We start from the raw sequence: 266304 nt of genomic DNA, 5'->3' as shown, positions 1-266304 counted from the left end.
CTCTCATAACCAACTGCAGCTAATATGAAATTCTTCATCTCTATTTTCATAGATTTATCTTTTTTATTATTATTTCTACACCTATTTATGAATTTAGATACCATCATTTATAAAACAAAGATAGTATTTGCTGATAAATTATTATATTCCTTGATTTATATGATTGATGCATGTGTAAAGATGTATAATAAAAATGTTTTTACATCTTTATTCTATTCTTTTAACTAGTTTTATCACTAACAATCTCACATCAGGAACGGAACTGATAGTAAAGGGTATCAAAATTTCGATTTTAGAAGATTAACAAAAACATATATTGAAAAATTTGTAGAACCAGACTGATCTGAATCGCAATTCGATATTGATTTCTGGTTCGATTATGAACGAACGGCAGGGCTGCCCTTAATAGTAACACCAACAAACATCACCCAGACTTTAACACATGTACCACTATCTAAAAAGTCAAAATATCATCACCAAGATAAGGCAAAATAATAGGAAATTGTTACAATGCATTTGGGATTTGGGCTTTATTTATCATCCTCAGCAGCAGCATCATTTCATTATTGTACTGGAGAAAAAAAACACATCAACCCATTGTCAAAGTGGGGCCTTTTTCTTTTAACTGGCGCTTAAGGGAATGATCAAAAGAAAACGGATGAACCAAAAATAATAATAATAGAAAAAAAATCACAGAAAGAGCTGACCACCTCACGCGGCTCCCAGGAATCAAGAAACTTCGGTTGCTAATGGATGCTGCCACCAGTCACCACCTCCTTGGCCACCACAAAGTATGTTTCACACGTGTCGTCCGCCAAATTGCTCATTTTTCTTTTTATTTTCTTTGAATTTTCTTCGCCGTTTTTATTACCATCAATCATCAATCACATCTCTTACAAACTCTACACGTGTCACACACGTGTAATTAACACTCCATCTTGAATAAACTATCTATCTAACTAGGGTTAACATTACTTGTGGTCAGCAACTTAATAGGACTTATATTTAGCTTATTCTTGTATTGCATTTTTATGTTGCTTCTTTGGTATCTCCTCATCTTATCTCCTCAAAGTCTTAGCAAAAGAAAGGGATTGTCATTTGTGGGCTGTTTTTTCCTCTTCTTGAAACAAGAATTAAAACTAACATGGGGCTTTCGAGTTTTCCTAGTGCAGCTGAAGGAGTGTTACCAGTACTGGTAATGAACACAGTTTTATCAGTTGCTTTGTTCAAGAACTGGGTCAGGGCTTTGCTTCAAGTAGTGATGGGTGCTAATTATTGGGTTCCACAATATTATTATGAGCAAGACCGCCCAGATGTGTTTTCCCAAGATAATGCAAGAAGGGAGAGAAGAATATCAATAACCCAGTTCAAGTCCATGGGTGCTGCTATTGGTACCAGTAGGAGTAGCAGTAGTACAGTGGAATGTTGTGTATGTTTATGTGGGTTTGAAGAGGATGAGGAGGTGAGCGAGCTGTCCTGCAAGCATTTTTTCCATAAAGGGTGCCTGGACAAGTGGTTTGATAATAAACATAGTACTTGTCCTCTTTGTCGATCTATTCTTTAGAATCTGGATTAATTGATGCAGAAAAATTTTTTGTCCTAAAAATGGATGTGTTTTTAGGTTTTTTTGGAGAAGAATAATCAAGTTTCTTCCCTGCACATTTTTGTTTTGATTTGCTTTTCCTCTCTCTTTGTTTTTTGGGTGTTTGATGTTTGAGCAAAACAAATTAGTGAAAAGGTTATTGCGGAATGACAATCTTTCTTTTCTTAGTTGTGTGGCCTTGCTGCTGCCTACATTTGTATACAAGTGCCTGTGAGCAGTGTATGTATACAGTGACAGAGAACATTTTGAAAAAATAAAAGAAGATGTAGGGAAATAATATAACATTTTAACATATATGTTTCTATGGTTTGTGGTTATAGCTTATTAAGCTCACTCCTGTTGGATTATTTCATAATTTCATAATTTGGGAGAAGAAGGGAAAAAAAGAAAATGAACAAGCAAAAATATGAAGCACTCGACTCTAATTAATTTTCTACATTGTTCATTTTTTGGGAAATCTCCCGAACAAAAGTCCTGCAATAAACATATACTAATATTAGCAATTAAAAAAAGAGTCTCCATATTTGAGTGAATATATTTATTATATTTGGACGTTCATCGAAGTATTAGATATATTTCATTAATTCTTAAGATATAATTTTTTTTTATTTGGATGTGTAATTTTTATTATATGAGATTTTTTTTTATTTTTTATATTTATTTTTTTAAAACATAAGATGGGGAATATACTAGTAAACATGAACTTGAAGAATGAAGAAGACCAGTAGAACGTATAGGGTAGGGGACAGCAACTGCTAGGGTTCGAACCAAGTTTCAATTTGTACCATTTCGGGTTTGGAGATCAATGTTTTGTTTGTTAAAACATCAAAATCGACTAGAAAGGCAATGGGGCCCTAACCTGCTAAAATGGGTGATCCATGGCCACACACCTTCCATTTTAAATCTTAAGAATCCGAAAGGGAAAGAAAATTAGACGAGTAATTCTGGAATAATATTTCAATTGAACCCAACTGAAATTTTACGAGTTGGATTTCAATTTTCAAAATGGTTTTCTTATAGGGTTGGATTAAAGCTCCAGTGTTGCCCCTTTGTAGAAAGATTGCCATGTGTGTGCTGGTGGTGGCATAATTATTCTACCACATGGGATATACGACAATGATTATAAAGAAAGAAAAGGAAGACCAAAGGAAAAGAAGAAGGGAAAAAAAAAGTGGGCAAGAAGGAAAAGGGAAAAGTAGAGTGGAAAATTGGTAGATTGAATTCTGTATTTATTTATTTTTAATTTAGTTTTGGTATAGTATTAAAGTTTTTGAGAGAAAAGAGAAATATGTTACGTGGGAAGATGAAGAGGATGATTGAGTAAGAACAATATTGAATTATTAATTTCCTAATAATATATAACAGTTGGCTGGAATTTACCAACTCAGTAATTTCAGATTTAATTCAGCTGGAATATTCAAATTGAAATAAATAATTTAGTTCATTATTTAAAAAAAGAAAAAAGAAAAAAAGAAAACCACAATGTTAGATTTGATTAAAAAAATTGGACATATAAATTAAAATCAAAATATTATATTCAATTAAACATTCATATGTAATGGTACTTCTCTAGTGTATAATAATTTAAAATTAATCAAGTGAAAATGTTTAAATAAATGGTAATAAACTTTATGAGTCTTGTAATTTAGTTTCATAGTTAATTCAACTGATTTAGAGTTTGTCAAAATATAGAATTTTTACGAGTATTTAATATTCGAACTTAAAATTTTAAAATCTTATAAATTTATATAAAAATTATACTGTAAAATTAATATTTCGACTCGGGTGGTAGTTAGGCATAAACTCAATGCACCGGAGCAGTCTTTAATGGAAAAATATGAAAAGATTGCTCGAGTTCGAATAGAGGGATCGAGTATACTTAGGCGGCGTAACTAAAAAGATTGCATCAGTGGGGCAGAATTACTGTAAGAAAACTAATGGCACTCGAAAGAATAATTCACTGCTCATCCGAACACTAAAGTAAACTCACCAATATAAGAACATAAAGCTTATAAAGTATTATATATTTTACTTATTAATGATCCATTATACACAATCCAAATATCAGGTGATCACTGATAAATTGGAATATTGGACCAATGAGAAGAGGAATCCTAACTAAGAAATAGCATCCAAAATGTTTATTTATTCTATAGGTGGACTAGAGTAATACTGATGATTTAATAATAATGCGTATAGTAAATGCATGTTGTATCTTTCTCTTTTACTGATATCAATTTTCAAACATCTTATGCTCCAACTTGATAAACGCCTCAGTCGCATCATCCACACTGTCACTGTAAATATCCTGATGACCCACCCTGACATGAATAGGTTTTCTACTATCTTCTGCAGCTTGATTCTTCCTCATCGTCGGACGATCATCTGAGACTAACCAGCAGTAGTGGTACTGCTGCTGGGCTTGATGGTGTCGATTATGGTGATGATTCTTGGATACATGCTCAGAGTTCTTGATAGACATTTTTTTTTTTGTTTCTTTGGTTTCTGAATTCTGATACTGTATTGGGTTGGTTATGGCAAAAACTTGTATCTTGATGATTAATATGTGGTGTTATGAACTTGGTTTTATAGTTATATATACTTCCTAAATGATAAGAGGGAACCTGATACCCTTCACCTTTATGTCATTTCTAGCCAACTTTGTTGAACTAAAGAGCCTGGAAAGTGAAGAATATATATATGGACCGAGTTCAGCAATTAATTGAGGAATTTATAAAGGTGGCATATCTGTAGAAATATCATCTTTATGCTTCTTTTTTTGGAATGTCCAATGCTGGTGATTGTGGGATAATTGTCACGTGCCAATTTACATTTATAATGGAGGGAAAAGAGAAATTGATGAACGGATACAACTTCAGGAAAAAGATTCTAACATGGAAAAGAACTCTGCAGGCACCCTTTTTTTTTTTTTTTTCTGGTCAAATTCTGGTGAAAGTTATTATCAAATTTTGTGACGTGAATCAGTTGGCTGTTATTTCTTTTGCTTCTACAAGGAAATTGCGTCCATGAATACCTAAGCTTAAAAAGTACTTTTCAAGAAATTTAAAGCCTCTATTTTATGCAATTTTCTTCCAGAAAGACAGAAAGAAGAAAAAGAAATGATTTTAGTCCTTGAAGTCGGTAGAGAAATGTGGCTTCGTTTCAGGTGATCAACTATTAAAGCCATGCTTTCTCTGAGTCTACCTTACTAAATTATCAACTTCCCTGAAGCATACACGAATAAAGTTCAATTTAAATTTTCTTTTTTCTTTCTTTGAAAGGTATTATTATTAAAGCTTCTTACCTTGCACGTTTGTAAAACTTGTACAAAAGCAGCTTTTTAGAAAATTAGTATTGCAAGACACTTTCTAGTTTTTTTTTTTTTTTTTTTTCAGAATTTCTTTTGAATCCTCCTTTCTTCTTAGATTTAAAAAACTGAAAAAACTACTTTCAAGAAAATTTTATTATTTTATTATTTTTTTCTCTTCTTATTTCTTTCTACTAGAATGCTAAAAATATTAAATACTAAACAGGCTATGCTCTATCCTTCCAAAACCATCTTTCTCCACCACCATCTTTTTAAGCAGGAACTGTTAAAAGCATAAAAACAAATAGCACAGACGAAGAAGGCAACAAGATAGAAGTCTCAGACACTGCACAGGCAGAAAGCCTGTGCAGAGTTCTTCCTCACAGACTTCCAGGAAAAGAAGCAACCATTTCTACCAATGAGAAAGGCCACTTCAACCTTTCCTGAAGCAGAATAGGACGTTAGAAATAGGTTCCAAGGCAACCGTTGTATAGGAGTAGGCTACCGTTGAAACAATGTATATATAAGCAAGAACAATCAATCTATAAAATCAGAATTCACATGTACAATTCATCATCTTTATTACTTCAAACTTCAACAGGAACTAAACAAACCAGACCTACTACAAGTCGACTGTGGACACAAGCCAATTCCTCCATAAAGCACAAATGAAATGATATCCTCAAACTTCAACCAACAGAAGCTACAGGCCTTGGAACAAACTGAATAGATACTAATCAATCCCCAAAATATCCTCTAAACTTCTGAAAATGGTGATAGAGATCATCTTGCAATTTACACAGAAGTTCGATTGTATCTAGTCGTGGACCTTGTTCACCAACACCTTCAACTTCCCCTCCCCCTATTAGCTACCGCCAATCAACGGAATCCCAGAGGACAGCAGCAGGTGAAAGAGGCGGACACCAGCGCAAAGAAGCTCAGCCAATCACTGGCCACTTCAGCATAACTTTGCATCAAGCGAAACACTGACATACTCTTGTCAATACAAGATAGAGACAAAATCCTCTTAATAAGTCTTAGGTTGTGTTTTTCTATTACTTCCTAATCTTCTTTTTTTCTCTTCTAACTTTTTTAGGGTTTACATTCTTTTTCTCTTTTTCCATAATTGAGAGTTTAGTTCTATGTCCTTTTAAATTGAAATGCTAACTATTACTAAATTAAACAATCATTGTATCTTAAAAGACCATCGTTGTCTTAAGGACCTAGAGCCAAACTCTAATCTTCATCGCATTTATTACACGCATTAAAGTTTTTTTTTTTCTTTCTAAGTAATAAATAAAATTTTATTTCGTACTATTTAATCTACATAAAGAACATTTTAAATTTACTAGAATAACATTTTGGATGCTTACTGTTTGTTCGGATCTTTTATGTAAATTCGAAAGGCAATACTAAAGATTCAATGGTTATTGTCAGTTCTCATTTTTAGTTTTATTCAACTATTCAAACTTCACCCAGTTGTCCAAATTCTATGACAATAATCTTGGTGACCATAGATATATGACAGTATAGTCTATAGTATAGAGCTGGAAATTAAAGACCATCAAGGTTACCTTGAATCTTATTACATAGTTTCTAGGGAGTTGCAATATGACAGAGTAGTAATAAGAGATACATTACAAGTAATAGTAGGGAAGGCAGAGAGGTTACAGGCAAACACTAGGCAAGACATAACACATCCTTTTATTTTTAAAGAAGATTTCCGGAGTGCTCATGCTCATAAGATAGATAATTCAATTAGTAATTCGTGCAGCCACTAAGACTCCAATTGAAGTTACTTTCATAGGATTGGCACTGGCCAGCATCAGTACCTCCCCAGTTGCTATATCCATACCTTGTTTCCTCAACTCTCATTGCGTTTGCCGGAGTATGCACCATGGCAAAAGCACCAGTACTGAATTCAGCATCCATACTTGCATTGTGACACATGCTATTCTCCAAGAATTGGGTTTCATTCATGCAAGAAACAGGCTTCTTTTTGCCACCTGAGGCATGGCTGAATTGACCATTCATGCCACTGGAGCCATAACAACCATTCTGGTGCATTTTCTGAGTTTTGTGCATTTTCTGACCTAGAAGCATATCCTGCCGATGCATAGCGTTGCTCCCATTATTCAACACGATTTCATCATCCATACTCGCATTATGATACATGCTATTCTCCAGGTATTGGGTTTCATTCTTGCAAGAAGCAGGCTTCATTTTGCCACCAGAGGTTTGGTAGAATTGACTATTAGTACCCTGGGAGCCATGCCAGCCGTTTTGGTTCATTTTCTGACCATGAACCATATCCTGATGTTCAGTAATGTCGCTTCCATTACTGAACATGATTTGGTGCTTTGAGTGCTTAGGAGGGCAAGGCCCAGCTGGCTTCATCTGCATGCTGGAGCCATAGCTGTAATGCTCCTCGCTCCCATAGTTCCATGATTCTTCATGCATGGAGAATCCCTGCTGTTGATAACCAAAAGCTGTTCTCATTTTTGCTGGATTTGATTTGTGATGACTAGCAATGTGTAAGAGCTGGATTGCTTGGCTGTGCATTTCCGTGTGTGGATCAAAGTGATATTTATAGGCTTCAAGTACAAAATGTTTTGACTACAAGTAGGATGGCATCTTATTCTGATAAAAAAGTGCACATAATCATTTTCTATACAATTTGCAGACGAGTGATAGGTGCAAATTTTCCACTAAGAGTATAGATGTATTCCCCAATTTGAGTGGATACTAAGCTTGTCAGGATTCCAATACCAAAGAAAATGCATATTTTTCCAGAAGAAAGCAGGATATGATTCACATTCACATTCTGTACACACTCCTTTATTTTCATTTTCCAAAAAAAAAAAAAATATATATATATATATATATATATATATAATAATAATTGGAAAGGTTGTACATGTGTACAAGAAGATGGTAACCCATTGCCTCAATGGTTAAATATTTGACATTGATAAGTTTTAGAACTTAAATTTCTCAGACTAACTCCTTACAGATAATAATACAAAGAATGTTTACCACTCTGATTATTATATTTATTATCCTAACTGAATCATTCTGATTAATTTAAAGGGTAGAACCAAAGGGTAAATCCAGTTTGTCATGTAACTCTTGGTTAATTGGACCACCAAAAAGGGAAAAAAAATAAAATTGTTTTAGTTTCATAACAGAAACAGGGGAATGGTTCTACCACAATGATGTGTTCTTACCCATCCACTGGAAGAAAAAAAAGATGTTTTATTCTCCAAATTTGATCAGAAATTCTAATAAATTTTTGTGCTCTAAGAATCTATCTTCACCAGATTCATCCTTTTCACAATAAAGAATATTGGGTCATGTTTATGAAACGTGGACATGTACCCATTGGCAATTCTTTAATCCCAATCCAACCACCTGGTTGTTTGTTCTAGTTCTATGACCAATCTAGCCCTGCCATTCCAGCCAAATACTAATTAAAATTAGAGACATACAAATACTGTCCCTCAATTATTTATTTTTAATTATAGGTAAACTAAGTTAATTTACAGAAAAATGAAAGCCAACTACTGATATGCAGTGGGGGCCCAGATGCCAACACCAATAGCTAAGAAGGTGATCATGCAAAGAAAGAAGAATGATTAACTTGGTATCCATTGCCAGCTTCATTGCCAGAAAGGCAAGTGACCTACTTCTCAAAGTTCAACTAGATTTGGAAGAAAACCATTTATAGAAGATGGTCCACGACCAAACCGAAAGAAAGAAAGAAAGTTTCAGACATCTCTGGTGTAACGAATATAGGGTAAATAACAGCTTAACGGTCATCTCTGTGATGACCTACAACACATCATGATGAATTATAATAATAATAAGATGCAAAAGTAAAAGACATCACAGTAGCCACTTGACAACCAGACATGTGGAATCTTTGCAGCATGTTCGTATACTGGATTTATTTGTCATTATGCAATTAGTAAAATCTCATATTCTTTCTTTCCTCCAACCAATAGCCGAGAGACAAGGAGGCGCCGTCCCATTTCGGCCACCTTAGACAAGCCTGCCTCTGTTATGGTGATGACTGGTGAGCGCTTGAAATGACTCAACAAAATGTTAGAGATAGATCATAGATATGAATTTGTTCCAAGCATATGACAAGGAGAAGAATTGTCGTCAATATAAGATCTAAATGCAATCAAATAATCATTGTGTTAAATGACAAGAATAAATTGTCTCACAACAAAACTTCCCTACACAGGGAAATCATCAGAACCTCAAAACTATATATTAGAATACTTGGAGAATCAAGTTCTACCAATGCTAACAAGTACACAAACGCCCAGTAATGACTTGGCTACTACCATCCACAGCAAGTTCCGCACCAGGTCAAGTTCCGCAAGCTCTGCATTGAATAAAAACCAAATCCAGAAGAAAGCTATATACATAATTTGACCCCATAAAATTTCCAAGAAGTTGCCCAACTCTCCAAACATTTTTCCCAAACTTGGTCGGCGCATCGCAGTTGTCACATGTTTGGTTGGACCTTCGCATGGAGTCGCACAAGCCGCACCTCTGCCTAAGCTTTACATAAACAGATATTGGAAGGTTATTTATGATAATTACCCACTTTCTCTCATACAATTCCCAGGCAAGAGAAATCTGTACTCATCAGCATTCTCTATTAAATAAGATGGAAGGTGAACAGCTGAGTAAGAATGAGGAATTGGTCCCATTTTCCCAATGATCTCTTTGAATGTGTATTCTTCTGGAAGCATATCAAATAGGTCAGCACCCTCACAGATTTTTCTTTGCACTCTTTCAGGGTTTAGAAAACGCTTGAATCTGACTCTATCGTAATGGCTATAAGCTTTCATCTTGAATATAAACTCACTTATACGGCGGAAACAAAAGCTGCAATGCCATCCTGCATCTGCCAAAATGTCATCTGCCTGGCGGTAATGTGCATATCGTGTCTTTCCTGTCTGATACCTATGGACTGAAGCTCTCCAGCTATTATTATCCACAAGAAACTCAAAAGAGTAGAGATAATTCTTCAACCGAAGATGAAGAATTTGAGGTATGTCGTCACACCATCTCAAGAGATTGATAGTATGCCTACTTGGTATCTCATCTACATCTGACATTATCAGCAAGTCATCATCAGAAATCCCTGCAACTTTGATAAGCTGATCCAATGCTACTCGCTGATATGCCTCTTCAATAAATGGGTTCTCTCCTTTCCTAAATCTCCCTCCAATCATTCCATATGTCAATCTGGGCTCAACAAATTTGAACTGATCTCGATGGTTGGCAAAATAGAGGAGCTTTTCACTGCCAGTAAACGTTGAATTAGATTCAAGAAGAATGAATTGTGTCACATAAGGGTACAATTCTTTCCAGCGAACTGTGAGGATGTCCAGCTCATTACTGAACAACACTGCATCATAAACACGTCTTGGAAACTCACGAACCTTCCAACCATGGAGCTTGCAGAGGTTATGCATAGAAACATTCTCGTGATAGTAATGTGGAATTTCATTAAAGCTTCTAGGCGGTTTTTCCCACAAGGGCCGCAGGAAATATGAAATCTTTTGTCCATGCACATAAATACCATAGACACATGTTGGCACGAGAATGAATAAAAATAATAATGTCTTTAGATCAATGCCACGGAGGATACACCGAAGTCTGTTCATACTCAAAACCCTGCCTGAGTCCTGCATATTAAAGGAACTTCAATTTTCAAAATTTCGTATTTGTTTTAGAAGAAAGCACAAAGTAAAGCAACTTTTCTATCCAAGATATTTTGATCTTTAAAAAAGTTCAAGCAAAAAACTACCAATGATAACCATATTTTTTAAGCAAAAAAGAAAAGGACCCTTGTGTTGCATTTTAATTTTCTGCCTGCAGTGAAGCTCAGTATAATTCCAGAGAAGGATGAGAGAATGCACATGATCATTTCTCAAAGACGAATTGATTTCAAATATGCTTCACTTTCTTACATATTTTCCAAATTAGCATAGAAGGAAGTGAAAAAAGCAAATTAGTTACAATTTTCCAGCAAGCAAATAGAACACCCAAACCCCAGCTTTTATGTACACAAGCATGTGTTTTCTCTTAGTTTTGAAGATATTAAAGATTTTAGTGACCAATTTCAATGAGAACAGATTCTATGGTTTCCCAATCAAATGTCCCCAATTTCTTAAAAAATCAACCTTGAGTTTCAAACCCCCAAAAACAATGGGAAGATAAATTCATATCATGTATAATATGGAATCTGGAATTCAAGTAGCCATAACAGAGACATTAACCTCCAGCTTAAATCACAGACACCGGCATTATATGATAAAATTTTGATTTCAAAAATCAAAGATCTAAACTTTAAGATATCCCCTTCCTAGCCAATTGTCAAGAACCATAAAACGGAATCCTAAACAACAGATCAATTGGATTGTAATAAACCCATATTAAAATAAAATAATTTAAAAAAAAAATAAAAAAAAAATTACCTGGCCACAAACATCACCACAAATATCATCAGTCTTCTTGGAACAGTAATGCCCACCATTTTCACTCATCATCCACCACATTTTTTTCTTTGTTATTTCTCTTTTCTAATAAGATATTTTAATACAAATTGGAAGCAGATCAACACCCTATCACCCAAAAATAACAAAAAGTCCAATCCTAAAAAAAAAATCAATATTTCTGTAACTTTCCAAAAAAAACTTCCCTCGATCTCCGGTTCTCCAGCAGCCGCAAAACCAGCAAAATTTAGCCGTTAATTCTCCCTCTAAAACTGACTTCTCTTTTCTAAACCAACCACAATAAAAACACAGACTTTAGCCTCAAAAAGAAATAATAATAATAATATCTAAAAAAAAAAAAAAAATGGAGGCTGTGTTGTTAATGGGTGGCAGTTGTAAAGACTATGTTTATGTCTAATAGGTTTCTTCTTCAATAACTTATAACAAAAGATTTCAGGGAGAGTGCGAGTGAGAAAAAGAAAGAGCCGTTTGTATTGTTATTATATAGATTAAGAATATAATTGCTTATTGACTAGACTGCCCCTCGTTTTATTATCGCATAGGCGAAAAGAATAAAATAAGAATCTTGGACAATATAGTAATTTAAAGCTTCCAACGCGTCTACGACTTGCTCAAGACAACTGTCCCTCCCTCGCGTCGGAGAGGAAGAAGAAGTTTAGGAGTGTCTTTAATTCTTTTAATTTAATTTTTTAAAATAATAAAAGTACAGTAAGGTCATTTTGGTCATTTTATAAACAAAATGGTTTGGACTGGACGTTGCTTCAGTGATTGCACATGGTAACTGAATTTTTATTTTTCCTTTTTCTTTTTTCCGTTTTATTTGATTGATTCAAAAAATTCGTAGTACAAAATAATATCTGAAGGCGTTAACTGCTTATTAAAGGTATGCTCTCCAATAAATATGGGGGAAAAGCTACCCAATAATATCTTCTTCTTTTTTTATTATTTTTTTCTATTTTAAAATCTTAAACCTTATGCTGCATCAATTTGATATTTGAATATGAAATAGAAATGGTGGAATGTAACAAGATTCATGCTAATGTTTTGTGTTTTTTTTTTAGGTGTTTCTTTTCTTTGCTTCATTTTTGTGGGGTGGGTGAATCCTACCAAATATTCTATATTCTCCAATTTTAATTACTAAATTTTTGTATTTTTTTTGCCAATATAAACTTTTAAGTTTATCTATAAATCTTTATAGAAAGATTTCGTATTATTTAATTTTCATCTTTTTTAATTCAGTCTAATCATACCGATGACTCGAAAACTAATAGATTTATATAATAAAAAAATATCAACGATTCACTTTAATATTTAAAAAATTTCGTAGATGAAACAAAATAAATAAATATCCATGATAATTAAGCTAACTAAGTATCATAAGTTTTTATAAATTTATATGTTACATCAATAACTATACTGAAACAGTAAGCTTTTTTTAATTTATTATTAAATTCAATACATTTATAAGATGATATAATAATATAAAAATTACATTTACATGTTCCACTGATACTATAAATTAACAATTTATTGATATTAGATGCATATTATATGGATGAGTATTTTCAGTCGAATAAAAGCCTATAATGAATCTATAATTTTATTTATTTATTGGAGTACATTCAAACCTAACACCTCTTACTTCCGATGACAAACACTCTTGCTAGTTAGAACTAAACCTTAAGAATATTGATAAATAATCTCATTAGATATTTATAAATAAATTAATTAAATTTAATATTGATGAGCAATTTGATTGGATCAATATCAATAAGTGAATATATTTATGATTTTATTAATAATGAAATTTAGTTGTTTTAATAAGTAAGTTTATTTGCTAGTTTTATTAAATGATAAAACTAAAAAAATATAACAAAATTTAATAAATTAATAAGTATTAATTCTTATTAACTCACTATTAATAGAAAATCGATCTCTCTACTTTCCAATAAGAATACTGATTTAATCTTGATTCTTATGGTGAGCAGCATAATTATGTTTGTAAATTAATGTAACATTTCAATAAAGCATAATTATGTTAGCATTTTATTATATAAATTCATATTTTTTTTGAAGTAAAACTATACAAAATAGAGTTTCAAAAGTTTGCCTGCCTCATCGTGCTCATACTCTATTATGGCTGAATTCCATAAACAACAAATCAGTCAGAAGAAATGTTAACATGTATATACAGATGACTCTAGGCTCTAATTTCTTTTAAAGAAAAAAAAAAGATTTAAAACCTATCACTAATTAATCTTCCAATCTTCAATTTTTATTAAACTCTTCAAACCTCAAAGTTTATTGAATTTTATATTTAAACTAAATTCAACAAACGAGTTGATTTTAATAAAAAATTTAAAATAAGTATTACTTAGTGTAGGTGTATTTTCCTACATGTATATCAAGTTAAAAAATGAATGATATAAATTTATTAGTTTCAAATAATTAAATGTGTCAATCATCTAATATTAAATATAAAACAAGACTTACATATACGCATCATTCATTTATTCATTATAGATTGTATAGACGAAAATTATTTATAATTTTAAATATGTTACCCAATAATTTAGTGGTGCACTTTTAAAATGTTTAATTCATAATTTACTTAAAAATAAAGAAGAAACAAATTTAGGCTTGAAGGATTAAAATGAAAAATCTGAAAAGTAGAAATACTAAAGTGATAAATTTCTACTGTAGCCTTGACAAATCCTTGCGGGGCCTTAACAAGTGGAAGAGAATAGAGTTGCAGATGCAGAGGTAGCTCATTGTCATAAATATTTAGTTGAGTAAGTAAATTTTGCAGTGGTACCCTTCATTTGTACCATTCCAAACATCTAAGACTTAAACTTTCACAGACACCAAGTAAAGGGCTGCCTGGTGGCCAGGGACCTTAAAATTTCAGAGTGGATCTTGAGTTTGAGCCTCACCTTATCCGTTTCTATAATTGTTCGAAAGAAATAAATGATATCGTGAGGGCAAAAGAAAGAAAATGATTGGATTTGCTTTTAATTTATTATTGAAATCTATAATTTTTTTTCCTTTTTTTGGCAGTTTTGGTTGTTAGAAAAAATAAGTTTTGTTTTTCTTTTTGTTTAATATATTGTATAGTCGATTCTTTTATAATTAATATATTTAGGAGAAACAGCTATTAAATATTATAACTTTTTTTAATTTAAAATTAATTATATAAAATAAGGTTGATTAATTGGAAATCTATTAATTAATAAAAATTATTAATTCATTAAATATTAAATTAAATGACAATATGTTGTATGTGCTTTAGAGTCATTAAAGACAAAAGAAAAGAAAAACTGCATTAATCAGATATTGTGAGACTATCCATTTATAAAAGGAAATGATGTGTCTGCTTAAATTTATGATCTTCCAAAACTGATAAATAGAGTTGTTGGGCTGGTGACAAATTTCCACAATAATGGGTCAACTCATAAATCATCATCATAAATGTTAATTTGAGACATTGGTACACATGAAAGGAAAAAGAAGAAAAGGTCTTTGATTACTTCTTCATAACGCGCGATTTGGGAACTCGGTTATATGGTAACCGAGTCAAGCTTGAATTGCTCCCAAGCCGTTGAGGCGCAAAGAATGGAGGGTCTAGGGTTTACATGGGATTCTTTATTCTAATTATCAGTTATAATTCACTCATCCCTAATAATCAAAAATATTATTGTTAATGCTAATCGGATATGGATTCTTTATGCCAATTATCAATTTCCATATCAAATATAATAATTGATTTACTGTAATTATCAAATATATTATTACTAATGTTAATCGTAAAGTGAATTGATCGATAATTTTATTTATAAAATAATTAAAATATATTAATTTCTCGTTGACTTACTAAATCGAAATACGTTAAAATTTAATCATAATATATTTATAATTTTTTTGTTAGAAGTAAATTCATATATTTATCTAAAATAAAGCTCCAAACATATATGTCCTTTAGACTAAAATGTCTAATTACAAAGGTCCTATTTGAGATTGTTTGGGATTATTAGCTTGACGCACAAAGAAGAGTCAATCAACTTGGAGTTAGATTTGCATTATTTTTCTTTTCCTAAAAACGAGAATATTATGAATTGTCGTTTTCTAATGACAAATGAAATTGGTATTGTAATTATTATCATATATAATTGGTATATGTAATCATTATCCAACTAGGCATGTGAGTACTTTAGATTATTATCATATATAATTGATTTTGAGAATAAAAGTTATATAGTTGTATTAAGTAAAATAACTTGAATTATCTCAAACAAAATTTAACATACCTTAGATGTCAAAGCTCACGGTTTCATCAAATTACAGTTGGACTTAATTGCTAAAAAAATATTATATTTATTATTGAATCTAACATGTATTGTTCAAATTTATAATTTTAGTATCAGATTTTAACATTAATTTTGATTTTAATCTTCAATAAAATTATTAATAAAGTTTGTTGACATGATTTAAACTCCGGTAACAATAATAAGATTGAGAAGTTGAGTCAGCACCCTTATTATTAAAATATTATCGTTTAAACACATAAAATTAATGAAATTATAAAATTAAGAAAAGATAAAAATTAATTTATGTGTTTAAATGATATTATTTTAGTTATGGAACGAATCAACAATTTTAATATTGATTTGGTTCTTTTTGGTTGTTGCCAAATTTTACCTCAACCTAGCAGATTTGACAAATAACTTTAACCTAGCAGATTTGACAAATAACTTTATCTGTTAAAATATGATGTTGAAATTGAAATTTAAAAATTACGTGCTAGATTTGATAATAAATACAATATTCATAATTTTCTTTGGTAATTAATTCTTATAAATTATAATAATACATTTGTTCTTATGAATCTCTTAAAACTGCTGGCTTAAAATTAATGTATATATATATATATATATATATATATATATTAGATTAGTTACATAAATAATAATTTAGTTTTCGTTCAGTTTTTACTCATAAGAATTTAAAAGATTTTTAATACAATACTAATATTAGATATTATAAATAATTATTTTATAACAAATTGTGTTTTATAAACCTTAAATTTTCCAGCTATATATTTAAATTTTTATCTTATTTCACCAAGTTCTTAAAATTATTTATATTTATATTATATTTAATTAATAAATTCAACATTAAAAATAAAAGAATTTGATAATTTAATAAAATAAAATAAAAATGTCAGAAGCTTACCGTTTGTTAAGCTTTGAATAAAAAAATATAATGGTTAAATATCATAAAATTAAAATTAAAAAATATAATAAAATAAAATTGATTTTTTGACTGTAAAAAATAAATGTACGTGGTGAAATTTACTTATTGAAAACACCTAACTTTATTATTATTAATTTTGGGTTTCAGTTCAAAGGCTCAAATCTGAAAAAGTATAGAATAGATGTCGACATAGCAGAGTGGCTTTTCTCGTTGGTGGGATTATTACGTTTATCGCACCTTCAAACAATGTGACAGCCACGTGTCAGCACACGGCAAAAAAACCGGCACAGGAAATAGAAAAAAAAAGAAACGCATGTAATTATCGAACAGAACACATCATTGTCTAATTAACGAAAATGTCAAACTTAAAAATCCTATCGGCTGTTCATAGGAAACTTCACCGCTCTCACTTTGGAAAGACATAAAAATGAGATTACATCATTCCATCGCTACCCTTTTTCCTCTTCTTAACAAACCTTTTGAAAGTGTAAAATACAATGAGAAGTGTTCTTGATTCAATGGTGTGTCCAAAAATTATAAAAAAAAAAAAAAAAACTTGAATTGCACTTCGGGTCGGCAATCGAGTCAACGCGTTAATGCATGCTTCTTTCCCTTATTGTTTTGCATTTAAAGAATGTTAAGTTTGCTGTCAATAAAGTATAATATAAAATTGTAACTTCTCTTTTAATTTAATTACAATTCTAAGTATTTAATTTATTAAAAATCTTGAGGTAGTATTTTACCACTTATAAGAATTTCGTTCGATATATTTTAAATTAACTATGAATATGTTTATGTTAAAAAAATATATAAAATTCGGCTATTCTTACTTTAGAGCTAATATTTACCAATTGAATAAAATTCATTTAATTTTAGTTAATCGACCGATGTAAAATAAAAATAATTACTTTTTATATTTGATGTAAAAGCGAAACTGTAACTTTTCAAATATTCAGAATTCTTTTATAATTGCATAACTGTCGAGTTTAATATTACAAAACAATTACCATATATATAAATATGAAACTACATTTTAGTTGCGAGTAATTTATATTTTTAAATGATCCATCAAACTGAATTTTTTATGTCATTTGAAAATTGAAATTAATTGTCTCATTTGGTTTGTTTTGTTTCTTTTCTCCTTTCTTTTCTATATACATATTTTTAAACTTTATGAATTAATAAATTATCTGTTAAGGAACAATGTAACAATGTCATATTCATTTACAAAGTTATATAAGTGTAAAGTAGCTTTTTAATAATAAGGCCGTTTACTAGAAGTCATGGGTGGAGAAACATTGACTTGTAGTTGACAAAACTCAACCATTGAAACACCATATACGAGTTAACTGAAAGTTCATTTACACTTCATTTTCTCCTTCTCTTTTCCCCTTTATTAGTTTATAGCTATTTACTTTCTTTTTTTATCATATTAAATAACAGGTTGATATTTCAGTTTGATACTCATTCGCCCCATTGGCTCTTACAAGGGAAGATGTGATTCAATTGTTGTTAAGTTAAATTTTATACATTATTTAATAAAAGAATAATTAATGGCTATTTTCTGTGCATCCTTTAAGACCAACAAATGGGATAATTTCGAATGCTTAATTCTATAACTTTAATAAAATAGATTTAGAAAATATACAGTGTTAGTATGTTCGTAGTACTAATTGAATTTGAGACTAATTTTTTAAATAAATTTAGATATTTATATTGTAATATACTTGAATTCAGATATTTCAACTATGATTAGTCTATACTAGTTAATTGGATTTTAAAAATTAAAGCCGTATATTTTATCATATAAATCTATAAAAGAATAGTAATATCAATTATAGTAGTAAGTTATATAATATTGAAACTAATTAATAAATATTTTTAAAATAATTTTTATATTATTGCACGAATAGAATTTTATAAAATTTTAACAAATAAGGATATTGAAAAATAATTAGTTTGCTATTTTTTTAAAATATTATTAGTTAATATTAAATATTAAAAAATTGTATCTATCAATTTAATTTTATAATCGAAATAATAATAACAGTCGTACAACGCACTGGTAAACGACTAGTAATACTTAATTATTGAATAACTAAATATATTACTTTTATTTATAAATTTTTTTATCTATTTTTAGAATTTAATCAATGATATTTTACAACTATAAAATTCACTTACATAGTTTTAATCTGTATAAATAATTAAAAATTACATATAAATTAATTTACAATTTAATTAATAGAAGGATGTATAAAATCAATTAATTAATTAAAATAATACTGATTAATTGTCTAATTTTTTTTTTTAAAAATACCAATAATAGAAGACTACAACAATGATACTCTAGCAAAACTCTAAAATTAAATACATAATTGGATTAATAAGGATTATTGTACTTAGAAATAGAGTCTCAGATTAGAGACTGTAAAATTTATTTCCCATAGAATAAAAGTTAGAAAAAAATTAATGATATATTATGGCTCACCAAGAAATTCACCATCCCTCTAACATGAATAACTAGTATGTATATTAATTACACAAGCCTGACAGTCTAAGATACTAAATCAACATTGTACTTTGGGCTATATTTTGTTATAGTTATTTTTCCATATCCGTAATTTGCATGTGCTATTATGATGACCACAATCACCTCCGCAAATTGCAAGAAAAATATTCCAACACACAGTTTCCCCCTAATCATTGTGCATTTTAACATTCCTCTCATGGTGAAATCATTTTAATTCCTTGAGGTGGCCCAAAAAACCTACCAATCTTCATCTTCTTTTCTAACAAAAAGCTTTTGTACGTGTTATATGGGAAGGGTTCCACGTGGTTGAGAGTGGGCAAAGCTATGGAGGAACTGAATAATACAAAAGAAAACAAAAGAGAAAGCAGAGTTTTCATGTGGAATTGGATTCTTCCTTTTCTAGGATTCCTTTATTTTTCTTTTCTGAATTGCTTCTTTCTCTTTATATAAAGATATACATACACATAGAGGACAAAGGAAAAGGTTCGTAGAGTTTATAGATACAAAGCATACCCTAAACAAAATAATATCAGCCTGTTAATAAGTTTTATGTATAATAGTTTATCTGTCACCTTTTCATTGTTCAAATGTTATATGCAATATGCTAATTGTAGCCAATTGCCAAAAGAAAAGGATGGAAACATGTTGGATAGACAGAAGCTTAACAAAACCGAATGAATTGATCTCTAATTTGGTGCAAGAGGAAAAGAAGATATGGAATGGGTTCGAACTTTTGGACTTCCAATAAGAAAAAGGCTTGAAAGAACTAGAAACCCATCAACTAGAATTCATCATAAAAGAAGCCCACATAATCAAAGACAATGTTAGATCTAGTTGCAGGGGAATAATACACACAAAAAAAGTTGACCTAGTAGGTTGATTTATAAAATCCAAAAATTTAAGCAACTTTTGCAAAACATCAGCATGGCCCATTTCAGTGAAACAAGATTTTTCTTATGGAGTAGGCCCAGCCCATGAGTCCATGACACCACATCTCACCAGGATTTAGACAAGTATGTGTTTCCTCTAATTATTGGATAGATTGTATAAAACTAGCATCTGCAAGTATCCTGTCATAAATTCATAAATCGGTGGGGCTCCAGATGTGGGATCTGGGATCCATTTACCATACGACTCTGAAAAGACAATCACATATGTCAGACCTATTTATTTCTTTCTATTTTCAAACTCCCAGAGTTTGAATTATATAACAAACACTCGTCAATTAATATGAAGATATTCAACGTTTTAATCTTTTCAATGAATAATAACTAGTATTTGCAATTTTGTAAAGACTCATCCACTATTATATTTTCATATTTATTATGAAGACCGAAACTATTTAAATTCAACCGTTATTATGTTATTATTATCTTTAAACTGAATCGATAATAATTTAAATTTTACTTAAATAGATCATATTTAATTAAAAATGTTGTTTTTAATAGAAAAAAAAGAAAAGAAAAGAAAAGAAGAAGCTAATTATTTTGTGAAATTGAGGGAAGACAAGACCATGGAGACTTTTGATTGAACTTGGAAATTCATAGAATCATTGGTGCAGGTTCATTTTACAGTTGGCAAACTGGGAATGGAGAGATTCTGATGATGAAGGGGACAATCCAAGACAACCTGGATGACATAGAGTTAGAGCAAGAACAAGAATGCACGTGTGCAATCAAGAGGCGTCATGTTAGGGTGGGGTGGTAGATTTATGAAATGTCTCCTCACCAACTGGCCGTCTTTACTGCTACTGCTGCTATCTTAACACTACTGCTACAGTGGGTTCTTCAACTACAATAACAAAAAACATTAACATTTGGCTAAAAATCCTTCAGAAAATCAGCGAAGTGGAAATTAAATGTTCACATGCATGTTTATGATCGTGGGTTATTTTCTTTTTTTTTTTTAAAGAAAAATTTTCTCTTCATAGAAATACAGAAGGTCCATATATACCTACTTAGGGCAACGCATCTTGCAATGGTTACAGTTACGGGGTTGCCTTTGCCTCTAGTTCTCTGTCAAAGGGATCCCCATTATACGACCGACTACAGCTTCTGCAATTGCTCTTTTTGCCGTATGTTTACAAAAAAGTTGGGATTTGGCTCGCTTGTAACATCGGGTAGTTCATGGATACGGATTTATGTTTTTGATATTCCATTTCTCTTGTGAAACTAAAAAAAACAATAATAAAAAAAAAAAAAATGCTATTTCCATCTTTTTAAAATTTCGAATCGAAAATTATACTAAAAATTCGGCAAAATTTTTCATAAAATATGAATGTTTACCCACCGTATAACGAGTTCAGAACTTATTAGAAACACATCAAATATTTTACATTTATTTAATGAAAGTCGGGTCACTAGAATTGTATTATTTTCTCGATTCCGCAACACAATCCAAATCACAATTTAAAAAAATAATAATATTATTTCCGATACAATTACACGATATTTTCTTACATTTAATTCAATTAATCACGGTCTAAATTTATATACCAGAATATTAACTCCTTCCGAAATTAATTTATAGTAATTCTAAAATTATATTATTAATTAATTAATTAATTTAATTAATTATAACTAACAAATAAATAAACTAAATATTTTTGATAATTTTAAAATAATTTTTAAAATCTAAATAAAATTAATACCGAGCCCAAACCTGAACTTCTGTGCATCCGAAGATATTAGGATTCGAAAATCGGTACCGCCAACGGTATCGGATTTAAATCTAGAGACGCCTACGCGATGCCAATGGTATCGAATTTCGACAGCGGCAGCGACAGAAAAGGGTTGCAGGTGGCGGCAAAAATAGGAGGGAGTGAGAGAGAAGGAATAAGAGAGTGAGGGGGAGAGAGAAGAAGGAGGGGAGGGCAAAAGTTATATGTTTTGTTTATTTATTTTTATTATTTTATTTATTTATTTATAAATATAAAATATTAACTTATTAATATTTAATGTATTATTAATTTTAAAAAAATGACTAAATTACCTCTAAAAAAATTAAAGTAATTAAAATTTAAATTCACACATATTACATCCTTTCCATACAAGTGGTCCGAAAATATTTTCAAACCATACATCAATCGTTATTATATTGGGTGACCTAATTATTGTTTTTCTTTTTTTATCTATGACCTAATTACTACTCATTGTAGCCACAAAGTCCAATTGCCAATTATGGGAATACATAATCATGCAAAAACTTAAAGACTTGTGTATATATTGTAAACCAAACATATAAAATAATTAAATTAAATTTCTACACCCTCAATCAAACTGCTAAATGGTAAATACTATCATCTCTTTTCTTTTCCTTTGTGGATGGGATCGCCATGATTATTTCTCTCTTTTCTTTTCTTTTTTTTTGCGTATGGGATTAAGTAACCTAAGAATTTCTATCATCATTGGGATTTCAAATTTTGTTGGATATCATATCACCAATATATATATATATATATATTTAACTTACAATTAAATAAATTAGTATTTTTCCGGTCCGCTATTGGACATCCATCAATAATAGCTACAACTCAATACAATGAATCTTTAAGCCAAAGATTTTAAGTTATATTAGTGAAATGGGAAATCTCTGATTGTTGGTTGTAATGGAATCTTGAAGAGAAGGTCCAAATCGTGATTATCATACTCATATGTCTTTTCCAATTTAAATACTGTGGATTTCTCAGAAAATGAAACAAGAATTCAACGTTATGAGTGTAATCATTGATAAACCTTTCAATCCCAGAAAAGAAGAAGAAAAAAGAAAAGGCAAAATAAAACAAAGGTTAGTGTTTATCATCTTGACCGACTAAAGAATAAAAATAAAAAGCCATTTATTTAGTAATTTTATCCTCTTCTTTTATTAAAGTTGATTTGAAGACGGAACATTAGATTAAAGATTGGTCTAAATCAGTTTTTAACTATGTCTTATGCTTATATAACCATGCTGTGATTATCAAGGTAAACTAGTAATATGGATGCGAATACTTTTGATAATTAGCGATGGCCTTTTTCGATTAAGGCAACGGCAATATTATCATTAGCGACAGTAAATTAGCCTAAGAAAATTATCAATTTGGGAGTGCCAAAAGATCACCAATCAATCATTTGTTGAAGAGAAAGAACCCAACTCGGAAACCAAGAAAGTTGCCCTTTTGACTATAAAATAGTGGGACTAAGTAATCTTTAATTATGTTTCTATCGAAATTAATCTTGAATAATTTCTTTTGGTTGCTTTATAATGTAGGGTAATTAAACATGATTCTAGTAAAGTTTAGTGCATTTTCTTTCTACATATATATCCAAGTGAAAGAAATCCTCTCCAGGTACTCTCTAAGGTTAGCTAGTGTTTGACTAAAATTAATAGGCTAACTGCAGTCATTTTCTATTGATAATATTATTCTAATTTATTTAGATTACTCTGGAAACATGTTAATTTGCATACCCACAATTATTACACTTTTTTCTATGATAATTTCACAATTAAATCATAAAGTTGGAAAGTTTATTCATAGAATAATGGATTTTATTTTTGTCTCTACTTTCATTTTATTTAAAAGATTTTATTTTGACAGACAACTCTTTTACTAAGGCTGTTTTTTATGATTATTTTATTATTCTTCCTTATTTACATTTTATCTTTTTTCAAGTTGCTTCTATCACTATGTGATAAAGAGTAAAGTTCCATTTGCTTATATTCTATTATAACCACGAAACAAAATGTCAAGAAAGAATTCTAAGACAATTTTTGTTTCAGCAGTCTTTATGGTTTGAAAGAATTGCTTGCAGCCCAAAACAGCAAAAGGGTGAATTCCAAATCACAACAGGAAAAAAGAAAAGAAAAAGAGTATAAAATGATGTGTATATTTCATCTTGTGAAGAAGGAAGGCAAAAAGAACAAGAAAAAGAAAAGAGAAAAAGAGAGCACATAGGTATGTACAGTATATACTTCTTGCCAAGACAATTGTCCAATTAAACCCACAAAAAGATAATTAAAAAGAATAAATATAAGAGTTGCCATTTGATGATTTTAGCTTAATACTCATGATCAACTCTGGATGCAACTCAATTAATAATTACAGAAAAAATGTTAATGAGTTTGAATTAGCAGTCTTAATTACTGAAATAGAAGTAATTATAAATACAAGTAATCATGCAAAAAGAAGAAGAAAAAAAAAGAAAATTTCCCACAAATTATCAATCTTTTCTTTTTTTCCCTTCTACTTGCACTGAGTCAAGATAAATTAAAGCTGAAAACACATTTTGTCGAGTCACACTCATAGTGCCTATCCATGCTTTGCACGCGAATCTTTGACAAAATTGAAAATGGTTTTTATTTTTTTATTTTTTAATCTTTAATTGATTTACTGATCATCATTTACCAACTACACATACAGATTGTTGATTAAATTGCTTTCATAAGCTTTTTCAGATTGATTTTTTTGACTAATTGTCCTAGGAATTCCACTGTTGCTTGTCATTAGACTACCTAATATTAGACATCAGTACACACCAACAAAGATGGTTTCTTTTGTACATGATCAACCAAACAAACCACTGTTTTTACGGTCTATTTCTCATCATTTGGTTTTGGAGGTTGATATAATGACAAAATAGACTTTAATTAGTTGCCATTAATCATCCTTTAATCCTAGTTAATCAGCCCCTGAAGCTGTATCTCCTTTTCATGTTTGGTTACACATCTTTACCTGGCTTATGACCATGAGACTTGACACATCTATGCTTCTTTTAATAAATCACAAAAAAAGAAAAAGAATATATATGGTTTAATATTTTCTATTAACGGGTATAATTAAGATGTAATTAGTGTGTTCTTGTTTATTTATTTAAGGCAAAGCTGATATTTTGGTCTTCGAACTTTCATTCTTAGTTGGTTTAATTCTTATCGATTAATTGCCGACATTTTTACTTTTATTCAAATTCTTGGTATTAATCTCTGGAAATAATAGATCTCATAATAAAAAGTCTAAATTTAATAAATGCGAACCATATATAGATATACTATATAGGTGGATTTTGGACCAAATAAACGGTTGGATATATAGATATATATAAATATAAACAAACAAATACATAGACAAACATGAAAAGGAAGGTGGTGGTGGGGCTTAGGCACCTTTAATCTTATAAGACTTTTAGAGTCATTAGGGCAAACACAAATGCCCCACATCACAAACACAAGTATGAATAAATTGGGTACCACATTGGAAAAGCTGAAAGTAACTTTTGTATGGAAAAAAACATCTATCATTTTTATATGCATATACTCTGTAAATGTGAATGCTACAATTCATCCATTAAAGAAAACCCCCAACAGCAAAAGGGCAGTATCAAGTTTTCTTGACTCATCCTCTCTCTGTATGGGCTTGCATGTCTCTTACATACGTACAAATTCTCAAGCTCTCAACACAGAGAAAAGAGAGGATTATATCTATATATGACACATGACATGATATATATATATATATATATATATATATATATATAAGCTGTGTGACATTTATCTATTTGACCCTATTTACATTAAAAACAAACCCAAAGAATTTTCCCCCTTATTTCTTATCCCAACTCTTGATTTTCTTTTTCTTTTTTCTCTTGCTTTTTTATGGGATTAATGTGTCGGTAGTAACCATAGCCTAACTGGCCATAAACTCTGACTGGTATTCCCACGGAATATCGTTATACTTAATTTGCCAACTTCTTTAACTTACTTCGCCTCTTAGCCAGTTTTTACTCATTTTAACAATAAAATGTCAATTCCCTATTTTATTTTTTTCTTTTCTTTTTATTTATTTATTTTTTCAACTTCTTCTCCACTCCACTCTATTACATTTGTTTCTTGTTTCTTTTTTTTTTTTTATTATTATTATAAAATTTTCTAACAAAAGAACAACCTCCAAGCAAATAAAATAATGAATTAAAAGTACATTCTTCTATGCATTAAACCAGTTTTAAATATATAAAATCCATCCAAAAATTATTATAAAAATGAAACATCCAACAGCACTGCAATAATAAAATAAAGTTTATAGTCATAGAAACAAAGATCCAAAAAATAGAGAATTCAATGAGATTTATTTTTATTTATTTCCTTTGTCAAACTTTATTTCAAATCTAAATTGGGTGAATGAGAATAAGTAGAGGAAAGTTTTAATTATAATATTACAAAGTTTGGTATAACTAAAGGATAAAGATAGTAGGGAGAGAAAGTCATTTTATTATAGAAAAACAGATCCAGTTATTAATAAACTGGAAAAACCTGCCAAGACACTAAAATGTACATAAAAATGCCAGTGCATAGACTTGATTGTAGGAAAAAAAAAAAACGAAAGAGAAAATTGATAAACTAAAATATCAAAAATTAAAAAATTTAGACACCCATCAAGCAATTAGCACTCTCCAAATTCTGCTGTAGTTTCTACTTGTTATCATTCAAGATCGACACTCATAGTATTAGTATTTGATTTCATGATTGAAGCTAGGACCTACAGCTGTGTATTATTAGTACAATAATTTGTATTTTGTAAGCTGTCTCTAATCATATTATCTTTGAACAAGCTCAGAAATGAACCAAGAAAATCTTATATATAAAAAGAAAAAGAGATGGGTCTTGATTTTACTTTAGTTTCCACCCCTTAATTAATCGATGTTTATGTCCGAATGATCTCAAATTCAGAAAATGAAAAGAAAAGAAATTAGACATAAAAATAATACAACATAGAAAAAGGAAAAAGAGTAAAATCCAAAGGGAACAGTGCTTATGCGTCAAGGAAACTTCATAATTCACATGGCTATTTTCTTCTCTGCCATTTTGCTATCAATTGCAAGATTCTGGTTAACATATCCTGTAATTATTTATATGCTTATCAACAACCTAACATCTCACTTCTTCACTTACTTCTCCCAGTTCTGTTTTTTTTTTCTTTTTTGTAACACAAAAACAAGATAGAACCCTTTTTTTGGGGGTTCATTTCCTGAATTGAACACTTTTAAGTTTCAAGCCTGACCCTGTATTTGGAAGATGAAAATAGGAGGACTGAAAATTAAGGCAATGAAAACAAGTTTTTCTTTATTATTATTTTGTTTTGTTTGGGACTGGGCGGAAAATAAGAAAGACAAGAATATAGTAGCAGGGATAAATTTGTAATTTTATCACCTTTTATCTTTTCTTTTTCTTTTATAATTTTGGAAGAAGATTTTTGGTGTAATCCCATTCATTTTTCCCAGCCATTTCCTTTATTCTCTATTTACTCTTCTCTTCTACACAATGATAAAATTAAGGATTATTTCTCTCGCTCTCTTTTTCTTTCTGTTTTTGACCCTCTCCCAAACAAAACCTAAGGAATAAATTAAGCTGTTCTTTTGAGTAATTTGGGGTTACTTTTTGTTTCATTATTTTGATTCAAAAATTAAATTATCTCACTCATGAACATTAACGTTGCTATTTATATGAAAACTATAAATTATTAGTTTTTCTCTGTTTTTTTTAATACATTAAAAACTAAATAAATAATGAGCCATGCAGTATAAATAAATATCGCTTATAGCATATTATAAAAATAATAAATTCTCACTAATTATAATAAAATAATAAATTAAGAAACTCATAGATGAAAATACCGATCCTGTAATTTCTTCATTGGTAAAATGATTGGGTTCTTTTGCTAGTTGATGAGAGGGAGATGGTCAAGAATTTTTATTTTATTTTTTATTTGGAGGGAAGGTCAAGATTTCAAGAATTAAGAGCCTAATGAGTCAGTATTGCAAACTGTAAAAAGACTTGAAAAAGAAAGAAAAATAAAGAAGAGACCTAAGCATTCTTCAGCTGTATGTGAAGGCAGAGAGGACCCACAAGGGGAAGAAAGAAAAGAAGGGAAACAGTGGGGCCCATGATAAAGAATGGGACCCAGAAAAGCAACCATTGTCGGTTGGCCACCCCGTTGGGTAACACAGAGAAGGACCATTACAGCATTTGTGGATCAGCCCCTTTCTCACGTTGGGTTGACATCAATTTTATGCCCACTTGCTCTTTTCCTTTCTTTTTTCAACTGTTCATTTCTCCACCACTCACTCACTCTGTTCTTGAAGTATTTGGCCCTTTACTCACTTACCAAATATCAAGATTGCCAATTAATAGACTTCTTGAGATGCCAGGCAATGATCTAGCCAGCACAAAGCTTTAGGTCTTGTTCTTAAGTGGACACTGATTGAACCAACACAGTTCAAAGTTTGGAGTCTTATGTACAATACAACTCTCTTTTGGTAGACAATCTTTGGAACACTTTGCTCTTATTTTTCTTGTTTTTTAATATGTACATGACCACACTCCCCTTTTAAGAGTTATTAAGACCATTCTTTTCTTTTATTTCTAATGCAAATATATTGTTTTGATTGCCAGAAACAAGGCCAAATTAGCTTAAAGGAATTTGGATACATTTTAAAGCTTGTCATTCTCTTGCATTTGCTCCTCAATAAGGTCCAAAGAGAACATGCCACTCGGATTCTTAGATCTGTGTGATCTATCCCTTTCTTCTGTCTACCCTTTTTCTTTTCATCTTCTTTTTCTTCTTTTCTCATTTATGCTTTTTTTAATAACCATAGCTATACAAATAGATTGCAGTGATTCCATAACAAAAGATATTCACTCTCTTATATTCAACATCAAAATAATGAGTGATGGAAAGAAACTGAAATTCAAAATCTTTTTAGTTTTTATAAGAGATATTTGAAAATATTAATTAGATCACTTCTTGATTAATCTATTTTTTTCTTCTTCTTTCATAGTATAAATTCTTTTCTTATGTTGCAAATTTTGGAGATGATATTTTCTAGTTCTTAATATTTAGATTATGACTTCCTAGGTGAACACTTATTATGGAGCAAATAACCTTGATATCTAATGTTATGTTTAATTGTTTTCGCCACTCAAAGCGTTTGAATCAATGGCGTACACAAGCATTTGCAAACAAATAATTGGCAAAAAAAAAAAAAACATATCTATAAATGTAGGCTGTAGAACAAAACTAAATGTCAAAATGGCATTTATGTTTTTATTTTTTTTTTATTTTTCCCTATAAAGATGTTGGTGGGTGGACCATATCAGACGAGGCTTTTTGAGAAGGATAACGATTCTAGATTATCTTAGATAAATCTTAGTTATAATTGAGTCAAGATTGTGCTCATTAGATCAACTATAAGGATCCTTCTCATACTTTTGCTTGCTTGCTTGCTAGCTTTTAGTGTTCAAAACTTTCACATCTCGATACCTATCACTTCAAGCTAAGAACCCATTAACTTGTTTAAGATTAAAGAAATGAGATAGGAATGGATAAAGTGGAAATCTATTAGCCCAACAAGAAAAAAACATTCATCATTTCATCAGTTAAGTGATGTAAACATTTTAGTTTAGCTGGAAATCCAGCTTAGCTCACAAGTAATGTGGGGTTAGGAGCAATTAATGGAGCGATTAGAGAATAACATACTTCTTTTTGTAATATATTAAAATCTAATACCTTCACATATGATTGCTGATTGTTAACTTTACTTTAACAAATACTAATACTTCTGCTAACACAAGTATAAATTGTTTACGGTGCTGCATGTTTATCAGTATCATATATGTTTATATGTCGCTTTTGCTAGTTTGTTGATCAATCAATCAATCAAATATATATATATATATATATACTCAATCTTTTAACCGGTATCTTAACCTAGTAGTAAGATAAAACCATTTTAAAAGTGAGTGATAATTTCAAACCTTACCGAGTTTATGAAAGAAAATTTCAGTTGTTATTAATTAAAATCAATCTATTTAATATTAAAAGAGATTGTAACCTATTAGAATCTAATCAGAGAAAAGTTGAAAATGACTCTCAATTGCCCCAGCAGCAAGATTTAAGCATTTCATTATGAAAAATCTATGCTTAGAAAAATCTTTGGTTCATACTATAGCATCACTCTATGGCTCCTATCGATCATTAGTCAGCTGGTACACCTGGAACCGACCGGAGCTTTAAATGCAACCATTTCTTCAATGACCCTTCAAAATATATAATTTATATATATATAAAGAGAAATACCTCTCTTGCATGGAGAAATTATACAATTTGTTTCATCATTTCACACCAATAATATACCATAAAATTCAAGATCATGGACCATATGTCCACAAATGCTAGCCAAAAGGGTGCCTTTTCTTTTGTATATTATAAGGGTATTTTTAATTAGTTATTACTTGTTTATAAGAATGTGGGCATGGAAGCTAGAGATGATGATGGAGATAGAGAAAATGGTTAAAGATATAGCCAATTTTGATAGTGATATGCATACCCTATTCTTATCCGGCAACCCTATACTTTTTTGTTTTAAATTAATGTTTGGCTGTTAATATAAAAAATACAAACATAATTTGTCACTCAACTTTTATGATTATTATGGTTATTATTCTTCTCCAAAAAAATAAACTTTTATGATTATTATTATTATTCTTTTGGCAAAAAGAAATTTCAATAGAATTCCCCTTTTTTGTTAATTATATATAGAATTTGAGAGGCGTATAATGTTGGGTATAAATTAATGTTTGACTAAAATAATGCAAAATATTGTACTGTAATTTTTCTTTTATTATTATAAAAGGAAAAAAATAGCAATGGCAATGATGAGAGGGAAGGTCACTAGTGGGCGCAGGATAAGCACGTGGGCGTCGCCTTTCTCATTGCACGCTGGCACTGCTCCTGGAAATGGAAATATACCTTAATAAGCCTTAAAAACCACAATTTTTGTTTGTTCAACTGATAAAGAAAATAAAGATTTTTCTTTTCTTTTTTACTACTGTTACTGCTACTATACTTGGCAAGATTCTTACATTTCAGGTCCAGTTTTCTTTTGCTATGCATGATTGGCAGTTTATGCTTATAAAGCATATCAAGAATCTTGGAGTTAAGGTTGTAATCTTTTATGACCACTCTTTATTACATGTAATGTAATGCGCTCTTTTTGAGTGTTTTTTTTTTGGAGGGTTTCCTTTTATTGTTAATATACTTTGCTTTAAGATTGATTGATGAGTTGGTGGGAGGCTATAATAAGGTAAGGTATCATCTGATCTTGATGGGGTTGCAATGGCTTTGATTCTTTGTTTGCATGTCCAAATCCTATGGGGTATAGAATTTGACTGATAGGACATAGACTTTTTGGAGTTTTTGATCTTCTGGGTTTCCTTCATTTTGACAATTTGTGTTAGCAAGCGTGTCTGTCTATATATATATATATAGAGGACTTGGATTGTATAGTATTACAAAACCACAGTTCTTGGCATTCCTTCCTTTAAAAGATATATATGTATCTACCCTTTTTATCCTCCATGAAATTTTTATCTCTTTTTCTTTAATGAGCGAAAATTACAGCTTTAAATAGGGTTGATGTACAATTTGTTGGTATGCTAAAGTCAGAAAACATAGTTTTTACACAGGAAACAGGTAATTTGTCTTGAGTGAATAAGGTTTCTTGCTTCTTGCTGTTTTCTTGAGGAGGAGCTTTTTTTGGCTTGCCTTTCACTGAATGAGAACAAAGAAGAAGAAGCAGCTTATATTTTTCATCGAGCTCTGGTGTATTTGATTCAACTATGTTAGGAAACAACTCGTGAGCACATAAATCTTGAAGGGTTCCCAAAACAATTAAAAAGATTAGTCATGAAGTTTATGAAACTTGGATCTCGGCCGGACACTTTCTACACTGCTGAGGCTGTTAGGTAAGAGATTTTCCTTGATTATTTAATCAAATATTGCTTGATTAAATCAAATTTTCCTGGAAATCATGACAGTAATTTATTTATTCAATGCAGGTCTGTCTCCTCTGAAGTTTCTAGTGACCTCATAATTCAAGTGAAAGGAAGTAGATATTTGCTTCACAAGGTAAATATTTTCTTTTCCTTTTCTGGCAGGATGAAAGAAGTGAATTTTAATCTTGGTTTCAATTGTAGCTGAATTGGATTATGATCTGAGACTAAGTTAATCTGGTGCAGTTTCCTCTGCTTTCGAAGTGCTTGCGATTACAGAGACTATGCTCTGAATCCCCTGAATCTTCACAACATCAAATAGTTCAACTGCCAGATTTTCCTGGTGGAATTGAGGCATTTGAGCTATGTGCAAAGTTTTGTTACGGTATTACAATCACACTCAGCGCTTACAACATTGTTGCGGTGAGATGCGCTGCAGAATATTTGCAGATGACAGAGGATGTGGAGAAGGGGAATCTCATATACAAGATTGAAGTTTTCTTCAATTCTTGCATACTTCATGGTTGGAAGGATTCAATTGTCACCTTACAAAGCACAAAAGCATTTCCTTTATGGTCAGAAGACCTAGGGATTACGAGTAGATGCATTGAAGGGATTGCCTCTAAAGTCTTAACTCATCCATCAAAAGTAAATTTGTCTCACAGTCAGTCTAGAAGGGTAAGGGATGATGTATCTTGTAATGGAGCAGAGAGTCAGAGGTATAGACCGGCGAGCAAAGGATGGTGGGCTGAGGATATGGCAGAATTAGGCATAGACCTGTACTGGAGGAGCATGATAGCTATTAAGTCTGGTGGAAAGATACCTTCGAATCTCATCGGTGATGCGTTGAAAATTTATGCAGCTAGATGGCTACCTTACATTTCAAGACCAGGAAATGCTAATAATGAAGCAGGAGCATCAGATTCGGATTCAGACACAGGTAATGAGATAAGTTCAAAGCATAGGTTGCTGTTGGAATCAATAGTAAGTTTACTCCCAGCAGATAAAGGTGCTGTATCTTGCAGTTTCCTGCTTAAACTCTTGAAAGCATCTAATATCCTTAATGCTTCCTCTTCTTCAAAGATGGAGTTGGCAAGAAGAATAGGACTTCAATTAGAGGAAGCAACAGTGAATGATTTGTTAATACCCTCTCTTTCACATTCAAATGATACCATCTATGATGTAGACATGGTAATGACTATATTGGAGCAGTTCATGTTACAAGGGCAAAGTCCTCCAACTAGTCCTCCAAGATCCAAGTTGGGGTTTGAAAGGAGAAGAAGGTCTCGGTCCGCGGAGAATATTGATTTAGAGTTTCAAGAAAGTAGGAGGTCTTCTTCTGCATCACATAGCTCAAAGTTGAAGGTAGCTAAGCTTGTTGATGGCTATCTTCAAGAGATTGCAAGAGATGTGAATTTGCCTCTTTCAAAAGTTATTGCCATTGCTGAGACTATACCGGATTTCGCAAGGCTTGATCATGATGATCTCTACAGGGCTATTGACATTTATCTCAAGGTAAGATAACAAAAATGGCTTCTTTGGTCTAAACCAAACTTACCATAATTCACTCCACGTTTGATGTTAGGACATGTTTCACCATCATAATCTGGGATGTGGGTCACCATTCTCTGTTGGATAACCAACTCCATTGACCCCAGGATCTTGTCCCATTCATAATTTATTGGCAGTTAGGATTAGGCTGACCTAACAAATTTAGCATGAGTGGCCAGATTTCTATGTGTAAAATTATTATGGACTTTGTAAGATAATCTAGAGTGGATAGGAATAGAAAAAGTCTATCCTTATAGCGACAGAACTAGCTCGGGATTAAAACTTAGCTGCAATAAGCAAAATGAATTTGGATTAATATAATCTTGCTTGTATCTTCTGTTATAAGCTACCTGCTTGGATTTTACACCTGATGTTACTTTCTTTACAGAATCAGCCTTCCTTTCTTTAATTCTTTTTTACTATTGCAAGACTGGAAAAATCATCGTAGTTCACTTGTAATGAACATCCAGGCACATCCAGACCTAAACAAGACCGAAAGAAAAAGGTTGTGTCGAACCCTGGATTGCAAGAAACTATCTGTTGAAGCCTGTATGCATGCTGCACAAAATGAGTTGCTCCCATTAAGGGTAGTAGTACAAGTTCTGTTCTTTGAGCAAGCGAGGGCAGCTATGGCTGGTGGCAAAGTAACTGACCTGCCTAGCAACATCAAGGCACTCCTGGCTACGCATAACATCGATCCATCCAGGCCAACAGCAGCATTAAGCACCACTACTAGCATTCAAGCAGAGGATCAGTGGAGTGTCTCAGGCCTTAAATCGCCTCGATCAAGGCTTTCAACTCTAAGAATGAAGCTTGCTGAAGATGATGATTTGGATGAAAGTGATCTGCAATCAAATGGAATTGGTAGAACTTCCAAATTCAAGGCTTTTCGCACTCTTCCTACAAGACCTAAAAGGATGTTCAGTAAGCTATTATCGATCAATAGAAGTGCTGGAGAAAAGAATTGAACGAGAATTTTTTTTATTTTCCAGGCAACAGATGGTAATTCAAGTGTAACTTAATACACTTTTTTTTTTTCCTTTTTCTTGGTCATCCTGAAATTCCCCTTGTAATTTGTAGCTGAAAACAAAGAATCTTAATGTGCATTATTGATGTAATCTAATATAATAAGAATCAAGATTTTCAGGACAATTTGAGTGGAAAAATCTCACGGTGGATCTCATTGTGAGAACTAGAACAGGAATGTTAAGCTGTGTAGATAATAAACTCGTGGGACCAATATATTCTTGTTGTTTGTCTAGAAATCTCCAACACCTGCCTTTGTCTGTTTCCTGCATTTCCCTGGATTCTCACTTGTTTCATCGCTGCAATTAGTAATTCTTTTTCTTTCTTTCTTTTGCTCCAAATGTCTTTTGTCTGACATTACGTAGTGCTGTTATGTTGGAATTTTTTTTTCTTGTCTTATTCCTTTGTTTTTATGCTAATAATCTCAGATGTCATTGAAATTCCACAGCATCAAAAATATTTTATTTTGGTATACGAGTTGTGAGATCGTGTTGTCTGATCTCTTGCTGGTCAGGAAACACTTCCTGTGAGCAAAAGTTACATTTCTACTCTGTTAGAAAATTTCATCACTGGTAGACTTATATACACATTTTGCTAGAATTCTACAGAAAAGTGAGGAAAAAAAACCCTTAAAAATCACATCAAATGAGCTTGCTTGATCATCATATCATATGTATTATTAAGCCTCAAGTCCACCACTCGATGATTCCTTACATTATGAGACAGTTAATCACTTTGCAACTAGTCCAATCCTGTTGCTTTTCAAAGAAATCGGTCGCCATATATTTACATATTAACCATTCTAACTCCAAATTTTGACAGAAATATACCTTAAGAAAAGGATACACCATATCGTTTTCTTTTTCTTTTATCAAGAAAGGATATAATAACTTGATCAATACATTTGAAATTGGTGTTGCCTTTTCTACAAATTCTATGCAGTTTCGGGGTTGTAGGAATGATTATTTTCGGTTTGTAATAATCAGAATGATTAGTTGCAAGGTAGATAGTTGTACGATTGTCTACTTTTAAATCATAGATAAACTTTATATGCTAGAATATTAATCTAACTATACTTGGTAAAGGGTTGCACCTTAGACCAAGAAAAAAAATGAAAAAAAATCAAATTTAGGTCAGTTATAAAGCATCGTTTACATCATTGTTAGTGTGCCCATCATTGTTACCATCATCATTGCAGTCATTATAGTCATCATCAGTTTCCTGAAAGAAATTTCTGTTTACAAGCAGCTGCATGTCTCTTACTCCGCCACTACTTTTTCCATTAGGGCTACATGGTGCCTTTGATTTTTTTTTTTTTTTGTGATATCCTTCCTCATATATATATATATATATATATTCACTATAAAAAGTGTTAATTTCTTGATATTTTTGGATGATTTTATTTTTTTAAATTTAGATATTCTTTTTAATATATATATTTACTATCAGATTTGATTGAAGAGCCAATATCAATTTTAATAATACGAAACTACTATTTATTAAATTATAACTGAATGCCTCAAAAATTAAAATCCTATTTAGAAATTCCGAGCTGTCATCCTCTGCTGCTGGTTAGTTGGCCAATCAAAGGCCTAAAATCTATGTTTTGGAAAAAATGAAAAAGTTGTAAGAAAAAGAAACTTGAGGAACTAAATGCTTGCGTTGCCAATGCCAGTTAACTGCCTGTCGGATGGGCATGAAAATGCAGTACATTGCATTTGTTGGAGATTATATCAGGTTGAAGTGCTAAAATCCAATTCTGAGCGATTGCCTGTTTGTATGATGGAGGCAAAACTTAAACATATATATGGTGGTGTTGGGGTCTTACAATTTGGCTGTAGCTCAAATATATATATAAATATATGTTCATGTCAATCAATTTTAATGCTGTATATGGAGAAGTGTAAAAACTTGTTGAATTTGGTTGAACACAGCTCCTTGTTGGCTGCATTTATAAGGCATTGATTTTGAGCCTCAGATAAAGATTTCAAAACCATGTAATTAGACCGCTGCTATCTCGTACCACTTTGTCAGAAACAACTTCTATCTTATTGTAAAAGCTAAGTTTATTAGGATTCAAATGGTAATTAAGGGTTGCTTTGCTTTAGATGACATTCTATTTATTAGTTTAAGCTTATACTATAAGTCTTAATTACTGGATTACACAACATTAACCTTCATAGAGTTCATTATTAATACAACTAGAATGATAATTGCTAGCATTACTTTATTTAAATCATAATAATATATAAATTATCTCAATTTACTTGTTGAATTTTGCATGCGTCAAAAAAGTTACTAGTAGATAATAAACATTTAGAAATAATAATAAAAGAAAATCTAATAATAGCTAAAATCTCTACGAATTGAGGAGATAGAGTCAAACTGCTAACAATTTGAATGTAGAAAATAATAGTTAATACTATACGACATGATCAAAAGCCTAATTTGTTATTATAAAAAAATTAACATTTTTATACCTATTTATTTGGGACCCAAAAATTGTAAAGGATTACTCGGCCCTTGAATATATATATATATATATATATATATATATGGAAAGGAAAAGGAATTAGGGATTATAAGGTTCAGCAGGAAAAACTACAACTATTGGTTCATATGGGGATGCAGATTCATCGAATTCGGGGTAGGAAAGTGGAAGAGACTTTTTTGTATATGATAGAAAAAGAAAGCAGCAAAGCTGCAGTAATTCTTTTGAAAAGCCCGGTTCACTGGGCTGTTTGTTGGCCTACCAAGCACTTGCCCGCTGTTCTTGCGAGTAGAAAAGCCAGAGAAAGCCTAAGCCAAAATGTGGAATAGTATATATATAGGTTAGCATTTCAAAGTGAGAACTAGGTAAGTACTTAACGACATGCAAAGGAAGAACACAAAGAGTTTTAGGAAAACATATATAAAAGGTTTGAAGAATTATAAATCAATGAGAAAACTAGTTAATAACTACAATTACAAAGAGGCATCTGAATGAAAGATCAAACGTTAATTCTTCATAAGCTTCTCTTGAAGTGATATTCCGTTAATGCTAGTTGCCAATGGAGCCGCAGAAGACTATCTAAGTTCATTGTTTTTTAACCAATAAGCACCAATTGCATCATAGGAATATGGAAAAACCAAAAAAGATTCTTTCATATTTTGATAATTATTACTGTAGATTCTTTCATTTTGATAATTTTTATGATTACATATTTACTTAAACGCCTCAATGCTTCTTGCTTATTAATACACAGAGCCTAATATGTATGCCTTGATCAATTTTTATAGAAGTAGAATCTGTAATAGCTGGAATTAAGAAATTCGTATTAGAAAATATGAGCAAACAGTCTCCACTTCAGCCTCCAACAGGAGAAGTATTTGAACAAGTCTGCAGTAAATTCTTTATAAACTAACGAAGGTAAACAACTAATCAATATGGTCATTTATTAAAATGATTTGGAACCTTTGTATCTGTGCTAAGTCGGCTCTCTATTCAGTAATAAAGGATGGCCCTCCATGGCTCCTGAAGTATTTCCCACATGATTGACTCGTTTATCCAAATTTTACTCTTTGCATTGGGTCCTTTAAAATGACACATCACAGTAATTTATATGTTTTTATTTCTAGCCTTAAGAGTACATCTCTTGACAATTTCCTATCAATTCTATTTTGTAAATTTCAGGCTCAATAATAAATCATGATTATATAGCAAAAAGTTAATCATTTTCTTACACAGTTTTTATTTATCTTTTATTATAAAAAATTCAATAGATTGTGAATTATATAATAGGAATTAATTATCCTTTTATATTTGCTATAAAATGAAAACTTTATTTAATATGAAGGCAAAATTTAAATCCAAGATTTTTTATTCTAAAAAATAAATGTTCTTATCACTTAAATTAGACATTAATAATTAGTATCAACTAATTCATGGCATTCATTATGCTACCAATCGAGTTTTAGTCTAATTTCCTCACCCTCCTAATATCCCTAAAATTATCATTTAGTTAATAGTCCAACAATTTATTATTTTCCTTTTAATGCAAAGATTTAGATTTGAATCCTCACATTTTTATCTTTCTCTAAAAGATTTATAAAATGTTATGCTGAAATAAAAGTATAAAATCAAGCTGCGATTGTATGTAGAGCACATCCAGGCAGCTAATTACTTCCCTTGCCTGGTTTATGCAGTAGGAACACATAAACAGATAGATTTTTAAAAGAATGATTCACTTTATAACTTATATTGGTTCTCCAATAAGAGAGACAGATGCAAAAGATAAGGAGGTGAAATGGTAAACGTAGAACAGTACTGGTATCACAGCAAACAACCACACAGGATATATCTATATAGCAGCACAGCCCACACACACAGACACTTGATAAATTATGTGAACCACTAGGCCTCGTCTTTATATATTTGCACTGATAGTAGCAGAAGTGGCATCGTCAGCTGTGGCATCGACCTGACTAAATGGGCCTCGGGGCGATGCAGAGTCTATGCTTTTGGTTCGTTGGAGGGTTGGGGCACGGTGAAGCCTGCACCGGAATGAACCAGCATGTGAAGTCGGAGAACACAGACAGCTGCTTTTTGTAACACTCGGTTGTCTTGTAAGCTGAGTCATAGCAGAAGTAGGAGTGACTGGAAACTTGGTAACACTATCAGACTCTGATGAAATCTCTATCTTCATGCTCTTGCTCATTATCTGCTCACGCTCCATTAATTCTGTGTCTTGTCTACGCCTGCAAAATCTCTATGTATAAATATATATTTATGGCTCTAAATTGTCAAAATACAAGATCAGGAAAGTGAGTAAAAGATTGAGAAATAGAACCAATCTCTGCATGTGACCTCTAGAAGAGAAAGGAAGGATATAGATATAGTAGAGAGTGGAATAAAGAGATTGAAATGGATATAAAGATAAGAAAGGTGCATGCATGATGGGGTAGCAAGCCTAGAGCATTAAGCTTTAAATTTTCTTTTTTCGAAATTGAAATTATAATAGTAACCCTAAAGGAGAGGATAATGAAATATAAATACTTACCTTTCACGGGTATGATAATCTATACCTCCATCAACACCCTACCTACATTTTTACCACTTTTTTTTAATGCCCCAACAACTAAAAGATATATTAGGAAAGCAAAGAAAACCATTAATACAGGACTCCTTTTCTATCACGTATTAGGCCTTTTCTTTTTCTTCTTCTCTTCTTCTCCTTCACCTTTTTATATAAAAATGTGCACTTTGAATCATGATTCATGAGAGAAAACGCGATTTAAGAGGGCCCCCATTATCATGGCAAACATTCCCGTGGATGTCAATTAGTTAGCTTATCACTTCTTCAACGGTAAATTAGATGAGTGGGATGCTTTCAGCCGCTACCCGTTTCGCACTTGGCTATTCAGTGTTGATTGTAGCATGATGATAATTGGCACTTTAAGGGTGCATTCTTTTCGGTTCTCTCGTATTAAGGATAAATTTTCTCAATACTTACATTCAACAGTTTGCTTGATTCCAATCACAAAAATTTATAAACTGAATATTAAAGAATGCTTATAATCGAGGATATTTATAATAAGACTATTTACTAAAATATAATCATGTTTAATTGATCGTTAAATAGTGATTTCATGATTACGACTGATATGTCTAAATTAGTATTCGCAAGTATACGAACCAAATGATAGTTTGGGCAAGTTCACCACGAGGTCGATCTCACAAAGAATTATAGAGCATATATTATAAAAACCAATTATCACACAAAATACTGAAAATAAATATAAATACTCTAATCCAATATTTTGAGAATGATCTTTAGTTTAATAAAAGAAATTAAATAATCAGAAAATAGATATGCAACTAGAATGATTAATATGAACTATATGATAAAATAGCATTTAGTCTAGCTTTTACTTAGTAATCTTCTTAATTCCCTTAAGCTCTAATCTAACAAATGAGATAATGATGTGCCTTTTTTCCTAAGTCGCTCAAGCTAATGATGCAACTTAGGTTTCTTATACCAACATAGATTAAAGTAAAGATGATGATTTTAATACTTTTAACTTAAAGATTTTCATAACAAATATTACTACTAAATTGATATGATGGTCAACCAATAATAATAGATGAAACTAATGAACATATGAATGTAAAAAAATCATTCATTAAACTCAAAATATATATCATATATAAGTAAAAAGCCAAACTAAACACTTATGAAACTTAGCCTAACATACTTAATCCAGCGATCATTGTAATTAAATAGAGAGACTTAAGCTTCATAAAACAAAAAACTAAAACTTTCTTAAAGTTCAAAGAATCTTTAAGGAATGAAGAAGATTGGTCCTCTTTCTCCACGTCTTCAAAAAGCTTCTTTGATTCTTCAAAGAATAATGCAACTCAAGCTAGCTAGATGTAAAAGATGATGAACTGCATAAATTTCTATAGAGAATAATAGAAACCTTCTCTAGAGAGAATCTTAGTAGCTGAAGAACTCTCTGTTTTAATTAACCTCTACTCCTTGTACAGATTCATTTTCTTAGAGTCCTTTTCTCAACACATAACTATTATAATTATCCCTTACTGTCCTAAACAAACTAAACAACTCAAAAAATAATTATCCACTAATTACATAATAATTACTTAAACCCCTTCTTGGGCCTTAATGAATTAAGTTAGGCTCAAGCTATTGATAGTCCACATGTCTAATTTTCGAACCTTTAATAGCCACAATTCAATTAAAGCCCATTAGTGCATTTTTAGCTCAAATTTCCTCTTTGGCAATTATTTCTTGGAATTAGACAAGAAAATTAAAGTGAGGTAAAAACATATCTTTTTACTATATTATATTTAAAAATATATCATTAAAGCTCTAAAATATCCTTAAATATTTATATACAATTTGCATCGATCAACAACAATATTAAATTTTTATAATTAGTCGCATTTCAAAATAATGGAGAAATGTGTTTACTGCTTCAAGTATCCGCTTAATTGAATATTAAAAAGTTAATTCATGAGTTGTCCTTTATCAAATAAAATCTTGCATATCAAATAGAATCTTGCAATACTAAATTAATACAAAACAAATCATAGTTTTTAAAGTTTCACACACTCTTAATATTAATTTAACATTTCTCAAAGTAAAAAAAGAAAGAAAAAACACAAAGCCCTAGGTATTGTGGGCCCATTTTCTCAACTTTAATTTCCACTTCCCCAAGGGCCCAAGAAATTATCATGAATATGGAGGTGGTTAGGGTACACAGATTTCAATTGGTTATAAAGCTTGGTGTGCTATAACTTTAGCTTTATTAATTGTTTTGGGGTGTAATAGAAAGCTGGGTATTGTTCAGGTCAGTTTTGTGGATTATGGTTACATGATCTATTTATCCAACCAGTCTAATTTATTCTGGGTTTATATATTTAAAGATTTCTTTTCAATAATAGGTAGAGTTTTAAGTTTATAATAATAGATGGAAAGAACAGGTCCAGTTACATCTCATATTAATCGTCATGCTTTCCCTGGAAAATTCAAAGACAAGAAATAATGATAATAGTAGTATGTTGCAACCATTTACTTGTATAATCAATAATAATATGATAAAACTGCTTACTTCAGGCCCAGCCATATAGCAACCCATCAGCCTGTGCTAACCATTTACTTGTATAGGCCCAACATTTGTCCCCCTAAAGTCACCCAGTTGCATGCAAATATGCAATTAGATTATTTTATTTAACTCAAAATTTTACATATCTTGAAATATTTAAAAAATAAAGTTGCATAATTAATTTTCATATAGAATAGATTTTGAGCATTTTGAAATCTTCGAATCGAGTCTCTTTCCCCTTTAAATTTAACATGTTTTTTATATTCTTTTTTTTTTACATAAAAAATCATTTATTTTCAAATACAAATAAAGAATTTTCACTTTATTTATTCTAAGTTTACTTTTTATATTTAAAATATTACCTAAATAGAAAATAAAAATTTTTATGAAGTAAATATATTTTACAAATTTTATTAATTTTCTATGAAAATAAAAAATATATATTTTTCTTAAAAAATTAAAAAAAAAAAATCTATAAGCAAACAGGCCTTAGCACCTTGGAATGGTGCTTAGGCCAGGACTCACAACTGAGATCTTAAAGTATGAGGACTATATAATAATTTAAGTTTATTTCAAAGGGTCATAAATTATAAACTTAGGGAGAAGGCTATCATTAAATAGTTGGCGATCCATTAGTTACCATCTTTTTTGGGGGTTTGGCAGCTGCGATATTTGCTATTAATTCTTTAGTTCTTTAAATTATTGAAAAAGTTTGGTAGGGGCCTACACTCTGTGTATTATATCTACAACTATAGGCACTGTACACAACCATATTTAAAGAGTTGCAGAATCAGCTTGCATTCTAATTACAGAATTCACAAAGTGCTTCTTCTTCATTGCCCCCCCACCATTTTTGAGTATGTCTGGTTGTAAGTGGACAAGCAAACAATCTGCTCAGCATAATTAAAGTGCAGATTAAATTATTGTGTATGAATGTAAGTTCAATTATCATATGTTATATTGGAGATTAAAGAATTTAATGTCTACTGCTTTTTGTATTATCATTTCAAGATTATGTCATTAAATTTAACTGATTTTTCTTACAGCATATTCTTTGAGTTTCTTTTTTCTTTTTCATTTCTGATGCTTCAAAAATTCTATTGAAATTTGTTTTGTTTGGTTTGTTTACAGTCCTGAAGAGTAATAACATCTAAAGGAAAAGATATTGCAAACTTGACAGGATGAAGGGTATTTCCTGATTGCAGCTCAAGCTATACATAAATACTTTGTTGTTGGAAAGCTTGATCGAGAATTAATGAGTTTGTAAGGGCTTAGGTAACGTCCTAATCCCATGAGAGTGAAGAGGTTGCCGCAGGCTTGCAGCCTTTTGTCTGTTAGGAAAATTATTGCGTATTTCAGGCACATGAATGTAGCTTATAGGTCTATATCACCACATAAATAAACTTTAATAGAAAAAGAAATATGTAATTGCAATTTTTTAAGCCTGAAATATCCACAATATGCTTTGATTAAATGAAATGGATAATTCTTTCTTTTTCTTTTTCTGTCAATAAAAAAGAAATTTCAGCAAAAAGGATGGTCGACCAAAAATTTAAGAAAGAATTAAAAATTTAAATTGTAATATTCTCTAATGGATTTAAAATAGCCACCGCATGAGGCAGAAAAATAATAGCAGTCACTTGGAGCAAGGTTTTGTTAGCTGGACTTTGAAGAAAATCTTTGTACTAAAGAACCCGTACCCATGGAAAGAAAAAGGGAATTGAAATGAGCACACAAGTGACATAATATTAGCTCCTTCTATCAGAGACTTGCAGATTTATTATCACTTGTGGTGAAGATTATTAAAATTTATTTATATTATTAAAATTAAAATTTAATAACTATCTAATTATAAATTTTATATAAAATATGAAATTTAGTTACCGCGATATAATTTTTATTAAAACTGTATAAAAACAATGGAAGGAAAAAGCCACAAAAGGACAACCGGAGAAGTAGTTTCCGGTGGCTTGGACAATCCAAATCTTAGGTACTGTAACTAATGGGAAATTTTGAAAGGAAAGAAACTAGAGAGAGAAACGATTTCTCGTGAAAATGGACAAGTCTTTCCTATGCATGTGCTTTTTATTCAAACTATATATATATATATATATATTTCAACATCAATATATTATTTTATCTTTATTTTTATGATATTTTATTTAGTTTTATAAACTTGTCCACACCATCAAAATTGGAGCACAGAGCGAGAATATTGGTCTCAAGTGAGTCCCTTCTTCCAAACTCGATCCTGTAAGGATATCTTTTGTTAGAATGAGAATGGCGATAGGGAGATTGGTGCAACCACTCCAAACTAAAACATTTACAGAAAAGAGAGCTAAATTTAGAGAGACTGCCATGGTAATTTTCTGACATGACCTGTTTTCTAGAGAAAAAAAAATCTCAAATCTTAAGAAATTACCTACATATATCAATGTTTTAAATATATATCAACAATTAATATCACGTATAGTTATTTCATTTACTGTAATTACTTAATTGTCATTTTTATAGTTATTATATTATTAATATTAATTCATAAACCGATAACTTTATTAATAAAACAATGAGTTTTAATTTTGTAAAAGAATATAATAGTTATATTTATTATTATATATTAACTACCTATTGATATTACGAAATTATTATTTATAAAAAAATTATTATATAAATTTACTTTATAATTAGTCAAATTTTATGTATATAATTTTTTATTGAATAACGCATTGTAATTTTAATTTTTGAATAAAATATCTATATCAAAATGATAATCATACTCAACTAGTTTTACAAATGCAAGGAAAAACACTGAAATTTTTTAAATTAACTAAGGGAAAATAAGTCTACTAAAAGAGAGAAAATATTAAAGAAATTTCCTCTTTATTTATTTTTTCCCAAGGACAATCATCCATCAACAAGAACAACATCTACCTATCATATTTAGTACATTCGTCTACCTACAAAGTCTTATAGAGTAAAAATAATTGGAGGAATAATTTATTACATTGATAATATTATTATTATAATTCAAATATTCATAAAATAAAAACAACTGATATAATAATTTATTTATTTATTTATAAAATAATAACAATTTAATCAGTCGTTTACATATTAAGTTAATTAGACATTCATCGTTAGTAAAAAATAAATCGATTAGACATTTTCATTCCATGTAGTTATTAGTATTGAAGGTTGTCCTTATTCTTAACTGGCATAAACATAGTGCTATTAATATCATTAATAATCTCGTACACAAACACTGTTCATTTCTCGTGCAGAACAAGAGACCTAAACTGAAAAAATGTAAAATTGAACTGATTGCATTAGCAGGCCATGCATATAAAAACCTGCAACTCAGACCACTGGACAATAAGATGCAAAATTTTGTCTTGTATAAAAGATGCTACCATATACTATTATCCACCACCTGGCTACTTCACTTCCCTAGAAAATTAAAAACAACGATCACTTTGATAATTGAGCTCCTCAGAATGGAAGCAAAGAAAATAAAGAAAAGGTTTATACAAACAAGATCCTTAGAGCCAATATACTGTTTTTACATGAAAAGAGGAACCTAGGTCAGTAGCAAGTAAAAGCCAAACAAACACAAACATAATTCCTTTTTCTGCTCCAAGGTCAACGCAAAATCTTTTATATATACATGATAGTTCTTTTTTATATTATTATTCCCATATATTACACCCAGAATATAGGTATTCATCAACAATCAGGTCCAGCAAGCCAGATCATTCCCTCTGCATATAATTTACCAAACAAAAAGAGAAGACAAACATATATATATGGGAAGGGAATATGTACATGCAGAGACAAAGCATGTTTTCTCAGATATATGGACAAAAGCATGATTTTATGGATTACATATACATGAAGGAGAGAAAGAGAGAGGGAGAGAAAGGGGACAATAGCAGGACATGTAGCAAGAAATTTCAATATTAATATCATTAAGTAACATGACACACGTAATCTGAATGAACTAGGCTAATTGTCATTCAGAAACCCTAAATTTGATTAGCATTCATCACTTTCATAGAGATTTATGAGACTAACACAAATAGGAAAACACAGCTTTTTGATGTATAACCATATTAATCTTCTAGCTAACGCAAGTACTTGCACCAATAACCAGGAGGAGAGAGCCTTCAAGCATTCTGGACTCTAGCAGCAAAGGCACTCATAAGATCTGGATACTGGAAAATATCATCTATAACGGAGTCTGAACCCATAATCTGATGATGATGAAGAAGATGATGGTTCTGTAGAAGCTGATCGTTGCTGTACGGAACATGATAATGAGAAGCAACTCCATGAAAACTCTCAAATTGCGCAGGAACTCCATGGTGATGATCAAGATATAAACCCAAGTTCTGATTTTTAACCAGATGCTCATTCTTGATGCTCCTAAACTCGCCAGGAGATATTTCAGATACTGGTGCATTAACCATTGATTGTCCAGTGCAATTTATGGAGCTTTCTGAAGAGTGATCAATCTTTTCAGATGAAGTTTTAGGCAAAAACCCTTGAATAATCTCATGTAACAGGCCGGAATCAGATGGCCCTTGAGGAAAAAATTCCATGTAAGTATCAGCTTGAACATTAGTCCTATCAGAACCAGTTACACCAGCAGCAGCAGAAGAAGAATTATAGTTCTGATTATCATCAACGAGTGGTAAAGAACTCAGAGACGAACCTGTAAAAGTGTCAGAAACATTCGAACCACTAGAAGGATTCACCAAAGAGGCATTAGACATCGAAGTAGTAGAAACAGAAGTACAACTAGAACTAGAAGGCCCATTAACATACGAGGGAAACTGATCGTATAACCCCTGAGGAGTATTATAACCAGAAGAAGGGTTAAGAAAATCACGAAAGAGAAGCATGTTCAAAGAAGAAGCAGCATTTACGCTAGTCCTTTGTGTTGCACACCCAGAAAAGTCAGCAACATGAGGATTGCTAAAAGATGACCAATTTGAAGAATTAGTGTTAGAATGGCGAGAAGGAAGATCTCTAACGGATGGTTGGGCTTGTTTAGAGAAATTAAATGGAGGGAGGAAATGGTGATCAGTTGTAGAGTGAAGATCAGAAGAAGGGTAAACAAAATTTGTGCGAGCTTTAAGGCCACGCATGGCTCTAGCTGCACAGTCATAAGCACAAGCAGCTTCCTCTGCTGTGTCAAAAGTGCCAAGCCAACGCCTTTCTTTAGACTGAGGATCTCTTATTTCAGCTGCATAACGACCCCATGGTCTTCTACGTACTCCACGGTACCTCATGGTACAGCCAGTGCCACCACTAGTTTCTTTTAGTGACCTTTTGTTTGTAGTGGTTGTGGTGGTGGGGGTGGGGGTGGTGCGACTGGATCCATTTGTGTTCTTTTTTTGGTTGTCGGTGATGGGTTCTTGTGGGATTATGGATTCTTGGAGGTGGGTCATTCCATTTAGCCTTCTAAGTGCTTCCTCCATTGGAGAACTTGCACAGCTGACACTACTACAAGAAAAGAAGAAAGAAATGGGTTACCAGAAAAGAAGTGAAAGCAAGAAAATCAACAAGAAAGGTTTTAGCTAAAGATTAAAGAGAGAGAGAGGAGAAGGAAATGGGTTTTCTTGAATTCAAGAACGAGTTGAGAATTGTTTGGTTAACGGCACCTGGTTGTACTATTTATAGGTAGACATATAATATAGTAACCTAATTAAAGTCTGTGGGGACGCTGGAAAGGGATTGATAATTGGTGATGCATGGATGGTTAATTTTGTAGAGTGTAGTATGTACGGCAAAATAATACTATATCAATACTCTTTTATTTACTCAGAAATTCTTATTTACCCATGTCACTCCCCGATAAGTATTTTTTATATTTTAATATTAAATTAATTAATATATATTTTATTATTTAGAATTTATAGATATAATTTAATTATTTTGAATTTAATATATAAGTCGGGATAATATATTCTAGATAAATAAATTTGTTGATAAAATTTTTCTTGTTTTTATATTTGGAAAGGGATTGTTTGTCCAATGAAGAAATTAACCATGATGACTTTTGATATATTTTTATTTCGTAGTAAACTTTGGTTAAAATATTCTTTGAGTTTAACATAATTCCACAGCTAAAATACTTCAAAATAATTTAATACCAATGCTAAAAGAATTTTATAGTTTAATCAATTTTCTAAATTCGAACCTTGGATACCGTAAAAATTCAATATAGTTCAAAATAAGCTAGATGAAACTTCTTTATACTTTTATATTTGAAAATATAGATTTTTTATGAATAAAATAAATATATTTAGATTTTAATATTTTAAAAATATATATTAATATTATTTTTTTTAGATATAATTTTATATAAATAAAACTTAAATCATCAATAAAATAAAATAAAATTATTTAAGTAATATAATATCTAATAGAGTTTGTAAATATATTTAAAACTTATTTTAAATTATCTTTTACATTATAATTTTTTATTATAGTAACAAAGTGCTAATGGGATTTTTTTGAAATTTATGTTTAATTAATAGTTATGATATTGAAAAAAAAAATGGTATATAGAGTAGTAAAAGTAAAATATAAAATATCTATTTGATATTTTTAAAGTATAAAAATGGTAAATTATGATATCATTTTTATATAACTATGATTCTATTTTCTAGTTTTTGTTTCTCTTTTTGCTGTGTATATAATGTTTTGAGTCTATTGTATTTATTATAAATGCTCAATCATTCGAAGATGAAAGCTCAATTTGCATGTGAAAATGCAGTATATTTATGGTTTCATGTTGTCGATTATCTATCTATATGAATATTCACTTGAAGTTTTCTTAAAGCAAACAAAAAAGAAAAGAAAAGAAGTATTACTCCTTATGGATTCACTCGAGGCAATCAATTTTGATTTTGTTATTTGTCACTTTTCACCAACTAGGAGAAATGGCTGGTTCTTTTCTAAATTCTACACTTGACAGCTAAGACATGTTATTGCATTAGCCTATTCCCAAGATGCAATGAAGGGTAGGGATTATTATGTGTGTGTGGAGTAGTGGAAAGAGTTTTGGTTTTTATGATTTTTGGGTTCTTTAAAATATGATTGATGTGGTTTGAAGTTTTTTAGTGGCACAGATACAAAGTAATAATTATTTATTATACTGGTTTTTCAATCTTCTCAACTCACTTTATTTATTTATTTATCTTCTTCCCTGTAATATTTTCTAGGAAGTTGAAGAGTACTACAAACTCTGCTCCTTGTAATTATCATTCTGAATGATTACACTGGCGGCGCTCAGAAGCTGTTCCTCCACCTTTGGTGTTTCTTTCTATAGTTTTTGTATTAGTTTTAATTTCTCTGAATGGGTGTTTTATATTTATGCTTATAATAATTTTATTCTTTTTGGAAAATTTTGTTGTGGGTTATGTTTTTGGGTATTAGAATTGATGGTTAGATTTTTGAATCTAAAAAAGGGAATTGAAGTTCACATGGAGTTGTCTGTCTGATAAAGGACTTTTGAATTAATATAGGGGTCTTTAAGAATAGATGGGTATTTAGGTTTTAGGTTATTCTTGGGGGCTAAAGTTATTTGGTTGGATTATATACTCTTTCCGGGTCAGATAAAAGAAGAGAAGATTCCTATTTTTTAATACCCAAAAAAGTTCTTCTTCGTTCCTTGCTAACTTGTCCCTTTTTGTTCCTCTAACAGATCTTCCATTTCTAACTAAGTATCTTCCTAAACGCAGTATTCTGAGTCTTTTTGAAGGACATGTTTGGGATTCTATTGGGTGTTAAAAGAAACATATTTAGAACTCTTTTAATAAATATTTTTTTGAACAAACACTCTTTTAATAAATTGATTTCTCTTTTTTTTTTTATCAAACTTAATTATACGAAGACATTAAATTTACTTTTTTCTTTAGAAAAATGAAATAAATCATAATTTAGTAGGCCCAATTTCCAATGCTCCAAAAGGAATTTTAAAAATTTCAAACACTGTTCTAATCGTAATTTAAATAATTTAAACTCTTATAAGATAATTTTTACCACCATTTACAATTAAATCCCATAATCACCGCTCTTTGAAGTATGTCGAGGGTGGCAAGATTCAACTTCCTTTTCAGAAATATTAACTATCTCTGTTTTCATGTTAATGGATAACACAAATAATATGTCAACAGCTGATATTAAATTTAGGGTTATGAGACTACTATAATTGTTTTTCTGATTACAGATAATTGAAAGCCATTTTAATTTATTATATTATTTAAATTGTAATACTCTGTCGCTTTATCTAGTGGTAAGGCGCTTGTATTGTTCTCCTACAACCCCATTTGGGCCTATGCTAGCAAAATTTAGATTATATTATTTTAATTAATTTATTAGCTTTAGAATTTTATTACAGCATATAGTACTACTTTACCATCATAAATTACTTTTTAACTATAAATAATTAATTAGCACTAGTTTACTTAATTTATAGATTTGTATTATTTTAAGTTATCGATAAATTTATATAAATAAATTTCATAATTAGATAGACACCGTAATAAATAAAATAATATATATTTTTTAATTAACAATTAATTATTATATATAATTAACTAATTTAATATTTAAATATACCACTAACTTATTAAAATTAAAATAACATTGTTCAAAATTTATGAGATAGCATGCAATTATGGTCTATTAGAAATGCTCTTTTTTAGTTTAATTTAAAGTATAAAATCCACGTACAACTTTTATTAATTTATACAAATTAAATTTATATAGATAAATATTACATTTGTTAAGTATTGCAAATGAAATTATAAAAATAAATATAGTAACTAAAGACTATTTAATTGATTGATAACTAATTTTTAATGAATATTTATATATTTTTCTAATTTAAGATCTAATTATATTGAAAAGTTATTACAATTAAAATAAGATAAATGATTACAGTTAAATTGGTAAGATATTATACACGTGATGTCATGATACAGTAGATGACTTTAAATTTAGCGGTTGAAATGTGAAAACAGTAAATTATCATGTCAGTTACAATTTAAAAGGATTTCGTTATTCTCTCCTTTTTAAAAGATAATTCATTTAAAAATTACATGAAAATTAAGAAATGTAAAATATTTTAGTTAATATCATTATTTTTCTAAAATAGTTTTATGAAAATTTCTATAAACATTATAATTCTAAAATATAAAATGTTTACATGTGATAATATATATGTTAATTAATAAAAAATATTATTAATAATTACTCACTAAATCAAGTGCTTAAAAAATGTGGAATATAATTTGAATTACACCAAAACAAAAGTTCAAATGCATATTTATGCGCATGAACTGGGGCATGCATGCATGTTTTAGCTTTCAAGTCGGAACGATGCATAAGCCATTCAAATCCAAAGGGAAAATACAAGTGATGAAGAAAGGCAAGTTTACGGACAAATTCTAATCAATGTTCATGGCAATGTCTTGCTTATACAAAACGAGTGACCTAGCTCAGCTCCTCCATTTAGTCCAGTCACTTCAGGCTTAGTGCCTAAACTATCAGTTCCTGTCAAGTTAGATGTTTGACCTAAAATAATGCAGAGAGAGAGAGAGAGAGAGAGAGTAATGAGGGTGAAGAAGATGTTGGGGTTTTAATAAGGGCGGAGACGCCAAAACAGAAAAAGATAGAAAACATGAAGATTTTAACGACAAGAAGAGATCCTGTCAGGATAAAAATAATCAATGTGGATCATCAGCTTTTCTTTCCTTTCCTTTTTTTCTTGCTTTTGTTTTATAATATCAGATTAAAAGAAAACCGGACCACCCTTTTGTTTAAAATGGGCTAAATTATTAAATTTACAATTAACTGATTTACAAGCTGTAGGAATATAGAATGTAATTAAGATGACTTGTTCTTGTTCCATCCATGGTCTCCTCCTATTAACTCTATGCACCGCGAATTTGTGGAAACGAAACGATAGATTTTACTACATTCTATTTAATTTCTAAATATTTGTTCTTCAATTATCTTCTTTAACATTCTGCTATTAAAATTTGAAGAAACTCCATGAAAAGACGGAGGAGGCCGATATAAAAGTTCATCTTCAGAGGTACATTGTCATGCAGGGTTCTCGTGAGTATTAATAAAGCTCTTTCATTTTAGAACAAAATGATGGTGTTTGTAAGTTTGGATTAGACAAAAAAAAATAAAATTTAACGGTTCCCAACTGTGGAGCCATAAGGCTTAAACAGAAGCAAATAGTAGTAGCAGTGGTAGTCCTAGTTTTTCTGAGTTCTGACATGCAAAGCTTTCATTAAAACCACCAATTCGTACATTAGCATATCCCGATCAATGCCCTTTTCGCCAGTGGATCAAGATTTGCTTACGGTTTCCGCTCTTATATACTAGATAAACAATACAAAAACCCTCCATATCCTGTGGATTTTCTTCTTCTTTTTTTCCCTGTTCTAATTTTGACTTACTTTAACCTATAAAAATAATTGTCAAATCAAAAGAATAAATGAGACTTTTTATATATAATAAAATCAAGTTCTTTATGCAGAGAGATTATGGGTGTTCAAGTTTGTCAGATGCTCTGTGAATAAAATCAGGTGATAGATTTGTTCACTTTGCTCGCGCCATTCCGACTATCAGCTGCCGATAACAATTATCTGCTATTGATAACAAAATTTTAGTTCTGAGATTTCTTTAAATATTTTCAATTATAATATTTCGTTTAATATATAAATTCCATTTTCAAAAGCTTACAATATAGTGAGGAAAACAAAAATTAAATTAAAGATTAACAAGTAATTAAACCAGTGGTGTTTACATCTTCTGTGACATTTCATTCCTTTGTCCACAAGGGATCAGGCAAGTCCTGCAATACTAATTAAATTCATGACCCCCCCAAAAACGAAAAAGAAAAGAAGAAAAAGAATTTATGGATTATGAAAATGATGTGTCACAATTACCATTAATTAGCAGAACAAAAACTATACAGATGGATAGAGATATAATCCACAAGCTGTATAGTAGCAGCAGTAGTATATGATATGTTTTTAGGTTAAATAGATCAATAAAGAAAAATCACAAATGTTGCCTTTTGAAGGTCACATACCTTTTCGAGATCCAAAAAAGTTCAGGCAAACCTACAAACTCTATGAAAAGAAGCTATAATATGTTAGTGAATGTGTGACCTTTACCTAGAAAAGCTCAACATTATAAGACCTTCTTCCTTCTCTGCTACTACTATTGCCCTTGCCCAGTACCGCGTGGCGTTCTCTCTCTCCGTTGTCCCTTTTTAAAGTCTCCTCTCTTTATCCGTATCTGACATTTAGCATGTTCTGATACCTCCCAGTCACAACCCTTTTATCGCACTCTTATTTTTCTTTTCTTCTTCTTCTTCTTCTTCTTCTTTTTTCTTAAAACTATTCGCAGCTTTGCTCCCATGAGAGTTACGATCATTCGCAGCTTGTTCGTGTATTATGCCGAACAGGATTAATTCAAAAAAATCTGGATGATTATGGACTTTTTATTATAATTATAACTTCATGTGTATTATTCGATAAGACAAGTTAAAACTTTTTCTGAAATAAGCCCATCACATGAATTTCTAGTTTCAATTTCTCAATGCAAGAACATGATGAAAGAGGTCATAGCTGGAATTTTGCTCGAGCACATAATATTTATTGAGTGATTTCCTTTTTCTTTTTTCTGGAAAAGTCATATAATAAAATTTTATATGAAAAAGTAATGGAAAAATGGCACGAGAAATAACAAAATAATAAACTTACAGCTTAATGTGTTAAGTCCATGAATCTTTCTTTATCATTTGTAGCTATATATATATATATATATATTTTTTTTTTTTTTTTTTTGTGTTGAAAATAAATACAAGTGACTTGTACTTAAAATAAGAATGCAAATAAAAAAATAATAAATAGTATGAATACTTATTTAATTGAATTAATATTTAACTTATTTTCTGATTTGATCATATATTATCAAAATAATCTCATTTTACCACTTAATTAATGCACTAGATATAATTCTGAGAGAAAAAAGGAAAAGGAAAGAGTTGCCGAAGCAAAATCTATCCTAAGCTACAGTTTATATGTGTTGCAAAAGAAAGCTGTTGTTAATGTGTATCAATTTCTTTAACAGTTAAGGTGAAACATCTAATCTGAGAAGGTGCCAAAACCTTATCAGGATGTCAAAAAGAGAATAGAATAGCAGATGTTAGGACGTACAGTCTCAATATCTGTGTTGTTGGGTGCGCGTGTGAGGCATTTTTTAGCAGAGCATGCATGGAAACCTAAGCTCCTATTCATGAAGAATTAGGCTCTTTTGCTTCTTTTATTTCTTTTTCTTTTTGGGGTTTCGGGCACATATATAGGCTGCCTCTTAGTAAGGATCTCAAAACCCAGCTTTTATATCTTTGGTTCTCTTTGGACTTGACCAAAACTGTGGAAAACGTTTAATATTATTGATACTACTGTGAATTAATTATCTAGCTCTGAGATATCTTTTTGCCTAAAGAATTAAGAGAAATTATATAGCTGTAGCTAGCTCAATCTAATCTAATCACTTACATGCCATCTTTCTTTAATCTTTTGTTTGTCATTTAACGCAATACATTGACCTTGGCAATGGGATCCTCAAACTAGCCTAAAGGTCACCCCAACTTTGAGCTTTATTAGGTTGGTTAATTAATAAGGTTTAATTACTCATTAGCCATTATTAAGCTATGGACCAGCCCATTAACCCCAACTTCAATAATAACAATTAGGTCTAATTATTCTTACACAGTCTTAGTTTTCACTTTGTGTACTCTGTTCTATTTTTTTAAAACCTTTTTTTTTTTTTTTTTTTTTTGTAAATTAGCTATTATAACTCTATCTTTTGGTATTCATACTCAGAAAACCTACATCTGTTTTTTTCCAACTATCTTGCAAGTGGCTTTTTAAGAATAAAGAAGAAACATGAATGCTCCATTAATAAGTAAATTTCGAAGTTAAAAAGAAATTAAATATCAAATATTATTAGTAAATGAATGTAAAGACATTAATTTTTAACAATTATTAAAACAATAAATTATAATTCTATGAGAAATATGTTTCACTTAATAATACTAAATCACATATTAATTTCATTATCATTTCTTTTAACTATTTTAATAATTTAAATATTAAAATCAAACGTTTCATTTCTATACCATTATCATAAAAAGAGAATTCAATATCTTGATGACCACTCCAACAGAAGGAGGATTCAAATTCCAAAATGAAGGAACCGTATGACTATATGAACACACTAATACTGATTGTCAATACACCAAAAAATGAAACTTCAGTGAAGAAAAAGAAAGAAAAAAGAAGAAAGAGATAGGAAGCGACTGGAGTAATTCTTTTATATGTTCTTCTAATAGCTATCCTAACATGTATTTGCACATAAATAAAAATATATTAAGTGTATATCACTCATATAATAAATCTATGAAACATTAAGGTTTGAGTTAGTCTAAAAATGTAATGATCAATATCTAATTTTATTTTCAGATTTATTAATAATTCAAACCAAGGATGAAAATATAAATACTTAGTTGGGTATATTTATAACTTTTTAAGCTTATTACAAATGAATACGTATTATATTATAGAGTTCACATATTTGTATATGACTCTAAACCTTTAAAATGTGTTTTTTGTCCTTATTTTCTATGTATTACTAAAATAAAATTTACCAAACTGAAGTCCTTATGTTTAATAAATGTTTCAAATTTAAGTCAAAATGAGTGTTGCGAGTGGTGTGCAATATATGGTAGTTTATCTTTCAAGTCGACTAAAAAGTTACGAAATTTTAGAAAATATATACTTGTGATCCGATCCCGAGATTTCATCCTTGATTCCTATCAATGGATCTACAAATTATTAGGCACAGCAAAAGAGATTTGGCAGGAAAAGTGGGACAAGGGACATTGACCCTTAATAGTTTCCTAACTTTTCTAGGGCTATCCAAAGGGATTATCTTTGTTCCCTATAGAATTGAAGGTCCGAGCAGATATGGCGTGCAATTCTCCACCTCATTCCACCAGCAAACATGATTGTTATCTATCAAATTCAAAACCTTTTGACATGCACAAGGTTTTATATATATATCGTCAAACTCTTCTCTGTAGTTCCAGTTCAAATTGACTGAGTTTGGATTTGTCTATTAAATTCTCGTGAGCTACATAATAACAAGAATTAATTATTCATTTTCACTTGCTATAAAAGTGAAATCTACTTCTGATATAGAGATTAATACTTAACTCAAAATTTTCATTTTTCAAAAGCAAATGCACCTATCACTTGAATTAAGTCTCACATGTTATTAAGTTATTGTTTAAAATTTGAGATTATTTTTATTTTGATATCTTATATATTAATATTACGTTTGCAATGAATGTAAGTAAGAATGTCCAAAATTCTTAATCTAATTCTATTTTGCATAATTTTTATCTTTAAAAATTGGTTTTATATTGTGTTGGTTCAAATTCTATGCAAAATTAACTTCAACTACGAATTGTTTAGTAAATAAATATAATAATTATATTAAATAAAATAAAATTTATTTTTAGTGTAAATATGAAATTCAGTTTAATAGTTTAATTTTTCAAAATGCCATTCATAAATATATTACATTGTGATCTAAAAGAAAAAAATTCCCAAAGCAATGGTGTTGTACAAGAGAGCAAAAGAAAGCCAAAAATTAATGGAATTTAAAATTTTCTCTAACTTGAAACATGAAATGACTACTAACAAAAAAACATAAATTTTTATATAGATTTAAGCATATATACTATATCTGAATGACATATATTATGAGTGTTTTAGAGGAATCGTGTCATTTCTATCTTTGGAGACCCTATCCAAATGCTAGGAAAAAGAAAAAGATAGTTAAAATAATAACAAACACAGATGATTAAGCTAACCTCGTCTCCCTTGGCTAATGATTTGGAAACATGTCAACAGTCGTGTATGGTATACTTGTTTGGGTTCTCATTTAAGTAATTCAAACTAACATTTCATGCTAATATTTAATTCAATAAAAAGACTGTCTCTGGCAATCGGAGGTAGTCTTTGCTGCGATGAGCCATGGAATATAACAAGGTAATTTTCTCTCTGTCATTTTTATCGTTTTGAAATTTTAAGTTGTAGAAAGCTTTCGGGATTTGGATTTTATTATAATAAGATGAGGAATATATTGTTTTTTATTCCACAGAGTTTAATTTAATTTAAATTAAAAAAGGAAAAAGAAGAGTACACCTCAACAATTGATATAAGACATTTTAATTAAGTTACAGAAGAGATGTGATAGTTTAAAGTTCAGTTAGAATATATGTTGTTTAGTTCGATTTTAAAGCAATTGAAGTCTTTTTCAGACAGTCACTTTCAGGACAAGATAAATATGAGGTTTCTTCAATGGTGAATTCTCTTAGAAACTTGGAAGTAATGTGTAGTTAATAGGTTTAGACTTGGTTGCAAACAGTGGTCACTCAGGTATATATGAACTGTGGAGTCATTCTGAAGGCTTTACAATGGGCTGCGTATGTTATGAGTTCCACTCCCCCGGCAACAATTCAGTTGCTCCTACAATAATCCATTAGTCAGTTTCTTCAACGGGACAAAGAAAATGGGAGAACCCTTTTAACGTGTGTATGTTCTCATTCAAAACCAATTCAAACTATGTTTTTGAGTTGTATTACCGTTGATCCATACAAATATTCCCTGCGAAATATAGCTTGTAAGAGAAAAAGAAATTGGAAAGATTGTATAAATTGGGATGATTCATGGTCCCCTAGTTGTTTATGTCCTCTGATAATGCTGGAAATAAGAAGATTATAATAATTAGAATTGTTATTGAAGACATAATTATAACCAGAATTAATTGAAAGAGAAAAGCAGCTCACGAGCAATATTGAAAAGTATGTTGGGAGAAGAATACTGATAACTAGCAGTTGTTACAGACTTTTACTGACCTATTTGTTCCCTAAAATAAGAAACCACCTTTATGCACTCGAGCAGCCTCTGCATTGATCTCAAGGTCATGCAGCAGCTATCTATCTAGCCTTCAATTCTTGATCAGCCTTTGTTTTTCTCTTCCATTTTCTTTTTCTGCTTCTGGCAAAAAGAAAAGAAAACGCCAATCCTTAAGAAGAGAAAGAGAATAACCTGTGCTGATCAACCTAACTCCTAAAACCCTGCCTTCCCTAATCCTGTATATCAATGCATGCTTCCTCATCCATCATTCCTTATACCTGTCATTTTGTACCTGGCCTCTTCTACGTGTCCTGTCACCTCCTCCATGTCCATGCCATGTCTCTTTTATTTATTATTCTGATACTGAGATTTAAAAAAAAAATTAAAAAAATATTTAAATTATCGACTCCACATCAATTCCTGTAATAGATCGCATTCGGAAGTTACTTTAGAAATGCTCGATTTAGAGTATATATAAATAAAACTAACTTCAAATATTAACACTCTCTTTTAAAACAAATATGAATTAAATAAATAGTGGTAAAGTTTTAGTATGTAAAATAGAATTTTTATTATTATTTTATTTGAAAAAGATAAATAGTAATAGAGATTTAGAAACTAATACAAAATTTTAATACTGTAACATACTGAATCAAATGAGATTTGAAGGGTTTTAAAAGCTTTTAAAAATCTTATCTCCTAATTATTATTGATCGATGTATTGTAATATTGAAATTCCATTGAAAACAACAGTCAATTGCCCCTCGAGGACGCAGGCAAGCAAGTGATACTAAGAGTCTCTTCTCAAATAAAAGCAATATAAAATGAGCCAAATGTTGATGATTTTGTTTGGTAGAAACAATAATTACAAATATTGACATCAAATTTGTAGTAAACACAGATTAAATTTAAAAAAAAAGAAAAGGAATTTTGAGAGAGAAAATGCATCCGGCATTCAATTAATCGGGACACCAAGATTGGCAGCAAGGTGGTCCTAAGTATGCAAACAAGTCAAGTGTGCCATTTATAATGTCAGTTCCATTGACAGGGAAAGGTCCTTTAACACAGCTCTTTTAATGGTACTAGCTAGTACTACTGTGAGATTATTGAGCTTAAAAAGTGAATCAAGGTGCTCTATTTTGCCATCAAATATTAATTGGGCTCATTTAATTTCCACATGTATAATGTAAATAACAGTGTTGCTACACCTCCTGCAGGCCAAAGTCGAGTGAATCCCCACAAAATCTCACCTACCACTTTGAAATGTAACTATCAAAATGCATCAATTTTGCACTTCCTTCACACATGTTCTCATTATTCACCTCATACATGTCTCTAAATAAATTACTCTGTATGCATAAATGGCAAGTATAAGGATTCAGAATCTTCTCATGTTAAATCGCAACCACATCTCTCTCTCTCTCTCTCTATATATATATATATATATATATATATATATATATTTATTATATCCAGATTTTAAAAATTAGTAACTGTGATTGTGTAAACTTTTATTGAAAAAAAAAAAAGGAACTGTAAATATAACCTTTCAGATAATTAACCAATAACTTAATAACATTTTTTCAATAATCAATTGACTTCCATTAACGAGTGTTTAAATTTAAAACTCACAGCTTTCAACATTGACTCTAGCATCAATCGATTATCTGCAGATAACCCTTTATTTTAATTTGTTTTTTATTAACTTTCTTGAATTATTGGTTCATAATAAAGGAGTTCCATCTCAAGTATTTTGTAACTGCAAGAGTACGTGGATATTCAGTTAGCAAAAGAGAAAAGAAAAAATAAAAGAAAGAAGGAAAAAGAATCTAGAATAATGAAACCAGAAGAAGATCATGTTACAGAAAGGGAGAGCACTGTTCCAATAACCTCTGATAACCCAATTTATATAATTGTCTGATGAACAATAAGACCATTAAAAGGCAGTAGAAGACAAGCAGCTTTCAATTAGATCTTTTGTTTTTGTTTTTCATTGCCATGATTTTGCCTCTAGTAATCCTCCACCAATCATGTGACACGTGTGTGCATTGTCTGAATTACATTGAGCAATCAATGGAAATCCTTTTAGAGTGCTAATTCCTATACTTGGTCTGTCTTTTTTTCCTTTTTCTTTTTTAGTTTAAGAAACAAGGGTTCCTCCAATTTCTTTTTAGGTAGCCTTTAGCAATAGGGTACCCATGATGCTTTCTTTCTCCCCTTTCTAACTTCTGCACGAGCAATGGTTGACTTTGTTTTCAACTTCGCATATATGTATATTTTCTACATCTAAAAAGATCTCAAATTATTTTATTTTTTTACATTTCCAAGAGAAAAAGTTTTTCTTTAATCACCAAGTTAATTTAATAGATTAATTCTTTAATTTATTATTTCGTTTTTAATTCTTAAAAATAATATTCAGAAGTTAATTCTTGTATGCATAGGCAAAATTCGTTTTTAAAAAAATGACTTGAAATTGTATATATATATATATATATATATATATATATATATATATATATATATATATATATATATATATATATCGTCCGAGATAAAAGTAATTTGATTATTTAAATTAAAAGAATATAAAAAGATTTCTCTTTTCATGAATAATAATCATTTTGAAACTTGGATTACTTGTTATTATCTCTACTAAGACATAAATGTTTAAATTAATATATATATATATAAACATTACCTTTCTTTTATATTTTCTCAAATTCTCTTTCTTTATCTATTCTTATGACTTCCGTACAAGAGCATACTTTATATTATTTTTTAACTATTTATATTAATGTTAGCTAATTTGTGGTCTTCCCCATAAGTTATTTTAACGCATTATCATATTAAATAAATATATTAAAATTCTTAGCAAATAAACAAGCAACAGAACAATTTCATTTTCCATAATTCATATACATAAATTTATTCTAACATACTATATCTCTCGTATAAGTGAATCTCTAATAAGTCACTTTATGTGAGGGTGTTCGTGGATTGGACAGATCGGTTTAAAAGCTACATGCTATTTCAAACTATATTAATGGGATTGTATTTATTTAAAATTAAAAAATCAATAAATTTAAATTTATCAGTTTTTAATTAGATTCTGTTTTAAAAATATAATTCAAAAATTTAAGCTTAAATTTATATAAAATTCAAAATTCTTTAACAAGAAAATTAATAAAATTATTTGTAATTATATAGTTAGATTAAATGAAGAGTTAGAATTAAATAAGTAAAATTTAAAATGCAATATTATTTAATTATAATAATTTTAAAACAGGGTAAAATAAAATTGAGAAACTACTTTTAAAAATTTTAGAATTATGAAAGATATATATATATATATATATATATATATATAATATTAAAATAATATAATTTTGTATAAATTATATATTATATATAGATTTTAACTTTTAGCTTTATATCAGTAAGCTAGGATGGGTTTTACCATAATTTTTAATTTAAATTAAACAAAATATATCTTCATTTGATTTGAGACATTTTCAAACCATTTGTAATTGAAGACAATTTAAATTCAATAAATTAATTTTAATTTTTATCAGATTCTTCGGATAGTTCGTGAGCACCCTACTCATGAGTTCTTCGTTGCTGGAGAAGATTTTTATAATTATGAAAGGCTAGATCTCAACAGAGGCAAAGAGAAAAATGATCAGTATACAGTAGATAGACACATGTGTACTACCCTTTTCTAAATTTGGTTGATATCGTTAAGACAAAGTAACGGATAAAATTATAAATTACTTAGTGGGCACTGCTAATACTAATATGTATTCGGATACATATTTTACAGACTAAACATCAATACCTAACGGATAATTTACCCATCATAGAAGGTAAATGATTTACTGCTACAGCTACCTTTGTGGTACTGTAGCAAAACCTATTATTTATATTTTATCAATTAAATTGTTCACAAATTAGATTAAAGTAAAAAAGAAAAGAAGATTTGAGACAATCATGGACGTGCAAAATACATATATATATATATATATATATATACACATCTCATGAAATATCAATAATATACAAGGTTGTGGATAGCTTCTAATTGATTAGCCTATTTTCATAAAATTTCAAAACCCAGTGCCTTGGTGGACCATTGCTATATCTGTAGATGCGTTATGATTAATGCTAAAGTTGCAATATCAATCAATATATATTATACACACATTATGCCTAGTAAAAATCTAGCAAATCTGATTTAAGTTTTTCAAGAAGTGGGTCAAGCCCACCCAGGCCCCTACTCTTGAATCAGATGGTCCTGTTGGGCTACGGTTCCCATATAAGTGAAGAATTATAGAATTAAGAGGTTCCATCAGATTTGCAGAAATTTATATTAAGATTGCGAGGGTAAGGCAATAATTCATACTGGTCATTGGCTGAGTGGGAAGTGAGACAGCATAATCATTGCAACAATGGATTTTCTTTTCTTCTGTGTAAACTCTAGTTGCGAGTCCCTCCTACTAGCTTGATAGATGGAATCAGTTTTGGCAGGGAAAATTGTTAGCTTCCCCGTTGTAAAAGAAGAAAGGATAAAATAACGAATGAAAACAAGTAAAATTAGAAGATATATCAGATGCAGCAACACCACCTGATGGATCTATAATTGCATCATAGTTTTCAGGAACAGCAATTTCTACAACAAAATTAGCACTGATAAGCAATCCAAAGTACATATGGAATTATCCACCCTCTATACAGGACACCCTTCAAGACTCAAAACTGAAGAATTTCTGGGGCGGATAAGCTCAGGTTACAGAGACTTGAAATACAATGGTCAATGTACTATACAAGTACACTTCACAGTATTCCAAGATTTTCAACTAGTTTCTCTTTAGTCTGTAATCTTTGTTGTGGGATCTGATTGATCTTGTCATGATCATCCTCAGAGAATTGCCTAATCAAAGAAGTCCCCTTTCTACAGTTCTATAACTGTTACGTGTTAACAATAAAGGCCCCTCCTTGCTCACACCCATCTCAGGGAACCTGCCAAGATACAATTACATAACTGTTCAAAGTTGGCACAGATGGCAATTAGACATAATCTTTTCAGCTTAAATGGATATATATGTATATACCTCACAGATTATGCTCCATTAAACAAAATAGGATGCAAAAACAGAATGATAATTTGTATATTGGGTGATATTTTGCATTGTGGTATGGATTTTTTTACCAAAAAGCACACCTGCTGGTTTAGGCCTGTTGTCTGTTTCACGCCTAAATTTCAAAAGAAATCAATCAGAAAGGATTCAAAATTTGATGTCAATTACGACAGACACTTGAGCAACAGTCTTTCTGCGAACCTTTGCAATCTGCCCCGGCGAGTCCCCTTCGCTCCAAGAGGAGAGTAATTAGTCACAACGACACCATTAACTCTGAGCTTATTCTGTTGCCAGAGAGGGTTCGTCTTTACATACAGAAAAGACTTGTAACTGAAGGAGGTGGGTTCTAGCCAAGGAAAGCAAATGTTGATGCTGCTTGCATGAGAAATTGCTAACCCCAATTGCCTTCGTTAGGCCAAGCTGTTGGCAGCCCATACAGACTTGGAGTTCATTAGTAAAAGATCCTCCTCAGAATCGGAAACCATTCTTCCAGGTACACAACTAATAGGTCTGGGTAGGTACTCCGATTGAAGAGTCATGTGCACAATAATTAGTACAATAACAAGGGAGATATTATTATATAATATAATCAAAACATCTCAACTCCATCTACATTGGTCATAAACCAAACCGTTTCAGTTTTTTAACGTAATGGATCCTCTGAACTCGCAACTCACAACCTAATATTACTGATTAATTAATATTGCAAGATCCACCATAAACCAAAGATGGGTAGGAAATTATTACCTAAGGGAATGGTTTAGACCAGGAATAACAAGATCATTACGAGCATCATAGTTTAGAAGTGATTAATAATTCCTGTCTGGAACTGATGATGCCAAGTTTAATTGCTTCAGCTGTGGCTTCTCCAACAGCTTTTTCGGATTTGTGAAGTGGAGAGGTAGCTAAATATCTGTAGCTTATCTTGATCGCTCCAGGACTGCCCTCTTCATTAACTCGTCAATCAGAATGAATTTGCCGCAGGCCCCATTCCTATCACCGGCATTTCCCGGTGGTCGGAGGAAGAAGCAAGTGTCCATGTTCTTGCATACTTGTTCTTTGTTAGTCTCTATTTGTATTATAATATTTGAATAGAAGCTATAAGACTATTTTGATTAGAACTGGTAAATATAGAAAAATCATCTTTATCCTGATGCATTATGGATTCATGTTTTCAGGTTGTTTTCTTAATAAAGTTTCTAATACAAATCCAAATCGGATTTATATACTGATATTAACAATCCGATTCCAAATTACAGTTGGAAAACATGGCATTCCTATTATTCTCAGGATTATTATACATGTATATATATGATGGGAATGCGATCAATCTTTGCAGAAAAACTTCATCTCTCTCTCTCTCTCTCTCTCTCTCTCTCTCTCTCTCTCTCTCTCTCTCAAGAAAAAGAACAATACAATGGTGCTAAACAGACTCAGAATTTTTCCCTTTCCTCCACCACCAGTTCCAGAGTGGCAAACCATGTTAACACAATCAACGACACCAGCACCAAACTACAACGATGACCTCGCGTTATGGGTCTCAAGAGGATTGGTATTACTGGTCATTTTGTTGCTCATGTTTTTTCGCTACCTTGACGCAAGGGACCGTTTTCGTCGTCAAATTCCTGACGTTGAAAACGGACTAATGGGTCGTCCGATTAATCAGGCTGCAGCCATAGAATTACGTCAGATTAAGACCAACATAAAAGATTCACTCCGGACGTTTCTTTATGTCAGAATTCAGAATGAAAAGGATGGCGATGCAGAGTGTGCTATTTGTTTAGAGCAATTCAAAGAAGGAGACAAGTGCACAGTGCTTCTTCCTTACTGCAATCACACCTTCCATAAAGGTTGCATCGATCCTTGGTTTTTGAATAATAATAGCTGCCCACTTTGTCGTGTGGTTTTATAGTAGAAGCTTAGAACTTATAGATCTGATAATTCTTTTGCTGTTCTAATTATAAATATTAATCAGATAAATGCACTTCATAGAACTAACTGTTTGCAGCAGAAAGAGCGTTTTGTAATGCATAGGACTATAGCAGTCTCAATAAAGAATCATGGGTTATTCATCATTGCTACATTTATATGGCCAATCAATTATAGTAATGACACTAATATCAACATAACAACAGCACCAATTAAGAACAGCCACAGAAGGATAGAAAAACAAAGCAGCATTAGTATCCTGTTCAATGACAAGAACCCTATAATACAAATTATAAAGAGTGATTATAGGCTATAACAACAACAGCAACTGACAGAAAATATACCACCATCATTTAGTTGACTAAAGCCACCATAAATTGCATGGCACTAAGCGCTTATTTACTTGATTATTTAGTTGCATGCATATATCCACCTTAGAGCTCCCCATCCCAGAGCTCTTCAATGGACTTAAATGGCCCATCGGGCGAAACAAATTCCTCCTTAAGCATGAATCTTTGTTGTGGGATTTGGTTGATCTTGTCAATGGCCTCCTGTGACAATGTCCAATCAAATATCTCCATATTCTCCTTTAGCCTCTCCTTTTTATAGCTCTTAACTACAAGAGTTGTTCCTTGCTCAATTATCCACCTCAGAGCCACCTGCAATGCTTTATCATCAATTAATGGCAATGACTAACTTCAAACTGACCACCAGAAACAGAATTTAGACTTAATAATCTTAATAATTCACGACTTTCCATCAAATTATACAGAGCACAGGATATTAAATAAAAAGTGCAAGCAGAAAATATGTAAGAATTAAGAACCTGAGCAACAGTCTTCCCATGAGCCTTTGCTACCTCTTTCAGAATTTCATTATCCATGACCAAATTGCTGCCCCAATTGGCACCTTTTGCTCCTAAAGGAGAGAAAGCAGTCACTATGATGCTATGTCTCCTGCAAAATTCTATAAGCTTCTTCTGTTGCCAGACAGGGTTCAATTCCACCTAAGACAAAATTACCATCATCAAGTTGTCATCCTTGTCCACGAATCGCCTTTTCACTTAAAGATGTAAGAAGAAAAAAATAAAAAAAGCAAAAACTTACTTGATTGACTGAAGGAGGAATAGTAGCCGAGGAAAGTATGATATCAAGCTTCTTACAAGAGAAGTTGCTGACTCCAATAGACTTTGTAAGGCCAAGTCTTTGACACTCTTCCATAGCTGCCCAAACAGCCTTGAAGTCCATTGCTTGAAGCTCCTCTTTAGGCATTGGATAATCATATCTTCCTGGCTTAGAACTGATAGGCCAGTGAACTAGATAAAGATCCAGATAGTCCAACTGCAGATTCCTGCAAACAGCATCAATCAGTAAAATAGCTTTGGACGAAACAGTAACAACTAGTAATCTACAAGGGTTTCCTTATAACGTGTTGCTATCCCATATCCATTATGTAGGAAATCTGATGTGGACAGATAATAATTGTTACCTGAGAGATTTCTTCAGAGCAGTACCAACAAGATGAGCATGAGCGTCACTTGTCCAAAGCTTTGAAGTGATGAAGAGTTCATTTCTAGAACCCAAAACCCCAAGTTTAAGAGCTTCTATAATCGCTTCGCCTAAAACATTCTCTGAACCGTACATAGCCGCAGTGTCAAAGTGCCTGTAACCAAGCCTAATTGCATCCAAGATCGCAGCTCTCATTGCAGATTCGTCAAATGGATCAGCAGCTGTGCCCAATGCCATTACCGGCATGTTCCGCTGATCGGAAGATGAAGCCAGTTTCACCTCTGGAATCGACATCTCTTTCAGAATTGATCTGTGTTTGTATTTCGGTTGCAATGTTATTGGGTGCTATATCCCAAGGTCACTTAATAGAAGCAGGAGGATCTTCATTTTTCTTTTCTCGCCAAACGGTAGCGTATTATAGCATGTAATATAGACTGTGCTACTTGCAAGTCAATCCAAGTGTTGGACAATGATGGGGTTAAATCGTACACTTTAATTCTTTGGAAGGAAAATTGTAAATATAATTTGGATTCTAATTGGTCAAACATATTAGAAATGGGTAGCCATCCAATAATTATCCTATTGAAATATCAAGCCGCCGCCGCCTTCTTTTTCATTTTATTAACAGTAAACTCTATTTTGGCCACTAAACTTACCAAACTAGGTTCAATTTGATCCTCTTTACCCTTATTACCAATTTAGCATAAAAGTTTACATTACTGGTCCATTTAAATCCATTTTTAGCCACTGCGAGCATGTGGAGGATACATCCGAAAAAAATGAGTTAATAAATAAAATAAGAATCGCTTTTTCAATAAATGTGATATTTTTTAAATAAATAAGAATTCTTTTGATATAGTAAGGGGATAATATTTTACTTGTGAAACGGTAATGTTCATCAGAATGTTTGTGAGGTCAATTCCAATGTTTTTCTTTTGGAAAAAATATAAAAATCGATGTCATAGTTAAACCTTTTGACCTAAGAAGTTTACGAGTTGTTATGATATTTTAGTACTTCGAGAATTATGTTGTTAATAATTTATATTTAAATTGATTAATATTGTTAATGGTTTTTAAAATTAAATTTCAAATAAAATTTAATTGCAATAAAATCGGTTTTGTCAGATAGATGATAAAGTATATCGGTTTTGTCAGATAGATGACAAAGTATAGAATTTTATAGTCTTGTTATATTATTCAAAACTCGTTGGAATTGATTAGAATTAAAGAAAAAAAATTGAATTGTGAGATTATTCTCTTCAAATTTTATAAAAATTAACATAATTAATTTTGAATGAAAATTAAATTGACAAAAAGTGGAATTGTGGTGGAATTGCAACCAATTAACACTAAATGAATGAACTATAGCTATTGCACTAACAATGTTAGTAAATTTAGATACAAATTATTAACGTTTTAATTTTTAAAATACTACAGTATCATGAAAAAAGATAAGAGGACCCTTTGTATCAAATAGATTACAACCCAAGTGACATTTTGCATATTTCCCATGTTCTTTTTATTTTTATTTGAAAGGAAGTTCGTGTAATGAATGTAGTATAGAATTTAATTCGCCAAGTATAATTGAGATGGACCCATCCGAAAATTCTCACGTTTAAGCATCTACGCGCCGCCCCCTTTTTGTTTTTCTTTTTTAATAATTTTATTCGATTAAAGTAATAATGTTTAATTTCTATACTTACATGTGGTTCTTCGTATTTATTAAATTGTGAAGTAAATTTTTTAATTTTTTAAAGATGAACAAAAGGGCTAATAACTAAGGATATAAGTGAATATAATGATACTTTCAGGTTAAATGATTTTTGTTCTTAAAGATGACGAAATGTAGTATAATTTTTATATATAAAAATGTCATACTATTTATGAATTTATAATTTTATATTAAATCAGATTTTATTAATATTATTTTTTATATTTCAACTAATTTTCATGCTCCTGCTTCGAATACTACTTGTTGTATTCTTAAATTTGTGAAACTAATTACATAGTATGTCAAAAATATTCTTTATCTAATTGCAAATCATGGTTTAAATAAATAAGTTTCACTTTTTGGTAGAATTTATCCGTAATCTTTTCATAATCATAATCTTAATCATGAAATTCACTTCATATGAAAAGTTAGGATCTTACAAATATATGTTACTGTCACCAAATTAAAACTAACTAAATTGTTATATACTCTCTTGTTTAACTAATCAAGTACCTAACTATTTCTTTTATTAATGGAGATAGTATTAAATTAACTTAGAATAAGATTCTTTAATTATTATTGATTTATTGTAAGCTAATAATCTAATTAGACTTTATCCTTAAAAAAATAGGAAATTTCACTATGGAACTATTAGAATAGAATAAAAAACTTCGAGGACAAACTAAAATATTTCTTTTATATGAAAAACTAAGATTTAACGGTTTTTGTAAATTTAATTCATTAAATTTCTATATAATTAAATAGAAGAATATAAATCTCTTAAACAATAGATAGAAATATTGTAAAATAACATAAAATTTATTTCAGTAAGGGAAAATTAAGGCCGCTTAAATTGATTTCAATTTTTTTTAGTTTGGGGTTTTGATTTAGAACTGGCCCATGGCCATGTCTATGTTAGTTGTAGCTTCAGATTTGCCTGTTTTATATTACGAGGGTGTTTGATTCAGAGATTTGATGGAGCTGATTGCTGATTTTCATTGAACAATTATATTAAAACATTTAGTAAAGACTTAAAAAACAACAGATGATAGTTGATTTAATTCCAATCAACTCTATTTTTGAGTTTTTTCTTATCAGCTGATAGTTGATTTGATTTTATTTTAATACTATTATCCTTATTAAAATTTATTAACAATAACTTACTTTAAATTGATTTCATATAATTAAATTTTTATATTTTAAAATAAATAATTATTATTTTGAAATTATTCTTAATAGCTAAATAATCATAATATTTAAGATTATTGTATTTGATATTAAAAATTTTTATTAGTAGAATTTAAATTTAAATTTCTACTTTTCAAATAATGCTATAAATATTTTTAATAATAAATACAATTGAGCTAAAGAAAATTAACTATAATTTTTTTAATTATAATAAATTATTTTTATTAATTTATATCATTAAATATAATATAATATAATATAATATATTTAACGATAAATTACACTTTTAATGGTCATTTAATATACTAACAACAACTGCTAATAAAATTTTACCAAACGGTTTAATTTATCAGCCAACAACTACCGGCTACATTGATCGGCTGAACCAAACATACCCTCTATTCCTATCCCATGACTCTCACCGTTTCATCTCTCACTGGCTTTCGTTTTCCATAATAATTAGACGTGCAAATCCAAGTTGGAAGTGGAAACATTTATACTAATATTAACAACCCAAACAAATCCAAATAAGACCTGGAAACGTTATTAGTTATATAAATTGATACTATCATGTATATGCAAATGCAATGAGACTTGTGCAAGTATTTCAAGTTTGATTAATAAAAGAAAGAAGCATATTAATTTGTCTTCAGCTCAGCCTTTTTCTTTGTGTCAAGAATTTTCCAAACAAGTTTTGTTACCATGGAGCTAAACAGCCCTCAAATCCTCCCCTTTTCACCGCCGCCACCACCACCTTACTCGGCGGACAACAATGTGACCAACATATCACCTTGGGTCCCAACAGGGATTTTATTTTTGCTGGTTCTGTTCCTCATGTTTATAAGCTATCTAAGTCCTAGGTACCGCGTTCGGGGTCCAAATCCTGACATTGAAACTGGACTATCAGGTTTTCGTGGACGCGATCATCATCAGGTTGCAGCCACCCAAGAACGCCTGCCTAAGGCAGCCATAAGACATGCATTCCAAACGTTTGTTCATGGTAAGATTCAGGATGAAAAAGATATCGATGATTGTGTTATTTGTTTAGGGCAATTCAACGAAGGAGACAAGTGCACTACGCTTCTTCCTTTCTGCAAACACACCTTCCATGAACCTTGCATCGATCAATGGATTTTAAGGAGTAATAACAGTTGCCCACTTTGTCGTGTGGCTTTGCACTAGTAGATTAGGGAAGTATGATTTGTTTTGATCTGTTTTATATAATCAAATTAGACTCTGAAATTATTTGTTTTGATCTGTTTTATATAATCAAATTAGACTCTGCTTAGCCAACATGTCCTGAACATATCATTTACAATGTCATGCCTGTTGGTCTCACAAAGAAAGCGGATGTTTCACTGAGGCTATTTCTGTTTCTTTTTTAGTATATGACAAAGATAGTACAGACAAGACTGAAAATGAATGTGAACTTGACTTGAAAGCATTAATCTGCTGCTTAAAATCCTCCGGAAACTATGTTGTGCATAAAGGAGAAGCTAAAGTGACTTAATCGAAAAATGTATTAGGAAACAATTTTTTAAATCCTCCGGTCTTCAATTTTGCACCTTTTGGATCTTCAGTGCAATATCCAAGAATAATATGGGAACACTTAGAATGTGCTTCAAAATGGGAAAAGAAAAAATCAGCAGCAACAGGAGAAAAGAGGGCTTGTTACTAAAGAATGAGAAATTTTTTAAAAAAGAGGCACAAACAAACAAACTACAATTTAGTAGGTACCCAGTAACCACCCATAGCTTGAGAAAGGAGAGGCAAGAGAGACTTAATTACAAACTTCATTTTCAGAATAGCTAGAGAGATTAATAAGCATACAGTTCAATTATTACGGGTATTCAATCACCAAAGTTAAGGCAAAGTTCGCACAATAAAACTTTTGCTGCTTTACATCTTGCTAGTACGGGTTGTTTCTATATCACGAGAACACCATACGGGATTGTACGGGTTGTTTTTATTCAGTTTAAACTTGCAGGTTTCACACCTTTGAAGCTTGGATATACAGCTGAGGACTTCTATAATAGAAAAGAACAGTTGAATCGCAATTCGGAGGATGGGTATATGGCCGAAGACCTGTGTAATACAAAAAAACAGCTATTTGCACACCTTCCAATCTTTTTCTGGTGAAGAGCTCAATTGGCTTCGAAGAAATCCTGAACAACCAGAAGAATTTTACTGCTTTCAAAATCCAAAGCAATATTGTGAGCGTTTCATTCACATTTGAGGTCACAAAACACTTGAAGATCTGCACAGGAAGGGGGAAGCAATCTTGAAACTGAAAAGCACAAATGGGGAGAAGCATCTACTACTTAGACAGATGGAGAGAAGAAAACGGAAGCATGTATCTTATTTGACCTTGAGGATGGAAGAGTATCTGTTTCTTTACCTTGCCCAAATGTGGATTTTGCTCCGAATCTTACGCGCCTTTGTTAGAAGACTTTGTAAAGTCTTTAGTTTCATTGTCTATTGCTGTATTAACTTGACTCGAATTCATGGCAGAATTCATTCACACCGTTGAAATATTCTTCTCATACGATACAAATTTGTATTTCTTACTTATGTTCGCAGTTATGACTTAGTTTTCTTCAGTATTCAGGTTGGTTAGTCTCATAAAAATATGGACACTAATTATTTCAAGCCTTAAATATTCTTCTATTTCCTGCTTATGTTCATGAATTAGTTTTCTTTAGTTATTCAGGTTGGTGAGTCTTAAAAGAAAAACCTTGACACTAATTATTTCAAGCCTTATCTAGCTTGGCACAAGACTTGACTTTTCTTGTAGCTCAATCTGGATACAGCAGACGTATAAATAAGTCAGTCCTGCCCCAAGCTTTTTCAAGAATCAGAACGTTATTATGATATATTGGATATCTAGGCATGATCAAGATGGTTTATTGCCACGCATAACATATAGGGAACTATTCTTAAATTTATAACTCAAAAGCCTCTTTCCTACTTGTCTGTAAAATTCTTGAAGAGACTCTGCATAGCGATAGTTCCAATGCCTTGGAGGGTATTCATCGTCTATTATATCCTCAATTGGACCAATTCAGCAACCTCAGCCGGTGCATAGAATGTTACAGATGATATCCGCTTCTGTTCCTTGCTAGTCAACTCTTAAAATATCTATTACTCATTACATCACCTGCACAACGAAAAGATTAATCAAATCCACTAGGTACGCACACAGATTTCATAGTTGAATAAGAATTCATGATCAAAAGAAGAGAACTGTTATTAAATGGACCAAATCTTGATAAGGTTGAGCCAAGGATGATTCTGCGAAAGAAACATTTTACTTTGTTCTGTTTTTTCACTTTTATGGTATTATACTAATTTGGACTATTTTAACAATGTAAAAGTAAAAAATGACCTGAATCTGATCGTCAGGATTGATGACAAACGCATTGGCTCCGGATCAGAAAGCCACCCATTTCCCATCTTTAATGACTTGGAGGCCAGTCACTCCTGATTGTCCGAGTACGCATCAATATCAGTCTGAAGGTCCAGCCAGGGTAAGTTCTCGGTCAGGACAAATAAAAATTTAGTTGTGCTTTAGTATAGAAACTTAAGCGCTTCTTTAAGCAATCTTTCTCTAGCCTCAGTCCTTGAGAGATCAAACTCAGTGATAACCTTCCTGTTTAAATCAAAGATAAACATCTTATAAAGCTTATAAAAAGAAAAGGAGATAGTTCACTATAGTAGCATATTTTTTGTTTGAGAAAAAAGAGTATTCGTTATTTCTTTGCAATTCCTACCTGCAGGTATGCCAGTTGAGGTGGAGCTCTTTATCCGCAATGTGGGACAAGCGGTTCTAGACTACCAAGGTTAAAACACACCAAATACTACAACAGATCTTAATTCTGATATAGCTGAAGCCGAAAAGAGAATAGTAAATACCTGTATTGAGGGGGATCCTGTGGCGAAAGATGGAGGATATCATCCAAAGGGTGCCGAGGATGAGAATAGCGTTCACTCCACATTTTGACATTATCCTCTTGCCATCAAATTTAATGTAGTAACTCCAGAGCTTTATTTGCTTGGTATGATCTGTTCTTAAAGAAATTTGCCCTTTCTTCAGGAGGCAATTCAAAGAACTCAGAAATGGCAATCATCATTTTTTCGCATAATTTTTGAGGGACTCCTGTTGAAGATTGATTCAAATTCATTGATTTTCTCTTTTCAGTTTTAGATCATGTTCTTGTTTCTTCATTTATTGAATTAATTTGTTATTATGCAAAGCCTATTTAAAGGCATGTTAAGTGCTTCATCTGTTATCTTGTGCAACCTATTTAAAGGCATTTTAAGTGCTTCATTGGTTTTATTTCTGCATTCTATTATCACGCCTTTGTTCTTTTGTGATCTTTCTAAAAAAAACCCCAACAACTCCATGGCTTGTGATCTGAAAGAACCCATATTCCTCGCTTTTGACACTTCTTGTACTACTTTGGCCAGCTCCTGATTAAGGTCGATGACAGGAATCGCGACCACCTTAGATACTTTGTGAGAGATGTGGCCTCTTGTGTTCTGGTAAAATGAAATTAGAAGAAGGTGAAAGAGTGGCATCACTGGCAAACTGAAAGGATCCCATTCCAACAGAGTTCTTTGAGTTGCTCTGATAGGTATATTATATTTTCTAAGGAGCTGCTAGTGTTAATTACTGTGCAAAATGAACAGGAGAGGAAGAGTCATTTATTCCCATAGATGATCAGTTAGCAACAGTTATGCTAGTGGTAGTGGTGAACTCACGCTCTTAAAATTAGCAACAGTAAATAATCAGGAAAAATCCAAAATTAAAAACACCACCCAAATTTCTTGACTGTTAGATAAAGAATGCTTGATCACATGGACAGCTACACACGCCCAATGGCGCTCATTGCCTCTAATACTCGCAAGCATTACTGAGGACACTTTAATGCAAGCATTCGCACTTCACAACTAAAAATGCAGCACATTCTTTGCAATTGAATTCCATTTTCTTCCCCTGCTATTTTGCATGCAACTGCCAGTTATCTCAAAAAAATTTGATTTAGAATTCCTTGGTTCTAGACATCCATTTCCAAGGTGTACCAAACGTACCCTAGGGCTAAATCTATCACACTTAGCTTGCTAATATACATAGTCACAAGCTGCACAAGCTGATATTCAGTCTATGTTACTGAATGCGATCTCAACAGTTTTAGATACTGCAAAGGAGCATACTCTCTTAATTTACAAAAACCAGAAATTGTGATAAAATTCACAGCTGCTGATCCAGATATGGATCCTGGGGAGGCTTTGTGCCTCCTATATATCCTGAAACACTTTGAGAAACCCCAGAAACAAAGTTATTCAACAAGGAATTGCCCCATGCCAGCCATCCAGTCTGAGATTGTTGCTGATTTACCTCGAGCATTCTCCTCTGTTGTTCTTCAGCTATCATATCCAGCCACCTCTTCTGCATGAACTCCCTGACAGCTTGAACACCCTTGTTCACTATTTCCTTTGGAGGAATTACTAGTGGATTTTCATCCAAGATAAGATTGGCCAAATTTTCAAGCCTACCAAACGTGTCTGGAAGAGCTCGAATTTGGTTGTTGCTCAGATTGAGCTCCCTCAGGTTAGCTAGATCACCAACAGTTTCAGGAAGCTCAGTTAGGTCACTAAAATTACTGCTCAAATCCAGGACCTCAAGATTTGTCAATCTCCCAATTGCATATGGCAGGCCATGAAGCTCATTGAAATGAACATCCAAATACCTCAAAGACTTCATTTCACAAATAGATGGTGGAAGGATATGAATCTTATTCAGCTGAATTGAAAGCCTTTCAAGATTTGTCAGCCCATACCCAATATTTGTCGGCAAAGACACTAAGTTGTTAAAGCTTGCATCCAACTCCACCAGTGAACTAAAACACAGTTCAAATCAATAATTCAAAAACTGAGAAAATCAGAAATCCAAAAGATAGATATAAGATCTAGCACAGATAGCAATTAGGCATAAACCTGGAAAACAAACAGAAAATGGACTTCACCTGCAAAGGGCAATGCTCTCAGGGAGATAGTTCAACTTGTTCCCCGATACATTTAGGACCTTAAGAGTCCGCAACAATCCAATAGAGTCAGGCAGTGACAGTAAAAGATTGGAAGAAACATCAAGCTCCTCAAGTTTCTGAAGCCCTGCAATTGAATCTGGAAGGACCTATTTCCGCAAAACAAGAAGTTATCAAGAAAAGAACTGAGAAAGCTATACCCCAATTACTAAAGTATTAACCAGCAAATGCATAAATCACATTAAGTTGTTGACTACGCCAAGATCTCATGAATCCAATCCTGTCGTTACAAAATGCTATTAGTTATCTAAGACCACTAGTGACCAGATGTGTTCTCATGTGCCTTGTTGAGTACAATATTATTATGATAGAATTATCTAAAGGAAAAATGTCAAGTGCCATATCTCCCAAAACCAAGTTGTGTACCGTCCAGTTTGCAACCCCTACTACATCTGCCTTTATGATATTTACTATATCTTTTACGTTTTGGATATAGCATGTCCCCCCTTTTTTTTACTATATGGAATCCATAGTTTGACACCTGAGATTCCCCAAATCAAGTTAAGACCCAGCATATATGTCAGAATTGGCAGGCACAAAAATCGTGTATGCAAAGCAGACAGCATAACATTTGTAAGAGCAAAAGATGTAAAAAATTCTTAGATTGATTATTAAGCCAAGACAATATATTCGAAGTTCTTGCACAAACTACTAACCTAACCTTAGACATCAATTTTGGCATTAACATAAAAAACTCACAAACTTAGCAAAGAAGCTCAAAATGTATTTATAGGAAGTCACAAACTAGTAAATAAATAGCAAAAACACTAATAAATCTGTTTTAATTGCACAAACATAAATAGTTAATAAGGCCAAAACTAAATCAGTGTCATACATATACCTCAAGTTGATTACGAGAAAGATTAAGTAAAACCAATCCATGAAGCTTCCCAAACGCCTCAGGCAATAACTTCAACTGTCTACCAGAAAGATCAACTCTTTCAACAACAGAACCACTCTCCACTTGTTTCAATATAGAAACAACCTCTTCATTCACTTTAACATCCTCAAACTCACCAACAACATTCTTATAAACCCCAGAAAGTCTTTCCTCGACTTCCCTCAACTGCCTTTCATACTCATTATGCATCTCTTCCATTCTCACCACTGCCTTGTATATCTCCACCTCCTTTCCAGTTTCACCCAATTCTTGAATCTTGATTCTTGCAGTGGAAACAGCATCTGGGTCAGGTCTAGGACCGAGTGCTTTGAGAAGGAAGAGGGATTGGATGATAGTTGAAGGGATGGATTGGGTTAGCGACGAAATGACTTTTGGGTTGTTTAACTGAGGGAACTGGGTTATCAGATTCTGATAAATTACTTGAGGAAGTGGTGGGTGAGAGTTGGGATCAAGTTGAGACAAAAGATAGGAGAGGATTGGAAATTCTTGATCCATTTGTTGAAAACCGAGATTCAAGAATTAAGAAGAGAAATCTTGAAAACTTGAAAGAAATTAAGTGAAAATGAGATCAAGATTCAGATTAATATGTGGGCTATACTACAATACAGTCGAGACTCGCGAGAAAGAGATGAACTGAGGGAAGACAATGAACCTTGGCGGATTATTCTAGAGCGTTTCTAGAGTATGATTTGTTGAGTTGCACTGTCTTCTGTTATTTACATTGGAAAAATTGGTCCTTTGAACTTTTGACTCTAATTAGAGTTAGATTAACGACATGTCTAGTTAGGGACTTGGGTTAGTATCTACTTTTTTTCTTTTTTTCTAAGAATAAGCTAGGGGGTAAGATTAATATTTATCAAATAAATAATATTACCAGTAATATTTATGTGTTATTATTTTGTTTTCAAAAATAATGATTAGTGTTTTGCTTTTGTCTATCTTTTAAATAGAAACACTTCAAATATTAAAAAATAAAAATTAGAAAACAGAATAATAGCAAACAAGTCCTAAAACATCCAAGTTGATGCTTGACTCGGCAATTGTCATGCACATTCACAAAATATGAAGCCAAAGGCCACCAAACGGCACAACTGGTTTACGGACTTCTAAAACTTTAAAAAAAAAAAAAAAAAAAAAATCTTACTTGATCATCCAACAGAAATAAAGCTACAATGTATTAATCAAAACTGACTAAAAATTAATGCTTATTAATTAATAACATAGTTAAGCATTTGTATTTTTGTACTCAAAACTTTTGAGCGGCTTTCAGCAACTTCTCTGCCAACTAGTACCCTCAACCTTTAGGGATCTCTCTATTCTCAACCAGGCAAACATGGTAGCTGTCCCAGAAGATTAATTAGACGTTAGCACTCAAAAATTTGATTTTTGCCTTTCAGAAACATCTTCATTCTCAACCTGACAAGCATGGGATTAAAGAAGTGAGATATATTTGAGCTACTAGAATCAGAAGGAAATGTAGCCACAGGCTGAAACCAAATTGGACTCTGCCAGGCTTTCCCGAAACAAAATTGGATTCTCTTCTGACTGTCTCGTTGAAATCATGGTCATCCACTCCGATTGTATCAGTAGGTATGCAGACGCCAATTCATGAGTTCTCATACTTTCATAAGTGTATCCCATTATCCATTGCAAACAGCACTCGAGATTCTCTGGAAGTCCACAAATAGGACATATTAGTACATATGCTCCTTCCCACATGTATGAAAACCGGTGGCAAAAAAGCCAAAGACCTCTTGTTATATTCCAAAGACACCCTCAACAGGTCACCCTACTGGAAAACAAACAGAATACTTGTGCAAGCATACAGAAGACCATGAGTAGATAGGACATCATTATCTTGTTTTCCCATACTTTGTGCATATTATTCATGAGAAATTCTCCAAGTAACAAATTTACTATTATTCCCATCAAACTCATGAGAGTCGCTGATTCCAAGGCCACCAAGATCTTCTATGTCATCTTCTTCTTTCAAGATCATCATAGCCCTCAACGTATCATATTCCTCCCTGAAGACACAGAATTTTAACAATAGAAAATATATCTTGATTGGCCACAGAAACTATCAGTACTAAGAATTGAAAGCAGTGGGATGGGATCTCCTATCTGATAAGAAGGGAAATGTGGGAACCAGAGTTTCATCCTAGAAAAGAGAACTTTAACAAGGTCCCGGTCAGGGTCAAACTTACCCTGCATCTTTCTCCCATGCTTGGACTTGGTCGATTGGAAAGGAGCAAGGGCGGTCTTGTTAAATTTATGGGTGGCCCGAATATAATACCTTATCTGGCCGGCCAAGCCAGTTGGAGTGGTAGTTCACAGTTTTCCAAGCGCATCTAGCTCAATCTCTAAATTATTCCAAAACTTTTATTTTCTAGGCCTTCTCAGAAGTTGAATATCCTGACCATTTGATACCAATGACCAAAAAAAAATCATAGTTTTCTTACCACCTCATCCTCTTCTTGTTGAACAGCTACTTGCTGGAGTAGTTTTTGGAACACATGAGTAGGACAATTGGCTATGTCACCATAAATTTTTCAATACTATGCAGGCACAAAAATTAACTTCATTGCAATTAGCTACGATAGATACCGTAAATAAAGCATAAATAGCAGGTGGTGGAAGTATTACCTTTTCTAACAAGGCTGCTTTTTCAGCCTTCTCCTCACTTCTGGCTTCCCTACTTTCCAGCATCCTTGGTGCTGTAATTATCTTTTTTCCCTGTATAGAACATAACAGACACAATAAGCATGGGCAAGAAAACATAGACATGCAAATAAACTTAATGAAGCCAAGTATTTAAGTGAACAACCTCAGCTTCCTATACTCAACCCCAAGCTTGTACAAGGCTTAACTTTATTAGCTTCTTAACTCCAATATTGCCCCAGATAAAATTTCAATGCAAGTATCAATATCACTGTCAAATTCCTCTGAAGCATTGATGTAATATTCACCAAGTGTTTGTGTGCGAGGCAATTTCTTTTATTTAAGCTCAAATACCACAGTGACAATACATCAACTCAGGTTTCAGGTTCGCAAGCTTTCATGATAAACTTGCTTGTGCTTGCTTGCTAATTGAGCCCATGCTCTAGCCTGAGAGCAACTCGTTTATTAAACAGAGAGAAGTTGAGCTCATGAAGTCACCAATAAGCCTATAGGTATCATAACTAAATTAATCTCTAGTTAAACTTGGGTTCTTTATAATGCAATAGACAAAAAGATCAAAAATTAACATCCGACCCAAAAACAGAAAAAACAATCATCAAATATCTTATTAACAGACTACCAGCAAGTTGGAGAAATGATCTGTGCTAAAACCATCATAAGGATCTGAATAACAGTATTTCACATGCTACAGATTTAGCATCATCCATTTTTAAACAAGAAGGATCTATATAAGCACCCAATCTACTTTCATGTTTTCAGGTAAAAGCTAAACCAGAAAACAGAAGAGCAATGACATTTATCACCAAGGCCCTATCCAATACAATAATAGTCAGTAGAAAGAAGCCAACTAGAAAATGAAAGCTGATAACAAGGAAGAGGAGGAGGAAGGAGAAATTTCAGCTTTTTGGAGGTTTAATCTATTTTTCATTTTGTATAGCACTTCAACTTTAAGCTACTATGGATTTTTATCACAAGAGTCACTCAAGAGAAGAATGGCACTGATCCTGATCCTATTAAGTAGCAATTATCCAAGCTACCCCTAGATGAAAATGTGGTCGGGTCAAGAGCGAGAGGTAGTACTCCAAAATATAGTCATGAAGAGCAAGAACACAACTGTCATTTGAACTGGAGGGGAAAGAAAAAAGTACTAGCTCTTGAGTCATGGCTCATGGACTGCTAAGGAAGCAAAGTCACTAAATATTGACACCAAGCCAAGCAAAAGATGGATTATAACATTTTTGGTAAATAACACTAACAAGCTGGTCTGATGCAGTGCATGTCCACTACTTATAGGGCATAATTAACACTTAAGAAAGAAGAATTAGAAGCATGGAGCTAACCTTGTGTTCGAAGCAAGCTTCCTCATCCGAATATGCATCTGACACTACAAACTTAGTCTACCAATATAAAGGGAGCAAAACTTAATCTTTTTTTTTAAAAGAACATACAAATGTAATCTCTTTTTTCATACCAGATGTTTGTCAATTCCTGCACGACTACACAACACAAAAGAATAAGAGACTATCTCAATATGTATTAATTTAAGCAGGTAATTGTTAAAAACATAGAAGTAGATGTAGCAGAATTCTCACTAATTTCTTCTTTTTCTTTTTCTTTTTTAATCTTGGAACTCATTGACATTGTACAAAGATTTTCTACACATTGCATAAAAATTTTCATTTATGACTGTTTTTAAATTTTTTAAAAATATACATGACATATATGTAATATATTAGCTTCTTAATAGGTTTAATTTCTAACATAATATTTATTATTTATAATTTTTCTATGATATACACTAATTTTGTTATAACACATAACATTTTATTTATATTGTTATCTGAAGAGTATATATAGAAAACATAAACTATTTTTTTTTTTGGATAATGTTTAGTTTTAATTTTTAAATTTCATCTTTTAAAATGTTAACCAAAGACTTTAAACTATTACAAATTATCTGTAAGAGAGTTGATATATAAACTTTGACTCAAAATCCACCAAAAACCTATGAAGACAAAAATTTTAATTCTAATTTAGTCTCAAATAATTAAAACAAACCTTGTAGCTCCATTTAATGATCCATTTAAATTGTAGTCTGTCCCACAGTCCTATTTGAAGAAAAGATTTTCTCCCACTCCTACCAGATCCCTTGTTCTTTCCTTCTTTTTTGCATCACTATGGGGGCCAAATCATATCATATTTCAGGGAAAAAAGAAATGTTAAAAGTCTTAAATGTCGACTAGATGAATGGAATTAGATTGGGCAGCTCGTACATAATTGATTAGAGTAGAAATGCTAAGCTTCCCTGCTTCAGATCGATCGGTCTAATTGTCAGTATGCTTGTTAGTCTCTTTACAGAAAATGTGATTAGTAATCAAAAGTATTGACGAGAATCTGATCATCTGATTAAGTTAATTTTATAGCTTTCTTTTTTATAGATCTCTCCATGCCTGCACCAAAGATATACTGTCTGGAAGTAATCTCGAATTATATTCAATGTGTGTTTCTCTTATTATAAAGCTCTGCGGCTATGTTTGTGATTGTTCGTGAATGGTAAATTGATTTAAATTTATCGGCGGTGGGTTAATAAATAAAATTTTAATAAAAAATAAGAAAATAAAAGAAAAAGAGAATAGATGCCTAGAGTTTTTTCTTATAACAACATATAAAGAAATATATATTTTTTATATAAATTTGCTAATGCACTGTGTATTTCTAGGTAGTTAGAAATTTTTAGTCCTGCCAATTTAATCCAATAAAGTTTAGATTTTTGTTTTATCTTCATAAGGTACTCCGCCATGCACAATTTGAAATTTAGACAGTTAGAAACAAACATACTACTTTATCTAAAAATTAGTTTTTAGTAAATCTTTAAATATTTTATATCAGTTATTAAATAACAAAAATATAATATTCTGTTTATAAATAAAAAAAAAGGCAATCAGTTTCACAAAATTTAATTAAAAATAAGAAATTATTAATATTGAGATATTAATTTAAAAAGAATGTAGATCATTCCCGACAATTTGTAAAAACCTGCTTTTTAAAAATGAAATCTTAGAAAATGCAACAATTTTGAAATTTATTTGGTTCAACTGATTACGAGAGTGTTTAGTTCAGAGGTTTGATACAGCTGATAGTTATTTCTTACTGAACAACTATATTAATGCATTTGGTAAAGACTTAAGAAACAACAGTTGATAGCTGATTTAGTTCCAATCAGCTGCTAACTGTATCAACTCTATTAAATAGAGTGTTTTCTTATCAGCTAATAGCTAATTTGACTTTTATTTATTTGGACACTATTATTATTATTAAAATTTACTACTAATAATAATTTATTTTATATTGATATCACATAATTAAATTTTTATATTTTAAACTAATTATTTATTATTTTTATATTATTCTTAACAGTTAAATAATTATAATATCTAAAATTATGATATTTGAAATTAGAAATTTTTATTAGTAGAATTTCAATTTAAATCTTTATTTTTAAAATAACTTTTATAAATATTTTTAATAATAAATATAATAGCTAAATTATAAATTTTTTAATTATTATAAGTTATTTTATTAATTTATATTATTAAGTATAATATAATAAAATAAATTATATTTAATGATAAATTATACATTTGGTAATGATTTAACATACTAATAGCAATTGCTAATAAAATTCTACCAAACATGAATTTATCATCCAAACGATTTAATTTATTAGCCATTGGCTACATTGATCGGCTGAACCAAATAGGCTCTAATATACCTAGCTGGTAGCTTATAATAATTACAATATTATAATTAATTTTTTAATTCAATTATATCTATTATTAAAATATTTATAAAAATATTCTAAAAATAATTTAATTTTAAATACTATATTTATAAATATTATAATTATTTAACTATTAAATATATTTTAAAATAATTATATTTATTATAAAATATTAGTATTTAATTATATAAAATCAACTTAAGTAAGTTATTTAATTATATAAAATCAATTTAAGTAAGTTATTTTAATAAATTATAATAAGAAATAATATTATCAAAATAAATAAAAATTAAATTAATTCATAAAAAAATATAATAAAAATTAATATAATAAAAATAATTATTTTTTAAATTTTTATTAAACACTTTAATATAATTCGCATCAAATCTCAGAGCGTAAACATGAAAATCTCACGACTTTATTACTTAGTTCCTTGAAGTAAAAGATTTAATAATTAATAACTAAGGGGCCTCCCCGAGCCTACCCCACCACAGATTCCATTCCACCAAAACCTCATCATATCAGGCAAGTGTTTGCCCTTTCCACATCGACATTATTATAGCAACTCAATACTCCAGTCCCGTTAAACACTGACCTTATGCTTCCCACTCTCAAAACGCGGATTGAACGCTACGCGTACTCTGAAACTGCCACTTGAATATTAATTCCTCCTCTCTCTCTCTCTCTCTCTCTCCGTGTCAAGAAGTTCGGGGGTGTGGGTGGCATCATTCATTTATAAGAGGTTAAAGGGACTTATATATTAATCTATAGTATGGCACATGCTGGTGGGCTCCGATAACCTTTATTTGCTTTATCGTTATCTTCCACAATATAACAATTATCAACTCCCTTTCCTCATGTCTCTTTGGCTTGTTTAATTATTCATTAATTCAGCCTTCGTCTCATATCTCACCAAAATTTTGCACACCAGATAGATTTCTTTCTTTCTTTTTTCCCTTTGCCCTTTTTGAATGTTAAGTGAGTGGAGACCCTTCTCTTGATTCTCAACCAAATATCAAAATGTCTCAGTTTCTACCTTCTCCTCTTTCTCTTACTGAGCTGTTTAATTCTTTTTCCCTGTTCAGTATTGCTACATTCATGGACTACCCAACAGATATTAGTTCAATTGCGAGTGGAATTATCTTCATTTATTATATATTATAGTCTTATGATGGATGGTCTTGATATGTAAGCTGTCATTAGGGCCACCGGCCACTTTCAGTAGGTATGTCTTTTCTCATGGTCCATTAATTAGACAAGAAGATGGCTTTATTAATACTCGATGGTCCCAGCAAAAGTTTCCAATTTGGTAGCTATCAGTTCCAGAATTATCTACTCCTCATGAAAGACACCGCCATTGCTTTGCTTAGGTGCGTGCCATCTTCCCTATCAAGGAGTGATGGTATCTGGTCAAAATGAAACCCACAGTCATCACTTGTTAGCTATATGGTCCATAAGCTCAATATCAGTGGAAAATTTACATAACTTAAAAAAAAAAAAAAAAAAAGATGACATTTAATTAACATAAAATGTGGAAGACACAACATGGGATGTAATATCATGATCGATTGATCGTGCCTAATTTGATGCGTGGAAAGCGAGTCTTAGTTGCGAGTCTAAAAATATCAACTCATACATGGAATAAATTCACACCATGAATTTGACCATATAAATATATAAACTTTCAAGTATATCAGATTATCAATACCAGCATAATAAAAGGGGTTAATTTGCTATTATTATATTTTTAATTAAGGATGATTCATTGCTCAATTTGCTAATCACTTCAATATACCCATTGCTGTTTATCAAAATTTACCTTAAAGCTTAATTTTAGCTAGGTCAAAAAACTGGATTTAGCCCGAAATTATTTTGAAATTACCCCTTTTGAGGATTTTTTTGCCATGAATAAAATTGGGAAAACCCAAAAAATGGGAATTGGTTTAAATTTTTTCTTAAAAGAGTTGTATTGGACTTTTATACATTGTATTTGATGTAAATAGAAATCTTAAATGTATTCAATACAAATAAATATACATTTAGAATTCTACCTAATTCTCATTTCATTTGAAATAAATTTTTAGAATTTATTATTTAGCAAAATATTCCAATATTTATTTATATATAAATTATATTAGATTTATTTGTAAACAAAATAATTTTGATGTAAGATATAACTAAACATAATTTAATTACAATAGGATGGGAGCTTTTTCCATGATCCATGTTTTCTTCCCACTGCTATTTTAATTCGTGGATATTTCATGATATATTGCACAATCGGTTTTATAATTATCATTGACATAATATTAATGCAATACCTCAGAGTCATAATTAATTATGGCTATAGTAGAAAATTCATATAATTCTACGTGGCAGACACCATTCACCTAAGAATTTCTCATAAGGAAGCAATGAAAATGCTGGAGCAGAAAAGCAAAGTAAATGCTAACTGCCTGTGGTGTCATTGAGGAAGAAAACAGAGTTTACCTCATGAAGCATTTCCAGAGAAAAGAAATGTTGAAAAACGACAAGCAGACCTACATCAAGAATTGTCCATGTCTTCAATCATCTTCCATGTTTATCCACAGCACTTAATCTCCCTAAGAAGTTAACCTGCGAATCAAAATGTTAACAGCAAAATTAGGCAGACGAAAAACAATAAATCAAACAAAGTGATAACACACAATAAAACACAAAGAAACAGACAAACAAGAACAGCGAGTGACGAGAAGAAATTATAAGAAGATAAGGCTTGGGAAAGGGGAAGTGGATATATAACAATAATGGCTGGGAAGAATGTGCGAAGCATAAGCCATCAATGATCAATAAAGAAGAAGACGACGCAGCACGCAACTATGGAGGAATCTGGCAAGTGACAACAGAGAATGATCTGCTGTTGCACGCGAATGGAAATTGGGCTGAACGGTGGTAGGCGAAAAACTGGAAATAGAAATGACTTTACAATCCATAAAGGGGAAAAACTCACCATCACAACAACTCGTTTTTTTTTTCTTGGAATCCATACTCGGAAACTGGACTGAAAATTCATTAATTTTCCACGGACCAAAGAAAAAACGTAAATCCATCTTAACGATTTACAGTCCCCAAATTACAAACTTCATATAATATATATATATATATATTTTTTTTTTTTCTTTTTACTATTTATGTCCAGAGTTCTTCGATATATATCATGAATGATCCAGTCTCAGTTCAGTTCAGTGGGCAGGCCAGCAGTTATTGCCAATGATTCCCGTTGTGAACCATGTAGGCATGGCTAGGGTTTCCATAATAACCGTAATGAGGATTAGGATGGTGATGAATAATCTTCTGCTTCACAGGATAAGGTACGGGCTTCGACATCTGATGGTAACATCTCGGTGTTGATGACGAAGTAGCTGCATAGCTATTAGAAGCTGATGATGACGATGATGAGGAAGATGATGATGATGATGAAGAAGAAGAAAGAGAAGAGGATATTTTTTTAGAGATGGAAAGGAAGGCTCTGATCTTTTGATTGGCAGCTCGATTGTATTCCTCGATTAAATTAGCTAGATCTTCATCACAGGTGATTGATACTAGAGCATCTAGATCTTCTTTTGGCAATTGACAACGTACAACACTCACTTTGGTTCCACATAACTCTCCAAGCTTCATTAACAGCTCTGTATAATAAACACAAAGCTAAATGACTCCAGCTCCATCTCTAAATCAACACTATTCAACATAATAATTATGCAATTAACGCTTACCAGAGAAGGCAATGGACCGGTCAACGGCCAGAACGCGTGTGTCACCACCTTGATAACGGAGCTTTCCGTCAGGATAACGGGGAATGATCTTGCCGCCGTAGCTACAGAGGAACTTGATTGTTGTGGTGGCGGAGGAAGAGGGGGAGGGTGGCTTAGCGTGGTGACGATTAGTGATGGTGTCAAGAGAAGGTCCGGCCATGCTTTTTTTTTAGTGGTGTTTGGTATTGAGATCAAAGGAGAATCTCAGAGAAGAAGTGAAGAGTGCTTAGAAGATGCTTTGCCTCTTCAAGCCTAGGCATGGTAATCTTCAAACGTTATTTATAGAGTTTTCTGGTTTAGAGGTGAAGTGAAAAAATAGTTGGAGTGGGGTCAGCTGACGTCCGTTAGATTCCGTTGGGGGGTCCACTTGTTGGGGTAAAGAGTTAAAAGATGATGACTCGACATCCAGCGCGTCAAATTGGTGGAACGCCGTAATGGCCGAACTCGCTGTGAAAAATGGGCCTTTTTTATAGTGAAAATCTTCGCCGTTCAAATATTATTTAAAAAAATTCGGAGGGGGAATGGTGGGTTAAAAATCCTTGATTAAAGGCAGTGAAAGATTTTCCTTTTCTTTTTATTTTTTCCATTATATTTGAATCAAAATCATTTAATAATGGATTTGTTAAGGTTCTAAGAATCTAACTAATTATCGGATTTGGTACACCAATTTTCTACTTTAATCATATTATATATATATATCTGAAAAATAAGAAAGTGCTCACTTATTGTTGCTGAGTTTTATTTTTGTCTTTTATGCTAAAAACAAATTTGGCTTGCAATAATATCATTGTTTCAATTATATTTTTATACGCCAATCTTCTATTTTAATTATATATATTTCTAAGAAATAAGAAAGTATTCACTTATTGTTTGTTGAGTTTTTTATTTATAATTTAAAAAATATATAATATATTCGATTATATGTAATTTTTAAAATTGTTAGTAATTGATAAAAATATTGATTTGATTGAAAAAGATATTAATTTGATCCTATCTTTTAATTCATATCTTATATAAATATTAATTATCTTATATTTAAAATAATTTAGCGAGTCAATATTTTTTTTATAAAAAGAATTTCTTATTGGAAACAATTAAACTTAAAATTTTAATTCAAACATCAACGGTAAACCACCAATACTTAGTTATTTTCTGTCATAATTTTTTTGTTATTTATTTTTATTTTAGTTTAAATATATTTATTGCGATAGAAAATATATTTTTTTTATTGAAGTGATATGAATTAACTTTTTCTATCTTTACAAGAGTAATAAAAAAATTGAGTTGAAATTTGTATTATTAAATTCAAGAAAAGATATTAATAAGTTATATTATAATTTAGATACTCTAACAAAATTTTATAATTTAACATAGTCAGAAAATAATTTTCTATAAATATAAGACATCATCATCTGTCAACATAATTAATAAATGTTGGAGGAAAATATTATTTTAGTAAAAATTATTTACATATTTATGAATTGCAGTTAATTTTGTATTTATTGTATGAATGGAGTATTCAATATTTCTTGTACAGAAAAAAGTTATAGACGGTTGCAACATTCCATTACCAAAAATGAAAATGAATGGTTCGTTTCACTTTAATTTCTCTTTTTTCTTATGGAACTTCCTTTGGCACTTTCTACCTCAAAAGTGCGTGAATTCGAATATTTGGTCAAAAAGTATGCATGTGAATAGGGGCTATCATTCATCTGAAAAAGAAATCATTTTAATTAATAAAAACATTTTTTTTTTTAAATCCAACTGAATACCAACTCAACAGTATATCTGGCAGAATCCCAGACGAATTTGTGGAAAATATTGATTACAGTTCCGAACCCTAATCTTAAAAACGTTGGAAATTTAAAAGGTTGATTCCATCGCCTGTCTTCATTAGTTATACGTCCTGAATTAATTATTGGGATTTATGCAGCTAGTAAATGGTGGTCGATATAGTAAGTAATTAGTGGCTGATAAATTAAATTATTTAATAAAATTTTATTAGCGATTGTTGTCAGTATGTTAAATTATTATTGAAAATATAATTTATTATATTATATTTAAAATTATTAAAATAACTTATAATAATTTAAGATATTATAATAATTTTTTAGTTTATTTATATTTATTATTAAAAATATTATAAGAATTATTTTAAAAATTTAAATTTAAATTCTACTAATAAAAATTTCTAAATCAAATACTATAATTATGAATATTATAATTATTTAATTATTAAAATAATTTTAAAATATTAACTATTTATTATAAAATATAAAAATTTAACTATATGAGATCAATTTAAAGTAATTTATTATTAATAAATTTTAACAAGAATAATAGTGTCTAAATAAATAAAAATTATAAATAAAAAAAACTCTAATATAAAACTGATACAATTAAGTTGGTTGGGACCAAATCGGTATCAACTGCTTTTTCTTAAGTCTTTACTAAATATTTTCATTATAGTTCTTCAGTTAGTAGTAACTATCAGTTGCATCAAATTTATAAATTAAATACCCTTTTAATCCTAAATATAGAATTATAATTTAATATTTAATATTATGTTAATTATAGAATTAATCTTTTAATTACATAATAATTTTTAATTTTAAAAATAACATATTAATTAAATTTTTAATATTAATTATATATTTCTTGAGAAGTCACTAATTTTAGATTAAACATAATTTTTGTTGACATATACATATATCTTTTATTTTTAATATTTTATTGAAATAAAATTCCTATAGTTATTATACAATTAATATATTAATTATATATTAAAAATAATTTTAATCTTAAAAGTAGTATTTAATAAATTTTAATATTATATTACTTAATAAATTTAACTTCTTGGTTGTACAGTAACTTTTAATCGTTAAATATGATAATATCAATAGTAAGTTGATTTATAAATATGTCTACAATAACTTTTATGTTTATTACATCAATAAAGATCTTTTTATTATATAGACGTGTGTATATATATACATATATGGATGAATGAAGCCGACTTTTTTTCATAATATAAAATTATTTAAGAAGAGAGATATGTGAACAAATATAAATTGGGTTCCACAAAACAAATATAAATTAGTTTCCATTTTTTCTTGGATACATACATCATAAAAATTCACAGCCATAAACTGAACATAAATAAATATTTTTTCTACACCAACGAATTTAAATGGCAAATAATAAAAGCATAACAAACTGAAGCAAACTCATATATCTATTCTCTGCAGATTGACCCAAAATAATAGTCAAAGAAAAACTTGAATCCTTTTTAACGGCACATATGGCTGTAAGATTTTCTTTCAGTTTAATTAAAGTATTTTAAATGTATAATTATATTATAATTTTTAAAATAATATTTTATAAAATTTTATCTGAACACATTTTAAATTATTAAATTAAAAATATTATATTTATATAGAAATTAGTATTAAATATTTTAGTTAATTTATATATCTGTATTAGCAGAAATTGAATGTAATACATTTATAGCAGATACCCAAAGTTTTGCGTTTCATCCGAAAGAGGACCGATAACAACATATGTCAGAATATTAGGTTTAGATGTCATGTTAATATATTGATATTAATTGGTGATAGTCTGCCATGTGTATTGGACTTGTTGCCCAAAAATGCATGTGGTCCCTTTTGTATGTAATATCTTTATGAGAAAATTAATAACTTTTACTCTACGCTCTGAAATTAAGGAATAAATAAATAAATACATCTTTTGTTTTAAATCATGCTTGTCGCACTCTATTTTCGTATCAATGGGTTCGTAATATGAATTATTAAATACTTATTAAAAAATAACAATAACTGAACTAATGATATATTTTATAAATAATAAATTATTTAATTGATTATTATAGAACTATTTATATAATGAGTAATTCTATTTCTCATTATTCATCGGATATCTCTTTTTTTTTCTTCAATTCAAAAATAAAATTTTATTTAAGAGAATTTATTTTACATAAAGTAAAATTAAAATAAAAAAGAAGAAGAAAAACTTCAAAACCAAGAGTAAGAGTATCAGTACTCTTAACAAAAATACAACTTGCTTTTTTTTTTTCTTTTTATTATTAGATTAAGTCAGTAGTTATATAATTATTTAATTATTTGGAAAATTTACATTTATAAAATTAAATAAAAATTTTAAATTTTAATACTGAATATCCCCCAGAGAAGGAATTGACTAGTAATAAAGCACGTAAGTGTTTATTATGCACCTTTTTATTATAAAATTTAAATCAACTCATACATAATGTCTTGCTTTGAATTTTCTATATGTTTGAAATAAATATGATAAAGATTAAGCATTTAAAGAACACAAGAGCTATCCTTGTCATTGTCCCACCTAATTATTTTAATTGTTATGCATAATCGTATTATAATATATTATTGCAAATTGCATGTTAATTATATAAGACTATAGATAGTGACAACACAGTTGAAGATTGTTTAATAAATAGCAATCAGGATTATTCCATTAAATCAAGAAGCCCCTTCTTAGCATTAAAGAAAAAAAGAAGAAAAAACTCGACCTACACATACATTCTTTGGTCCTTAAACATGTGCTTCAAAATATAATTATCACTAATCAAATTGTTAATCTTCGATTAAGGCAAGTTTAAAAACGTGTGATTAACAATAGCTTGATCAAAAGAAATAGTCTTTCCAAGATCACAATTCTTCTATAAAGTTGGATGGCTTCTGAGGATAACTTCTGGAGCAAATCTGAATAAATATTAATTAACTTAAGTTATTTTCTTGTCATTTTCTTTGATTATGTCAAGCATTAATCCATAAGTGAATACCTAAGAACATGTCAATTGGGTCCTACTTCTTTTGTTCATATAGTTGCATATCCAAAAATTCTAATGTATTGTTCTTGTGTGATGAGCATGTCCAAGCTTTATCTTCTTATCCTTTTGATGAGAGAATCATGCACTTTGCTTGGTTCATTCACAATACATTTGGAACTTGTATTATAGTATTTTTATGTCCCTTTTGCATATTGGCTAAACAAGCAAATATCCCACTAGACCATCCATTGCATTGCTATTTCCACAATTGACTAGCTTGTATTGTCCATGATTGGGATCTGGGTACATTTCCAACTTTTGTTGAGCAATTTGGGTGTTGAAAAAAAAAATTTAAATATTTTGTATTTAAATTTATAATTTATAATTTATAATTTTTTATAAATTATATTTCTCAAACTTATTTTCCAAAAAATATTGATTTATCTGCTTTTTACAAAAATAATTTTAAAATGGAGTAAAATAAAAATTGAGTCTAGAAAAAACTCTTTTAACCTTAATGTCAAACAGACATTAACTAATTAAATGACTTGTATTCTTACTAGCTTTTATTCTTCTTAATTTTTTTTTATCTTTACCTAATTATTGCCTTATCCGTGGATAATAATATTAATCCTATTAGTCAAACCGGTAATTTCTAAATTAATTAAGTATAGGTGCAGATAATTCGTATCCGAATACTATAGTATTTTACTTATATTCTATTTGAATTATTTTTCAAATTGCATACAAAATGTTATAAATTTTATAATCAAATTTATTAATTTTAATTATTTGATATGATATTTTCAAATAATTACATAAATTTCAATATTTTCCTTAATATGTTATTTTTATAGTACAATATAATCTATTTAAATATATTATATATTATTTTAATTAAATAAAATTATAATTTAAAAAATTATGTATTTAATATTTTAGTTTACTCGAGTTTATATAATATATATATAATATTGATATTTGATAATTATATATTTAATAAATTAATAATTTTGATTAAATAATAAATCATTTCGATTGCAATTCGGGTCAATATACTGAATTAATAACTTCACTTAAATAGATAAAATAATAACTATGTTTGGCCTATGAATATATAACCTCTATTATTTATGATATAAATGTTAAATTAATTCTATGTATATGCACAATAACTTTTAGTCACATTCTTTTATCTTTATTTATAATTCATACATAAAATCTATGATAAAAATTTGTAAATAAATAATTTAGATTTAAATTTATTGATTAATAAATATTTAAAATTTATAAATTAGTAAAGTATTTATTGATAAATATATAGTTTCTATAAAAATATATTTTAATTACAATAATATTATTTTATAGAGATTTTACTATATCTTAGTAATTATTTTAATAATGAATTCAAAATATTACAAATATGAAAAGGAATTTAATACTTACTATTTAAATAGATATATATTATTCTGAATATAGATAAGAATATATTATGAACTGTACCAATTGCCATGCCTAGTAAGTGTTGGTGCTTTTGTATTAGAAATTTAGGTTCTCTCTTCTTTTTTTCTTTCTCTTATGCAACGGAATGACATTATATGTTAAAAGAAATAGGCATGTTCTTTTAATATGCTCATATCTTTATCCAAATGCCGAACAATTAACGTTCCGGTAATATCTTAGGATTGGATATGCCTTTAAAATGCTGACCACACACTCTTTTTCTTTCTTTCTACGTGGCATGGACCCAACTCACCCACTTGTCAATAGGGATTATAAGACAATGATGTAGCAGGCAGGCAGCCACCCAAATTGGCTTTGCCATGGCTAGGAAGAAATTAATAAAGATTTAACAAGAAAATGAATTCTGACAGACTCTCTTCATTTGCCATATGATAGTGTGGAACCAGTGAAACACTTGAACGAGGATTATATTAGCTTAATATTTACAGTGACTCATCAATCATCATCATAATTAAAACTCAAAGAATAAAAAGAAGAAGAAGAAGAAGGGTCGGTTGTCATATTGTGCCGATTTTCAAATGCGTGCGAGGCCACATGTCTCAGCATTATGTCCAAGCTTTCTCTTCTTTTTTTCTTTTTCCTTTTTTTTTTTCACTTTATAAGTGTTCAAGTTATCTATCATCAATTTATAATTCATTCTATCTGATAAAATGATACATGTTTTTATTTAAATATATTACAAACATTTAATTCTTTAATTTATTTTACATAATTATAATAGTTTTTTCTTGAATATAAAAATCATGAATTTAATTCGATGCAAGTTGTCAAAAATTAAAAATAATTTTATAATTATTATGCCTCATTATTTATTTACATGATTGCATTTATGATAAAAATATTTAGAAAAGATTATCCCATTTTATGACTTATTGGACTCACATTTAAATAAAGAAGAAAAAAAAAAAGGGACATTGCCCTTGTGTGGTGGAGAACTAGCATATGTGTAATAGATGCCTAAACATTTGGTGTGTTTGAGGTTTTTGGTTTATATCTGATCATGATGAGGACGCAATTGGGCCCCACTGGTCCCACTTTCTTCAACTTCCCACATGGCTCTTTTAGGAACTGCCTGGTCGGTGTGGAGCTCCCATCACCGTCCGATTTGGATTTCTTAACCAGAAATGATTTCTTTCCTTTTTCTTTTTTCAGAAAAGAAATTATGCGATCTCTTTGTCAAATTAGTAAAATACTTTTGACATAGTTTTTGTTTCAATAATACAATTTGAGATTTATGATTTCAAAATTAATAATTTAGCTTCCGATCATTCTAGAATAAAGTATAAGATGAATTTTTCTCCAATTTTTTATATTAATTTATTTGATTATGTATATGTATTAATTTAGGATCTTATAACAAACATGATAGAGTAGGTCATTAGCTACTTTTAGAACTCAAAATAATTATTTTAAATATTTTACCAAAAATGTAACTAATTTTCCTTTCTTTTTTTGTTAACTTTTTCCATTACGTTAAGAAGAAAAAATCAGGAGTGTTAATTTTTTACATTAAGAAACACATGTATTTACCAACATTTGATAGTTGAATAGGATCTTTAAATTTATCATACAATAAAGATTTAAAAAGAATACACATTAACAGCGCGTGTGTATATATATATATATATATAATTTTAATATTTTTTTATATAGTATTTATATAAATTTTATTTTCTTAATTTTTAAAAATTAATTATTTTAGATTTTTTTATTTTACATAAAATATTATATTACAACTTTAACACTTTAATTATGATATATAATTATTTCACTTTTCTCTATTTTTTAAATTATTTTTCATAATTTAAAATTTAGATAATAGTTTTAAATATTGTATTGCAACATAAAATAATTTAGTTATAAATTTTAATTATTTTATAATTTTTTAAAAATTATTTTTGTAATTTCAACTTATTAATATTTTTTTAAATATTTTTAATAATATAGTAATTATCTTATTAAATAAAAAATTATTTTATTTTTTCATCATATTTGTATTAATGTATACTCTTCGTCTTTTTTTCATTCTATTTTATAAATATTTCATTAAGATTATGTTCACAAAGTTTAGTTTCAAGTAAAAGAATTTTGTTAATAAAATTAATTTTTATATTAATAAATAAAGTATTTTAATATATTTATTAAAAAATTTGTATATATATATATATATATATATATGAGAGTAATATTTTAATATTATTTCTCTCTATCATACATGGCATGTCATGATTTCTAAACTATTTTTTTAACTTTTAAAGAATTAATCTATTCTAACATATTTTCTACTATTTTAAAAAAGTATTATATTACAACTTCCAACATTTTAATTAAGATATTTAATTATTTCATATTCCTATACCCTTTTGGATTCTTATTTATAACTTTCACTTTAAATGATTTTTTTTCTGAATATCATATTACAATATGTAATACTTTAATTATAAATTTTAAATATTTAATAGTCCTTTTCGTCATTAAATTCTTCTTTATAATTTTAAGTTTTGGTTAGATTTTTTATTCTCATAGTTGAATAATTATCTTATCAATTAAAAAATTATTTTTTTAATTATAATATTTATATTTATTTATACCTTTCATCTCTTATTGTATTTTATCTTAAATATATACTAATGAGATTGTTTTGATATTATTCAATTTCAAGTAAAGAAATCAGTTAATGAAAAATGAGTTTTTAAGTTAGATTTTCTATAATTTTAGTAAATTAAAAAATAACATAACATATTTTTATTTTTTTATATGTAAAATAAAAAAATATTATTGAATTATATACTTAAAATATATAAAATACTAAATCAATAAAAACATATTAAAATTAAATAAAAGATCTAATATTAAATAAAGTTATAACATAATAATCTAATTTTTTTAATTTATACTATTAAAATATTTAATTTATTTAATTTTATGGAATACTCCTATTTATTTAATTTTATAAAAAATTAAAGAATTTAATTATTAAATCATGTGAAAAGAGAAAATAAATTTTTCTCGGTAAATAAATTTATCGTCATTAAAATTAATAAATATTTAAAAATTTTAAAAAAATATAACATGTTTATATTTTTAATAAAATATTTAATATAATATTAATATATATTTAAAATTAGTTAGTTGGTTATAGTCAATTAAATTATTTTAATATTCTTACTAAATTTTTATAGTAATATGATATTATTAAGCAGACAATTATGTGATGATTATGACAGAGATAGTGCGTAAACATGACAAACGTCCGAAAAAATACTATACGGAATAACACAAATAGTTACCTCTTTGAGGACATTTACAAACTAACATAAACTGACAAAGAAGTCTCCGGATTCTAGTAAAGGCCTATCAAGATATTGCAAATTGACGAAATTGGCCTTGAAACATGAATATATTATTAGAATGAGCTCGCAACTAATTTTTTATTCTAGTATAGCAGTTTAATTTTGCCGTTGGTCATGGGCTAGGTTTTAGGTTTTATTTTTTTCAGTAGGGTACTTTGAATTTCCATTGTAGAACTTGCTCTTACACCCTGACAAATGGAATAGGGCTGTTGAGAAAGGAAATTGGACATTGCCACTAGTTCAATGCATTTCCATGTCAAGGGAAGAGAATTCTAATTACAGATGTCATGGCATATATAAACAAGGGAAAAGTATAAAAACCAATCATGTGTATTGGCCCGTTGTTGGAGTGGGACAAAGCAATAAGGGGCTCGAGACGCTCCCAATAATGTGGAAGAATAAGGGCAGGATGGACCTTGCTAGGAGTCTTCATAGGGTTTTAATAAAATTTACCAATTTAGATGCAACAGCCAAACGGGGACCAAGGTTTATTTTCCAACTCTTCTGAGTTGGAAAGATTCAAAACAAATAAAAATCAAATAAAAGTCCTGCCCTCCATATGGGTCTTCTCTTCTTCTCTTTTCTTTTAAAAAAAAAAAAAATAATAATTTGAATGTGGCTTTTCATTCTTCATTCTCTTGAAATGGATGGTCAGGTCGGCACAACAAGAAAACAGAAAAGTCTTTTGGGCTCTTGTAACCAAAGTTTTAATTGAATGTGTGAAAGGATTTACAAAGCTTAACGATCAATATCTTATGACTCTTTCAGACACGAGCTCTAAGATTTCAGATTCTGAATTTTATTAAGAAAATGATTTAAAACTCAAATCAGTTTAACCATTAAGCCAATATCATATTGCTAGTGATTCTAAAATCAAATATGACAGACTTAATCTTTTTTAATTACATAAGTATAATATATGATACTATGAATGAATTCTTTTTTATTTTTTGATACGAACTCTAACCGGATACGTTCAAACACCAAGATAAGTAATGGTGAGAAAATCAAACTGATAAATGCTCTCCCTATTTAAGAGGAAGCACCCTTACCAATAAGTTCGAATTTGTCGCCCCAAGATCTAACTTGAAAGTTTTCAATTGATTATGGAACTAATAAACTTAGCAATAGAACTACTAAGCCCTTTAGTTATAAATAGACGAAGAATGTTCAAACAACTCAAGAAACTAATAAAAAGTTAATTGATTGATCAAACATATAGATGTGAAACTAAATCAAACAAGTTAATTTAATCTCAAGAAATTTCCTTAAGGAATAAGAGTTAACAACTCAAATAAAACTTCATTCAGAAATGTATATTGATCTTGTGTCCTTTAGTCGAAATACATAGCTCTATTTATAGAGTTTTAAAATGATTCTAATCCTAAAAAGGACTAAGAGATAAGCAATAAAGAATCAAACCCTAAAAGACTTCTAATGTGCGGCTGCCTCATTCTCTAAGCATAAGTGGTGGCTGCCCTAGGGTTAGGTGAGACCTCAAATGCTTCTAGAAACCCTAATGTGCAGCCCAATGCTTAGGGTGCGGCCCAATGCTTCTAGAAACCCTAATGTGCGGCCTAATGCTTCTAGAAACCCTAGGAAAGCCTGTTGACTTTGATCCCTGATCTTTGACCTTGACAACATTCCAAGAACAGAAGTTTAAGCTTCATTAATAGCAATTAATGTCACTATCTTCAAGGCGTTGTTATCTTCATTAAAAGCACCATCATTAGCCATCTTCAAAATATGCTCCAAGTAAGAATTTAAGGCTTGCTTGAATCTTTTACTCCTTGCTCGTGTCATCGGTCCTCCATAGGCTAGTGGACCCATGCTAGTTGACTTAGATGCATCTTTGGTTGCATCATTTTTAAAGACGAGTAGTGAGGAAAACAAAAGAAGAAATTGTGGTTGAGATATGGTCCCCTAATATGAGATTGCGTCTTTGAAATATGGAAAATGCGTTTCCATTTCTCCCCCACCCCCTCAAATAAGATGCCTTAGCCACGCTGAGAATATCATGTATCCTTGTCGCAACTTTCAAGTTCAACTTCTAAATTCCCATTAAAAAGACCCTTTTAAATTAATTTTATGATTGTCGAAATCTTAACCTAATTTATCATTTAAAGAGTCATAAACAAAGAAAGAAATACTTACAGACATCTCTTTAGTTGTGACTAATTCAAAGGGACAATTGAGCAATTTCCTTCTGGTGGGCTAGTCTAAGGATGCAAATAAATATAGTCAATTTCCTTAGAGGTGTTGAGAGCAAATACAACTCTTATTTGACTTAACATTTGTGTTTTTTTGTTGATATGTTTGTTGCATTTATGTTCCAGCTTCTTCACATTATATATATTATATGTCGGGATGAAAAACAGTCTAATTTTATTCAAGTTCAGTTCAGTAAAATTATATTAGTGATTGAAATCAGCTTGATTTTGAAATATTTTGAATGAGTTCAGCTTGAATTAAGCTTGAACCGTTCAAAATATTAATATTTTTTAACATTTTGTTTGTTTTTAATTATATAAATGAGAATAATAAAATAAAATAAAATAAATTTTTATTAAAAGTAAAACTAATAGAAAAAAATCATAAAAAACAATAAGCTCAAAATAAAAAAAAAACATTTAAAGAACTAAATAAAAGTATTTTTCTTTACTAAAAATAAAATAAAAAATTAGTTCATAAAAAAATTATTATATGGCATCTAATTTTTTCAAACTTTAACTCATAAAAGAAGATTTAAAAATTATATGAATGTGAATGTATAAATAATATTTTATAGTTAAGTATAAAATCTCTATTTTGATTTATAAGATATTTGTTTGACTTTATATTTATTATCATATAAATAGAATGAATTTTAGATATATATTCTATTTTATTATTTTAGATAATTTATATTATCTATAACGAGTCTAAAAAGCTCGTGAATATATCAAACCGAGCTTTTATTTTTTCAAGCTCAACTCGAATTATTAACAAGTTAAAAGATAAGATTAAGCTTACATCGTTATACTTTTTCAACGAATTTGAACGAGTTGAAAGCGAGCCGAATCGGAATAAGCTTGAACTGGTGATTGTCATTTTACACTCCTAATTATACGGAAGCCTCTATAATAGCAAAGAAATGGGCTCTAACTCAATATGCAGCCCATTCTAACAAGTAACCACAGGCGAAATTGGGCTGAAAAATGTTGTTACTTTTGATACGGACTCTTGACTATTGAAGTCTGCGTCTTTGTGCCAAACACGAAAGAGAAAATAAAATTTTGTTTACAATACAATGTAATATGCTCAGTCATGTTCTAGGACTCGGATCAGAAATGAATGATGCTTTTGTGATTACTGACCCATCGGCATTGCTACTGCTAGTAAATCTTGACTCTACTTCATCAATCAAATATTCTGAAGAAGGCAAAGTATCTGTCTTGATCAATATCTCAGTAACCTCCTTCATAGTTGGCCGCAGCTGAGGATCAACATCACAACATGCCAATCCCAAGTTCAACACCATTTCTATGTCGCTCACTTCATACTCGTCGGCGACAATCCTCCTATCTACACTGTCACACAGCCTGCCCTGCTCATGCAGCTCTTGCACCCATTCGATCAGCGTCTTTTCGCCTTCCATAGGCCTACGCCCACACACCACCTCCAGTATCACAACTCCAAAACCGTAAACATCGCTGGCTGCACTTGGCCCCAGTCTGACTAGCTCTGGCGCCATGTAGCCGATTGTACCTACCACCCTTGTAGTGTTTGCAGCTTGTCCGTGCTTGTTAAGTTTTGCCAGCCCGAAATCACCCACTCTTGCCCGCATATTTGAGTCCAGTAATATGTTGCTCGACTTGATGTCACGGTGGAGTACCAACTGATGCCAGCCATGATGCAAGTAACTTAGGGCTTCAGCCACATCCATGAGCACTCTTCGCCGCATTTTCCAATCTAAATGATTCTCAGACTTGCCAAAGATCCAGCTAGAGAGGCTGCCATTGAGCATAAAGTCATAGACTAACATCAACTCTTGGCCTTTCTTACACCACCCTCTCATGTGTATCAAGTTCTTGTGTTGTAGCCTGCCAATGCTTGAGATTTCTGCCATGAATTCTCTTAGCCCTTGTCTCGAGTCTTGGTTTACACATTTAACTGCAATTTCTACGTTGGTTGGGAGTGTACCTCTATACACTTTACCAAATCCTCCAGATCCAAGCAGCATAGATTTTGAGAATCCTTTTGTGGCTTCATTGAGTTCTTGGAATGAAAACCGATGTGGCCAGTATTCAAGTTCCCATTCTTGAATTGTGTCATCCTCATATCTGTTATCTTTCCTCTTCTTGATCCAAAACCAACATATTGCAGATATTAAAACAGCTGGAACGAGAATAGAAGCAGCGATTATGGTGGCTTTGATGTTAGTTGAAAGAGAGGACAATCCTGAGGAGCGATCGGTCCTCAGAACTGGCAAATTTGAAGTATTTATCTCTCTTGCAAATCCTTCGTCACTCAAACTCCAAGCTAAAATAGTTTGTCCTTCATTCCAAGTTGTTTTGGATGTAGAAAACCCCATAAACATGGCCTCTGATCCAAAATCAGCTCTGCTCGGATCAGAGGTGCTGATAAGAGGCTTAGATGGTTTAGGCACACCCACTGGAGCAATAGTGACATTAATCCTAAGATTCTTGCCATCAAATTCTATCCAGGCTTGGACATTCTTACCACTTCGCAGCTCAACAGGCACGAACGCTCCGGTGCTGGAATTGTAGTATCCTGCAACATGAGTTACAAACGACACAGGGCTATTGTAGTTGATACCAATATGGTTATGAATGGTATTCCCAAATTCAGGGTTTAGTCCAATATCGAATTTAATGAACAAGAGAGGAGCCTGACGAGCATCAACTGGTGCTGTGGAGTTGGAATATATAAAAGCGAAACCAAATCCTGGATTGGTGGTTCTCTCTGGAAGAATGGAAAACACAAAAGAAGTTGAAACAGTTACATTTCTTTTGTAAGAGACAGGGTATGGATAAAATGCTCTTCCCAAGGAATATTGATTAGTATTGCTTGACAATTTAATAACAGATGAATCGACTCTTGCATCTCCAGAGATGATCAGATCATCAGAATGAAAAGAATTGAAGAGAACATCTATTGCAAGGGATCTGGTGGCCAAGATGAGCAAGGAGACTGGTAGTACGATCATGTTGATCATTACTTTTGCCAAGAATAATTACCTAGGTGAATAAAGACGGCTACAGACAAAGAAGAAAAGAAAAAATAGTAAGAAGTAAAACATCTCAACTCCAATTTCATTGAAGCTGACTTGATGACTTTGAATTTTAGCATCTATTTCTAGATAGATAGTTTGACAAGGAAAACTAAATAAGTGTATTCCATTGAAATATTACAAAATAATGACTTTTCCATGGCTTTTACAATCGGTTAAAGTTCTTAAATGCTGGACTAGTTCAAAGGATTTTGTTTCAAGCCTTATATATACTCAGTGTATACACTACTATTAACAGGAGAGTGATTCATATATATGAGTTTATACTTTAATATTATAAAATTGATACATACTATTTCATTTAAATTAAATAAATATATATAGATCATCTATCAATTTGAAATATAAATGAGAATATACGTCAAAACTATACAAAATTTTTTTATTTATTTATTTATATATCATCATTTCATCTTTTTATCATCATGGATGATTCAATGTGCAAATCAGGATAGATATTACAGATTAATTATACAATATCACATGCGTGCTGAATTTAATAGAGAATTAGAATCTTAAAAAAAGCCGCCAAAGAACTCAAATATTGCATGGTTTCTTTTATTAAGAAGAAAAATTATGAGTTCAAAATGTTTTGCTTTTTACTAAATTTTCTTATGAATTCTTTTTAAATGGTTAATCATCTTTTACCCATAAAAACAGCAAATAATTTGAAAAACATTAGTATTTATATCAAATTAATAATGTCAATTCAAATATGAGTCTTTTGAAATTTCTAATTTTTTTTTTTATATCGATAAGTTAAAGAAAATTACTATATTATTACTTTTAGGTAGGACTAAGTTAGTTAAAATACTAAGATTAAATAATGCTAAAAATAAGAATTCCAATCCAACATTCAATGTTAATCGTATTTAATAATTAATAATAAACTTAGTAGAGAACATCTATCTTCATGTTTCTTTGGATCATAATACAAATTTAAAATTCACATGGCTTATCATTGGGGCAAGTAAATTTATTGTTAAATAAGATAGTAGGTGGATAATTGGGAATGGTCAACAAGCCTTGATTGAAATACCAAAATGGTTTCAAGGTTTCTGATCCCACGGTAGATGCTTTTTTTTTAATAATTGATAAAGGGCTGTCATGGAATGATAATCTTGTTAATACCATTTTCCTCCCTTTTGAAAACACCCAAATTTTAAGCATCCTTATTATCTTGTCTAAGTTTCGGGATCGGTTAGCTTGGCATTTTACAGCATATGGTAATTACTCGGTCGGAAAAGAAGGTTCTAACTGTGATGCTTCGACAAGAATTGATCCTTTACGGACGGCCACTTGTTGGCCTTTCTTACACCATCTTCGCATGTGTATCATTCAGGTTCTTGTTTTGTAGCCTGCCAATGCATGAGATTTCTGCCATGAATTCTCTTAACCGTTGCTTCGAATCTGTTGGTTCACACATTTAACTGCACTTTCTACATTGGTTGGGAGTGTACCTCTGTGTAGGGATCGGAAGGGGGTCACAACGACACCCACAATGTCACACAATCAAGACAACCAACCAATTATGCAATCCAATCAACCCAAATTGTCATACAACCAAATTAACAAAGGAAACCAGCAACTAAATGCAGTAAATAACCAGTTATAACAAAAGAAAATAATAGCAAATAACACACACGATTTATACGTGGAAAACCCCTTCGATGTGAAGAATAAAAACCACAGGACTTTTTGAGGAGTCCACCTTTAACTTCTCTTATTTATAAATTGAGGGAAAAAGAACCCCAAATCAGTCTACAAAGGATTCACAACCCACCAACAAACACCAACAATAAGAGAATTGAAATAGAGAACAAAAAGTGTAGAATTCACCCAAAAACAGCAGCTCCGTCCAGAGATAATTTCTGATGAACCGGAGCTCCAATTGACGATCCGAACAGTCAGAATGTAGCCCCGTATGTCCTCAACAAGCTGACAAAATTTCAGCAAAATCCAACGGTGGGATCTTCTCCGGCGACCAAAACACTAGGACTGGTGCTGAGAAAAACGAGCAGGACAACACCCTTTGGAACTCTTTAGTTTCCTCTCTCTTTTGTGTGTGTGTGTTTTTTTTTAATCTGAAAATTGCTGCTCCCTTCACACACTAAGTGTCTACACAATAGCCTCTACAAGCTTCTCTTGGAAGCCACAAAACCCATGCCAAAATGGACCAAAAAATAAGACATAACAAGTCTATCATAAAAGTCCATAATACATGTGTCCAAAAGCAATAAAAATATTGCAAGATGGGCTGGACCCATAACACTCTGTACACTTTACCAAATCCTCCAGATTCAAGAAGCGTAAATTTCGACAATCCTTTATGGCCAATATTCAAGTTCCCATTCTTGGATTTTGTCATCTTCATCTTTTGTTATCTTTCGTCTTCTTGATCCAAAACCAACATATTGCAGATGATAAAATAGCTGGAACGAGAATAGAAGCAACAAATATGGTGTCTTTAATACTAGAGGAAGATTCAGAGGAGTGATCAGCCATCAAAATTGGCAAATTTGAAATGTTCATCTCTTCTGCAAATCCTTCATCAATTAGACAAAGCTAAAATAGAATATTCTGCATTCCAAGATGCACCCCAAGGTCTTGATACAAAATCAGCTGTACTCAGTTCAGAGGTGCTGATAGAGGTTTAGGTGGTTTAGGCACGCCAATTGGAGCAATCTATTGTGACATTAATTCTGAGACTGAAGCCATCAAGATTCTTTCCGACTTTGCAGATCAACAAGCACAAACTCTCTAGTGCTGGAGTTGTAGTATCCTGCATCATGAGTTACAACTACAAAGAGCTATATTGTAGTTGATACCAATGTGGTCATTGATGCATGATCGCCTGAGAGGATCGCCCCAAGCGAACTATGAGCTCGCCAAACAATAGTTCGCCTGAGAGGATCGCCCCAAGTGAGTTATGAGCTCGCCAAACAATAGTTCGCCTGAGAGGATTGCCCCAAGTGAGCTATGAGCTCGCCAAATAATAGTTCGCCAGAACCGACAAGAGATCGCCAACCTGTGGTAGAATCGCCTAGAGTTAGCACTATCTATTTATGACCGTGTACCTATTTGAATGTCACGTTCTCTACTTCCTAAAACATGAGAGTCAGTTACCTCAGTACTTCAATCTTTGCAGGCACGAAAGTTGCTGGGTTTGTACTCCAAGTCAGACATTATAAGTTCCCGCAGAACACTCCTAGAAGAGGTATGTAATTATGACGCTTTAAACACTTTACATTCACCCTAAATACGTTGCTAATTTAAGCATCAAAGTGGTTCCTCCGAGCGTAACTTGTCACTTTACAGGTTCAAGAAGAACAGTTCGCTCATAAAGAGATCGAAATTTATTTGACTCATATTAGTTATCATTGGTGTCTCCAGATTCTTGGTTGCTTATCGAATTTGATGGACGACATATAAGCAGGCCTATCAGAAGATAGAATCGTGGAGTTGGAGCATACAAAATCTAAACACAGAGCCTGGAATGATGGTGCTCCATGGAAGAATGACACAAAACAAAGTTGAAGTAAATAAATCTCTTTTGTAAGAGAAAGGGTCTGCATAAAATGCACTTCCAAAGGAAGAATGATTGGAATTGCTTGTCAATTGGATAAAACATGATTCAAGCTTTTTCACATAATTAGTGATACAAACTAGAAATTTCCAGTTTGTATACCGATCCTTATGAACGAGCTGTTCTTGATGATATCCCTGCAAACAACAGGTTATGGCTCCAAGAATGGTACCTAAAAAAACTACTTCAGCGATCAAGTTAGTATTTAATAAAGGCAATATAATATAAGAGTTTCTTGGATTACCTGTTCATCGCTGTGCATTACCCAGATGTTAAGATAGAATAGTTTGTTTACAACATACCTCCTCTATTGTTGAAGATAAATGTTATCATAAATAAGAGAAAGTCCCTCATCTGATAAATAACAACTATTAGAATCTCTCCTTGAGTCTTATTAGAAATGAAGTCGTGTGGAAGTAAATCTCTACTGTTTAATCATAAGATGTCTATGGATTGAGTTAGCCTATTGACGGCGAGCTCTAGCTCACATGGGGCGATCTCTTTAAGCAAGTATACATCAATTAGTAAGTGAAGAACGATAAAAGAGTAGGAAAAAAAATATCTCAAAAAATCAAATTTATGAAAGCCGGCACAATAAATGAGTTTGAATTAGTTATTAGCATCTACTTCTACATAGATAATTAGACTAGTTTGAATTATTTATAACATCTACTTCTAAATAGATACTTTGATAAAAAAATATTAAATAAGTTGACCTGCCAATTTATAAACTATGGCTAGGCCCAATATTGGTAGTTATATCAAAAAATATTTATCTTTTGAGTTTTAAAAATTTAGTATGATTTCTGTGTATAAATACTGCTACTTAGTTCTTTTGGGTTTTGCAAACTCACTAAATGATATAAATTCCTCTAAATGAGGTTTTGCATGATACAATTAATTAGACTTTGTTCTTTGTCTTTCGATCTTCTTTTTCAGAGCTAAAAGTGTTACAGCAGGAGGATGTATATACTTTCCCATCCATGTTTTTTGCCTTGTCCTTCTCGTTAAAAGAAAGAAAAAATAAAGTTAGATGTTCAACACCATAAAAATTCACCCAATAAAATTAGTAATTAATCAGTCGTTTATCAGTGTATTGCATAATTATTATTATTATTTCAACTTTAAATTAAAAATAATAATAAATTAACTATTTTTAAATATTTTTAATTTCTTTTTAAAATTTTAAAATTTTATCAATGTAATAATATAAATTATTTTAAAAATAATTTTGAATTAATTTTAATATTTTATTATTAGTGAATATTAATATTTAAAAATATTATTTTCTATAATTAGAATTACTATTTAATTAGAAAACTAATATATCAATTAATATAATATTAAAAATATAATTAATATATAATTAATTATCTAATCAGAAAATTAATTTATTATTAATATATTATTATTTAAGATTAAAATTTATGTTGAATATAACTTATTAATCAATAAATTAATAGAAAAAATCATAAAATTACATATAAGCCCTATTTGTCAAAATAAGTACACATATCAAAATAAAAATCTTATGTGTTATAAATTAGATATATAAAAAAAAAATTAAAAATTAATATATATATATATATATATATAACAAGTCATCATATATCATATTTAATAATCAATATTAAAAGAGACTGATTTAATAATTAAAAAGATCACATTTTGCTATAAACTAGATGTATCATTAAAAAAATGATGTTGAAGTATTTAATTTTTCTGTTGAATTAACTCTTAAAATTCGACACATATTACTTGCGAATAGTATCATCATGGTTAGAAATGATTATAGATATGGTATTTTAAAGGTTGATTTTTGGGACCTGTGGATAAACTCTAATTGGTGGATCAATAATAATTTAGATTTGGGTTTTACAAACGGTAACAGAATAATCTACTAGTTCAATGTTGAACTAAGTGTTGCATGAAGTTAAATATTACGAGCTACCGTTAAAATTTATAACTTATTTGATGGACTACGTGATGGGTTTTTTGATTATAGATTTGATATATTCATAAAATAAATGAATTACTGCTAATGTGTAAGTTTGACTAAACTCGTCTCTAGTTATTAAATCAATAATTCATATAAATTAGTAATGATAAAAATAAAATTTAAAAGAATAATTTGCCTCTAAATCCCTGATACAAACCATGCCCATACAGATATAGTTTTGGCCACAAGGGATGAAAGGGAAAGTAGAAGTTGGATAATCTTTTGAATTTTCTCTTAATATTTCTGACTAGAGAAATTGTGGGTGCAAAGTGAAGAAAGACTCGAGAACAACATCCACCACTCATTTGCCTCAAACCAAAGCAAGCAGCCAAATCCACCTTACATCCCTTTCCACACCAAAAATCAATCTTTTTTTAAAAAGTAAAAATTCTAATATGCACACTTTTCAATTCTTCTTCCTCTACCACCACCACCAACTCTTCTCCTTTCTCCACTTGCTTCCATGGCCAAGAATCTACCTGAATAATCCCTTATCCTTATTTTCTTTTTCTCCTCATTCCTTTTCCAACTCTTTTTCTTCTTCTAGACATGACTTCCTCTTATTGCTTATCTTCTACAAGAAACACTGTCAGTCAAGAAACTTTACTTCTGCGCAATTCTCATTCTTGTCTGTACAAAAGCCGCTGCCCAAGAGACAGTTATCTCTTCAGGCCAAACCAACTGCCACAAAAGCATTTTCTTCCAATTTTGAGACTCACGAACTCTAAACTTGCACACCCTTTTGCTAGTATATCATCTTTTGCTGAAGCTGGAGGTGAAGAAGACGAGAAAGAGGGAATTCAGATTGAGAATCATCAAGAAACATTGAAAAACCAAGAAAATGACTTGCCTGGAATGGCTAAGGCCTTTAATATATCTTCAAGAACTGCATCTGCTATTGCTATATTTATAGCATTTGCTGCTCTTAGTCTTCCACTCTTCATGAAGTCTCTAGGAACAGGATTGGATTTAAAGACAAAGATATTATCATATGCAACACTGTTGTTTGGATTCTATATGGCTTGGAATATAGGAGCCAATGATGTGGCTAATGCCATGGGGACTTCTGTTGGTTCCGGAGCATTATCTCTCCGGCAAGCAGTGGTGACTGCAGCTATTTTGGAGTTCTCAGGTGCATTTTTGATGGGTACTCATGTGACAAATACAATGCAGAATGGAATTCTTATGGCTAATGTGTTTGAAGGGAAAAATACTCTGCTCTTTGCTGGCTTGCTCTCTTCTTTGGCTGCTGCGGGTACTTGGTTGCAGGTGCATTTTCTGTTTCATTTATTCGGTCTTAAATATTGCATATATGTTGGTGGTTTTGCAAATTCCTTATTGCTGGTAGTTAGTATAAAAATAGTTTATTTATTTGGTTAGTTTGATTGGGTATGTACGCTTCTTGCCAGACTATTTATTTGATTGTCACTTTCTTCTTAACTTGCTGATTACAAACATACGCAACAAAAGTTGAGGAGATAACAAGAAGCTGCTGTGCCTTAGATCCTAATTCAGTTTGTATTGTTCAGAAGAGATCACAAGAAAGTCGACATTAAAGGTTTTGCTATATATATATATATATATATATATATATATATACACATATATATATAAGAAAAATTTTAAGAAGTTTCATCTGTTCTATATTAGATTGGTCAACTATTGGGGACAAAATAGAAGCTAATGGCTACAAGGTCCTCTCGAAATGCCAACTGAAAACTGAGAATATTCTGATACATGATGCCTTAAAAAGTCATTCCTAATAAACAATGCTGGAATTGGCAATAGAAGTATGCGATTCTTCTGGAATTTTTAGTTTTAGAGAAAATCTTTGAGACATAGTGCAGGGTTCAGAGAATACGGAAGGTTTCTAGTGTGGAAAATTTTGTATGCATACCTGAACATTGGCCAATTTTCTAGTTTAGGGTGGAAGTGAACTTTCATAGAATACCAGAATCATAGTCAGTAACGTACTAAAGTTTCTCAAACACTGCTGCTCATGTTTTCTGTCTCTAGTTGTGTATATGCAACTCGCCTTAACAAAGGACAATCGCTGGGCTAGTAACTTAGTTGTTAGGTAACTAATTCAATACCAAAGTCTATTTTCATGTGCACTTGCTCGATAGGCAACAAGGGAAATACGGAACTATTTTTTCTGCCAGTTCTTTTATTCTGAACTAAATTAGTTGTTCCCTGTTGTACCTGTGTGCTAAAATCTTGAGTTCTTCTCTCATTGATGCTTGATTTTAATCTCGTGTTATCCAGGTCGCATCATATTATGGTTGGCCTGTCTCCACCACACACTGTATTGTAGGATCAATGGTCGGATTCGGTCTTGTCTATGGAGGAGCTGGTGCTGTGTTCTGGAGTTCACTTGCAAGGGTAACTTCATCGTGGGTGATCTCACCAGTGATGGGAGCAATGGTGTCATTCCTTGTGTACAAATGCATCCGTAGGGTATGTTTTTACCATTTTGGACTTGAAAGATGGTATGTTCTTACCATTTTAGACTTGAAAGATTGAAGGTTTCTACATACAGTCGACAAGCCTTAATCTGTGGTATACATTATTAATGTAAAAAGATGATTTGTGCAGAAATCCTGTAAGGCTTTAGGAAGAGGCTTTGACTTCTTTAGCTTTCAGAAGAAAATCACAAGCCAAAGTCATGGTTGAACTACTTAGACACCTACTACTTAATCCTCATGATCATATTCATCTAACTAAATTAACTTTAAAGAAGCTTTATTTCTCGAGTTATTTGTAATGACGCATGTTCTAGTTCTCATTATTCTTAGTTTTGCAGTTTGTTTACAGTGCTCCAAACCCAGGACAAGCTGCAGCTGCAGCTGCACCAATTGCTGTCTTTGCGGGGGTAACAGGAATCTCTTTTGCAGCATTTCCTTTAAGCAAGACCTTTCCTGTTGCCCTGGTACAGGCTTTAGCCTGTGGTGCAGCGGGTGCATTCTTAGTCTACAGAATAATCCACAAACAACTCGGCCATCTCCTCGTTAAGGCTAATACAACACAGCCTGAGCCAAAAGAGAGTACTATCCAGAACAAAAATATTGGGTTTCTCTCTGATATTGCAGGACCAACGGGCACCCAATTGGAGATAGTATATGGGGTGTTTGGATACATGCAGGTGCTCTCAGCCTGCTTCATGTCATTTGCCCATGGTGGAAATGATGTCTCGAATGCAATAGGTCCTTTGGCTGCAGCGTTGTCTATTCTTCACGGTGGTGCCAGCGGAACAGAGATTGTTATTCCAACTGATGTTCTTGCATGGGGAGGATTCGGTATAGTTGCAGGGCTGACAATGTGGGGCTATAGAGTGATAGCCACGATTGGGAAGAAGATAACAGAACTTACACCAACTAGAGGATTTGCAGCTGAGTTTGCTGCGGCTTCTGTTGTTCTAGTTGCTTCAAAGTTAGGACTACCTATTTCTGCGACGCATACTTTGGTGGGTGCAGTCATGGGAGTAGGATTTGCAAGGGGGCTAAACAGTGTAAGAGCAGAAACTGTGAGAGAGATCGTTGCTTCATGGCTTGTGACAATTCCAGCTGGTGCTACTTTTGCAGTTCTCTATACATGGATCTTGACCAAGCTTTTATCTTCTCTATTGTGAGTGTACATTTACATGATTAAAAGGAATTTGATGTATGTCATCAACCAAATCACTCGTCTTTTCTCAAAAAAATTCATGAAAATGGATGCGTCTTTTTGAGCTGTTGTGAATTCCTTTTGAGTGGAATTCACAATATATATATGGAACTGAGGAAACAAATTGGGTTTCTGATGTTGGTTTATGTGTTTGAGACTTCCACTCTTCTTTTTCAATCTTATTCTTTGACAATGACTTGGGAACATTTAAACATTAGCACTAATTTTTCAGCTTTCTAAAATGACAGAAAAAAAAAAAATATTAGGGGAAAAAGAACAAAGAGATCAGCAAAATTTATGTACTCTTGTGAGAGGCCGGCAGGAAAGGGGAGAAAGAAAAGCACTCCTAGTCTCTTGTACTGTTGTACTTGAAACTACCATATAAGATTTTTGCTTCCATTACTGGATGGGGCTACCATAGATTCTGTACGATAAATGAACTATCCCTAATAGTAGTATATCATCGAAACTTCCTTTCTATTTTATGTTCTAATAAGTTCACGACAAAATTTATGCATATCTATGCCCAAGAAACTGCAGGCATAATGCAATGTGCTGAAAGATCTTTTATCATCAGTTTGAATCCAATGTCCTAGAAGCAGATTGAAACCCTGTCAAAAACTAGAGAGCAAGGTGGTCCCGTGAACAAAACAAAATTTGAAAATTCACACATAATACACATAGAAATTAGCATTCAGAAATTAGAGCAGAAATCTGTGGTTATGGACGAGCAATGGATGATAAAAGCATTCAAATGCACAAGGAGGATCCTGAAAACTGGGAAACAGGTACCTAAGCAAAATATAACACTGCACAATCTCATTTATTTATTGTCAGTGGCAGGCATCTCATGTGACCAAAGAACCTTATCCGAACAAAGAGAGTATAACAAAGAGCTGCCTGGAAAGCAACATACCAGAATACACAGTGATGCAAGTCATCAGGTAGATAAAATGGTCAAGGAGAGACTTCTTGCACAGAGGTCAGACTTGGTTCCCATCCTGGTCCCCAAAGGATTCTTGTTTTTGGAAGAGGGGGTACAAAAGGCTTCTTTGCTTTAATACCCCTTCTCATAGGACGTTTCGAGTCTCTTGACAATCTTACCTTGGAGGTATAGAATTCCTTGGCAGAAGAAACAGATTCATCTGAAATATCCTGTCCTGCTTCCCAAGTAATATTTACATCTGACATCTCATCTTTACCTTCAGCATTACCTGTGACTCTTGACTTCCTAATTTGTCTATGTTTCAATTTCCGAGCAGTACTGGTTGGAATCATCAAATATTTGTGACCAGGCAACAAAATCTCATCTGGCCATAACAGGGATTGGTGAGGATTCTTGAAAACTTCTGGCCGAGCAACACGCATCCCAGGATATTTTTCCATCAAGTGAGATGCAGGAACTTCATGTGGATACAACTCCTCTCGCCCGCCAGCATGAACTATCCTGACAGAAAAATCCTTAGATTGTGAGCGCAAGTTAAATGATATAGGAGCTATTCCCACGTCTTTTTTTCTTCTGGATTCGTTGTGAGAGCCTTGATTTTGGCCTAACAAATGAACACAGGCCTTCAGCATAGCCACCAGTCAAAAGCTGTCAGATTCACCCTTTCATGATATTAAACCAGCAGCAGAAAATATGAGGAGTGCTGTGCCAGCTACAGGTATTTCAATATCATCACTTGTTGTCCAGGTACATATACTTTACTTTTGTTTTGCATGGCCGGCTCTTCCTAATATAGTATTCTCTCACATAAACAAGGATGAAACCGAGGCTTGGGACAATCATAACAACAAAGGGAATATATAATCCTTTTTTCTCATCCACGAGAAAATCAAAGTTATCAATGGTAGATGATAATAAAGCATCAAAAGAACATTGACCAAGATATCTAATCTATATAGCATCTGCTACCTCTGCAACACATTCTTTTGCTGCTATCATACTCCCATAAACCAGATAAAACCTGACGTTCCAGCTTCCTCAGCCGTCCACTAATCCAATTGTTATGAAGAATAAGACAGCCCATCTTTTCACAGGCTTTTCTTACATTTTTCTTCTGCCATAGGTCTAAGTATGCGCCATTAGGAAAGAGGTTTCTGTCCAAGAATTGAACAGTCAGATTTGTCTCAGGTTCCATACATCTATTATCACCAATACGATTGGATCCACCTTCCCCACATAATGTGTCATAGAAGCTTGGCTGCTCAGACAGGCCTGAAGTCGCTGCATGCTTCACCACCTTCTCTATTGCAGCAATTGTTGAACCATCAGAATGAACAAAGTAAAAGCCGGAGTTCAGCCGCCTAGGCAAGTTCACAGGTCCTGCAGATAGAATAACAGAACAGAATGGATGGAGATAAAAATCGCATTGATAAGTAAGTGCACCGCACCTCAACAAAGTATTCTCTCAGTTTAATCTAATGATTTCCTTTGATCCTTAAGTTCCATTTTTCTCATAATAAATAGAGTTCTTTTTACTAGTATTTTTTATTGATGCAATGCAATTCATAATTCTATTCCACTGCAGAAACTAGTCATTTATGCTGAATGCTTAGAGTAAAACCTGTTTTATTGTATTCATCAGACTGTGCCAGAAGAACAGCAGGACCAAAAGAAGACAGTATAGGTAATGGATTTGCAAACCAATATACATCTACATCACTCAGGAGTACATTGTATCCTAGCTTCAATATCTTCAGAACAATTCTGGACTTAACTTTGGTCACCCTCTGAAAGCAGTCAGTTCCAAAGTGGCAATCATCGAAGCTAATGTTTCTTGGGGCTGATGGATCTTGGAAAACAGGAAGGCCCTAGCATAAAAATAGAAATATTTCAGTTCAGACGCAGAAAGGGACAGCTGACTGGGGAAGGGAATCACAAAACCAAATCCAGGAGGACTTTCAAGGGCAATCTGCAAAATCATGACGGAAAACAAAAAATGAAGAGCAGTTCAAAGAAAGGCCATGTCTGGAACATTTGAGATCCTTCCAGCAGGTCAATATCTGGCACAGGAGAATATCTTAATTTTATGCTGCTTTGCAGTTTCACATTTTCCAAACGTGCTCTGATATATTGTTGGTTACCAATTATAAAAATCAAAACCTTAAAATCTACCTGAAATAAACATATATTCTGTAAGTCAAGAGTGCGTGTACAGATTATATAACTGATAATAAACCTTAAATTCAATTGCAATGGGATAAAAAATCAAAACTGACAAGAAACAGAAAGCAATGACACTAAATACCTGTAAGACTGCGAACTGATATGTTTCCTGATCAAGAGCACAAATTAAAAAGTTTGTGACCTGGAGGCGGCGTAATCTGCAGACCCAACTCATTAGCATGTCCTTGTAACTATATCCAGCGACAGCAAGCACAACTGTTTTATTCGCATCCACAGTTACTGAAAGAAGTGTCTCTAAGGAAAATGGAAAATCTAATGGTGCCAAGTACTTTAACTGATGTTGCAGGGAGCAATTCAAGTTTCTTTCTCTTGTTTTAACATTGTGAACACAAGCCATAGTTTTTGTCTTTGTCCTGGAATGCAAAACCCTTCTATTCCATAAGCTGGATCTCTGAACCATTAATGGATAAGCAATGTCTTCGGTTATGTCAGCAAACAGATATTGACCATCACACTTCACAAGTTTTACCAGGCTGGAATAATTAATTTCATGGAAAAACAACGACCCATATGTCGCACCAAGATGGGAATTGCCAACTTTTTCCCAGCTTCTAGTGCTGGTATCCACAAAATCGGAGCCCTTTACTGAGTGATTCAACCAATTTACATCATCATCTAGATAGAAACTTGAGATGGTCCAACTTGCATCAAACACAAACCTGAATTCAGACAACACAGCCTCATTAATGACCCAGTAATTGTGGGTCCCCTTTCCATACAAGAAAGGAGGAAGCACTCCTTTATGCAAAGCTATATTTTTGCTGTTCCAGGCCATTAACATTCTGTCGTCACAGTGATTCCAAAGCCAATTCTGACCAAGCATCTCCTGCAACTGATGCAATTAAGAAATGACATCAATGGAGTTGTCTCAAATGGGTGATCAACTTTCAGTCTCTAGTATTAGTAGAATCCTTTATACCTCCCGAGGTCTCATCAAACTGCCATCTTCTCTTAGCCAGTGCCTCCCAGAATCATCCAAATGAAATGGCAAGTACGAAAGATTATGCAATGAAGCCACCAGAAGCCAATCATGGTCAAGTTTATAAGCATAATTTAAAGTGGAAACAAAATCAGGCATAAGAACAGTTTCAGGATTGACAAACACAGATATGTCTGTAATTAAATCTTTCGATCTTTCCATCATTGAATGAAAGAAAGGGGTACCAAGAAACCTACAAATTGACACACTTCTTAAATTAAACTGGAGAGGAGAAAAAAAAAAAAGAAAAAAAAAAAAGAAAAGAAAACCAAGTAATAAATTCAATAACAAGAGCAAGAAACTGAATGCTTACGTGAAATCAATACTGGAATCAACAAAAACTCGTGAACCAAAGGTAGAGGCAATAGAAACAGCAGAAGGGTCTTGAGTGAAAAGAAGAACCGTGATTTGAGGTGATAAAGCAAGCCAAGAGCGAATAGCAAGACTCTGTTTAGTCCCAACTGAACCAGCAAAAGGGACAGGTGCAGAAAAGATTGTGATTCTTGGATTGCACATATCGCCGTGATTGATAAAGGGTGGTTGTCTTTGTATTTGATTGATGAAGGAAGATAATTTCTGAGTAGTATACATAGAGACAGCAATAAGTATAAAGCCATACAGCCAAACTGACCAAAGCCCAACTTGAGTTACCTGTAATTCAAAAATAAAAACAACATGAGATAGGGACTAAAATGAGAAGAAAAGAGATGCATAGAGATAAAGGAAAGGAGTTTGCTCACCTTCATTGCCGAGAAAGGATGAAACGGAAGTCTTGAAAGATGTTATTTTTATTGAAAATAAATAGAGAGAGATATGGGTCTTATGCGTGAGAAAATAGAAGGAAAAGAGTGAAACTTTAACTGAAAAATAAGAAAAGAATGGAAGAATAACAAACTGAAAAGGCGGCCACTAGTACTGGCAGTGCAGCACCACCACCAAGACGGAGGGAGAGAGAAAGAGGAAGGTGATGGTTCATGAGGCATGTGAGGTTATGGAGTCAAAGACACGTCAGGTTCCCATTACTTTTTTGCCAATTTTTCATATTTGAATAATCAAACTTTGCCTCCTAACTAACTCCTACCAATAAAACTCCACTGGTTTGAGAGCATTACAGAAGATAAACCAGCGTCCTCAGAACAACACAACCCGTTGGTTTGAGTGGATTTTACAGAGCCTTGAAAGCTTGATAGCATTTGAAAAGGCGGTTGTTTCTGTTGGCGCAGTTTCATCTCTGATAACCGCTAACATTGACAATGCCTTTGCACTGTGTTGTTTCCATTCTTAAACATGGTAAAAGGACAGCATTCTGAAACATTGCACTGACCATTAAATGGCTAAAACACATTGACCCTTCTCTCTTTATATTTTTTTGTTAGGCAAGATTCCTATCATGGATGATAAACAAGGGCAGCACATTCTGTAAGTACAATCATTTTGTGCACAACTATATACATTGTACGCATTGTAAAGGTTCTGTAAGATTCTCTAGTCTATACACTTGTATCATGCAGCGAATGTGCAAGAAATAACAGAGAACTTGAGAAAATAATAAGATAAAAAGATGGAATTCCATTTTTAGTTGCCCATTGCATTTATTGGTACCATCAGAAATTGACTCTCCCCTGTAAGCAGCGGGAGCTTGTTGACGGGCAATTATCAATCCACCAATACACGTAATAGGTCAAAACTCTAAAGAATTTGACGAATCCCAGCTTTTTAAAGGACCAGGATGCCTCATCTTAACCTTGGCCCCTGCCTGGGCGAACTTAACCGAAACACTGATTTTATTCTTCTGAAATATGAACAAAATAACTTCTGCTTGATAAATTACCAACAAGAGTGCATACTGCTCCTCATTAAGGGCTGTGAACGTAACTCTTAACAACAGACTGAATAACCCAACAGAAATTCCCTTCTTGCTATGGCAAAACCATACAACAGATTAATACAGCCTGTTCTTCTACTAACAGCAAGCTACAATTATATAACCGACACAGGTATCAGTATCTCTAAACCCAGTCAAAGATATTAACCTGGACCAGGCATATTCTTAAATGAAACAGGATTTTACAGCAAGATTCTGCTGGACCAGTCAAGCCTCTCCGAGCAGACTGAATATCAAAAATTAATCGCCTTCTTCCATTTGCTAAAATTTGCTTTTAGGCTATATCCCTGATCTTAGGGATACTTTCATGGCATGATTTATCTTCAGGAACCTCTAACCAGAATGTCTTGCATTTCTGGGCCCATATCATCCCAAGAGATTATCCACTGGAATCATCTATGCCGTCTTACTGGTGATTTAGACCTTGACCTCTTTCTCCTGCAGGAAAAAAGGTACAGTTACTGTATCTTAACATTTCGAGTAAGAAAATTCTGAAGCCTGATTCTGTCACCTGGGAGCATGCAGTAGTGTTTGTCTCAAAAACATTAATACAATCTTAATCTTACAGGCTGCAGGGCAACATACCTGGTGGTCTCAAGAGAAGAGTAGGGAGAATGTCTGCGCTGTGAATGCTTGCTATGAGGTGACCGCGAAACTTGTCTAGAAACGAAAACACCCATCATACTTATTTGGTGAGCCAGACAGACACAACTCAAGAGAAACTCTTTGCCTCATATTTTATCAAACTTGATTAGACTTCCCAGAGCATAAACATGTGTTGCAACCAGCTAGACTATACCTTTACCATATAAACCTAGTTACTCGTATTCAGTTCTATATATTATTTCCAAATGAAGGAGAAAAATAAGGGAGAAGATTACTAGGAACACTAACACCAGGGGTACTAAGAACAAATATTAATAACTATATAAAGATTTAAATCAATGAAGTTTTTGGACCAGAAAGGGGAAAAGTGCCATGACTTTTCCTATGGGTGTGCACTACAACCACCTCAAGAAATATGTCATTTAGAAATTGTTTGAAGGTCAGACTTCACTGATTTTATGCAAGAGTCCATATATTAAAAATAAATTAGCACATTTATGCAGATATAACAAAACAAAAATGCAGTGGTATGAAAAGGGATAAAAATCAGGTCACTGCTCATAAACAAATACAAGTTTATAAAAGAAAAAGGAAAACACAGCATGAAGTCTTAATGTGACATCCAAAGACAGGTCATCTATCTTGCATATACACAGAGGGGGCCGGTCTTGACATGAACAGCCTTAACAGATCATGTGAACGAAGTAAGATGGAAACAAAACCAATGCAACCTTGTTTCTACCATTCCACCACATGTTGGCTCATGCATGTGTGAAACTCATAATGAAAATGTACTAACTACCAAGTGTTTCAATCAAAGAGTAAAGTCTACTTTAACATACAAATCTGTGGACAACAAAACCACATCTACTATTGACCCAACTCTTAATTAATTACATCTCATGATGCAAAAAGTGTTTCCACCAACAATTGTTTTCTCAATTTGAAAGGTAGAACTTGCCAAAGTGACATTAAATGTGCATTATGAGAAATAGACAGTCAGTAATTCAATGTTCACACAAGAAAATAAGAACAAATATAGTTAATGCAGAAAATTATGCAGCATGTAATCCAATAGCATTCAAGTTCACAAAACCTCCCTGTTGAAGCCATAAGCTGTTTTATGGGGGAATAACAAAGCACCTTGTTACATATTTAAACAGTTAGAAAGACTTTAGTTAGACTTTGAATCTTTATTTGATTTCTCACCCAAGTAATTACTTGTTACTACCATTAACAAGTAATTTCCAGATTAAGATGACATGAAATATGACCATTAATAAGGTCTTATCACAAGCTTTTCACGGGATTTTTATGCCCCAGTAGAATTTTGACTATAATCTGCAAGGAAAACTAGAAGCTCAAATTAAGAGTAAAGAAATGCTGATAATAATAAGGGTACCTTCTCCTAGACCTGACAGGTGATGGTGATAAGTTCCGCTTTCTTGAATGTGTCTTTCTGCAGTATAAAAAAAAAAATAAGGATATATGCATAGAAAGTAAGAATAGAATTAGTTAAAAAAAAAAAGATCTTGGAGGAGAACCTCTTAGAACCATCTGATGCTTCATCACTTGAATCCTTGTCCCTGCTGTTTCTACCCCTACTGCTAGTTGAAGAGGAACGCCTTCTCTTGTGCTTGCTAGAGTCATTAGTAGGTTTATGTCTTGCTCTGTCATCCTCCTTATCCTTTGTCCGGCGTCTTTTTCTGTTGTCATCTTCTTTGGCATTTGATCTATGAAGTTTCTCTAATTCTCGCCTGTCCTCCTTGACATCAAGATGAGGCCGTTTCCTTAATTCAGATTCTTTTGCTTTTCCTCCAGTCTTATCACCTTGCTCTTTCACTTTTTCTTTTGAGCCATTTCGATCGTCTTTCTTTTCCTTTCTTGAATGTGTTTCATCCTGTTTCCTGCGATTTCCATCTCCTTTCTCATTTTCCCTATTCAACTCTGTGTCCTTGATGTCTTTTACAGAGTAACTCCTTTTACTTTCATGTTGCCCATCTTCGTCTGATTTCACCTTTGTAGCCTTATCTTGAAAGTCATCTGCAACATTTTCTCCAAGAGTAGCTCTTGAACCAGACTCATCGGTGGTGTGTAGTGCTTTCCCACTATCGACATTATTTTCAACATCACTGGCTTGAGAAACCACCTTTGAAGAATATTTATGCTCACTCAAGTCACTGAGAGCAGCATTGATTTGATTTTTGGATTCAACTGAGCTGGTTTTGCTCAAATCGGTCTCCAAATTCGACTGCTTCCTGTGCTTTCCAAGTTCTAATTGTGAACTCCCATTTTCAGCCGCATAATGCATATCTTTTGAGGACCTTGGACTGTTAGATTGTTGAAGCACAATATTTTTCCTAAAATTTGAGATGCTGGAACTCTTGATTTCATCATCCTCATCATCATCATCCGATGCATAATTAGCAAGACCCAGTATATTTCCAGGGGCGCTGGAACTGGATTTTTCACTCACATCTTCAGTCTCAGGCTCTTTGGCTTTAATTGGACCTAGAACCTTGGCAGAAGCCTTGGGAGCTGGGACTTCTAGAGGAGATGGAGACACCGTATTACTTGCAGTACCAGTATTGTGCTCAACTGGAAAAACCAAATTTTAAAATTGAGGATGAGATTTTAGAGAGCATGAGGTTAACAAACTTCTTTCGTACCAACATATTTAGTTAAAGAAAAGACCAGAGGCTGTGAACAAACACCTTCAACAGTCAGATCATGTTCATCAAGAACTTTTGTGGCAATTTCATCAAACAGCTCATCAGTGACCTATTCATAAACAGGGAAGTTAAAACTAACATGGGATAAAATAAACAGATGGCCATTAGATTTTATGCAGCTAACCTTTAGAAGAACTTCAGTTAAAACACGTTTTATTTCTTGATTAATGGCTGCAGTTCTAGCAGCTTCATCATCATCCTGCAGAACCAAAACAAAAGGACAAGGGGGAGGCGGTGTTTATTTTCTCCAAGTAATGGAAAAAGAACTTATTAAAATTAATTTTAAAGTAAGACATTGAAGAATCAAAATAATCAATAGCTAAAAATAATGTCATTAGAACAAAATAAGAACCTCATCTTCATCCTCTTCTTCAGTTGACCTAGAAGAATCAATACTTTTGCTATCAGCCTGATCACCCTTCACGTACAATCTATCAACACATTCATCCTCTATGGATTGTGTTTCCTCTTTGGGATGCTCCAAAGAAGACCGTGAGATAACAGATGCATTCTTAATTATTTCTTCTTTAAGCCAATTAGGCACAGAAGCCTGCAGAATTACTACATGAGAATTTCAAAATGTGAATTTTTATAAACAGCAAACCAATCTAAACAACTACTCACTTTTTTAGGACGTTCAGAAAGGTTAGAAACCCCATAGGCATCACCCACGAAGCCTGCAGTGGCATGAAGTGCAGATCCTGGACCAACACCATACGACAGACCTACAGCTGAGATTGTTGGTTGAAAATTTGGTCCAGGAAAGCTTCCAAATGGCAATGCAGCTTGTCCTGAAACAGGAGATGGCATGGCTACCGAAGGATCATGCTGAGAAACTAGCAAACGTTAGTACATTGATATAAGTCTCCAAAACAACTGAAGGAAATTCACATTGCCAGAAGAACATTGATATAAAGTCTCCAAAACAACTGAAGGAAATCCACAAAGCCAGAAAATTACCTGATGCCCTGATGGAAGACCAGGAGGGATTGGAGCATAAACAGAACCTGTTGCCCCTGTAGGAGTCCAAGAATTAATAGAAGGCAATGGTGTGACAGGGCCAAGGCCTCTTCCATTTCCTGTTGAATCATGAGCAGCATAACTAGATTGCATGTGTGGATCTTGATCCCGGGTAAAACTGGGTGCAAAATCTGAAGGCTGGTCACTTAGGTCAGAAGTGGGATCAGCTCCCTGATTGCTGTATGAATAGGGCTGTTCAGTCAAAACGGATCCACCAACAGCAGGCAGTGGTAGTTGCATATGATGCTGTCCTTCATGCGATGAGGACATGGGCAACGGAAATGATTTGTACAGCTGATCCTTTTGATTGGTGACCTCTTCTTGACCTGCCATATAGTCCAATAGAAAATTTAAAATTTAAAAGTGAGACAACAAAACCTAATGACTAATAGAAGCTTATGTTGGTCAGCAATAATCTCACTCTTAGTCAATATGAAGGCAAAAATTTATCTAATGCATGAATTGTAAACACCTCCAAACTACAAAGCTAAAATAATATATAAATGAGTGCAAAAGAAATATGGTTTCTTTTCAGCAATCGTATAAAGATCGTTATTTAACACAGAAACTAACAGTGGACAGAATTCTGCTAACCATAATTCCATTATTTAGGTTCCATTTCATCTTGCTTTCATCTAAACAAAAATTATTCCATCAAAAAGATATCATGAACATATCACAGTTCAATCTCTTTTCTAGTCATTAGAGGTAACTTATTTATGTGATTTATGAGTAGAAATTAATAAGCTCTGATAAATCTTGTTAAAAAACTCTTGATTGTATATTTTTGGAAAATTGTCAGCAACAAAAGATGCATGTTGTGTCCACAATACATCAATTTGAACATGATGTTAGGCATAGTTACATAGTGGGTGCAAATATTTGTTTTAGAGCAGGCAGATGCCTAAGAAAGCTCTATCCCATTCCATCACACATATTTTTACTATAACAAATGTTAATTTAGCAAAGAATTAAATAAAGAAAAAAGAATTCATAGACCGATCCAAAAGAGAATTCCATTTCTCATTCAATTCAACTCAATCCTTGAGACCAGCCAGAAAGTCGTACTATGAGAGAAATCAAACACCCAAACAGAAATTATTGACTAACAAAATCGAACTATAATTCAATCCTATCAGTTAAACTAACTGCTCGAATGTATCCAGATCAATATAATGGAAAAGATGTACTTAACAAAATCTTAAAATCAGAAAGATAAACCATAGATATCACCACCCTGAAAGAGCAGATAAAATTTCCTACTCAATCAAATCCAGTGTACACATGGATCATTTAGACTTGAAAGACTACACATCAAAAGTTTAATCTCAGTGGTGTCTCTAGAAGTTTCCATTTACAGGAGTCAATATACTTGAAATGGTAAAACCTATAACATGCGCTGCATAAGTGTAGTTCTTGAGACATGTTTCACATGCAAATATGATAGACTAAATAAATCATTACCTGTAACAGAAGAATAACTAGAAGGTACCTCCTGCTGAAGAACAGATGGACTTGTAGTTGGTGCTCCAGCTGAAGTTCCACCTCCAACAGTGTAAGACATTCGGCTATCAGGAACATTTGAAGATGGCCCAGGGTTGAAAGATGCATTCTCCTGCAAGTAAGATATTGGCGGCTGATGTGAAGCTGCAGCCGAAACTGAAAACTGCTGATAGCCTGACACAGGAAATTGCTGTTGCTGAAAATCTTGATAATGAGAATCAGCAGTTTGCTGGTATTGTTCATGAACACGATTTTGCTCTTCCATTCTGCCTGCTTGTGTAAATTGAGACTGAGGATATTGATCATCCATTGCAGCTTTTTGTGCTGCCCATGCCCTGGCTCTAGCAGCCCAATCCTCTGCATTGTTATGGGCTGCCATTGCAACACATATCACATAATCAAACCCAAATGCCATTATAAATTTTGAATTTTCTTTTTCTTTTCTTTAAGGAAAAAAAAAAAAAGGTGCCTGCCCAAGCAACAATCTACAGAAAGAAACATACATACAAGAAAGAGAAACTAATGCTCACAAAAGAGGCGACATAGGAAAATAGTATCCCTCCAGATTACATGCCATACAACTCATTCTAATGATGAGGCGACATAGGAAAATAGTATCCTTCCAGATTACATGCCATACAACTCATTCTAATGAACAAATCTAATATAAGAGCCACCCATGTGTAACTATTTACCTTTATCCTCATTACAAATGCACAGAGTTGCTTTCTAAACTTAAGTCAAACAAGTGAGCATTAGAAATTATATTTAAAAAATCATTTTAAAATCATCGTCATCGTATAGCATAACAACTAAGACAAAATCATATACCATCAAAAAAATAGTCTAGCTGTCGAACAATCACATGTGACAACTTTCTCATTTCCAAGCCTCAGCTTTGTTATTCATCATCTCATTACACATTCATTGACTATCACTATCATGCTAGTTTGCCATAATTAAACATATTCACCTTCAAGTTAGTGAATTTTTCTTAGACTAAATATAAATAACTAACCTTGGTAGTCCCAGCTTTGCTGCTGCTGGCCCCAATTTGAGTTTCCCCATTCCTAGTCACAAATTACAGCTTAATTTTAGTTTTTTGAAAAGAAACAGAAGGGAAAAGAAAAAATGATGAAAATGCATGCACAATATGCACGCATACCCTAGTTGCACAAAAAGTAATCAAATTAAAACAAACCAATGAAAAAGAAATGTTGATTAGATAGAGATAACAGTGAAGTTACCTGATTAATCGGAGGGTAAGGTTGGAAAATCTGAGAATGAGGAGGAGGAGGAGGCCGAGGAGGAGGCGGTGGAGGGAACTGTTGGTGAGCAGGATAGGGATGAGGAGGGGGCGGAGGAGGAGGATAAGCAGGCGGAGGAGGAGGCGCCGCCCACTGCTGAGGCGGAGGAGATGGGGAGTGGGAAGACGGTGGTTGTTGTGGTGGATGGTACTGGAATTGATCAGAGTACCATGTGCCTTGTGGAGGGACTGGTGGTCTTGGCTGGTGGTGCAGATAGTGGTGGTGAGGATCCGAATTCGACGGAGGCACCGATGGTGGTGGTGTTGGTTGCGGTTGCATCGGTCTCATGTACCGGTGGTGTTGCTGTTGGTATGCGTCCATGTTTCCTCTGTAGGTTTCTTTTTTGGGTTTTGATTTTACAGAGATTTTCTGTTAAACAGGAGAAGAGAATGCATGCAGCTATGGCAGCTGATTGATGCTTTCAAGTTTGGGCCATGGGCCATGGCCCGTACCTACAGGTTAAAACTCAGTTTCGCAGAAAATAATTTTTTACAAAAGTATTTTATTTAATATTTTATATTATTTAGTTATATAAAAAAATTATATTATATTCTGAAATTTAATATATCCTGTAAAATATCTTTTATATAAAAATACTTAAAAATGTCAAAAAATATTATATCTGTTGGCATCGGCAAGAGGTTATCGGAGATAGTTAGTGATAAATATTAATTAATATATAATATAATATTTAAATAGTTTTGTGCAAGCTGTTTATTATTATTACACTTGTAAGTCTACAAAAGTCTAAAAATAATTTCTTATATAATTTGCTCAATAGTAAGATAATATGATGTAACTTCTTATAACTTTTAAAATAATTTCTAAAAAGAGAACTCTATTCTTTTGGTACTAAGAAAAAGATTAGTATGATGAAATTACGAATAAAAGAAGGAAGATCGCAGTAGCTGAGGCTCTTGTCCAGACCAGCTCTGCAGTGCACTAGGCTTCCAGACACTGAATCCGGGGGCCTAATTATAGCAACAAGAAGGAAGAGCCTGCTTCTAATGAACACCATCGTTGCCAAAAGGCAAAAGCTAATCATCCACTCATTCAAACTTCTATAGAACTCTGCTTCTTATACAGAATGAAGGTTTACAATTTCATAAACTTCAACTGTGGTAAACAGAAGAGTATAATCATAATGAAGAACGTAAACTAGAGAATATATATATATATATATATATATATATATAATTACAACATGAGTTTCAATACACTGTGGGGCTACATTTCCTTTTGAATCACTGTTCTTCTATATGCACCTTCTCAAAGATAAAATGAGGCATCAGAGTGGGGTATATAAAACATATGGCTAAGGATTCTCCACTTTATAGTTGGATAGAGGGAAGAGGAGTTGCAAGCATTCTGGATTCTTCTTCCTTTCGTGCTCTGCCTTGCATGCTTTGCGGCGACAGAATTTGCAGAAATCGCTATAGTGGATCCTTTGTGTTAGCTTTCTCATTCCGAGACATATTTGGTAAATATGATAAATGGATAGGTTAGCAGATATGAGCTCGAGCCTCAATAATGTTTACGAAGAAAACGAATTAAACTGCAAGATGGAATAGCTAACATGTGAAAGCAAGATATAATCATGCCACAGCATCAGCTTGTCTTCTAGTCAATCGTGCATACAGGCCATCTTGATGAAGAAGTTCCCTGTGACTGCCCATCTGTTTGGTGGAAGAAAAACATTATGCTCATAGCCGACACATCACTAGGTGAATGTTATGAGAAAATTGTGTGAAATATACATTCAAGAGGCAATAGTCCACTAACCCCTCCAACATCAGTAAGGTCTTTTCAAAAGGAAAAAGAATAAAATAAAAAACTGCCCTATGCCAATATGAAATATTCTGGAAGCAAAAAAAAACCTCCAAGACTCCATTACCCAGTAGATGTAATGCTTTTCTATGCAGCAATTTTGTGGGTAACTATTGCTTTGGAATGCAGAAAATAGATGAACAATTTAATGCATTTGACAGAATTTAGGATAAAACTAATATTAAAAAGTTCCGATGAAAATGTCAAGAGTACCAACCTCAACTATTTGACCACCACTCATCACCACTATCCGATCAGCAGCTTGTATTGTTGAAAGCCTGCAAAAAGTAAACCAATAAAATTTCAAGTCTGGAAAAAAAAAAAAAAAAAACCGCTTGGAGGAGGGTAGTAGATACCTACCTGTGTGCAATTACTATTACAGTTCTCCTTGTGGTCAAGTCACTTCTAACAGCTCGAAGAACACCCTACACAGTGACAAATGACACATAAAAGACAAGTCACATAACTTCCCAAATTGCAATTTGTTCTCTTCTTATATAATTTGCTAAACCATTCATTTTCTGCATAAGCATCAAAGGAATGCCAAAACTACATACTTTAATATTGTGCTCACTCTCTGCATCCAGAGCACTAGTAGCTTCATCAAGGATCAAAATGGTAGGGTCCCTAAGAATAGCCCGGGCAATGGCAATGCGCTGCTTCTGACCCCCACTGAGTAAATCATCATCAACAAGTGTTTCATAACCATTGGGCAGAGCAGAGATGAAATCATGAGCATATGCCTGCTTGGCGGCCCACTCAACATCTTTCTGGTTTACATCTCGTGTACAACCATATCTAATATTGGAACTGATATCCATTCGAAATAGTTTCGGTTCCTGTTCAAAAAGTATATCTGTTAAAGAGGATAATTGTTGAATTTACAGAAACCCGTTGATGCAGGAAGTAAATGAACGACCTGTCCAACATATCCAATTCTTTCCCTCAACCACTTGATGTCCAACTCCCCAAGTGGGAATCCATCAATTAAAATCTGCGATACAAGTAACACACTACTTTATTCAGTACCAGACACTCTCTATAAAATGAGACAGAAAGAAATCATGATAGAAAAAAACATGGTAGGCTGACGTTCAATTTAACCTCTTACCTTGGAAGTTGAGAATAGATAAACAATCATAGATGCTAACATTGAGCAAAGCATTCAGCAACTATAGAAAGATACATAGGATAGGCCTAGAAATTTTGCCTAAGGTTCTTAAACTCTTTCTTCTAAGTTGATTACTCAACCATAAAGCTTGAAGCCCCATCTGAGACATTAATTTAAAGTTGTTATGGTTCAATCAAAGTTGTTAGACTTACCTGGCCATTTGTTGGCTCATAAAGACGAAGCAAGAGATTCACCAGTGTACTTTTCCCACTACCACTAAGACCAACCTGACAACATTGAAGAACAACACGAAAAAAAGAGAAAAAAAAAAAAGGATTTTCAAGTGGGCATGGGTCACCTCAGAACCATGAGATGGTATAGGAGAATTATCACACTTACAATTGCAATGACTTCACCAGGATGCACTACAATGTTTACATGTTGCAGTACAGGTACCTATTCAAACTCCAAATGTCAGTATAGAATAGATTTCAGAATCATAGAAGGCAACATTGAAAAAATATAGATACATGGAATAAATAATCAAGAATTTTCTTAAGGAACTGAAAAGCAAGATAGAAATGCACTGCTAGTTTTTATCACCTTCTCTATTCCCTAAGTTGTAATATCTGGAACAGTATGTTTCACCTTAATTAGAGTGGTTACTGAAGCAAAGGACAGTTAATTGCTGTTGCTGACATTTATTAGTCTAGACTCTAGAGCTATTTAACTCCTTCCTAAGGTAACATGAGACGGTAAATTTGGAAAAGGAAAGGGTTGCCAGATGTTAAAGATAAGAAACATACATTTGCCCTTGAAGGATAATGAAAAGAAATATTTGCGAATTCTATATGTCCCATCAGCCTCTGCAACTTCAATCCTATAAAGTAGTAACATCCAAAATTCAAACAATTAAACTAGGATGACAGAAAGCAAGAAACAGAAAACTGAAGAAGGATGTCAAGTTCTGACTGCATGCTCTAGGAGGACAAAATTTCACACAAACCACAAAAGTAACTTGGTTAAAAAAATAAAAAGAAACAGAAAAAAGGAACAGAACCCAATAATATGCATAAGCTAAGTAGATGCTAGTGAAGTTTTCTTGCTCAATCTATAAGGATTCATCCTTGATAAGGAGCCACAAACTCATAGAAGACATGATCATGTATGTGGATTTTAATGCTGCCTTCCGATTAATTCACAAACAAAGGCAATGCACAAAAGGACTTGCTTAAAGTAAAAGAATGTAATCATCTAAGACTGTCAAACTAAGCAAGCTGCTTGCCTTTCGATACAAATTGGTCACTTGGCAAGAGATCCATCAATTGGAAGACCTTTTCACTTGCCCCGACAGATTGCATCAGAGATGATAAATTATCCCCCACCCACCATGTAGAATAGATCAGCCATTCACTGTATAATATAAACTTCGTCAGTTGCTCCGCTGTAATATGACCAGCCAGAATAGACATTCCTCCTACTAGCACAGCAATGACCTACAGAAATGCAATATGCCAATATAAGTAAAATCAAGACCAAAAAGGCATTAATGTATTACTTGAACTAACACTGGAATGAATAAGTTACTTCTTATGCTCAGGATGATAATAAACTGAAAGCATCTAACCATGAATTATATTTAGAGCTCAGACAGTTTGACATTTGTCAATGAAGTCATAAAGGTGCCAGCATGACAGTTGACTTATTAAGTCAAAAGGCGTCACGCAGAACAATGGATTATAGAAAATTAGTTAATGAGCATCTATAACCTAAGACTGCAAATAAAGCAGGATGGTTCAGGTTGAATGCCAAGCCAAACAAATAACCAACAATATGGAACTTGATACCACAACCAAGCTAAGTAGACTTCTATAGAGGTGCTCCAAAAAGCATCAAGCTAGGAGAGAATGTTCAATTGAATAAGATCCTTATAGAAAATATATCCTTGGAACAAATTTTACAAGCTAGGTAATCCATGCAAAGGACACCAAAATAACTTCTTGGGTCAATGAAGGTACACTAAACTGGAAAAGAAAAAAGGAAGAAAAAGAAAACACAAAAAATAGGGATAAAACCAAACTCACCATATCATTTTTTTACTACAAAGTTGTTTGCTTTGTTGAATATACAGCAATATTTAAGATGCAAAGCAAGCACAAGAATAGAGGCAGAAAATCATATGAAGTCACACAAACCATTACAAAGTTTGACATTGATATGCAGCTCAAGATAAAACAAAGAGAAGGTACTTCTGCTTGATATACTAATCACAAGAGCTGAACCTGAGTCGAGTGATAAAGTGTGTTGAAGCTCAAATTCCAAAATCCATAAGCTGCACTTTGTCGCAAGCTTATATCAGCCAATTTCTCTAGCCAAAGCTTGTATCTATTAACGAAATATATAGACAGCAAGTAAGCCTAATAAAAAATATGCTTGAATTTTTTGGAATGGGTTCCCATAGCAGAAATGTTCAGCTGTATATTTTAAGAAAAATTTTAGATTCCAAATAGTATTTACCTTTCAACTTCTAGTTTTTCTGTTCCATAAATACGAACTGTTCTCATCAAAGAGAATGTCTCTTGTGCCACCTACATACAAATAGTGGTGGTTATTCTCAATTTTTGGAAGAAAACAATATGTTGTCCCACAAATTGGAGATAAGAAATCTCATTCTACTTGATTAGCAGAAGCAGTGAATTCTTGAATTAACTTTGCTGCCTTCTTCTGGTACCTAACAAATAAAACAGAATTAACTGACAAGTAATAATTGCTAGTGTTCCAACAAAAAAATCAGAAATAGACAAGAGCCACAATGCATATGATAGTTTACCTTAAAGCACTAAACTTTATGTTTGTGCATATGCAATTCAAGCTCAATATCTTCTATAAATCTATAAGGTACAATGTGTTTATTCTTTCCAAATATCATTCCACTTTTTCCTTCAAATAAAAACTCTAATGCATAATATTGCTTTTTACCCATTAATATTTACTTAAACTACATCAAACTAAATCAAATCAGCCATCGGCTACATGCATACTCTATTCCAACATACCCTTATTGTCTAACCATGCACCTAAGAAACATCCTCATTGTAAAAATTAATTATGATAGTGCACTTTTAATAAGGCAATCTACAATGTAGTTGAGGAAATATAAAAAAATATGGTATCTTACATGCCATATATCACCATGACAGCTGCTAAAGCTGAGCATATAACCAACGTGCATAAACCAAGTGGCCAAGACAAAATTAGCAAGTAGATTAAGGCACCTGTACCCTAGAAGAGAGGCATGAAACAAGAAGTTAAAGTCTCATCTCGCAAGCACATTTGTGCTATTGATAAGCAAACAACCTTGCAAGCACATTGAGTGTTATTGATAGGCAATCAACCTGTACAGCATTGCGTAGTATCAAATTAAGATCATTTCCAATAACCCGAGAAACTTGCTGACAGTCTGACCCAAGCCTACTTGTCAAATCACCAACTGTTTCAGAGTCAAAAAAGGAAATATCCTACAGCAGAAAGATGTGCCACCAACAGAAAGTTAAACCCATAAGGCATAATATCAGTTCAACCATAACTTGCAACAGCATTTTTTGTCACAAATATCAGTTATATGATCAGACAACAAATGAACCTGAAGAAGAAGAGCAGAATATAGTGTTTCCCTCATTCGTTTCACCTGCAAAATGTTAAAAACACAAACACAATATGAACATTGGCAATAGACAAGGAAGGTAAAAAAAGCACATGATTGATCATAAACTGAATGAGTTAACCATGAGACAGAAACTCACAAGGATCATATTGGCAATGCCAAAACAGCAACCTCGTAGGCCACTGAAATTTATATCAACAGATAATAAAATCAGCAGAATTACCATACAGTGCATTATGAAGGGTCAAGGTCCACATTAAGAGTGTGTTTGGAAATTAAAAATTGCAGTTGAATTCTATTCGCTCGGTTCTCACTGTTTGGAAAGCACATAGCTGCTATAAAACCAAGCCATTTTGTAAAAAGAAAATGATATTCATGTAAAAAATGACATGGTGTTGCAGATTATTTATTCTAAACAAGGCTCTAATAGAGAAAGGGAATATTGACCATACAAGATTTTGACCTGCTTATTCCAGCAATAACACATAGCAACACCAAAAGACGCACGTTTCTGTGAAATACTGCAATTTGAGTACTCTGTGCAGAAAATATCGACGCTGTCAAGAAATGCGGTATGGAAATCTCGGAAAGCTGAGCCAGGAAAGCACAGAAACAGGTCAATAGGAAAAAAATAATCGCGATAACTGCAAGTAAAAAAAATTGAAAAGAAAAAAACGAATTGAATTTCAGTTACCGCAGCAACAATAAGAGCCGAAAAGGCGAAAAAAATGACCCAACGATCCTGAGCGACTAACTGCCACATCCGACCAAGAGCTTTCCAAATGGTGACGGGTTTAGCTAAATATTTCATTTCTACATCTTCAGAGAAACTCCACCAATTTCCACCAGGTAAAATTGATGGAAGGAATTCGAAAAACTTCCGAATTCTTTCATGTAACTCGTAATTCTCCCCTCTTTCCTCGTCTTCTCCTTCATACTCATTATCATTATCTTCCGATATTAAATATCCGTTAATTGAAGAAGCTGAAGAAGAAGAAGAGCAATTTAAAGGATAGAACAGACGACGTAGTTTTGTCCTTGGAGGAGAAGAGTATCTGATAGCTGACCGAATGTTGAGTGATGATTTTTGTTGTTGTTTGTAGTTAAGCGATGAGAAAAGGCGAGGATTTGTATTGCACAGAAGCAGCGCCATTGAATAAAAAACGAATTGGAGCTGAGTTTTTTCAATTATTAGGATTCATTAAAAAAAAAATAATACTTTTCTGTTTTAGCTCTAGTCGTTGTGGTGCAGGAGAATTGAGCAAATCTTGTGCAGGAAAAATCCCATTTTTAATTCAATTTTCAAGAACCAGAGGCTCCAAAAGAATGTAAGAAGTGGGACCAAATTTTTCAGACAAAAACGACATCGTTTGGGTTTTGGAATATTGCAGTGACGTGTTTCACAAGAGTACATAAAATCAACATTCGGCTTTCGTATCGTGAACCAACGATTACCCACGTTCACAATCTTCTAGACGGAATTACCCTCCTTATATCGCCGGTTGGTGACGGCTAATGCGAGGATATTTTAGTCATTAACTATTTAATACCCGCTAAAATATCTCTGGCACGACCTTCTTGTCACTTAAAGGAGCCTCATATCATGTCACTTACGGCAACGCAACCATGGCCGTCGTTGGAGGAAATTTAGCGTTATTACTAGATGTGATTTCACCATGGGCAGTAGTTTTAGAGCGGAAGATGCGGCCGGTTTCAGTCGACGTCGTTTTGAACCTTCCGAAGAGAGATCATCATCATCACACATGCTCCTCTGTTTCTTTAGGGAGCAAAAGCTTCGAATCGGGCGGCAAAGAGAGTAGGAAACAGAGAGTAGTGACGAGAGGAAAAGCGAATTCAAAAATGAATGGTGTGGATTTCGATAGCGATGAGGAGAGCGGAAGTAATGGTGAGGGAGAAGAGGAACCAGCGCTGGGTTGGGAAAAGGAGATGAGGAAGAGAGTTAAAGAGATTGAGGAGATGAGAGAGTTGGAGAAGAAAGCTGAAGAGTTACAAAGTAAAGCTGAGGAAACTGAGAGTGAAGATAGAGAAGAAACTGAAGAAGAGAAAAGGATGAGAGTGAGAAAAGAGCTCGAAAAGGTTGTTTAATACTATTTATTATTAGGTGGGCTTTTTTGTTTGAAGTTCTCTTGACTGGATCTTGGTTGCATACATACAGGTGGCTAGAGAGCAAGCGGAGAGAAGAGAAACAGCGCAGTTAATGTTTGAATTAGGGCAAAAGGCTTATGGAAAGGGGATGTATGCACGAGCTATTGAGTTTCTTGAAGCTGCTCTAACAATCATTCCTAGGTCTACGCTGTTTGGTGGTGAGGTTGGATTTCTAATAACTAGTATGGTATCTCTTACTTGTAGGTTTTAATTAATGTAATTGGATGGGCTACCTTATTTTGTGGTGTTATTTGTTTAGATTCAAATATGGTTGGCTATGGCATATGAGGCTAATAACCGCCATAAAGATTGCATTGCTCTTTACCGGCAATTGGAAATGAGTCACCCAAGTATTAGTATTCGACGCCAAGCTGCTAATCTTCGTTATATTTTGCAAGCTCCTAAGCTTAAGATTTCCCAGGAGGAGATGGTTACCATCCCATTGATTGGTTCTGCTTATGACAGGTAAAAGTTTGGTCCTTCTTATTTACTCATCTAAAGCAAACTATGATTGAATGTAACAAACAGTGTGCTTCTAGCTTTGTGGATGTGATCTTCATTTGCAAACAACTATGAGTAGAATGACAAACAACCAGCAGCTAAGAAATTTTGGTCCTAAAGTATTCAACATTGGCTAATATCTTTGGCTTTCAAGTGATTGGAGCCATCTCATTTGGGAGAAATTCTTAAATAAACTCAATTAATCACGTCTTCCATAGGCTAAATCTACCTAAGAGTTTCTCCTCACTTGGTGGACTAGAACAAAAATCAGTTATCTCTTAGTGAATCTTGCTATTATGTAATACGTTAACTTTCATCTTTTTTTTTTAATTGTTTTTTATGTACTCTCCATGTGATGGCTTAGATTCTAGGCCATGTGTCTTCGTGTCCATAGCTATAGGCCCATAGTTCACCAGGGATTACACTTTTGCTATTAAGTGGCTATTCATTCATTTGCCTACCATTTAGCAATACCCTGTTTCTGGAATTGATTGGTACATACAATGTTAGGATTTATCCAGACAAGAGAATTGATGATATGCCTGATGACTTGAAAAAATCCTATTGAATGCATTTTTGTCAGAGTTCCTGGCTGATTCATGTATCATTATATTCTGAATTCATTGTTTCATTAATCTGCTACAATTGAAGAAATGTGTTTAGATCACATCCTCTTGTTTCCAGCCTTAAAGGTGCTAGCAAATGGCTCATCCATTTATTCCAAACAACCATGAACGATTCTTAGACCTGCTAATTTCCTTCATATCGCCCACCTTCATTTCAAGCTTTGTCGATCATTACTCTCTTTTTTATTTCTGTATCTTATGTTGCATTTTATCTATGTCTCGGGAAAGGAATCCGTAAGCGACCACTCTTCATCTCTATCTGATGTCTGTCTAATTTAGAAATGATTACTTGGGTATATGCAGCTATGCAGCAACATGGACTGAAAAATACAAGGACAAGGATCAAAGGTTAAGCGGGTCAACAACTAATCAGCTTCCATCATCGAGAGATTATTTAGCAGACTTGTTGGTGTGGCGACCTCCTGTTGGGCTGCAGAAAAACACAGCTTTTTGGGTAGCTTTAACTTTATGGTTGGGGTTGGTAGGAGCTGCCCTCATTCTACAAAGATGAATCATACTGAACAGACACCATATTATGATTGTTGGTTGTAGTGTGTTCATTCTATTGTTTGTATGTTGGTCTTGTATCATATTATCACTGTGACATTGTTACAAATGTATAAAGCAAAAGGAAACGTCTCTTATTAGGCTTTACAGCTACATCTCTATTTTTCACTAATTCTCATATGTTCCTTTGTTGACATTTTCTTTCCCCCATTTTTTGGATACAATAATACACGAAAAGTTGCCATAGAGGGAAAGAGATCAGGAATTTGTAATTGTCATTTTAGACTTGCTCCGGACACATCGATAATATATCCTCCAAAACATGCTCAACTGTATTAGCCCCTCGACTCTGCTATCCCCAGGTTCCCAAACGCAACAATTAATCTCACCATCCAAATTCACAATTCCTTTCACTATCCTGCTTGACATATAGGACTTATAGCCATCTATAAGCCTATGCATTTAACAGTTCTTTTTATATGTCTTTTAAATATAATTTACACATTAATAGTAAAATAACAGAGTTTTCTATCTTATATTACATATCATCAATTAAATTTTCATTAAACTGTTGCTATTTATATATTTAATTTGATATTAGTTAATTTCTTGACATAATATTTGAATTACTCGAAGGAGGGTAGTGGAGACCTACCTTCCCAAATTATTTCCCACAACACAAAATAATGTATATATTTAAATTATATATTTGAGATTTATCTCAAATAGCAAGATCGTGGAGGTCCTGAACTGAATTTTTATATTTGCACTGGATAAGATTTTATGTTTATAATTATTCTATGTTGTGTAGTTCATGATTTATTGAGTTTCTGATAAAAAAAATTAAAATAATTTAATTTATTTATAGAAATAACGATCTGTAAAATGGAATATATACAAATACAAGCTTTCCAAATAACTTGTAACTTTTTCTAAAGATTTATTTATGTTATTTTCAAACTTGTTGACTAACTATAATTTATTCTATCTGAGTACTTTAACAAAACCCAGTTATTCAATTTTATTCAACCTTGAACTAAATGGAATGAGATCAACTAATTACTATTATTTACAACATTTAAACCAATTACTTGCAATTGTTCTTAAATAAAATTTATAAAAAAAAAAAAAAAAAAAAAAGAAAAGAAAAGAAACCTTGCATTTGTATCTTTCAGTGCAAGCCCAAAGGCCAACCTAGTTTTGGGCTTATTAGGAGGGGAAATTCTTAACTTGACATTTCCATAGATTTTGAATCTAATTTGCCAAACTCACTACCGAAAACCCGATATTACCCCTACAACACTAACAAACTCCTGAAACCCTAGAGGACAAAAATCGGAAACAAAAAACACCCACCATTTTCCACCACCAAGCAATAAAGCCACCAAAACCCTGAGCACAACCTAATCATCCCGAACCCCGCCGCTCAAACCCTAAACACAGCACACAAACCCCAAAAATGACAACCCGTTTCAAGAAGAACCGCAAGAAGAGAGGCCATGTAAGCGCAGGGCACGGCCGTATCGGAAAGCACAGAAAGCATCCAGGAGGTCGCGGAAACGCCGGAGGTATGCACCACCACAGAATTCTTTTCGACAAGTACCATCCGGGGTATTTTGGTAAAGTTGGTATGCGTTACTTCCATAAGCTGCGTAACAAGTTCTATTGTCCAATTGTTAACATAGACAAGCTATGGTCAATGATACCTGAGGATGTGAAGGATAAAGCTAACAAAGATAATGTGCCTTTGCTTGATGTTACTCAGTTTGGGTACTTTAAGGTTTTGGGTAAAGGTGTTTTGCCTGAGAATCAGCCTATTGTTGTTAAGGCTAAACTTGTTTCTAAAATTGCTGAAAAGAAGATTAAAGAGGCCGGTGGTGCTGTTGTTCTTACTGCCTAGGTTTAGGGTTAGGGCTCATTTGTGGATGTTGTTCTTAAATTTTTGGAGTTGTTTTAAGAGGTTACTTTTGTTATAATGTCTGGATATTTTAATAGTACTGATTTAATATGTTTTGCAATTCTACTTCTATTTTGATTTTGCTTGCTTATTAAATGTTCTTTATGCTTAGAATTCTTATTTTGCGTGCTTTATGTAGAAATGAGCAACTATTATGCTCTGGTTGATTGAATTAATGATTCGATATCTGGCATATGTGGAAAATTTTGCTTGGTTATAGCTTGCTGATTTCTTATTTCTGTTGCAATTTTTAAATAGCTGTAGCATTTCTTTTAGAAGATCTTAGTGTTTTATGTGTATCTGTTATGTGGAAATTCTTCTTGATGACCATTTTTTTTCTCATTTAGTTCAACTATCGTATTTTCTTTACTTTGTTTCAGGCATATAAATAGTTACAGATTATGAGTTCTTAGTGGTTGAGGTTCTTATTATGATAAGTGTTTTGAGTAATTGAGGTTTTTGAGGATGAGGAGTGATTAGTTGGTTTGATAATATGTATTAGTGAATGCTTATCTCCTTGAGTGATTAGTATGAAGTCTGATGCGTTGAGCATTGAGGACCAATGATTTTGAATTTTCAATTTCAATAGCATTGCGGTTTACTTGGTTTATTGGCAGTTATTGTTTTCTTGGGATTTTTCTGGGTATAATGTGAAGAGATCTTGAAGAATCTTAATATGGGTTGGGGGGGGGTCTGTAACTGTGATGATGAAATTTGTTCTTTGTTTCTTGACATACTACTATTTCCTTCCTTCCATTCCTGAGAAGAGTAAGAAGTAGATAGAGCCAAGGCCCCCTCTTTCCGTCGGCTATTTTGGAAGTGTGCGAATTGCATGTAGAGATCCATATCCATAGGGGCTTATAGTTTAATCTGTTGAAAGTACTGCTTGTTCAACAAACACCCTCTCAACCTAAGCCTCTCAACAAAGCTTAGGCTGTCCCTTGGCTTAAGATGTGCTTGGCGCTACAGTTTTTTGGTACTTGATAATAACCATATCAGTTTTGTGCTGGGGTTGGTAATGGCTAGATTAGTTCTCAGGAATTGTAACTATTAAGGATTTTGTCGAGGAGAAATTGCATTGAGAAGTTGATTTTGGTTGATAAGAAAGACATTTCTCAGATGACGTCAGTGACATCGCCGCCAAAAACCATGTGGTGCTCTTACTATAAGCCATATCCTCCCCATTTCCTTGCCCTCAAATTGAATAAGATCGGTTGCTCATCTATGGCTAATATTTCTTAACAATACATAGAATGTTTACCTCTATGTAAGGATTGGCTTTACCAACCATCCAGAAAAGGATTTAAGTCTGGAACTTTCCCTGACAACATGTGATACCAAATTCCCTGCGAATGCGCAGTCTCTCATAGTCAAATGAGGGAGAATTACATCGGAAACATGGTTTGTAGTATTCGCTGTCAGGGAAATGCAGTTGGAAACTCAGGATACAGCAATTTCCTCCTGTGGAAGCTATTCAGGTAGAAGGCTTCGCCGGACACCCATTTTTCGTATGCACCGCCAGCTTGCCATCCTAAAGAGAGAGCAATGGCGTAAGCTCGTTTGCAAGTTCCCTAATTTATTTATCATTTGAAATTTAATCTGGGCATTTGTCACGCTTGGTTATGAAAAGAAGAGAGATTAAGACACCAATAAGACATAAAGATATTACAGCCACCAATGATGAAAATTTGCTGTCCTTATTTGTGGTTGCTGATCTTATTTATCGGCAGGCAGATACAGAACGCCATTCTCCAGAAAACGCCAAATCTCGCTGCCCTAGGAAACTTAACCTTGTGAACTGGACTAAGATTCAAACCATGAAGTCAGAATATCACTTGTACATTATTTTGTCTTTCCTTCTTTCTCTTTTCTCTATGGATACATAGAGAAGCCTACGAATTTGACAGGAAACTGCATTTGTAATATTTCCTTTGTTTACATCTCATTTTATTATTTGCTTATGACTATTTATTCCTCTCTAAAGCCAATGTCCAAAATGCAGAATAATATTTTCCATGCATTCTCATAGTCATGAATTATCATTTTAATCAAACAATTAAATTTTAAATTTGTAAATAAATTTTATATAATTTTATGAAATTCATTCCTAAACGCACCCTAAATATATAAGAGCTGGATCAATCCATATATACAGACGATATATCAATTTAAATCAATCAGCATATCTTACTAATGAAAAAAACGGATGAAATGCATTGTTAGTAAAAATTATTACACATATCATCACCCTTTTAGATTATGCAGAAGAATGAGTAAAAATGGTCTAAAGAATATTGAAACAAATTCAACATCAAGAACTTTTCATCTGCCATTTATGCAATGGAGTACTGGAAGCATATTCTGTTAAAAATACCCCTACACCATTTCTAAAACAAATTAACCATGTAGGCCTTATCCTGCTCGTTTCCTTCAGCAGGTAAGACTTTTCAGAGTAAAGATCAGAATGGGTGTAAAAATTGCCAAGAAAACATATATTTGCCTATGAAAATCATTGATAAAATCGCTCCTTCTGCCTCCAAAGAATTCCATGATGCATTAATTTCCACTTCACTTTCAGGAAAGGGTTATTTTCTCTTTGTTGTTCACTCCGGAATCTGTGTGTCCTCCCCATTTCCTTATCCTATCTTCAGCAATAGAAGCCTGCAGTTGTACACAGGAATTTTACTATGCATGGTTTTAATTTTCTTTTTTCTTGTAATTGATTGCTAAGTGTATAAATTTATTTTTATAAAACAGAACTTGAAGTGTATCAATATGTAAACGAGATAAAATACTGAAAATGGTGAAACTGTGATTACCTCTTTGTTCCAATTTGTTTTATAAATCATCCAGAACAGGGCACAAGTCTGTACCACAGTCCCTGACATCATTCCGTACCAAATGCCCTAAACAGCCAAAACAATAACAAAATATCTACTTAATAAATATTCATCTACTTAAATTTATCTAGTCTATCATCGAATTAATTATTTTTCTTGTTTAGCAGCAGTATCATCAATGGCATGAACAGAACATGAAAAAGAAATTATAGTGAAGAAGAAATAATAAAAAAGAAAGACTTACTCTGACACCCCAACCAACTTTGTAACCCAGAATGAGACCCATGGGAATTCCAAACACATAGTAACAAGCTATGTTCACATAAGCAACAATAGCTTGCCATCCGGCTCCAATGGCGACACCTTAAATACAGGAGAAGATGGAAAAAGGAAAAAAATGAATAAAATATTATTGCATCTGCTGCAGAAATTAAAATGAGAAAAACAAATGTGCATGTTCGAAGGCAGGCAGGCCAGGCTCTGGTGGTAAGCCAATAAGGCTTACACCTAGCGCTCCTCCTGTAGGAGAAATGAAGCACCCTTATTTTGGAGCTCCTTTTCTTAGCTACAACCCCCTAAATATGTTGGGCCTACAGGAACAATTAACTAGGCAGAGCACGCTTTTCAACTCGGTGATGCACCAATATCTTAGCTTAAATTCTTAAAAAAGAAAATAAGAAAAGCAGGAATGCCATGATGTTGTACATATTAGTGCATCTAATAAATGTGAAACTCGTATATTTAATATAACTGCAAGTTGATAATAAAAAAGTTAAAATTTACCAGAGAGAACGGGCTGAACATTATTAATGATGATGCAAGCAGCAAGAACTGGTGTTAGCTCATTCACAAGTTCTTTAACTTCTGAATCATTGGAAAACAAAGATGGGTACGAATTTCTTGAAAGGAAAAGAATGAGAGAAAGGACAACACCGATCAGGAATGATGATATAACAGCCACCACCAGTGAAAATTTTGCTGTTCTTGGGTGACCTGCTCCCAGCTCATTCGATACTCTAACACTGCGTTGGCATCATCATTTTTTTTCATATTTAATTAGTTATTATAACTTCTTTTTGCACTAATAATTTTATAAGAGTCAAGAACAATGACCGAACCTTATTGCTGCATTCATTCCTATTGCTATCATGACTGTCCATCCCAAGATGTTCATGCTGCAACCAATTCAACAATTCATGGCACCATGAGGAAACGGGAAAAAAACAAAAGATTAAAAAAAAAAAAAAAACAACAAATCTCTAGGTATGTTATGAATGATACATGTTGAATATTTTACATTTAGATTGATACGTGAAATAAACTTATGTTAATTGTCTGTGAACATGGTGTTTAGATCAGGATGTATTACAATGTTTAGAAAAATATTTAGTCACTCCGAGAGTACACGAAAAACTGTAAAGCAAATAGTGAATGAAGTTGCGCTAATCTCCAAATTAATTAAGAGGCTAACCAAGACAATAAGGTATGTCTTCACGTACTTAGCAAGTGAATGTTTTCACCATATGTACTGAGGAAAAATTCTGAATCTGCTTCTAAGAAATAATATAATGTATAATTGGATGCGGCATGACTGACTCTCAAGATTGCATGTAAGAGTTAGAAATTTTGTTTTCAATTTGGTCAGGAAAAAAATAATCAAATGCAGAAAACCATGTCGAAAAGTTAAAAAGGATATCAGGCATATACTTACCAAATAGACAAAGCATCCACTGAAACCTCTGCGTTCTTTAAATATCCAGCAAACAGTATTAATGCCATGAAATACCAGACTTCTAAGCTGCACAAACAATTTGCAATTATTAAATATGTGAATTTGATGCCTGACCAAAACTCAGATGTTGGGGGTCCATATGCTTATAAATATATATATCATTCTTTTTAATAGTTGTTGTATAGAAAAATTACGTGCGCGACAAGTAATATATATTCAACCAACTGATGATAATAGCTTCTGTATGTATCATTGAACCATATTCTATTTAGAAGAGGATCTGGAGAGGATTTTCCTCTTTTTTGTTTTCTATGTATATATTAGTCAAATTTTATCTGAATTTGTATTTTCTTTTTTTTTTTTCAGGACGATACCAGACCTTGATTATGGTGGGCTGCTGGGTGTTTACAGGAAGACATGGGAAATGATACACTTCTGACATGGGCGCCTGTTGGCTAAATAAGGCCTAAGGTTGATGAAAGACATATAGCCAGATTTTGTTGACCATTTTAAAATCTAAATACAATGTTATAAAAATAAATAAATAAATAAAAATTATAGAAGTGTGGGAAGAAAGGGTTGGCCTTGGCTTGAATTGTTTGCATATAGATTATATTATTGTTTATTGGTGTCGAGATGATGATTTGTCGTCAAATTATGAGTTATTAAAGATCGTTTTCTTGTTAGATTAGATGGACCATCTCAGCAAAACTCAACAACCAGTCGACTACGTCTTCAGATTTGCCTCTTCTTCTTTTACTTTTCCCAACACTTGCAATCAATATCCCAGTGAAAGGACTCGTGGATCATATTTGCCCACCAAAATGAAGATCCTTTCCAAATAACTTATGTAAAAATAAAATGGATTTGAGATCTAATATATATATATATATATATATATAGTAAAATTTATTATTACCAGTGTTTTATATTTAACGTTAAAAATCAATATAATATTATTTAATTATTAATTTGATATATAATAGAAAATGTTTTTTTTTTGGAAAAAAATAAGAATAAAATAGATTTTAAATTAAAAGCGAAAATAGGAAAAAAAATTATATAGTAGACTTACCAAAGCATAACAGCAGAGGCAAGAGACAACCTAACAAAACTCCATAAGTTTTGAAAGGCCTTCCATGAGAAACCATTCCAAGCTCTACCACATGTTCCACTGATAATATAAAGGAACTGAGCCAAATCAATGAACCACCATGATGCATTTAACACCACTGCAGCTCCCACCAATCCCCACCCTAACTTCAGCATCAACAGCCAACTGAATACTGCATGCAAAACCAGCGCTGCTGCAGCTATCATTGCCATCACCATGATCTTACTCTGAGCCTGCAAGAATTTTGCCATTGGAAAATTCATAGCATAAGCAAATAGCTGTGGTATCATCCATATAGCGAACACGCCTGCTGCTTTTGATATTGCTGGTGTCTGTCCAATGGACTTCAAGATTTGAGCTGCAAACACGTATAACAAGCAAAGAAATGAAGCTGTAGTGCCAAGAATGACCCATGATCTTTGTAAATAGATTCCTAGCATATCTAGCTGCTTTGCTCCATATGCTTGCCCGCATAGTGTTTCTAGTGCACTTCCCATGCCAAGCTGTTTAGATCAAAAAAAAAAAAGAAAAACATTGTAAGCCCGTATAAACGGAAAATCAATGAGACATGTAGCTATATATAATATAGTAGTTATAATTATACCGTACCATTATGCCGAAGGAAAAGCCCGCGATGACGGAGTTCTCAACGGAGACGGCAGCAAGGTCTAGAGTGCCAACCTGGCCGGAGAAAACTTGAGTGACGGCTCCAAGAGAGTATTGGCAAATGGAGGTGAAGATTGCAGGGCCAGCAAGATACCATAGTTTCTTGGATTCTCTATAGAATTCTCTAAAGAAATTCCTGAAACCAGTGATCGGAGGGATGTCATCGGAATCGGGGACAAAGGCAGAGCTGAAAGAATTATTATTAGTATTTGTATTCGGGGTAGAAAGTGATAATAATTGTCGGTCTTCGCTCTGGAGAGAATCATGGTTATGGCCCTCAGTAAAGTGAGCAGAAAGAAGCGGCTGCTGCGAGTCCTCCATGTTATGCGGGGAGAGATAGATATGGGTGGTATTCCTTTATAAAATCCTTGAAATCTGACGTTTTCCATTTTCTGTTATTTCTATATAGTTTATACACGAATTAAAAAATAACTTTCTTCATTAATGCTATTAGTTATTATTTTTTTATATTAAATATCTGTATTAAACTTTTTATAAAAATTACTATTCCACATATAGAGATTAATTACTATGATATATTTTAATAATTTATTAAATAAATAACTAAAAAATAAATCACGATCTTGGATCAATAAAAAAAAAAAGGTAAAAAATATATATTAAGCCTCTTTGTGTAGTAGAGACCAATAAAAGCAAATCCCAATAGATTAATGACGTAAAGAGCCGATCTATTTATGAATCTATATTTAAAAGTAGCAATTGAAAAATAATAACCAACGCGATAAATGCAACTTGTCTGAAAATTGTAAATTCATTCCCCATTTTGTCCTTGTCACGCTACGCATAATCCAATTAGAAACATTCTTTCTCTATTGTAATTTTATATAATTTCTCTACTAATTCGATTAATATTTCGCATCTAAACTTTTTCTCATATTTTCTTTTTCTATATTCTCTCTCCTATTCAATAACTAATTATATTTTCTGACTTATTTTCCATTTGTGACCACAATCTACTTCCTTTTATTAATCTTTTTTTCTTATTTTGATATTATTTTTATTTACTTTCTTATAGTACTTTTTCTACTTTCCATTGACAGTAGAAAAAAGAATTAGATTTTAGTCATAAATGGAAAGTAAATTATAAAATTTAATTAGTAAAAGAATAGATAAGAGAATCTAGAAGGATAAAAAAGAAATAAAAGAAAAATTAGATATGGAAGAAATCAATGGTGGAGAAATTATACATGTGTAAGTGGATCCCCTCTATACACAGCTTGTTTAGGAAATTGATGGTGTTGAACAAAAATTTCTATAATTAAACATTAGACTTTATGACGATCAATTTAGTTTCTAGCATTAGAGGAATAAGAGATTATAAATATACTAATTTTTGAAATTTTATTGTGAACAATCTTATTTAATTTCTTCATTAAAATATTCTCACTTGGAGATCTGTTGTCAATTTCTCTTGCATAACAATTTCTCAGTAGATACCTTTTATTGATTCTTTTAGCGGAATAATTTGTATTAATACATATAGTGAAACATTCTCGTATGGAAATTTGTTTAAGAAATTGATAATATTAAATAAAAAATTTCTCATTATTCCTATAAATAGATAAAAAGAATGGAGAGATTATTAAATCTTATATTTAATATCCACTTTGAGAGTGAAGTTAGTTTTTAGTAAATAGAGAAATAAAAAATTGTAAATATACTAATATCTTGAATTAATGGAACTATTTATGTGTGAGATTATTTCTATACAAGTCTAATATTCCAAATCATTTATCATAATTATTTAATTATACAATATAGCTTAAATGAATCCCTGTAAGCTTCGGCTTTCCTTTTCCTCGTTATATTTAATTTATGGGCAGAGTAAAAATATAACATATATGGAATAAAACTGAAAGTTATTAACAACATCAACAAGTTAGTATATAAGATGACAGCACATTTTATCATTTCTCATGCACACTTAGGATTATAAAAAGAAAATAAAATGAATGCGGTTACCATTAAAAATCAAAATCTTATATATATAAATAATGAATTATTGTATTATTTCAGTGTACATCCCAATCAATTTAATTAGAACAAATAAATAATATGTCCAATAAAAAGATTGCATCTAATTGACATATAACATAAATATACTTAAATAATAGCCCAAGTGGGAATTATTGAAAAAGATATCTCTTTTCTTGACAATTAAGCTAAAATTTCATTTGCAAATGTCCAATGTGAAAGGTATTAGTATATATGTAGTTTCTGAACCGTTTGATTCATAATAAATCCGAACATCTGATTCCGGAATAATTACAGGGCTATAATCGTATGGAAAATTTTCTATTTAATTAGGCCACATTTTCGGAGCTGAAAATCACTCATTTTCATGGTTGGTAGATTCTTTAAAGTTTTTAGCTATTTTTTAAGATGAATTTATTTAATTATTCTTGTTATATTATATTTTATAATTAGACGAGTAATAAATATATAATATGATATTAATGAATTTTTTCATAAGTTATTTTTATATTAATACTAAAAATATTATAGATAATGGACCTATATAATAAAGAGGATTCACAGGCACTTGATCTAGATTGTGAAATAAATAAAAAAAGAATAATCGGTTTATTATTTAATAAATATTTTTCAACTTTTTTCCATATATATTGTATGTATTTTATGTATTTGTATGTATATATATTGGTATGATATCCTATTAACCATCACTTGTTTTGATGGTTAATTGACCATTTAATTTAGATTTTTTTTAATTATTTCTATCTTTTCATAATTGAATGAGCAAAAAATGTACGTAATTATATCACGATATCACTAAATTCTATGTTAATATTCTTCAAGAAAATTAACAATTTAAATCTTATTTTTAATGCTAAAAAAATTAGTATAGACAATGAAAGTATTTAATAAAGAGGAGTACAGTAAAGAGGAGTGAGGCATTGGATCCAGATTGTGAAATAAAAAAAAAAAAGAAAAAAGAAAAACAGAAAGAATTATTAATCGGTTAATTTTTTAATATATATTATTCAACTTATTATGTTTCACCATATATGTATCTATTAGATGTATTTGTTTGTCCTGATTAATTAAACATTGTCGCATGTTATTGAATATTGCCAAAATGATTATTGTTTCTTTAATCTAAGAGCAGGCAGCAATCGAATAAAATATAAATCACTTTTATAAAGTTGACAGGAAATAATAAAATTAACTGAGAACTGAGAACACACAGGCTGGACTTTTATGTACATTTATGCATTATAAATATAATAACCTAAGAACTTTAATTTATCTTTTTTTTTTTTTTTTTTTTTTCAGTTTCAGAAATGGAATGAGATAGGATAAGTATTGGGTTTAAATTTTACTGAAATTAAGAAAAGTAAAAAACAAACTAAGAAAAGGCAGTTCTCTGACTTTTCATTAATGAAACATTTTTGAAATCGGCCCACTGTCTGTCCGACCTGAATTATTGAAGTTTTAACTAAGTAAGAGACAAGAAATTAAAATTTGTTTTTTTTTTTTTTCTTCTTCTTCTTCTTTCTATTAGATTCAAAATTCATCTGCTATTTTCAGTGCCTGGCTTTTATTTTCTGCTGTATTACAAATTTACAAGGCTCCACATGCCCCAAATACACAGAGATCTGCAATTCCATTCTTGTGAATATAGGGTTAATGTTCTACTTATATATTTTTCTTATATCAAATATTATGTATACAGCAAAAACCTATGCTTTTTTTATGGAGTTTGTGGTGATATCTTTTATAAAATTTGGATTTTACTTTATAAATGTTTTGTAGAAATTACGATTATACTTTTCTTATAGAATTTGAATCTTATTTTATGAAATTTAGTAGATTTAATAGAAATTTCAATTTACAAATATTTACCATTACTTATTTAAAGATAAAAGAATCTATTTGTTGTAATTTTTCTTTTACTTCTTGATTATGTATTTCTTTTATATTGTTAATGAAATTGACTCTAAGCTAGAGATACTAAAGTCTCGAAATTGAATTAATTAAACAGAAATGTTTGTGAACTCTTCTTCTTCTTCTTCTTTTTTCTTTTCTTACTTTTAATTGAGAAATTAGAATATAATGTCAAAATATAAAAGTAAATAAATAAACGAAGTACCAATTTAGAAATAGAAAATTTAATTAAATATATAAACAGACGTAGTCCGGTTTGGTCCCTCTTTGAATAAGTCTGGGCCGGCCATAAGGGATTTTAGAATTTTTAACATACTTTTAAAATTTGCATCTTTTAAAAACCGGCTGTAGTATTTCATGCCCTCCAAAACACTTTAATTCCTTAATAAAAAATACGTGCCTGACAGTTATATATATATATATATATATATATATATATATATATATATATATATATATATAACTATTATAAAAATATTTTTATTATTTTTATTTAAAATTTATATGCTTTAAATAAAGTAAAAACTAATTTAAAATTTATATAATTGAATTTATGTGAATTAAATTATGATAAAATAAATTCTGTATTAGTAAGTTATGTGTTTCGTGGTATAGTCTTCATGCTGTAAACTCAAGGTATGTGAGTATCCTCAAGCTAAGACCACAAAGAGGCACCTCGCCATGGGGGTCTTTCTGCTCTTTTGGATTTCGATAGCCGAGTTAGCCCTTTTGGATTATACCAGAAACAGATCGTAGCAACTATTAGTTCATTGCCAATGGATCGAGAAGAAGAAAAGGAAGAGGTTTACAAAGCCATAAGAGAGAGTATGATAAACATAGATGAAAGGAAAACTTGCCTGATTTTTATTTAGAATAACTTCCCCTTATATAGTGAGGAGAGTCTCTACAAGAATACAAAAGGAGGCTGAGTGGGGATCCCACTCATCCTCCACTCACATGCCTAATAAGACAATATACAATAATTCACTCCACTCACATATCACATGCCTAATAGGACAATATACAATAATTCACTCCACCCACATATCACATACCTAATAGGACAATATACAATAATTCACTCCACTCACATACCTAATAGGTCAACATACAATAATACACTCACATGCCTGATAGGACAATATACAATAATTCACTTAAAGTAATAAGAGTGGCCGACAGCTTCACATGCTCAGAAAATATCGTCATATTGATCATCATCCATTGGCTGGAAGTCTTGCATGAGAGCTTCTTGTTGTGCCCTGGTTAAGGTAGGGTCATCCAGTGGAGTTGGAAGATCAGAGGAACAGAAATGTTCAATGGATTGCCCAGTTGATTGATGTCCATTGAATGTGCATACTAATGGTGTTGAGACATTAGTCATCCTTGATTCATTTCTGTATTGCAGGGCCTGTTTTAGGTCTTCTGTGATTGCTGGCGAAGCAAGATGTAGAGGACTATTAAGTGTTCTCCAATGGTAACAGATATTCTGGGTTGCATATGTGTTTTCTGTCAGTCGGAGATAGGGCCTGTGTAATATGAAGATAGCATGGTATTCCGAAGCTTTGGAAATGTTGTCTGAGAATAACCGATGCTCATCGATAAATTTAAAGAGATCTCCTGTCCATTGATATGGAGTTTTGAACCAGGTAAGGAATCTCCATGGATATGACCCTGAGTTTGCTTCATTGTTGAAGAAGTGTAAAAGATTCATAATGGGCACTTCTATAGCATGATGACAGACTGTAGATAGGCACCATATGAACCATAACTCACTTTCATGCTTTGGATGTTCAGGAGATAAATGATAAATCAGACACCAAGGGTAGTCTGGAAAGAAGAAGTTGGGTTGTATTGGGAGTGAGAAGGTTTGTTGAAAAGTTGCCAAATAATGGAACATCATGTTCCGGGCAAAGTCAGTGACTTGTTTGGTTGTGAGGTTGTTGGGAAGATCTAGTGGTGAAGGAGGTTGTAGGTTGGTTCTTGAAGATGAAGAAGCCATAAAAATTATGGGGAGATTTATGGTAGAGGTGAGAAGGGCTATAGGCTGATTCTGAGGTTTGGAAAGTCTGGATAAGAAATCTGGGATTAGGTTTCTTATCCCTTTTATATGCTCAACCTTAAAATCATACCTGCTGAACCATGACTTTAATTGCAATAGTTGGGGTTCAGGCAAGGTCTTCTGGTTGGATTCAAGAATCTTTGGGAAGGAAGAGTTGTCCATCCGAACCAGGAAGTGCTGTCCAATTAGGAAGAATTCAAACTTTTTTATCCCGTACTTGACCGCCAAAATTTTCTTGTAGGTCGTGTGATAATATTTTTCTGAAGAGGAAAACTGACCCGATGCATATTCACATAATTGTTCCTTGTCGTGGAGCTTTTCTAGGAGGATGGCCCCCCATGCATAGTCAGATGCATCTGTTTGGAGAATAAGTTCTCCTACTGACGGGATTGTAAGAGGTGGCGGATTGTGAGCCAGCTCTTTTAGTTTTTTGACAGCTTTTGTTTGTTCTGCTCCCCAAGGAGGAGGGTTCTTCTTGAGCATCTTTGAGAGGTGGCACGTGTAACTAGACAGGTGTGGAATAACCTCTCGAACATAGTTTAGGATTCCAAGGAACTGTTGAATTTGTTTCACTGATAAATTCTCTTCCGGAAAATCATCAAGTTCCTTTGTCAGGTGGGGACCATATGTGTACTGGCCATTCTTGAAATGCATTCAGAAATTCAATTTCTCAATAGTGCTCTTCTTTTCGACAAAGATAATGCCATATTTCCGGATGATGGCAAGAAACCTGTAGCTTGGTGATGGTCCTCTGCTGTTTCTAAGAATAGTAGGATGTCGTCGATGTAGATCAAAGAAGAGTAAAGAATAGGCCCAAAAATCTCAATCATGGTCTTCTAGAATTGAGATGGGGCCGTCTTGAGCCCAAAGGGCATAACAGTCCACTGGTATTGGGCATTAGGGATACAAAATGCAGTCTTATATCTCTCTGTGGGCTGGATACCGAGTTGCCAAAAGCCTGCCTTTAGGTCAAATTTGGAATAGTATTGGGCCTTTTGGATATGGACTTTGAGATTTGAGATCCGAGGAAGAGGAAATTTGTTGTCTTGAAGGAAATGGTTTAAGGGCTTGTAGTCTATGACAAGCCTCTTTTTTTCTCGAATCCTTTCAGACCTTTTTTCCACATAAAAGGCTTGGCAAGCCCATTGTGAAGTAGTGGGTTCAATTAGGCCTTCATGTCGCATTCCGACCGGCTAGGTCTATGGGAGACATTCCCATATGTGTGGCTTTAGTAGGGTTAATGTCTTCATTAAGTTTGAAGGGAAGGTTGATATAGAATTGTGGATTTTTCCATAGAGGAAGAGGATGTTGAAAATGTGAATGAGATTCTGGACAGAACTGAAAGAATTTTTTTGTGTATGGTAAGAATGGTGGAATAGTATCTGTCAGAGAAAACAGATTTGAAGTTTCAGTGTATGGCCGAAACTGTCTCTTGAACTTTATGCCAGTTGGAAGAATTTGGAGCTTTTGAGCTTGATGATAAACATCAAAACCTATCAGGATATCCTTATTTGGAAGATCCAAACCAATGATGTGCGTCCATACAACGCAATCAGGAAAGAACTGTATTCCGATCTTCTGTCTTGTGATCAGAGTGGTTTTGAAGGTTTGACCATTGGCTGCCCTGAAGAACTGATCATGGGGCTTCCAATACTCTGATGGGAGAACTATTGGGTTCATCATGCTTCTTTGTGCTCCAGTGTCAAAGAAAGCTATTACTGGTACATGCTTGGAGTATTTTGAAGATAGGATCTGTATGGGAATATATGGAACTGGAGGGGGTTTTGTAGTAATTTAAAAAGTTTCAGGAGTTGGGGAAGAAACAAAGAAAGAAGACAGTAGGGTTGGAGAGAGAAGATATTGTATTACATCTTCCAGAATATTCTCCTGACTTTCTTCATGCAGATCAATCATCAAGATTGGTATTTCACCATCGTCTGAGTCTGAAGAAGATTCTTGTGAGGACTCTGTGGAGTCTGAGAACTCCATTTCTAACCCAAATAACCTTTCTGGGGTAAGATCTTCTTGCTCCAAAAGTAGAGATTCTATCTCCGCTTCAAAAGAGTCTGGAAGAGATAAAGACATGCTGACTTTTTGGATCATTTTTGCTGACTTTTCTGGATTCCTAGGACAATTTTTTGCATAGTGTCCCTTTCTTTTGCAGATGAAACACCTGTCAGACTTGTACCCTTGATTCCGTTTCTTACGAAAATATTTGAACCTCTTTGAGGTCTTTTCCCTGAACTTCTTGTTGCTGCGCGTGTATTTCTGGAAATGATGTCCAGACTTCTTCTTATAATTTGAACAGACGCAGTTGGCGGCTTTGCACTTAATCTTGAGGTGGTTCTTGTTGCAAGCCTTTTGAACTATCAAATCCCTTTGAGATAACCTTTTGAATAGCTCTTATTGATCACACAGTCTCTTAATGGAAGAGAGTGTGAATTGCCAAATTTCGCCAAGTGTAATAGAGGTGACTGGTCTCTTTGTTGCCGCAATCATATTGTTGACCTCAGGTTGTATTTCATCCGGCAGAGAGGTGATGAAGGTATACTTTAGTGTATCGTCACCATCATGTCCTCCAATGACATAGTAGAGTTTGGACATAGCCGAATAGTGCTTTTCCAGATCCTTCATTTTTAATGAACACCATTTTTGATCAAAGAACTCTTATTTCTGCTGTTTTATGACAAGGTCATAACTCCCAAGGAACTGGTTATGGAGGATTGTTATTGCTGCTGATGGAGTTGGCAGAGTGACAAATTGAAGCCTAGTGTGGCTGAGACTGAAACCAATCTCTTAAGCTTCCGGTAAACCTTGTGACAAATTCGGCAAGGACTTTTTTGAGTGTGGCCCCTTCAAAGGTCATTTGAAGATCAATCCATGCCAAGAATTCGGAAAGCTTGTCCTTCCATTTCGATGGTGGTAGGTCATCAAAAGTGAACCAAGGTCTCGTGCTAGCTGGTTTTGACCTTGGGTTTGGAGCTCTAGTGGGAGCAAAGAATGACTGAGCATCCTCATCCTCAGGTTCCACTATTTTTGAACTGAGATCAGTAGCATAAGTGTTCATGAGAATCTCAGTGATGTCCGCCATCTCTGAATTATTTGAAGAGGATTCTGAATCATACGGACTGATGAGAGATTGCTCTGGAAGTTTGTCTTTAGAGGTTAGAGGAGGAGATGTTTTCTTTTGCTGGGTTTCTGAGTTTTTTGGGTAAAGGTGAGAGAAGGTGCCGAAGGGCTGATAAAGGGTTTCTTGTGGTTGTTCTGGTTGTGAAAGAAAAGGGAATGAAGAATAGTACGAAGGAGCAATAGCCGCGATGTGGAGGCCAAGTAAAGGATGGAATCATAGTAGGACTGGTCTCTTGAAGATCATGCTCAATTTGATCTATTTGTTTCTTCAGTGTGATCTCCTTTTCCTTTTGTATGAAGGTGGGTGTAATGGGGTACGAGGTATCCGAAGCTCTATCCGATGGCGATGAATGAAGCTGGAGTACTTCTTGTGAGAAAGTATCCAACTTATGATCCAGCGTTTGAGCCAGGTATAAAGCTTGGTCCAATTTCTCGTCTATCTTTTTTAGATAGGTATTCTGGACGATTGAGTTGGAGGTTTGCCAGTTTAGCACCTCTTCTGGTGGTGTCAGTGGCTCTAGTAATCCAGAGGGGGAAATCCTTGAAGGAAGGATTTCTGATCTCTTATTCTCCGTTTTCCCTAAAGGAGGGAAATCCTCTGGTTGGAACATGTAGCACTCTTGAATTGCTGGTTGTACCGCTGATATGGAAGACAGAGATGAAGAACATCTAGAAATTCGTGGCGTTGTAACCGAAACCGTGGTTTCAAACCCTATGGGAACTGAGCTCCTGCAGGTTTTGTTTTCCAGCCTATAAACTCCTAGATCATTCTGGATCTCTTTTCTGCAGGTTGCAGAAGGGGATTTTCCATATTCGACCTTAAGTTGAGCCAATAGTACCTTGAATTCATCGTAAGAGGTATCAATGACTGTTTTTCCTTCTTTTGCAAGGAACTTAATAGCCTCATCAAACATTGGGAGTGGTGTTTTACCTGTCTGTTACTTTTGGGAACCATCTGGATCTCGGTCATCCGGCTTTGATCTCCTTTCTGAACAAGGAGTGTCCGGTGACATGTTTCGAGGATTCTTTTCTGGATGCCGAAAGCAAGGTTCAGCAAAGTCTAAGTCCTCATCACAAGTGCATCCTGGGCGGCACATCTCTGGGGCAACATCCCAGACGAAGTGTCCTTTAACATGGGCGGCATAGATATGGTTTCCAGAGAACTGGAATGAATGAATAGGGATCTTTTCCCTTGGCCTTGATACTGGTTGTATCATGGATGCTTGAAAGATGGATGGAGCTGAAGAAGATTTCCCAGTTTTTGTGAAGATCGTTTTGACAGTTCCATCTTTTTGATTGATAAAGAGAGGATCTGTAGCTTGAACAGGCTTAGATTGAGATGCCTGAAGCTTTTCGTAGTTGGTGACCCACTCAGTCGGGATCAGCTTTTGAAGATCTTCCTTTTCCAGCTGCCTGGGAGCCTGGACAATAGTGGGGATCTGGCCAGAATCGACCATGATGAACAACGCATCAGAAGAGGCTTGAAAGCCTGGGATCTGCAGGTTAAACGCATGATCCTGTAGTCTGTAGACTATCTGATGGTGTAGAGTTGCAGAGAGAGCGTTATCAACCTGATTCGGTCCTGTTATCTGGACTTGAACTTTTAAGGCAGTGGAGAGATAAGGATCATTGAGAGATAAATTAAAATTGGGGAAGAAGGTCAGGACAACACTTCCTGTGTTGAGTGTTGTGACGATCGTTCCGATCACTCCATGCTCATACTTGAGATATCTTGTGTCCAGTAACGACATATGGGCTGTGACCGGTAAACCCATCCTTCCATGATAGGATTGGACTAGTCTAACTGCTCCAAGATGGAGGTGTGTGTAGCCCTGTTTTCTCCACTGTTCTTCTCTTTCTCAGTGTTCTCTTACTGCTACCACACAGGAGCAGTACGTTACTCTCGAAATTCCAACCTCCATTTTTTTATAAATTTGAACTAAATATATTATTAATTTTATAAATGAACAAAGATAATTAACTTCGTTTTAAAATTTAAAGTTTCAAACTTTTTTTAAAAATGAATTTTTACTTTAATCATGAATGTTGGAAAATAATTGTTTTGACCATATAATTAATTCCGGATTATTGAACTCTAATGAACAAATAACAGTGTAAAGAAAAAGGGTTAAAGTTTGAATGGTGCGGTCAACCTTAAGACTTTTTTTGCGTGGTCATAATAACGCTATTTGTTTGTTAGTAATTCATGTACCATGCATAATCACGTGTCTTTTTATCCGACACGTTCCCCAACAAATTATTAAATAAGACCACAATTATGCACATATATATATATATATATATATATATATATATATATATATATATATATATATATATATATATATATATATATATATATATATATATATATATATATAAGGTGATCTGATTCGTGATTTCGATGTCCCAACCAAATTGCGATCATCAAATATATAGTTTGAATATATAATTACTCATTAAATAAATGGATAGTTGGCATTTGGCACAGTAATTCAGAGTGTACCCATTCCAAAAAAGAGCTATTTTAATTATAGAATCGTTTTAAATGCATAATACTTTTTATAAAAATTAATTATTGATTTTAATATAAATAATTTATTATTATAATCAGATATCTGCTGAATTTTAATAATTGGTTACCCGCTCTCTCTGACACACCTGATGTAAGTAATATATTAATATCGGTACTTTTGATGGTTGAACTAAAAGATCACATCTGATTGATTTCATCTTCTCGAAGACAAAGTAATTGTTTCGATTGACTTCTAATTTAATAGAGTGGTTCATCATTTATTCAGCATCATCAATTTTTAGATAAATCCTTAATTATTTTTCTTTCTCTTTTATTTTTATCTTTTTTCTAAAATATAAAAAATAAAATTATTTATTATTTTATTTTCCTTCCTCTTTTAATTTCTCAGATATAGAAACAAAGAGATTCAACTTTAGAAGTCCCAAAAATCACATCACTAGATGTTATCTATACAACAAACATTCTAAGGCCAGTCGACATAACAAACCAAGAGTCACTTCACAAAATGTTAACTATACAACAAACTTTCCAAAAGCAAAACACAACCAACAAATCAAAAAGCAAATACAAAACTTTTTTTAAAGGAAACAAAAAACAGTAATTAGATAAAAAGAAATTAAAATCTTAATCAATCAAATCAAAATTAATAATATTAAATACATAATTTAATATCTGCAAAAATAGTACTCGAACCAGATTGTATTTATTAAAAATTAGATTGAAAATCATTGTAATTATATACGTTCTAAACTTATTCTATTAACATAAGATAGAGTCAAATATTTAAATAGATTTTGAATAAATACAGCATATATAATGATTTTTATGCTCAAAAGGACTCTGGTTCTAAATTAACGACTACATATACAACAATTGTGTTATACTTTTGTACAAAGATAGTCCATCGTTTTTTATTTTATCAATCTAAATCAAATTAGAGAATAGCTATTCTATATGAAATGATTATTTTATTTCTTAACTATTCTCAAAAAACAAACAAATTGCATCTGGACATCCAAAGATGACATAAAAGAAATTTCAGAATAAGACATAAAACAAAATATTAATGGACAAAATAATCTTAAACAATCCCAACTCACTAGAATTGAAAAAGTTATACAAAATACTCATTCTCTATGTATATATTGATGGAGCATTAACTCTTTTATCATGCGGTGCATATATCAATATTATGGAGAGATGCCTAAACATGGATGCAATTTCCCTATATCTGAATGTTTTATATAATTTAATTAAGGTTTCGAATTCGAATTTTAGATATGCAATTTTGTTAAAATTTTTAAAGTAGTGCGTTGTCACCCGCAAATATTATTATCCAACGCTTTAAATTACTTTAAATTATTAAATCTTAAAAAATAAAAATCAAATGGAGCATGTGGTTAGGCTAAATCTTTTGGTCGAATCACTAGTATTTACCAAATTGGATATAAAATAAATAGTTTCTTATGACAGTTCCTTGCGTACAATTCCAAATGACCCTATATATCACTATCGCGAATAGCTGTATCTGGCTCATGACCTCCTTTGAGATTTTTGATTTTTTTCCCTTTTTCTTTATCGGTCCTTAAAGCTTCCATTCTTGCCCATCAGCCAGCTAGGAAAACCAATCGACCCATCCTGCTTTAGTAACTTTGCCATGCATCTGGAATCGAATAATGATATCATGAGTAAGATATTTGAAAGTTTTATTTATAAATTCAATCTTTTTAAAATCAAATGGTTCTTTCGTGAATGTAATTAACAGTTAAAATAAATAAAGATGATGCTCTCTTGTGAGAATGACGGAGGAAAAATATATAAATGAGTAACAATTAAAGGACACTTCATTGTCAAATGAAGAACATGGATTCAAAGACATTAATTAAAGCACCTTTTTGTAATGAAAAGTTATTACGTAGAGCTTATCATGCACATTTCTCATAGGGCGAACCAAAATAAAAGATCCTCTTTTATTATTGTAAGTAAAACTATTAATATAGTGCTGATGAGAGTGGCTAAATAAAACCATTTTAAAACTAGAGGCCAAACTTCATGACTCACTAAGGAAAAAAAACAACAATCGCAATTTTCAACTAACTATAATTATAAAACTCTATGTTTTCTTTTTCTTTCTCTTTTTTCAATTTTTTATTAATATTTCATTTTTTGACAACCATTGATAATTTTTAGATTTATATTAATTTTTTAATGGGGTGTTAGAGTTATTGTTAGATAGAAGTTTTATAATATTCAATTACGAAGATATTAAATCTTTTTTATAGGAGTGACGAATAAAAAGAAGAGATTGATCTTTTTAGAATTACAATCTGCTATTTTTTTCGACATAATTAAAAATATTAAAAATAATTTTTTATTTATATTTTAATATTGAATATTTTTTATTAATAAAATATATTTATTAATTTTTATTAATAAAATAATAATATCTTCTTTTAGAAAAAATCTGCAAATGGAGAATCATGAATATACAATAATTTCAACACAACGATTTATATTTTCCCTTTCATTCATTGAAAGAAGTTGTACCTACCTCATAAAGCTGTCAAAAGAAAAATAAAGAAAGATTTCGGTCCATGAGAAATTATTAATTTAATATGGATTCATTAACAAAGAAAAGTTGGAAAGTCCTACTTCTCTGTTTTGACTTTCTGTACGGAGATAATCCTGTATCATTTCTTTTTCTTTTTCCTTTTCTCGCCAAATGATTTCTTTTTGCACTTAAAATTAGTTTCGAATGCTGCCCAAGTCCAAAACGACATTGAACAATTGGATTAAGTATCATCATCTTTCCCCTGGCCTTATTACTATGTTGATGAGATAAACAAACGATAAGTATTTTAAATTTTATAATTATTCTATATGTGCGGCGGGGAGACGATCCAAAAAAATCAATGACTCTAGTGATAGAGAAAGAGGCAGGGGAGGGTGAAATGTTGGAGTTTGACTGATATTGAATAAGCTAACAGTCAAATATTTAGCCGACCCTTTTTCCTTTTGTTTCTGTTTGAAACCTTAGAATGTTAGTTTGACAGCGGCGAGAGATAGTGGCTGAGGTTGTGAGTCTAAGTATCCAAAAAGAGTTGCATTCATGGGGCCATTGGTGAAGCTTCTGAAGAGAGATTGACAGACATTGATTAACAAGCCGGATTGACCAACCATCTTCTTTCTTTATCAGCTAACTATAAAATTCTCCATCTCTACGCTTTCTCTACTTAATTTAGAGAAATTGGCCATTTGATATCATTAGCATTTATCACTATTCAATATATATGTGTGGAATACCACACGAGATTATTGAAACAATATAAAGCAGGTATATGAATTAAGAAGATTCAAAATATTTATATTCTTAAATTAAATATAATTATTCCTTCAATAGGAAAGTTGAATAAAATGCTATTAAAGATTCGGATCAAACTGTAAAACATGAAACTTATTCTGATTAACATCGATTTTTCGATTCATTTTGTCGAACTTAATTGATTTTAAATCTGACTGATGGTACAAGCCAATTGAATCCTTAAAAACAAACTAAAACTAAGAATTAAAGATAATTTTTATAATTTTTTTATTTAAAATTTTATCTCTTTTATACTATTCTGATTTAGTCGAATCAAAAAAAAAAATTGTACATAAATTAGAATTGTAAATCGACATGAACTATTCGACCTTAAGTTCAAATTGAACCATCTATAAATGATTCAATTTCAAAATACCTTGAATGAGCAGCTCAGAGCCGGTTCAGGCCTAGCAAGGTCTAGGTTGAATGCATGCCCTGAACTATATATGCCTTACAAATGCAGTCCTTATTAATCGAATTTAGTTTCAAGCAATACAAACTGAAGTTAGGTAGGCCTCAATCCAATTAAATCATTTGGGAAGAAATCCTAATTTCCTCATCATCTTTAACAAGAACTTCTATTTTATTCGGTTATGTACCTGTCTCATATCCAGCTTCAAGGCGATGCCGGTGCGGTTTCCACCTCCTCTCTTGTCTTGAAAGTGTGCATGTATACACTTGCTGGCTACAAGAATATTATCTGCCATACACGTCCCTTTAATAAAGGCACTTTGTTCCTGGCCAATGATAAGCTGCATGCAGTCTATCTGTAAGGATCCTTGGAGATAATCTTGAAGAAGACCAAACATAAACTGATGCGTTTGAGAAAGGTCAGTCATAACTGGGTGCTTTCGTTGGGTGGATAGCAAGAACAGCATTCTTAGTTTCGTCATCTAGAACTGGTTTAAGCAGCCTTCAATTCATGTATAAAGTAACTTTAAGTTCGACAGCATCAAAGAAAGAGCAAATAATGTTCCATGACTGAGGTGTGTATATGTCCTTGGCAAGCTTTCTCGGGGAAGAACTACACCTGTCTTCCTTCTTCCACAAAGTACTGGACAAACTTCATGGATAAAAAGAACTAAAAAATATTTGAACAAATTGGATCAAAAGAATGTTCGAGGACTGAGTTGTGTCTACTCTATTTTGTTTTAGTTTTCTATGAATAGACTTAATTGGATAAAAAGAACTAAATATTTGAGCAATTTTTTTAAAAATTATTTTTATGGTTTTTTTAAATTTAAATTTCATATTATTTAACTTAACCAACAATCTAATTATATGAAATATATTTATTTTTATTTTATATTTTTTAATTTAGCATTTATGAACTGAAATATATTATATATATATATATATATATATATATATATATATATTTTAGTTCAATACTCTTATATTTTATATTTTATTTTATTTTTATTTTTATAGAAATAATAATTTTAGTTTCCTTTTTATAATTTTTATATATAAAAATAAGAATAATAAATATCAATTAAATCAAATGTATAGAAATTTATAGAATATTTATTAATTATATAATATAAAATGAACTTTGGCTCTCCATATGTAGAGAGTCAAATTGACTCTCTATTTTATATTTAGAAAATAAAAAGTGCATTAAAATGTCGTTTTATGCTATTACTTTTTAAAATAAAGAGTTTGACGTATATCAAAGTGTATTGGAAATGCTTTTATAATCTCATTATAAAAAATGACATTAAAATGATAATAAAATATCAAAAAAAATACTGTAACACAGTTAAAGGAAGACATATGAAATAAAATTTAAAATTATAAATTGTAAAAAAACATTTTAAGTAAAAATAAAACGTTAAAGATTATTTTCTATAAAAGTATAACCATGTCTTGCTTGGGCCAGGATCATTAGCCTAAACCAACATTAGATTAGAGCATTTACTAGATGGACACATTGAGCCCTATATCCTTTAACTGACCTTGAAAGGCTCTTTAAAGAGTCTTTTACACCCAACTTTTAATTTGGAGTCGTTGACGACACAAGCATCCCAATATGAATCAATATGACCTCAAATTTATCAATCATAATAATAACAAAAAATAATGGATTAAAATATAAATTTATAATATTACAAATTTTAAATTCATATTTACACTTTTTAAATATAGCTTTTCTATGAGAAAATGAGTCAATATTTAATTATTTAGAGATTACAATTTAAAATATGAAAGCCATCGAGATGATATAGAAAAAATAGGCCATTTAAAATGGAAGTTATGGCTGGCTAAAAGTGTGCAGATGAGATAGTAAATTTTTTTTTTTTTAAATTTAACTAAGCTTTTAAATTCAAATTTTAGTTATATAGTTGCATTAAGAATCTTAAGGTAGTGGTTTATCACCCGTAAGGATCCTATCCGACTAATTCTGGAAATTAACTCTAAATTATGTACACTAAAGAAAATTGATGCCAACAATTTTAATGAATCTTTAACTAGACAATCTACTACTTTATTAGCATGCCTGTGGATAAATAAAATAAATATTCGCTTAGGCAGAAGAACTAATAAGTTTTATAATTATTTAGTGATATGTATTAAAACATTGTTTAAACAGAAAGAAAACTCTTAGAACTTTTCTCTTAGAAAAAAAAACTATTTTCTCTGATTTGATTAAATAGGAGTTAATGAATGAGAGAGTATTAAAGTCTAATTAATATATTTGAGTTTAAGTCCAACCAGTACCAAAATAAATAAAATTAGCTACTAAGTTGGTTGGATTTTTATTTTTATAAATTGTTGGTATCTTTTATTTGTTAATGATATGGAATCCCTAGCACCCTCCAATCACTTTTTAGATTCATCCAAATCAAAACTCTTATGTGCACCTGAATTTTACAAATTTTTTTCCTAGGTGGATCGTGTATATCATATTTGGTTTTGTAAGCCTTTTCAAATCAAAATATAGATATTCAGCTCCGGTGCTATTATGATCGAACTTGCTTAATGTTTTGTACATTTTCTTTCCATTTATTTGAGTAAATTAAGAAGACAATAACAAAATGTGATTAGAAACGTTTGCTATCAGCTTGTCTACTTCATGTTATTTATATGTGCCCTTGGTTTGATTTACTCAGTAAGTAAGATGTTGAGTTGAAATTTATCTTTCTGAATTTCAAATTAATTTTGAAAGAAGTCTCGCATTAAGTAGATTAGGGATGAGAAGGAATGGAAAACCTAATAAGGTTAGGGAGTACTTTGCAAAATTCTTTATGGCACAACTTAATAATTCAAGTTAACTAAGGAGAGAGTGTAACTGAGTTACTGGAATTATGTGAAAGTAAGAAGGTTTTTTATGATTTTATTTGTTCAAAGAAACTGTATGTTCACTGGTTCAGTGAGACATCTAGCATAGAATGTAGGTTAAGAGAATGAAACCATGTAAAGATATTGGGTTTTATTTTTCTTTTATTTATTACATGTAAATCTTTCTGCATGATCTAAGGATTCATATAGAGTATTCCTATTTTCTATTCAAAATTATTTTTTAAAAAAATGACCCGACTGCTTCGAAGTTACTGGAGCTATCCAGTCAATCCATTCTTGAGGAGGGAACAAATGACAAGGCTGCCAAAATAGAAGAAACAGTAGCTCAAATCTCTCAAGGCATATGTCCTTGAGTTTGAGAGAATTACATAAAATAAAACTCTGTTTCAAGAATACTATTAACACAGTTTATAGACAAACTTGGGCTTCTGCCAAGAGAGGAGAGGAAGCAAAAATTCTATTACTTAGGGGTTAAAGAAGAACTTTATATAACCTTTTAAATAGATCCCACCTCATTTCCGCAGGAGGAAGAAGCAGCCGTGTCCTCCATATTACATATGAGATGATTGGCAGATTTTGGGGTTAGACAAACCCTTTTCATTTATGTTTATATATGGGGATGTTTCTTTTTTTTTTTTTCCATTGGTTTTATCACTTGAATGGGTGTTTGGATGAATATTTATTAGCTAGAAAGCCCTTTTCTTGACTGTGTTTGCTGAAATCTGTTGTAAAGCAAATAAACATCTGTAATGGCTGTTTTTCAAACAAACATATGAAATGAAGATTACTATCTACTGGTTAAAAAGAAAAATAAGTAAAAATAAATTAAGAATCCAGCGGAGGGATCTTGAATTTCCCCTCCAGTACATCAGTTGGGATAGAGGAGAGGGGAGAACTTGTTTAACATGCACGTTGACGTCCGATTCTAACTTGTCATGTTTCAATAATGATGGATCGGCATTGAAATATGCATACATGTCCATGGGACAGTTCTAAGTGTGTGATTTGTGGGTTTGCCAGCCATATATTTATCACAATTTTGGTGGCATTACCATGGAATGGAAAATAATTCTCAGAAATATATTTCTACATTTCAATACTACCATGAAATATACTTTTTCTTATGAAAGTGACTTTGTCCATATGAATATATATTATGGAAATATATACTACGTAAATCATTTTTCATTAAACAAACATAATTAACCTGAAGTTTTCCATTACTTCTCTAATTAAGGGACTCGGTAACAAAATTCAATTCAGCCCCAATATCTGTCACCTGTCCTTAAACAGTCTTAAAACGATCAAGTACAATTGAGACAAAGGTGGCAGGTGAGTATGCTGTGTGTCTTTTATTTGCTTAATTTATTGAGTATCGAGGAGAAAAGACAGAGAATAATATGTGGTTGGAAAGGGTAGCTATCAGCTTTGTCTACTTCTTGTTCTTATTATTATGGTTGTGTGTGCATTGGGGTGATAAAAACTTCCCACGCCAGTACACCTATTGTACTTATATACATGGCCGTTTTCCATTAATAATTATATTAATGACTAGTGGCAACATAATGGAGCTTAAAAAAACATTATATTCAGAATCATATGATTATAAGGACCCTTTAATTAGAGTTTTTCTCTACTGAGTGGAGGAGCCCCTCTGTTGGGATGACAATGATTTCAACGGCTTACAGAATCTTTGACAGATACATCAACCAATTTTTACTAATCATGTCTTATTACACACTGAAATGATGAAACCCAGCTCTACTTATTTCTTAGTTGGTCTTAATTTCTTCACTACTATAAGCAGTGCTTATTTTAGGTTACATCCATTGGTAAGCAAATGGGTTTTTCTTTTCCAATCAAAGTTGGATTTGCATGAAAAATATCTCAATACATCATGCTGTATTGATATGTGATGATTTAATTAGAATCAAACGATAAAAAATATCTTATTTTAGAAAAATCTAGTCATGTTTTAACGGTCGATCTAAGTAGTTTGATTTAATTTTTCAATTTTAGAGAGTGTTTGACATAGCTGGATAAATTTTTAATTTACAATAATTATATCAAGATGTCTAGTTTATTTTTTTAGTAGCAACTAGTAGCTGTTAGAACATCAAAACAACTCAGTTCATAAATGCTATAATTTGAAGCTTTTCCAACTATTTTTAATTTTTAAAAAAATAAATTAAACTAATATCTTTATTGTTTACTTAATTTTATTTATTATTCTTTTAATTTAATTTATAATAACTTAAGTTCATTTCTTTCTAAATAAATAACAATTTAAAATATATTCTATATCTCTTAAGAATATTAATTTAATATTAAAACAAAATATTTTTTATTCTTTTTAATAAAATTATTTAAAAATAATAATAAACGTAACACTTCAATAATAAAAAAATTAAATTAATATTTATATTAACCATTAAATATATAAATAATATTTATAAAGAATTTTATTAAATATAATTTTAAAATCTATCAACTATTAATTATTAACTATCAATTATCATCTATCAACGACCGCTATTAGCTATCAGTAATCCTTAGGGCTATTAGCTAACGGTAAAATCTTAACCGCTATTGTCTTGCTCATCCTTGAAATATTTTAACATGGGCGTACATGATTTCTTGGCGTATGGATATTTGTAAATGTAGTAGTAGCTAGAGTGTCCCCATCCTTGCATTTTTCAAGAAGATGTTAGGTAATTAAGTTCTCTTTGGCTGTGTTAACTATTTTTGGTAGTGTTGAACCCATAAATTTAGAAATTTAAATTTTGACCAATTTTGCCATGTAGAATTTGAAACAAAGAAAAAGGAAAACCAAAAAATTACAAAAGTAGATTGCTAACTAAAGAGATTGTCAATTTCTATATATTCACCAGAAAACAAAATGATTATTTGTAAAAAGGAATTGCTTAGTTTTACTCTTTATAGATTTTTAAAAAGAAATCAAAATTATAAAAAGATTTTAAAATAAAAATAAAAAACACTTTGTTAAAATATTTTGTGATTTATTGTATTTTTATTTTAATAATGTGATTTACTTTTTATCATTTTAGTACTTTATAAATATTAATTATTAATAAACAACGACCAAATTTTATAAATTATTAAGAAATTCTGATGTAATATACAATATTTATTATTTTTTGAACTGCTATATTAATACTTATTAATAGTATAGTGCAATTTGACCGTTATTTGCTAACAATCATATTTATTAAATGTAAAAATAACAAAAAGTAAATCACAGAACTTAAGTGAAAATCTATTAAATAACTTAGTAATTTACTAAAATTTTCCAAAAGAAAAAGTTTGGCATGGACAACCACGTGGGAAAGATTTGGAGAGCAACTTTTGCCAGCTTTTGGACATGTTATTTGATTTAGAGGTTGAAAGAGTATTTAGTTTAGAGATTTGATGCAGCTGATAGTTGTTTCTTACTGAATATCTGTATTAAAGTGTTTGATGAACACTTAAGAAACAGTAGCCGATAGCTGATTTAGTCACAATCAACTGCTAATTGTATCAGCTCTATTTTAGAGATCTTAGAGATTTTTCTTATCAGCTGATAGTGGATTTGACTTTTTATTTATTTATTTAGATATTATTATGCTAACTAAAGTTTAGTAATAATAATTTACTTAAGTTGATCTCATATAATTAAATTTTATATTTTATAAATAATTATTATTTTAAAATTATTTTTAGTAGTTAAATAATTATACTATTATAATATTTATAATTATGGTATTTGAAGTTAGAAATTTAAACTAGTAGAATTTAAATTTAAATTTATAATTTTAAAATAATAAATACAATTGAGCTAAAAAATTAACTATAATATTTTTAATTATTATAAATTATTTTTATTAATTTATGTCATTGAATATAATATAATATAATAAATTATATTTATTAATAAATTGTATCTTCAATAGTCATTTAATATAATAATAACAACTGCTAATAAAATTTTACCAAACGATTTAATTTATCAGCCATCAACTACTAACTGTTTTAATCAGCCCAACTAAACATACGCTTTGAATATGCAATTGGAGTGCAAATAACTTGTAATAACCTATCTCTAAAATTAACCCAAGTCATTTACTCTAGTAACACAATCATTCCACTTTTTATCTATAAAACCTCTCCACTCACCATGTATATATATTTCTCATTATATTTCACTAAAGGGGCATCACTCAATTTTTCACCAAACCCACACCTCAAAAGCAAATATATTTACACAAAAATTGTGCCACAATGTTATCTCCATATCCATACTACATACAACTCGACATTATCTTAAAGTTTCAATTATAATCTTAACTACTGGAACTATTTGAAATCCTAGTTTTAGAAAATCAAATCTTGTAGTTATTTATCAAAATTTGGATCTATCGCTAAAGTTATGTAGAGATTTTCCTGTATCATAGATGTTCCTATTTTAGATGTTCCTTATTTTAGTTTTATTTCCTATCTTTCTTGCTTCCTATTTACTTCCTATTCTTTAGGAGCAATCTTAGTTTTCTTCCTATATTGGATGTACAGATGCTTGTATATATAGCACACATTATAATCAATAAAGATTATCTTTTTCCTATTAATATTTTCTCATGGTATCAGAGCCTGGTTCAAACAAATTGAACCAGAATTCATCTTGTCAATAACATCAATGGGAGATCAAGAAGGAAATTCAGAAAAGTCACAAAGCTCAACGAAAGGGGGAGAAATCATAATGCAGAATTATGATGATTCACCACATATTTTTCACCCTTTAGATCATCCAGGACTTGTGTTTGTCACCACACCTTTCACAGGAGAAAATTTTACTTCATGGAAATAGCCTTGTATGCAAAAAGCAAGGGTGGATACATTGACGGAAGCCTACAACTGTCGAAAACAGACTCATCAGATTTTGGGCGATGGAAAAGGAATGATGCCATGGTTAAAGCTTGGCTAAGAAATTCTCTAGCTAAAGACATACAGGAAAGTGTTATGTATGCAGACATAGCACAAGAGATATGGAATGAACTATGCGAGAGATATAGGCAAAGTAATGCACCTCATCTTTACAAAATAAAAAAGGAGTTCTCTAACCTCAGTCAAGAAGATGGACAACCCTTAACCCAATACTATACCAAATTCAAAACCTTGTGGCAGGAATTACAAATTTGTGATCCTTTTCCCCATTGCAAGTGTGAAGCAGCAAAGGAATTTCAAGAACACCGAGAAAGGGAAAAAACTCATCAGTTCTTACTGGGTTTGAACAACAATTTTGATAGGCTAAGGTCTCATGTGTTATCAATAGAGCTAACACCACAGCTCAACAAGATTTTCTCTTTGGCACTGCAAGAAGAACAACAATTTCTTATGCAAAAGAACACATATCAGCCATCAACTATAGAAGGTGCAACATTCGCAATAAAGCTAAACGGTGACGAAAAGAACTACTCAAACAGAGGCCAAAACTCAGCAAATCGGTCTAAAAAAAATGTGTGCATTGTGGCAAAAATGGACATCTTAAAGAAGAATGTTTTGAGATCATAGGGTATCCTCCCAATTGGAAAACCAATCAACAAAACCGTGGAAGCAATGGAAAAGGTGCCTTGAGGCAGCGATAAGGCTACAACAATATAGCCACAACAGGATCTCAATCATCATGTCCTGGTGAACAGCAATGGCGTAATTCAGAACCAGGAAATCATGAACTTAATGCCGCGCAACATCAAGTTCAACAAACTCTGGGACTAACAACAGATCAATGCTCCAAATTGTTGTCCTTTCTTACATCCTCTGCCAACCAGAACAATGGTAATGAAGGTTTAGCAAACTTTGCAGGTAAAAGTTCCATGACTAATGATCCTTGGATTATTGATAGTGGTGCGTCCGATCATATGATTGGAGATAAAAGGCAATTTGATCAATATGTGCATGTTTTGACACACCCAAATGTAAAAATACCAGATGGTTCTTCCCTTTCAATCACTCATATTGGTGATGTATGCATTACACCAAACATTGAGTTAAAGAAAGTCCTCTGCATACCTAGTTTTAAATATAACCTCCTCTCAATTTCTAAGATAACCAATGACCTGAATTGCTCGGCTACATTCTTTCTTAATTTTTGTTTCTTTCAGGACCTACGTACAAGGACGCTGATTGGAGCGGGTAAGCTGAAAGATGGCGTTTATTAAATGGAAGGAAGATACGGAATGGCAAGTCGAAGTGTTCTTGAAAGGAATTATGTTTTGTGGCACACGCGATTAGGACATTATCCCTTTAGTAAGTTTAAATTTATTTTTGAGAAATTCCCCTCTAATGATTTTCATGAAGTTTGTGATGCATGTCATAAAGCAAAACAAACTCGTTTACCTTTTTCTATCAGCAGTAAAAAAAACATCAATTGTTTTGACCTCATTCATGTGGATGTTTGGGGTCCTTATTCAATTCCTTCATTAAGTGGTGCTAATTTTCTCTTGACCATCGTGGGTGATTGTTCTAGATATACTTGGGTTTATCTTATGAAAAATAAATCACAGACCTATGATTACCTAACCATGTTTTACCATATTGTGCAAAACCAATTTTATTCCGGGATCAAGGTGATAAGAAGTGATAATGGGGGAGAGTTTGTTTCAAACAGAATGATAGATTTCCTTACTAATCATGGGATAGAACACCAAACTACATGTGCCTACACACCACAACAAAATGGGAGAGTGGAACGAAAGCACTGTCATATACTTGAGGTAGCACGTTCTTTACGTTTCCATGCACATTTGCCATTAAAATTTTGGGGAGAATGTGTTCTTACTGCAGTTTATCTCATAAATTTAATGCTCACACCCATCCTTGCCAATAAGAGTCCCTATGAAGTTTTGTTTCATAAGAAACCTGATTATGACCACTTAAGAGTTTTTAGCTCTCTATGTTATGTCCATGATAAACCAAAAGATAAATTTTTAGCTAGAGCACGTCGTTGTATCTTCTTAGGATATCCACATGGAAAAAGGGGATATAAGGTTTATAATCTTGAAAAACAGAAATTGCTTGTGTCCAGAGATGTGATATTCCATGAAAAGATTTTTCCTTTCCAAACTAACACAAACCTGAATACACTCGTTCCATCACCGTTGGTTAACCAACCACCTGATATGATTTACCAATCGGCACATTCTTCAAATTCTGCTGCCTCATACCAAATCAAGCCTATTCAAATTGACAATTATCTAAATGATGAAGCAAACAAAGAAACTACCACAATGATCTCACCAGTCAGACCTCTATCTGTCAACCAAAACACGCCTGACCAAACCAATAACCCCACACAACCTGAACCAATCAGCAATAACAAAAATAGCTCTTCTCCTTTTTAATGACCAGTCAGGTCCCGACGTGTGTCCACAAAGCTTTCTGGTTTCGACTAAGAGCTATTACCATCCTTAGTGCCATCACAAGGCTCCCCTCCATCAGCAAACTCAGGTATGTCCTATCCTTTTTCAAATTGTCTCTCTTATTCTCGTTTTACTAATAGCCACAAAGCTTTCTTGGCATCTATTTCTTCACTAGATGAACCTAAATTTTTCCATCAAGCTGTCAAAGACTCCAGATGGCAACATGCGATGTAGCAAGAAATTCGTGCATTAGAGGAGAATCATACATGGACTTTGGAACCTTTACCACCAGGCAGACATGCCATTGACTCTAAATGGGTCTATAAAATTAAATATCGATCTGATCGTACTGTTGAGCATTTTAAGGCACGTTTGTTGCTAAGGGATTCACGCAGATTGAAGGGTTAGACTATCATGATACATTTGCGCCAGTTGCCAAGATTATAACCTTGTGATGTTTGCTTTCAGTTGCTGCCATACGTCATTGGGAATTACACCAACTAGACATAAACAATGCCTTCCTTCATGAAGACTTGCATGAGGAGGTATACATGAAAGTCCCACAAGGTTTTGCTAATCCAGGTGATAATCGTGTTTACAGGTTAAGAAAATCCCTTTATGAACTTAAACAAGCATCACGAAATTCTCTCTAAGTCTCTCCAAAGGTTTGGTTTTCAGCAAAGTGCAGCAGATAACTCTTTTTTTACATTGGTACGAGATAATCGTTTTATAGCTTTGCTGGTTTAGTTGATGATGTCGTTATAACAGGAAATGATCTGCATATTACAACTAGACGATCGACCACTGGCTACATATTCTTCCTTGGACAGAGTTCCATATCTTAGAAATGAAAGAAGCAAATTACAGTTTCCCGCTCTTCAGCTGAAGCAGAATATCGGGCAATGGCAAATGCCACAAGTGAGTTATGTGGTTACGCTCCTTGTTTCTGGAACTCAAAGTCATATTATCCTTGCCTATGTCTCTCATATGTGACAATCAAGCTGCTCTCGATATTGCTGCCAATCCGGTTTTCCAAGAACGAACCAAGCACATCAAGATTGATTGCCACTTCATACGCGATCGTTTGATTAATAATGAGATACGGACTTCTCATGTTCGTTTAAGTGACCAACTTGGAGATCTTTTCACAAAGGCATTGGGATTCAAACAGTTCCACCACTTGTTAGGCAAGTTGGGCATCTGTAATCTTCATGCTCCAACTTGAGGGGGAGTGTAGAGATTTTCCTGTATCATAGATGTTCCTATTTTAGATGTTCCTTATTTTAGTTTTATTTCCTATCTTTCTTGCTTCCTATTTACTTCCTATTCTTTAGGAGCAAGCTTAGTTTTCTTCCTATATTGGATGTACAGATGCTTGTATATATAGCACACATTATAATCAATAAAGATTATCTTTTTCCATTAATATTTTCTCAAATTATACCTTTTGAAAATTCTACTATAAATAGATATTTTCTTAAGTAGCATTTTGATTGCTGAAATATGATCAATATAATCTACTTTTCTATTCATTAAGCAAAATTTTTAAATTCAAAATATCAAATGTTTATTTCTCATATTACAGTTTAAAGTTTTTCAGTGTGTTTATTACAAATATTAGAGCTCAACAAATAGATTTTAAGCTTGAAATTCTTTCCCTGAAATATATACTGAGATCCAACAAATACCAAAATGACTATAACTAGCCACTGGCTTAGATCCAACTAATACCAAAATAACTACAATTAGCCACTTGGTTGGTTGAACTGTCATTTGATTTAGTTGGACTTTTACCTTTATAAAGAGTTTATATCTATTATTTTTTAAAAATGTGGAATCTCTGACACTCTCTCTTCTCTCCCTGAAATTTACTGGACCTGCTCTAATACTATATTATAATTATTAAAATGATCAAATGCTTGTATTCGCATCCAACCAATACTAAAATAACTAAAATTAGTCATTTGGTTGGTTGGACTTTCATCCTTATAGAGAATTGTACCAATCCTCAAGGATCAAATACTTTTAAAAAAGCAAGTTTACGTGCTTCAAGTTATATTTTACTTGAAATTTATTTATATTCCATATGCTTCTAGAACAATAGATATATACTCTTTTTGCTTCGTAGTTCTGTGGTCTCCTTAATTTTATTTTTTTATAACATGTTTAAATTTGAATTTTTAGAGATTAGCGCAAAAAAAGTCAAAGAAATACGAGAAAGAAAAAATGTCGGTGCATGTTGCATATTGCACGAAGCAATTGTACATGTTCATATTCATGTAACAAATTAAAATTTCTTCATTGACAATTGCCAAATAAACAAAAAAAAAAAAAAAAGAGAGAGAGATGTATAAGGAAGAAACATGCACATGTTAAGCAACACATTGATGTTGATTACAAACAAAAAGTAGCTAATTAGACATTAGATTCCACACATTCAAAAGAATATAAATAAAGAGTAACATGGAGCAGCAAACTAGCAAATAATAGCACCATTTATCTTATCTTATATATAGTGGTAATATGTTAAAATAAAAAAAGAGAGAGAGTAAGACAGTTAATTCATTGCATAAAGCCCAATCCCTGCCGAGCATCACCACAGATGAGGAACAAGATTTGTGTTCAGACACGCTCGTGCATTTCTACGAACACTTAGCAGTTCGTCTGGGAGGCGGTCTATGAAGGTAAGATAAGTGCTGTTGATTATTACAATCCATGAACACATATATCTATCTTCCATTTTCCCTCTTTTCATAAAATAAACAGTTTTATGGAAATTAAAAGCAAATAATTGAATCACTGAAAATTTATCATTTATAATAATAGCATGAGGTTCCCAAGCACCGAAGGGATCTAGTGTCAGTGCCACCAAATAGTGTAGCTGGGAAGACTCCACGGCTTCCCCAAAATGTCTAGTGGCTGGTTAGAGATAATTACCATTTACTCTCATATTTTTATTTTAATGTATGAATTCTTTTCCATATTGTTTTAAATATATTACAACTCTTTTATATGCTTATAAAATTATCTACTATCCTTTTACATCCAAAGTTAATATAATTAAGACTAAATTAATAAATAAAATTGTAATTTAATTACTAAACTTTTACCAATTATGAAATTGATTTTAGTTATTTATCATGTTAGAATAAAATTATTAATTCTAATAAGAATAACAATTTAATTCTGATATTTAATAAAAGTAATTATTATTTTTATATATTTTAGTTTTTAGCATGATTTAATTTTAATAATCTTAATATTTTAGAAAATATTTATATTTAGAACAATATTATTAAATTATCTTTTAATTTAATTTGTAATGTTAGAAAAAGAATCTATATCTAGTTAGAAATATTTAATTTCATTATTATTTTAATAAATATTAAAATTAAATTATGCTAATATTTATATGAAATTTAATTATTTTATGTATTAATATGATTATTTAACTGTGTTGCCTTTAAATATAAATAAATAATACACAAAAGAGAGATCTAATAACAAAAAAGAAAATAAAAAATAATAGAATAAATAGAAATTATCAAAAGTTTATAATCTGGAGGGTGTGGAGGAAAGATGATGTAAAAAAATTTGTCAACGAAAAGGTGTAATTTAGTTCCAGAACAGAAAGAAGCCAGAGGCAATGGTTTCAGATTTCCAGTCGCTGTCAAGAGCAAGGAGAAAAGAAAAAGATAGGTCATGTATTATTGTTATTATTAAATCATCCATTAATCTCTTACAACTTTACAAGTGGCTGCTCTTATCACTTTGTAACTCCATTTCTCTTTTGTCTTCTTCTTCGCTCTTCCCAATCCCAATCAAATTCCTGCCTTCGCCTCGACAAAGAAAGCAAACTACAGACAGAACAGAAACAAAATCCACCACCAACCCAAACCCACTTTCTTTATTTCTTTCTCCCATTATTACTGCCAAGTTGCAAGCAAAACCCACTTCTCCTCTGCGTATAAAATCCCAGCAAAACAGCAGTGTTTTCTTTATCACCAGAGAGAAACTTCAACATTGTCCCAGTATAGTGAAAGGAAGAGAGGAAGTGCAAGAAAGGTTAAGGTGAAGAGATCAAAAGTTTTAAAAGATTTTAGAATAGACTTAATTTGCTGTATGTCAGTGAAATACTACAGTGATAATTACTGCGGTGGACACGGTGAAGTTGCTAACCCTTTACAATGGCCACAGCTCAGGAAAAGGCGACGCTTTCTTCTTCTTCTTCTTCTTCTTCCTGTTGCACTGACAACAACTCTACCAACAAGGCCACTTCTTCTGCTGCTGCTGCTGCAACTCAAGTTTTGCAAGATTGGAGTGTTGCTCCAGTTTCTAACCTGGCTCAGGATCCGATCCGAGACAGATCATCAACTAACACCATGTCTTCATTGATTCAACCTGTTGATTCACTTACTGATCCTACTCCTCCACCGAATCCTGTTTCTGCTAAAGGTATTCTCCTTTTAAAGGAAACTTGTATCTTGATACGCTACTAGAGTAAAATTTAGAACTTTGCAGGTTAAACTGAGATTTTTTATTTCTTTTTTCTTGGGTTTGGAGTCTTTGTAGATTCCTTGCTATAGAAAAGATTATAATTGCTAATGTCATTCCTGTGTTCCTTACTTTTTTGTAAGGAAATGCCTTATTTGTCTTTTCGTTTTCTTGTTAAAATGATGCGAGTATAAACTTTAGAACTGCTACACTCTGAATTTTTCCCTTGTAAATTATCTTACTGATTGGATTTAATTTGTTAGGTTCGACATTGCTAATGTTATTTTCTTGTATAGGGATCCCGACGATGACAAGGGCACAAACCAGCCACCCTTTGGACCCTTTAACTGCTGCTGAAATCTCAGTTGCAGTGGCGACTGTTAGAGCAGCTGGAGCAACTCCTGAGGTTATTTATAGTATGATTTATGTTTATCTTGAACTATGGCTTATAATCGATTAAATTGTTGTTACAGTTCTAAGTATCATCATGTTATACAAACATCTCTTTATTCTTTTTTAGAAAAAGTGGAAGCCACTCTATAATAAACTTTTAGTAGATCATTGTCATTTTGAGCATGAGAAAAACCCGTCATTTCCTGTTTTGTCGGTTTATCGTTGCATTTCTTTATGCTTGAGTTATTCACCATAGAATTTTCTGAAAGGAAACTATCTGTATATCTTTTAAAATAGGGATTTTCTGTAATTCAATTATGTCTTAGTGTCAACCCGGAAAAAAAAAAACCCTTATGGTGTTCTTTGTAATTTGTCCCTTGTATTTTAGGAATGTACACATGAAAGAAATTAAGTAGTTACTCTTTTTTTCAGGTGAGAGATAGCATGCGCTTTGTTGAAGTAGTTCTGCTGGAGCCAGAAAAGAATGTTGTTGCATTAGCAGATGCTTATTTCTTCCCTCCCTTCCAGCCTTCATTAATTCCCAGAACTAAAGGTGGACCTCTAATTCCCACTAAACTTCCACCCAGAAAAGCAAGACTTATTGTTTACAACAAAAAGTCCAATGAGACAAGCATATGGATTGTCGAACTATCAGAAGTACATGCCGCAACTCGAGGTGGCCACCACAGGGGCAAAGTCATTTCATCCAAAGTTGTTCCAGATGTTCAGCCTCCAATGGTATACGAAAAAGCAAATAAACATAATTGAGGAATTTATGCTGGAAATTTCATTAAGGCATCTAGTGTCAACTTTCCTCCCGAGCACTTATGGTGTTGCAAACTAAAAAAGGAAGAAGGGAAAAGTCTCTATCTGGATATACTAAAGCAGCCTCTGTTTATATCTTATGAAATTTCTAACTACTTTAGACTAACAAGATCATTTCCAAATTAAGTTTATCGACTCCCAATTAATTCTATTGAAATCTATACTTTGTAGGAGATAACCTCTGTTTGGGATGACTTTTATATGCATTTGATTTGCTTTTTGCGTCTATTATCGCACCTAGATTTATTCTTCTTAACTGGCTCTACAATTACAGGATGCTGTGGAATATGCTGAATGTGAAGCTGTGGTGAAAGACTTCCCTCCATTTCTAGAGGCAATGAAAAAGAGGGGTATTGAGGATATGGATCTTGTGATGGTAGACCCCTGGTTAGTATAGACTGACAATCCGCAAAAGTCATGTTTTCAGTTTATGTATTGCACTCTTCGTAACATTTCTTTTCTTGTCTTAGGTGTTCTGGGTACCACAGTGATGCTGATGCTCCTAGCCGCAGGCTTGCAAAGCCACTTATCTTCTGCAGGACTGAAAGTGACTGTCCCATGGAAAATGGTTATGCTCGTCCTGTTGAAGGGATCCATGTCCTTGTTGATATGCAAAATATGGTGGTAATCGAGTTTGAAGACTGTAAACTTGTCCCCCTTCCGCCGGCGGATCCTTTAAGAAATTATACTGCTGGTGAATCACGAGGAGGTGTTGATAGAAGTGATGTGAAACCGCTACAGATCATTCAGCCTGAAGGTCCAAGCTTTCGTGTTAATGGACATTTTGTTCAGTGGCAGAAGGTGCTTACTTCTTCGTGGAACTGCATCATTAACTATTGTTTATATTCTACATCTCATATTGTTGAACCATTTTGCTTGGCAGTGGAACTTTCGTATTGGGTTTACACCCAGGGAGGGTTTAGTTATATATTCTGTTGCATATGTTGATGGCAGTCGAGGTCGGAGACCTGTTGCCCACAGGTTAAGTTTTGTTGAGATGGTGGTTCCCTATGGAGATCCCAATGACCCACATTATAGGAAAAATGCATTTGATGCAGGGGAAGATGGATTGGGCAAAAATGCACATTCTCTTAAGAAGGTGATGGCTTTTCTGAACTAATATGAAATAAGAACTAGTATGGTTTATTTTTCTAGAATCAATTTCATATTTCGGTTTGATCGACTTAAATTTCAGTTCGATTGACTTAAAATGCTAGGTATTGACATAATCATGATGCTGCAGGGTTGCGATTGTCTGGGCTTCATCAAGTACTTTGATGCACATTTCACAAATTTCTCTGGAGGTGTTGAAACAATCGAAAATTGTGTTTGTTTGCATGAAGAGGACCATGGGATCCTATGGAAGCATCAGGACTGGAGAACTGGATTAGCAGAAGTCCGACGCTCTAGAAGGTTATCAGTGTCGTTTGTGTGCACTGTAGCTAATTATGAATATGGATTTTTCTGGCATTTTTATCAGGCAAGTCAGTGTTGTCTAAGGATTTTCCTGCTCCGTTTATGTAAATCAGCTTGGTCGCTCAATTTCTTTTCTAACTTATTAATTTTTCTTCTTACGTTCATGCAAAGCCTTTTGAGTGGGGCAGCAAGGCTCAGCTGCCATCTTGATGGCATAATGAGGTTGTTGTTGAGTGAGGAATATTTCTGTAGTTTCTCATTTTGGGACAGTCCACCTTTTCTATAATTCGCAGTCTCTTAAACTTTTTGTATGAAGTCATAAAGAAGATCTCTCAGTAACTTGTCGACGGCATTTTTATTTTCTTAATAGGATGGAAAAATTGAAGCTGAGGTTAAACTCACTGGAATTCTTAGCTTAGGAGCTTTGCAACCTGGGGAAGTACGAAAATACGGTACGACAATCGCTCCTGGATTATATGCACCTGTCCATCAACACTTTTTTGTGGCACGGATGGATATGGCGGTTGACTGTAAACCTGGTGAAACATTCAATCAGGCAAGTTTTCTGTAGTACGATACAGTTCTCTTTTGCTTATACCTTTAGGCTTCCATTAGAACTTTTCTCTCCCCTTATAAAGAAATTAAATTTTGAAGGACTAGATACAGTTATCTAACATTTGTTCCACTTTTTTTTATGAAAAAAAGAAGTAAATCTTGTCCCAAGAGTTGCTTTTTTTCTGGGATGTACTTCGAGTAAATGCCAATTTGAACCGTAGTGGTAGTTTATGTTGCCTGCTTCGCATGATAAAGCTGGGGATTACAAATCCTTTTTACCCAGTTCAATCTGCTCAATAAATTTCTTCAGGAGATGAAACAGTTAGATGGTTCCTTTCTTTGGTGATATCTTTAACTTTCCAGTTATTGTTATTTTTCATGTCATATTGATTCTAGCAACAGCTGAGCATTGTAGTCATGTAGTCACGTTTTCATATCACACACCCTATATAAATCTTTCAATTAGAAAAATCTAATTAAATTTCTATTATTTTTTGGCTCAATTAAACCAATGAACTTTTATAAAAGATCAAATTAAATTCTCATCATATTTTTTGGTTTAATTAAACTTATTAACTTTTATAAAAGATTCAATTAATTCATAATACTAACAGTATTCAAAATATCGTTAAGTGTGAGGGTCTCATTATTTTGAGAGCGCGAATAATAACTGCTCTGAATATTTTAAAATCACGCATATATCACATGACTGAGATAAAACCATTTCTTCTTTTTTATTTTTGCATAATTAGTATAAATCCTCGTCTATAAAGAAGAATAGTGATTTCTTTCCTCACCTGAAATAGTAACAACATTTTGTCTTCTTCATCACGCTCATTTGTAAAAAGAGAATGAGTGAAAGTTGTTGAGTTAAATTATATCCCTCTACCTTCAATATGTTTATGCAATAAAACCATAAAGATGTACACTTCATGAAGGAAAACCAATCCTGAAAGGAGATTTTACGATTGTAGAAGCTATGATGTAAGTTAAATAAAAAAGAAGAAGTGGTTTTCTCTCCCTTACCTGATATAGGCGTGATTTTAAAATATTCAGAGCGGTTATTATTCGTGCTCTAAAAATAATGAGATTTTTACATTTAACGACATTTTAGACGCTGTTAGCATTAGGGGTTAATTAGATCTTTTATAAAAGTTGATGGGTTTATTTTGCCAAAAAAAAAAAGGATGAGAACTTAATTAGACCTTTTATAAAAATTAATAGGTTTAATTGAGCAAAAAAAAGGATAGAAACTTAATTGCATTTTAGACGCTATTAGCATTAGGGGTTAACTAGACCTTTTATAAAAGTTGATAGGTTTAATTGGCAAAAAAAAAAATGAGAACTTAATTAGACCTTTTATAAAAATTAATGGATTTAATTGAGTTAAAAAAAAAGTATGAGAACTTAATTGTACTTTTATAATAAGTTTAAGAGTATTTTTGTACCTTTTTCCCTTTCAATTTATAGACCATAACTTTTATCTTTTTTCATTTGTGTTAGCTGGGAATAGTATGTATCATATTTGGTAAGGGATATTGGATTTTCTTGTAGGTCGTTGAGGTGAATGTTAAAGTTGAAGAACCAGGAAAGGATAATGTTCACAATAATGCATTCTATGCTGAAGATAAGCTGCTCCGATCTGAGTTGCAAGCAATGCGCGACTGTAATCCATTAACTGCTCGTCATTGGATTGTATGTACTTTTACCATTGTTGTGAATTTTTTTGCCATTGATATCGTGTGTCTAAACTGGAAGATTTGTCTGCATGCAGCAGAGGACTGCAGAATGTTTGATTTTGATAATTTGCTGGGACTAGATTGGTGCAGTCCTTTAGGTTAGAATGACCATGATGATGCATTTTTATTGGTTTTCAAGTGTTGGAAGTATGTGATATTCCCTAAAGGTTTTATTTGTTGATGTTAATTGTCATTTAGGTCCTTATTGGGTAATTGAATTTGCATTCAGCAGTGGTGCAAATCTCTGAGAAAATTAGTGGGACTTACATTTGTTTTTCCTTCCATGTAAATATCAAACAACTTTTGCTGTTCATATTGCTATTGTTATTAGCAATGGCTTCAACTCATTATCAAGAAATTAGACGGCATACATCTTCTTTTTTGTTGCATTAAATTAGCATTGCAAGATTTATCTAGAGCCTTTTGCAATTGATAATTCAATCCTTGTGAATTTATGATATAGCCTTACATTCATTTATTGTTCCTTCTATATGGATACTGTAATAGTGATTGCTTTAATGCTTTTTCTTCTGTTGGGATAATTTGATGTTTAATTTCTTATAAATGCCCTTGTTTCATTATTCAGATCAGAAACACAAGAACCGTCAACCGGACAGGGCAGCTTACAGGTTACAAGTTAGTACCTGGTTCAAATTGTTTACCTTTAGCTGGTTCAGAGGCAAAATTCTTGAGAAGAGCTGCTTTCTTGAAACATAATCTTTGGGTAACACCTTATGCGCCTGATGAGATGTATCCTGGAGGAGAATTTCCCAATCAAAACCCACGTGTTGGAGAGGGTTTGGCTACTTGGGTGAAGCAAAATCGATCGCTTGAGGAAACAAACATAGTTCTATGGTGAGTTCACCAGCACTTGTTTCTATTATACGTATTTGGTTTTCGCATATTATCTGACAGTGGATTATAGTTGGAGAAACTGTCAGTTTGACATATGTTAAGCAGAGATTGTTCATGAAAATGAATCAGATTATTTTGTTAATATTAAGCAGCGGATGTAGCCACATATCACGTCTAATCACAATATCAAATTATTGTAGGTATGTCTTTGGGGTGACACATATTCCTCGACTGGAAGACTGGCCTGTCATGCCAGTGGAACGCATCGGTTTTATACTAATGGTATGTTACTTATAGAACATACTACAAATTTATCAATTCCTATGATTCTTGATGACAGAACTGATAATGGGATCATGTCTCATAATTAACGAATGGGAAACAAAATGAACGATGTGCTATGAGAGTGCAAGCATAGTTATTACGACTTATAGACAAAAGAGAAATAGTCTGCTTAAAACATCTCTGCACGTGTAAGAATGGTATGTAACCTTGTCATTTAATATCCTATTTGTGATGCAGCCCCATGGATTCTTTAACTGCTCACCAGCTGCGGATGTTCCTCCAAGTGCATGTGACATGGATATCAAGGACAACGGGATAACAGCAAAGCCTCCTATCCAGAATGGATTACTTGCTAAGCTCTGAACGGATGGGGCCGGCATCGCAGCAGGCACTTGATAATCTCTTCCTTGAATAATTAAGGCTATTGGCATTAGCCTAATCAAGCTGCTGCAACTTTTTTTTTTATCTTCAAACTATATATGATGATGATGAATGAAAGGTGTTGTGTGTTATAACATCAGCTGTCAATGTACTTGTGTTGTTTACTGGAAATATGTCCTGGAGCAGTGCCATACCAGGGACAGGGATTTTGCATTCTGCTGCTGCAGGCCGAACCAATGATGATCAAGTTCTGTTGTAGAACTAGAAGATCCTGAATGATTCGGATCCAGCTTGATCATGATTTTAATAATCAGGATGTAATCACACATATATATTGGAGGATTTCTTATTCCACAAGCATCTACATACTATGCACCCACTTATCTTTTTTTCTTTTTAAAAATCCAACTGCTTTATTTAAAAACTGTGAGGATCTGGATTTTTTTCACTTGAAATGAAGCCAGTTGATATTTCTACATATACCCGGATATACATTGTTGTTGGATCTCGGATGAATAAATCTGCTTGGAAAATGAGGGATTTAGATTATGGAAGGGAAGAGAGTGGATTATTTGCGGGCAACTTTTGTATATGTGTGATCAGGATCAAATATTGGCGTGTGTCCGCACATTGTTTATAAAATAAAATAATTATTTTTATAAGAAATCCAAAAAATAATTTAATTACTTTGGACTGTCATAGAATGTTGTAATAATTATTCCCCTGTGTGAAACTATATATAAAAAAAGAAGAAGAGAAAAATGTAATGTTTTTTTAGTTTAGCAGGGGATTAAGTGGAGCAGAGCAGGATGTCCATTTGTCGGATACTCGAGAAATAATAATTTAAGATTTAAATAGGCATAAAAGAATATCAAACAAAAAGGCATCTGAGTTTGTAAGGAAAGATAGAATGCGAGAAGACGAAGAAGAAAAGGAGACGTGCCCTCCACATCAGCCTATATTTATTTATTGCAATGCTGAAGCTTTTGAGCTTATTTCTTTTGAAATGAAAATGGAGACCTCGAAAAGAAACTCGAGTGAGATTGACCTATTCACTCAAGTGTAGAGTTGACCTTGTCTATTGTGCCGCGCTTTCAATTTATATAACTACCAACCTTTTTCCTTTTCCTAAACCACCTTCTTCATTCCTTCCCATTCCGATCCTTTCTTTCTTCTAATATGTGATTTTACTCTTTTTTTTTTTTTTATATGTATAAATGCATAAATTAAATGACTTTTTTCCTTTTACACCACTGCTTTTCTTTAAAAGACAATGAATTTAAGAGTTTGTCATAAAATTTTATTTATATAATTCAATTTATTTTCTTTTTCTATTATAAAATACTGAAAAGCTATAACAAAATAAAAGGTAATTTTATTGAATTATTAATTAAAATGATAACAACTATAATGAAAATCAATGAATATTGGATCATATACAATGTTTTATCTCTAATCTTCAACTTTTGAAAATTTTAAAAAGATTTAATAAAATTTATTTATTTTAATATTTTTTTATCACAGTGAAAAAAAAAAAAAAGAGATTTAAAAAACTGCTATTCAAACTCAGTAAAGCTTTTTCCACTAGACATAATAAAAGAGTTAAATAATTTATCGATTTGTACATATGTCATTCGGAAGCAGAGCTATTGCTCTAATTTTAGGCGTATCACATATTTATTTTAAATATATACCTACCTTAGTAGGAATGTGTTAATTTGAGGGTCTTTTACTACAGTCATCAATTATTGATACTTCATTAATTAGATTAAAAAAAAACACAAATAATTTATTTACATGTAACTCTTCTGCATGAAAAGTTTGATGTTACTTTCATCAAAAGGAAAAAGAAAAAAGGTTTGATGTTACTAATAATATTCTTGTTGTAATTACGTAGCACCCAGCTTCAAAGCAAATCCAACCCACTTTCTTTCCCACTTCTCACTTCCTCAAAAAGTCGGTTTCTAATTCTATTTCCTTCGACTTTCCTTAAAGGCTTAACCCAAACCAAAAACTACGGTTACTCTCTTTTATCCCTCCATTCCACGCACTCTCAATCTTTCAAAAAACACACACACAATTCCCCAGAAACACAACACAACATAACAAACATGCGACCAAGGAATTAACATTCCAACAACCAAACACGACCCCAGTCTCCCTCTTTCTCTTTCCCTCTACGCTCGAGGAATCAATCCAATTCCTACGATCATCCGGACGAGCAAACTGAAATTCAAGAAACCACTCACTCACTCGCCGAGCCAATGGACGAGAAAAGAATCGAAGACGAACTGACCTACCCGTTTTTACTCGCAGACCGTCTCCGTTTAGCCGTACAGGAAGCCGATTCATTCAAGCAAGAATGCACAAACATCGGTAACTACGCAAACTTACTCTCCGACAAGCTCCGTTTGTTTCTCCGTTTCACTGGCTCTTCTCAGTCTTTCTACGACCGTCCAGTTCGCCGGATAGTTTCCGACGTCGCTAAAAATCTTGACCGTGCCCTAACCCTAGTGAAGAAATGTAAACGGCGTAGCGTTCTTCGTCGTGTTGTTACGATTATTAGTTCTACTGACTTCAAAAAAGTTCAGACTCTTCTTGAAGCTTCTGCGGGTGATGTTAAATGGCTTGAGAGTATTTTAGGTTTTGGTGGCGGCAGTGGTGGTGATGATTTCGGTATTGATCTTACTTTGCCTCCGATTGCGAGTAATGATCCAATTCTTGCTTGGGTTTGGTCTTCTATAGCGTCTATTCACGTGCGCCCATTGAACGATAAAATCGAAGCTGCCAATCAGCTAGCGCAGCTGGCTCAGGATAATGATCGAAACAAACAAATTATTGTCGAGGAAGAAGGGGTTTCTCCTTTGTTGAAGTTGTTAAAGGAGAGTGCTTCCCCAGAAGCGCAATTTGCGGCTGGGACAGCGCTTCTTTATTTGGCTAATGACGAGGAGAGGGTTAGAGCTATTGTTAATGAACAAGGGGTTTCGGTGATTGTAAAAGTTTTGGCTGATTCACCTATGAGGGTTCAGAGTTTGATGGCCAATTTGGTGGCCAGAATGGCAGAGCATGATCCAATTGCGCAGGATGATTTCGCTAGAGAGAATGTAATCAGACCGCTTGTTACGTTGTTGTCTTTCGAGACATTTTCTGATGATCAATTGGGTAAGCAGAGTATTCATTCTATTGTTCAGATTAATAAAGAAATCGAGAAATATCCGATTAATGGGTCGAAGAATAATCATTTTAAGCCTTATATGAATTCATTTTCGAGTTTTCATTCTGAAGGGGGGAGTAGTAGGGGTGGTAGTAATAATAATAGGAAAGAAAGAGAGAATGAGAAGCCTGAAGTTAAGCTTAAATTGAAGATTACTTGCGCTGAAGCTTTGTGGATGCTTGCCAGTGGAAGTGTGCTGAATAGTAAGAGGATCACTGAAACGAAAGGGTTGCTTTGTTTGGCTAAAATAGTTGAGAAAGAAGAAGGAGAGTTGCAATATAATTGCTTGATGACTATAAAGGAGATCACTGCTGCAGCTGAATCCGATGCTGACCTTAGACGTGCTGCTTTTAAGACTAATTCCCCTGCTGCTAAGGCTGTTATTGATCAGCTTTTGAGGGTGATTAGAGAGCTGGACAGTCCAAAATTGCAAATTCCTGCTATTAAAGCAATTGGTTCATTGGCTAGAACTTTTCCGGCTAGAGAAACTCGAGTTATTGGTCCTTTAGTTGCCAAGCTTAGTAGTAGGAATCAGGACGTGGCAATAGAAGCTGCCATTGCACTGGGGAAGTTTGCTTGTCCGGAAAATTTTCTCTGCGATGCACATTCCAAGGCAATAGTCGAGTTCAATGGTTTACCACCTTTGATGAAATTGCTGAGAGGAAATGAACGGGCACAGTCGCATGGATTGATCCTCCTCTGTTATCTTGTATTACATGCTGGCAATAATGAGGCTTTGGAACAATCTAGGGTGTTAACTGCCCTTGAGGGGGTAGATCGGACGGTGTTTACACAATTTCCTGATTTGAGAGAATTGGTCTCCAAGGCAATATATCACATCAATCTCTATCACACCAGCGCCCATTCTCAAAGGTTTTCATATGTTCCTTGACAATTTTTGTGTAAGTTAGGGCACCCATAGTATTTGTTGGGGGAATTGTTTGCTGTTCATAGTCGAATCAAGTTGTTGCTTTTTATAGTACAGAAAAGAAAATCGACAGCTAATTGAAATAGAGTTTTCTGATGCATCGCTAGTTAGTAAAATTTGTTGATTGCTTTATAATTAACTTAACTAGATGTCAAATTTTAAATATTTGGCCAGTTTATAAGCGTCCTTTCCCAGTTTATCCATTTCTTGGGATCACTTTCATTTATTTTTCCTCAAGGATTGCTCCTGAGAAGGTATTTGCTTCCAGAGTCTTCTACTTCGTTTCTTCTGTAGCAGGGGCTCACCTTAATCATTATTGGAGTTGTTCAGCATTTAGGGAACAAATGAATTTCTGAATTAGAAGGTATGTTTCTTGGATCATTTAAGGCAATACTCACAAGAGTGCATCAGCTTTGCAATTTTGTAGATGCTTCTACTCGGCCTCTACTTCTGCTCATGAAAGTAATAGACCATAGGAATCAGCAGTCGTGATTTAGCTCCCTTCCTTTCTGGAGTCTGCATGGATACTCCTCCTGGAAACAATTTTATACATTCTCTTATATAAACTTGTGGTGTATCAGTGGAAAGAATTTTTTACATTCTTTGTGGGAGTACGTTAAAGTTGTCGTGCGGGGCATATCTGGTTAACTGCTGCATTTTTAGTCCGGATATCATCATTTGATGTTATCTTAACTAGAAAGCCAAACCCTCTTGAATAGTTTTTCTACGACTATAATATAATCAGAAAATTAATCAACAATGGATCCATATTTTACTAATATTGTTGTCTAGTTCACCATCTTTGACCAGCAGCATTAATTTATAATCCCAATATAGCTTGCTACTTTTTACGTTCGTTGCTATTTGCCGCCATGTCAGGTGGCCCATGGCTGATTTCAGCTATCTTAAACCTAAAATAATCTGACGCCATCCAGTACGACATGCATGTATCCTTGGGGAAGTCCATCTATTAATTGTTAACAAGTTCGCATTCTATTCATTTCAAAACAATACAAAAATTGCGACAAACCGGCTATTTCTGCGATCAAGTCAGTGGCAAAACACAAACGAAAAGGCCAACCATTTTGTAGAGAGATTTTCGTCCAACAATATATAAGTACTATATTTACATGAAAATACTTGGACCAACAACAATCTTCTCATACTCACCTTTGCCACGCCCACCAAAACAACTGACAACCCAGGAAACAATGCAAATATCCAATTCCACCCACAATTTAACAGCATAATAGAGCAGTTTGCTAGCATCATCAGATTGCACTATTATAGTCAGCTGGCACCTTCAGAGCCCTGATCAAATTAAATGCAGCATGACAGGCCAAGCAGAATCAGGCGTGAGGAGCAAATATGGCAGTGAACCACAGAGCAATTAATCTCCCACAACTTTATTTAGTGCGTTTTCTTTTTTAGGAATATGAAGCGACAATGGTGCGGAAGGGTGGTGGGCCAAAAATAAGGTTAATATAATAAGATGCTAAAACGCTTATCAGACAATGATAGTACTTGTCAGGTGACCAAAAAATATGGTAAGGCAGTAGAAGATAACGAACACAGCACATTTTCAGTCATTTCAGCCAATGCCATAAAACTTTCATCTTGAAATATTTACTTGGACCCTGGGTTCTCAAATTCGATCGTCTAGCAGCCAAGTACCGTATAATAATCCTACTCATTAAAAGGCAATCAAACAGTTACTGGACTAATAGAGCAGGGTGTAGATGTGTATCGTCAAGGCATTTAATTAAGAACAATTATCAGAAAAGATAATGCTATGTAAAGCTATTACTTATATAAATTGAGGCTTTTAGCTATGCTCAAACCTGTGATTAGTAACAATACAACATTAGCCGATTTCATTATGAAAAGCACAAAGATAAAGTTCTCCAGTTGCTCTTTGGGGCCTCAAGCAAAGTTCGTGGTTAGTTTGTTATACTCCAGCTGAAGTAAGCCACTTGCGGCATTTTGCGATGCAGATAACCAAAGTTTCAAATTAACCAAGTACACGACCAAGAAATGAAGGAGAACCCAAATAATTGAAGAGAACAACACAGCCAAGAAATGAAGGCAAATGCCAAAATAATTGAAGAGAACAAGGAGCCAAAATTCATAGACAAAGACGGCAAAAATCTGTTGACAAAGCTGATTCCAGTAAGTCATATATATCAACAGTAACATGTCTATCTCCAATCACTTGCATGACAAAGAAAAGGGCGGTTATCATTTGAAGATTTACAAACCTATGATTTTAAATAACTCAGTGAGATGAAGGCAAAGCACGCCAGCTGTCAGCAAGAAGCATGACGCGATCACGTGAAGTTGTCGATAGTTGTTGGAGAATAACATTCTTGACATGAGCTGCTGCTGTTTCACCAGCTCGTGTGGCAAGTTCCAGGTAAACTACAGCTTTCATCATCTCACCTTCCTGCCCAAAATTTGACTATCAAAAACCCCATCAATATATAATAGATCCGCTTCAAAGATCAAAAAGGGTTACATCTCTGAAAACAGGAAAACCAAAAAACATTGAGCCTCAAAGCCCATTCTGCTATACTCAACTTGATGCCATGATACTTTAAAAGTGCAATAAAATTGTCCTTTAAATGAAAAGTATGAAACGAGTAATCTATTCAGAGAAAAGGAGAACCAATAAAAAGGCATAAATCATAGTTGTAATCCCTTTTCTCTGATTTAATCCAATTTTACCACATTTGTTATTCCTTTCCTGCTTCAACTGAATCATTAAAGTTCTTGATTATGCTTCAAGCAGAAATTAAATTTAATACTGCTAGCCCTGAATTTACTACAATATTCAAGTTAAAAATGCTAAAACACTAAGCTACATACTGAAAAGAGGCCAAGTCCATGCTCAAATTGCGCTTTACTGTGGCCACGATCAGCAGCTCGTTTCATCCATTTCCTTGCTTGTCGATAACTCTGTGCCAAACCTTCTCCAACTGAGTAACATAAAGCAACATTGTACATTGCCCGCACGTACCCACCAGCAGCCGCTTTCAGATACCATTTAGCCTACATAAAAGAAAACCTAGTAAGGACCATCCTGAAACACTGTACAAATTAAAGATAACCCACTTCCTCAATCCTCCAAAAAAACGTTAACTAAAATTTCACAGTAAATGCTATAATGATTAATATAAGGAGAGAGACGCATACAGCCTCTTGTAGATTGTGATCAACACCGCGACCTTGATGCAAACAAAGTGCAAGTTGGTACTGAGCACGAACATGCCCAGCATTAGAAGCTTGTAATAACCATTTTATAGCTTCCTTTGGTTTTGGAGGTTCAACTGCAAGCACGACAAAAACAAATCATAAACATATGCCCAAACTCCATCCCCTTTTTAAGTCTAAATATCCAAGAAGTCAATTCTATTCCATTCAGTCATTCCCATGTCTGAAAGTCCATAAATGCTAGAATCCAATTCCTTCAACTTTAGAGGGAAAAAAAAAAAAGGCATTGAAAGAAATGAAATCATGCCAAAACAGACATGAATTTGCAAGAGTACAATTCAATTCAACTTTTGCAATGTTTCACCATTTAAGTTAAATTATTCTCTTTAATATAAATTTCTTTACTTTTCTCCATAATTTTCAATAATAATCACAAACCCATCAACTAAGAACCAAAAAGACCATTAATTTACTAAAAATTACCTTGCACATAATAAATTCCCAAATTACACTGTCCAGCAGGATCACCAAGCTCAGCAGCTTTAAGATACAAAGCAATAGCCTTGTCTTTAAAACCCATTTCCCAATAAACAAGACCAGCATCTACCATAGCTAAAGGAGACCCTAAAGCCACACCTTTCAAAAAAGAATCAAGTGCCTTTTGTAAATTAGGTCTCACGCCTCCTCTTCCATGTTTAAACCTCTTTCCCCATTTTAAAAAAACCATCGCTTCTCTTAATGGCCTTAGTCCATCCCTCCATGACCTGCACACTAAGGACGCCGTTTGTAGATTTGGCAGCGTAAAAGAAGCCGCTATTTTTATTAATATATCAAATGGAAGCGTTGAGAAATCGCGACCGTCCTTTGGTACTGAAAATGATATTACTGATTTAGATGGGATGATTTCCCTTTTGGATATGGTGTATGGTAATGGTAGAGACTTGAATTTTGAACCGTCTGATCGAGACGGCCATGTTCTCTGCTTCATGTTTTTTGGTTTGGTAGAGAAGATGCAAGCGTAGAGTGTAGGGAAGGGGTAAGTAAAAGTTTCTTTCTAGAGAACGTTATTTTAGAGTTTTTTTTCTTTCAGGCGTCGTATTAGATATGATTTTTTGGTGAACAGTGTTTTATTAATAAATTAATTGAGTCGTCGTTAGAAATTTTGCAGCGTCACTAATGAGGGCGGTGCGGTCCGACCTGAAAATAGGCATCAAAATATCTATCTGACATGTTCCTCCGATTGCAACACCGCTTCTCGCTGCAGTCATGTTGTATATCTATTTCTCCCCCATGCCTTTTTTAACTTCATCTATCCCTAATTATTATTAATTTTAGCCTTAATTTTAATGATTATATAATTATTTTTATTATAAATGTCGTAATTGTGCAAAATTGATCTTTATATCTTATAATTTCGAAAAAATCAATAAAAATATTTTAGAGATAATATCATTTAAATTTATAATATAAAAATTTTACATTCTTAAATTTGTACAAAATTTAAAATAATTTTCTAAATAAAAAAATATTTATAAATAAATAGCAAAGTATTGTTAAGCTATAACAATATGAAGGCATTTTATAGCTTATAAAATTATAACAATTGTCAATATGTTTAATTTTAACAATTTAATTAGTACAATATAATTAGAAGTTAAATCAATCAATTTTATATATATTTTTATTATTCATTAATAAAATTTATTATTTTGATTAATTAAAAATTTTATATATTTTTATTAACTTTAATATTTATTAATATAATTTTTAATTATATAAAATAATTAAAAAATTATAATATTATTGAAAATTTAAATTAGTAAAAAGATATATAAAACTAATAAATTGAATAAAAAATATTTATTTTCTTTTTGATAAAATCACAAACTAAACTTTCTAAAGAGATTGTTTAGACAAATATAACAAAATGGTGATCTATATTAAATTAAATTAGATAATATTAATTTTATAGCATTTTTAATTTTAAATACTAACAAACCTTTTAACTTCATAATTTGATATATATATGCACCTTGTAATTGTGCAATGCAAGTTTCGTCACTTGCATACTTATCTACCCTTTTAAATTAAGACATATCTTTTGAAAATAATAGTGAGATTAATAGTTTAATGGTAGTTGTCTAAAAGTATCTAGAAACATGTTCAGAATCAAATGATGTGTATTTGATATAATATTGAGCTAATAGTTTAAGTGACAACTAAAAAATGATTTTTTTTTAAAAATTAAAGCAATAGATTCATTTTCGTTTTAAATTAAAGCAATAGATTCACCATTTTCTGTTGTCTTTCAATTATGTTATGCTTTTCTTTTCTTAGCATTGAAGGCTTTTGTCATGTTAGAAAACAAATAAAAATATCATAAATAGATCCAAGTAACAAAGAGGGGGAACTCTGCTACACACTTTGTGGTTTACTTTGTTCCTGTAGAAGCTTACTTGGTCATTAACAGTCGCTCAAAAGATTGATTGGCGAGCTCTGAGCTCAGATTTGCTATTACTCTTACTTCGAAAAACCACTAATTAACTAGAATATGATCAGACCGAGGAGAAAGAAAAAAACTCAAAAAAATGATAATACCAAATTGGTGAGAAAGAGGAAGACCTAAAAAGACCTTTCTAAATCTACTTACATTTACTGAATATAAATATGTACAAATAAATCAATAAAAATAAAACAGTCTATATAATCTAAAAAAATAGTAAAAAATTAAAGGAAAAAAAATTATGATATTAAATTAATTAATTATATATATATATATATATATATATATATATATATATATATATGTGTGTGTGTGTGTGTGTGTGTGTGTGTGTGTGTGTTTCCGTGACTTCTGCCCTAATATGTCATTTTTCTCTGTAATTTTTTATGTGTATTTTATGAGTAAATTTTATTTGTTTAGTTGTCTTTAATTTAATTAGTGTAGGAGTTTTGAGTGCTTTTAGATGATCAGTCTCGATTAGTTCCAAATCTGTTATTCTATGGAGACTGTTGGTAGGAGAGAGAGAGAGAGAGAGAGAGATAGGTGAGGGCTGGTGAAGGAGGGGTTAATGGAGAGGAGTAAGCAGTTTAGCCATTCATCTATCCTTCTTGATTGAAGACATCAGGGCTTGTTAATGCTTTTTCCTTGTTCCTTATCGTCACTAGAGTGAAATGCAGGCTTCCATGCCCATGGTTCATTGCTGCTCTTCAATGTAGTCAGCTCTCAATCAAGCTATTTTAAATATATTTTTTCTTTACACTGAGCCAGCGGTGATTGAAATATAACAGTCATTTACATATAATAATAGCATCATATCAGATATAATTTAGTGGTAACAATATAATTCGTTATTCTTAATTTCATATTTTAGTAAAATGATATTTATATATTTAGATCATCACCCATGCTTATTATAATTATATTTTGAGTTAGTGAGATAATATAATAAATGATCTAAATGCTTATATAAAAATTAATAAATAAATTATTACAGAAGAATTTTACATATCAAACAAATTTAAAAATATTCATATATTACAAAAGTCTTCTTCTTTTTTTTTTTCTCTAAGAAACAAAATGACAAATATGTAACGAATTATAAGAGGGCAATAGTAAGTTAGACCCCCCAACGAAGTACAATCAATTTAATGTAAGACAAGATATGTTAACCCCTTGTCAACTTTTGAGCCAATCAAAATGGCTCACCCTAAAAGTCCAACCCAACAATAGGGCAAACAACATTGTTTTTCTCGAGTCGATTTCTTTCTTAAATAACAAGTTATGCATTAATTGGATGGAAAATAGCCTTTTAAATTTTGATTCAAGCAAAGGTTTAGTTGGATCCAGCAGCAATATATTAATCTTAACGTAAGACAATGATGAACCCTTTTTTTGTCGTTGAAAATGTGATCAAACTCTTAATACTTTTTTAATTTCTTTTTTTTTTTTTAATCAAGTATAGGACTTTTAGTAGTTTTTACTCCCAAATCAATTTTAGTTATCATCTATTGACTTTGATCAGGAATCACCAATCATAACTCTCAGAATCAAAAGAAAGCTGTAAGCATCTATGAATTTAATAAATTTCTACTCTAATTAATCTATGAAAAATTATTTCATCTCATAAATTTTTTAATAAGAATCTGAAAATGGAGCAATTTCACTTTTCAAACACACTCTTTCTTTAATTCATAGAATAAGATTCCCAAATAATCATGTTATTATTTTTTTGGATAGGACAAATAATCATAAATTTTGAGAAGAAAAAGGAAAACAAATACATTCTGCATTAATAAAGTTATACTGAGATGTTCTTTTTAAAACATTTATTGCATGTTTGATTTGTTCATACATCAAAAGCCCAGTAAATCTAGTATTGGGTCAGCCCTAGAAGGCTTAGAAACCAAAGGCAGTCAGTCCCCACCATAAAACACTTAAAACAGGAAAGAGGTTGTTCTTTGTTTAAACTACTGTTCATATGAGCCCACAAGAAGCAGGAATACAACCAATCTTAAAGTACCATGAAAGATTGGAGAAGTTGACAAATGAATAAAAATTGTTGCTTGTCTTTCGATTTCTTCTACTGCAATAAATTGCAGCCTGACATTTCTGCAATTAAATCCTCTACCAAATACTTTGTCTGTTCTATCAGGAAAGATACATTGCTTGCTTAAATACCTACCCAACTAAGATCTTCATCTTTCTTTTCCACATTTATGGACACTGTGATACCTGTTTTTTTCTGGTTGTAGTTTTCCCATTCATTTACTGAAACGAAATCTAATTGTAAGGATTTAGATTAAGTAAATTTCTGGTTGATCTTTCAATTGGCCTTTATCTCCAAAAAGAATATCAATGCATTTTACATACAAAGCATTTACTCATTACTAATATAGTTTACTTTATCTCATTCTGTAAATCTCTTAATTCACTTTAGTTCAACAGTATCATAAATCAGATCAAATGCAGACTCATGCATTTGCTCAATAAAAGAAAGATTATTACACTCTGCATGATTGAAATGCAAGAAACAAGAGAATCTCACCTTGGAGTTTGCTACTCATGATTTTCTTGATTATCAATTTTGATGAGAAAGTAATCATGATACAGTGAGAATTTTATAAGAGAGGCCATTACCCTATGTTATAGATAACACTTAAAAGCCTCACAAATCTACTGTGCGGTGGTTCATTTGAGCATATTCTTGCACAGTTCATCTATTTAAATACAATAGGCTTCCTTATCTCCATTAGTGTTATAAGAACAGGAGATGTTACAAAAATTAACAGTTTAATATACACTGATTCCCTAGCTAATAAGCGCACATATGAGCCCTAGCTCTTGTTCATGTGGTACCCAATAATACTAGCACTTAATCCACTAATTTACACCAAAATAAATATATTAGGTAGCTACTAAATGCCAAGAAATCCTGGCAGACTTTCTTAGACGTGTTACAACACTATTGCCTTAAAGATTAGGCGGGTCGCCCCTTTCTCACTGTTTTAAACACTTGCTTACTTAATCATGGACATTCCCTGCCCCATAAAACAATTGGGGTTTTGTCTATTTTTAATTATCTTTGTACTTTTTATGATAAAAAGTTCCATGTCCTATGCATAAGAAAACATACCACTACAGATTAGATTAGATGGATATATATGTAGACAAGTGAGTGTGCCCCAATTATTGGAGTGGTAAATGTTTGAGCTTTCACTTCAAAATGTTTTCATTAAACAAATTAAGGTCTTTTAGATCTAACCTTTCCGGCTGTCGTCGGCTGCTTTTCGGCCGGCGACGACCCGCCGATTAGGGTATCCGTTTTCTTGTTTCTGTTATTGTGTGCAATGGTGTCAGTAGATTTAGTTTATTTTCATCTCTATTTTGTTTGGGCAGTTGTTTGATTTTGATATTTTTGCTCTCTAGTTATCATCAGTATGGGAGATGCATTACAAACTTACCTATTGTTTAGAAGATAAAAGAGGAAGAAAGAAGAAAAAGAGAGAGAGAGAGAAAGTAATCTTTTTTATTTTTTATTTTAGAGGAAAATTTATATTTTTATTATAGCAAAAGAAATTGATAAGAATTATAATTGTAATTTTATTTATTCCTTCCTTTTTGTTCATTTTCTCCTCAAAAGAGTAAAGTAAGCAAAACAAATTGTTGCTTTCCCCTCATATTTTCTTTTTTGTTTAAAAGAAGAATCAAAATTACCTTCGACTCTTAATTTTTCATCTTTCATTTTCTTTATTGTCTTATTTTTCACCTCCCCAAACATAGAGTTAGGGTTTTCCGATATCTAGTTGTAGCTTTGTCATTTGAACTGTAGCTTGTTTTGTTTTGTGAATTTTTGTTGGTTAGAAAGAAGAGATTTGTTTAAACAAGATCCATTCAAAACTCGCATAGGATTCTGATCTACAACAATCCATATGTTACTTGTCTTTTTTTTATTAAAAAGAATTTTTGAGCTATCAAAATAAGATCAATGTAGAAAGAACCTTCCCACTACCATAAGAGTCCGAGGTGGGTGGAGTAGTAGTCATGTGTAAGTGGGTCACAACAACACAAGATAGACTGAATTTTTTTCTTTTAGAAAAAGAAAGGAATCAGTGAATTACTACTCTTAAGAGTTCTAAAGAAAAGGGATGAAAGTAAGAGTCCATAAAAAGAAAAGGTAGTGGGTCTAACTATGAATCCATCTTATCTATTGGCTATGCCAAGCTAAGCTAACTAAATTAAGTTGGATTTTATTTAAAACCTTTGTTTTTTTTGGAATTGGATTCGTCATAGTCAAATAGCTATAGCTATTGAAAGAAAGAAAGAAGCATCCGTGCAGCATCTTCTTACCATTGAATAGGAATTTCCTTTTTCTTTTACTTAACCTTTTGCATTTGACAAGTTTTGGCTGCTTATCTAGATGTTGACTTGCATGTTTTCACCTCCTTTACGCATGAGCGTGAACAGTTTAGCTATAGAGAAAGTGGGAGGGAAGGATAAAATAAAAAAGAAAAGAGAAGATCACTAAGAGGTAAGAAGATTTGAACCAATCCAAACCTATTACAAAGTTGCCATGTTTATGGCTTTGAGATATATTTGCAAATCCAGCTCAAGGAACTTAAACCAACCCCTTGTGTCTCGAGACGAATTCATTATCATTAAGTCAAAGTTTATTGGTAATAATTCATGGGTTTGAATGCAGAAGTTAACACGCACAAAGAGAAAAGGAAAACAAAGTAAAAGAAAAAGAAAAGAAAAGAAAAGCCACCATACCATAACAAGAAGCATGTGAGGACTCAAGAGAAAGAAAGGTGCTTTCTAAAGCAAAGCTAAAATTGCAGCTTTTATTTACTGATACAAACCTGTACAGAAAAGCTCGATTCTAAAAACTATTAAAAAGTGCCCTAACTCGAACCCGGGAGGAAAAGAAAAAAGAAAAAAGAGAAACTAAGAAACTAAGGTACTATAAAGAAACGCAAAAAACAAATTAAAAAAAAAATGAAGAAAGAAAGGAAAAGAACACCTAAGTAACAGAAACTTGACAAATGATTAGCTAGCCCTTTCAACATGGCGTATAAAAAACAGTTTCCAAATCAGGAGGAATAAAAAACTCTCTGTTACTATAATTACATTTCAAAGTCGCCTTTCGCTTCTTTGGAGCCGGAGGACACATTAGTCTAGCCGGAGTTCTAGCTTGTTCACTGGTCGGGGTCGTTGAACACTCGTCGTTTTGATCACTCTCTTTCTCCACTACAGGCTTGGTATATATTGGCTTTAAAGGAGCTCTCAAAGGAATCCCAGCAATAACCCATTTTTTAGAATCCAATTCCAACCCATTATCCACTTGAGTCTTACCTGAAAAACCCATGCTTTTTTATTTAAGAAAGAACACAAAAACCCTTCAAGAAATATATAATAAGAGAGACTGAGGGAAGAAAGAAAGGAAGAATAGGGAATAAAGCATACAAGAGAATAAAGATGAAACCTTTTGTTCTTTCTTTATTATTATTATTATTATTATTTTAATTCGTGCGTGTGTGATCGTTTGTGGAGATTGGGTAGAGAATCAAATGAAACCAGAAGGAAAGTGAAGAAGAAGAGAAAAGGAGAGGGATAGAAAAGAAAATTGCTGGCTTCAATGGAGAAGAGATGGCATATAAACAGGGACAAGAAGAGAGAGAAAGAGTGTGTGTGTGTGTTTTAATGGAGTGAGAATGAAAAAAATTTAAAAAGAAAGAAAGAAAGAAAAAATGGAAGGGCTTTAAATGAGAGAAGGGTAATGTTCAATGTTTGGTTTGAGCGAATTAGATTTTAGAAACAGAGAGAGAGAAAAGGAACCCGAGGAAACTCGTGACATAAGATGATTCAAGACTTTAAAGAGAAAGAGAGAAGTGCCCGTGAAATCGGCTGACCACGGGCAGCAAAGCTAAGCCTTGACTTGGCGGTGCTGTTACTTGTTAATAGTCGTTGGCGTCAAAACCTTTTGGGCAGGTTGGGAGACTTGGGGTTGGGTTAAATATTAACACAATATTCTATTGGAATATTATATAATTAGCTATTTATGCTCATAATTGCTGTGGTTGGTCTTGTTTTTTCTTTTGTTTTGGAAGGATTAGGGAGAGAGAGGTGCCACAAAGCACTAGCAATTTTTGCCTATCAGCGTAAGAAGAACGGACTTGAAGCTAACAATTCAACCAAAATATAATAAAAGGCATGAATATCTGTAAAATTTAAACCCAAATTCTTTAAGTATGGTAAAAATACTTTGAATCACTAAACTAGCGTTGGTGGGTATTAATGTGGTTGTTCAGCATGCATGCAAAAAGTGCTCCAAAACATATTACTTTGGTTTTGGCAATATATCTAAATAATTAATAATTCACCATAAAGTATTTTTTGGATTTATTTAACTTCTTGCATGTCACAATTCAAAGTACGCATTTAATTCGTTAAATCTTTTCATATAATATCTTTCTCGCACAATCGGGATTTCGTAACATAGAGGTAATATTGTGATTCATTTCTCATTTATATGATCTATATTTCAGCTGATTTAGTTACTAACATTATTAAACTAATATACATGAAAATTTAACTTGCTAAAACACATATGTAGTTTAAGCAAACCATATAAAGGAATAGTTTTAAATTCTCAAAACCATATTTAAGTATTTTTATTCTTCTTTCAAATTCAGTCGGATAGAAGAAAAATGACTTCTCAAGAGGATGGCGTTACGCCCCATGCAAGAGCATGCTAATAGGTTATCGAACGCACAGTCCGGGCGATATATTATCATAGAATGTCCGAAGCTAAGCAATAGTTAGCTTTATCGGAAAAATTAAAAAAATGGAGCATGGCAACACTCTTGCTTCAGGCATAAATGGGAATTTTATTTACTAATTGTAAGTGAGGTATTAAAGTGTTGTGTAGCCTACAAAAGTTTCAATTGAAATTGACGCGGGTATTTTGAATTTTATATCAACAAATTAATAATATAATAAATAGGATTTTTTATATTTCCTTTTGGATTTGAGTTTTCCTTCTTTTTTCTTTCTTGTGTACACAATATGGGTATTCGGTAGACTTTAAAATTGAGCCAAATGCAATTAATGCTTGATATAATTAGTACCTTAATTTTATGGAAACTATTTTAAAAATGAAAATCAGGTTCATAGCTCACATAAATTGTTACACATATTTTATCAATGAAGATAGTCCTTTTTTAAAAAAAAAAATCATTTTTGTTACGCATTTGACTTATTGTGGAGTTTACATTATGGAATGGCTAGTTGGTCATAGCTAGGGTTCATACGTTTGAGTCTCCCTTATAAAATACATAGGTTAGATTCATAGAGTAGCTGACCCATTTCAAATTTACCAAATAAATTTGGCATGCTCCTCATACTGTTTGATTATTTCATGAATGTTAGTGCTGCCCTTTATTTTATTTATTTATTCTTTGTTTGGTTTACCAGATTTAAAAAGTAAATATAATATTTTTTTGTACTTAAACTACTGCTAATAGCTTAATAATTGAGTGTATATGTTAGTAAGTATTATCAACTCTGGACACTATTTTTCTGTAATATCACGAGACCAACACTGTTGTAATGGCTGTTTTTAATTGTTCTGTTACTAAGTTAAAACATTACCAGAAGTTCCCTGTGATTGTGATGTGGCTGTGTCATGGTTACACACTTAGGATTTTTGATGTTGATGACGATGTTAGATTCATTCCTCAGATATCCAGAGGGGAAGATGCTACTTTTGCATCAAAGATTAATTTATCTGCAACAGTACTTACTGTACTCTACATGGTCTGTAAAGCTAATGTGTATTGATTTCCTATTTTGGATTCTTATGGCTAAGAAAGGACTTCTGCACGGACTGAATGCAGAGTTCCAAACTCATGTAATAATCTGCAAAATTTGCAGTATCAACAGATGATTTAAGTCTTTACTCTTTTTGGCCTACTGTCCACCACTTCACTTTCATGGCATGTCAACATAACTTACTATATTAAGAATTGGAATGTGTTCTTGAACGGTTACTTGCACCATCAATTTCAATCAGAGAATTTGATGTTCACAAAAAGAAACAAAAAGAAGAAAGAATTCAAGAGATTTTCAATTTGAAAGTTTCAATTCCCAATGTAATTAGGGCTCTTTTTATAGTATCATAAATTATATATTAGTAACGTATAACATATATTTATATAAGAGGATTTTACGTATTAAAACTAAAATAGCTATTAATAATGTCGCAATTTCATAAAGATACCTTTACTTATATTCCAATACTATTTTGATTTTGAATAAAGAAATCTCAGTACCAAAAAAAGGAAAAGAATATATGCTAAAAAAGCCTGAAAAATACGAAATTTTTGTTGAGAAATTTCAAAAAACCATTGGTAACTTTAGCCAGTGGCTGCTATTCTACTTTTTTTTCTTTTTTAAAAAAAAAAAAAAGAAAGGAAAAAGAAATACTGATGGCTGATAATATGCAAGTTTGCTGAATCTTTCGATCAAATCCTACTAGTTTACTAGCCCATAAAAGGCTCCTCTATAAGTGGAGATATGCTAAAGTTACAGCTAAGCTAAAAGTTTTCATTTCGTTTTCATCTAAAAGAAAAAAGGGTTGCTTGCTCATATTCTTTGTTATTTTCCATTGGTGACTATCTTTTTATATTCGATATTCCATGCCTTGAAAAATTTCAGAAAACATGAGTAAAGAACTTTTATGTAGATGTCATATCAGAGAGTAATTTTAGATAGAGCTGTTGATGCTCTCCTTCTGCTTTGGAGCGCCAGAGAGCTGTATGACTTTGAGCATCATCCTCTTAGTTATACGCTGCAAAAGTTGTCCTTCTTCAGCTAAAGAATGTAGGTCCTCACTCCTCGGCAGCAGGATCACCCATTACTGCTTTTTCTCCCACCCCCACCCGACCTAAATCTGTTAATCCAGTATCAATCAGTTAAAAGTTGTGACAGAAAAGCGAAATGGCTCGTTTGTTGTGTTCAAACTCGCAAACACAACGGTCATCAGCTAGTATGGCCATGGATGCCATCAGAAATAAGACTCCTCAAGGTAAGAAGTTATTCATTCTGTTTTGAGTTCACTCTTTCATTGTTCCCTTCTGATGGTTAAATATGCCAACTTCTCCAGGTGGGTGAGGTCGGATGGTAGATTCCTTCTGCCACGAATGACCAGTTCACTCAGAGAGTGCGAGGCAAGATAAATCTCATTGCCATATTTACTGGACATACCAATGGAAACAAGGATTGTATTTATTTTGAAGTAGGTATGGTTAGAGTTGTTTAGGCAACTAAATCTTTATAAGGTTCATCTGCCCACAAAAATTATTTAATTGGTGTCGAGCACCAGCCGCATGCATGGAAGGGAAGTAATTTCAGGCAAGAGGTAGGTTCCTCGAGCAGACAGAAGTTATAGGAAAACATAAGAGGAGTTCCTAGCTAGCTTTAGCGGAAACTATATTTCCTAACTCTAGCAACTTGCTTGAAGCTTAAGCTTATTCAACACATTAGATGCCAAAACATGAGGGAATTCAAACAGAATTTATATTGTGAGTGATGATAGTAGGAGGAGAAAGAAATTTTTTAACAGAATTATGGCCAAATAGAGGTAATTCAAGGAGCACTTATAAAATGGTGTACAAAAGCTAAAAAAAATATGATACATTTTGAGGATTGCAACATTGCTTACATCCTTGAATAACCCCTATGGTCTTCATATTCCTCCATGAACTCATCATTGAACTTCTTGAAACTGGCCATGATTGCTGGCATGTCTTCTTCAGCTGGTAAAATAGTTGTTCTCAAGTGAAACACCCTACAAGGAAGAGCTATCCCATTAGACATTGACATTTTACAACTACTTAAGATTGAGAATCTCCTGACAAATCACAAACACTCATAAACATAGAAAGGGTGAGAATTGAGAAAGATAGGGACAAAGAGAACATGGGGGAACAATTTAAAACCAAAATAAGCTAATAAGAAATACCCTTCTTTCTGTCCAAATCCTGAACCAGGAACTGTGGAAATGCCAGTGGCTTCCAAAAGCTTCAGACAGTAGAAAACATCAGGAACTTTTCCAGCCCTTTTGGCAGCCTCTATTGCTTTGGGTGGCAACCGTATTTGAGGAAATGAATACATGGCACCTACAACCAGTTCCACAGTATTCATATAACCACAAACAAATTATAATGGAAGGAAATCAGGAAATTCAAGAAAACCAATATCTTTAAGGAAATAACTCATTTACCTTCTGTGAAGTTGCAAACCACATTTCTGCAGCTGTTGAATCCATCAGTCATGATTCTTGCTCTTCTTCTCAGCGATTCAAGGATTCCTTTGCTGTATGTTTTGATATCCATAGAACAGAGTTATTCACTGCTCAACATGGTCATTTAAGGACTAATAGGCAAGAACATCCCAGAAGTCGAACATCTTAACTTATTAATTTATTTACTTACTTTATCTAAATGATGTGCATGCAATGAAAATACTGATAATAACAATTAAAAAGATGTTCTATTGGTATGTCATTCATCATAAGCTTCTATGAGAAGATCACGACAGCCATGTCGATTTTGGCAGCAGAGGTTCAAATTTTTAACATGATTCCTGAAGAACTAAATTTTAGCAGGCATACCTTTCCCTAACATACTGCTCATACGAAATGTCACCAGGTTTAAGAGGGTTGACCATCAGCCCCATCTGTAAACACAGAATTTTATTTTGCCCAGATAGTTAGAACAGAGAACTGAAGTACCCAGTTCGTCAAAAGGACTGCAGCATAGGAAATTCAGTTCCAACTTACAAATATCTGTGCAGGCACATTTGGACTGAGTGATACGGATGCAACCTTATAAATCTCATCAACTGTCTGCAGGATCAATTCATGATATAGGAAAATGAATACAAGTGTCTGTAGTTCAAATATTATTTGAGTCGAAGGACCCTAGTGATGTCTAAATAATTCCGCGATACATGGAATTAATTCAGTTGTGTTTATTAATCTGAAATGTTTGAAGGATTCCTATTGAATGCATTTTTTAACTCTTTTTTTTTCCATTCCATGTCTACAAGAAATACTGGCTCTCTACTAGAGGAGAGCATGAAAATCTATTCAGAAAACTAACCTTAGCAGGAATGTTGGTCATCTCAAAATATCCCCCCCGCTGACCACATTCACCCCAGTATCCTTTGGAGACAGTGTGGAAAGAAACAAGTTGGACTTCCTTGCTTATTGGTGGCCCCATATCCAGCAAAACCTGCATACAACATGAGGAAAATATGGCATCAGTGCCAGTTGAAACCTTTGGCAACAAATAGTTCTATCTAGCAATACAAGAACAATTACCTTTCTAGAGCTAATAAACGGCCGCTCATCCTGGTATATGTTCTGCTGATAAACTTCATCTCCAAGAAGAACCAAGTCTTCATGGTAACAGAAGCGCAATATTTCCCTTAAATTATCTTCACTAAGACACTGGCCAGTGGGATTTCCTGGATTAATAATCACCATTGCTCTTACCTGATCAGATTCCAATATATATATTAGAGTTAGTAGGCAAAACCAAAACTTACACATTGATTCAGCAGTACAACTGGTAAACCCAACGAGCATGCGATGATATCAAGTGGTAAAAGCAATAAAAGAATCATAACATGATACATGAATTTTAGTGAGGTGATTTTTCAATAAACAGAGCAAGATAACACCAAGCTAGAATCCAAAGAGCTAGAAAAGAAGCAACACATCCTCATCCATCCACAGATCCAGTTTTCAAGTTTCAGCCTTAGTATGGTATTGAAATAGATTTCTCGTAATATTTTATACAAGGAAAAGTCAAAGCATACTAACAGTTATTCCTTTAGCACGAGCTTGGGAAACTGCTTGTCGCAGATCATTAACATCAAGACCCCAATTTGCAGTCTCTTCTAGGAAATATGGTACAAGGGAACCACCAAACAGAGATATTGCAGCAGAGTAAAGCGGATACTGTGGGACTGGAACCAATACCTGCCAAGTACACATACTTTGTAATCACACTCACACATCTTGACATGGTGTTGAGATCAAGAAAGACCTCTAGCATAGGATGAAAGATAACACATGTTCTATTGAAGATGATATATTTTCCATTGTAAGAAAAGTCTATTACCCCATCACCTTCACCTCGAATTATTGAGTTCAAGATCTGCATCACACCTTTGCTGGCACCATCGGTTAGAAATATGAGCTCTGGATCACTGTCAATGAAGCAAGGATCAATCGACCTCTTTAGCTGACAATGTAGAGGCCAAAAGAGAAAAAAAAAAAAAGTTCGAGGAAAAAAAGAAGAGTGATATCTAGCACAATCACCTTGGATATCCATCACGCCTTTCAATAAATTCGGCAACCTCCTTCCTAATTCCTGGGAGACCTCGGGAGTCACTGTAAGCACCTAAACAGATGATAAAAAGTAGCAGTTAATATTTGTTAGGGCTTCATCATGGTGGAATTGCATTTCAATTAGATGGAGTTTATGCAGTACTATGTGTAAAGCCATGAAATGGTTTAGAGTATTTGCAAGCTTTGTATTGAATTAATATTGCTCTGTGACTGATAAAGATCCAAATTCAAGACTGGAAGAAGGCCATTTAGGGTGCGCAACAAACAAAAACCAATTAAAGAGAACCTTAATTTTCACTACTCTACACAAAATATGGCGCTTAATAAATTGAGATGACTGAACAGGCCAGACTATATCTGCAAAGCATCGTTATTTGTTATTGTATGGTCCAATTTTCCAATGAATAGATGATTTAATAACCATGCATCTACACATACACATGATTCACTGCAACTATGGACAGTGCAATTCTCCATTTTTGATCCTTTTCCTATAATGTACAGGCAAAAGACAGGCCAAAATGATACCTAGACCACCAGAAGTCAATGAAAGATAATGTTTGGCCCTTGCAATTGCATCTGCGGGGAATAGCAGTCCTACATTAGGATCATCTAGTAGAAATGGAGCTTGGCAGAGAGCAACCACCTACAATAGAATTATAGAACATTCCTTAGTTCAACTTACACAACATAGACAACAATGTATAGAAATGTGTGCAGTAATCAAGGACAAGGCAATTGCACCTGGCGAGGAAAACTTAGCGGCTTCTGTCCTAGAGCATGCGGATTGCCAACATTTGTGAAAATAATCTGTACATATAAAGTTATACTGGTCAGACTCTGAGAGCTGCACAGGAATTGGACATGATAAGACACGATCAAATTATTCATCTAACTAATCACCTTTTTGTATGCAATAGTATGAATCCCCTATACTGAAAGTGTTAGATTCATATGAAAACACAAAGTTCTGTTCAATAAATATTCCAGAAAAAATATGGATACAAAATAGGGTTGCACAAATGAAAATACACACACACACACATATATATATATATGGTGGCATCCGCCATTACTTGAAAAACTCCAGGAAGTCCAAATTGCAAACAATTATTAATATTTGACCGCAAGTTAATGAGTTTTACAGCAAATTCAAGAATAAAGAACAGAAAATCATGCTAAAGCACCCAGTGCTCCCAAGAGTTCAGCAGAAATTCCACATATTACAGTTAGTTACAAGGAAATATAAATTTAAAATAAGGCAAAAAACAGGTAAAGGAAAAGACAAAAACAGTTTCCTACAGGAAACTCAAGAATATCACATATGTATACCTTCTTCCCTTCCTTCTGAAGCTCAGAAGCTCGAAGATACAACTCTCCTCTGACAGCATACTGCACCTTCTTCACGTTTTCATTCAGTGATTCATAGTCTAACGCCTTTGGTGCCATGACGTATGATTACTGTATCTTTCTTAATGATAAAAACAGCAAACTCAGTTCCTAACCTGAAATTTTAATTGGAGCAGAAATTAGTAGGTGACCCAGTGCAGGAAAACTCCATATCTCGTCAATAACCCACTAATTTTCCTGATTTGCTCAAATTATAAGAACCGTAATTACAATAAACACATGTAAAATCATTGAAGGAAACAACAGTTTTCAAGACTACAGCATTTCAAGAATCAGACAGAATAACCGACAAACAAATCAAGAAAAAGAAAAGAGGAAATAAAATAGACCAATAATGAATGATCTTTACACATTATATACCAAAAAATTTAAAATTTAAAATCAAACCTCTAATCATACAAAAATCCTACACCAAAAGAAGATTTTCAAGAGACGAAGAAGGCGACCATTACCACACATTCCACTGTTGCAAATAATAAAAAAAAAAAAAAGAATCTAATAACTGACAAGAATGACATCAATGAACTAATTAAAAAAAAAGAGCAAGTGGGTCGGTACCTGTTTCTATGCAGGTATCTGTTTCTATGTCCCGTGAATTACTAACTAACCCACGAATGAGAGAATGGTGCAAGTGTAATATAGTGCAGTGTTGTTGTGTGTGTTTAGTGTTTTGTGTCAGTAAATAAATGTTGGTTTTGATGGGGATATAATTTAGAACACATTGGCAACACCAGAGCCACTGAAAAATTGGCAGATTGGATTATTTCAAAGAATTGATTTGATTTTTTCTTTTTTTAAGACAAAAGGATAAAGTTGGCGATACAGTAGGTGTGGTGCAGCTTCAAACTTCGAGTTCTTGGTCTATAATTCAAGAGATTTTTTTTCTTATTAGAAATGTCACTCTGAGAAGGACTGAACGGTAGTGGTTTATATTTGTTTGTTTGTATTCTCTATGACTAAGATGCATGTATAACCTATGTGCTTTTTATATGAATTGGTGCATTAAGGTAGATAGATTAATTAATGTTCCTTGGCTACAAAGATAAAATGGAATCCATTTTTCCAAATTCTTCTTGGATAACCAAATGAGTTGGATGGATTGGACATACACATATGACAATAAATGTATTACTATTTCATTAACAAAATAATTATCATAATAATGGTTTAGTAACTAAATATGTATTTTTTTTTTCATTTATTAAAAGATTAATGAGAAGAGAGATGCACAATGGATATTAAGAAGAGAATTTACAGAAAGAAATCTGCTTAGAATATAAATTTCATAAATTATTTTTGCTGCTAATAGCATAAAATTACATGTTAACTTTATTAATAAAATAATTAAATTTAAATCTCCTTTTAAATTAAGAAAAACAATATTATAATGAATAAAGTGCACCAATAAAGTATAATATTCTTTGGTTAAAGAGAGAGAGAGAGATATCATAATTTGTTAGTACTTTTCAAATCTGTTTTGGATGATGAAATGAGTGGGATGGAGTGGATACACACATATGGTAATAATGTATTAGTATTATGTTAGGAAGATAATTATAGAATTGGAAACCTAAGCAGTCAAATGCATTTATATAATGTTCTTTGATTAAAGGGAAAGATAAAGTGGGACTTCAAATCTTATTGGATGATCAATTAGTTGAATGGATTGTACATACACATATGCTATTATTACTATAATATAAATCTGCTTCATTCATCTATAATAAATAAATAATCATAAAATATAAATAAGTCTGTTTGAGTAATATTTTAACTACGGGATTCTTTGTTTGATTGTGTGTATGTCCAGACTCAGACTGGTTCTTTTTCCTTCAGAAGTTGTCGAGGCTCTCTGTCTCAAAGAAGTACTCAGTTGGATCGAGAATGTAGGTTTTGAAAATGTTTGGGTAGAGTCGAAGCGTTTCATACGCAAGTCCCTGATCTTTCTGAGTGAGACAGTATTTTACAATCTCTATTTAGTGAAGCCAATGTCGTGGCTGTTTGCTTTTCTAGGAGACAAGCCAATGAAATTGCTAATGCTTTAGCAAGAGCAGCTCATGTTAATGCTCCTCCTTATGGCAAGGTGCATCTGCGTTTGTGCGTGCTTCCTTGCATGATGTTGTAGTCTCCTCTTGATTAATGCATTGCTTGATTCAAGAAAAAGAACTCTATAACTCAATCCATCCATATTTTGCCAATATCAGTAATTCCTGAAAAAAGAACCCTCTAACTTTGCCTTCTATATTTGACAACGTTTTTTTCTTATAATGGGTTACAATATAATTTGAAAATGCTATATCTTATAATTTTTTTCTCTCTAACATATAGGTAGATAGGTTGCAATTGTTATATCATGAATCCAAGTCTATCTACCGTTACGAACCCGGATCCATTCATCCGTGCAGGCCGCGCTTAAAAGAACACAATTGTTATAACATGGACCCTAGTCCATCATTCTATATGGATCAAAGTCGATCAATATGTGTAGTAGGAAGAAAGAGTAAAATATGCCTTGATTTTATGTGAAATTTTGTAAACTATTCTCAATTTCTTTTCAAATTGTACAACATAGGCTTTTGTTCATTTTCTTTACTTATTGTTCTTTTACATTATTATGTACTATGTTTTTTAATTTTTTTAGATTATAATAAAACAAATTTATAAAAATTAACATTATATTAAAACTATTAAACTTTTTTATTTTGACATGTATGTTTATTTTTATACATGAAATTTTTATCTTTTAAAATTGTAATAAATAAATTTAAAATTAATATTATATCAAAAATAATATTTTAAATATATCTTTTTGTATAATTATCATATAAGATGAGAAAACTTTGTTTGTTTATTAATTAATATGTTAATTATAATTATATAAACAAGTATTAAAGATATAATTAATCTTTTTTAGAATTAAGAATATTATTTAATTAACAAAGTAACATATTAATTACTGTATTAATGTAATATTCAAATGAAAAGTAAAAACTCAAAAAAATATAAAAAGTTACATATCAATAATACTGTATATATATATATATATATACCTAGAAGTAGTCAAGCCTTGAACCACAATCTTGCATAGCTTATATGACTAAATGTCAAGCAGGACAGTGAAAGGAATTCTGAATTTGGATGCTGAGATTAACTCTTGCGTTTGGGAACCTGGAAATAGCAGAGTCGAGCTGCTAATACAGTTGAGCATGCGTTTGGAGGATATTATTTTATCAAAAAATTGAAAACGTCAACAAAGGAGGCAATAATAAATTCCTGATTTCTTTCCCTCTAAAGCAACTTTCGTGTATTATTGTATCAAAAAATTGAAAATGTCAACAAAGGAACGTACGAAAATTAATGCAAAATATAGATGTAGCTGTAAGATTAATAAGAGACATTTCCTTTTGCTTTATACAATATTGTAACAATGTCCCAGTGATAATATGATACAAGAACATACAAATAATAGAATGAACACACTACAACCAACAATCACTATATGGTGTCTGTTTAGTATGATTCATCTTTGCAGAATGAGAGCAGCTCCTACCAACCCCAACCATAAAGTTAAAGCTACCCAGAAAGCTGTGTTTTTCTCCAGTCCAACAGGAGGTCGCCACATCAATAAGTCCGCTAAATAATCTCTCGATGATGGAAGCTGATTGGTTGTTGATCCGCTTAACCTTTGATCCTTGTCCTTGTACTTGTCAGTCCATGTTGCTGCATAGCTGCATATACCCAAGTTGTCATTTCCAAATGACATCGATATCAGATAGAGATGAGTAGTGGTCGGTTGAGGATTCCTTTCCCGAGACATGAGATACAAAAATAAAAGAGAGTAATGATAGACAAAGCTTGAAATGAAGGTAGGCGATATGAAGGAAATTAGCAGGTCTAAGAATCGTTCATGGTTGTTAAGAATAAATGGATGAGCCATTTGCTAGCACCTTTAAGGCTGGAAACAAGAGGATGTGATCTAAACACGTTTATTCAATTGTAGCAGATTAATGAAACAATGAATTCAGAATATAATGATACATGAATCAGCCAAGAACTCTGACAAAAATGCATTCAGTAGGATTTTTTCAAAACGTCATTAGGCATATCATCAATTCCCTTGTCTGGATAAATCCTAACATTGTATATACCAATCAATTCCAAAAACAGGGTATTGCTAAATGGTAGGCAAATGAATGGATAGCCACTGAATAGTAAAAGTGTAATCCCCGGTGAACTATGGGCCTATAGCTATGGACACGAAGACATGGCATGGCCTAGAATCTAAGCCATCACTCAGAGAGTACATAAAGAACAATTAAAAGAAAAAGATGAAAGTCAACTTATTAGATAATAGCAAGATTCACTAAGAGAGAACTGATTTTGTTCTAGTCAACCAAGTGAGGAGAAACTCTTAGTAGATTTAGTCTATGGAAGACGTGATTAATTGAGTTTACTTATGAATTTCTCCCAAATGAGATGGCTTCGATCACTTGAAAGCCAAAGATATTAGCTAATGTTGAATACTTTAGGACCAAAATTTCTCAGCTAATGGTTGTTTGTCATTCTACTCATAGTTGTTTGCAAATGAAGATCACATCCACAAAGCTAGAAGCACACTGTTTGTTACATTCAATCATAGTTTGCTTTAGATGAGTAAATTAGGACCAAACTTTTACCTGTCATAAGCAGAACCAATCAATGGGATGGTAACCATCTCCTCCTGGGAAATCTTAAGCTTAGGAGCTTGCAAAATATAACGAAGATTAGCAGCTTGGCGTCGAATATTAATACTTGGGTGACTCATTTCCAATTGCCGGTAAAGAGCAATGCAATCTTTATGGCGGTTGTTAGCCTCATATGCCATAGCCAACCATATTTGAATCTAAACAAATAACACCACAAATTAAGGTAGCCCATCCCATTACATTAATTATAACCTACAAGTAAGAGATACCATACTAGTTATTAGAAATCCAACCTCACCACCAAACAGTGTAGACCTAGGAATGATAGTTAGAGCAGCTTCAAAAAACTCAATAGCTCGTGCATACATCCCCTTTCCATATGCCTTTTGCCCTAATTCAAACATCAACTGTGCTGTTTCTCTTCTCTCCGCTTGCTCTCTAGCCACCTGTATGCATGCAATCAAAATCCAGTCAAAAGAAATTCAAACAATAAAACCCACTTAATAATGAATAGTATTAAACAACCTTTTCGAGCTCTTTTCTCACTCTCATCCTTTTCTCTTCCTCAGTTTCTTCTCTATCTTCACTCTCACTTTCCTCAGCTTTACTTTGTAACTCTTCAGCTTTCTTCTCCAACTCTCTCATTTCTTCAATCTCTTCCACTTTCTTCCTCATTTCCTTTTCCCAATCCAGCGCTGGTTCTTCCTCTCCCTCACCATTACTTCCGTTCTCCTCATCGCTGTCGAAATCCACACCATTCATTTTTGAATTCGCTTTTCCTCTCGCCACTACTCTCTGTTTCCTACTCTCTTTGCCATCCGATTCGAAGCTTTTGCTCCCTAAAGAAACAGACGAGCATGTGTGATGATGATGATCTCTCTTTGGAAGGTTCAGAACAACGTCAACTGAAACCGGTCGCATCTTCTGCTCTAAAACTACTGCCCATGGTGAAATCACATCCAGTAATAACGCTAAATTTCCTCCAACGACGGCCATGGTTGCACTGCCGTTCCTTTAACGGACAAGAAGGCAGTGCTGGAGATATTTTAATGTTTGACCGCAAGTTAATGAGTTTTACAGAAAATTCAAAAATAAAGAGCAGAAAATCATGCTAAAATACCCAGTGCTCCCAAGAGCTCAGCAGAAATTCCACATATTACAGTTAGTTACAAGGAAACATAAATTCAAAATAAGGCAAAAAACAGGTATAGAAAAAATCAGTTTCCTACAAGAACCTCAAGAAGATCACATATGTATGCCTTCTTCCCTTCCTTCTTCACATTTTTACTCAATGATTCATAGTCTAATGCCTTTGGAGCAATGGTGTATAATTAAAACAGCAAACTCAGTTCCTAACCTGAAATTTCCATTGGAGTAGAAATTAGTAGGTGGCCCAGTACAGGAAAACTCCATATCTCGTCAATAACCCAATAATTCTCCTGATTTGCTCAAATTATAAGAACCATAATTACAATAAAAACATGTAAATCATTCAACGAAACAAAATAGAATGAGCAAGCATCAGTTTTCAAGAATGCAGCTTTTCAAGAAGCAGACAGAATAACCGACAAACAAATCAAGAAAAAGGAAAGAAGAAATAAAATGGACTTATAATCAATGATCTTTACACATTAGATATCAAAATAAATAAAAAAAGATTAAAAATTTAAATCAAACCTCTAATCATACAAAAATCCTACACTAAAAAGAAAAATTTCAGAAAACGAAGAGGCCGACCCTTACCACACACTCTATTGTTGCAAATAATCAAAAAGAATCTAATAACTGACAAGAATGACATCAATAAACTAATTAAAAATAAAGAATCTAATACCTGTTTCTGTGTAGGTATCTGTTTCTATGTCCCGTGAGTTACTAACTAACCCAGCAATGAGAGAATGGTGCAGGTGTAATTTAGTCTAGTGTTGTGTGCATTTGGCAACACCAGAGCCACTGAAAAATTGGCAGATTGGATTATTTGAAAGAATTAATTTGATTTTTTTCTTTTAAAGACAAAAGGATAAAGTTGGTGATACAGCGAGTGTGGTGCAGCTTCAAACTTCGAGTTCTTGGTCTATTATTCGAGGACCGAATGGTAGTGGTTTATGTTGTATTAAGCTCCTGAAGTTTTTAATTATATTCTATTAAGCTTTTTAATTTTATTTTATTTTAAAAGTTTTTATATTTTTAATTTTAATTTTTTATATATATTTTATGATATTTTTATTTATATATTAAACTCTTTAATTTTATTTTATTTTAAAAGTATTTTATATTTTTAATTTTAATTTTACTAAAAAATTTACATATATTCTATCAGACTTTTACTTACTCTATTAAACTTTTATATTTATATTTTTATTTTATTTAAAATTATTATATTTTTAATAAAATAAAATTGAAGAGTTGAAAGATTTAAAAATATATTTTGCCCTTGTTTGTTGGTATTCTCTATCTCTCTGATTTAGATGCATTTATATGATTTTGCATTAAGGTTAATTAATTAATGTTGTTTAGCTAGACATATAAAATGGAATCCATATTTTAAGATCTTCTTGGATAATCAAGTGAATCGGATGGATTGGACATACACATATGACAATAATATATTACTATTTCATTAAAAATAATTATGTATTTTCTAATTTATCAAAGGATTAATGAGAAGGTGCACAATAAATATTACAAAGAGAATTTGCATCCAAAATATGCTAATAATATAAATTCTTTTTATAATATTTTTGTTGCTAATAGTATAAGATTACATGTGAGTGATATAATTATTTGAATGTTTATTCATTAATAAAATAATACTATTTTTTTAATTGCATAAAGCTTAATGATTTATTAAATACACCAATGTATGTTAATATTCTTTGGTTAAAGATAAAAATAGGATCTAATTTTTCAAATCTCTTTTGGACGATAAAATGAGTTGGATGGAATGGATAATACACATATGCTAATGATGTATTAGTATCATGTTAGGAAGATAATTATCGAATTTAAAACATAAGTAGGCAAATGCATTTATTTAATATTCTTTTACTAAAGAGAAAGATAAAGTGGGACTTTGAAATCTTATTGGACGATCAATTAGTTGGATGGATTGGACATACACATATGCTAATAATATATTATTATTATTATTATTATTATTATTATCAACTTCATTCATCTATAACATAATACAGTAATATTTTAATAACAAATATAAAATCATAAAATATTAATAAGTCTATTTGATTAATATGTTAGTTATTATTACTTTCTTAAATATGGTAAAAATTTCAAAATTAAAATTCTATAGATAACATATTACAACAAATCCTAAAATTATTAACGAATCAAATATTTTTATTTAAATTATAATAAATTAATATTATTTAACACATATATTTGGTTTAAATTAAAGGCAATATCAAAAGCTTATTAATTAGTTATTAACTCTACAATTCCTCTATCTCGGTGGAGCATAGGATCACAGGTATGGAAATGATATTATGGAATTCTTTGGTCCATTTGTCAAAATATTAATTTTAAAAAATCAACTTCTTTTCACTTTTTTTTCCATTTTTTTACACATTTTCTTATTCTTAAAATTACAATTTTCATAATTTTTTAATTTTTAATTTTAATTCTTTTTTAAAATTTATGGAATCTCATTATTTTATTGATATATTCATATTCATTTAAAATAATATTTTAATATAATTACATAAATTGCATGCAAAAGTAATAGTTAAAATATTAAAGAACCTATAGTTTAAATCTTACAAAATTAAATTTTATAAATAAAAAATAAATATTTTTATACTTTCTATTATTGATGAATATATTATTTGTTTTATATAAAAGATATACCTTTTAAATTAGCTTATGTATATGTGATTTATATGAAATATGTGTATGAAATTTACTGTTAAATTAAACATGTTATTTTTTTTATTTGTTATTTGGTTTTTGATTCTATATTAAATTAGTATGTATAAATTTTTTTAATAGATATATTTTATAAAAATAAATATTTGTTATATTTTGATGAATTTGTTCCTAGTACATGATGAGCCTCTTAATTATAACTTATACTTAATAGATTTTTATTATATATTTGATGAACCTCAAATGATACATTGATCGAAGATGTTGATTATAACCTATGAATAGCGAATCTATAAAACTATGAAACTATGTTATATATTTGATTTAATACTTTAATGAACCTATTATTTGTAGATAATAAACATGTTCATTATAACCCATGAATACTAATTTATTTTTATGCACACATGACATATCATTACTTAAAACTTCTATATTCATTTGTTAGTGACATAAAATTCAATGTACTATAAAATATACCTATTTTGTTTTAAAAATAAAAATGTTATCAAAATTATGAATAACATGATGAATTTGTAGTTCATATACAATAAATCTCAATGTGCTACAAAATGGACCTATTTCATTTTAAAAATAAATATATTTTCAAAATTATAAATAAAATGATAAACCTATAGTTCATATGTAATGAATATTAATATGTTATAAATGAATCTATTTCATTTAAAAATAAAAAATAGTTATTAAAATATAAATAAAGTGATAAATTTATAGTTCATACATAATAAATTTCAATGTTCTATATAATGTACCTATTATTTTTTCGATAATGAAACTATTATTACATTTTTAATAAATATAATGATAAATATTATATTTAATCAATCTATAATCATATTTAAATAATTTTTTACAATTTCTAAATTTTCATCCATTCATTGCTCTATCAATCATTTCATTCACAAAATAATGAACTTAAAAAAAATAAATAAATAAATAAATAAATAATTTCAGCTCATCAAATATGAGTTTCAAAATTATATCTCATTCGTAGATAATTATATATAATAAAAAGAAAAAAAGAAAATCACACAATAAATAAGAAAAAGATAAAAAAATAGGAAGATAAAAAAAGAAAAAAAAAAAGAATTAAAGGTTGTAGAATCTAATTCGAAAGTCTAAAGAATGGAACCAAACAACTGCTTTTAATTCGCGATTCTATTTCAAATTGCCGCATATGAGATAGGGCGTTATATTGGAAATGAATCTCCCGCACGTCTCATTTGTTTTCCAACTTTCTTATTTAAACCAAACATCGACGTTTTCAATACCGAGTACATATTCTATAGTATATCTAGTCCAAAATATAATTTACCCCAGTAGCGCAATTTAACATATCATTACTCATCAGACTAACTACTTTTTTTTTTTCTTTTCAATTAAAAGGAATTGTGAACAATGTTGATGTCTTAAACTTAGTACTCGGAAGTGTACGAACCGAATAATAGTACATACAAGCTTACTATAAAGTCAATCTCACAAGGAACTGTAGAGCATGTACAATAAAAACTAACTATCACATCAAGAATTTTAAAAGATAAATTTAAACACTCTAAGCCAATATTTTGAGAATAGATTAATGTTTATAAATGAAATTAAATAAAGTAAATATACAAATGGAATGATTAATATAAACTATATGGTAGAATAGTATTTAGTCTAGCCAATATTTAGTAATCTCTTTATTTTCCTTTAAACTCACGTCTAATAAATAAAATGGTGATGTGCATTTTTTTTAAATCACTCAAACTAATGATGCCACCTAGGTTTCTTATACCAACATAGATTAAAGTAAAGATGGTGTTTCTAATACGTTTAACTTAAAGATTTTGATAACAAATATTATTATTAAATTGATATGATGGTCAACGAATAATAATAGATGAAACTAATAAAATTATGAAGGTAAAAAAATTATTCATTAAACTCATTAATAAATAAACTTCATACATAAATAAAAAAAAAAACTAAATTAAACACTTATGAAAATTAGCCTGATATATTTAATCAAACGGTCATTGTAATTAAATAAAAAGACATAAAAATAATATAAAAAATAAAGACTCCCTTAAAATCTAAATTTCTTTTAAGGTACAAAGATGATTGATCCTCACCCTTAACTTCTTGAAAAGCTTATTAGATTTCCAAAAGGTAATGCAAAAACTAACTAAAGTGTTTGTAGAAGGTGAATTATAGAGAATTTGCAGAAAGAAGAATCACAGATATGTGCAGATTCTCCTCTCTTTATTTAAGTGGTCTCACTGCTTGTAGAGATTTCTTTTTCATAATTATTTTTTAAGTACAACATTTCTATAGTTATTCTTTTAACTATTTTAAATAAAATAAACAACTTAAAAGTAGTTATCCATAATTATATAATAAATAATTAAATTTTTTGTGGGTTTTGTATTTTTTTGATAGATTTTTAAAATTAATGTCCATACGTCTTTATTTTAAGTTTCAATAGTGACAGTCTACTTTAAATACATTTATATATATTTAGCTCATATTTTTTCTTTTTGGCTATTAACACCTGAAATGAGACAATAAGACTAAAGTGAGGTAATAAACTAGTATTTTTTATATATTATGTATACAAAATATTTCAATAAATTATTAAAATACCTTATATATATATAATATGTATTTATCAAATGTGCATTTACGCATTGAGATATTCAATTATTTGGAGCTGGAATATTTCTATAGTGGTGGGGGCACCATGTGAGGATTACTCAATTTTTGGTAATTGATGAGCTAATTGTATTATCATATTATATTCGTGGCAGATTTAAGACTTTGATCAAAGGTACTCACATCAAAATTGGAAGAAAAATTCTCTCATTAGAGTGAGCCCGGTTTGGCATTAAAACGAAATTAACCGAATTTGGTTCGAAATTTATTAAAGTAATAACTGATAAAAAAAAAGTCATTCATTCAATAAATTTAAAAATCAATGGACTAATTATTGGATTTTGATCAACTAAAAAAATAAAAATCATTTAGTTAACCGACTGACTTTGGGTTAATAGATAATAAAAAAAAAAACTTTAAAAGATTTAAAATATAAGTTCATTAGTTTCTTTAGAAGGTATAAGTTCATTAATTAACGTAACCGATGGATTCCAAAATTAAAAATATCAAAATCAAAATCAAAATTAATAAATCTTTTAATTCTATTTCGATTGAATTGGTTGGTCTGATTTTTCTTTTAATTAATCTTGCACGTAGGTTATATACTTGTTCAAACGCATATTAAATTTATTAAAATCAGCAATTTATCTGGATAAATTGTATGGCCGTCATTATTATTATTTTAATTATAAATAATAATATAAATATAATTTTATAAATTAACTTTAATATAATTGTTCATAATATTTATAAAGATAATAACAAATCAAATATCTTAGATATAATTGTATAATGTCTGATTAAAAAAAATTGTATAATTAGAAAATTTATTAAGATATAACTTTTATAAATTAATTTATTAGTTAATATAATTTAAAAATATTATTAAAATATTATTTTTAGAATTAATAAAAAAAGCCAATAAATTAATAAAAATTTAAAATTACATATAAATTTATATTTTATATCAAAAATAAATAAATAAATAAATATAATATTAATATAAAAACTCGTATAATATGTTAGATAATAAAATATATTAAAAATTTTATGTCTCAAAATTTATTGTATACAATATAGATATAGAAATATAGACTAAAACCAATTTTATTCACCATCGTGGCTATAAATTCAAAATTTAAAGGAATCGTTGTGCGGACTCACAAAGGGCTAAAAGAAATTTCATTTTCGATGTACAAACGTAATAAACCGATTCACAAATACAGTATAAGAGACTTATTATATAGATATAATGGACAAGTCATAATCACAACCAAACCATCACTTCCATAATAGAAAAACAAAAAGATGTTTTGATTTCGTAACACTCTAAACAAAAGAGACAACCTTTAATTCATTAAGATATAATCACTAACTTTAGCAATGAAACTCAAATTAATTTATTATTAAGTGATTAGAAGATAAATTATCCCAAGTATTACTTACATTATTAAGTATTTGGCTTTAATTCTTAGAACCACCTTATGACTATTTTAATATATTACTTTGATTTTATGACATTATATTAATATATTATTTTTCATATTAAAATTGATTTAATATTAAAAACATAATTAAATACAATTATTATTGAGTTAAAATTCTATTACACTTCTACTTTCATTTTTATATAAATGTTATATATTGATTCGGGGCTCTTTTGCTGTAACACATAAAACGTGCTTTTATGTACCAGCTCTATCTGCAGCCCCAGACGGTAGTCGTTTCCGATTCTCCGGACACACTAACGAAAATCCGCACGTATAGCTAACTCCGCCACAAATGACGGCCACCTCGCCACTCAGAAACCCTTTAAACACCATCACAACCACCACCAAAGCAAGCTCCGCCGCCAAAAGTCCAAAACTTTCATGTTTTCTTCAAGTCAACAGACCATCAAAATCCAAAATTCTGACGGTTAAGTGCGATAATAATCATCCTCAAAATTTAAGCTTAAAATTTCTATCGGGAACTGATCACATTATACAAAGTTCCTCTCTTTCACTTTCAAAATCAGTTTCAATGGCTGCCGCGTCAGCACAAGAATCAGCTTCAAAAACCATGAAAAGAGTCTGCCTTTTTTACTGTGACGAGACGAAAGCTTTAGCTGAGCGTGTCGCCGCCGAGTCAGACGCCATTGAGCTCCGGGCAATCACTTGGAGGTGATGTAAAAGTTGCAACCTTTATAAAAAGCTTATTTGTGAATATTATTAAATTTGAATAGTTGGTTTAGTATTGAATTGGACTGAAATTTGTAGGAAATTTGAGGACGGGTTCCCCAATTTATTTATACCAAATGCGCAAGCTATTCGAGGGCAGCATGTAGCTTTTCTCGCATCATTTAGTTCACCACAAGTGATTTTTGAGCAACTTTCTATAATTTATGCATTGCCCAAATTGTTTATCTCTTCTTTCACTTTGGTCCTTCCTTTCTTTCCTACTGGTACCTCTGAGCGTATGGAGGATGAAGGAGATGTTGCTACTGCGTTTACTCTTGCTAGGATTTTATCTAACATACCCACTTCAAGAGGAGGCCCTACTAGCTTAGTCATTTTCGATATTCATGCTTTGCAGGTTTAACCCAATATTCTTGTTTAACTTTGTGTTTTCTTTTCCTTTGATAATTTTGTAACATTGTGTTCTTTAGTTAATTAATTTTCTTTTCTTTCTTGGCTTATATTTTAGGAGAGATTCTACTTTGGCGATAATATTCTACCTTTCTTTGAGAGTGGAATACCTTTGCTTAAAAATCGGCTCCAGCAACTCCCTGATTCTGACAACGTAAGACTTTTGTTACGTTGGGCAATGTGAGATACTCTAGTTTTTAATCTGACTTATAAATGTAGGATTAAGGTGATTGTTCACGAATGAATTTGAAGATATGATGTAATCTAAAACTATATCTTTTATGTAAATTGTGCTTGAAACTGAAATTTATTGATGAGGTCGGTTACTGTTTTTCTTGCTCTGAGAGGTTTATTGTTTTCTTTAATTTTCAGATAGCAATAGCTTTTCCTGATGATGGTGCATGGAAACGGTTTCACAATCAGTTGCAGCATTTTCCCATGGTACTAACTAAAAGGTTAAATTATTTGTATAGTATGTACTAGGCTCATAATTGCATTTGTCATACATCTGATATCAGTACAAGTGTTTGTGTACATGCTTAATTCCGTCAATGCCCCAATCAAGAAGAATGGGCTTAGCTTATTTCACTACAACATCTTGATTGTAGTCATGTAAGGTTATTCAACATAGCATTCAAGGTAGTTTAGTTTGCCGAGATAGAATGCACAACACTTATTTTTTCTTTAGTCGAGGCTCTTCAGTTCTCATCCACACCAATTTATTAATTGGAAGCCACATTCTGTCTAAAAGTCGAGAAAATGCTGTCTCGCAAAAGGAAGATTACTCAAATTTATATCTCAATGATGCTTGCTAACTATCCTTATGTACTTCTCTCATTTTTAAGGTTACAAATCTAATCGACCTATATTTGTGCATGCAATTGATACATTGGAATAACTTAATGTCTGCATCCAAGTATCCAACTAGTTGCTGCTCCACTATATTATACTATTTTTCTCTTTTTCTGGTTCTACATCTTTCACCTGCATAACAGCTTGCTTTCATTGTGCATAATTTTTCACCATTTGATATTTTGACATGCAGATTGTTTGTGCTAAAGTTCGGGAAGGTAACCAAAGAATTGTGCGTATCAAGGAGGGGGACCCTCAAGGAAGACATGTTGTAATTGTTGATGATTTGGTTCAATCAGGTGGCACGCTTATTGAATGCCAGGTACGAGTTACCAGCTACTTATGCATGGTTTGGTTGTAGATTTTAATCAAGCTCTCAAAAACTAAATGACTGAAATAGAGATTAAATGGAAAATCAGTCTACTTACTCGTTTTGTCCTTATGTTATGTAGAAAGTTTTAGCTGACCATGGAGCAGCAAGAATAAGTGCCTATGTCACTCATGGAATTTTTCCTAATAGGTCATGGGAACGCTTTGAATTTGATAATGGAGGTAATACATGCATCTACTCAGTTATTATTCAATCTTTACTCTTCAGAGCCACTTTCCATTTTCTTGTTGGAAAGTTGCATATCATGGGTTATAAATACGAGCACCCAGATCATGAAGTAAGAAATTTCTGAAAGAATTTGTAAGCTTAGTGAAAAGATTGTTCAAGAAAATGCATATCGTTTTCCTTTTCAATGATACTGATGATATAACTGCATCTAGCTTCAAAGTTAAAAGCCCTTTAGCGAGTTTGTTTCTATTTTCCTTACTCCTCCTAAAGATGTTTCCTTTATTGGTTTCAAGTTTCGATCACTATCCAGTTCTTTCTTTTCTCTCTTTCTCTGTCCTTGAAGTTGCTGCTCTCTATACAGGCCATCCGGGGAATGGGTTGACCTACTTCTGGATTACAGATTCTTGCCCATCCACAGTGCGAGAGGTGATGAATAAACCACCGTTTGAAGTTCTTAGCCTTGCCAGTTCCATAGCAGCTGCACTTCAGATCTAATAGCATCTAATCATCTCCGACATAAATTACAAGCGGTGGAAATTGTTGATATTTGAGTTTTTTGGTTTTTGTTGTTATTTTGCCCTCAATCTCGTAGTTTTTTATTTTGATTGTAAGTAAACATCCATAAAAATTTGGCATTTGAAATTTCATGGCTGCAGAATGTAAATTCATTTGATCCTCGGTGAAATAAAAATGTTTTTGCCAGAGCATGGAAACGTCATACCTGGAAAAACTCTCATACTCTGAGTGAGTTGGCTTGACGGACTAATTTTCTGTTCATTAGGGATGAAATGCTAAACCTTTTAACAGCTTCATTATATAACAATAATGAAAGCAATAACTATTTTGGCCGATGATGGGGACACTTATTCTGCGCAGTTATATAATTACTATTAAGTCTGTTAATTTCTCACGCCGTCCTTCTGCTATAAGAATAACATATAACTGTTTTCTGAATTTCATCTTTACGCAAATTATACTGCAATGAATTTCAAAATTCCTGTTTAAGTCATGGCTGCATGACAATTGCAGCTTCTTAAACCACATAGAGGTTACATATATATGTGCAGGCCATCGAAATAATATGGAGTTTTCCCTTTGTTAAGGAGAAAAATTATTGGTAACCAAAATTTCCAATGTCTATACAACAGAAAACAATATTACAGAATGACTGAAAAAGAAGAAGGCAGGTAAAGATGATGAAAACTCAACAATGAGATCAGAAGCTAACTAATTTATAAAACTCAAAATGGGAAAAATCCCATGACCATTGCACTCCCCCCCCTCTTCTCCATTAACAGTCAGTACTTTGGAAAAATTTACAACAGACAAAATCAAGTGTGAACCAGTTGAACCTCATTCATCTTACTCTGTGAGATATCTTTATGTAATTAAGTAACCTTTTAAGAGCCCTACCACTGTCAATGGCCTCTCTTGCTCTGTCCAGTGCAGTGGGGATATCTTCCCCGCCATCACATCCTAGCAAGTGATCCACCATTCCAGCATTTAAGACAATTCGATCATATGCTGGACCTTTCTGGCCATGAAGAGCTGCTAAACCCAACTCAATATTCTTAGAGACCTGATAATGAAAAAAAAGTTCTACATCATTGTGGCTGACCAGAAAGAAAAACCCTCAGAAGAATGAGAATCCGACGGGAAGGAAAGCCATTTTAGCCAATGGCGCAACGAACTTTAGGTTGGTTGAAATAAAAATCAGATGTCTGATTCAAGATGCAGTAGCAGGTCTTAAGTTAACTAAAAGGCATTCTCAGACCTCAGCAAACAGGTTAAATGGACAATGAGAACATAGAGGGAATTAATTTAGGAACCACAAAAACTGGCATATTTTGCCAAATTAGAAGTATAAGAATACATGGTTAATCTAAATATCCTGGATCATTGGACCAGTACTGTCTCAAAGATACTATAGCTATTCTGATGCAAAATACAACAAACAAGTTCTGTCCTTAAATTAAAGTAACCACCAAGCTAGATGATATTTAACCTGTAACAGGTCAGTGAAACTATCTTTTCTCTTTCATTTCTAGATGTTACAGTGAAACTATCTTTTCTCTTTCATTTCTAGTTGTAGCAGGTCAGTGAACCTATCTTTTTTCTTTAATTTCTAGGTATTTCCATGTTGTGCACGAGGGATGCACCTCTCTTTTCTCTAGTGGTCTTTGGAAAATTTGCCCAACATGAAATAAATCTTAAATAGACATAAATGGTGGGATGGGAAAGCCTTTTTCTTTTTGGACAAATATCTTGACGAATCAGTCCCCTGAATTTCCAACCAAGTTGTTAGGAGGAAAAGGACAGAACATTTGAACCATGTGTTGGAGAGGTAGCTGCATGCTACCACCATCAAGCACAGGATTGGAGTTTAAGCCAATGGAAAGACTGACAGAGAGAAGAAAATAATAATTATGGACTTGAAAAACTCACTGATCGATCAGTTCTTGGCGTATCAGTGGGTTCAAAACCATAGTCTTTGGCATTAACCTCCATACTAAAACTCTCACGTGACACCCCTGAAATACCAAGAGTTGAGATATCAGTGATAGAAGAAAGGTTCAATGAAGTATGTAGTCAATATGTGAATGTGAATATCAGTTATAATAATAGAACTAGGATGTTATTAAGGAACTCAGTTACAAATTCAAAATTAAGCAATTATAGAACATTTTAAAGGGATTTAAAGGAGCCATATGAGTAAAGAATGCAAACCGTCAACTTCAAAAGCAGATGCTCTGCTCAAGGAGCGGAAACCTGAGCAGTAGTTTACTGGAAGTCCTTTTGATGCATTTGCAGAGCGCAATCTTGTTGTCATTGAGAGGGCCCCTTCCTCACCCTAAATTAGAGTATCGTTAGATACTGGATAAGTAGTTGCTTTTAATAGTTGAAACCAAAAGGCTATATTAGTAGGTTAACAGGAACCATCTAAAAATCCTCTGTTCTGCGTTTTAAGATTAAAGGAACCTCTGCCATTGTATAGCGATGCCTTGTAGTATCAAAGATCATATGTAGAACCCCGCTTCAATTTTCCATTTAAAAATTTCCAATGTGCTAAAAAGTTAAAAGATATTTTTGTGACAGGGCTGTTTCAGAATATCTAAAAATTAAATTACTATTGAGTCACAACGTCTGAAAATGCTAAGTTCAAACCTTCACCACCAAACCAGAATGAACACCTCTTCTTTTCATGAGCATTAAAAGAGGTTCCTCATAACCTTCATGATAAAATCCAGCAACAATTGCTTCCTTCCCTTGAGCCTGTTGAAAAACAACATGTTATTACATGCTGATTGGTCTAGCATTTACAAGTTATTAAATGCTACAATAAGCATTATTTTATCCAGAGTAGAGTAATAGCAAGTAAACACACGCATAATGCAAATCTATATCTACTGAGGCCTTAAAAGAGGAATATATGTTTCCTGCAAAAGCACACACAAGAAGTTCCTTAGGAATAAATAAGTGATATTTCAATCATTTCACGAGGATTTTCTTAAAGTGGAAATAAGGACCAGCAAGATGTATATAATCAAACAAGCTAGTCAATAAGAATGTGGCTTACCCTCACAAATTGTTGAACTTTTTCAGTTGTTGCAAGTGGGGGACGTTTCTTTATGTGCTCTCTCAACCCAGTCAATGAGTATCTAAAGATAAAGGATAAGAAAACAATTCATAAGCAGGAAAAGAGACACACAAGGAGGTCACACTCTAAAAGGAGAAGCAGAGAAAGGCTTAAATAAATATACGTGGTTGGATTTCATACAAAGGTGGGCAAGCTTCACGCTGACTTATGTAGGCAAAACCAACCTCCTCATCCTGAAATTACAGTCAAGAAAGTTAGAAAGGGCGACCAGAGAAAATACAAAGCGGCACTGGAAATTAGTATGTGACAAAGACCTCAAGAAGTTCTTTAGCCTGCAAAGGGGTCAAGCTTGTATTTGCTCCCATATACTTCAGCATTTGTTCCTCAGTTATGCCCCCCTAATAAATTACAGAACCAGTCAAATAGTAACAAATCTAGCTCAGGACACAAATAAAAATTGCATAGAAAGTTATGGTCCATGCAGGTAAGAGAATATATTAAACCAATAAAATTACATTACACTTTTATTGTGTGGATTCAATTTATATTAAGATTTTTAGTTGAACGGTGAAATTTATTAGTGGGATTAACAATTGCTTTTAAAATAACTTCATGATCAAAGAAAACAGAAATAAACAACATACGGGCTACAACAATAAACATGTAGAGATCTGACCTTAGGTGGCATCCAATCAACACCATGGAGCAACGAAGATTCACCATAACAAGATCTAACTGCAGCAACAAATAAAGTGCTCCTAAAGAAACGAGTGTTCCCATCATAAGGTTCACCATAATGAGTCAATGACCTAACATCAGCAACTGGTGGAGAACCTAATGACCAACTGAAAGTTGAATTACACAGAAAAGCGATATCCAAACTACTAAAGAAAATAATCAAGTAAGCATAAAAGAAATTACCAAGTTCATCATCAAAAGCAAGGCAGTATGCTTTCAGTTCTCTATCAGTTTCCCTATTCATACGTTGACCAATTAAAAAAGCTGAAAGCAATGACTCACTAACTCCTCCTGAACATTCATTATCTCCAACATTCAATGGAAGAACCTCTCTTAAAACACCTTGAACCTCCTCGTAACCAAGATGGCCACCAGCCAAAATCTCTCTAAGTGCACCAACTAATCTCATCTCACTTGTACAATTGCCAACATACTGAGGCCCAATTGAACTCCCAATACTCATAATCGAACCTTCAGGATCCGCAATAAAAATCAGATCAGGCGGTAGGGCACGAACAAGCAAGGGCCAAAAGTTATTCATGGCTCGCTTTTCCCCTTCACTCCATTGAGTTTCTTCTGGGAATGCATTTGCACGTATTGTCATTGCTGCAAAAAATGCCCCAAGCTGAGCTTTTGACACTTTCTCTTCATCTTTAAGCTCTCCCCTAGCTAAAACACACGCACGCACATTAGGAAAAAACAATCAATTTTGATTACCTGGAAAAAGAAAAAGACAAAATTCAAAAAGGAAATTCTAGAACCCAGTGCTTGAAAAGTCTAAAAATGCAAGAATTCAATTATAGTTGCTCGAATTCAATTTTTTCAATTTCAACTTTCAACTTTCAACTTTAAAAAGAATAGAAATCTTATACTCAATTGAACTAAATTCTTGCACAATCATGTTCCTTTTGACATGATTTCAATTTCTTCAAAAATGGATTCAAAAAAAAAAAATTGAAAGAATTGAATTCCAGTAAACTTTTTCCATATGTGAGAGTTGATTAGACTTCAATCAAACTCAGTTCTTGGGTTTTTAGACTTTCCAAAACACAAACTGAGTTCTTTCCAATTATTTTTATAATCCAAACAACGCCTTAATGTTTGCTTACCTGATCTTAAAATGGTATCTAGCACTTTAAAGGCTTGGTCTTCATTGAGCGGCCTGGTTTGAGTAGGACCTGTGCAAACCCTAGCTTGAGCATCCAACACGGTTTGATTCGGTTTGGGTAATTTGGAATTCCGATAAGAAGAAGAAACCGCCGGATTCTTAATATCGGATTCAGGAATCCCTAACTGATCAAGTATTGCCGAGTCTAGTGCAGCTGCTTTAACAATCAAACATAAATTTCTCCGTCCAATACAACGGTCTGTAGAGAATCGTAAACAAGAAGAATGAAGTCTTGAATGGGTGAGATTGCTAGGACTGGCGATTCGGATTGAGATAGAAAAAGGTTCTGGATTAATCAGCGCTTTCATGATCACCTCTATCTCTCTCTTTCTCTCTGGTTTTGCTTTGGGAAATAAGAAATGGAACTTGATGCAACAGACTCGCTACTGCGAGCAGCTGGTTATGAACGCTAATAGTATTTTTTTTTTTTTAAATAAATAAATTGTCAACGCTCTGACTTTTTTTTTTTCCTATATCTTTTGAATACCGCTAGACACGGGAGGAGATGAAGAAGGGCGGGGTAGATAATACCGAGCCAAGAATAGTAGCTCTCTTTCTGAATTTATTCATCGTGAAACTCATGCTGAAATCAAATGTAAGTGAATTTACATGTTTTTGTAAGGTTCTAATAAGATGTTGTGTACCCATTTCAACATCTTATTTATGTTTAGATTGTTATAGTACACTAATGAAAAATTAAAAAAAAGATGGAGTATATGAATATTAATTTTTGGTTTGCCAATTAATGCACACCGATTTCCAATTTAGCTCAATCATTTTGCATGTCTTGATTCTTCTAAAAAGTTATGATTTTATCTACAATTGCTATAGTTTTATGTGAACTCTTTTTTGTAAATGAAGACTAATTTAAAAATATAAAAATATCATCCTACAAAGGAAGCTCATTCTAATACTAATCACTATTTTTTCTAAAAAAATTATTTTACTATGAATAATATATCAATTGCATATAGCTCAATGGAGTCTTGATTTGTTAATTTTTATTATTTTAATATTTTAAATATTTTTCGTTCAACTAAACATTTAAATTTTAAAATTTTGATACATTTAAATATTTGTGATTGATTTAGTCTCACTAAAGTGTTGACTAAATAAAATTCAGGCTCACCTTCACTTATAGCCCCATCATACAAAATTAAGAAAAAATAAATAAAAACAACCTTACTTTCATTTGTTTCACTTTTATTTCCTTATTTTTCCTAATTTTCTATATTCATTCCTAATATCTCCCCAAATGCATGTAAAATCTAATAATTTATCGACTAATTACTTAAGTTAATAAATTTGGTAATCACATTTATCAAATGATTAACTAAAAAGAGTATTAACCATTCAACATCCAAAAATAGGAAGGATATTAAATGAGTTAATTTTTATTTTTTCATTATTTTTGTATGGCGTGGCTGACTTATTCAATAAAAGCAGGCAAAATTGGTCACCAATGAATCTAACAATTTTGAAGCATTTAAATATATCTCATTTTTTAAATTTAGACATTTAATTGAACAAAACAATTTAAATACCAAAATAGCAAAAAATTAAAAAGTTGGATACCATTTATATAGTCTTACCATTTCATGACTATAAGATTTCAAGTTGGTGTTTCGAAAGAGCTAATTAATATTCACAAAAAAAAAAAAGAGCTAATTAATAAAAATAATAAAATAACAATACTTTAATTTGTAAAAAAAAAAAAAAGAAGAAGAGCAAACCCCCTTATTATCACCTTAATTGCTCTCTAGCACCTTAGGACCAACTATCTATAAAATCTATATAAACAAAACGTATGATGTTTTTTAAAATAAACATTAATCGTATATAATTATGGGGTTTACCATTTTTAAAACTTGTTATTTGTTTATTTATGTTTTTTGTTCATAAATGCAAATCGGCCCATAACTGAATACCAATACTAATCAAATTGGGCTCGTGGTAGTAACACGGGCCTTTCTACCGGGTCCGTTTTCACTCGAATAACCGCGGGTTCCTATTAACAAGCACACTCGCTTTCCCTCTTCCATTTTCAAATTCTCACCCAACCTGAACCAATTCTAAGCTTAAAGAAAAAACAATGGCGGGATCTCTAGCATTAGTACTAAGCGAACCTCAAGAGAAATCTGTTTCGAACATCAAAGAAGAATGGCAAAAAGTCTCATACTCTCGGTTTATCACCTATCCTTCTCTCCCTTCCACGCATCCCTCGCTCATCCCTTTCTCTAACAGTTGCCGATACAAAGGGACTCGCGGCACTTGGCTTTCCTCTCACTCTCCAACCGCATCTCTGCAAATCCGTAACTACAAATCCATCTCTCACGCTGTCCTCACCGTCTGTTTGCACGGCAATATCCTTGTGAGTTTTGTTTTTTGAAAATTTTTTTATTCATTTTTTTTTTCACAAGGATTATTATAGAAGCTTCATTGGCTTTGATTGTTATTAAATAATGAATGAAACTAAAAAAAAGTAAATAAATATGGTTTCAGGAAGAGCACTATGTTTCAAAGTTGCACTTCACATGGCCACTAGTGTCATGTCTATCTGGATATCCTCCTAGAGGTAGCAGATCTTTGTTTGTCAGCTATAAAGACTCTCTTGGCCAGGTAATTATTGACTAATTAGAATTCAATTTAACTTTAGAGTTTCCAAACACTATGCTACAGTACGGAGCTAAACTGCATTCTCTTTCAAGAAATTGATTGAATGCTTCATTGGAATTGGGAGGTCAGAATTCTTCACACCTACAGTGAGGCCAATCAGTGTGCTGATTGGTTGGCTAATATGAACTTAAGTCTGAATATAAGATGTCACGTCCTTTTGATTTTGTAATTTTTAAATTCTTTAGGCCTATGGCCTCCTTTTGATTCAAACAGAGAAAGAAAAGAAAAATTATGTAATTAATGTGTTATCGGTGTAGAAGTTATGAATCTCAAATTGAGGATTTTTATCTGTTTCTAGCACAAACAACAACAAAAAATTTTTGACCATATTTTGTCACTACGTTGGCTTCTTTTAGTTTGTTTTTCTTGCAGGGTTGGCAATGTGTGAAATTGCTTTTATTATTATTATCTACATTTCAACTGTAGTTATACATCTAATTAAACTCAGAATGTAACTCAGTGATTTCTTTTGCCGCTAAAATCAAAATTTAATTAGCTCCGTAATTTATTTTATTGCTATATCCTAGAGACTTGTTTTCGGTTGCTTGCAGATCCAGAAGTTTGCGTTGCGATTTTCTGTGATTTCTGAAGCGGAGACATTTATAAATGCTTTGAAGGTTAATAAGTGGGAATTTTATTACCACCATTATAAAATTATGGAAAAATTCCTCCTCATTTCAATCATGGTGTTTTATTTGTTTTGTCTTTTCAGGATATCTTGAAGGATTCCACTGAAACTGAACCTCTGAATAGTGACATTCGATCTGAAATTTCTTTGGAATCTAAGTTCATGTCTGCTGACGGAATTCCATCTAGGTAAAATGTGAAACCTTCCATTTACCTAATTTACTTAAACCATCAAGTACGTAAAATTTTATCTTATCAAGAAGAGTTATTAACCGAAATCAAATGGTGCAAGACTTTTAATGACAAATGGTGCTTGCAGAGCTTGTGAGGAGGAATCAAGTGTCATGACTCCCGTTCAGACTTCTTCTTTCGAAACCCAATTCCCATTGAGTTTGAACTATGAAGTTGAGCAAGACTCACAAACCGAGAAAACATTACCAAGTCGCAACCATGAAGACATTTCTTCTGCTTTGCCTCCTAGCTTTGCTTCATTTCTGAGCAACTGCTGTTCTGAGGTCCAGCAAGGTAGATAGATTGCTCCAGCTACAACTACAAATTTTCAACTCATTCATTCTATTGACACTTCACTTTGAACTGGTGCAGTTGCAGCCCAGCCGACTTCATTTGAGGATGTCGATCTCAAATCTCAAATTGCGGTATCCTCTTGTAGTTTTGCTTACGTATGAATATGTCTGGTCACTAGACTTGTATGGTGATACTTGGCGCAGCCACTTCTAAACTTACATTTTCTCCAGCTAGCTAATTTGTTAATGCTTTTCTCTTTTCTCTTTTTGTTGTAGAGATACATGGAAGATTCCTCTTTCCAAGGTAACTTCCCTTAACCTTAACCTAGTTGTAGCTGTAATTTCTAACCCTTCTTTTCTTTGGCTTTGTCTTGCCACCAAGACTGGAGCTTATATTACTTTTTGCTTAACTTTGATATCATGCAACCACACTCTATTTGGATTTGGAAGGCATGATGCTTAGAAGCTAATGCTTAGATAAGAATAATGAAAAACTATCTCTAGAAAATATGTTTCAATAATTTGCTAATTTGTCATGGTTATCGATTTTGAATTGGCAGAGATGTTGATTAAAGTGGAGAAAGTTATTAGTGAAATTGGAGATGATCTGTTGCTGTGATTCTACTCTCCTGCTTTTGTACGTAAAAGGTTCAAATTTCCGTCCTGTTTCCTATTTAGGTGTTAGTCTTTAGATTCAAAATTCAAATAAACCCTGCCCCCGATATATTCATAGTGCATTTAATATGATATTAGCTTATAGGTTACCCACAAAGAAGATTTGGCCAGAGAAGGAAATACACATCACTGGCATATTTGATGTCGATCCCTTCTATAAAAACTCGGTGTTTTAGTGGCTGTTTCTTTTTGGGTTCTCCTGATTGTTCTTTTTTTCTTTGCTTAATCGTGGTTGCTGCCACATTCTTTTTTTATATGGGCGTCATGCTACATTGTCGTCAATTTTCCCTTTATAAGACCTAAACCAGAATTTATTAGCTATAAACTGGAGATAATGCAACTTACTTATTTTCAATATGTTAGATATTATGTTCCTCAATAAAGAAAATGGTTGGATGGTATAGACATTGTTGGTATAATACTATAGGATGAGAAGTAGTGATCTGAAAGAGTGACCGCCAGGTGCCAATGTAACACTTAGAATAACATTAGCGAAAGAGGAGGATTTTTGTTGTTTAATTTAGACCCTGTGGCTAGGACTCTCGGAATAAAAGATTATATTAGCCTTCTTATCAAGTTAATCTGATTAATTAGTACCCGATACAACATGCTTTTTGGATTCTAATTTGTCTTATAGAAGGAAATACAATTCAGTTTAGATGCACTAAAGGCATTGGAGCCACATTGGCAGAAAATTATCTAATCCTATATGAGGATCATCAGGATATAACAACTGTGAAAGTACAGGTGACGAATTGCAGGCCAGCAGGCAGCCATGGAAGAAACAAAAATGTTGTATGCCATGGATAATGACTTTCTTAATGGGCGGTTCCCACAAGAAAAATTCTTTAAATATTCTAGACCAGTAAACCGGAACGTTGAAGTCACAATCATCTCTATTCTATATGTCCAGGCTAAAATTCCATCAAATCCTACACAGAACTTAATTATTTCATTCCTTATCAAAGCAAAATCCCATTTTCTACGACCACATCTATGGCATCTCATAATCTCCTTCTCTTTCTCTTTCCTTTACTGGCGAGTCTAACTGCACCAGTTTTCGCCTCCAATTCTATGTACCCTTTTAACTGCTCTGATACCGCAAATGGCTGCTTAGCTTTCCTGTACCATAACAACCAAGGCCTTCAGCAAGAACAAATTGCTGCTTTTTATAACGTAAGCTTAACCGAAATCAGCCCAATTCCCCGAGGAGACAGTCAAGACTATATTATATCCGTCATTGCTGCTTGCAAAAACATCAACGGGACCACTGCATACTTCTATGATGCACCCTATACTGTTCAACAAAACGACACTTTTGTGACCGTTTCAGAACAGATTTATAGCGGGCAAGCTTGGGGAGTCGGAGATGAAGAAAGTAAATTCATTACAGGAAATGTAGTGTCAATGCATCTTTTGTCTGGGTGTGTAGCTAGTGACTCCCAATTTGTGGTAACATACACTGTTCAGCAAAATGACACAATATCAGACATTGCCAACAGACTATCTTCCACTGTGAGTGGTATTCAGAGCATGAACAGCCTGCTGATTACAGACCCAAACATGCTGGTTGCCGGTTGGGTGTTGTTTGTGCCTGTGCAGCTAACTCTTGATGTGGCTCCCAGGTGAGTATGGGATTTCATATTCCATCTAATTCTGGAATGTAACGTAAGCAAATGCCATACCAATTAATTGAAAATGTCACAAAATAACTTTTTCTTTAAAACATTGAATCTGACGAATATGTGATAGTTCTATATATTTTTAGAGTGAAAAGTAATCTCTATATAAGGAATTGCCTAAAATTAATAACTAACCCTTTACATTTCCATGTATCTGCAGCCCTGCTCCATCCATAAATTAGTAAAATCATACGAAGACTCGATCGGTGAAGATGGTTTGCCGTGGCATGTTATATGGGTACTTGGTAAACGTGGAAGACAACAAGAATCTTTAGAGATGCATGTTTCTATATTCTCATGTACTGGGAAATTTAAATAGTTTATTAACAGAGTAGTGGACAATAAAGAGTGAATTTTGCACTTACCTTTCATTTGGAGAAACCCTAGGAAAAATCGAACTGATCATGTGATCTCTATTTTTGGAAAAAGATCTATCAGATTCATTTATAAGTAATGTCTACTTCTTCACCCTGGAGAAATCGAATGTTACTTTTCATGTTATTATTAGTTTTCTGGTTTCATCTCAATATGTAAGTTGGAATCACCGCTTCATAATATAATCTTCTCAGCTGAGGCTTGAAGCTCAAACAAGCTTCAGCTTGTAAGAATTACAATATTATCACTTGGACTAATGTGTGAAATTAAGTAACATTAAAATAAGATCAGAAATAAATTTAGGAAAAAGTTTGGTTAGGGTACTGAATTAAATCCTAATATAAGGAGTGAGTATTTGATTGTGGTGGCCTGCAGCACAAAATTGAGACAGAAAAAAAAGAAGGTTTGTGCTGTGTGACAATGAAGTGAAAGTGAAGGAAAATAATGGGGAGTGTCCGCGCTGCAACAGTAAGAATAAAAATAGAGAGCAAAGAGTTGAAAGCACAAAAACTGAAATTTATATACCATACTCTGCATGGCATCAATTAAGGAGAATTGAGATTGTGTAAATTTTTTGAAGGGGTATTTCTTATATTGTTCTCACTATTATGGACTCAACTTCGAAGAAAAGTTGATGGATTGCATCATTCTTTATTTAAAATAGTGAAGTTATTCAGAATAGTTATGTGATTTTCCGCACAACGACGGTTTTTTCAAGTTAATTTTGGTGTCTTTTGGCTTGGTTTATTATTTTTTATTGTTTGGGTATATAAATAAATAAGCAAGAGTATATAATTACAAAACATATGCAACTGAGGAACAGGTCTATCGGAACGTTAGCTTTGCCACCTATTTTACAATCTCACGACAAAAGTACTAGCGATAAAAATTATCATATATTTATATTCACTAAAATACTTTTAAAAGTATTGTGTATGAGTTGATATTTTAATTGATATTTTAAATTTGAATTTTAAATATGTAATTATATTAAAATTTTTAAAATAATTATTGATCACTCATAAAAATCTATCGACACATTTTAAATTTATTTAAATTTTTAAATGAATAAAAACAACTCCAAAATGCTATATGCTTAAATATAAACCTAAACTTAAGCGTTAATGTATAATAATTATGGACATGTGTCGACTTTCTAACGTCTCTAGCATATCAACCTCGTCGTATAAGCTTTCCTTGCAAAAACGTTAACAATATGGCGACGATATTAGTTTTCCGTCAGGAAAGTGATGTCATCCGGCAGTTTAGGCAATGATATTTTGGTCTCCATAATCTGGAAATCGGTATTCTTGATTATGCCAAACTCCTTAGAACAAGATCATTACACTTCAATGGTGTTTTAATTAAGATTGTAATTTTCAAATATTATAATAATCTGCAAATGAGAAAAATAAAATATAATTTCTAACATTCTGAATAAAATAAAGAAACCTCATAGGTACATGGCTATAGAAATGAAACAAAGAAAAGTAAATGCGAAAGCAATACCATAAAATTAATTAAATTATAATTTCTTTATTTTTTAGGTTCATAAAAAAAACAGAGGAGAAACTTAACGGGTATCTCAGATTATTTACTAGAGGGGTTCAGAATATTCAAATGCAATCCTCCTTGCAAACACTTGAAAGAAAAAACAACAATCTCCCAGTTCAATTTATCCTCTAATATATGCAATTAAAACTAATAATTTAATCATACTACAAAGTACAATAAACTATCATTATAACACTATTCTGTATGTTCAATGTTGCAAGGAGGCCAATAGGCTTATAATAGTAAATTTACACTACAATAGTCAAGCCAGCTCCAAGCTGTGAAGCACGTACCTGGCATTCTTCAGGATCTACCCAACATCTATATTGTTCTGCCGTAGACAAAAGTTGTCGCAAGTTGTAAGCATCGACAACTCCATATTATCTAACTATAAGCCAAGAAAGAGGCTTTGTAAATCACAAAAGCCATAATGTAGGAAAAGCTGACAGTTCCTACGTTATCAAAAAGACTTCAATGTATATTAGAGGTATAACAAACAAGTAATGACAAAGAGAGCAAACTACCATTGCTAATTCCAATCTTTCATTTCTTTTTTCTGATCTTTTTCCCTTTTATGGAAAAGTCATTCCTCTTTCCCATGTCCTGAAACAATGTCTTCTGATAATCTCCTTCCGAGTTTCTTAATCCCTTTGTTGTTAACCTTACTAGTTCGAGTTTTCGCCTCTAATAACTCAATGCACCCTTTTACCTGCTCTGAAGAATCGAATCATGTCAGGATGTGTAATGCCTCCTTATACCATATCAACAAAGGTCTGCAGATAGATCAAATTGCTTATTTTTACAATGTCAGCATAACCCAGATAACTCCAATCTTGAATGGAGATAGAAAAGACTATATAATAATGGTTCCATGTTCTTGCGAAAATGTCAATGGCACCAAAGCATACTTTTATGATGCAATCTATCAAGTGAAAGAAAATGACACATTTCTGAATGTTTCAGATCAGATGTACAGCGGGCAAGCTTGGGAAGTTGGAAATGAAAGTAGTACTTTTATTACAGGATATCAAGTTCCTATGCATCTTCTGTGTGGTTGTGTAGAAAGTGAGTCCCAAATTGTCGTAACATATACTATTGAGCAACAAGACACATTATCAGATATTGCTAGCAGATTATCATCTACTACAAGTGGCATACTGGACATGAACAGTTTTGTGATAAAAGATCCAAACTTCTTAAGACCTGATTGGGTCCTGTTTGTGCCTAAGGAGATCAATGGCATTCCAACTCCAAATACAGGTGGCTCGGAATTCTCTCCTAAAATTCATGGTTTCTCATGTTTTTTCTTTTCCTTGGTTTGCATTAAGCTAAATTCTGGAATTATACACGGAAGTTCTATCTTGTTTTCTTCTCTTTTTGTTTTTTGACTCTTTAGACAATATCATTCTTGCTCATTAGTCAAGAATGATTGTAATCATCTCAAAGCTTTGTTCAAAACCATTGGAGTCTATATTAGCAAAAGAAACAGGATATTATTTTCCTTTATGTTTCTGAAAATTTCAAGGCATTTTCATATCACATCAGGTAAAATTACATTGAAAGAAGATTTCATGTTTATTTGGATGCAGTGGAGAGATTTCAGTGAAACTGATAAATGAATCATTTGTGTAATTTGACAATCTCTTGCCTTACTTTCTGTGCAGAATCAGGAAAAAGGCAGAAGTGGGCCATTATCATCAGCATACTATCAGTTGTGACGTTACTTCTAATGATCACAGTGATAATAATCGTTCTCAGGATGAAGATATCTCAACCAAACAATAAGGAAGACCCAAAAGCACTATCTAAAAGCATGAGTACTATAAGAGGACACTCCTTGCAGATTCTGAATATGGATATAATTGAAGGTTAGACAAATAAACTAAAAAAGTCAGAACGAAATTCAATTTAGAAATGGCTTAAATTTGTAATAATTAGGCAGAATTCGTTCAGCAAGAAAAGTAAAAGGGAGATAGCACTCACAATAAAGTTACATTCTACAGATGGAACAGCTTTTGAATCAGAAAAACCAGTCATATACAGTCCAGAAGAGATTGAAGAAGCTACGAATAACTTTGATGAATCTAGGAAAATTGGAGCAGGTGGATACGGGAGTGTTTACTTTGGAGAACTAGCGGGGCAGGTATCACCTTAATTTCTTCATTCTCCTTCGCCATTACTAGCTAATTAAGGAAATATTACTACATAATGCAGGTTAATGGTCTAAACTTTGCTTTGTTTCAAATTCAGGAGGTTGCAATAAAGAAGATGAAATCAAATAAATCCAAAGAGTTCTTTGCCGAGCTTAAAGTCTTGTGTAGAATCCATCACATAAATGTGGTAAGTTATACTCAAGACTATAATACAGCTACCACGAATGAGATCGATGGTTTCAATTTCATACGTTAATTTGAAAATATAACATGTTGCAGGTGGAGCTATTGGGGTACGCCAGCGGCGACGACCATCTTTACTTGGTTTACGAGTACATTCAAAATGGATCACTTAGTGATCATCTTCATGATCCATTGCTTAAAGGTATTCAATCACTAGATGCATGCCTTAAGTTTACTAATTATTAAGACCAGTTCAAGTTTTAAAAAATAGCAAGACAGTTTTCCAATTACCAGGAGATTCTGATAACAAGCCTTATGCAATGAATGTCTGTCAGGTTATCAGGCCCTCTCTTGGACAGCAAGAACACAGATAGCAGTGGATGCTGCGAAGGGAATTGAATATATTCACGACCACACAAAAACACGCTATGTGCATCGAGATATAAAGAGCAGTAACATTCTGCTAGATGAAGGATTACGAGCGAAGGTACCTAAAACATAATTACCCCTCCTTCTAAACTAGACTACAGATTCATTTGATTAGCAAAAAAAATCATTTCTGCAGGTTGCAGATTTTGGGTTGGCAAAGCTTGTTGAACGAACAAATGATGAAGATCTAATTGCGACACGACTGGTTGGGACACCAGGCTATCTTCCTCCAGAGTAATTTCTTATGTTTCGATATCTGCTGTTTCATAAGAGTCTATTCTACCGAAAAAGAAAATAAAAAAAGAAAGACTGACTTTCTTCATGAATGACTTAATATATAGATCTGTTAAGGAGCTACAGGTGACCACAAAAACTGATGTATTTGCATTTGGAGTAGTTCTGGCGGAGCTGATAACAGGCCAACGTGCACTTGTTCGTGACAACTGGGAGCCTACAAAGACGAGATCACTAATTACAGTGGTGAGTCGAAAAATTCTTCAGGAAATGAAAATTGGAAGTACTAGTTCAAATAGATGTGTTCTAGCTAGTTGAAGACTTAAAAGTAGCTAGCCAGTGCAGTGCAGGCGACATTAAAAAAAACCAAGAAAATGTCTTTAAAGATGTCATTATAATTTACTATGATCTTGCCACGATTTACCAAGCAAAGCCTTCGTTTTCAGGTTTACAAAATATTTGAAGATGATGATCCAGAGACCGCCTTGGAAAATTCTGTAGATAGAAATCTTCAGGGCAGCTTCCCTGTAGAGGATGTTTACAAGGTTAGCTTGATATATACTATTAGATTTCACCCTGTATGAGAGGCTGACTGCCCCATTTTTGACACATACCTGGACTGGACTATATTGTTGATTCTCAGTCTTATGAAAACACCATTTATGTCTTTTTAAACTGCAGATGGCAGAAATTGCAGAATGGTGTTTGAATGAAGACCCAATCAACAGGCCAGAAATGAGAGATATTGTTCCAAATCTATCTAAAATCATGACTTCCTCAGTAGAGTGGGAAGCATCCTTAGGAGGGAACAGCACAGTTTTTAGTGGGATATATAATGGAAGATAGAGAAATACAATTTCAAGGTCTGTGTTTGATTTGAGGTGTCAAATACTTGTGTTAAAACTTCAGTCACATAATTCACTAGCCAACTGCTTAATTATATATTCTGGAAATTTTCATGTACAAATGGAAAATTTATGATTATTTCTTTTTCATACCTTTTCTTTTCTTCTCTATTTATTTCAATTTTGTGATGCAAAACATAAAGAAAATATTATTACAATAAATGTTGGACTAATAATTCAGTGATGTATAATCACAAATTGCTATCTCTATAATTTCATCCAACCAAAATATTAAGATAATTTTTGTTATTTATTGCAAATGGTCATTTTGGAAAACTATAGAATTATAATTGCAATTTATAGGATAGTTAGTTGAGAGCAGAGAAGAAAAAATTGAGAGCAATTATAAATTTAAAATTAAATTGTGAAGTTAATTGATCTAATAATTTAGCATAATATAAATTTAACATGTTCAATAAATGATTGAATTTGTTTCCAAGAAAAAAACCAATATTAATAGTCAATTTTGGCCATTGAAAACTCAAAAAGAAAAAAATCAACTAAAAAGAATTAAAATATAAAAAAATGCAGATCAGATATTGTAAAATAAATAAAACCTGTAAAAAGTTATGGCTAAATCCTCAAAACTACGTCGTCTCGAAGCAAAAAAAAAAAAAAATTAAATAAGTCAGCATTCATCAAAGAAGACAAGAGCAAGCAAAACTCCCATGGATCAGAGATTCTTTTGCTAGAATCATTTTCACGTATGCTCAAGAATCAAAATGCAGAGAGATACATAGATCACAGATGCTTAATAAGACTGTTGTTTACTGATTTGATACCTGAAACTGATGAATAATCAAACACGCAGCAACAGTAACAGTCACATCTTCATTTCCTGATAATCATAGATCAGATCTGATCACTGATAAAATCAAATGGCAGGAGCAGTCTCTGCTCTCTTTCTATTAGACATAAAAGGCCGTGTTTTAGTATGGCGCGATTACCGTGGCGACGTCTCCTCTGTTCAAGCCGAACGCTTCTTCACCAAACTCATCGAAAAAGAGGTTTCTATCACTTCTTCTTTTTTTTCCCTAAACCTAATTGTATTAATCTAGTTTATGTAGCCGAAGACGGTATCGTTCTGGTAATTGTGATGTTGATTCTTTTGTAGGGAGATCCGCAGTCTCAAGATCCGGTTGTGTATGATAATGGAGTTACTTATATGTATATACAACACAGCAATGTTTATCTTATGACTGCCTCCAGACAGAATTGTAATGCTGCTGGCCTCCTCTCCTTTCTTCACCGCGTTGTTGATGTAAGTGCGTATTTATTATAGTTTAAAATTGTTGAGTTACTTGTTTATCTACTTAATTATTTGTCTATTTGCAGGTTTTTAAGCATTATTTCGAAGAATTAGAAGAGGAATCACTTAGGGATAACTTTGTGGTGGTGGTGTGTCAGCATTTCAATTTTACTCATTTTAATTTGGTTTTGTTAATTTAAGAGCTAAAATTGACTCGAATGGTTCTTGTGTCCTCATTTGCTAGTACGAGTTACTTGATGAAATGATGGACTTTGGATACCCTCAGTATACTGAAGCGAAAATTCTTAGTGAATTTATCAAGACTGATGCCTACAGGATGGAAACTACTCAGAGGCCTCCTATGGCTGTTACAAATGCAGTATCTTGGCGCAGTGAAGGGATAGTATATAAGAAGAATGAAGTATTTTCTGCTTTCTCTCTCTCTTGCATGAGCTGTTATTTTTTGTTATAAAAATCTGTTGAATGACAAATCTCTCTTCTTATTCATTCAGGTATTTTTGGATGTGGTGGAGAGTGTTAATATACTTGTCAACAGTAATGGACAAGTGATAAGGTCGGATGTTGTTGGGGCATTGAAGATGCGAACTTATTTGAGGTGTGTTGTCCACTGAAATTTAGTGTTAATTTCTTATTTAGAAAGGAGAATGATTAGTAGATTTTGTGGATCATTGTTCTTTAATTGTCAAATCCGTGATTCTTATTCTAATAAAGGCTTTCATGTTTGCCTTCTGAAAATAAAGTTTTGATTTGTTCAAATTTCAAAAGCCTGATTTACATTTGATTAAATATTTATATTCGGTAATTTTGATTAAGCCAGCATGACATGTGTTATGAACCTATATGAATAGATTATACGAACCCCTTTTCAATTACGAACCCGTATGACACTAACATACAAATCCTATAGCAAATTGAATTCAAATCCTAGGATCAATTCTAAATCATATTAGGAATGATCAAATAGGAATTAGAACTTAAAAGAAATCAAGCCTTTAAACCCTAATCCTAGCACGCCACAAAGATAGATCAAATCTTTGATAAGTGTTAAATGCATTCAACAAGAATACAATAAATCAAGCAAGGTTGAATAAACAAACATCAATTTTAATTATCATCCCCAATGAAGCTTGATATATCCATAACAACATGACTTGCAGATATGTAATGTATCTTCAGTTACAACTTCTCTTTTGTTAAAAAATGGTCTTACATTGTAAAGGCGACTAGCATAAAACTAATTTGTTTCTTTTAACTTTACGGCGCAGTGGCATGCCTGAATGTAAGCTTGGCCTAAATGATCGAGTATTATTGGAGGCCCAAGGTCGTGCAACAAAGGGAAAGGCCATTGATTTGGAGGACATCAAATTTCATCAGTAGGTAGCCTAGTTCTCAGGCGTACTTGAACTGTTGTGTTGTATGTACAGCTATTCACAGTTATTCAGAAAATGCTGATTTATTTAAGCCAAACTTACTGACTTTATTTGTTATTCCAAGCACTCAAACTTATTGCAAACTGTGGTTAGGTGTGTGCGCTTGGCTCGATTTGAAAATGATCGGACAATATCCTTCATACCACCTGATGGAGCTTTTGATCTGATGACATATAGATTGAGCACTCAGGTTCCCTTGCTTTTCATGATAAATCTTTTCTTCTTTTTTAATATTATTTTGTAGCATGATGAGTTCCATTATGCCTTTTTTAGGTTAAGCCGCTTATTTGGGTGGAAGCTCAAGTCGAAAGGCATTCAAGAAGTCGTGTTGAGATCACAGTAAAAGCTAGGAGTCAGTTCAAGGAGCGCAGGTATTAAAATCTTGTTAATGGGGTAACCGTGTCTTTTTGTTGATTCTAGTGTTCAGAGCTCTAGGTGGGCTGATACTGTTAATTCTAGTGTTCAGAGCCCTAGGTCGGCTGATACTGATGGTAAGATTTTCTGATTACTATTAAACTTTCAATCAATCATACAGCACTGCAACAAATGTTGAGATTGAGTTGCCTGTGCCAACTGATGCTTCCAATCCAAATGTTCGGACATCAATGGGATCTGCATCATATGCACCTGAAAATGATGCATTAATGTGGAAAATTAAATCTTTTCCAGGTGGAAAGGTATGGCTCATTTTATGTGATAAAATAAAGCTTTTTAATCAATAGCAATGAATTCTAAGCAATTTATTATTTACTTTTTGCAACAGTGATTCTGCATTGGTTTTAATACTATTTGCGTATCTTGTTCAGGAGTACATGATGAGGGCAGAGTTCAGTCTCCCAAGTATAACAGCTGAAGAAGGAGCGCCTGAGAGAAAGGCTCCAATACGTGTGAAGTTTGAAATACCATATTTTACTGTCTCAGGAATACAGGTATACCTACACAGCACATTAGCTTTTATGTTGCTTCGTGTGATGTTTAGAACCTGTGGTGAAACCCATAATACTTTAACGTCTCTATCTAAATGATAATAAGCAGTAATCCATAATACTTTAAGGTTGTTCCCACAAAATTAAATTCTATATTGGCCCGTTTGGATACATTTAGGAACAAGAAGATCAAACTTAACCATTTTATTTCCTTTCTCCAATCAACCTCAACAATGTAAACAATATTCCATATAGGTAAACATTTCTCTTTTTCACCTCTAGAAGGAAAAAGAAAAGGTGTATTCCTTATAGGTTTTTTCCAAATCTGCACCCCTCAATGCTTTATGGGAACTATTATACTTGAGCAGAATTAGAATGCTTCAATTAGGACATGTAAGGATTATTATTCTAATAGCTTTAGGCTCAGGACAACTTAGTGATGTTAATATCTAAGAGGAATTAAATTGTATTGTGTCGATATTACATTATGCATGAGTTCTCCAAAATCTAGATCTTCAAGGATTGCACATTTGAAGAAGGGGTTTAAGCACTTGTTGATCCACTCCTTGATGAGTAAATCTTCATAATTACTGGATCTGATAGACTTGGAAAGTGCTACCAAGAATAGAGTGTGTTAATAATTTAAAGAGTCTTAAATTTGAGTTATATGGGCTATTGATGCATGTATGCTGCCACTTGCCAGTGGTTTCATGAATATTAGAGTCTAAGCCTTTATGAAAAAAAAAGAAGAAACTCTTGATTTTATCAGAACCTGAAGCAACCTTAATTCTCAAGAAAGTAGAAAATAATTTTGGATGCTTCAAGTTTGCTTTAGCGTTGGAAAATTTATGAATAGCACCTTAAGTTCTGGCTGAAAATGGTTAGAAACAGATTTATTAGATGAATGTCTTGCTCTCTAAATAAAGATATAATTTGGACGTGGCTCAATAATTTCTCGACTCCACTCTGGCAATTGGGATACCCTCAAACATGAAGTGTAAACTCTGCTTGCGAGTTCTTAAAGCTTAGGTGGGTGTGGCTTCTTCAGTTCTCATTGAGCCCTCCCTATCTACCAACACCCTCACCACATGTAGCTGAATTTCAGATCTGTAAGGGTTTCTGTTGCTTTACATGCTAATTTGGTTATGATGTTTTGCTGGTGCATAGTAGATTACAATTTGCTTCACTTATTTTAGATTAAAATGTTGGATTTTGATTATCTCTATTTGGTGACCTACCTGCTGATTTTGATATTATGTTGGATGAAACTTTGGAAGAATTAACAGTGAACATTTTAACCATTCTTGTAAAGGACATTGTCGATTTATAACTTGCCACTTGTTAGAGGTGTTTAACTGCCTACATGTAATGTTTTACTGGAAACACCAAAGCCAACCATTTTAGATTTACAATTCCAAAAGAAGACTGGTCAACAAGGTGGCCGGTGCATTATGATGTTTGGTAATTTAGCTTCACTTTCATGTTTGGGTTTTATAGGTCAGGTACCTGAAGATTATTGAGAAAAGTGGTTATCAGGCTCTTCCATGGGTGAGATATATAACTATGGCTGGTGAGTATGAGCTTAGGCTTATTTGAAACTGATCCTCACTCTGCATTATTTGAGGAAAGAAGAAGTGGTGGATAAACAAGGAGTCAATGATTTTATGAGGTTACCTATTGTTCTCAATAGTCATTTTACTTTCATTTGTGCATCATTGTATTATTTCACGGACTTGCTAGAGTTGCTGCCGGCCTAGAAAATTTTTGGACACTTGTGCAAATTATACGTTATTCATTGTAATTCAAAATTTTAGCTTGTATTTGATTTGAAATTAGGAACTCTGAGCAGTGGGAAGAGTGGTAGTGCTCAAAAGGATGGGCGAATTTACTATTCTATGCTTTTCATCCGAAGATATATTCTCACTTGATAAAGAACGTTCCATCTCTACCCCTGAACCGGAAGGAGTTTGTTTCTAGAGATTTTAGAAAGACCCAATTGATGTTGCAGGCCATGAGGGACTTTAATTTCATGAAAGAGTTAGATTTGTAAACTAAGAACTCGTCTGCAAGATGCTGTAGGAAATACCTAAAATACCCATGATTAATACTGGTTAATCGATTATGACTGGATTCCAGTATGGGCAATCTAGTAAAAGCTTAAAAATCCAACAGAATTAATGACTGAATTATTTGGGTTAAAGGTGCAATCCTGAAGTCTAAAGTCGAGACTCAAGAATGAGTTTGAATAGCAAACAACATCAATTACCAGTTGTAAACATCCATTTCGCCAAAATAAAAACTTTTTCCAAAATCTGCATGATTCAGGAACGTGTACCCGAACCGTTTAACACGTGCTGCAGGATTGATAAATTTTATTTTATAATATTTTAATTTAAGACTAGCGTATGTACACCGTAAAAGATTTTTTTAAATATTTCTTTTATTTGTTTGCTTTTGAAATTGTATTTGATTTATTTTATTTTATTTTTATTTTATATGATTTTATGAATAATAAAATAGTTATATCTCAAGCTAGTTAATTATAAATTTTATAATATAATTTTAGATTTGATATCTGATAAATTAGTAATCTTATTAAGCATTAATTTTTAAAATTGACTTTATTTTACATATTAATTATATTATAATTTAAAAAATTAAAATTTTAATAATAGTTAATAAATTTGTATTTTTTATTATTTATTATAAAATACAATATAAAAAAATAAAAAATACTTATATATTATTTTTTTAATATTTGTCGTCTTTAGTAATAAATTTACTTTTCAAGTTATGAATGTATTATATTATATGAACCTTAAATGTATATTTAATGAATTTATAGTTTGTTGACAATGAGCCTCTTATTATTTAATCTGTATTAATTTATTTTTTGCACATGTGTCTATTCATTATTTATGAAGTGTAAATGAAACTTCAGGTTCATTACTTATACAATGTATAATCATCTATTATTAGTTTCAGGTTCATTAAACATAAACTTCATATTCATTACTTATAAAATGTATATTGATCTGTTATTAGTTCAGGTTTATTAAACATAAACTTCAGGTTCATTAAACATAAATTTCAAGTTAATTACTCATAAAGTGTATATTCATTTATTATTAGTATCAGATTTATTAAACATAACTTTTAGGTTCATTATCTATAAAGTGTATATTCATCTGTTATTAGTGTCAGGTTCATTAAACATAAATTGTATATTTATTAATTTTTATTGATAAATCTATCTTAGCATATGAATATATTTTTATTTAATTTATGAATTTCTAGACTATAATCTATACACCTCAGGTATACATATGATGAACCTATAATTTATAGCATATGAATCTACAAGTCATATTATAAAATTAAATTATAATTGTGATGTTTGGAATTAAATTAAGAAAGAACAAAAATGATCAAAATAAAATTATTTATTTCTTAGAAATATAAAATTACTTTTCTCTATGTTAATTTTTAATTATGTTGATTAAAATCCTTATAATTTTAATAAATATTAATTTTCATATTATGTGTAAAGAACTATAAAATATACTAAAATATAAAAATTGAAATAAAAATACAATAATAAAATTATTAGTAGTATTTAATATAAAATGAGAAGTTAGAATAGTAAAAGAATTATTTTAGAATATAATAATTTATGTATCTTGCAAATTTAAATTTGTGATGTTAGTTTATTTATGTATTTTTAATTAATTAGAAATTTAACCATATTACAAGCCCAACTTTAAAATTATAAAAGCACCTAATTTAATTAACTATTAACACACACACGTGTGTTTAGTCTTGGGCACATGATGCATCATGTACCCCGACAATCCGCGTAACTGCTATGTACAACCTGGTGGTTTCACAGTTTTCTCTCACTTTTGACTTTTGGAAGATTGATGGAATAGGTCACTACTCGTTTCACTATATAGATCTACATTTTGTCCCTACAAATAATTAAAGAAAAATATCTATAATATCCATTTTTTTAGTTGTATAAAAAAGTTATGATATTTTTTATTCTTTCATTTTTAATGTGTTTAAACATTAGAAATACGAATTTTAACTTTTTTTTAAAATTTAAAATTTGTTTTCTTAGTTATTTTTGGATAAAACAACCAAAATACAATTAAAGAGCCAATAAAAAACAACCACGCCATAATTTTAAAAAATATAAATTGGAAATATAATATTTTTTTTAAAAAGTTTGCACAATAATTAATTAATTAATATATATATATATCGTCTAGGAAGGAAACTCATGTTTTAGTATATACATAGGAAAGCCGTGTGCAATGAGAAAGACAAGCATGACTTGAGATGGATTCTTTTTACCTATTTTTTAACAAACAAGAAAAATTTATACTATATCCGACTAGTTTCGGGTTCAAGTCCTGGGCAGCATTTATAAGACCTAAATTTTTTTTGACACATAAATTTTTTATTTTTACATGTGTATTATTTTTGACACATAGGGTTCAAGTTTATAATTTTATAGTTTTTTTTATTAATTTATTAATTAATAAGTTACATTCATAATTAAACACTGACTCTAATCCTAAGAAATAGTATATATATTATATATTATATACTAATATTATATTAATACATAAATAGTTTTCTAATCGGATAATGATATTAATTCTATCATAAAAAATAAGATATTAATTATATTTTAATATTAATTAACTAATAAATTAATTTTTAATTATATAATAATCTAGAAAATAACTTCTTAAATTATATTTTAATATTATATTCAATAATAAATTAATTTTTTAATTATATAATAAAATTTTAATTCTATAAATAGTAATATCGATTATAGTATTAAGTTATATAATACTAAAATTAATTAATAAATATTTTTTAAATAATTTCTGTATTGTTGTACTAATTAAATTTTAAAATTTTTAAAATTAAGAAAGAATATTTAAAAATAGTTAGTTTGCTATTGCTTTTCAAAATATTATAAATAAAATATTAAATATTAAATTTTTTATTAACTTGTACCTATCAACTTAATTTTATAATTGAAATAATAATAATGCACGAATAAACGACTAGTTGATTATAAATAATAAACCAAATGGACTAAAATTTAGTTGACTTTTTATATTTAAAATAATTCTTTTCTTAAAAAAAATTAGAATATCACAACTTAATAAATTTGTACAATCACTTAAATAATAAAATAAATTTTCTATCATTTAACATTTAAAATTTTGTATAGATAAAGTTAATATAAAAAATAATCTTAAAAAATTTTATTTGATAAATATTAGTTATCCTGTTATTGAAAATTAATTATGTATTTTAAATTATACAAATAAGTTTTGCAATAATATTCATTTGGCTAGTTGTTTAAGGCACATTCATTGTAATTTGAAGGTTAATGGTATAAATCCTAACTTGCAAGAGATTGTTAGTCAATTTATCTATCTGATCTGTGATCAGCACGCCTAGTTACCGGTTAATTCGATCATATTATTTAGTTACCGGTTGATTCGATCATATCGTTAGTTTTAAAATATATTAGTGTAAAAATAAGTTTTAAAAGGTGTCTGAATTAGATTGTAATTCGGTTCATAATTCAATCGGTTTAACCGACTGGACCGAATCAGATTTGACAACTATCATCACTATTGTACAAATAAAATAATATGATAATCTCCACCTGCTCTAACTTTCACTATATATTTCTTCTACCGTACAAATTTGGTTAAATTACTCTCACTTTCACAATTGTCCGAATTTTTTTTTCTTTTAGATTAAATTTCAAGAAGAAAGAGAATAAGGTAGAGGAAAATGAGATAATAAATGAGATATGTTGCTAAATATTTTATTTAATGATGTGGCCTTTTATTTTATTTTCTTAAATTGACACTTAGAGTGCCTCGTCGGCTTTTCATTGGTGTGGTTAATGAAAATTGACGGTAGAGAGTTTAGTGTTATTAAACTCAAAGTTCATAGGGTTTAGTATTACAAATTAAATTTAGGGACTTTAACGATATTATAGCTAGAGCCTGGGACGGTGAGAGTAATTTAGCCTACAAATCTATGTGGATCAAATAAAATACAAATAACAAGTGCTTCTTTGGTCAAACTTCTATCTTTATGACTATAACACTTCAGGGAATTGGCCAACAAAATACAATACTAAAGGCATTTTTGATCTGTTGCTGAATATTTGGTAAAGTTAAAATACAGAAGAAAACTACAAAAAACTTCTATCAGATTTGTTTGATCCGATATTCTCCAAGTATGCCTCTCTTCTACTTCGTGCGTGAATCAGAAAATAGAAGAGAGTTCTACTTCGTCGAGATGCCAAGAGCAAAATCTCAAGGTGATGTCGCTTCTAGCAGTAATCATATTGAAGAAGGAGAGAGCTCTTCTAATTCTAAAGGAAGCAAAGGTAAGACTTCTAGTTCAGAATATTTCATGTCAAACTATGAAAATCTTCCTGATCATCTCAAGTCATGCTTAGATTATTGTTTCATCATCACCTTTAGATATGGTGTAGACAAGGAAAAACTTCCTAGGCTTCTTTTGGCCGCATATACAGTACCAGAAAAATCGGGGGAAATCATGGAAGATGTAATAGAAAACATTATTGAGGAGTTTGTTAGATTGCAAATGCTTCAAGAAAATTACCATGCTGAAGTGAAAGTTTCTGAACCATATTTTGAACTTTTCCTTGTTGAAGTGGATGAACAAGATTTTGTTGCTAAAGCTGCAAACTTACCTGTATATGCTGTGATTGAAGATGATGGGAAGGACATTCCTCCTAACTTCAAAAGCCTTCAAATTCATTCTTTGTTTTTGATTACTGCTGAGCGACGTGCTCCTTCTTCCGTTTCTGCTCGAGGACTTTCTCGGGCCTACATGGAAACTTTTTGCAGGCTGCAATCCCTGGTGGTTTTAGGTTTAGATGGCGAGGTGGAGTGCTTGCCTGATAAAGTGGGAAGCCTAATTAATCTCAAGTATTTAGAGGTGCGGTGGTCAAATATAGATGACCTTCCAAGGACCTTAAATAATCTTCAGAAACTGCAAACTTTGGATGCAAGATGGAATAGATTTAGAAATCTACGTGAACTTCCAATAGAGATGTTAAATTCTCGACAGTTGAGGCACCTTTTGATGTCCCATACAACCAACAATGGTGAAATTAGAGTTTCAAAAGGCTTTGCAACAATGGTCAATCTTCAGACTTGTGATGGAGTGTATGCTGGAGGTGGGATTGCTAATGAATTGGGTGCCTTAGTCCAACTGAAAAAACTTGGTGTTAAGCGTATCTCTGAAGATCATGCTAGTGATCTATCTGCAGCCATCATGAAGATGTCAAAACTTGTCTCCTTGTCCTTGGAAGCAGAAGGAAGTTTCTTTGATGATACACAACTTCTTCCTGAAATCGAACAACTTTCTCCTCCACCGCTTCTTCGGGAGCTTATTTTAAGTGGTGGACTAGTTGAAATTCCCAAATGGATTTCCTCCATGGAAAACCTTACCACTCTAGGATTATTTCAGTCAAAGCTATTGGAGAACCCCAATTCAGTCCTTCAGTTTCTTCCAAAATTAAAACATCTCCGTCTACAGGATGCCTATAAGGCAAAATGCATTGGTAAAGAATTTTGTGAGGCAGGTGGTTTCCCAAAGCTGGAAACTCTATCAATTGTATCTCGGACTCTAGTGGAGTGGACTGAGATTGTAGAAGGAGCTTTTCCAAGTTTAAGGCGTCTCATTTTCTGGAACTGTTGCAGGTTGAGGTTTCTTCCTGAAAGTTTACAGAATATTTCTACACTTCAGGAATTAATTTTGTTTAATACACACAAAGATCTTGCCAGGAAACTTATTGGTCAAGAGAATTACAAGATTAAGGACATTCCAAAAGTGATAATCTATTGACCATATCAAAGCATGTAACCAGGATTAAGGATGTCAGGCTTTTGTGTTAAATGTTTTATGCTCCTTCGTCATATATGCTTGGAGTTTACAGATTACGATGTTTAGGCATTTCCTTTTCTTATATTCTTACTGATACTTTTGAATGTCTACTAAAATCATGTAAAATAAGATCCCATGATAATCTTTTAATCTTACAAAATGAATTGTTCCTCCTTCATGGATGCAAATCTTTTTGCTTTACTTGTTTGATTCTTAATTGGCTAAGCATTAAGTTGGTTTCTACTTGATCTTTCCTGTACTTCAGTGCTGTATGGCGAAAGAAATTAGTGTTAGCTATTGAAGCAACGAATATAGGAAATTGCAAATCCTGTCACCACTTGATCTGTTTGTAACACAAAGTCAAAGGTGCCCCAACTGTTTCTACCTATAATTCAAAGTGAAAATTGAAACTGATGTGAGGAGATTAGAGTATAAAAAAAATTATTAGGTAAACATTTAAAATCAGATGAAAATATATAAAAGAAAAACACTTGATGGGGCCGAAGTTTCAAATCACATGATACAAAATCCATTTAATAACAATCAGTACTGCTGAAACAAATTCCCATTACCTGTAGCCAAAATGAATACCAAAATCTCAAATTGCCAGAGAGTAAAGCTCAGTTTTAATTTTATAAACACATGTTCATTTGAATAATTTCAATTTGGTTTCTACTAACACTCTTTCACATTGCAAGTTTATTGACAATATAAGATGTAACATGTTCATTATATCACATTTCTAAAGTAAAATGTATTTATCTATTCCAGGTGTATAACGATTATATGAACAATAAATGTTGAGTGTTGAATGATTAGCATATATATTTTTAAATATTTAAAGCTAATAAATATACATTATATATTGATCGGCTTCATATATAGATGAAAATATTTGCTTAAAATAGATTAAATTTTTTTTTTTTCATTAAACTAATTTCTTCAAGACATTATTGAACTAAACAGAATAAGAAAGGTGTTGCATATTTTGCACCTTTTACGAAGAATTAGATTTAATTAAGTTTCAATGTAAATAAAACTAGAAGAAAATGTAATATGGTAGCAGATTGTTAAAACTTAAAAATGGAGGGATTTGGAGTTTAGAGAGAGCATAAAGTAGTGGGGTTAGTTTTCGGAAATTTCAAGAAATTACCTACACTGAAAGTGCTGGTGATGATGAAAAGAAAAGCATCAATTAGAGAAAAGTGAGTTACTAAATAGAGTTATTCACTAAAAAGAGAATCTGAATGGAGTCTCAGTTTCACACACTGCGGAAACCAGTCTTTCCATATCCATAATAATTGCAAACCTCTTTATTGTCTTGGAGGTGTATAGAGGTGACTTTGTTGATAGTTCAGTCATCCAACCAAACTACAAGGACTTCCTGCCCTAATGTCTATGAAATTGGAAAATCTTGTCGACCTATCTTTATGGGTACAGAGAACCTCCTTGGAAATATATAAAGTTTCCATTTTATCTGATAGTGTGATTTATGAGAATTAAAAGAATATTTACGCAGTTTTTCTATCATCAATTTATAGGGAAAAAAAACAAAATGATATTATGAGATTTTTAAAAATCTGAGGTTTATTTTTGGATGAATTTATGTTAAAGTAAGCAATTGTTAGAATCTTTTTCTATAAAAAGAATAAATATTTGTGTAAAGGTGCTATTATTTAAGAAAAAAATTGTAGAATTAATTAGAATGTTATTATTACTAGTGCTGAGTTCTAGTATTGTAATATTTTTTATTTTCAATTTTAAATTTATAAACTAACTAGTGGTTTATCAATATAATTGATATAACTATTTTTTAAAATTATTATTTAAATGTAATATTAAAATGTAATATTTATTATTTAAATGTAATATTAAAATATAACTAATATATTTTTTTTAGATAATCATTATCTAATTAGAAAACTAATTTATTATTAATATGTTATTTTTTAGGATTAGAATGAGTGTTAATAGAAGCGTAACTTATTAATCAATAAATTAATAGAAAAAATTATAAAATTATATATAAATTTGAATCTTATGTGTTAAAAGTAAGTACACATATCAAGACGGTAATTCTATATGTCAAAAATTAAACATATATATCAAAAAAATTTAAGTTTCAGAAATTAATATATATATATAGATATAGATTTTAGAATATTCCTATTTTATAGGTTTTTCATTAAGTTATATTTTTAATATTTTAAATCTTTCTTTTTTGTAATTTTAATTTTATAAAAACATTTAGACTATATCGTATATAAAACCTCTATAATTAGAAATTCTTTATAACTACGGGTCCCTTGGCGATTGTCTTAGTAGCCTACCTCACGGAGCCGCCCCTCCCTCCCAACAAACTCTAGAAGCACAATAGAGCTTCATGAAGATCTTGCAAGGAAAGTAAGTGGCGAAGAGAATTACAAGATTAAGAACATTCCAACAGTGGAGATCGATTGACCATATTAAAGCATGTACCCAGGATCAAGGATGAGAAGCTTTTATGTTAAATTTTTTCTCTCCCATGTCATCTTTGCTTCAACATTTTAGGCTTTTATTGTTTCTTTCTCCTTTTACTCTTAGTGACGTTTTCAGATTTCTATTAAAACCATGTATAATAAGATTCCAGGATAAAATTTTATCTTACAGAAGGAATTGCTTTTTCTTCATGGATGCTAATCTTTTGCTTTACTTGTTCGATTAGGAGTTATCATCTTAGCATTAAGTTGATTTCTACTTGATCTATCTCGTATTCTGTTGCCGTATGGCATAAGAAATTAATTTTCACAAGCGAGATAGTTATGAAGTTCCATGAATTTGCTGTGCCTGAAAGTGGAAGCCTTGCAGTATTCTAAGATTGTTATATTGATGTAATGTAAGGACTCGTTAATTTCCACATTGCACTGTCCCACTGTTTGATGTTAACATGTGAAACTTCACTTTCATACATAATTACATTTTACTATGTAAAACTTCTACAAACCGACACATCATAAAACTGGGAGACAAAAATTAATTCGAGGATAATGAGTCAATTTGTACATAATCCTTGTTCCTGATCCAATTGCTGATGAGATTCACATGAGAAGAAAAATTCTTGTAAATTGAATGATCGCATTGTCCCACCTAACCACTAGAAACAACTTGGTGGGTTCACTGTTATCTTCCACTTTTGACTTTGGAATGGAGATAGGCCACTGCTCATTTTGCTATATACATCTACATTCTGAGATCATGAGAAGTAATATGTGAAATTAGTGATAAATGATGTATTGTTTTTGTATATGATTCTAAGATTATAACTGACATATTTATTTATATATATACAATTTATTCAATGGTTGTCTAAGCTCTATTCTAACGGTTGTCCTAAGCCTATGTCAACGTATCTTTCTTCTTTAGGTAAGGTCGAAGTGACCTTTCCTTTAAGGCATGAAAGGTTGCTTAATTTCTCGGGAGTCTATAAGAAAAAGCCTCTACAAGCTTTTTGCTTGTACAGTCTCTGAGATTCCCTTTCCTGGTAGCCTGTGCATTCTTCTATTTTGGTTTTCATTCTTCAACATCATTCTTCAACGCTCCTCCTTAAGTTGGATTCGTATAGATTTACAGAACCCATCTTGCTAAGAATGGTTTGGTGATTTGTCTTGTTGAGTGCTTTTGTTAATATATCCGTTAACTGCTCCTGACTTCCGACATATGGTATTTCGATTTCTCTGTTTTGTACTTTTTCTCTAATGAAGTGACAATTGACTTCAATGTGTTTGGTTCGTTTGTGGAATACCGGGTTTGATGCGATGTGACGAGCAGCTTGATTGTCACAGTACATTTTCATGGATCCGTTATATTCGATTTTTATGTCTTAGAGAACTTGTTTGATCCAAATGAGTTCACTGGTCGTAGATGCCATGGCTTGATATTCAACTTCTGCACTTAATCTTGCAACCACACTTTATTTCTTGCTTTTTCATGTCACCAGGTTTCCTCCTACAAAGGTGCAAAATCCTGTAGTTAATTTTATGTTACAGCTCCCTACCCAATTTGCATCACAGAAACTAACTATAATGTTAAAGTTGTTTTTCTTCATCCAGATTCCTTAACCTAGGGTGCCCTTGAGAAACCTAAGTATCCTATCAATGGCTTCCAAATGACTGGTACGAGGAGCGTGCATGAACTGGCTTACCATACTCACTGCATATGCAATATCAGGCCTGGTAACAGTTAAGTAGATCAATTTACCTACTAAGCGCTGATATTGTCCTATGTTAGTTAATGGTTCACCATCTTCTAAGTTGATTTAGCTTCTAGTTTTTTCATCTCCTTTAATAAGTCAATGACATACTTTCTTTGGGATAAAAACAATCATTTGTTTAATTTTGTCATTTCTATTCTAAGGAAGTATGATAGTTGTCCAAGATCTTTAATGTTAAATTCCCTTTTTAGGCTTTGTTTGACTTTCTCTATTTCTTGATCGTCATTCCCTATTATTATAATGTCGCAACATACACAAGGACAATAATACTGTGTGTTTAAGTATGTTTAACAAACATGGAAGAATCTGATACGCATTAATTGAAGTTAATATTTAAAAGAAAGAGGCTTAGTTTGGCATACCATACTCTTGGAGATTGTTTCAATCCATAGATTGCCTTTTTCAGCTTACATACCAGAGAAGTGTCTGACGTAGATTCATGGCTAGGGGGAAGAGTCATATAGACTTCTTCTTCCAAATTGCCTTGCAGAAAAGCATTTTTGACATCCATTTGAAATAGATTCCATCCCTAGTTGGTAGCTACTGATGGAAGACGATATTCATTTTTACAACAGGGTCGAAGGTTTCTTGATAATCGACTCCATAGTTTTGAGTGAATCCTCAGGCTACTAGTCTGGCCTTGTATCTTTCAATCGTTCCATCACAGTTGTATTTTATTCTATATATCCATCTGCATCCTATAGGTTCTTTGTTTGGTGGTAGCGGGACAATATTCCAAGTATCATTTTTCTCTAGGGGTTGAAGTTCTTCTTTCATGGCCTTACACCATTTTGAGTTGGTGTTGGCTTCGTAGAAGGATGTAGGTTCAGTGTATGTTGTGATGTTACTTAGATAGGTCCGGTATTGGTTTGAAATGGTATCGTAAGAGATAAAATGCTGGATTGGATATGTTACCTTATGGGACAAATAATCCCTTAATTTTACAGGAGGTCTAGTCTGTCGAGTAGATCTCTGCAAGGCGATTGCTTCTACTTGAGGTTCTTCTTTGAGTATTTAAGCTTCTCTCCTTAAAGGAATTAGCCTTGAGTTTGAGTTCGGCTCCCCCTCTAAGTGAACAACCTGTTCTTGAATGCTGTGAAAAAATTAGAGTTATGCGGAAATAATAGAGTGTATGGCCCATGAGTGTCTATTAGAGGGTTTTAGAGATTATCCTTATGGTAGGGTTCATTTTCGACAGACGAGATATCCCGGGATATATAAGTTTTGTGAGTGGTAGGATCGTAATATTTATACCCCTTTTTTGAGAGGAGTATCCTAAAAAGAGAGTTTTAATAGAGCTTTTATCAAACTTGTTGTGACGTTTGATGTGAACATAGCAGGAGCAGCTAAAGACTCGTATGTGCCCTATTTTGAGTTTTCTGCCTTTAAGGATCTCTAATGGACTGAGGTTTTTCAATGTGATGCTGGATAACCTATTAAGAGGACATCCGACCAATAGATAGTAGGGACATTATTTTGAAAAAGAAGAGTTCTCGCAATATTGAGAAGATGCCTGTTTCTGCATTCAGAGACCCCATTTTATTCAGGAGTATTAATGTATGCGGTTTGATGCACAATTCCCTCTCTTTTAAAAAGTTCTGAAAAATTACAGTTTATGTACTCAGTGCCATTGTCAGAGCGAAAAAATTTGATTTTGGCAGCTTTTGGATAAAGTGAAAAAATTCTTAAAAGCAAGAGAATACCTCATTTTTTTTCTTTTAATAAGTAAACCCAGGTGGTACGAGAATAGTCATCAATAAAAGTAACAAAATATCAGAAGTGATTATAAGATTCAATGGGGATAGGTCCCCAAACATCATAGTATATTAATTCAAATGTTTTTTTAGAGACACTAGATGATAAAGAAAATCGCAAGCGAGTGTGTTTAGAAAATTTACAGACATCACAGTGACTGAAATTTAAATTGTAATAAAATAGTTGGTTTAAAACTTTATCAGAGGGATGCCCAAACCGTCGATATATCAACATGCCTTGATCAATTGTGTTGTTTGACATAAGACACTGTTTGGGGGAATTTTTGAGGTAGTATAACTCATTTTTTAATTATCTCTCACCAATCGTCTTCCTAGTAATTCGGTCCTGAAATATGACTGAAGGTGAGAATATAACATTACAATTTAAATTACAAGTTATTTTTCCAACAGATAAGAGATTTGATTTAAATTCAGGTAATAGCAAGACATTCTTAATATTTTTGTTAAATAATAAAGTGGTACTGCAGCCATGAATTTTGGCTTTGGTCCCATTAACGACTGTCACATGTTGGGAATATGCAATGAGAGCTAAATTTTGCAATTTCATTAGATCCCATGTCATGTGATCAGTGACGTCAGAATCAATAATCCAAGCATCATGGTAGGTATTTGCAATATTTTGGAATGAATTTAAAGAATTTAGTACCGAACCTGACCTACTAGGTTGTTACTGAATCAGGGTCTGAATCTATGACAATAATTGGGTTAGTTGGGCTTGTGTTGCTGCTGGGTCAGATCTAGTTGGAAAACAGGTCGGATTTGGATTGAATCCGAGTCGAGTCAAGAAGTTGGGTCAGATATCCTGATCGGTTCGGGTTACTGTGTTGCCTTTAGGTCCGGATCGGGTCAGGAAGCCGGGTCGGGTTGTCATATAACTCTCAGCATATGACGACCCATTCTTTTCACCATTTTCTCTCGGGTTTTCTTCTCTTCTATTAGCCTCGCCGAATCCAAACTTTCTTTCCCCTCTTTCTCCTCTCTTTGTTCCTCCAGCACTGTTTCCCTTCTCCCATCCCCGAATCGGCAAACACTGGTCGTGACGATGACCTTATTTTTTTATAGTGGTCGCATCGTTTGACGTTATTTGGTCCTCCTCTTGGTCGGTTCACTTCGTGGGTGTTGAGGCGTCGAGTGGTGCACGCTTGATTTTCTGTAGCGTCGAGAGAGAGAGAGGAGTTCATTAGGATTCTCCGAGTTTGTTCTCGCAGAATATTAGCTATTACAGCGTCGATTTTAGGGAGTTTCGTTGACGGGAGGATTTGGGACCTCAAGCTTTCGTAGCTTGAGTTCAATCCTCCCAGGTAAATGTAGACTAGGTCTTGTTCTGCCATCTTCTGTAGTTCTTCTGTGTCAGTTATTGGAGGGAAATAGTTTTGCAGTTCTTTCCATCTGGTTAGAACTTCTGTTGCATATTCTGAGCTGTTTTTGGTACCTTGTGTGATTTGCGATAATTCTTGCTTGAGATTGAAAATGTGTGTGAAATTTTGTTGATGGCCATACAGCCCTTTCGTTTTTTTTTTTCCAAATCGCCTTTGATGATTCTAGAAGCATGCAGAGCCTGGAAATTTGGGGCTTCATTGTGCTGGTGAGCAACGACATGACCATGTTGTTTGTCGTTTGCCACTCTTCCAATTTTTCTACTTCATATTCTATCGGAGCTTCTAGCCTTTCTGGTTTGGATTTTTATTTTGTTCCTGTGATGAAACCTAATTTTCTTCTGCCACTGAGACTAATATACACAGATTTTGACCATTCGAAGTAATTTTGATTGCCTTTCAGAATGATGTTGGTTAGTTTATGTTCATTTTGAGACATGATTGGTTTGTTTGAAAGATTTTTGAAGGTAGATGATGATCACAGGCTTATGACCTGCTCTGATACCATGTGAAATTAATGATCAATGATGTTTTGCTTTCTGTATATGATTCTAAGATTACAAGTGACATTATTTGTTCATATATACACAATTTATTCAACTGTTGCCTAAGCTCTATTCTAACGGTTGTCCTAGGCCTATGTCAACCTCTCTTTCTTCGTTAGGTAAGTTCGAAGTGACCTTTCCTTCAAGGTAAGAAAGGTGCTCCCTTTCCTGCGAGTTTTCGAGAAAAAGCTTGTACAAGCTTTCTGCTTGTATAGTCTCTGAAACTCCCTTTCTTGATAGCATGTGCATTCTTCTGTTTTGGTTTTCATTCTTCAACATCATTCTTCAACACACTAAAACAAAGTACAAAAGAAATTGTTTTTGTTGCTGAATTGGGTGATACTTAAAAAACAAATGCCTCACTTCTACTTCACTTGTAATTCAGATAATATAGAATCCTTTGTTGCGGAATTACTGAGAAAGAAAAATCAAGATGATGGTGTTCTAAGTATATCACTTGACGATGGAAACAGATCGTCAATGTCGAGCATAGCTGCCAACAAAGATGAAAGCGACTGTTTAGCAGCTCTGAAATCAGATTATGAAAAGCTTCCTGATCGTCTCAAGTGCTGCTTTGAGTACTGCTGCATCTCCATCAGATACTCTATGGAGAAGGGGAAACTAATTCGGCTTTTGTTGGCTGAACGTCTAATACAGGAAAAGAATGGGAGTATCATGGAGGATATAGCTGCCAGCATAATTACAGAATTAATTGGCATAGGAATGCTTCAAGAAGAACAAGATGGAAGTGGGAATATTCTTCAAGTGCCCAGCTTGCTTCGCCAATTGTCTCTTATTAAAACAGAGAAACAAGATTTTGTCACTAACCCTGCAAATTTACTCTTGCGTCTGGTAATCAGGGACCATGGTAAAGGCATCCCTTCTAGCTTGAAAAGTCTTTTAATTCGATCTCTGTTCATGGTGACTGCTGAACGCTGTGGATCTTCTTCCTTTGAATCTGAAAGTGGCATTTCTGGGGCCTCCATGGAAACTATATGCGGATTTCAATTTCTGTTGGTGTTGGATGTGGATGGTAAAATAGAATATTTACCCAATGAAATAGGGGATTTGGTTCACCTGAGATATTTAGGCTTGGAAAACTCAGATCTGAATGAGCTTCCACAGGCTTTAGGCAATCTTCAGAAACTTCAAACTTTGGATATAAGAATGTGCGGATGGCTGCATGAACTACCAATTGAAGTTCTGAGAATTAAACAGTTGAGGCACCTTCTTATGTCCAGAAGCATCGAATATGGTGAAATTATAGTACCCAAAGGGATTGGTAAGTTGGTGAATCTCCACACTTTCACTGGTGTGTATGCTGGAGGTGGCATTGCTAGTGAATTGAGCACCTTAACCCAATTACGAGAGCTTGGCGTTAAGCGAGTCAGCGAAGATCATGCCAGTGAGCTATATGCAGCCATCATGAAAATGGGAAATCTCATCTCCTTGTCACTAGAAGCAGAGCAAAACTACTGTGAAGATACAGATGAAAGGTTTTCGCTTCTTCCTGAATTTGAATTATTTTCCCCTCCACCTGTTCTTCAGGAGCTTTATATAGATGGTGGCCTAATTGAAATGCCCATTTGGCTTGCCTCCATGTCAAACCTCACCACTTTAAATTTATTCCACTCTGACCTACAAGAGATGCCAACTTCAGTCCTTCAGTTTCTACCCAAATTAAAACATCTCACTCTATGGGAAGCCTACAGAGGAAAGCAAATTGGTAAAGATTTCTGCCAAGCAGGTGGGTTCCGGGAGTTGAAAACTCTTACAATTGCTTCCAAGTTTCTAGTGGAATGGACAGAGATTGAAAATGAAGCATTTCCAAAATTAAAATGTCTTAGTTTTCGTTGCTGTTTAGAGTTGAGATTTCTTCCTGAAGGTTTACAAAACATTTCTACACTTGAGGAACTAGCTTTGATTCCTATGCATGAAGACCTTGCTTGGAGATTAATCAATGAAGAAAATTACAAGATCAAGCATATCTCAAAACTCAGGGCTTGCTATCGACAAAAATTTTGCGGGATTTTCGTAGGAGATCCGAAGGATGTGTTGTTGAGCGCCTGACTTTCCCTATAATTCTCCAAGTGAAAGATAGTTTAACAAGTTATCTTACGCAGGTGCAAGTAGCTGTAAGGAGCACTTAGTGCCTTACTCCAACTGAAAATACTTGGTATTAAGCGTGTCTCTGATGACCATGATTGGGATCTAGCTGCAAGAATCAAGAAGATGTCAAAACTTGTCTCCTTGTCATTACAATTACAAGCAGAGGGAAGTTTCTGTGACGGCACACAATTTCCTTCCTCAAATGGAACAATTTTCTCCTGCAACGCTTCTCCAGGAGCTTAGATTAATTGGTGGACTAGTTAAAATTACCGGTTGGATTTCCTCCATGGAAAACCTCACCACTAGGTTTATTTTACTCGAGGCTACTGGAGAACCCCCAAGTCAGTCCTTCATTTTCTTCCAAGATTAAAACATCTCACTCGAGGGGGTGCCTATAGGTGGTTTCGCGAAGCTGGAAACTCCCCATATTGGATCTGCCACTCTACTGCAGTGGGCTGAGATTGTCGAAGGAGTTTTTCCAAGTTGAAGGGCTTTTTTCTGGGTGGTTACAGGTTGAGGTTTCTTCCTGAAAGTTTACAGAATATTTCTACTCTTCAAGAATTGCATTTGTTTAGTATACATAAAGATCTTGCGAGCAACTCAATGGTGAAGAGAATTAAAAGATTAAGAACATTTCAGAGTGATAATCTATTGACCATATCAAAACATGAAAGCAGGTGTAAGGATGTGAGGTTTTTATGTTAAATCTTTATTCTCCCTTGTCATCTCTGCTTCAAGTCCAGGGAATATGACATTAGGCACTTATTCTTTCTTTTTTTCTTGTTTTTGAAGTGACGTTTCCCTATTTCTATTAAAATCAGGTAAAATAAGAAGCCATGATAAAAAAATTTATCTCTTGCAGAATGAATTGCTTTTCCTTCATGGATACTAGTCTTGCAATTCCTTTTGATTCTTAAATATCATCTCATCATTAAGTTGGTTTCTACTTTATCTTTCTGTAATTCATTATTGTATGGCATAAGCAAGTAATCTTTATTATTGAAGCAACGACATATTAGGAAAGTGCAACTCCTGTCACCATTTCATCTGTTTCTATACAAATTCAAAGGTGCCCCAACTGTGTCTGCCTATAACTTAGAGCTGAAATTTGAAATGAACTTAACCTCCTGATGGATGATCTAGAACTGAGCAATTGTCATCCCCGGGGTTCTAAACATAAACCTACTCTATGCATACGAAATATCAAGCTTTCCTCTTTCTCTTATCCTTTCAGGCCTGGCCTTCGATTGCCAATAACCTCTCCAGAAATTGGTTAAATGCATCTTCTCGACTCAGCATACTAACCCTGACGTAGTTTCGACCGGCTCCAAAACGCTCGCCGCCTCTTGTCAGTATCTTATGTGCTCTTAAAAGACCCTCGCAGTCTGCATCTTCCTTGTACTTCAGCCAAGCAAAGGCTATTAAGAGAAAAGGCAAGTGTTAATTAGAAAATCAATTTGCTTGGACGAAAAAGAAAAGAGAAAAAGACTAATTAATACACAATCCTTATAATATGCATTACCAGGATTTGATTCAATGTACTTCTCACTGAAGTTGCACCATTCTTGTGGGTACTTGGGCAGAGTGAAAATTTTACTGTTCTTAACGATTTCTCGCAATTTCTTCCATCTCTCAGCCATCAGGCACTGGCCGTACTCGAAAAAATTTTCTGATTCAGGAGTCCCAAAATGTTGACAGTTTTCAGTAACCACTCCAAGAATTTTTGCAGCTCGAATCTGGGATTCTTTAGATATGCCAATAGAGCTAACCTCTATGAATTTAGTCATCATCCTTGCCACCTCTTTTTCCTTAACAAGTGCCCATCTTCAATCCAAAAAAAGGAAAAGAAAAAATCAAAACTGAAGGCATAATATAATCCTCTTTTTTTTCTTTCTTCCTTTTTGCCTTTCAGAATATCGATGTTATCTATAAGACAAAATGATCAGGGCATGTGTTGCTTACCCAATTCGGGAACCGGCATGCCCGGTGCTTTTCGAGAATGTAAACAGCATTATATCATAATCAGCTGGACGAGTAATTGCTGTGTACTGGGGCCAATAATAGGCCAGATCATAAATGTGCTTTCCTTCACCTCGGTTGACCACAGTTTCTCTGATAGCACCATCAGGATTATTTGGTGAAGTGACAACCTCAATGTAAGGTTCATTTTTATCATATGCATAAGCATCACCGGCCCATTTGTAGAGCCTGGAACGCAGGAAGTCCGTCTCCTCTTTATACGACTGTAAAACAATAGGAACATTACCAATTTAAAGCAATAACGAGTCGATTAAATTTCAGGAAATTCACTGTGCTATCCTCTTTTTTTCTTAAAAGAATGCAAGGAACTTTAATTTTTAAGCGTGGAAGCACCAACAGATTATATCATTAAATATATAAGAAAAAGCAGTGCCAATATATACGCATATAAATATGGAATCATGATTAATATTTGCACAAGACTTATAAATCTAAGTTTATGGAAAATGTGGCCAATATGCAAGATGTCTGCTCCAAGTACAGCAAAATTTATTATTAAATCGTTTATGTTTTTATTCCACTGATAATAACTATCTTCCTTCTCAATTGAAGAACAGGCAAATGGATCTTTCCTGTCTGCTTTTTGGAAAGAACTCTAGTGGTTTCAGAATCAATCATCTTTAGTTCCTGAGGGCCGCCGCTCAATGCGGATTGGCCAAATCAAGATTTGAGTGTTGGTGTAGCAAACAACAAAGACAAGCACTTCCCCACCATCAACTTGAGTTGAACAGAAGAGAAGAGAAGGATCCAAAGTTTAATAAATGTAGGAAAGCCAGACATAGCCATGTTACCATGTTTGCCTGGGATCTAGGGCTAGAAGAACATGCACATGTTGTACATGGTGTGTTTGTTTTCTAAATTTTTGTGTGTGTGTTTTGAAACATGTTTGTCACTTTGTCCCTTACAATTATCAGTACAATTCTTAATTATAAGATCAGATGGTCAGGTATCGAATTTTAGAATTTTCTTTTTTAATTATAGAAGCTCCTATATTATACTAAAAAATATCATACACTTATTTGTTGAGACTTTAAAAATAACAGTAACATTAGCTCAACATGACAATGGAAAAATAATATTGTTCAGAAGAACCCAGGTTCAGTATCTCAAGTTATTAATAATTTGTTAGCATCCTAATTAATACGATGATTAAAGCTAATAGGACGCAGAAGAAGAAGAACATTGCATGTTCAAGGTTGGCCCATAAACAGAGACTCAGCAAGAGACACGGTGTTGCCGCAAATCAAAAAGAAAAAAGGTAAATTAAATCTTTGTTCCGTTGACTTTGACTTGTTAAATCTTAATTAAGATCTAATCACACACTTAAAACAAAAACTGAATAAGTCAACCATTATCAGTGGTTCTGATTGCATCACAAAGTGAATTTTTGATTAGTCACTCACCGAGTAGTAAGGAGCAGCGCACACAACACTGATGGGCTCAGGCCCACCGGAAGAAGAAGCAAGAGCGTAAAGCGCAGCCTGGTAGAGCTGAGTCGAGCCTGTCCCTACCACGATGTACCGATCATCTGATACTGCATTTCCGACCGTCCGATGAAGCCGCTTGATGGCATCAGAGAGTTGTGGTTCTAGGAACCAGCATACGTTTCCAATATCGCTGAAGTAGCTCATCAAGTCACTTCCTGAGATCACCATCGTACACTTGTCGCCTTGTTTCCTCCAATAAGGCTCGAACATCGTCGGATCGCCCCTGTTAAAATTTGTACAGAAAAAGAAAAAAGAAAAATACTCTAACGTTAGTCTGTACTTATCAGGAGATAATCCAGTAAGTGGTACGTGGAAGTAGCCACCAAGTACGTGGATTTGGATAAAGTAGAGATTTTTAGATAGATATTGATCATATTTTCTTTCGTCTACAAAGGAGAACATGGGTTCTAGGATTTTGAATTCCTGACGATTTTGTGATATGATTTACGGTTTGGCTATTATAGTTAGTAACGGGGGTTCTTCGACAGGAGAGTATCAGGCTCGAGTATCCTGAACGGAATACGAGATGAACATTACAGAAAATGCAGTAACAATGGGTAATGCCCAGAAAGCCAAGCATGCAAGGAATCTAAAATCTAATTTCAGAAACCTTGTTCAAGACGAAAGCAAACTGAACGCAAAGAAACAGATAATAAGAACGAACTTACTGATCAAGATTGATAATGGAATCCGGGGAGGGGACGTTCTTGGTGCCATTACCAGCAGAAACAGAGGTTTTGTTGTCATTAGCTGCGTTCTCTAAACCACCCATTTTCTCTCCTCTTTGTTTGCTCTCTGAAACTGGAAAAGAATTATGGTTGCGTTAATGGGTCAGACAGGGATTGGAAGTGTGTTTCTTTTGTAGCTATGCGCTGGTACCCAGAGATATATATAGAAAACAGAAAAATATAGGTGGGGTGGTGCATGAACCACTATGCCTGTAACTTACCATTTGGACTATAATCCCAAAAGTGGCATACATTTGGAGATTATATAGCAAAACCTGCTACACGTAATGAAACTGCAATCTCTTTCCTCAGATTTACGCAGATTCTCTATTAAATTTAAGCTTATGTTGACCTTAAAAGGAGAGTTACTATTTCTTTTTTTCACGAATAGGAATATCTTAATAATTCCTTATAATAGTAAATGGAGATTTCTCTTTTATTGAAGAAAATAGTAAATGGAGATTTATTACTTCTGTATAAACTCATTGAACTAATTATTCATCGTATTAGAAAAAGTTACTACTAATAGAATATTGGAATTCAAAAATAAATTAAATTTTGTTTTTGTTATTTAAAAAGATAATGATGCTTATATACAAATATAAATTAACTAAATTTCTCCTTATTATATATAACCATTTATTTTATTATATAATTTACCTCACTAACTTCTCTTTCTTTTTTCATTGAATAAGTTATATTCAACAAAAAGAAAAGGGTCTTGTTTCATATTAGGTTTCTTTTTTATAATGACTATAGTTCTTGTATGTGCCAAATATATATATATATATAAGAGAATAGCTCTTTTTAGTTAACTATGAAAGAAATTCCATAAATGATTCATTATAGAGTTGTATCTACCAAATAAGACTTCTGCCTTTCTTCTTCTCTATTACCAAATAGGCGCTCCTTCTTGTCCTATTAAAAAACCAAATAGCCCAAAGTTACATAAATGATTATCTATCTATTTATTAACTATAAAAATTAATAAAATAATTAAACGAAACTTAAATTTGGGACTTCCTTATCTTATGCAATATATTCCTATATGTATTTTTTCTCTTATTTTACACATATAAATATTTGATAAAACTTGTGAAAGGTGACCATTTTAAGAGTGAAAATTGGATACAAATTTACCAAGCTCAAAAGAAAAATAGTAAAATCTGAGGAAGATATTAATATCAGAAAGATTTTCACATGTAGTTTTATATTTATTATATTAAACTCTCCTCCTTATTTTTTTAATCCTATAATAATACTATATTTGAATTTGTATTTGTTAACTCTCTTATAAGCTTTAGATGTCTTTAGAAATTAATCATTGTTAAGATGTAAAAATAAATATACAAAACATTCTAATTAAAATAACAATAAAATGATTTAAGAATGGTTAAAAATATGGTAAAAGGCGAGAAAGATATTTCTCTCCAAGATAGTAAGGATTAAAAATATCATTCCCATGATTGATAAGAAACAAAGAAGAAACCATTTGCCCCATTCTTCATAAGAATTCTGCCACATGATTTTAGGCTGCCCAAAATCAAACTACATATAAAACCATTTCTTTTTATGCTTTGTCGGCTTTCAATTCATGTGCTCCCAACGATTCCGTTTAACATATAAATTTATAATTCAAATTAAAGCAAAAAAGGAGAGCTAATGATGATGCATGTGGTTTCTTTTATTTTTTATGTTTTATAAAAAAAGAAATTGTCTTTTGTTATAAGAATATGAGGGACAAGAAATTATTTGCGTTTAGTAGATGCATGTGGCGTTTTATGATTATACATGTGATATCATCATAAACTTTCAGTTCTTATAAACTGAATTTCGTCTCCAAAATGGCACTATTATAACATAATATATATTTGATATTAGCATGCGAAAATAAATATTGACCCTAAAATTAATGTAATATATATAATAAAGACTAAATTGTTATAAATTGGTGAAATAAATATTAAATTATTTATATTTATAATTTTTTAAATAAATTTAGTTTATTATATCATCTGTAGATTAAAATAATGATAAAAAAATTTATCATATATCGCTATATAATTAATTTAATTTACCAATAATATGATCAATCGATTCGATTTAAATCTTTTTATTTATAATTTTGATAGTGTGGCAGCACATATGGAGCATGGCTTCCATGTTTCTTTTTAAAAAAGAAAAATTGAAACTAACAAACAATATCTTTTTATCTTTAAACTTATTTTTCACGTATCAAAACAATAAGATATAAATGTGTGTTAAATGTTTTATTATTCCAAAATAACTGCTTTCGACTCTTCTTTTAAAAGCTACATTACATAATTTAAAAACTACATATTAAATTTGATAATAAATACAAGAAGTTTTGGCAATTAAGGCTAAGAGTTAATATCTGTCATAATCTTATGTTAATGATGCCAACTTATATAATGTATTGCTAATCTAATAATAGAAAGAGCAAAAAGGAAGATTGTATTTTTCTTTGTTAATAATCACCAATTACAGTTTTATAATTTGATTTATAATCAAATTACAGAACTCGTTTACTTTTTAATTTTTTTTTTATCTAATCTTTATTCCGTGTTAAATTTTATTCAGTATCCACAGAAAATACATATCTCAAATTGAACTAAATTTTTAAATTTAAATTCATTAATTTATAAATAAAAATAATTAAAATTCTCTAACAAACTATATATATATTTGCCAAAATAGAAAGAAATTTAAAGTCCACGCTGCCTGTTGTATGGTATCGCTTTGCCTTTCTTTTAAAAAAAATCTGTGTTAATTTTAAACCCTTTAGACCTATTTAATTTAGGAAAAATTACACCAATGCTATATGTGTTTCCTAATTTTAGTCATTTTGGTGACTGGATATTTTGTTTATTCAAAAAATAGTTACTAGACTTTTAAAAAAATCTAAATTAGTTTTTATATTACAATTTGCCTTCACCGAACCGTTGAGTTGGCTTGAGTGAGCTCTATTTTCACTTACATATCTCGTCATGTTAACTTTATATGTATTTCAATAAATAAAATTGGTAAAATTACCCTTTAGCTTTTTTACTTAAATAATTTGGTGTTTAGAAATTTAAAAATTTTTAAAAGAAAAAAAGTTTTGATCTAGAGAATGGAGGCAAATAAAAAAAAAATTGACAATCTTATTTATTGGGTTTGTATCTTACGTTTCTTATTTTCTTAGACTCTGTTTTGTAAATGAAATTCCAGTTTAATTGTTAAAATAAAAACAAAATAAAACCTCAATTTATTCAATATGTTGATCCGCGTATGCTCGTAGGCACTAAGGCAATAGTTGAATGAAACATGAAACAAAAAATTATTAGAATATGCGACCAATTCAAAATTATTGAAATATTATATGCTGAAACAAATTTTACATTTTTACACAAGTCAATATCTAATAGTGAAATGTGGTATTGGATTTATTACAGTACATGACAAATTTCACATTTATCTAAATTACAATATAATTGTATTAGATTGAACGATTTTTAGACGTTATAATATACGACAAATTTAAAATTGATAAATTTTACATTTTTGGTTATCTAGTTTAACAATTATTGATTTCGACAAATTTGAAATCTTGTAATTTCATGTCAAATTTATTTAAGTATACGAAAAATTCTATATTTATCTAAATTCTGAAAAATTTATATTGGTGCAATATTCATTTAATCAATCGAACAATTTCTAGGTTACATATAGACAAATTTATTAGAATATGCGACAAATTTAAGATTTTCATTGTATCAAAATTTATTATAGTTGCGACAAATTTTATAGTTTTAGACTGTTGGTTATCTAGTTTAACAATTATTGATTTCGACAAATTTAAAATCTTGAGATTTCATATCAAATTTATTTAAGTATACGACAAATTTTATATTTATCTAAGTTCTGATAAATTTATATTGATGCAGTATTCATTTAATCAATTAAACAATCTCTAGCTTACATATGGAATAATCCATTAGAATATGCAATAAATTTAAGATTTTCATTGTATCAAAATTTATTATAGTTACGACAAATTTTATAAGTTTAGACCGTTGGTTATCTAGTTTAACAATAATTGATTTTGACAAATTTGAAAATCT

General features: G+C 32.3%; 31 protein-coding genes, 1 long non-coding RNA gene and 1 pseudogene across 53 annotated transcripts; 15 read left to right on the top strand and 18 right to left on the bottom strand.

The window, feature by feature from the left end:
• Nucleotides 1–1015: 1015 nt before the first annotated feature.
• LOC8283458 (probable E3 ubiquitin-protein ligase XERICO) lies at nucleotides 1016–1895 on the top strand. Its single transcript, XM_002529992.4, has one exon. The coding sequence runs from the start codon at nucleotides 1145–1147 to the stop codon at nucleotides 1562–1564; it is 420 nt and encodes a 139-aa protein (XP_002530038.1). The 5' UTR covers nucleotides 1016–1144; the 3' UTR covers nucleotides 1565–1895.
• Nucleotides 1896–9068: 7173 nt separating this feature from the next.
• Nucleotides 9069–11995, bottom strand: LOC8283455. Its single transcript, XM_015725924.3, has 2 exons — nucleotides 11411–11995; nucleotides 9069–10618 (listed from the first exon to the last, which is right to left on the bottom strand). The coding sequence occupies exons 1-2, from the start codon at nucleotides 11489–11491 to the stop codon at nucleotides 9521–9523; spliced, it is 1179 nt and encodes a 392-aa protein (XP_015581410.2). The 5' UTR covers nucleotides 11492–11995; the 3' UTR covers nucleotides 9069–9520.
• Nucleotides 11996–31049: 19054 nt separating this feature from the next.
• LOC8283454 (BTB/POZ domain-containing protein At1g67900) lies at nucleotides 31050–34733 on the top strand. Of its 2 annotated transcripts, XM_025159268.2 has the most exons (5): nucleotides 31050–31200; nucleotides 31725–32003; nucleotides 32097–32166; nucleotides 32277–33545; nucleotides 34052–34733. In XM_025159268.2, exons 2-5 carry the CDS (start codon nucleotides 31945–31947, stop codon nucleotides 34547–34549), a joined length of 1896 nt encoding a protein of 631 aa, XP_025015036.1. In that variant the 5' UTR covers nucleotides 31050–31200; nucleotides 31725–31944; the 3' UTR covers nucleotides 34550–34733. The 2 variants fall into 2 exon arrangements, with proteins under 2 accessions (XP_025015036.1, XP_048233105.1); XM_048377148.1 differs by having other exon boundaries at nucleotides 31052–32003.
• A 4081-nt stretch (nucleotides 34734–38814) lies between these two features.
• LOC8283453 lies at nucleotides 38815–39591 on the bottom strand. The gene is made up of 2 exons (XM_025159269.2): nucleotides 39437–39591; nucleotides 38815–39344 (listed from the first exon to the last, which is right to left on the bottom strand). The coding sequence occupies exons 1-2, from the start codon at nucleotides 39535–39537 to the stop codon at nucleotides 39014–39016; spliced, it is 432 nt and encodes a 143-aa protein (XP_025015037.1). The 5' UTR covers nucleotides 39538–39591; the 3' UTR covers nucleotides 38815–39013.
• Nucleotides 39592–46138: 6547 nt separating this feature from the next.
• LOC8283452 (ethylene-responsive transcription factor ESR2) lies at nucleotides 46139–47941 on the bottom strand. The gene has a single exon (XM_002529986.2). It carries the CDS (start codon nucleotides 47690–47692, stop codon nucleotides 46376–46378), a length of 1317 nt encoding a protein of 438 aa, XP_002530032.1. The 5' UTR covers nucleotides 47693–47941; the 3' UTR covers nucleotides 46139–46375.
• Nucleotides 47942–63165: 15224 nt separating this feature from the next.
• Nucleotides 63166–64851, bottom strand: LOC112536498 (annotated as a pseudogene).
• Nucleotides 64852–65531: 680 nt separating this feature from the next.
• LOC8283448 (non-functional NADPH-dependent codeinone reductase 2) lies at nucleotides 65532–67200 on the bottom strand. Its single transcript, XM_002529983.4, has 4 exons — nucleotides 66787–67200; nucleotides 66405–66648; nucleotides 66125–66304; nucleotides 65532–65957 (listed from the first exon to the last, which is right to left on the bottom strand). Exons 1-4 carry the CDS (start codon nucleotides 67098–67100, stop codon nucleotides 65733–65735), a joined length of 963 nt encoding a protein of 320 aa, XP_002530029.2. The 5' UTR covers nucleotides 67101–67200; the 3' UTR covers nucleotides 65532–65732.
• A 3207-nt stretch (nucleotides 67201–70407) lies between these two features.
• On the top strand, nucleotides 70408–70887 carry LOC8283447 (RING-H2 finger protein ATL47). Its single transcript, XM_002529982.1, has one exon. It carries the CDS (start codon nucleotides 70408–70410, stop codon nucleotides 70885–70887), a length of 480 nt encoding a protein of 159 aa, XP_002530028.1.
• Nucleotides 70888–74674: 3787 nt separating this feature from the next.
• Nucleotides 74675–77466, bottom strand: LOC8283449 (plant intracellular Ras-group-related LRR protein 3). Its single transcript, XM_002529980.4, has 3 exons — nucleotides 76651–77466; nucleotides 75732–75898; nucleotides 74675–75605 (listed from the first exon to the last, which is right to left on the bottom strand). The coding sequence occupies exons 1-3, from the start codon at nucleotides 77203–77205 to the stop codon at nucleotides 74957–74959; spliced, it is 1371 nt and encodes a 456-aa protein (XP_002530026.1). The 5' UTR covers nucleotides 77206–77466; the 3' UTR covers nucleotides 74675–74956.
• Nucleotides 77467–84424: 6958 nt separating this feature from the next.
• Nucleotides 84425–87243, bottom strand: LOC107262122. The gene is made up of 4 exons (XM_048376897.1): nucleotides 86929–87243; nucleotides 86163–86841; nucleotides 85664–85789; nucleotides 84425–84579 (listed from the first exon to the last, which is right to left on the bottom strand). The coding sequence occupies exons 1-2, from the start codon at nucleotides 87125–87127 to the stop codon at nucleotides 86414–86416; spliced, it is 627 nt and encodes a 208-aa protein (XP_048232854.1). The 5' UTR covers nucleotides 87128–87243; the 3' UTR covers nucleotides 84425–84579; nucleotides 85664–85789; nucleotides 86163–86413.
• Nucleotides 87244–99580: 12337 nt separating this feature from the next.
• On the bottom strand, nucleotides 99581–101977 carry LOC8273510 (L-type lectin-domain containing receptor kinase S.1). The gene has a single exon (XM_002527886.4). The coding sequence runs from the start codon at nucleotides 101885–101887 to the stop codon at nucleotides 99974–99976; it is 1914 nt and encodes a 637-aa protein (XP_002527932.3). The 5' UTR covers nucleotides 101888–101977; the 3' UTR covers nucleotides 99581–99973.
• Nucleotides 101978–107936: 5959 nt separating this feature from the next.
• LOC8273509 (inorganic phosphate transporter 2-1, chloroplastic) lies at nucleotides 107937–111356 on the top strand. Its single transcript, XM_002527885.4, has 3 exons — nucleotides 107937–108816; nucleotides 109813–110004; nucleotides 110351–111356. The coding sequence occupies exons 1-3, from the start codon at nucleotides 108097–108099 to the stop codon at nucleotides 111173–111175; spliced, it is 1737 nt and encodes a 578-aa protein (XP_002527931.3). The 5' UTR covers nucleotides 107937–108096; the 3' UTR covers nucleotides 111176–111356.
• A 647-nt stretch (nucleotides 111357–112003) lies between these two features.
• LOC8273508 lies at nucleotides 112004–112788 on the bottom strand. The gene has a single exon (XM_002527884.4). The coding sequence runs from the start codon at nucleotides 112786–112788 to the stop codon at nucleotides 112168–112170; it is 621 nt and encodes a 206-aa protein (XP_002527930.1). The 3' UTR covers nucleotides 112004–112167.
• Nucleotides 112789–113102: 314 nt separating this feature from the next.
• Nucleotides 113103–124844, bottom strand: LOC8273506. The gene is given in 19 exon segments (XM_048376957.1): nucleotides 113103–113536; nucleotides 113778–114024; nucleotides 114462–115232; nucleotides 115320–115572; nucleotides 115693–116030; nucleotides 116626–116685; nucleotides 117211–117298; nucleotides 117776–117831; nucleotides 117834–117924; nucleotides 119273–119329; nucleotides 119415–120468; nucleotides 120585–120651; nucleotides 120727–120801; nucleotides 120955–121152; nucleotides 121227–121430; nucleotides 121563–121948; nucleotides 123087–123497; nucleotides 124144–124195; nucleotides 124373–124844. Coding segments are annotated over 19 exon segments (5223 nt in total). The 5' UTR covers nucleotides 124754–124844.
• A 647-nt stretch (nucleotides 124845–125491) lies between these two features.
• LOC8273505 (ABC transporter B family member 26, chloroplastic) lies at nucleotides 125492–132438 on the bottom strand. Of its 4 annotated transcripts, none has more exons than XM_048376623.1 (18): nucleotides 131729–132438; nucleotides 131498–131625; nucleotides 131174–131216; nucleotides 131014–131058; nucleotides 130728–130888; nucleotides 130549–130645; nucleotides 130047–130094; nucleotides 129888–129958; nucleotides 129653–129755; nucleotides 128656–128866; nucleotides 128177–128250; nucleotides 127770–127826; nucleotides 127583–127657; nucleotides 127179–127253; nucleotides 126817–127098; nucleotides 126620–126684; nucleotides 126477–126537; nucleotides 125492–126108 (listed from the first exon to the last, which is right to left on the bottom strand). In XM_048376623.1, exons 1-18 carry the CDS (start codon nucleotides 132185–132187, stop codon nucleotides 126028–126030), a joined length of 2136 nt encoding a protein of 711 aa, XP_048232580.1. In that variant the 5' UTR covers nucleotides 132188–132438; the 3' UTR covers nucleotides 125492–126027. The 4 variants fall into 4 exon arrangements, with proteins under 4 accessions (XP_048232580.1, XP_048232581.1, XP_048232582.1 ...); XM_048376624.1 differs by having other exon boundaries at nucleotides 130047–130101; nucleotides 130549–130652; nucleotides 130766–130888; XM_048376625.1 differs by having other exon boundaries at nucleotides 131487–131625; nucleotides 131729–131870.
• Nucleotides 132439–132587: 149 nt separating this feature from the next.
• Nucleotides 132588–134987, top strand: LOC8273504. The gene is made up of 4 exons (XM_002527880.4): nucleotides 132588–133131; nucleotides 133211–133363; nucleotides 133460–133665; nucleotides 134631–134987. The coding sequence occupies exons 1-4, from the start codon at nucleotides 132661–132663 to the stop codon at nucleotides 134836–134838; spliced, it is 1038 nt and encodes a 345-aa protein (XP_002527926.1). The 5' UTR covers nucleotides 132588–132660; the 3' UTR covers nucleotides 134839–134987.
• A 1142-nt stretch (nucleotides 134988–136129) lies between these two features.
• Nucleotides 136130–136863, top strand: LOC8273503 (60S ribosomal protein L27a-3). The gene has a single exon (XM_002527879.4). It carries the CDS (start codon nucleotides 136294–136296, stop codon nucleotides 136732–136734), a length of 441 nt encoding a protein of 146 aa, XP_002527925.1. The 5' UTR covers nucleotides 136130–136293; the 3' UTR covers nucleotides 136735–136863.
• Nucleotides 136864–139095: 2232 nt separating this feature from the next.
• On the bottom strand, nucleotides 139096–143513 carry LOC8273502 (protein DETOXIFICATION 29). The gene is made up of 8 exons (XM_002527878.4): nucleotides 143087–143513; nucleotides 142439–142980; nucleotides 141343–141429; nucleotides 140750–140806; nucleotides 140415–140653; nucleotides 139876–139994; nucleotides 139611–139697; nucleotides 139096–139452 (listed from the first exon to the last, which is right to left on the bottom strand). The coding sequence occupies exons 1-8, from the start codon at nucleotides 143462–143464 to the stop codon at nucleotides 139366–139368; spliced, it is 1596 nt and encodes a 531-aa protein (XP_002527924.1). The 5' UTR covers nucleotides 143465–143513; the 3' UTR covers nucleotides 139096–139365.
• Nucleotides 143514–172590: 29077 nt separating this feature from the next.
• LOC8273500 (copper methylamine oxidase) lies at nucleotides 172591–180173 on the top strand. Of its 3 annotated transcripts, XM_015724613.3 has the most exons (13): nucleotides 172594–172944; nucleotides 173071–173328; nucleotides 173664–173773; nucleotides 174193–174498; nucleotides 174860–174972; nucleotides 175056–175386; nucleotides 175469–175684; nucleotides 175829–176065; nucleotides 176372–176557; nucleotides 178111–178251; nucleotides 178882–179150; nucleotides 179351–179432; nucleotides 179673–180173. In XM_015724613.3, the coding sequence occupies exons 2-13, from the start codon at nucleotides 173256–173258 to the stop codon at nucleotides 179796–179798; spliced, it is 2190 nt and encodes a 729-aa protein (XP_015580099.2). In that variant the 5' UTR covers nucleotides 172594–172944; nucleotides 173071–173255; the 3' UTR covers nucleotides 179799–180173. The 3 variants fall into 3 exon arrangements, with proteins under 3 accessions (XP_002527922.2, XP_015580099.2, XP_015580100.2); XM_002527876.4 differs by having other exon boundaries at nucleotides 172591–173328; XM_015724614.3 differs by lacking the exons at nucleotides 172594–172944; nucleotides 173071–173328 and having other exon boundaries at nucleotides 173664–173783.
• A 1566-nt stretch (nucleotides 180174–181739) lies between these two features.
• Nucleotides 181740–184058, top strand: LOC8273499. The gene has a single exon (XM_002527875.4). The coding sequence runs from the start codon at nucleotides 182081–182083 to the stop codon at nucleotides 183920–183922; it is 1842 nt and encodes a 613-aa protein (XP_002527921.1). The 5' UTR covers nucleotides 181740–182080; the 3' UTR covers nucleotides 183923–184058.
• A 958-nt stretch (nucleotides 184059–185016) lies between these two features.
• On the bottom strand, nucleotides 185017–188272 carry LOC8273498 (F-box protein At1g70590). 4 transcript variants are annotated; one of them, XM_048376297.1, is made up of 5 exons: nucleotides 187652–188272; nucleotides 187151–187284; nucleotides 186824–187006; nucleotides 186217–186416; nucleotides 185017–185269 (listed from the first exon to the last, which is right to left on the bottom strand). In XM_048376297.1, the coding sequence occupies exons 1-4, from the start codon at nucleotides 188154–188156 to the stop codon at nucleotides 186234–186236; spliced, it is 1005 nt and encodes a 334-aa protein (XP_048232254.1). In that variant the 5' UTR covers nucleotides 188157–188272; the 3' UTR covers nucleotides 185017–185269; nucleotides 186217–186233. The 4 variants fall into 4 exon arrangements, with proteins under 4 accessions (XP_048232254.1, XP_048232253.1, XP_002527920.1 ...); XM_048376296.1 differs by lacking the exon at nucleotides 185017–185269 and adding an exon at nucleotides 186039–186106 and having other exon boundaries at nucleotides 187652–188271; XM_002527874.4 differs by lacking the exon at nucleotides 185017–185269 and having other exon boundaries at nucleotides 186039–186401; nucleotides 187652–188269.
• Nucleotides 188273–194483: 6211 nt separating this feature from the next.
• On the bottom strand, nucleotides 194484–195555 carry LOC8273497 (cyclin-dependent protein kinase inhibitor SMR6). Its single transcript, XM_015724605.3, is given in 2 exon segments — nucleotides 194484–194747; nucleotides 194749–195555. Coding segments are annotated over 2 exon segments (318 nt in total). The 5' UTR covers nucleotides 195037–195555; the 3' UTR covers nucleotides 194484–194717.
• A 2306-nt stretch (nucleotides 195556–197861) lies between these two features.
• LOC112536277 lies at nucleotides 197862–199495 on the top strand. The gene is made up of 2 exons (XR_003080321.2): nucleotides 197862–198756; nucleotides 198835–199495. It is a non-coding gene; the product is annotated as an uncharacterized LOC112536277 (long non-coding RNA).
• On the bottom strand, nucleotides 199226–204364 carry LOC8273496 (glutamate--glyoxylate aminotransferase 2). 3 transcript variants are annotated; one of them, XM_048377178.1, is made up of 14 exons: nucleotides 204058–204364; nucleotides 203422–203594; nucleotides 202834–202899; nucleotides 202618–202735; nucleotides 202060–202141; nucleotides 201860–201947; nucleotides 201559–201717; nucleotides 201055–201228; nucleotides 200834–200965; nucleotides 200512–200577; nucleotides 200344–200408; nucleotides 199954–200045; nucleotides 199693–199849; nucleotides 199226–199518 (listed from the first exon to the last, which is right to left on the bottom strand). In XM_048377178.1, exons 2-14 carry the CDS (start codon nucleotides 203536–203538, stop codon nucleotides 199389–199391), a joined length of 1446 nt encoding a protein of 481 aa, XP_048233135.1. In that variant the 5' UTR covers nucleotides 203539–203594; nucleotides 204058–204364; the 3' UTR covers nucleotides 199226–199388. The 3 variants fall into 3 exon arrangements, with proteins under 3 accessions (XP_048233135.1, XP_048233137.1, XP_048233136.1); XM_048377180.1 differs by lacking the exon at nucleotides 204058–204364 and adding an exon at nucleotides 203952–203970; XM_048377179.1 differs by lacking the exon at nucleotides 204058–204364 and adding an exon at nucleotides 203887–203905.
• A 2514-nt stretch (nucleotides 204365–206878) lies between these two features.
• LOC8273495 lies at nucleotides 206879–210269 on the bottom strand. Of its 7 annotated transcripts, none has more exons than XM_048377106.1 (6): nucleotides 210019–210269; nucleotides 209414–209623; nucleotides 208710–209219; nucleotides 208478–208630; nucleotides 208176–208381; nucleotides 206879–207302 (listed from the first exon to the last, which is right to left on the bottom strand). In XM_048377106.1, exons 3-6 carry the CDS (start codon nucleotides 209178–209180, stop codon nucleotides 207020–207022), a joined length of 1113 nt encoding a protein of 370 aa, XP_048233063.1. In that variant the 5' UTR covers nucleotides 209181–209219; nucleotides 209414–209623; nucleotides 210019–210269; the 3' UTR covers nucleotides 206879–207019. The 7 variants fall into 7 exon arrangements, with proteins under 7 accessions (XP_048233063.1, XP_048233062.1, XP_048233064.1 ...); XM_048377105.1 differs by having other exon boundaries at nucleotides 209420–209623; XM_048377107.1 differs by having other exon boundaries at nucleotides 209542–209623.
• A 6102-nt stretch (nucleotides 210270–216371) lies between these two features.
• LOC8273494 (ribose-phosphate pyrophosphokinase 4) lies at nucleotides 216372–219497 on the top strand. Its single transcript, XM_002527870.4, has 7 exons — nucleotides 216372–216883; nucleotides 216980–217295; nucleotides 217407–217502; nucleotides 217721–217789; nucleotides 218394–218522; nucleotides 218653–218752; nucleotides 219121–219497. Exons 1-7 carry the CDS (start codon nucleotides 216504–216506, stop codon nucleotides 219252–219254), a joined length of 1224 nt encoding a protein of 407 aa, XP_002527916.1. The 5' UTR covers nucleotides 216372–216503; the 3' UTR covers nucleotides 219255–219497.
• Nucleotides 219498–219836: 339 nt separating this feature from the next.
• LOC8273493 (anthranilate phosphoribosyltransferase) lies at nucleotides 219837–224807 on the bottom strand. The gene is made up of 10 exons (XM_002527869.4): nucleotides 224205–224807; nucleotides 223279–223764; nucleotides 223034–223191; nucleotides 222672–222755; nucleotides 222538–222590; nucleotides 222337–222418; nucleotides 221925–222032; nucleotides 221487–221610; nucleotides 221205–221290; nucleotides 219837–220338 (listed from the first exon to the last, which is right to left on the bottom strand). The coding sequence occupies exons 1-10, from the start codon at nucleotides 224569–224571 to the stop codon at nucleotides 220117–220119; spliced, it is 1770 nt and encodes a 589-aa protein (XP_002527915.1). The 5' UTR covers nucleotides 224572–224807; the 3' UTR covers nucleotides 219837–220116.
• A 654-nt stretch (nucleotides 224808–225461) lies between these two features.
• Nucleotides 225462–230951, top strand: LOC8273492 (protein POOR HOMOLOGOUS SYNAPSIS 1). 4 transcript variants are annotated; one of them, XR_007216564.1, is made up of 10 exons: nucleotides 225462–226634; nucleotides 226766–226882; nucleotides 227491–227556; nucleotides 227652–227755; nucleotides 227886–228091; nucleotides 228170–228222; nucleotides 228367–228394; nucleotides 228651–228727; nucleotides 229513–230390; nucleotides 230608–230951. XR_007216564.1 is itself a non-coding variant. In XM_002527868.4 (8 exons), exons 1-8 carry the CDS (start codon nucleotides 226356–226358, stop codon nucleotides 228707–228709), a joined length of 912 nt encoding a protein of 303 aa, XP_002527914.1. In that variant the 5' UTR covers nucleotides 225464–226355; the 3' UTR covers nucleotides 228710–229019. The 4 variants fall into 4 exon arrangements, 2 of the variants coding, with proteins under 2 accessions (XP_025014687.1, XP_002527914.1); XR_007216563.1 differs by having other exon boundaries at nucleotides 228651–228738; XM_002527868.4 differs by lacking the exons at nucleotides 229513–230390; nucleotides 230608–230951 and having other exon boundaries at nucleotides 225464–226634; nucleotides 228651–229019.
• A 2120-nt stretch (nucleotides 230952–233071) lies between these two features.
• On the top strand, nucleotides 233072–236256 carry LOC8273490 (lysM domain receptor-like kinase 3). The gene is made up of 10 exons (XM_048377224.1): nucleotides 233072–233639; nucleotides 234047–234215; nucleotides 234315–234519; nucleotides 234627–234716; nucleotides 234809–234914; nucleotides 235048–235199; nucleotides 235278–235375; nucleotides 235483–235621; nucleotides 235822–235920; nucleotides 236057–236256. The coding sequence occupies exons 1-10, from the start codon at nucleotides 233072–233074 to the stop codon at nucleotides 236219–236221; spliced, it is 1791 nt and encodes a 596-aa protein (XP_048233181.1). The 3' UTR covers nucleotides 236222–236256.
• Nucleotides 236257–236903: 647 nt separating this feature from the next.
• Nucleotides 236904–241745, top strand: LOC8273489 (AP-1 complex subunit mu-2). The gene is made up of 11 exons (XM_015724617.3): nucleotides 236904–237287; nucleotides 237395–237541; nucleotides 237616–237678; nucleotides 237774–237950; nucleotides 238042–238145; nucleotides 238816–238923; nucleotides 239074–239170; nucleotides 239254–239351; nucleotides 239516–239657; nucleotides 239787–239909; nucleotides 241404–241745. Exons 1-11 carry the CDS (start codon nucleotides 237159–237161, stop codon nucleotides 241500–241502), a joined length of 1287 nt encoding a protein of 428 aa, XP_015580103.1. The 5' UTR covers nucleotides 236904–237158; the 3' UTR covers nucleotides 241503–241745.
• A 4321-nt stretch (nucleotides 241746–246066) lies between these two features.
• LOC8273488 (disease resistance protein RPM1) lies at nucleotides 246067–248059 on the top strand. Of its 2 annotated transcripts, XM_015724606.3 has the most exons (2): nucleotides 246204–246342; nucleotides 246440–248059. In XM_015724606.3, exon 2 carries the CDS (start codon nucleotides 246516–246518, stop codon nucleotides 247830–247832), a length of 1317 nt encoding a protein of 438 aa, XP_015580092.2. In that variant the 5' UTR covers nucleotides 246204–246342; nucleotides 246440–246515; the 3' UTR covers nucleotides 247833–248059. The 2 variants fall into 2 exon arrangements, with proteins under 2 accessions (XP_002527910.4, XP_015580092.2); XM_002527864.4 differs by having other exon boundaries at nucleotides 246067–248059.
• A 6872-nt stretch (nucleotides 248060–254931) lies between these two features.
• On the top strand, nucleotides 254932–258876 carry LOC8273487 (putative disease resistance protein At1g59780). Its single transcript, XM_002527863.3, has one exon. The coding sequence runs from the start codon at nucleotides 256171–256173 to the stop codon at nucleotides 257884–257886; it is 1716 nt and encodes a 571-aa protein (XP_002527909.2). The 5' UTR covers nucleotides 254932–256170; the 3' UTR covers nucleotides 257887–258876.
• Nucleotides 258877–258899: 23 nt separating this feature from the next.
• Nucleotides 258900–262393, bottom strand: LOC8273485 (L-tryptophan--pyruvate aminotransferase 1). Its single transcript, XM_002527861.4, has 5 exons — nucleotides 262121–262393; nucleotides 261369–261675; nucleotides 259888–260168; nucleotides 259448–259749; nucleotides 258900–259343 (listed from the first exon to the last, which is right to left on the bottom strand). Exons 1-5 carry the CDS (start codon nucleotides 262222–262224, stop codon nucleotides 259156–259158), a joined length of 1182 nt encoding a protein of 393 aa, XP_002527907.2. The 5' UTR covers nucleotides 262225–262393; the 3' UTR covers nucleotides 258900–259155.
• Nucleotides 262394–266304: the final 3911 nt, after the last annotated feature.

The sequence above is a fragment of the Ricinus communis genome, chromosome 7 (assembly GCF_019578655.1).
Source record: "Ricinus communis isolate WT05 ecotype wild-type chromosome 7, ASM1957865v1, whole genome shotgun sequence".
In the NCBI taxonomy this organism is placed as follows: domain Eukaryota; kingdom Viridiplantae; phylum Streptophyta; class Magnoliopsida; order Malpighiales; family Euphorbiaceae; genus Ricinus; species Ricinus communis.
Note: the sequence above shows the minus strand (reverse complement) of the source record. Positions and strands in the feature narration are given on the sequence as shown.

Coding starts and splice junctions, on each gene's coding strand:
- LOC8283458 (XM_002529992.4), top strand. CDS start 1,145: ATGGGGCTTTCGAGTTTTCCTAGTGCAGCTGAAGGAGTGTTACCAGTA.
- LOC8283455 (XM_015725924.3), bottom strand. CDS start 11,491: ATGTGGTGGATGATGAGTGAAAATGGTGGGCATTACTGTTCCAAGAAG. Junction 10,619..11,410: donor GTGGTGATGTTTGTGGCCAG/GTAATTTTTTTT, acceptor TTTAATATGCAG/GACTCAGGCAGGGTTTTGAG.
- LOC8283454 (XM_025159268.2), top strand. CDS start 31,945: ATGAAGTTTATGAAACTTGGATCTCGGCCGGACACTTTCTACACTGCT. Junction 32,004..32,096: donor TACACTGCTGAGGCTGTTAG/GTAAGAGATTTT, acceptor TATTCAATGCAG/GTCTGTCTCCTCTGAAGTTT. Junction 32,167..32,276: donor GTAGATATTTGCTTCACAAG/GTAAATATTTTC, acceptor AATCTGGTGCAG/TTTCCTCTGCTTTCGAAGTG.
- LOC8283453 (XM_025159269.2), bottom strand. CDS start 39,537: ATGCACCTTTCTTATCTTTATATCCATTTCAATCTCTTTATTCCACTC. Junction 39,345..39,436: donor GAGGTCACATGCAGAGATTG/GTTCTATTTCTC, acceptor GAGATTTTGCAG/GCGTAGACAAGACACAGAAT.
- LOC8283452 (XM_002529986.2), bottom strand. CDS start 47,692: ATGGAGGAAGCACTTAGAAGGCTAAATGGAATGACCCACCTCCAAGAA.
- LOC8283448 (XM_002529983.4), bottom strand. CDS start 67,100: ATGTCGATTCCAGAGGTGAAACTGGCTTCATCTTCCGATCAGCGGAAC. Junction 66,305..66,404: donor TTCCTCCTTCAGTCAATCAA/GTAAGTTTTTGC, acceptor ATTTTGTCTTAG/GTGGAATTGAACCCTGTCTG. Junction 65,958..66,124: donor ATGGGAAGACTGTTGCTCAG/GTTCTTAATTCT, acceptor AAAGCATTGCAG/GTGGCTCTGAGGTGGATAAT.
- LOC8283447 (XM_002529982.1), top strand. CDS start 70,408: ATGGAGCTAAACAGCCCTCAAATCCTCCCCTTTTCACCGCCGCCACCA.
- LOC8283449 (XM_002529980.4), bottom strand. CDS start 77,205: ATGGATCAAGAATTTCCAATCCTCTCCTATCTTTTGTCTCAACTTGAT. Junction 75,899..76,650: donor TTTCTCGTAATCAACTTGAG/GTATATGTATGA, acceptor TTGCGGAAATAG/GTCCTTCCAGATTCAATTGC. Junction 75,606..75,731: donor GAGAGCATTGCCCTTTGCAG/GTGAAGTCCATT, acceptor ACTGTGTTTTAG/TTCACTGGTGGAGTTGGATG.
- LOC107262122 (XM_048376897.1), bottom strand. CDS start 87,127: ATGGCCGGACCTTCTCTTGACACCATCACTAATCGTCACCACGCTAAG. Junction 86,842..86,928: donor CCGGTCCATTGCCTTCTCTG/GTAAGCGTTAAT, acceptor TTTATTATACAG/AGCTGTTAATGAAGCTTGGA.
- LOC8273510 (XM_002527886.4), bottom strand. CDS start 101,887: ATGATCAACATGATCGTACTACCAGTCTCCTTGCTCATCTTGGCCACC.
- LOC8273509 (XM_002527885.4), top strand. CDS start 108,097: ATGACTTCCTCTTATTGCTTATCTTCTACAAGAAACACTGTCAGTCAA. Junction 108,817..109,812: donor CTGCGGGTACTTGGTTGCAG/GTGCATTTTCTG, acceptor CGTGTTATCCAG/GTCGCATCATATTATGGTTG. Junction 110,005..110,350: donor TGTACAAATGCATCCGTAGG/GTATGTTTTTAC, acceptor TTAGTTTTGCAG/TTTGTTTACAGTGCTCCAAA.
- LOC8273508 (XM_002527884.4), bottom strand. CDS start 112,788: ATGCTGAAGGCCTGTGTTCATTTGTTAGGCCAAAATCAAGGCTCTCAC.
- LOC8273505 (XM_048376623.1), bottom strand. CDS start 132,187: ATGGCGCTGCTTCTGTGCAATACAAATCCTCGCCTTTTCTCATCGCTT. Junction 131,059..131,173: donor GCATTGCCAATATGATCCTT/GTGAGTTTCTGT, acceptor AACATTTTGCAG/GTGAAACGAATGAGGGAAAC. Junction 129,756..129,887: donor GAAAAACTAGAAGTTGAAAG/GTAAATACTATT, acceptor TTTCGTTAATAG/ATACAAGCTTTGGCTAGAGA.
- LOC8273504 (XM_002527880.4), top strand. CDS start 132,661: ATGGCCGTCGTTGGAGGAAATTTAGCGTTATTACTAGATGTGATTTCA. Junction 133,132..133,210: donor TGAGAAAAGAGCTCGAAAAG/GTTGTTTAATAC, acceptor GCATACATACAG/GTGGCTAGAGAGCAAGCGGA. Junction 133,666..134,630: donor ATTGGTTCTGCTTATGACAG/GTAAAAGTTTGG, acceptor GGGTATATGCAG/CTATGCAGCAACATGGACTG.
- LOC8273503 (XM_002527879.4), top strand. CDS start 136,294: ATGACAACCCGTTTCAAGAAGAACCGCAAGAAGAGAGGCCATGTAAGC.
- LOC8273502 (XM_002527878.4), bottom strand. CDS start 143,464: ATGGAGGACTCGCAGCAGCCGCTTCTTTCTGCTCACTTTACTGAGGGC. Junction 142,981..143,086: donor GCTTTTCCTTCGGCATAATG/GTACGGTATAAT, acceptor TGATCTAAACAG/CTTGGCATGGGAAGTGCACT. Junction 141,430..142,438: donor GCCTCTGCTGTTATGCTTTG/GTAAGTCTACTA, acceptor TTGTTTGTGCAG/CTTAGAAGTCTGGTATTTCA.
- LOC8273500 (XM_002527876.4), top strand. CDS start 173,061: ATGGCCACAGCTCAGGAAAAGGCGACGCTTTCTTCTTCTTCTTCTTCT. Junction 175,387..175,468: donor ATTTTGTTCAGTGGCAGAAG/GTGCTTACTTCT, acceptor TTTGCTTGGCAG/TGGAACTTTCGTATTGGGTT. Junction 176,558..178,110: donor CTGGTGAAACATTCAATCAG/GCAAGTTTTCTG, acceptor ATTTTCTTGTAG/GTCGTTGAGGTGAATGTTAA.
- LOC8273499 (XM_002527875.4), top strand. CDS start 182,081: ATGGACGAGAAAAGAATCGAAGACGAACTGACCTACCCGTTTTTACTC.
- LOC8273498 (XM_048376297.1), bottom strand. CDS start 188,156: ATGAAGCAGAGAACATGGCCGTCTCGATCAGACGGTTCAAAATTCAAG. Junction 187,285..187,651: donor GGGAATTTATTATGTGCAAG/GTAATTTTTAGT, acceptor TCGTGCTTGCAG/TTGAACCTCCAAAACCAAAG. Junction 186,417..186,823: donor ATGGACTTGGCCTCTTTTCA/GTATGTAGCTTA, acceptor GGTTTTTGATAG/TCAAATTTTGGGCAGGAAGG.
- LOC8273496 (XM_048377178.1), bottom strand. CDS start 203,538: ATGGCACCAAAGGCGTTAGACTATGAATCACTGAATGAAAACGTGAAG. Junction 202,900..203,421: donor TTCAGAAGGAAGGGAAGAAG/GTATACATATGT, acceptor TTATATGTACAG/ATTATTTTCACAAATGTTGG. Junction 201,718..201,859: donor TTCGAGGTGAAGGTGATGGG/GTAATAGACTTT, acceptor TGTACTTGGCAG/GTATTGGTTCCAGTCCCACA.
- LOC8273495 (XM_048377106.1), bottom strand. CDS start 209,180: ATGGCCGTCGTTGGAGGAAATTTAGCGTTATTACTGGATGTGATTTCA. Junction 208,382..208,477: donor CTACACTGTTTGGTGGTGAG/GTTGGATTTCTA, acceptor TTATTTGTTTAG/ATTCAAATATGGTTGGCTAT. Junction 207,303..208,175: donor ATTGGTTCTGCTTATGACAG/GTAAAAGTTTGG, acceptor GTCTCGGGAAAG/GAATCCTCAACCGACCACTA.
- LOC8273494 (XM_002527870.4), top strand. CDS start 216,504: ATGACGGCCACCTCGCCACTCAGAAACCCTTTAAACACCATCACAACC. Junction 218,523..218,652: donor GCACGCTTATTGAATGCCAG/GTACGAGTTACC, acceptor TATGTTATGTAG/AAAGTTTTAGCTGACCATGG. Junction 218,753..219,120: donor CTTTGAATTTGATAATGGAG/GTAATACATGCA, acceptor CTCTCTATACAG/GCCATCCGGGGAATGGGTTG.
- LOC8273493 (XM_002527869.4), bottom strand. CDS start 224,571: ATGAAAGCGCTGATTAATCCAGAACCTTTTTCTATCTCAATCCGAATC. Junction 223,765..224,204: donor AGATACCATTTTAAGATCAG/GTAAGCAAACAT, acceptor CGTGTGTTTTAG/CTAGGGGAGAGCTTAAAGAT. Junction 222,419..222,537: donor CGTGAAGCTTGCCCACCTTT/GTATGAAATCCA, acceptor CTTTATCTTTAG/ATACTCATTGACTGGGTTGA.
- LOC8273492 (XM_002527868.4), top strand. CDS start 226,356: ATGGCGGGATCTCTAGCATTAGTACTAAGCGAACCTCAAGAGAAATCT. Junction 227,756..227,885: donor GCTGACGGAATTCCATCTAG/GTAAAATGTGAA, acceptor TGGTGCTTGCAG/AGCTTGTGAGGAGGAATCAA. Junction 228,092..228,169: donor CTGTTCTGAGGTCCAGCAAG/GTAGATAGATTG, acceptor GAACTGGTGCAG/TTGCAGCCCAGCCGACTTCA.
- LOC8273490 (XM_048377224.1), top strand. CDS start 233,072: ATGCACCCTTTTACCTGCTCTGAAGAATCGAATCATGTCAGGATGTGT. Junction 235,200..235,277: donor ATGAAGGATTACGAGCGAAG/GTACCTAAAACA, acceptor TCATTTCTGCAG/GTTGCAGATTTTGGGTTGGC. Junction 235,376..235,482: donor CCAGGCTATCTTCCTCCAGA/GTAATTTCTTAT, acceptor CTTAATATATAG/ATCTGTTAAGGAGCTACAGG.
- LOC8273489 (XM_015724617.3), top strand. CDS start 237,159: ATGGCAGGAGCAGTCTCTGCTCTCTTTCTATTAGACATAAAAGGCCGT. Junction 239,171..239,253: donor CATATAGATTGAGCACTCAG/GTTCCCTTGCTT, acceptor TGCCTTTTTTAG/GTTAAGCCGCTTATTTGGGT. Junction 239,910..241,403: donor TTACTGTCTCAGGAATACAG/GTATACCTACAC, acceptor TGGGTTTTATAG/GTCAGGTACCTGAAGATTAT.
- LOC8273488 (XM_002527864.4), top strand. CDS start 246,192: ATGCCTCTCTTCTACTTCGTGCGTGAATCAGAAAATAGAAGAGAGTTC.
- LOC8273487 (XM_002527863.3), top strand. CDS start 256,171: ATGCCTCACTTCTACTTCACTTGTAATTCAGATAATATAGAATCCTTT.
- LOC8273485 (XM_002527861.4), bottom strand. CDS start 262,224: ATGGGTGGTTTAGAGAACGCAGCTAATGACAACAAAACCTCTGTTTCT. Junction 259,750..259,887: donor CATGCCGGTTCCCGAATTGG/GTAAGCAACACA, acceptor TTTGGATTGAAG/ATGGGCACTTGTTAAGGAAA. Junction 259,344..259,447: donor GTACATTGAATCAAATCCTG/GTAATGCATATT, acceptor TTCTCTTAATAG/CCTTTGCTTGGCTGAAGTAC.